We start from the raw sequence: 288,358 nt of genomic DNA on the forward strand, positions 1-288,358 counted from the left end.
ACTGGACCTAGGGTTGAGATTTTTGATTGGAGAAAGGCTAACTTTGAGGAGATGCGAAAGGATTTAAAAGGAGTAAATTGGGACAGTTTGTTTTATGGGAAAGATGTGGAAGAGAAATGGAGGACATTTCAAGGTGACATTTTAAGAGTACAGAATCTTTATGTCCCTGTTCGGTTGAAAGGAAATAGTAAAAATTGGAAAGAGCCATGGTTTTCAAGGGAAATTGGACACTTGGTTCGGAAAAAGAGAGAGATCTACAATAATTATAGGCAGCATGGAGTAAATGAGGTGCTTGAGGAGTATAAAGAATGTAAAAAGAATCTTAAGAAATAAATTAGAAAAGCTAAAAGAAGAATTGAGGTTGCTTTGGCAAGTAAGGTGAAAGTAAATCCAAAGGGTTTCTACAGCTATATTAATAGCAAAAGGATAACGAGGGATAACATTGGTCCATTAGAGAGTCAGAGTGGACAGCTATCTGCAGAGCCAAAAGAGATGGGGGAGATTTTGAACAATGTCTTTTCTTCGGTATTCACCAAGGAGAAGGATATTGAATTATGTGAGGTAAGGGAAACAAGTAGAGTAGCCATGGAAACTATGAGATTCAAAGAAGAGGAAGTACTGACACTTTTGAGAAATATAAAAGTGGATAAGTCTCCAGGTCCGGACAGGATATTCCCTAGAACATTGAGGGAAGTTAGTGTAGAAATAGCAGGGGCTATGACAGAAATATTTCAAATGTCATTAGAAACGGGAATAGTGCCGGAGGATTGGCGTACTGCGCATGTTGTCCATTGTTTAAAAAGGGTTCTAAGAGTAAACCTAGCAATTATAGACCTGTTAGTTTGACGTCAGTGGTGGGCAAATTAATGGAAAGGATACTTAGAGATAATATATATAAGCATCTGGATAAACAGGGTCTGATTAGGAACAGTCAACATGGATTTGTGCCTGGAAGGTCATGTTTGACTAATCTTGAATTTTTTGAAGAGGTTACTCGGGAAATTGACGAGGGTAAAGCAGTGGATGTTGTATATATGGACTTCAGTAAGGCCTTTGACAAGGTTCCTCGCGGAAGGTTGGTTAAGAAGGTTCAATTGTTGGGTATTAATGGTGGAGTAGCAAGATGGATTCAACAGTGGCTGAATGGGAGATGCCAGAGAGTAATGGTGGATGGTTGTTTGTCAGGTTGGAGGCCAGTGACTAGTGGGGTGCCACAGGGATCTGTGTTGGGTCCACTGTTGTTTGTCATGTACATCAATGATCTGGATGATGGTGTGGTTAATTGGATTAGTAAGTGTGCAGATGATACTAAGATAGGTGGGGTTGTGGATAATGAAGTAGATTTTCAAAGTCTACAGAGAGATTTATGCCAGTTGGAAGAGTGGGCTGAAAGATGGCAGATGGAGTTTAATGCTGATAAGTGTGAGGTGCTACTTGGCAGGACAAATCAAAATAGGATGTACATGGTAAATGGTAGGGAATTGAAGAATGCAGGTGAACAGAGGGATCTGGGAATAACTGTGCACAGTTCCCTGAAAGTGGAATCTCATGTAGATAGGGTGGTAAAGAAAGCTTTTGGTGTGCTGGCCTTTATAAATCAGAGCATTGAGTATAGAAGTTGGGATGTAATGTTAAAATTGTACAAGGCATTGGTGAGGCCAATTCTGGAGTATGGTGTACAATTTTGGTCGCCTAATTATAGGAAGGATGTCAACAAAATAGAGAGAGTACAGAGGAGATTTACTGGAATGTTGCCTGGGTTTCAGCAACTAAGTTACAGAGAAAGGTTGAACAAGTTAGGGCTTTATTCTTTGGAGCGCAGAAGGTTAAGGGGGGATTTGATAGAGGTCTTTAAAATGATGAGAGGCATAGACAGAGTTGACGTGGATAAGCTTTTCCCACTGAGAGTAGGGAAGATTCAAACAAGGGGACATGACTTGAGAATTAAGGGACAGAAGTTTAGGGGTAACATGAGGGGAAGCTTCTTTACTCAGAGAGTGGTGGCTGTGTGGAATGAGCTTCCAGTGAAGGTGGTGGAGGCAGGTTCGTTTTTATCATTTAAAAATAAATTGGATAGTTACATGGACGGGAAAGGAATGGAGAGTTATGGTCTGAGCGCAGGTATATGGGACTAGGGGAGAATACGTGTTCGGCACGGACTAGAAGGGTCGAGATGGCCTGTTTCCGTGCTGTAATTGTTATATGGTTACATGGGAGTGCGCAGGCACGTGGGTGGGGGCTGTGGTGATGGGGAACGTGGGGAGAAACGCAGGCGGTAGAGAGCGACCGGGTGAGTGGGGGAAGTGGGGAGAGGTGGACGGAGTGCGAGGAGTGAGAGGGCTAATTACAGAGAGAGATGGGGAGCTGGAGGGTAGTCGGGAAATGGGGGGTGGGGGCAGACGTGCGAGTGGGGAGTGGTTTGGGGGATTGGAAGAGACTGAGGAGTGGGAGTGATGGGGACAGGCGGGGTGGGGCTGCGAGAGACGTGGGTAATGGGGAGACACCGGGAGCGGGGGAGTGAGTGAATAGTGGATACGGGGGAGTGGGGCTAAATGTGGGAGAGATGGACGAATGGGGTGAGACTGGGGAGTGGGCGTGGACGGTGTGGAGGGAGGCTGGTGGGGGAAGCAATGGTTTTTTTTAGTTGAGGGGATTGGGAGACGAAGGCTAAGTGCGGAGAGAATGATAGCGGGGAGAAGCGGGATGTCGGGGAGGAATGCAGAGAGACGGGGGAGAGTTGGAGACACGGGAGTGGGGATAGCCCGGGAGAATGTTGGAAAGAGGGAGGAGAGTGGGAGGAGAGTGGAAATCGAAAGCGATGGCAGGACTGGCGGGGAGGGGGGGGAGAAATAAAAGGCTTTGGGAGGGAAGCATTCGAGCCAGAGGCAGGGGGTGGAGGGAAAGGGGGAGCGGGATGAGACTGGGGGATGGGGACAGACGAGGCGAACGAAGAGAGCTGGGGGGAGGGGGGCGCGAGGGAGAAATACGGAGAGTGGAGGAGACGAGGTGTACTCGCGTACTCCCCGTCCATCCCATTACCAAACCCTCTCACTACTCCCGTCTTTCCCTCACTCCCGCCGCCGCCCTGTCCCTCCACACCCCCCCCCCCCGTCTCTCCTTCGCCCTTACATCTCTCCACTGTCCCCCATTCTGTTCACGCTTCCCCTTCTTACCGCTCCACGCTTCTCCCCACCCCTTCCTTCTCTCCCCCGTCTCTTCCCCACTCACTCCTCCTCTCAACTGTCTCTTACCCACTCGCCCCTCCTCTCCCAACTCCCCGTGGGAAGGTGGCCACCATCCTAGAGCGGGAACAATTGCAGGCGGGGTCTGGAGATCTGTTTCAAAATAAACTCTTGCAATCACCTCCCGGGCGACATCGGGTTTACACACAAATAATGCGCAGATCATGTGAAACTGGTGTCGCCTGGGGTGAAGATTGACAATAGACAATAGGCGCAGGAGTAGGCCAGTCGGCCCTTCGAGCCAGCAGCGCCATTCACTGTGATCATGGCTGACCTTCCATTATCAGTACCCCGTTCCTGCCTTCTCCCCATATCCCCTGGCTCTGCTATCTTTAAGAGCCCTATCTAACTCTCTCTCGAAAGCATCCAGAGAACCGGCTTCCACTGCCTTCTGAGTAAAGAGTTTGTTTTGAAGCTGATCTCCGGATCCACCTGCAATTGTTCCGACTCCAGGGAGTGGTAGGTCCCTGAGCCCCGGGGAGTTCAAGGGGAGGGAGGGGCGTCCCTTTGGATAAGTCAGTCTACCATTTCTCCGAGCAACGGAGTGAATGTCCCAACGACTTGACCGCGTCCCCTTCACCACTCTCCCTGACTCTCCCAGATTCAGCCTGTCATCCCGATATCCCCCCATACCCCCTCCCCCACACTCACCACTGCTCAGAGCAGAGATAACTATATAATGTACAGGTTGTGTAAACCTGCCATTATAGTAAATATTATCTTCTATATTAAATGTATCTTATATAGTCCGTATTTAAAAGTAGTTTGTTAGTGTGGCCGTTCTCAGGTTACAGGCCATTTGGTCACAGACCACATGCTTTTTTGTTAGGACACATTCCTTAGCTCTACTATAACACAAAGGGCTCCGCGTTTACGACTGACATCTGTTAATATTATTCTAAGATAGCAAGCCGTCTCGGGGTCTGTGAGCCAGTCTTTAGCTACGTTTAATTATACCCATGTTGGGATAAGAGGAAAGATAGATGAGAAGGGAAAAGTTGGTTGGGTGAGGAGTATGTGACCTTTGCATGTTGGATTTCTTATGTTTATAAAAACTGAGGTGACTAGGCTTTGAGAAAGAGTGGTGGTCTGGACATGTAACAATCCTTTGAATAAGGTTGTTAGTAAAAACAAAGCCGTAAAGAGGCCCAAGGAGGTGGTTGGAATGCCATCCCCTAGAGATAGCAAGAAAGGGCGAGGGAGTGTAAGATGGCCAAGAGACTGTTATCATTAATCATGTTAGATATTTTTTATGACTTGCTGTTCTGGGAAGATAGGAGATGTGAGTTTGTAAAGACAGAGGAAATTTCTATTTTAAAGTGTGTAATGTAAGATAATGTTAGTTTAAATATGATTTATTAAGAAGAGCATCTGGGAAATATATATATTGTATTTTAATCAGGAGTAAATACATTAGATCTTTGTGTTTGGACCTGTAGTTTAAGAAGTTACATTATTTCCCAAGATGTATAGGTTTAATGGGAACAATGTCTTGTTAATATAAATTGTGTGATCACTGTATCTTTTGTATTTTGAGAAGTGGGTTCTGGGAATTGTCTATTTTTCGTGAATTTCACTTTGTTGGAATGAAATCTGATCAAAGGAATTAAACGCACATGGCAGGGGAAGGGGCCACAAGGAGTCATGTGACACCTACATCAGTTGCAAATGCGGAAATGTACTGGGAAGGAGGGGATAAGTGGGAGCAGGTGATTGGCTGGTAATAAGAGAATGTTAGCAAATGATTGGTTATGTAAATGTAACAGGGGTGGGGCATGCTGAGTTGAAAATGGTATAAGAAGCAATGATCCTTCGTTGAGAGAGAGGGAGAGAGCTCCACGTGATGGATGATGTGGGGAACTTCAACTTTTGTTTGCAAATAAAAGTTTAAACTTCTTGAAGAATTCTCCACGTGATCTGAATAAATGTGAGCATTGAAAAGCACAAGATAATTGGCGCTGCGAGCAGGGTCGGTAAGAGACCATTAATTTAAAGACAGACAGCGGCGCTTCCCAGCCTCTCTGTGGTTCCAAGGGACAACAGGAAAAAAGGTGGCCACTATACAAATTATTCGGTTTCCCGCTTCATTTGGACTAATAACCTGTTGTTCATGGGAAGCCATTGAGGACACAGAAGTGCCTAATTAGTTAGAAGGTCTCTCCGACCCAAGAATCTGGCACTAAATTGTCTAGGAGACATGGAGGATTGCTCGAGAAGTCCGCGCAATAGGGTAAGTAGAAAATAGTTAAGCTAAGTAGTATTTTGAATGTAGTATTAAGTAGTACACATAATGTATATAAGACTTTACAGATACCACCTGTTGAGAAGAGTGCAGGTTTTGCTTAGGTAAGGAAGGAATCCTAAGACATGTGGATTAGATCGTTGAGAAGGTCGCGAGATTCATGTAGAAGTTAGTTTGCCGATTAGATCGTTGAAAAGGGAGCGAGATCCGTGTATAAATTGGTGGATTAGACTGTTGAGAAGAGGGCAGTGTCCACATATGGCAGCTATTATCCTGTGGCGACCATCTTTGAGAAGAAAAGGGAATCTGATCAGACAGGATATAATGTATTTATGTGAAAACAGGGGTTAATTAGGTAGTCTAAAAGTGTAAAATGTTAAGGGCTAGAGCAGAGAAAGAAAGCGCTGATAAGAAGCGCTCAGAGAATAAGCATTGAGTAGTTTAAACGAGAATAGTAAGTTATAAACTTATCTAAAGTTTGGAAGGTAGAACTGACCAGTAGGGGGCAAATGGAAAGAAAGGAAAGGAACATGGAATGAAGAACTGTTAAAGAGGTAAGAAGATGAAAAAAGGAAAGAAAGGAGAGAAATGAAGGAGAATTCAGTGCTGAAATAAGTACTGGAAGTGCTCCCAGTTTTGGAGATTAAAGAAGATAAGGGAGTTTGTTGCAGAAGCATGCAGAGTAAAAAAATTAATCCATTAGGTAGAGTTAAAAGGCACAGAGCAACAGAGAAGTAATGTGGCAGATAAAGTAAAGGCAAGGCAAGGCAACTTTATTTATATAGCACATTCCATACACGAGGCAGACTCAAAGTGCTTCACATAAAAACATGTCATACAATAAAATGAAATAATAAAATAAAATAAAATAGAAGAATTAAAAGAAAATAAAAGCAAAATTAAAAATGCATTATAAAAAGTGCAAAAGTTAAAAGTGCAATGTAGTTAAGATTTAGCTGAAAGCTAAAGTAAACATAAAAGGTTTCAGTCTTGTTTTAAAAGTGGTCAAAGTTGAGGCAAGTCTTAAATCTTCAGGAAGTTTATTCCAGCTATTTGTTGCATAGTAACTAAATCCTGCTTTCCCATCATTTGTATTTACTCTGGGAATCACTAACAGATTGGTCTCAGAAGATCTTACCGGTCTAGAAGGCTTATATAGTGGAAGCATGTCAGTGATATACTTTGGCCCTAAACCATGTAGTGATTTATAGGTGAGTAGCAGGATTTTGAAATCAATTCTCTGACATACAGGGAGCCAATGTAAGGATTTAATAATTGGTGTAATGTGTTCACATTTTTTGGCCTTTGTTAGAACTCCAGCAACAGCGTTCTGAACAAGCTGTAGCTGCCTGACAGTTTTTTTTCGGAAGACCTGCAAGGAGCCCATTACAATAATCTAGCCTACTAGTAATAAAGGCATGTACAAGTATTTCTAAGTCTTGAGCTGACATGAGTCCTCTTAATCTTGCTACATTTTTGAGGTGATAGTAGGCCAATTTTGTTAGTGATTTGATGTGACTGATGTGATGTAAAGATGAAGGAAGAGGGTAAAATCACTATTGCTAAAGGATAGAAACTCTTTGTAAGAAATGAAACTTGCCTGCGACCACTCTGTACAGAGACAAAGAAGAAAATGTGCTCTGTCTGAGGCTTGAAGGGAGTGGGGTGTGGCCAGATGTTGAGTGACTAGGAATCTGATTGATTGTGATCTTAGTGGGTTGTGGTTAGAATTTGAGTGACGGTGAGTCTGACTAATCAGGAACTGAATCAATGTCCAATCACAGCGTTCAGGAACCTGACTGATAGGGGATTAGACCATCCTACTTTAACTTTTAAAAAGGAAGATAAGAATTATACATTTGTGTTTTTGAATCTTTAATATGTGTAGAATATTGCATAATTTCTTTGAAGTAAGAATGGAATGAATGTGATTTGTGTGAAAAAAAAACGGTTTTTGAATGAATTCAGGTTCATATTTGTGTTTGTGTTTGTGTTCTTTGTGCATTAGAAGCCATATGTTGTAAGGGTAGGTGTGAATGTTCTTTCAGAAACTAAGCGGGGGAGGTGAATCAGTGCATAACTACTTTGCTGTAAGGGATGTTTATTGCCTTCTTTCTTCTTAATTAAAAAGGGGAAAGTTGGAAAATGTAGGTTGCTTGGTTTTTCTGATGTTTCTTTTATATTTCTTTTCAGTAAGTTAATTTGGAAAATTGTTATTCGTATGTATTTTAAACTAGGAATTGGAATTTGGGAATAGTAGGGAGAATGGTTTGAAAACATTGGAAATAAGTTAATTGCTGAAAAAACAAGCAGCTTTTATGGTTTGCTTAAATAAACATTCTGGTTGGGGAAGGGTAATAAATCAATGGGGCCCGGGGGAGGAAAAGGGGCGTTGGCAGACAATGAGTTAAACATGAGTTAAAGGGGTATGATGCTAAAACCAATGGAAATATCTGGAAAATAACACCTCTGATCACCCCTGTTTGACAGAAAAAGTGAAAGTTTGTATGGTTTACAAAGTTTGTATCTGTTATATTTTACCTGTTTGTAAGATGCAAACAATTGATAAAGTGCACAAAGAAAGATCATTCAATAAGTAAGTTAACTGCTGTTCGATTGCTCAGTAAAACGTTCCCTGTATCTAAAGAAAGCACTGAGAAATGAGGAGAAAGAAAGGAAATTGACGAGGAAGTGGCCCAAGGAAAGCACTGTCAAGATAAATGTGTGATAAGATGGAAGTGTTAATTATGAATTATATGCCACAGATAAGTTGGAAAGGTGGGAAAGGAGGAGAGGAAAGGAATTAGATGTACTTAAGCAGTTTAGAGAAAAAGGAGAGCAAGCAGTGAGGAGGTAACAGAAGTAGGAGACGACAGGTGTGAAAGTAATAAATCAGGAGAAGTCAGTGGAAGATTTTAAAAGGAAGGTGGACGAATCTGCAAAGGAGGCTAGAAAATCTGAGATGTAGGAAATTGAGTTTAAAATGAAAAGGAAGGCACACCAAAAGGATTAGAGTGGGAGGACATGGTGATAGAAGAAGATGAATAGTAATTAAGGGATACATTGATGATACTGCTTTAAAAAGAAAAGAGCAGGACAGACACAGAGTATCCTTTGGGGCACCCATAACCTGAGAGGGCTAAAAATACCTTGCCCAAAATTTATGACGGGGCAGGAAAATGGATTGGGGCTTTGGAGGAGGAGAATGTGGGATGTTTATTGGCTATGGGAGATTTGAAGGCACTGTTGGTGAAATAAATAGGAATCACTAAGCTGACAGAACTCCTGAAGATGGCTGGTATAAAAATGCTGTGAATAATGCAATAAACAATGGCATGCTGTTTGACACAGTCAGGCAGAGGGTATGACAGGGCCTCAGACAATGTTACCCACTTAAGGTGGACCCCAATGCATTAAGGGGAGATCCACTCGGAGAATCCCATGCCAATAATAAATGTCTTTGGGGGAGCGTTTCCTCAAATGCCCTATTAGGAGTGAAATAAATCTGGATATGAGCCCAGACAGGACTGGGGTCCCCAAGGGAGGAAGGGATCTCAAGGAGGAGGTCAAGGAAGGCTAGTCGGGAGGCAGGTAATGGATAAGGTGTGTTGGGGATGTGAACAGGTATGGTAATCAGGAAATAATAATTATATTAAGATAATGGTGAACATAGCTATGATAGGAACATTAAGAAGAAGTATTGAATCCACCTAGGCTAGGATGCTGCAGGGATTTAAATACTTGCCCCATGTTTTTAATCAGATGTTAAAGGTAGATTTGGAAGGTGCACCAGAGATGCCAGAGAGTAATGGTGGATGATTGTTTGTCAGGTTGAAGGCAAGTGACTAGTGGGGTGCCTCAGGGATCTGTGTTGGGTCCACTGTTGTTTGTAATATACATCAATGATCTGGATGATGGTGTGGTAAATTGGATTAGGAAACATGCAGATGATACTAAGATAGGTGGTGTTGTGGATAATGAAGTAGATTTTCAAAGTCTACAGCGAGATTTAGGCCATTTGGAAGAGTGGGCTAAGAGATGGCAGATGGAGTTATTTGCTGATAAGGGTGCTCCATCTTGGCAGGACAAAATCAAAATAGGATGTACATGGTAAATGGTAGCGAATTGAGGAATGCAGTTGAACAGAGGGATCTAGCAATAACTGTGCATAGTTCCCTGAAGGTGGAATCACATGTAGATAGGGCGGTAAAGAAAGCTTTTGGTGTGCTGGCCTTTATAAATCATAGCATTGAGTATAGAATGTAATGTTAAAATTGTACAAGGCATTGGTGAGACCGATTTTGTAGTATGGTGTACAATTTTGGTCGCCAAATTATAGGAAAGCTGTGAACAAAATAGAGAGAGTACAGAGGAGATTTACTAGAATGTTGCCTGGGTTGCAGCAACTAAGATACAGAGAAAGGTTGAACAAGTTAGGTTTTTATTCTTTGGAGCGCAGAAGGTTAAGGGGGGACTTGATAGAGGTCTTTAAATGATGAGAGTGATAGACAGAGTTGACGTGGATAAGCTTTTTCCATTGAGAATAGGGAAGATTCAAACAAGAGGACATGATTTGAGAATTAAGGGACAGAAATTTATGGGGTAAAATGAGGGGGAACTTATTTACTCAGAGAGTGGTAGCTGTGTGGAATGAGCTTCCAGTGGAAGTGGTGGAGGCAGGTTCGATTTTATCATTTAAAAAAAAATTGGATAGGTATATGGACAGGAAAAGAATGGAAGGTTATGCTCTGAGTGCAGGTAGATGGGACTAGGTGAGAGTGAGTGTTCGGCACAGATTAGAGGGGCTGAGATGGCCTGTGTCCGTACTGTAATTGTTATATGATTATATGGTGTACCCTGAGAAAGTATTTGTTACAGTATGTGGATGATTTGGTGGTTTGTTCCACAAGTAAGAAGCAATGTGAGCGAGACATTTTAATTTCTTGGAAAAGCTGGCATAGGAGGTCATAAAGTATCCAGGAAGAAGTTGCTGTTTTGTCAGCAGCTGGTAGAAGATTCAGCACAAGTAATATCCAGAGAAGTAAAAGCACTAGCGCAGGATCAAATTGAAGCAATAATTAAAGCTCCCAAATCTCAGGCAGTAGGACAGATGATGATGATCTTGAGAATGGCAGAATAAAGTTCAGACTAGATTGGAAAGTATGTTGAAATTGTGAAGCCATTGAGAAAAACAATGAAGGAAGCAGGACACACAAGTCTGAGAAATGTTTTACAGTCAGAGCCTTTGAATGAGTTGTTTGTGGATGTTTCTTGTTAAATGGATCATAATAGCAAGTATGCAGGGTTTTCAGTGGTGCGACAGGATGAATTAGAATTTAAGGTAATTAAATTGGAGATTTGCCTATAATCTTGCTCAGCTCAGTTGGCAGAAATTAGGGTTTTAAGAGCATGATTATAAAGGGAAATCAAAGTGCAGACGATGCAGCCAGAACAACATCTGGAGGCTGATCAGCTGTTAATGCGCCTCAGGTAAGTTTGGATCTGGACCCCCTCAGAGGAGGAGATAATTCAAATGCAAGGTAAAGTAATCTAAGCAGAACTTGAAGGGCATGTGGATACTGAAGGATTATTGATAGTACCCACACCATTGTTGACCATTCTTATAACAGTAGTCCATGGATTAGATTATTGCGCAAGGGGGGGAAGTAATAAGGAGGGTAAAAAAAAGTATGGGTTTTGTTCACCTTACTTGAAGGTGTCGGTGGACCATGTTTCATCACAGTATGAGGTATAATAATAATAATAATAATAATAATATATCTTTTATTGTCATTGCACGTCAGTGCAACGAGATTTAGTGTGCAGCTCCACTGATGTACAAGAAAGGTAAATAAATAAAATACATAAATAAGCAAGTTGAATTGATTGACGTGACCATCTGAGGGAGACTGTCCAAAGGGGGTGGGTAGGGGGGCACTCATTAGGGCCGGTTCAGAGCCGCTATAGCTCTTGGGATAAAACTGTTCCTGAGTCTAGAGGTTCGGACGTAGAAGGCCTTGTAACGTCTGCCGGAGGGAAGTAGTTGAAACAGACCGTGGCAGGGGTGTGATGTGTCCTTATGGATGCTGAGGGCCTTCCTGAGGCACCGCGTGTGGTAGATGCCCTCCAAGGCTGGTAGCTCTGTCCCGATGATCCGCTGCGCTCTGTTGACGACGCGCTGAAGAGCTCTCCTCTCCGCCTCCGTGCAGCTGAGATACCACACAGAGATGCCATACGTTAGTATGCTCTCTGTGGTGCAGCGGTAGAACGTTGTCAGCAGCTGTTGGGGCAGACCAGTCTTTTTTAATGTCCTCAGGAAGAACAGTCGTTGCTGTGCCTTCTTGACCAGCGCGGCGGTTTTTGTGGACCATGTGAGGTCTTCTGAAATGTGAGTGCCCAGAAACTTAAAGCTGGACACTTTCTCCACACTTTCCCCGTAAATGGAGATTGGGGCATATTCTCCAGAATGGGACCTCCTGAAGTCAATAATCAGCTCTTTGGTCTTGGAGGTGTTTAGTGCCAAGTTGTTATTGGCGCACCAGTCCGCCAGGTTCTGCACCTCCGCTCTGTAGTTTGTTTCATCACCGTTGGTGATCAGCCCAATCACTGTTGTGTCGTCTGCAAACTTCACGATGGTGTTGGTGTCGAATGCAGGGACACAGTCGTGAGTGAAGAGGGAGTAGAGTATGGGGCTTAGTACACAACCCTGTGGTGTGCCGGTGCTCAGGGTGATGGTGGAGGACAGGTGCGGGCCCAGTCTCACTGCCTGCGGTCGCTCCGTGAGAAAGTTCAGGATCCAAGTGCATATCGGTGAGCTGAGGCCTAGCTGGTGGAGTTTGGTGGTGAGCTTGGTGGGGATGACCGTATTGAATGCAAAGCTATAGTCAATGAAGAGCATCCTCACATACGTGCCCTGTCTGTCCAGGTGAGTCAGGACAGTGTGAAGGGCCAGAGAGATGGCATCCTCTGTCGATCTATTTGCCCTGTATGCAAATTGATGGGAGTCCAGTGAGGCAGGGATGCTGGATTTAATATGGGAGAAGACCAGCCTTTTGAAGCACTTCATAGGGATTGGAGTCAGGGCAACGGTAGTCGTTGAGGTTGGTGATTTTGGACTTTTTCGGCACCGGCACTATGGTGGCTGTTTTCAGGCACTTAGGGACCATTGCCAGAGATAGAGATAGATTGAAGATTCTCGTGAATACCTCCGCCAGCTGTCCAGCACAGTCCTTTAATACTCTTCCCTGTACTCCATCCGGGCCTGCAGCTTTGCGTGGATTGATCCTACGCTGAGCGCACTGTACCTCCTGAGTGCTCAGTGTTAAGGCCTGTCCCTCCGCTATGGCCGGGGTTATTCCACACCTGGTGGTGTTGCCAGTATCGAACCGGGCAAAGAAGGAGTTTAGTTCGTTGGCCAGTGTGATATCACCGTGGGGGCAGGCGGGGCTGCTCTTGTAGTCAGTGATGTCCCTGACACCCTGCCACATGCTTCTGGTGTCCGCGGTATTGAAGTGGTCTTCCACCCTTTGCCTGTGGATGTCTTTGGCCTTTTTTATGCCTTTGTTCAGGTTCGACCTGGCCGCACTGTAGGCAGAAGTGTCCCTGGATTTAAAGGCATTGTTGCGTGCCCTTAGCAGATTCTGAACCTCCTTGTTCATCCAGGGTTTCCGGTTTGGGAACATCTTTATTTGCTTGTCCACTGTGACAGTCTCCACACAGCAGTTGATGTAGGAGAGCACAGTGGATGTGTACTCCTCCAAGTCTATCTCTGTACCACTGGTTGCCTGTTGTGCAAACAGGTCCCAGTCGGTGCGATCAAAGCAGTCCTGGAGTTGTAGGGTGGCGTCCTCGGGCCATATTCTGATCGTCCTTATTGCAGGTTTGGTCTTGCGGATGAGGGGTTTGTATGCAGGCAGTAGAAACAGTGAGAAGTGATCGGATTGTCCCAGGGATGGGCGGGGGAGAGCTCTTTATGCGTCCTTGATGTTGGTGTACACTTTATCCAACGTGTTTGAGCCCCTGGTAGGGCACTGCACATGCTGGTGGAATTTGCGGAGTGTGGCACGTAGGTCGACCTGGTTAAAGTCCCCTGCAACAATGAAGGCACCGTCGGGGTGAGCATCCTGCTGCTCACTGATGGCCGAGTGCAGCTGTGCTAGCGCTAGGTTAACATTAGCCTGTGGTGGGATGTATATGGCCATGATGATAACCACAGTAAACTCCCGAGGCAGGTAAAACGGTCTACATTTAAGCAGTAGGTATTCCAGGTCTGGGGAACAGTAGCTCTCTATTGCAGTGTGGTTGGTGCACCAGTCATTGTTGATGTAGATGCAGAGCCCGCCACCCTTGCTCTTACCGGAGTCCTTTGTTCTATCAGCACGATGCAGTGACCGGTTGGTCAGGTCCACAGCCCCATCGGGAACCAGCGCGCTGAGCCAGGTCTCTGTGAAGATCAGCACACAGCTGTCTTCCAGGGATCTCTGGGTGTTGATCCAGAGCCTTACCTCATCCAGCTTATTGGTGAGTGACCGGACATTCGCCAGAAAGACGTTTGGGAGCGATGGTCTTTGTGGAGCCCTCCGTAGCCTGTCCTGCACCCCCGCTCGCCTTCCACGTTTCTGCTTCCGTTCCCGGCGCTTGCTCCATCTCCTGCCCTCCGGAGTGGTGATCCAAGGGGCTTTCCTGCCCAGCTCCGACGGGACGGTAAGGGTACTGTAGTACTCACACGCCAGTTTCTCGCAGCCCCGTCCGTTGCTGAGTAGTTCTGAGCGGCTCCATGTGCGACCAGTCGGGATTGCGATGCGGGTCTTGGATTCCCTCGTCCTGTAGGTGAGTTTCTTCTGTGCTCAAAACAAGATTAGAACTATGTCAGAAAGGGAATAACAATACCTATATGTCACATTCCTGTGCCTGAAGGTCCATTTAGGCACCTGGTGATCGACTGTGTGGACATAATAAAGAAGGTATGAGGAAAAAGGTATATGCTAGTAGTGACTGATAAATTTAGCAGGTGTGTGGAGGCAGTACTGTCAAAGATTTAGGTGCGGGGACTGTAATAACGTTTCTGACGAATGAGGTAATCCCAAGATTTGGTTGACCTACATAAATCATAATTATAACGTATTGGTTTTCATTCAGTGAGTAGTCAAGCTGGTGCTACAGCCTTTAGAGTAAAACAAAGATGTGGGGGTGTGTATCATCTGTGGTCACAGGGCATGGTGGAAAGAATAAATGGAACATTGAAGGCTAAGATAAATACGAGTTGTGTAACTTCAAAGTTGAATTGGATTGGTGCCCTGTCATTGGCACTGATGAGATGTTGCACGCAAATTAACCGAACACCCACATAACACCACATGAGATGCGTACTGGCTAATCCATGCAGGTGGCACAATGGAGAGGTCCCTGCAAGGGACCGAGTTTGGAACAGTTGGAGGTAGAATTTAAGCAGTATATGCAACAGTTAATTATGATGCACAAGTTTATTTATGCACAGACAAAGCAAATGCAGTTGAAGGTGAACCAGGAGGAAGGATCCTTTAAACCTGGAGACAAGGTGTATGTATGAGCTTTCGGAAGCACCCACCGCTGTTCAGGTGGAAGGTTGATCTACCTGGTATCATCTCAATCCGTACATGAGGGCTGTTCCACAGGTATGACTCGATAATAGCCCTGAGGTAAGTGAACAGGAGGACAAAGAAGTGAGGGAAGAGCAGAGCTTTAACAAGATAATAAGTGAGGTTTTTGGAGATATTAGTGACTCTAAGAATGGTGTAAATAAGGTCAGAATAAGGGGGTGTATGTGTTTTGCTTGGGGAACAATGCTTCACCTTCATACCTAATAATACTAGCGCGGAGGGGTCTTTCACTAAAGCAATGGATAAATTGAGAATTTTGAGGAAAGAGAACAAGCAGAGTGTGGATTTTGGACATGACGTCTTTAGTTGGCTGCAAAATATATTAGGTGGTTGGGGAGCATGGCTGATTAAGATGGGGGTGACTATTGGAGCTGCATTGCTGGGGGTTATTGGGGTGCTATGTTATGTCTTACCCTGTGTTAATTTTTTTCTAATAAGAGCCACTGCCAAGCGGCTTTCGTTGATCCAGGATAAAGGTGAAACTGTTTCCCCTAAGAAGCAGACACCGAGGATAGAATACTACTATGATGTGCAGAACATGCCAGAGAGATATTTAACTATAGATTGTGCGGAGAACTGGGTCTTTTCCCCCACCCTAGTATAAAGGGGGGGGGGGGTGGTTGGCCCAGATATCCAGGTTTTTAGAGAAAGAACACTATAAAACTGAGCATTACAAATTTAAAGACCCTGAAATTGGTCGTAGTTTAATTAGACAACCAAGATGTGGAGCTTGTGGTGTTCTTTTTCTATGAGACTTAGTAGTCTCATAGGGGGGAGTATATAGTAAATATTATCTTCTGTATTAAATGTATCTTATATAATCTGTATTTAAAAGTAGTTTGTTAATGTGGCTGTTCTCAGGTTACAGGCTATTGGGTCACAGACCATATGCTTTTTTGTTAGGACACATTCCTTAGCTCTACTATAACACAAAGGGCTCAGCGTTTACGACTGACAACTGTTTATATTAGTAAGATAGCAAGGCGTCTCGGGGTCTGTGAGCCAGTCTTTACCTATGTTTAATTATATTCATGTTGGGATAAGAGGAAAGATAGATGAGAAGGGAGAAGTTGGTTGGGTGAGGAGTATGTGACCTTTGTATGTTGGATTTCTTATGTTTATAAAAACTGAGGTGACTAGGCTTTGAGAAAGAGTGGTGGTCTGGACATGTAACAATCCTTTGAATAAGGTTGTTAGTAAAAACAAAGTCGTAAAGAGGCCCAAGGAGGTGGTTGGAATACCAACCCCTAGAGATAGCAAGAAAGGGGGAGGGAGTGTAAGATGGCCAAGAGACCGTTATCATTAATTAAGTTAGTCATAGAAACATAGAAATTGGGTGCAAGAGTAGGCCATTCGGCCCTTCGAGCCTGCACCGCCATTCAATATGAACATGCCGATCATCCAACTCAGTATCCTGTACCTGCCTTCTCTCCATACCCTCTGATCCCTTTAGCCACAAGGGCCACATCTAACTCCCTCTTAAATATAGCCTGACTCACAAAAATTAATATCATATTTATATAATAGTATTCTAAATATAGACCTACCATCGACAGAGGTACTTGGAGAAGAGTGGGAACGGGAACTAATGATAAAAATTACGAAGGTTAAATGGGAAAAATACCTGATATATATTCACAAATGTTCAATTAATGTAAGACATAATTTAATTCAATTTAAAATTGTACATAGATTATATTACTCAAAAACAAGATTGAACAAATTTTATCCAAATATATCCGCCACTTGTGATAAATGTCTAGCCCAAAAGGCAACTATAACACACTCCTTAGTCTCCTGCATAAAACTTTATAGATTTTGGAATGATATTTTTGAAATATTTACAAAATTATTCAAGACAAGAATGGAACCTAATACTGAAATGATTATATTTGGCGTAATGGAAGATGGGAATAAATTGAACACATCTCAAAATCTATTCCTTAACTATGGTTTAATAATAGCAAAAAAATTAATTCTTAAATTTTGGAAGGGTACATCAATACCAACGCTTAAAATGTGGATTGCAAGTATGTTGGACACCGCTCATCTTGAGGAAATGCGATTCCTCCTAATGGATAAATCAGACCAATTCATAACGAGTTGGTCTCCATTCGTCGTTTTTTTGGAATCATATGGTGCAACACAATTGTAAAAAATAACTGTTTCAGGACTGGACGAGGGTTGGTCAAGACTATAAATAATGATCTCCTCTTTTTTTTCTTTTCTTCTCTCTATTCTCTCTCTCAACTTTCTTCATTTACTCGTTTTCTTTTTTCACACACTATATATTTCACATCTTTCTATCCTTTACTATCTAACTTCTTTTTCTTATTCTAAAAAAGATAGAAAATTTTTTTATAAAAAAAAAAAAAAAAAAAAAAAAAAAAGATATATAGCCTATGAACTGGCCTCAACTACCTTCTGCGGGGTAGGAAGGGGGGGGGGGGGTTATAGCCGCCCCCACACCAGCCACAACCCCGTCTCTCCCTACCTCTCCCCCGGTATTCGCGGCTCTCCCGACTTTTCCTACCGCTCCCCCTCCTCCGGCGGACACTCCCCGAATCTCTCTCCAACTGAACGTCTCTATTCCCCCCCCCCCCCCCCCCCCCCCCCGACCCATTGCTTCCGTTTCCCTCCCGAGCTGTGATCAAACTCGGTGCAAGCGCAGAGTTGGGGGCAGTGTGTTCAATGAATCTCTCAGCGTCAGGTGGAAGGAAGCATATTTGCCGACAGTATCTGCACAGGACCTGCCCCTCCTCCTCCCCCGTCTTCACGTCTCTCCCTTCTCTCCACGTCGCTACGCCCTCCTACGGCTCTCCTCGTCGCACCCTCACCGCCACTTGTCCACCACCCTCAGTAGCTCCCCGATCAGCTGGTCACTCCCCACTCCCCCGTCTCTTACCAACACCCTCGGCTCCCGCACTCCCCTTGTCTATTCACACACCCCTCCCTCGTCTCACTTTCACACGCTACGTCTCCCCCCCACTCCACACACCCCTCTCCTGTCGCTTGAGAACAAGAATTGCACAGATCATGTCAACTGCTCCCTCGGGTCACAGTCCGTGAACACAGCTGACTCTCCAAGTGTTCACAGCGCGGGCGGTGGGTAAGGGGAGTGAGGGGTGGGTGGGGGGGGGGGAGGGGGGGGGGGTGGTTACCGGGTGAGAGTGAACATGTAATGAACAGATTAGGTAAATGAGTTGTCGCCCAGGGAGTGAGTGCACCGGATAATTTGTTTTCAAGGTGATCTTCGAACCCCGCCTGCATTTGTCTCTCCCCGCCCCCACTCTCCAAGTCAGCCCCAGTCTCCTCCCCCCACCCACCTCGGCTCTCCCCTACTCTCCGTCTCTCTCACCAACAACCCACTCCTCCCCCACATCCCCTACACCCTACCCGTCCCCACGTTCTCCCCATTCCGCCACAGCCCTGAGTTCGCAGCGCGGGGGAGGGGGAGGGGTGTAGCGTGGGAGAGAGAACCGTAATGTACATATCACCCCCATGTCTGTTGCCACTCCCTGTCTGTTGCCACTCCCTCCACGCCTCCATTCGTTCCATGTCCCTCCCCCCACTCATTCTTTTGAAGTCCTGCGAATGATCTAAATCTGCTCGAACAACTTAGAGACGTGAGATCTTTTTTTCTGTTTAATTCATAGTCACGAGTACAGAGGTACAGTGAAAAGCTTTTGTGGCGCGCTGATCATCCAGCGGAAAGACAATACATGATTACAATCGAGCCATCCAGATCAAGGGAATAACGTGAATATCGTTGAGTGCACTTAGTGTCTTCCACTTCCCCCATCTACCCCACTCCGCTGTGTCCCCACTCCCCTCGCATCGCCCACACTCTTCCAGCCTCCCTACACTCCCTGCTTTCATCCCCACTATTCCAGGGTTAATCTCCCAAGGAGGGATAGAACGTGGAATGAGGAAAGATGGGGAGTTGGGAGAGAGAGGCATGTGGGAATACATGGAGGGTCTGAGGTGTTGGCGGTGTGAATGGGGGAGATAGTGTAGTTGGAAGGGATGGAGACTGTATAAATGGGGGACACGTATGACGAGGGTTGTGGGTAGAGATTGGGGAGTGCAGGGACATGGGGTGTTTGGCGAGGAAAGGGTGAGTGGGGAGGGCCGGGGTGGGGGAGTCCTGGTCAGGGGATGTCACATTAAGGAAAACCTCGCTCATTGGCGGAACCCGCTCCGTGTCAAAGACATTGTACCTAACATACACTCTGGTCTGGTCATGGTTTCAGCGGCCTCTGTGGGCGAGGATTTGGCAGTTCCGTGGCCCCTTACGCTGGCCCCATGGAACCACTCTGATTAAAGAAATTCCTCCTCATCTCCTTTTCAAAAGTTCGTCCTTTTATTCTGATGCCGTGCCCTCTGGTCCAAGAGATTGAATACAACGTAGCAAAGTGCGCAGTCGGTCATTTTCGTAGTAGGCCGAAATACGTTGCATATTCTGTAAAAGCAGGGCCTCCAGGACATTGATCTCTGGATTCCTTCCGGTGGGTAAGGTCGGAAAGATTGGGGTGAAGGGCAAGGCAGGCATACATAAAGAAGCCTGGATGATGAGAGAAATTGACGCTTTAGTCAAGAGTGTAAAGCTGGCATGGGACAGCTAATGGCAGCTGGGATCGTGTATCCTTGGAGATGTTTCGGGAACTAAGGTGTAAACCAAAAAAGGAAACCAGAAGCGCAAATTTGGGACAGGAGATAGCTCTGGCAGATTGTGTTAAGGATAATCCCAATAGATTTTATCAGTATCTCTATACTTATAAAACTCTGATCTTTTTTTCTTTATTTGTGTGTGTTTGTGTGTAATCACATTTTCACAAAAAGAAGGACGCGCGCTCACTCTAAGATTTTTACATATTCGGATAGAGACCCCCCCCCCCCCCCCGAACTCCGAAACGGCCCGATCTAACAAATTCATGCTTTATTTCTCGAGTTATTAATGAAAATGTTCATAAATCTGAAAAATCTTTGAAAAAAATAAAACCGGCTGTCTTTCGATGATGACATCACAATGGATCTGCGCGCTGTGTTCCACAAACTGCGTTCCACGCCCACGAGTGAAGAACGAGCAAGTCGGCCCTGTACTGGAGCTATCGGGTCCATCTCGGGTCAGGTCGTCTGGGGTCGGTTCTGTCTCTGGCCTGGTCCGTGTCGGGTCGGATCGGTCTCAGGTCGGGTCCGTCTCTGGTCGGGTCCGTCTCGGCTAGGATCCGTCGCGGGTCGGCACCGTCTCCAGTCGGGGCCCTCTCCACACTCCTCCTCTCGCCCCCTCCTCCTCTAGCCTCCCTCCTCCTCACGCACTCCCCCGTCCTCCTCTTCCCCCCCTCCTCTTCTCCCCCCCTCATCCTCTCCCCCTCCTCTTCTCCCCGCTCCTCCTCTCCCACGTATCTCTCCCCACCCCGTCCACTCCTCTCCCCTCGCCGACCTCTCTCCTCTCTCCCCCATCTATACCCCCTGTCTCCCCTCTTCCCCCTTGCTCCCCCTCTCCCCTCCTCTCTCCCCCTATCTCCACCCCCTCCCCCCTTGCCCCCCCCCCTCCTCTCGCCATCTCCCCCCGTACTCCCCCGCCCTTTTGCCCCCTTCCCTCCTCTCCGCCTCCTTTCCCCTCCCCGGTCCTTTCTCCTCACCCCCCTTTCCCCCCTTTCCCCCCTACCACTCTCTCCCCCCTCACTCCCCCTCCTTCCCCCTCGCCCCGTCCCTCCTCTCTCTCTCCCTCTCTCTCCCCGCCCTCTACCCCCCTCTCTCCCCTCGCTCTCTGCCCTCTCTCTCCCTCACTCTTCCCCCTCTGTCCCTCACTCTCTCCCCATCTCCCCCCTCTTCTCTCGCCCTCTCTGCACGTCTCCCCCACCATTATCTCACCCCTCTCTCGCTCCCTCTCTCCCCCTTCTCTCCCCCCTCTCTCCCCCTCTCCCCCTCTCTCTGTCTCTTCCCCTCTCTCTGGCTCTGCCCCTCTCTATTTGTCTCTGCTCTTTCTCTCTGTCTCTGTCCCACTCTCTCTGTCTTTGCCCCCTCTCGCTCTGTCCTCTCTCTCTCTAACCCTCCTCCCTCTCTCACTCTAGACGCGCCTGCGAGTTGGGGGCTATGCTCGAGAGGATAGGGCGGGGATTGGGGTCAAAGGAACGAATGCATAATATTAATTTAATATCAACGGGGTAGTTAGTGTGCGTGTGGGGGGGGGGGGGGGGGAGGGGGTAGTGTGTGTGTGTGTGTGTGTGTGTGTGTGTGTGTGTGTGTGTGTGTGTGTGTGTGTGTGTGTGTGACACCGCAGGGGAGTTGAGGGGGACTAGTATTTCTGCTCTCTAATTACCGTGGAGATAGTCGGGATCTCGGATCATCTTGGTGTAGTCAATGTCAGTGTCTTGAAAGCAGTCAGCATTGAGGTCACAGAGATGCTGAAGGTCTTGACACATATGAAGTTAGACAAATCTCCCGGCATGATCAGGTATATCCAATGACACTGTGGGAAGCTAGAGAGGAAATTGCGGGAGCCATGGCTGAGATTTATTAGTCATTATTCAATACAGGTGACGTGTTGAAAGACTGGATGGTGGCAAATGTGCGTCTATTCAAGAAGGGCTGCAGGAAAATGCTGGGAACAAAAGGCCAGTGAGCTTAATATCTGTGGTCCGAAAATCACTTGAGTATTCTTATGGATAGGATATAGTGTACATGCATTTAGATGGACAAAGGCTGATTAAGGATCTCAGCATGGTTTTGTACGTGGGTGATCATTTCTCACCAATCCGATTGGGTTTCCTGAGGATGTGACCAAGGAGGTCAATGATGACAGAGCTGTTGACATTGTATGCGTGGATTTCAATAAGGCGTCCGTCATGGTTCAACATGGACAGCTGCTCTGGAAAGTTAGATCCCACAGCGTTCAAGGAGAGATAGTTCAATGGATAGAACAATGGCTTCATGGAATGAAGCAGATGATGATGGAATGTTGGTTTTCTGACTGGAGTCCTGTGACCAGTTGTGTGCCTTAGGGTTCGGTGCCGGGCCTATTGCTGTTTGTCATCTATATCAATGATTTGGATGAGAATGTACATGGCATGATTAGAAAGTTTGCAGATGACACTAAAGTGGGTTGTATTGTAGATAGTGAAGATAGCTGTCAAATGTTGCCACAGGTTATTGATCGCTTCGGTAAGTGGGCTGAGGGATGGTGTTGGAATTTAATACAGAGAAATGTGAGGCGTTGCATTACATGGGCACGGCCTACACAGTGAACAGTGTGGCTCTGGGGAGTGGTGTAGAGCACGGGCATCTTGGAAAACAGGTACCCAGTTCGTTGAAAGTGCCATCACACTTAGATGTGGTGCTTAAAAAAGCTTTTGGCACATTGGCCTTGAACTGTCAGTATTGAGTATAAAAGTTGGGAGGTCATGTTGCAGTTGTATAATACGTTGGTGAAGCTGCTTTTGGAGAACCGTGTTCAGTTTTGCGCACCATGTTACTGGAAAGGGGGCAGAGAAGATTTCCGAGGATGTTGCAAGCCTCGAGGCCCGAGGAATAGGAGCGGTTGTATAGGATAGGCCTCTATTCTATAGGTATATTCTATAGGTAGATTCACAGAGTCTCTTGTCCAAAGTTGGGGAATCTAGAACCAGAGGACGTAGAATTAAAGTGAAGGGGGAAATATTAATAGTAATCTGAGGGATTACGCTTTCACAAAAAGAGTGGTGGTGTATGGAACGAACTGCCAGAGTCGGTAGTTGCGACAGATACTATTTCAACGTTTAATACATGTACGTGGTTCGGACATCTACATGGATTTAGACATGTACGCGGATAGTACAGGTTTAGACGATCAACTGAGGGCAGGTACGTTTAACCTTCTTGTGTAGATAGGGCATGTTGGCCAGTATTGTCAAATTGGGCGGAAGGAGCTGTTTCCTTGCTGTGAGACTCCATGACTACGACTCTATAAGTCTAATCTGCCATTCAATCATGACTGATGTATCTTTCCATCTCAACCATACTTTGTGCCTTCTCTCCATAACCCCTTACTCATCAAGAATCTTTTAACCCCGCCATAAAAAATATCCCTTGATTGCCCGCGACGCCGACTGTGGCAATGGATTCCACAAATTCACCACGGGAGACTAAAGAAATTCCTCCTCATTTCCTTTCTAACATTTTATTCGGTACCCTCTGGCCATCGACTCTCTCACTAGTGGAAACACCTTCTCCACATCCATTCTATCCAGGCCGTTCACAAAGGTGCGCGTCCAGGTGGGGCACAGGGGAGGTGGCGAAATGGGCGTGGGGCAGCATTGGCAGGTTAGTTAGTTACCTAAAATAAGAGAATACAATGTTCATGGCAAGTTGTAAAGTACTCATGTGAAATATGAAGTGCTCTCCCTGCAGTTTGCGGGTGGCCTCAATCTGGCAATGGAGGACCTCATCGATGGTATACGCTTGGTATCGTCGATTAAACAGATGAACAGGAGGAACTCAACGGGTCCGGCAGCATCTATGGAGGGAATGGACAGTCGACTTCATTCGTCCATTCCGTCCACAAATGCTGACGGACCCTCTGAGTTCCTCCAGTATTTTGTGTTTTATTTTTCAAATACACGTCACTCGTGGGGGCGTTCACACAATACAATACAATACCTTTTATTATCATTTGAACCTCACATGAGGTTCAAACGAAATTTGGTTTCTGCAGCCATACAAAAAAAGAACCAAGACACACACCAACACAATTCAATTCACATAAACATCCATCACAGTGAGTCCTCCTCACTGTGATGGAAGGCAAAACTTAAACATATCTCTCCCCTGCACTCCCCTCTCCCCCCCCCCCCCCCCCCCATGTCAGAGTCAAAGCCCCCGGCAGGCGATGTTAAATATCCCGCAGCCATTAAAGCCACGCCGGGCGATGCAAGGCCACGCACCGGGTCTTGGTGTTGGAGCCCCGGCGCGCGCTCACAGAGTCCCGCGGCCATTCCAAGCCGCGCGGGGCGGTGATGTAAGGCCCCGCTCCAGGTAAACTTCAACCCCGCAACTCGGGCGGGAGAAGTCGCCGCTGCGGAAGCCCCGAAAAGCGGTCTCCCACCAGGGACCCGCGGGCTCCCGGCATTACCGTCCACAGACCTGCGGTAGGAGCTTCCGAATCTCCGGGTGTCGGGTCACAGCAGCGTCCACCACAGCTCCACCCGCTCCGGACTCGGCCAGCTCCGTGATGGTGAGTAGCTCCGCAGCTCCGCGACTGGAGCCCCAGGTCATTCCTGTTGGAGGCAGCTCCACGTTGCAGCCCCAACGACAACGGAGACCCGACAAAGAAAAGGTCGGGTCTCCCGTGCAGGGGAAAGACCTTAAAGTCCCCCCACCCCACCCCACCCCCACACACATACCCCGACAAAAAAAAACAATAAAAACTACATAGAACAAGACAGAAAACAATAAAAAGACAGACGGACTGCAGAGGCCGCTGCTGACAAGCGTCGCGCCGCGATTCACGATTTGATTCAACTTTTTAATCTCATTATGAAGAAACGACAACCCTGTCCATACCTGTCCACCGTGTGTCCCTCGTCCCCATCCCATTCGCCATCTACCCCATTCTTCCACCCGCCCCTCAGTGTTTTCCCAGTTTCCCCGCGCTTCCCATTCTCCCATCCCTCTACACACACTTTTACTTCCTGGCCACAACCCCAAACCTTTCTCCCCTCTCTGCCCCAATCCCTTTCTCCCCCCACCCCCACCCCTCCGCATTTATCCTCCTCTACACTCCCCAGTACTCGTTCCCCCTCCCTAGCTCCCCTTGTGTCACTCACTCTGCCAGTCCTGGCCTTTTCTTGCTGTGGAGTCATTGCCGTTGTACCCACCAGCCCTCACTCGCTTCCCACTCCCGCTTCCGCCTGTCCTTGCTCACACCACTTGCTCCATTTACCCTCTACATCGGCCTCAGTCTCCCCCCCCCCCCCCCCCCCTCCCATCCGCCGCTCTGCCCGTTTCTCCTGCCCGCCGCCACATCAGTGCCGACCCTCCCGAGTGTGTGAGCAAACTCGGTGCAAGCGCAGTGTTGGGGGCACTCAGTGTGTTCAATGAAGCTCCATGTGTCGGACAGAAAGAAGGACAAAGACGACAAGTGTCTGCACAGCGAAGGTTTATTCAGCACGGCTCCACACCCTGACACAAAGCGCTATCTTCGGCTTTAAGCAACATGCAGCGGGTAAACACGGGATTTCCGTCGGGAAATAGAAGCGCGGTGCATCGCGGGGAAACAGCGCACAATTTGAGAGGGACAGGCCGTCACTGAGAGTCAACGCGGAGCTCTGGAGGAGCGGGCGGTGGGGAACTATGTCATGGGTCAGTGGGTGTGGACCGTCCATTGATTGGTCACTCTGTGTGGACACAGAGAGTGACTCCGTTGTAGGTTTTCCAGAAGTAACTTTCCCATGGGAAGTCATACATGCATTGGACCCCGTTGCACCGGCGGATAGCCTGGACCAAGTGCCCGGGCAGTTGACCTTTGAGGAATGTCACCACTTCCGTGGCATTATTGCAATCATTGAATTTTTTATCCATGAGCTTCAGTACCGTGTTACGATCAACTTTGGTTTCGGCCTTGCTGTAGGAACGACACAGTTGATGCCGTTGGTTCGGTAGAAGTAAAAAAAGTTTTCACCTTGTGTGTTGTGATAATCGTGGCCGCCCACCTCGTCGTACACAACCACCGACCACTTAAGCCAGTCGTATTTATTTGCCAGCTCAGTGTGATATGCGCAGACTTGTGCCATGTACGAGGGATCTTTATTGGCTTTGATCATCGCCTCCACGTCGATCTTCGCCTGCTCCAGAAACTCGGCGACGCAGCGATCCACCATGGTCTTCATCTTCTCCACCTTGCTTATTTTCTCTTCCCACTCCTTCTTGATGCTGTCTACGTCGTTACCCGTGATGGTGGTCTGACCCAGGAGGGCGATCAGGCCGATGCAGAAGAGCGTCTTCAGCCGGGCGCACATCTGCTCCATCACCGCCGGTTCTTCTGGCTGTAGGACATGGCTGTCTCCAGGATAGGTACCCCGAACAGGATGTTATGGCCCATGATGGCTTCGTAGAGGGTGTGTAGGTTCTGGTCGCCATTGGTGCTGTTGAAGTGAGTGATGAATTTGTCTTTCTCCTCCTTGCAATCGGATCTGGCACTGATGATCTCCATGTACTTTCATTCACTCCGCCTACTTTTCGAACGGCTGCGCAAACACGGGTTGGTGATCAACCCTGCAAAGTGCCAGTTCCCATTGCGCTCCATTTCTTTCTTGGGTCATGGCATCACCTTCCGCGGCGCGCAGCCACTGCCCGAGAAAGTCAACGCGATCCGTCGCTTCCTGAAGTCCCAAGGGTCTACAGGAGTTTATCGGGATGGTTAACTTCTACCACCGATTCATCCCGTCTGCAGCCGTCCATTGTTCCAATGCCTGGCCGGTAAGCGCAAGGACCTGGTCTGGTCTAAGGAGGCACAGAAGGCTTTCGAGGGGGCTAAAAACGCATTGGCCAACGTCACTATGCTGGAAGACCCTAGGGCCTCAGCCCAAACAGCCCTCACCATAGACGCTTCCGACGTCGCGGTAGGCGCTGTCCTCGAGCAGTGTGTAGGTAGTCGCTGGGTGCCACTGGCATTTTTCAGCAGGCAGCTGCGAGCCCCCGAAGTGAAGTATAGCGCTTTCAACCGGGAGCTCCTTGCACTTTACCTAGCGATCGGCCATTTTTGCTATTTCCTGGAGGGGCACGCATTCACTGCATTCACAGACCACGCCACTAACGTTTGTCTTGACCAAGGTATCTGACCCCTGGTCTGCCAGACAGCTCCGAATTCACGTCCGGTATTCGGCATGTGGCAGGGAAGCTGAACGTTGCGGCTGACGCGTTATCCCGTCCAGCGCTGCCCGAAGTCTCAGCGCTTAGTCTGTCTAGGCGTTGATTATGAGGAGCTGGCCACTGCCCAACAGGCTGATGCCGGTATGGAGTTTTACCGCAATGCTTAATCAGGGCTCAATTCCGTAGAGATACTCATCGCCTCTCCGTTACAGCGCGTGTACGAGGGTCTGTACAGGGTGCTCAGTACTGGTGTCTCGACGTTCATGTTGGACATGGGTGGCAAGGAGGAGTTCGTCTCCATGAGCCGCCTTAAGCCAGCACATGTTGACGAGGATAGCCCAATGACAGTGACTACTCCACCGGCCTCTGCACCTGTTACCCCCGGTCATGTTTCTCCGGTCCCCTTTGTTACGCCCGTCCCTCGTTCGCATTTTTCGCGCCCCTCCAGTCCTGTTGTGCCAGTCCCTACTGTTACGCTCGCCCCGCGACCTCGGACTACGCGTTCCGGGCAACCCGTCCGTTTACCCGTGTGTTTCCGTGCCGCAGATTCTGGCGGGGGCCATGTAACGGCGCCTGCTGGCGTATGCAGAGATCGAACCCGCCGTTCGGAAGCTGCGGTCACATGACTCGGGAGGGGCAGCTTGTTTCGCGCGGTTTTTGCTTTCGCACGTTTGTTCAGCGCTGACCATCGTTGTGGCCAGACGTGTCTAGAGAACCTGTATACTGGAAACCGCACTTTTGAATAAAGATCTGTTGGAAACTCTGGTTGTCGTTCTTCAGACAGCCAAAAGATAACCTTTTGCATCAAAACCAGGGGTTTGGAGTTTCTTACTGGTTTTGTTGAAACACTCCAGCACTTCTTCCCAAACGACTGTTAAAATAGCATATTCCAGCTTTACCAACATGGTATAAATTCTTTGTATCTCGTTTACATTCAGACTTCTCTTCTGAGTCTTCAAAATTATGTTTGAGAGTTTGTAAAATACCCATATATCCATCTTTAATTGCCCAGACTGCTTAATAGTGTGCAGATCTAGTTACACTTAGGCTCTTCAGAGAAAAATGTAGATTGCCGTGTGTGTTTAAAACCCCCCATCTTCGTGGAGATTCAGAAAAGAAAACATACAGCTCCTGCGAAATGCCAAGATAGTCAACAACTTTGAGGTCTACTTTCGGAGAAAGGTTTTTTCTCAGAGAGTAAAGCGACTTTTTAAAAATATTTGTAATAAATAAGCTAAATAGACTAAACTAGGCTATGTTCAAGCTAGCGTACGCTAGGCTAGACTAAGTTAGACTAGGCCACCAAAACTCATAGACTGTAATGTAACACAATTTTACCATTATTTGAACACTTTTCATAATAAACATCTGTAATTTAACACACATTCACCCTTTTATTACTTTTTCATAAATACTTGTAATATAGTTTTAGCCTATGCGGTCATAGCCGACCTTCCATTCACCTCTTCATAAAAACAATAGGCTTAGGCTAATCTAACACTATTTCACCTTTATCACTCACCTTACTTTTCTAAATATAACATTTATTTTTGAGAAGGGATAATTAAAATTTTGTAGCTTTATGAACTTTATTGAAACAATTTCTTGTCTAGATCGCTGTCACGAGTGTTATCACAACATGATAATCACTTGATTCATATTAGCACTGATTGCCTTTTCAATGGCTCCCCTTTTTTCTTAATACACATCATCTACTGTTTGTATCTACCGAAGAAGATATTGTTATTACCTTTTCATTTTTACTGTATTTTAATTGAATATAGGTAAGATTGGTATTATTTATTGTAATAGAAACAGAAACATAGAAATTAGGTGCAGGAGTAGGCCATTCGGCCCTTCGAGCCTGCACCGCCATTCAATATGATCATGGCTGATCATCCAACTCAGTATCCCGTACCTGCCTTCTCTCCATACCCTCTGATCCCCTTAGCCACAAGGGCACATCTAACTCCCTCTTAAATATAGCCAATGAACTGGCCTCGACTACCCTCTGTGGCAGGGAGTTCCAGAGATTCACCACTCTCTGTGTGAAAAAAGTTCTTCTCATCTCGGTTTTAAAGGATTTCCCCCTTATCCTTAAGCTGTGACCCCTTGTCCTGGACTTCCCCAACATCGGGAGCAATCTTCCTGCATCTAGCCTGTCCAACCCCTTAAGAATTTTGTAAGTTTCTATAAGATCCCCTCTCAATCTCCTAAATTCTAGAGAGTATAAACCAAGTCTATCCAGTCTTTCTTCATAAGACAGTCCTGACATCCCAGGAATCAGTCTGGTGAACCTTCTCTGCACTCCCTCTATGGCAATAATGTCCTTCCTCAGATTTGGAGACCAAAACTGTACGCAATACTCCAGGTGTGGTCTCACCAAGACCCTGTACAACTGCAGTAGAACCTCCCTGCTCCTATACTCAAATCCTTTTGCTATGAAAGCTAACATACCATTCGCTTTCTTCACTGCCTGCTGCACCTGCATGCCCACTTTCAATGACTGGTGTACCATGACACCCAGGTCTCGCTGCATCTCCCCTTTTCCTAGTCGGCCACCATTTAGATAATAGTCTGCTTTCCTGTTTTTGCCACCAAAATGGATAACCTCACATTTATCCACATTATACTGCATCTGCCAAACATTTGCCCACTCACCCAGCCTATCCAAGTCACCTTGCAGTCTCCTAGCATCCTCCTCACAGCTAACACTGCCCCCCAGCTTAGTGTCATCCGCAAACTTGGAGATATTGCCTTCAATTCCCTCATCCAGATCATTAATATATATTGTAAATAGCTGGGGTCCCAGCACTGAGCCTTGCGGTACCCCACTAGTCACTGCCTGCCATTGTGAAAAGGACCCGTTTACTCCTACTCTTTGCTTCCTGTTTGCCAGCCAGTTCTCTATCCACATCAATACTGAACCCCCAATGCCGTGTGCTTTAAGTTTGTAAACTAATCTCTTATGTGGGACCTTGTCGAAAGCCTTCTGGAAGTCCAGATACACCACATCCACTGGTTCTCCCCTATCCACGCTACTAGTTACATCCTCGAAAAATTCTATAAGATTCGTCAGACATGATTTACCTTTTGTAAATCCATGCTGACTTTGTCCAATGATTTCACCACTTTCCAAATGTGCTGCTATCCCATCTTTAATAACTGACTCTAGCAGTTTCCCCACTACCGATGTTAGACTAACTGGTCTGTAATTCCCCGTTTTCTCTCTCCCTCCCTTCTTAAAAAGTGGGGTTACGTTTGCTACCCGCCAATCCTCAGGAACTACTCCAGAATCTAAAGAGTTTTGAAAGATTATTACTAATGCATCCACTATTTCTGGAGCTACTTCCTTAAGTACTCTGGGATGCAGCCTATCTGGCCCTGGGGATTTATCGGCCTTTAATCCATTTAATTTACCCAACACCACTTCCCGGCTAACCTGGATTTCACTCAATTCCTCCAACTCCTTTGACCCGCGGTCCCCTGCTATTTCCGGCAGATTATTTATGTCTTCCGTAGTGAAGACGGAACCAAAGTAGTTATTCAATTGGTCCGCCATATCCTTGTTCCCCATGATCAACTCACCCGTTTCTGACTGCAAGGGACCTACATTTGTTTTAACTAATCTCTTTCGTTTCACATATCTATAAAAACTTTTGCAGTCAGTTTTTATGTTCCCTGCCAGTTTTCTTTCATAATCTATTTTTCCTTTCCTAATTAAGCCCTTTGTCCTCCTCTGCTGGTCTCTGAATTTCTCCCAGTCCTCCGGTATGCTGCTTTTTCTGGCTAATTTGTACGCATCATCCTTCGCTTTGATACTATCCCTGATTTCCCTTGTTATCCACGGATGCACTACCTTCCCTGATTTATTCTTTTGCCAAACTGGGATGAACAATTTTTGTAGTTCATCCATGCAGTCTTTAAATGTCTTCCATTGCATATCCACCGTCAACCCTTTTAGAATTAATTGCCAGTCAATCTTGGCCAATTCACGTCTCATACCCTCAAAGTTACCTTTCTTTAAGTTCAGAACCATTGTTTCTGAATTAACAATGTCACTCTCCATCCTAATGAAGAACTCAACCATATTATGGTCACTCTTGCCCAAGGGGGCACGTACAACAAGACTGCTAACTAACCCTTCCTCATTACTCAATACCCAGTCTAAAATAGCCTGCTCTCTCGTTGGTTCCTCTACATGTTGATTTAGATAACTATCCCGCATACATTCCAAAAAATCCTCTTCCTCAGCACCCCTGCCAATTTGATTCACCCAATCTATATGTAGATTGAAGTCACCCATTATAACGGTTTTGCCTTTGTCGCACGCATTTCTAATTTCCTGTTTGATACCATCTCCAACTTCACTACTACTGTTAGGTGGCCTGTACACAACACCCACCAGCGTTTTCTGCCCCTTAGTGTTTCGCAGCTCTACCCATACCGATTCCACATCCTGCAAACTAATGTCCTTCCTTTCCATTGCGTTAATCTCCTCTCTAATCAGCAACGCTACCCCACCTCCTTTTCCTTTCTCTCTATCCCTCCTGAATATTGAATATCCCTGGATGTTCAGCTCCCAGCCTTGGTCACCCTGGAGCCATGTCTCCGTGATCCCAACTATATCATAGTCATTAATAGCTATCTGCACATTCAACTCATCCACCTTATTACGAACGCTCCTTGCATTGAGACACAAAGCCTTCAGGCTTGTTTTTACAACACTCTTACCCCTTATACAATTTTGTTGAAAAGTGGCCCTTTTTGATTTTTGCCCTGGATTTTCCGGCCTGCCACTTTTACTTTTCACCTTGCTACCTATTGCTTCTACCCTCATTTTACACCCCTCTGTCTCTACGCTCACACATTTAAGAAACCCTTTCCCTTTAACTCCATCCTCCACTAGCCCATTCGACACCCCACCCCCAGTATTATATATAAATAGTATTATATGTTTAGTATATTTTAATGTTGTCCTTTACAATGACCGCAAGCAATGAAATATGTTTTCATTTTATCAATTACGGCTAGCCTAAATTAAATAATTTAAATAAAAGTTTTAATTTTTGTCATAATTGTTAATAGTGTTTTAAAATATTTATAATTATTTTCTGTTAAATATATTTAGAATGAAACATCCTCATTTGTATTTTTTTGTTTACGGCTAGCCTACATGATACTTTAATAACCTTACATTTTTTATTTTAATTATTATTTTGTATTGAATTACACTATTATTAATATTATTTTTTTTAAACCCCCTTCTCATACAGTAGACACAACATTTTTAAGCAATGTGGACTAAAGTCGCTTCTGGGGTGCCTCCGGGTTTAGGGGCCCTGAAGCTTAACCTTCATTAGTTTCTTAGTAGAACCGCCCCTGCACATATGTAAACATAGTACACATAATAAATGACAAAAATAAGTTCAATATATAAAACCAACAAACAGTATAGTGCAAAGACAATAACCATGCGCCCCATGTCCCCAGTGCAGACAAGGCACTTTGTAAGTCGGAGTTTAGCTGTAGTTCGTATTGTTCAATAGCCTGATGGTGGTTGGGAAGAAGTTATTCCTTAGCCTGGATGTTACAGTTTTCAGGCTCTGATACTTTCTTCCCGATGGCAGGAGTGCTTGGCCAGGATGGTGTGGGTCTCTCATGATGCTGTCTTTTCGAGGCCTTCTATAGATCCCTTCGATGGTGGGGAGATCAGTACCATGATCAATCGAGCAATGTTCACCACTCTTTGCAATCTTCTTCATTCCTGGGCATTTGAATTACAGAACCTTGCTGTATTGCAACTAGTCAATATGCTCTCTACTGTAAATCTAGAGAAGTTCAAGACAGTATTCGTTGACATAGCAAATCTCTCCAATCTTCTAAGGAAGTGGAGGCTCTCTTTATGATTGCATCAATGTGCTGGGTCCAGGACAGATCTTCAGATATATTCATGGCCAGGAATTTGAAGCTTTTGATGCTTTCCAACACTAACACAGATGTCTGGGTTATGGAGAGAAGGCAGGAGAATGGGGTTGGGAGGGAGAGATAGATCTGCCATGATTGACCTTATGACCAATCGATGAGGCCAAGTTTGTGGATCCTCAGCCTTCTGCATGTGTTTGACATAAATGTGGGGAAAGTTTGCAGATTTCACAATGCTGGGAAGTGTGGTGGACGGTGAGGATGATTCGAATGAGCTGCAAAAAGACTTAGATAGGCAGACAGGCAGCAGGTGAAACTTAATATAGATTAGGGTTGAGATTATATATTTCAACAGAAAAGAATGGCAGTAAATATAAACCAAAGGGCAGCAAACAAAAGTATGTACAGTATCCAAGGAACCTGGGTGAATATGTGCATGAACCCTTGAAAATGGCAGGGCTTGATGAAAGAGCGGTTAATAATGGATCCCGTGATTCATAAATAATACAGAACACAAGCTCATGGAAGTTATGTTGAAGCTGTATGTAAGACTGGTTAGGTCATGACTAGTGAGTTGCATCAAATTCTGTTTGCTACATTTTCGGAAAGGGGGGATGCTAGGGGGGATCCCATAAATAAGGAGCTTCATCCACGATGTTATAGAAAAAGAGGCTGGGAAAGTTGTCCTTAGAAAAAAGAAAGCTGTGAAGAGATGATATAAAATTCTGATTGGTTCAGATGCAAAGTAAATATAAGAAGGATGTGTGTAGGAAAGAACTGCAGATGCTGGTTTAAATCAAAGGTGGACACAAAATGCTGGAGTAACTCAGCAGGACAGGCAGCATCTCTGGAGAGATGGATGAAAGATGAGAGAGAGAGATATTAGAAAGATGTTCTGGTTGGAGGATAGCTCAAAGATCGGGGACACAAATTTATAATCTGGAGCAAATACAAGGGGGAAGGGTAGAAAGATTACATTTTTAAACCCCATTGTTGATATCATTCACTCTCTTTTGCTACTAGCTCATGTTATACAAAGCCTGGCACAAGTCATACTGAATGCTGGAGTGAACTTCATGTCCATTTTGTTCTCATCAGCATTTCCACTGTTCCCACCTTCCGTTGCTCAAACCTGCACGTTTTCTTCCCACCCCTGCAAAACTGCTACTGATGAACGTAGAACAGTACAGGCCCTACAGCCCACAAAGTCTACATCAAACAGGATGCCTAGCCCTTTGTTTTTCCTCAGCACTGAAACAATCCATCCCAGGCAACACGAAGCCTTCCAGAGGTGGTGCTGCGGCAGAGGGTGCCACTGAGAAGCTGGGGCTGGTTCCTCGCTGGCCAGCGGTGGAGACTCGCGGGTCCGAGGTAGAGCCTGGCTGGTGCCTGGGTCTGCAGATCCCGCAGCTGGGGCCTGTGTCGGCGCCACGGAGGCGCCCGGAAAGGACCCAGCAGCAATAGTGGAGCGACGGTGAGATGATGGTTCCGACCGATGGACAAGGACGGGCCATGTGGGAGTGAGGACGCCGCTGCTGAGGGAAGCAACAAAGGAAGACCCGGCGTGGGGGGACGGCCGTGAGAGAAGGGGAAGAGCAATGGACAATGGAGGACCCAACATGAGGGAGGGGGGAGGGGGGAAGAACAAAGGGGGAACTGGCGCGGGAGGGTGGGAATTTGTAACTTTGTCAGTGCCCTTTATGGGCAACTATTTGTATACGTTGGGTAGGCAAGCAAAGAATTTCACTGTGACTTGTCACATGTGACAATAATGCATTCAATTCAATTCAACTCTGCCTGCACATGATCCCTATTCTTCCAATCCCTGTGTGTTCATTTGTTAACAGTCTCTTTAATGCTACTATTGTTTCTGCCTCCATTACCAACCCTAACAGTGTGCAATCCAGACACTACCACTCTCTGTGTAAAAAAAACTTGTCCCACACATCCCTGGTAGCATTTATCATATTTTGAACAGTAAAATCATGCTTTGCCTGTTATTTAAGGTCGAGATGGACAGATTCTTGATTAGTACGCGTGTCAGAGGTTATGGGGAGAAGGCTCAGAATGGGGTTGGAAGGGAGTGATAGATCAGCCATGATTGAATGGCGGAGAATACTTGCTGTGCCGAATGGCTTAATTCTGCTCCTATTACAACAAATCTTATGATTTGATTTGTTGCTGAATGTCTGCAGTTTCAAGAACTTGAAACGTTTTACAATATTTTGTGACCTCACATTCTGTTTGAGAAAGTCAAATGTTTTGATCAATTTTGAAATCTGTTTTCAACCTCCGAACCGAAGACCAAACTCTATGGAATGCACCAAATTATGGCAACCTTTAAGGAAACAAAATTAAAACAGAAGGCACATTCTGTTCATTTTTATGTGTTGCCAACCCATTCCCAAACTAATAACGTGAGTTTTGATCAACTGACCCAGAAGTTCTGCCCAGGTAAAAACTTGTCTCAATTTGTTTTATTGCTGAGTTTGTGAATCCATTCAGAAACTGCAGCGTCCCAAAGTGCCACAAATGCAGCTTTTAAAGCTAAATATTGCCATCTACTGATTCATCTAACTCCTCTGCAGATCTGGGAAATTCTTTCTCTCTATAACTGGCACGGAATCACAAAGGAAATAGCTCTCAGACGCTTATAAATTCTTCCACATTCCAAGTGATTCGGGAGAAAAAAAATGAGTTTTTGTTCAATCTTGTTATATAAACCGATTTCAAACTAGGCTAAGTCATTTCACTTATTTTCTACTTTACCAATTAATGGAGTGAATCAAATCAAGTATCCACCAATGCATTCACTGTGCAGGAGACAACTTTTAGTTTAGTTCAGAGATACAGGGCGGAAACAGGCCCTTCGGCCCATCGAGTCCGTGCCCACAAGCAATCCCTGTACGTTTCTTCTAACACTAGAGACAATTTACAATTTTTTTTTTACTAAAGCCAATTCACCTACAAACCTGTACATCTTTGGAGTGTGGGAGGAAACCAGAGCACCCGGCAAAAACCCACACAGTCACCGGGAGAACATACAAACTCTGTGCAGACAGCACCCATAGTCAGGATTGAACTCTGGTCTTTGGCGCTGTTAAAGCAGCAACTCTACTGCTTTGTCACCATGCCACCCTCTCCCTTTCTTTCCTGTACACCCTCCCTCCCCCCCCCACCCCTTGTGCACCCATTTCTCCCACTCCCCGCATGTCCCATTCCACCTATATCCCACCATCTACCTTTACATTTTGAGCCTCTTCTCTCCTTATCAGATATCTTGTGTCTCCTTGTTTCCTTGATATCTCCTTTGTTCCCTTCGGATGCTTTTTTGTCTCCTTTCATCTCTAACCTCTGTTTACCAATCAAACACCCTCACCTGTAACCGCCTATCATTTATAGATAGGTACAGAGTGCTGGAGTAACTCAGCGGGTCAGGCAGCATCTCTGGAGAAAACGTTTCTCACGCAACAACAGTGTACAGTGATGTGACTGCGGATTAAGTGTTTAATTAAGGAATTGTCTGAAAAATGCTTTGAGACATCCTGAAGTTATGAAATGTGTAGGAAGGAACTCGCGACCCAAAACGTCACCCATTCCTTCTCTCCAGAGATGCTGTCTGTTCCGCTGTGTTACTCCAGCATTTTGTGTCTATCTTCTGAAGTTATGAAAGGTGCCACTCTCTTCTTTTTAGAGCCTTACTTGCACAGAAGGATCCTGGCAGCTGGCCCAGATTCTTCATGTGCGTACCTGGATCTAAGTGAGGACAATCCATGATTGTTCGGAGCCACTGTCTGACATTCCATCCGACACGCCAAGCAGCAACCACTTCCTGCTTCTTTCAGCCAACATACAAATGGGGCCTCTGCCGTACATGGCCAGGAATTTATATCATTCACTGTGCCAACGTCAAATTGGCTGTCCACTTGCCTTAGTCCTAAACGTTTCCTTCCATCCTGAGTTACATCTGAGGCTGTTAAACCAGTTGTGTGCTTTCCTAACCAACTGGCACTATCGCTGCGCATATGGTCATAACGAATGGGAGTAGAATTAGGCCATTTAGCCCATCAAGTCTACTCCACCATTCAATCATGGCTGATCTATCCAGCAATGTTACAACATTTTGAGATCTTAAAAATCAAGTCTGCAATTTATCCCATCAGATAAAGCATAAAAAGAAGTTTAATTTGATACCTAATTCGCTTTCATATCTTCTGTATTAAACAAGTTATGGCCATTTTCATACTCGGAAATTAGCATCTTGTTCCCTATTACTTTTCCATTGATAACGCGAACGCAATAAGCAACCCTGTACACCTTGTTTTTCCTCAACTTTTCAATTTTGGCATTGTAAACTATAAGTTTATCCGGTCCCTCCGTCCCCATTGTTTAATTTATTCTGCATTTTTTATTGTTCTGTATCCTCTTTTTTTTTAAATTTCTATATTGCACTACTACGGACTGACGCAAAACTGCATTTCGTTGTACCCATACTCAGTATTTGTGCAATGACATTAAAGTTGAATTGAATTTGCTCTTCAAACCACGCATGACATGCCTTTCTGCCCACTACTTTCCCATTAAGAATGTTCTGTGGATCATCACATTTGGAGTAGTCCAAATTCAGATAATCTCTGCGAATGCTGTCTAAATCAGACTCTTTTGCTGGGCATTTGGATGGACAATATTGCATTTCTTCTTCGGAGACATCTCTTTAAAATGTAAAAGAAAAAAACCCACTGAACAGCATTAACAGAAACAAGTTATTATTTGCAGTTTTAGAAAAAAGTTAGAAATGATAAAGTTAAACGCTAAAACAAATAGTAAATACCCAACAAAAAATTCATATTCATCAGTTTCATCAAATCAATTAAATTCATCTAATCAATTAAGTTCATCTAAATTCAATTACTCGATCCAAACATCTATCAATTTCTTAAGAAAAGGCTACATTTTTTAAATCGCCTAAGTATCCAAGTAACAAACTAATCCCATTCACACAAGAATTAATAATATAACATGATTTTTAAATCTCACTGTCATTAATTTATATGCTAAATGGAAGGAATTTAATGGTTAATTCCCATAAATTAATCTAGAAATATCCAATCTCAATATAATCAAAATTATTATTTTTTGCACAATACATGTGATTATAACTGTTGTGGATATTCAGTATAAAAATATTGATTATAGATAGACAATTACACAAGATATAGACGATATAGATGCTCTTCTGACATGATTGTCCAGAAAAAAAGATAATTTTAATCATTTTGCGAGTGGGTGTTTCTGGAATGCGATCGATTGGAATGTTGCCGTTGCCGTGAATTTTAACCCCATATCGGCAGGAAAGACATGGCCAATTCGTATGGGGATCAAATAACCCATGTAATGTAAAATTAGATTAAAGCCACCCCAAGAAGCAAGATTATATGTGAAATAAACGACTTACCTTTTGATTTGTCCTGATATTGCGATCCGTCACGTTGAAGGCGTTGAGGGCGTTCAAAGTCGCATTTTACTTTAATCCAACTATTAAATTGTCCAGCGATTTAAAAAAAAAAAACGGGAACGGAAGACCGACCGATTTTTCTTCATCGACTAGCAGCCCGAGGAAATCCCTCTCCGACAAGCGATGCAAACCTGCATTTTAATCCCGCCCCCCCCCCCCCCCCAAAGGCGCCAAAGTCGCGCACACAGCCAGTGGCAGATCTGCAGCACCGCTGAAGGTAGGTTATGTAACATCGCTAATCTATCTCTCCCTCCTAACCCCATTCTCCTACCTTCTCCCCATAACCTCTGACATTTGTATTAATCAAGGTGCTATGTATATTAATTATTACCAGCAACCTGTCCTGGACCAGCCACATCGAAGCAATGGCCACCAAGAGAACACCCATGCCTCTACTTCCTTAGAAGGCTGAGGAAGTTCGGCATGGCCCCAACAACCCACACCAACGTCTACAAATGTGCCGTAGAAAGCATTTTATTGGGATGCATCACAACATGGTTTGGAAAAAGCTTCACCCAAAACCGCAAGCATTTGCAGAGTTGTGGATGTTGCCCAGACCATCACACAAACCAACCTTCCATGCATGGACTCCCTGTTCTCTTTGCGATGCCTCGGCAAGGTCACCAGCATAACCAAGGATGAGTCTCACACCGTTCACTCCCTCTTCGTTGCTCTCGCATCAGGCAAGAGGGACAGAAGTCTGAAAACCATATACGTCTAGATTCAGTCCTTAGTCCAGCTAGTGTGATCTTGACCTTCCATCTTCCTCATTGGAGACCCATGAACTATCTGAATCGGACTATATCTTTCACTAAATGTTGTACTCTTCGTCCTTTATCTGTAAACTGTGGACAGCTTGATTGTAATCACGTGTAGACTTTTCTTTGACTGGATAGTGCACGACAAAAGCTTTTCACTTTACCTTGGTAGGCGTGACAATAATAAATTAAACTAAAACTAAATATTTTCAAGTCGGGACCCTTTTCCAGACTGTCACCTATCCATGTGTAAGAAGGAACTGCAGATGCTGCGTTACACTGAAGATCGACACAAAATGCTAGAGTAACTCAGCAGGTCAGGCCGCATTTCTAGAGAAAAGGAATAGGTGACGTTTCAGTCAGTCTGAAGAACGGTCCCGGCCTGAAATCTCACCTATTCCTTTTATTCGTCTGATGCTGCTTGACCTGCTGAGCTACTCCACAGTTTTGTGTTTATCTTTGGTGTCACTTATCCGTGTTCCCTAGAGATGCAGCCTGACCTGTTGAGTTACTCCAGCACTTGGTGTCTTTTTTTGCACGTTTGCGACCTTTCGTTTTCATGGAATGATCATTGGGGCTGGGTGGAAGCTTGACCTTCTTCCAGTCCAACCTTCCACATGCCACCGCGCTCTATTCATTAAAGAGGCCGGTCAGGACATCTGCTGGTTCAGGTTTTGAGCGACCTTCTGTATTGAGAGGCAGCTGGCAATGGAAATAAACATTCAGCTGCTGTCAGTCGTGCAATTCACCGCTCCAATGCCTGGCACATATGCCAGCTGAAGATCCATGCACCGGGAAATTACTTGACACTTGGAACAACTGCCGTGCACCATGCAAGCACTCGACCTGTCTGTGGGCATTCCATTTAGAAACTCCTCGTGCGGAGCCCAAGCTCCAAATGTGAGTGTTAAATTATCAGAGGCGCAGAGAAACAAAGTAGACAGTCACACCATCATCTCCTGGGTGGAAATGTCCAACACTGGAGAACAGTGTTTAAGGTGAGAGGGCCAAAGTTTAATGGAGATATGCAGAGCAAGTTTTTTTACACAGAGAGTGGTGGAGGCAGATACAATGGAGCATTTAAGAAACTTTTAGATAGGTCGGTGGATATGCAGGGATTGGAGTGGTATAGATCACGAGCAGGAAGAGGAGATTAGTTTAACCTGGCAGCATGTTCGACATGGACTTTGTGGGCCGGAGGGCCTGTTCCTGTGCTGGACTGTTCTACGTTCTATTTGCCTTACATGAGGTAAGACTTTTCCGCTGAGCATTTTACCAATACAGGATATGCAAAAATAAATCTTTTAAATCCCAAGCGTGGAGAAAGAACAGGAATCGGGAGGTGGAGTGAGATTGTGCCGTGGGCTGGCTGCTGTGACCATGGTGGTGATTGGGAAGGATGCAAGGTGAGGCCTACATCATCAATAACGGCAGAGAGTCATGAGTTACAGAGCTGTGATCACAGGTTGGGAAGTGGGATTGCATGGGATCACAGGTCAGGTAATTGGGATTGCATGGGATTTGTGAACTTGGAAGAGTTGATGGAGATGCATGAAGTAGATAACATAAAGGCAACATCTCTGAGATGGTTCCCTGTACTGGGTTGGGACCCGCTCAAGGGGGTCTCTTTTAGGTCTTTAGATATATAGGCTTTAGAGATACAGCGCGGAAACTGGATCTTCAGCCCACCGAGTCCGCGCCAACCAGCGATCTCTGTACACTAACACTATCCTACACGCACGAGGGACAATTTACAATTTTACCAAAGCCAATTAACCTACAAACCTGTACGTCTTTGGGGTGAGGGTGGAAAATGGAGCACCTGGAGAAAACCCACGTGGTCACAGGAAGAATCCAGATTACTATCTAAATGGCGTCAACAGATTACGATCAAAATGGCGTCAAGTTGGGAAAAGGGGAAGTACAACAGGATCTGGGGGTCCTTGTACATCAGACTATGAAAGTAAGCATGCAGGTACAGCAGGCAGTGAAGAAAGCAAATGGAATGTTGGCCTTTATAACAAGAAGAATCAAATATGGGAGCAAAGAGGTCCTTCTGCAGTTGTACAGAGCCCTAGTGAGACCACACCTGGAGTATTGTGTGCAGTTTTGGTCCCCTAATTTGAGGAAGGACATTCTTGCTATTGAGGGAGTGCAGCATAGGTTTACAAGGTTAATTCCCGGGATGGCGGGGCTGTCATATGCTGAGAGAATGGAGCAGCTGGGCTTGTACACTCTGGAGTTTGTGAAGGATGAGAGGGGATCTCAGTGAAACATATAAGATCGTTAAGGGTTTGGACACGCAAGAGGCAGGAAACATGTTCCCGATGTTGGGTGAGTCCAGAACTAGGGGTCACAGTTTAAGAATAAGGAGTAAGCCATTTAGAACGGAGACGAGGAAACACTTTTTCTCACAGAGAGTGGTGAGTCTGTGGAATTCTCTGCCTCAGAAGGCGGTGGATGTGGGTTCTCTGGATGCTTTCAAGAGAGAGCTTGATAGGGCTCTTAAAAATAGTGTAGTCAGGGGATATGGGGAGAAGGCAGGAACGGAGTACTAATTGGGGATGATCAGCCATGATCACATTGAATGGCGGTGCTGGCTCGAAGGGCCGAATGGCCTACTCCTGCACCTATTACCTATTGTATCTATTGTATCTAAGAACGTACAAACTCCATACAGACAGCACCCATAGTCTGGATCGAACCCGGGTCTCTGGTGCTGTAAGGCAGCAACTGCAAAACGTCCAGGTTCAGGAACAGCTTCTTTCCTGCAGCCATTCAGCTATTAAACACTACAACCTCAAATAAGCTCTGAATTACATAGACTATTATTGTTATTATTGCACATGGGTCCAGGGAAGAACATTCACATCGTGGCCCTGTTACCAGCAATCTTTCCACAAGAAGCACAAGACAGACACCATTGTATGCAGATGCCGAGAAGTGTGTTCAGCTCTGGCTGAACAACTTCCAATCTTGGGTGTGGACTTGATAAGAAGATTATTGCACTATTATTGTTTGGTTTTGTGATGTGTACACACGTGTGTGTGTATATATACACACATACTGGACTTTTTTTCTCTCTTGTTCATTATATTGTTTACAGTGTACTATGTTTACACATTCTGTTGTGCTGCTGTCAGCAAGAATTTCATTGTTCTATCTGGGACATTTAACAATAAAACAATCTTGACTCTCTTGACTCTGTGCCACCCTGAATGCATGCAACTCATGCAACAGTAGACCCCACACGTTACTTGTGCTGGAGTATCCTGCAAACCACATGAGCTACCCATCGCAAGCAAGGATCCCATATGCGATTCCACATTTGGTTAGTTTTGTGTAGTTTATTGTCAGGTATCCAGTGAAAACTTTTCTTGTTACGTGGTGTCCAGCCAAGTGGAAAGAGTATACGTGATTACAGTCGAGCTGTCCACAGTGTACAGATACAGGACAAAGGGAATAACAATATAGTGCAAGATAAAGTCCAATTAAAGATAATCCGAGTTATCTCCCATGAGGTAGATAGTAGCTCAGGGCCGCTCTCTAGTTGTTGATAGGATGGTTCAGTTGCCTGATAATAGCTGGGAAGAAACTGTCCCTGAATCCGGAGGGACATTCACATAATTGTTCATCAATCGCCACTGCGTATGTTAGATATTCTTTATACATTAATGGTCAGCTGCAATGAAGAGGTCAGAGGGAAAATCACAGGCTTATCAATTTCATTGTAAAGGCATGAGTAGCCCTACTTTGGATCATATTTATCTATCATGGAAATTGGGTCGTGCTATGTGCAAAAATATGGTATTATGTAATACGATTTCTTGGCAAGAGTCAAAGAAGCCCTTTCATGCTTTATAAATCATTAAAAGATGCTGCAACTAAATGGCAGTATCCTGCAAACGTTTATTATATCGATCGCCAAAAATAGCTTTCATTGGCACATGAGACAATTGTTACCTCGATGCTGATTTATACTTGTTTTCACTTTTCTACTTAATTTAATAATTTTTTTAAAATCAGATTTGCTTTAAGCCTTAATGATTAAGGTATGTGGTCATTTTCTTTAGTAAGAGAGTGGGTGTATATAGTGGCATAAGTTCATCGGTTCATGTGATAGGTGCAGAATTAGGCCATTCAGCACATCAAGTATATTCTGCCATTCAATCATGGCTGATCTATGTTTCCCTCTCAGCCCCATTTTCCTGCCTTCTCCCCATAACCCCCGACAACTGTGCTAATCAGGAATCTGTCAATCTCCGCCTTAAAAAAATCCATTTACTTGGTTCCCACAGCCGTCTGTGGAAATGAATATTCACAGATCCACAGAAATTCCTCCTCATCCCTTCTCTAAAAGTACGTCCTTTTATTCTGAGGCTATGGCCTCTGGTCCCAAACTCTCCCACTAGTGGAAACATCCTCTCCACATCTACCCTATCCAGGTCTTTCACTATTTGGCATCTAAGTCTACTTCCAGTACCTGTCCCTATGGTATAATTGTGTTCTGCACTGATGCAACCAGGTAAGGTCAATTTTACACGTCTCACCATCAAGTTATTCTCCACCTTCCTCCATTCCCTTAACAATGAGTGCTCCTTTAGATGGTCTATGATTTTTCTGGGCTCAATTTCCTGGCAAAGCACTGTGTAGTCTTATAAAGACCAAAGTGAAATACAATATTTTAACAACTCATTACACTGGGAAGACTGTTTGGAATACAACAGGTGACACGAAATAGGTTATTTTCGACATATTGTGCTTTCATAATCCATCCCTTGCAGCAGGGAGCTGTGCTCACGACAAGCACTGTTTGGACAACTGAATCTATAATGTTGTTCCAATTTCATTTTTGTCTGGCGTGGAATGCGTGTGGTGTGGAATGAGACGAGAGGAATTTGCTACTTGCCTTTTCTGCCAAGCAGCTTTCTCCAGAACTTGAAAATAAATTATCTTCAAATAACCCGTAGCGGAAATGGTGCAGCTTTGAGAAACTAGAAGTAGTATTAAACTTCTTTCTTTCGCAATGAATATACTGCAGAAAAAACAGTGTGACTACTTGAGATGAAAGTTAGCGTCCTGCGCAGATAAAAATATTCTAGTTCATTATAGTCTTGTTCTGTAGTGTTTTCTTTTCAATGACATGGAAGGACGGATTGAAAGGGATATGGGTCAAACGCAAGCAGGCGTGTGTAGTACAGATGGGACAGGTTGGTTGGTGTGTGACTCTATGACTAAATGCATGCATAACACCAATCATAAAATTCAGTAGATGACTGAATTCAATTACTTGAGGGGGACGGAGAGAGAGGGGATGCAAGGGTTAGTTGAAGTTAGGGAAATTAATACTGATTTCTCATATCAATTAGAACCGGAATATAATTTGCAGCCATATCCCTCAAGAATGATTCAATCTGGATATATTTTAGAATCTAAAATGATCATTTGTAAATGTTGTAGGGTGACCAATAGTGAGAGCTACTGTAATAACTAGTGAATAGGGATGTACTGTCGACTGTGTAAATGTGGTGGAAGGAAACTGCAGACAAAGTCTAACAGGAATGTCATTGATTATGATTGCACCCTATCATTGTAACAGAAATTTGGATCTACTGTTAACAAATTTAGACTTGTGGACAATCATACCATTCTGATTGTGACCTAATTAAGTCTTTCTGAGTTCCATTCTGTAATTAAGAATTTGTTGTATTGCTAATTGAGTTTCTGAGTAATCTTGTCATCTGAGAATATAACAATGTACCAGAGTCACACTTGACAGGCCGGCTTTGGCTGGCCTCCTGGCAGCTAAATAAATCGCCTGTAACTTCGAACATCAACTTTGCACGGCCTTTCCATTTTTTACTCCTACAGTAAACATCCCAAGAAGGACAGCGTGTTTAACTACAAAATATTTGTATTTGCTAGGGAAACAAATACCCCAGAGTAACAGAGATTTAAAAGAACTCTTGAATTGAACTTTTGGGACCCATTTAAGAAGTCCTGTTGCGTTAAAACTCTCCAGCCTTGTTCAGAGCTGGCAGTTGCCCAGATTTCACATCAGTGTTGAACACACAAAGAAGAATGCTCATGCTTTGTGTTCGGGTCTTCTCAGCACTACCACGTAGTTAGAATGTGTGCATTTAACCTATAGCCTCTACATCTCCCAACCTCACATTCAAGACACAATCATCGGCACAACATAAGTTCATAAGTTACAGGAGCAGAATTAGGCCATTCGGCCCATCAAGTCTACTCCACCATTCAATCATGGCTGATCTATCTTTCCCTCTAATCCCCACTTTCCTGCGTTCTCCCCATAACCTAATGGGATTCACCACCCGCTGACTAAATAAATTTCTCCTCATCCTCCCTTCTATAGGTACATCCTTTTTTCTGAGGCTATGGCCTCTGGTCCTAGACTCTCCCACTAGTGGAAATATTTAGCAAATGCTGCTTTGTCTTTTGGATCAAGTATCCCACCATCCTTCTCAGGCGGGACTCAGAATGGGACACTGTTCGCTACTGATTGTACAAAATCGCCTTTTACCCTGGCACTTACAAGAATTGAAGCAGACACCTTCCGGAGGTGGCGCTGAGAAGCCGTGGCTGGAGCCTCGCGGGCCGGAACCCCGCGAGTTGGAGGTGGAGCCTCACGTGTCGGTGCGTCTGAGGTGCAGCCTCGTGGGTCGATGAAGCCCATGGCCCTCGGAGCATGAGTCTGTGGAGCCCGCGGCTGGGGCCTGGGTTGGCGCCACGGAGGTGTCCGGAGAGGACCCGGCAGCGATAGTGGAGAGGTCGGTGCGGCGGTCGTTGATGATGCCAACTGACAGACGTGGACAGACCACTTGGAAGTGAGGATGCCGCTGCCGAGGGAAAGAATAAAGGAAAACCCGGCGTGGGGGAACCGCCGTGAGGGAGGGGGAGGGGGGAAGAACAAGGGGGACCTGGTGCAGGGGGGAATTTGTAACTTTGTAAGTGCTCGTTATGGCTTGCCTCCCCAAGCTATTTGCATACCTTGGGGAGACAAGCAAAGAATTTCACTTGTGACAATAAAGTATTCAATTCAATTAAATTCCTACTACCATTAATCTGGGATTACCGCTGAGTGAGCAGAGAGCTGTGTGTTCAGAGGGGTTAATCCCCTCGATGGATGTATTGAAACAGCCATATTCTACTCAAAGGACAGTGCTGTCTAGTTTTGTGCATAGATAAAGCGAGGAATCAGGCCCTTCAGCCCACCGAGTCCATGCCAACCAGTGATCCCCTCACACTAACACTATCCTACACACACTGGGGACAATTTACACACACCGAGCCAATTAGCTACACACCTGTACGTGTGAGAGGAAACCTGAGCACCCGGAGAAAACTACTTGATTAGTTACGGATGTCAGAGGTTATGGGGAGAAGGCAGGAGGATGGAGTTAGGAGGGAGAGATAGATCAGCCATGATTGAATGGCGGAGTAGTCTTGATGGGCCAATTGGCCTAATTCTACACCTATCACTTATGACCTAAAACCCACGCATGTCATGGGGAGAACGTACGAACTACGAACGTACTAACAGCACCAGTAGTCAGGATTGAATCCGGGTCTCTGGAGCTGTCAGGCAGCAACTCCAGCGCTGCGCCACCGTACCATCTTGTCATTCCAGGATATAATTCACTTAGACAAATACATCTTTCCGTACGTAAGATGCAATGTTATTCCCAGTACCCAATGATGCCCTTTAGAGTCTGCTTTGCTTTGCAAACTCTTCAGTCTCGGCATGTATGCAGAAAGAAGAAACATGCACCAAGAAAGCATACTGTCAGGTTGCATCACAGCTTTGTTCTGCAACAGTTCTGCCCAAGCCTGCAAGAAATTGCAAAGAGTTGTTGATGTAGCTCAGTCCATAACATAGACCAGACTTCCCAGCATTGACTCCATGTTATTTCGCGTAGCCTCAGAAAAGCAGCAAAATAATCGCGGACTTGTCCCACCCTGGTTATTCCTTATTCTCCCTGCTCCCATCTAGCAGAAGGTACTGAAGCTTGAAAGCACCCACCACCAGACTCAGGAACAGGCTCTTCCCCTCTGATATCAGGTGGAATATATGGAATATACCCATAAGCTAGGGTACTTTTCGATTCACCTCTACCTAAGGACATTGGACTCTGTCTATGGAACTAATGTGCTACAAAGATGAGAACCATATTCTGCACTCCGTATCTTCCCATTTGCTCTATCTATTACACTTGAGTTTGACTTGATTGTATTTATGTACAGTTTATCTGATCTATGTAATAAAGAACTGCAGATGTTGGTTTAAATCAAAGGTTGTCACAAAATGCTGGAGCAACTCAGCGGGTGAGGCAGCATCTTTGGAGTAAAGGAATTGGCGACGTTTTGGGTCGAGACCCTTCTTCAGATTAAAGAAGCCTCTGGCGCTGCAAGCGCTGTAAGGCAGCAACTCTACCGCTGGGCCAACTTGGCCGCCCGGTTCCTCAAGGTTCGCGCATGGCGTCTGCCTGAGGCGGGATGTAGACAGAAGTAGGGTGAAGACGGAAAACTCTGGCAGTCGGTAGAGCAGTTGGTACTTAACCTCCGGACGTAGCCTGTCGAGGGAGCAGGAATGGGACATGACTGCCACGTTCGAGCACTACGATGAGTTTATCATGAAGCAGACACCACCGCATGTTTCTTTTCCTGACGTCGCCGCAGGTTTCATACGTTCTAGGAGCAGAATTAGGCCATTCAGCCCATTACGTCTAGCCTGCCATTCAATCGTGGCTGATCTACCTTTCCCTCTCAACCCCATTCGCCTACCTTCTCCCTATAACCCCTGACAGTCCCCAGTAGGGCGGTCACGGTGGCGCAGCAGTAGAGTTGCTGCCTCACAGCGAATGCAGTGCCAGAGACTCGAGTTCGATCCCAACCACGGGTGCTGTCTGTACGGAGTTTGTACGTTCTCCCAGTGACTTGCATGGGTTTTCACCGAGATCTTCGGTTTCCTCCCACACTCCAAAGATGTACAGGTTTGTAGGTTAATCGGCATGGTTAATGTAAAAAAGTAATTGTCCCCAGTGGGTATAGGATCGTGTGAATTTTTTTTTAGAGATACAGCACTGAAATAGGCCTTCGGTCCTACAACCACTAGGGACAAATTTAAACATACACCAAGCTCTTATGTCTTTCGTAGGGAGTTTGTACCTTCTCCCGTGACCGCGTGTGTTTTCTCTGGGTGCTCCGGTTTCCTCCCACATTCCAAAGATGTGCAGGTTTGTAGGTTAAATTATTTCAGTCACTTGCCCCTAGCGTGTAGGATAAGAAACAGGGATAATATAGGTCCAGTGTGTGCTGGGATCGCTGGTCATCACAGGCTGGGTAGGCCGAAGGGCTTATCTCTAAACAACCCTAAAGTAAACAAAATCTTGTACTTCTTCCTATGATATGTTACGATAAAACTTTATTTATCCCAGGAAGGAGATTGATCTGCCAACAGTCATAAAACACAAAATACATGAAATATAAAATTAAAGTGACAAGTGGAAAGGATTGGGGATGTGCAAAGATTGGGGAGGAGGGTGAGGGGATGGAGATGAGAGTCAGTCTACCCCACGACAGAAGGGGGAGGAGTTGTACAGTTTGATAGCCACAGGGAAGAAGGATCTCCTGTGGCGTTCTGTACTGCATCTTAGTGGAACCAGTCTGTTGCTGAAGGTACTCCTCAGGTTGACCAGTGTGTCATGGAGGGTGTGGGCTGTATTGTCCAAGATGCTCTGCAGTTTGAGGAGCATTCTCCTCTCCAAGATCACCTCCCATTAATCCAACACAGCCCCCAGGACGGAGCCAGCCTTCCTGATGAGTTTGCTAATCCTATGAGTTGTACATTGGCCTGAAGGATGCTGAATGAGGGATAGAGGGTCAAAATGCACTAATACAGCGTTTCTCAATCAGGGTTCCCCAGAACACTTGGGGAAGCTCTCGGGTTTAATGAGTACTGCAGAACGATTGGAGTCGTTTATCACTTGATTCTGAGACAAAAACGATTTGTTAACTGCCATTGTTAACATCGTATTAACACTGTTATATGATGTGTCATCAATCGATATGCATTCCTCAGTAAATATAATTGGGTTTTGACCTTCAAGTATTACTGCTGCATTCCTTTGAATAAAATTAATGGGAGAATTTCTTAAAACTGTCTGATGCGGGTTCATTCACCATTTGAATTTTGGTTGTATTGGTGGATGGGAACGTTTTAAATGGGTATCGGACGGTCATTAAGGCCTCTGGCGGTCGAGCACGGGCTTCCTGGCGTGCAGGTACAGTTCCTCATTCACCCACATTAATTAGTAATTTTTACCCATCATTTAGGGATGTTATATGAATTTAAAAAAAATTAAGTATGTTTACTTTTGTTAGTTTATCAAAAGTTTATTTATGTATGTTTGTGTTAGTTTGTGAAAGGTTTGTGCGTGTTGTTTTCTGTCTCTCTCTCCTCCAAGTTTAGTTCTTCTGTTTGCCTTTATTTGCTAGTTTTATTTGTTTAAGTGTTATTTATTCATATGGCATATTGCCTTGATTTATCTTTTGCCTTTTCAACATTGTCAATAAATTATTAAATTATTGTGGTAGTTGTTTGCTCTGCAAAGGATGCCTTACCTTGCATTTCAATTATGTCCTCCTCTGTAGGTTCCAGATCCAAGCTTACCTGAGGTGCAATAACAGCTGTTCTGGCTGCTTCGTAATAGTGTTAAAAGCTGTTTCTGCCCCATCATTCCATTGAAAAACATTTCTCAGGCTTGTGTGTCCTGCTTCCTTCATTATTTTTCTTAATGTCATCACAATTTCAGCATATTCTCCAATCCAGTCTGAACTGTATCATGCCATTCCCAAGAACATCATCATCTGTCCTACTGTCTGAGGTTTGGGAGCTTTAATTATTGCCTCAATTTGATCTGGTGCTATAGCTTTTGCTCCTTTGGATTGAATTGAATTTCCTTTATTGTCATTCAGACCTTTCAGTCTGAACGAAATTTCGTGCCTGCAGTCATACATACAATAATACAATAATAAACAACAGTAAACACAAATTAACATCCACCACAGTGAGTCCATCAAGCACCTCCTCACTGTGATGGAGGCAAAAATCTTAGGGCTGCAGTCTCTTCCCTCCTCTTCTCCCTCTGCGCTGAGGCGATACCCCACCGGGCGATGGCAAAATCAGTCCCGCGGCTCACCGAACCCCGCGAACGGGCCGGTTCAGACACCGCGGCCCGGGGTGGTTGAAGCTGCCGCTCTCCAGTCCAGCGGACGCTGCTGTTGGAGCGCCGTTACCCTCAGGCTGGGCCGCCTCGACGGGAGCGCCGTTTCCCTCGAGCTGGGCCGCCCCAACGGGAGCGCCGTTTCCCTCGAGCTGGGCCGCCCCGACGGGAGCGCCGTTTCCCTCGGGCTGGGCTGCCCCGACGGGAGCGCGTTTCCCTCGAGCTGGGCCGCCCCGACGGGAGCGCCGTTTCCCTCGGGCTGGGCCGCCCCGACGGGAGTGCCGTTTCCCTCGGGCTGGGCTGCCCCGATGGGAGCGCCGTTCCACCCTCGAGCTGGGCCACCCACACGGGAGCGTCTCAGCCCCGCGCCAGGCCGCCCTCACGGGAAAGTCACATCCCCTCACGGGAGCACCGTTCCAGCCCCGAGCCGGATCGCCCTCACGGGAGCGAGCCCAGGGCGAGTCCTGACAGGCTCTGCCTCCGGAGCCTCGAGATCGCCAGCTCCGCCATTAGGCCTCAGCGCAGACGGAGGCAGAGAAGGGGGATATGACAAAAAAGTCGCATTCCCCCGAAGGAAGAGACAGCAAGCACTGTTTCAACCTCCCACACATAAACACAACCTAAAAACCAAAAACTTAGCTACACAAAACTTAAAAAACAACACAAAAAAGTAAAAACAAACGGACTGCAGGCGAGCCGCAGCCGTTCAACAGCGCCGCCACTTCCGGATATTAATCGTCCTAAATATTCTACCTGCTGCTTACAAAAGTGCAGCTTCTTCCTGGATTACTTATGGCCTCCGGACGCCAGCATTTCCAAGTGAGTCAAAGTGTCTCACTGACATTGCTCCTGACTTGCAGAACAAACCAACAAATCATCCACATATTGTATTAATGTACTTTCTAAGGGTATGCCTTCCAAATCTGCCTTTAATATCTGATTTAAGACATGGGATGAGTGTTTGAATCCGTGCAGCATCCTAGCATGGGTATATTGAGTACCCCTATAGGTAAAAGCAAGCAAATACTGACATTGCTCTACTACGGGCACACTAAAAAACACCGAACAAAGATCACATGATCTCCTGTCTAAACCAGTGATTCCCAACCTGGGCCATGGCAAATTTCAGGGGGGCCACAGAAAAATTATGGGATTTAGGGGGCCACAGGTTCAATGAAGGGGGCCACAGAGCTACCACCCTGTTGCCTCCTAAATTTCAGTTCTAATAAATTTAAATCTATGTAGTTGAAATATATTTTTGAATTTTATTCATGAAATTATTTTCATTTTCTTATAAAATTATTATAGTAATTCGAAAATTATCTAATTTTTGGCCTCTTTGACAATATGGCATATTTGACTATATGTAGCTCTCCATAACCTGTCAATCTAGTGACTAGCAACTATTTACGAGTTACTAATCACAAAACATTGAGTTTCTTTCCCTTCGACGTACAACAATGTTGTAATGATTTATTAGTTATACGCTTGGCAGTGTCGTATCCATGTTCCATGGCGCCAATGTCCGTTGCAGTTGCGACGCCAGATGAATGTTGCTAAATCAGTCAGTAGGTATCCATGTTCCAACTTGCACCACCATTTCTGCTCTGAAACAATCTTGTTTGTGTGCAGCATTGTTTTTGATTTTGGTGAGTATCTTCTCATTCATCATAAAAAAACTAATATTATACGGAAACCCTAAGCATGATATTTATAAAATACTAGACAAAGTGCAGACCCGTTGGGTCTGTTCCCGCAACGCGCGGTTGCAAGGGGAGGGGGCGGCCTGACGTCATCGCGCAATGCCACGCGTTAGGCGTACGCCGTCAAGACGCTGCGTACGACGTCAAGATGCTGCGTACGCCCGTCGAGCCGCTGCGTACGCCCGTCGAGCCGCTGCGTACGCCCGTCGAGCCGCTGCGTACGCCCTCAATGCGCCTGCGGGCCGCAGGCCGTTGCCATCAAGACGCTGCGTACGACGTCAAGACACTGCATACGCCCATCGAGACGATGTGTACGCCCTCAATGCGCCTGAGGGCCGACAGGCCGTTGACGTCAAGACACTGCGTACAACGTCAAGATGCTGCGTACGCCCTCAATGCGCCCATTTGAGACAAATGCAGCTGATGTTGATATCATACTGCAAGAAAGCCTCATTGAGTTGCAGAGTAATCAAATTGCTCAAGCTAAAGTTAAACATGGCCTCAATAACTTATGGACAAGTAGTGAAATTCCCATTGCTATGGCAGGAAGTAAAATTATATTTCATTGCCTTTACAACGTCTTACCTAGTTGAGTCAGGTTTTAGCCGAGTGTCTCAGCTATTCTCAAAAGCTCGCAACCGCTTAGAAATTGTAAGTAAAGGTGATCTTCGTCTGTCTCCAACAACCATGGACCCTGACATTGAAAAACTTGCGAAACTGCATCAGCCACAAGGATCTCACTGAATAAATACAGTAAAAAGCTAATATGATATATTTGTTTTTATTTTGCTCAAGGATTTTATTTTTTGAAGTCAAAAAGTAATCATTTTTTAAAGGTTATTAATTTTCTGGGTGTCCATGGAAGTTTTTTGTTATGCTGCTATATCAGAAAAAAAATGTATGATTATAGGGTGATTTCACGAAAGGTCACTGGAGCATAGATCCTCACCCACGTGACCACAAAATCCAACTGGGGTACAAGCGTCACTTCCGGTACATGTTAGTGATGCTGAAAACACGCACTTTCACACCCGTTAAAAACCGCGAAAACGGCCCGTTAAGATGCAAGCTAAGGAATGGGATAATTGTCAGCTGTTAATTGGATAATAATAATAATAAAATGTCCTGATTTTGTCCAATTAACAGCTGACAATTATCCCATTCCTTAGCTTGCATCTGAGTAATATTTATTTCAAAATGCATTGATAGTTTACGATTATTTAAATGGTAAATGTAGCTTCAGAAGCGTTTTCATTTTGCATGTTAAAACCCACCTGAGAACCATGGGCGATTTTGCAATTTTACTGACGGATTTTTCACTTTTAAAACTTTTCATATAACAAATGAATAAAGATAAAACGTCAATAACGCCTTACTTTTGATGAAATGCAGCGAGCAAACGCGATAATTCCCAATATTTTCGATCTTTATATCTCCACGGCGAATGTCCGCTAACCACTTCCGCTGTTTTTGCCCCTTCAGCTCCCTCTTGTATTTACCTTCGTTTTTATCTATCTTCTGGACTGTAAAGTAAGATAACTGTGCCTCACGGTCACCCCGACTGGCACAGTAATTTACAGCCTAAAAAACGGGCCGTTTTCGCCGTTTTTAACGGGTGTGAATGTGCGTGTTTTCAGCATCACTAACATGTACCGGAAGTGACGCGTACCCCAGTTGGATTTTGCGGTCACGTGGGTGAGGATCTATGCTCCAGTGACCTTTCGTGAAATCACCCTATAAATGGTTGCTTTATTGAACACACAAAATATTTTTGATGTTTGTGGAATAGAATAAAAGAGAATATATGTGCAATTAATAGACACTGATATTTTTATGGAAGGTATTATAATATTGAAGTACTTTTTTCCCGCTAATAATGTCAAAGATCCCAAGGGGGCCCATGAGCTAAAAAAGGTTGGGAACCACTGGTCAAAACCAAAGATCCTATGCTCCGCTATAAGATCTTTGGTCAAAACCACCCAGCCAATTCTTTCGAAGGTAAACAAAAAATGCTGGAGAAACTCAGCGGGTGCGGCAGCATCTATGGAGATAAGGAAATGAGCCAATTCTTTCCACCTATCTCCAACTAAACGTTAAAAAAATATTCAAACGATACACACGTGATAGTTTCCAAAGAGTACTCACAATAACGTAACGTCAAGAAATATAATTCTATTTTTAAAAAATTGGGACGCTCCAGGAAAACGTTGGAGGGGGTTGACGCGTTATTTTCTTCTTTCCATCCAATGAGCGGGTTGTGCGCGTCGAGTGGGCGGCAACTTGCTCTCAACACCTCCCTCTTACCGTGGCAGAGTTTAGCGATCAGTAGCAAATCAGCAGGAGCGTTTTTACTTTTCTGGAGCAGGCAGGTCACACGATGAATGGAAGCCCAGGCCACCGAGCGCACTGTTGTTGTTTGCGTTGACGCAGGGGGAAGTGATTGCGGGAGCCCGCTTTCTACGGTAAGTAATGCATTCTCTCCTCTCTCTCGCGTTTTCCGTAGCTGTGGGGAGAAAGAGAGGGCGCCGGGATTGGCGGTGTCTTTGGACGGGATTTGTCCCTTGTTGCTATTGCTGCTTCAGGCAGTGCGCGTGATGCTGTTTGTTACATTCGGTTGTTACGCCCCGTTCCACAGCTCGCACCGCGGCTCCCGGGAACGTTCTAAATCTCAGGCCGCATTCCTTGCACGGGGCTCCCGGGCCACGTTCCAAATCCGCAGCCCATGAGAGCCGCTAGCGGTCCAGATCGGGCCGCAGTAACCCAAAGGCGCGTGTATACACACGCATATACACACGCACTCACACACACACACGTCATTGGTCTAGAAAACCTCGTTCACATAAGTCTGCGTTTTATGCCTCTCCGTGTACTCTTATTATTGCAGGATTTCCTAAACTGGGAAACAACTTGCATGATATAACGTTGGAATTGTGGAATGTAACAAAACTGTTTGCATGACTGAATGTAAACTCATTTAACACGGCGATTGTGTTTCCTTGGCACGTTAACGTCTTTAATCTTTGGGTTGGGCACGGAGTGATTGTATTTTGCACGAGTTACTCCCCGCTGGAACTTAACTGAAGCACCATAGGTTTGAAATATGTAAAGATGTATTTACATATCTGCAGTTGGGGGGTAGTGCAGGTGGTTTGAATTTGGTGACAAAGGACACTCATCTATTTACAGAATTGTTCATAGTTCAGTGGTTCACTGTTGCACCCGGGTCGAGATAGGGATGGCAAAGACCCTGGAAGTTCTGTTGGAGGTGCCATCTGTTGAGGCATAAAAACTGAGCCCCAGAGTGCTCTCCTAATAAATTAGTAACTTTGCCCTTTATCTCTGCAATGTCCTTGCAGTAGTCATTTAGCTTAACTCAGTATGTTATAACTATAGCCAGGATTTTGCCAAAAGTGCCCTTTCGTGCCTTTTTTGATGATTTCACCAGGATAATGCCTTTTTCTCGATCGAGTACCTAAATCAGCCTTTTTGTACCGTTTTGCTAAAAGGTTGTGCTATTTTTTTCTAGTTGTACTGTGATTACAATGTAGTTTTCTATGTTAACACTTAAATATTAATGTTGTTATTATTAACATGGTAACATAGTATATATTACAAGAACATTTCCACCACCAGGGCGAAACTGAGGGCGCCACCGTCGGTTGTTCATTCATTCGTGCCGCTGCCCGCTGGTTCAGTCTTCTCCAAAATCAATTTATTACTCTCAATTTTGCAAACTTCCCACAAACTACCTTGAGAAACATGGCGAAACATTAGTGAATAACTTGCAGGCTTTCAACAAAGTAACTGACGATATTCGTAAAGTTCCTGGCGACGTAGGTATAGACATACAAGGAAAATGTGAGAGTGATTTTAGCTAACAAAGATCTTGAAGAAATACAAAACATAGCTAAAGTTCTCAAAGGTAGTTATAATGCACACGATATCGACATGAATATAAAATCTGTAGCTTGTTTCGGGTATGCACCAATGACCTCAGCTGAGGTAGAAAGAGGTTTTTCACAACTGAAGCATATTCTGTCTGACACCAGATAATTTGAAAAAAAAATGCTAGTAATTATGTGCAATCAGGCAACTTTGGTCATTTACTGTAGAATACCTTTATATTATCAATTTAACCATATTTTGGTGGTGGAAATACAACCTGCCTATTTCAGAGATTTTTAGTGCCTAAACATCCTGGCTCTAGTTATAACTATAACCAGTTACCTTTAAATTTCATCTGTCTGTAATTATGTGGGTGGGATTTATATGTATGCTGAGACGTGTTTGAGGCTGGGATTCTCACGCAGACTCCCTAGTAGTTAGTTTGGTTTGAAGAAGCATAGGGGAGAGGTCACAGCTTTTGACCATGCACGAGTATGACCACGAGTAAGATTAAAATGTACTTATACAAGAAGAAGTTTGAATGAATATCTTACTGTTTTTACTACTACAATAAAGAAACTATTAATCAAGATTTATCTTGCAATAGGAGCGGGAGTAGACCATTCGGCCCTTCGAGCACCATTCAATGTGATCATGGCTGATCATCTCCAATCAGTACCCCGTTCCTGCCTTCTCCCCATATCCCCTGACTCTGCTATCTTCAAGAGCCCTATCTAGCTCTCTCTTGAAAGCATCCAGAGAACCAGCCTCCACTGCTCTGAGGCAGAGAATTCCACAACTCTGTGAAAAGGTATTTCCTCATCTTCGTTCTAAGTGGCTTACGCCTTATTCTTAAACGGTGGCCCCTGGTTCTGGACTCTCCCAACATCGGGAACATGTTTCCTGCATCTAGCGTGTCGAAACCCTTAATAATCGTATGTTTCAATAAGAGACCCTCTCATCCTTCCAAATTCCATAGTGTAGCCCAGCCGCTCCATTCTCTCAGCATATGACAGTCCCGCCATCCTGAGGATTATTCTTGTAAACCTATGCTGCACTCCCTCGTTAGCAAGTATGTCCTTCCTCAAATTAGGAAACCAAAACTGCACACAATACTCCAGGTGTGGTTTCACTGGGGCTCTGTACAACTGCAGAAAGACCTTTTTGCTCCTGTACTCAACATCTTCTAGTTATGAAGGCCAACATGGCCTTTCAACGGCATTGAATCTCGTGGAGAGCTCCTGGGTGCATATCGATTATCTTCTGATCCCCTGTCTTCAATTAGTGACTAAAGGACTAAATCCTTGAAACGGTATAAAAATCTGTCACTACAGTCCTCCCAATTGAGGCCTTTTTCATCAGACTCCCATAGTTGCATTGTTGATGGCTCTGTTTCCACTGCCTAACCCTGCATTTAAAATATGACTGGAATATTCATCAGACTGCAGCTGGGTGGGGAGAGAGTTAACATTATGGGTCTTTCGTCAGAGCAAATAACTTGCTTTTCCTAGCATTTTCTATCATATAAGATCTCCAGAATCTGCATATTTTGTTTGTTTTCTCATTGCTGATATTTGTTGTTCTGTCTCTGCCTACGTTTGCTTGCTGTGACAGCCCAATTGTTTGTGGGGCTATTAATATGGTTAGTTTCTTTCTATTTAAAAACAAAGTTGCCTTAAGGATCCTCCATATCTAAAAGCCTGAGATTTTGAGCTTTTGAGGTTTTATCTTGCATGCAATTAATGTGTTTAATTCCAAAGTTCATAACTTCAGCAGCCAAAACCCCATTGTCTATTGTTTTTGTGAAGGTTTTGTTGGGCTGAAGGAAAAGTGACTAGAGATGGTGGCACAGTGGTAGAGTTGTTGCCTTACTGCGCTGGAGACCCAGGTTTGATTCTGACTGCGGATGCTGTCTGTATGGAGTTAGTACGTTCTCCCCGTAACCTGTGTGATTTTTCTCCGATATCTCCGGTTTCCACCCCCACTCCAAAGATGTACAGGTTTGTAGGTTAATTGGCTTCTATAAAAATGTTCTCTAGTGTGCAGGATGCGAAAGCAGGATAACATAGAAACTAATGAATGGGTGATTGTTGGTCAGCACAGAGTCGGTGGGCCCCGGGGCCTGTTTTCATGTTGTATCTTTAAACTATAAACCAGGAATTGGAGTACCTTCATAGACTCAACAATAATTAATTTCAGATTTTAATAAAGGCCATTTTAATACATTTTCCTTTCACCATGTAGAAATTATAGCAGTGTTTATACATAGTCCCCTCATTTCAGGGCACCATAATGTTTGGAACACAAATGTAAATGAAGTAGTCGTGTTTAGTATTTTGTTGCATGTCCTTTGCATGCAATGACTGCTTGAAGTCTGCGATTCATGGACATCAAATGTTGCTGGGTGTCTTCTTTGGTGATGCTCTGCCAGGCCTGTATTGGAGCCTTCTTTAGCGTATGCTTATTTTGGGGGCTAGTCCCCTTCAGTTTTCTCTTCAGCATACTAAAGGCATGCTCAATTGGATTCAGATCGAGCAATTGATTTGGCCACTCAAGAATTGACAATCTTTTAGCTTTGAAAAACTCCTTTGTTGCTGTAGAATGAACTGCTGGCCAATGAGTTTTGAGGCATTTGTTTGAACTTGAGCAGATAGGATGTGTCTTTACACTTCAGAATTCATTATGCTACTACCATCAGCAGTTGTATCATCAATGAAGATAAGTGAGCCAGTACCTTCAGCAGCCAGACATGCCCAGGCCATAACACCCCCACCACGGTGTTTCGCGGATGAGGTTGGCATGCTTTGGATCTTGGGCCTTTTTCTAGAACTGTGGTTGCTCTTTTACATACTTCTTGGCAAACTATAACCTGGCCATCTATTTTTGCGGCTAACCAGTGGTTTGCATCTTGCAGTGTAGCCTCTGTATTTCTGTTCATGAAGTCTTCTGCGGACAGTGGTCATTGACAAATCCACACCTGACTCCTGAAGAGTGTTTCTGATCAGTTGGACAGATATTTGGGTTTTCTTTCTTTACTGTAGAGAGAATTCTTCTGTTAACAGCTGTGGCGGTCTTCCTTGGCCTGCCAGTCCCTTTGGGATTGGAAAGCTCACCCATGCTCTCTTTCTTCTTTATGATGTTCCAAACAGTTGATTTTGGTAAGCCTAAGGTTTGGCTGATGTCTCCAATAGTTTTATTCTTGTTTATCAGTCTCGTAATGGCATCTTTGACTTTCATTGGCATAACTTTGGTCCTTATGTTGATAAACAGCAATAAAAGTTTCCAAAGTTGATGGAAAGACTGGAGGAAAGACTAGGTGCTGTGAGCTCTCTTATACCTGCATTAAGATTGCAATTAAACACACCTGAGCAATTACAAACACCTGTGAAGCCATGTGTCCCAAACATTATGATGCCCTGAAATGGGGGAACGATGTATAAACAGCTTTATTTTCTACATGGTGAAACCAAAATGTATAAAAAATACCCTTTAATAAAATCTGACAATGCACATTAACCACGTGATTTTTTTTTCTATTACAAATCTCAAATTGTGGAGTACAGAGGCAAATAAATAAATGATGCCCAAACATTATGGAGGGCACTTGGAGGGTAATTCTGCTTGCTAATGTAAAGTAACTACCTTCCTCCCACACTCAAGATGTACAGGTTTGTAGGTTAATTGGCTTGGTATAAACGTAAATTGTCCCTAGTCTGTGTAGGATAGCGTAAGTGTGCGAGGATCGCTGGTCATCACGTACTCGTTGGGCAAAGGGGACCTGTTTCCATGCTGTATCTAAACTAGACTGGTAACAGGGAAAAGTAATTTTTTTTTTTTTTTAAATAGGTAGGGCACTTGTAAAATAGCTGTTGAACCGAATAGAAGTGTTGAGCAAACCAAATTCGATGAGAGTTGGTGACAGAATTTTGGCTAATCTCAATAGTGTGGTGAGTGGTGGTGATACATCAGGCAGGACTTTACTGCAATAGTTGTTTAGTTTAGTTAAGAGATACAGAGCAGAAACGAGCCCTTTGCCCCGCCGAGTCAGCGCTGACCAGCAATCCTCGCACATTAACACTATCCCACTAGAGAAAACTTACAATTATACCAAGCCAATTCACTTACAAACCTGTACTCTTCGGAATGTGGGAGGAAACCCGTGCTGTCACAGGGAGAACGTGCAAACTCCGCACCCAAGGTCAGGTATGAACCCGGGTCTCTGGTGCTGTGAGACACCAGGTCTACCTGCTGCGCTGCTGTTCTGCATCGAATGAGAAATTGAGAGATTGATGGTGATATAGAGAGATTCGGAACAAATGAATGAAAGATATGCAAAAAATAACGATGATAAAGCTAAAAATGGCTTGTTCCCTTCATCATCGTTAACTTTTTGCATATCTTTCATTCATTTTGTCTATATCTCCCTACATCATCGTCTATATCTCTCTTCTCCCTGACTCTCAGTCTGAAGAAGGGTATCGACCCGAAATGTCACTTATTGCTTTTCTCCAGAGATGCTGCCTGAGTCGCTGAGTTACTCCAGCTTTTTGTGTCATGTCTTCGAAACAAACTGCAGATGCTGGTTGACGCAAAGAGCTACAGTAATAGTGGGTAGCTGGGGAGCAGTCTCCGAACTCTGCCCTGAGCCACCGGTGTAGATGAACGTGGGGCCGCGCGAGTCTCCGAGTTTGCTCTTGGTGCAGAGAGTATCACTTTGATTTGGTCATAAGGAATAGGATTAGAATTAGGCCATTCGGCCCATCAAATCTACTCTGCCATTCAATCATTGCTGATCTATCTCTCCCTTCTAACCCCATTCTCCTGCTTTCTCCCCATAACCTCTGACACCTGTACTGATCAAGAATCTATCTGTCTCTGTCCTTTATTTTAGTTTAGAGATACATCATGGAAACTGGCCCTTCGGCCCACTAAGTTTGTGCCAACCAACGATCACCTGCTCACTTGTTCTATATTATCCCAATTTTGCATCCAACAAACTGGGGGCAATTTACTGAAGCCAAATTAACCTACAAACTTGCAAGTCTTTGAAATGGGACCAGTAGCCGGAGCACCCCGGGGGAAAACCCACACGGCCACAGGGAGAACATACAAGCTCTGTACAGGAAGCATCCATAGTCAGGATCGAACCTGGGTCTCTGACGCTGTAAGGCGGGAAATCTTCCGCTGTGCTGCCCTGGCAGGGTTGGGTACATGATTCTTTGTTTTGTGGTGCCAGCATTGAAGAATTCCATCTATCACTTTGCAGGAAACATGGAAATGCATTTTGAAGCTTTAAAAAAACACACTCAAGATTTTTGAGCAAATAAAATTGGAGGTGTTTGGATTGCTTTCAATGCTCTGTGAAGTGTCTTGCTACATGAAAGTGCTATGTAGATGACATTGATTTTGACTGGCCATTTTTGGACTATTTTGATTTCTCCCTTGCAATTTAAACAGGTCAGCAGGAAGTTGCTTGCCCTCCCCTCTCTTAATGGTCCATAAAAGATCAGTTTAGTTCAGTTTATTATTGTCATGTGTACAGAGATACAATGATAAGCTGGTTCTGTATGCAATGCAATCACAAGGCACATGAGTTCAATAGACACTCTTGTGGAACAGCACACATAGGGTCGCCACATTCCAGCGCCATCTTGCAGCTGCCAACTCTCTGATAAGTTTGATTTGAAGTATTTGAAGTGGTACATTGGGGCAGCCCAGTAGAGCTGCTACCTCACAGTGTCAGTGTTCAAATCACGGCTTGGAATTGGCAATTGTATCATATATATGATACCTTATATTTCCTCTTGCCACAAGAAAAGGTATACACAAAATGCTGGAGTAATTCAGCGAGACGGGCAGCATCTCCAGAGAGAAGGAATGGATGACATTTTGGTTCTTCAAACATTCCTTCTCTCCGGAGATGCTGCCTGTCTCTCTGAGTTACTCCAGCATTTTGTGTCTATCTTTGGTTTAAACCAGCATCTGCAGTTCCTTTCTACACAAAAGAAAGGTAGGTTGGTCGGTTAATTGGCAAATTACGTTTTCCTAAGTGTGCAGGTGAGTTTTGGAATGAGGGGTATTGTCTGACTGAGAAAGGAGATTAATACAAGATTTGTGTAAATCTGTAGGTGTGTAAATGGGTAAATGTTGGGCATGGACTAAGTGGGCTGAAAGGTATGTTTCTGTGCTATATTTATCTGCGACTATATAATTTTCATTTTTTTCCAATCTAGCAGTTGTAAAGGTGAATGTTGGCTGTGAATCAAAGTGCTTTATTCTAGATGTACCACTTTTCCTACTTTTCTACTTTTTTTTTACCATTATTTAATACATATATTTTGATAGCTTGCATTGAATTTGAATATTTCATGTGTCTGTGCACAGCTCGATTGTAATCATGTATTGTCTTTCCGCTGACTGGTTAGCATGCAGCAAATAGCACTTCGCTGTACCCTGGTCGGTACACGTGACAATAAACTAAATTCTTGCGTGTACATGCACTCACACACGCACATTAATAGATCAACACTGATAGTTTTTTAATAACATAAATAATGTAAAAATAAATGTAAATATAGGTTGTATGTATGTTGGGTTTATTTATGTGTGTGTATATGTATGTATATGTGTGTATGTATGTATATATATATGTACACGGTGTATGTACATGGTGTGGGAGCCATCTATGCTTAAGTTACTGTTAGTATATTATAGCCATATGTAGATATTTCTAGCTGTAACTTTTTTGTATGCATGTGGGTGGGATTTGATACGTAGAAGGGCATGTCTACATCTGAGGAGGCTAGTGTAGCCACAGGGAGTGGGCAGTCAGTTTAGCCTCGAGGGATGGAAGAAAACCGTTTTTACCACATGACACAGATGAAACAGTAAGAACGAAAAGTTACAATTTGTATTAGAATAAGAAATACTTGATATGAATCACTTCTTTGTTTGTACCACTTCAATAAAGGACCAATTAATCAAGAAAGATGCGTTTTTACTATCAGCGAGTGCGTAAGCTATATCTCTTTATCTCCGAGAAGTAATGGCAATCAAAAGTTGGACATTGGAATGTTAAGAAATTGCCATTACATATGGAGAGAGAACTATGTCAGTGTTAATCTTTTAATATGCCTACGTAGTGTAAATCTGTAGACGTTATTCTTCTTTATTTTGTGGCTGGGCTGATTTTAACTTGTATTCTCTTATGCCCAGCAGAGAGAAACTGGTTTGGTTACACAGCTTGGTGAAAGGATGACTACTTCATTTGTTCCTATACCACTCCCTGTGGGGACTTCCTCCTCTGGTCCACCTGCAAACAGAAGTCGGAGGAGTTCTTCGCTTCAGTCTTTGGACAGTGCGTCCACCAGTTCAAACTCGCCGAAAGGTCAAGTGGGCAGTTTACATTCTGGTGGGTTTCGAAAGACTGTTACGTCTGAGCACCTTGCTGCCACAAACTTGCTCAATAACAACAGTCCCTTATTGAGAACAAAACTCAATGGTACAAACCCAACAATTGAATACTCCTCCAGACCTGTGGAGTCTGAGAAAGAGACTGACTCAACAAATTGGGACGAGAGACCACCCACGCCTACCATGTTGGGATATGAAGTTATGGAAGAAAGAGCAAAATTCACAGTAAGATTCATTTAACAAGTAAATCTGTGGGTGACATGGAAAATCGATAATGTTGTGGATAGGAAATGTGTTTGTCTAAGGCTATAGTACACTAAATCTGCTGGATGGTTGTGTGGAGTGATGGCAGATGGAATTTAATCCCAACAGGTGCAAGGAAAAAAATAGGATAAGGCAAATGTTAAGGTCCAAAGAAATGTTGATGAACAGAGGGAACATGGTTTCAACTCCATTGCACTATGATAGTGACAGCATGGGAAGATATGATGGTGAAGAAGGCAAATATATGCCTGGAAATTGTATATAAAAGTTGGGATGTTTAGAGAGAGAGAGAGAGAGTGCGGAAACAGATCTGTCGGCTCACCGAGTCTGCACTGATCTGTGATCCCTGCACATTAACACTATCCCACACACACTGGGGACAATTTTACATTTAGATTCAATTTAATAGTCACATGTACCAATTAAGGTACAGTGAAATTTGAGCTGCCATACTAAGTAAAAAGCAAAAATAAAATAAAGTTTAACATAAACATCCACCACAGTGGAATCAACATTCCTCACTGTGATGGAAGGCAAAGTTCAGTCATCTTCCTCCTTTGTTCATCCTTGTTCGGGGCCTTTGAACGGGGTCGTTGCTGACGGTCTGCTGTTCAAGCCCTCTCATCGGAATGATCGAAACTCAGGCATTATACCAAGCCAATTGGCCTACAAATCTGTATGTCTTTGGAGTGTGGGAGGAAACCGGAGATCTCAGAGAACGTACAAGCTCCGTACAGACAGCATCCATGGTCACGATGGAACCCGGGTCTCCAGCGCTGTAAGGTAGCAACTCTGCTGCTGGACCACTGTGCCTCTCTGTTCCATGGAAACTTGACAAAATGTTTATTAAACGGCTCCTGGATAGAAGAGTATTCGCTGCATTAGAGGGAATGCAGAGGAGGTTCACCAGATGTTGTCTGGATTTAAGAATGTTAGTTACGGGAAGAATTGGATTGGCTAAGCTTGTAATAAACGGGAGAAGAGAAAGGGCCAGAACAAATCGGGGCTGGAAACCAATGACCTCGGGAAGGGTGGAGCCCATAATGGCCCATTGTTGGTTGGGGCCGGTGTGGTAACGAGGGATACATGGATGCGAACAATGCAACTGGAAGGACGAGTCGGATGCGAGAGAGGGGAGGGGAGGGAATGCTGGAGTTGCATGAAATTGGAGAAATCACTGTTGACGCCGTTGGGTTGTAAGCTGCCCGAGCGAAATATGCCAAACTTAGTCATACAGTATGGAGACGGGCCCTTTGGCCCAACCTGCCCACACCGACCAGCATGTCCCATCTGCACTAGTCTCACTTGCCTGCATTCAGTCCATATCTCTCCAGACCTGTCTGAGTACCTGTCTAATTGCTGCTGCAATGTTGGGATAGTCCTTGCCTCAACTACCTCCTCCAGCAGTTTGTTCCATACATCCACCAATCTCTGTGTGGCAAAAGCTACCGCTCAGTTTCTTAAATCTTTTCCCCTTTCGCCTTAAACCTGTGTCCTCTGGCTCTTGATTCCCCTACTCTGGGTAAGAGACCCTGCATCCACCCGACCTATTTCTCTCATGATTTTATACATCTCTTTATGATCACCCCTCATCCTCCTGCACTCTGGGGAGTAAGAGTCCCAGCCTACTCGACTTCTCCCTATAGTTCAGGCCCTCGAGTCCTGGCAACTCGTTAGAATATTTTACCTTTTCAAATCCTGGTTAGAGTGCATATTTTAGTGTCGTAACTTCTGGTTACAAAACCTGCTTGCTTTGTTTTTCATCAGTTGGCTCACGGTTCTAACCATGGCTCTGTTTTCCTCATGGTTGGTACAGAAGGCTTCCCACCCACTTCACCTCTAAGGAGGTGTGACGAGAAGGGATTAAAAAAGAAATCCAGCTGACATTGGCTGCGTATTTAAAGAAATTCTTGTGGTTTTTTTCCTGCTTGCTTGCATTTTCATTTTTGCTCATGGTTTGATTTCACCTCACCCACAGCCAACAATGGCCTGTTTCCTTTGTCATTACTTTTTTGCATTTCTTTCATTCACTTGTTCTATATCTCTCTATAATAGTATATACAATAATAATTGTATGTTAATGATTTGGACGAGGGGGTTAAATGTTTTGTGGAAATGTTTGTGAATGATATGAACATATGTGGAGGGGCAGGGAGTGTAGAGAAAGCAGAAATCAGGAATGCAATGGGACTTGGGAGGGTTGGTGCAGGATTCCCAAAAAGTTAATTTGCAGTCGAATCTGTAGTAATTGTTAGTAAAGAAAGCAAACTCGATGTTAGCATTTATTTCAAGAGGCTTGTTTACAAAAGCAAGGATGTAATGTTGAGGCTCTTATAAGGTGCTGGTAAGGCCACATTTGGAATATTGTGAGCCATTTTGGGCACTATCTGTAGGTATGTTGCAAAGCCTACCTGAAGCGTCGCTGAAAATCTGTCGCAGCGGGTGTGCGCGATTTTGGCGCCGTTTAGAGGGGGCGGGTTTAAAACGCTATTTTCTCTAGGCTGTTCCAATCGAAGATGTTCAGCCTTGTAAAATATTAACGAAAAATCGCTGAAAGACCCCGTTGCAAAAGCTATTATTAGTTTTAAAGGCCTTGAATAATAGTTATAGTAGTTTAAAAATCATTCTCTAAACCCGCGACCACCAGCAACCGCAGGGTCTCATAAAGCAGACAACTGAAGGTAAGCTGTATATTTTTACATTAAAAAGGGCTTCTAAAGATCCCTTTATACAAAGTTTAATATTGCGAGTAGCTCATTTTGGGCCCATTATATCGCGCAGTATTTTTCTCGGCATTTGGGGGCACAAATCTACCGCAATGTGAACGTTCTAAACCAGCGCGATCCACAGGGACCCACTGGAAAGCTGATTTAAATGGGCATTTATTTACAGCAATTGAACACTAAATTTCTTCCGTCTATAAATTAATGTAAATGAGATTTAAAAATCATGTTTTATTGTGAATTATTTGTGAATATTATTTGGACATTTAGGCTATTTAAAAATGTTAATCATTTATTAAGAAATGGATAGATGTTTAGATCTAGTAATTGAAGTCTGAAATTAGCTACAATTAGGTAACTAACTAATTATATGCTTTAATTTCAGGTCATCCAAGTAAGATTATTTTATATTTGTTTCAGAATGCTTCAATCTATGATAACTGAAAATTTCATTCAGTTCTCTTAATTTTTAAGAAAGTTATGGGCTTTTGACTGTTCACGATCACAGCTTTTTTGTTATGTCCATAGAAAATCAATAGGGAACAAGATGCTAATTTCCGAGTATGAAAATGGCCATAACTTTTTAAATACTTGAGATATGAAAGTGAATTAGGTGTCAAATTAAACTTATTTTTATGCTTTATCTGATGGGATAAATTGCAAACTTGATTTTTAAAATCTCAAAATTTTGTAACATTGCTACTATCTGAGGAGGGGTGTGCTGGCTCTGGAGAGGGTCTAGAGGAAATTTACTAGAATGATCCCAGGAATAAGTAGGTTAACTTATGATGAGTGTTTCAGTACTCGCTGGAGTTTTGAAGAATGAGGGGGGACTTCATTCAAGTACACTTTCATAATAGTGAAAGGCTTGGATAGAGTTTATGTGGAGAGGATGTTTCCACTAGTGGGAGAGTCTAGGACGAGAGGTCATAGCCTACGAATTAAACGATATTCTTTTTAGGAAGGAGAGCGAGGAGAAATGTCTTTAGTCAGGGTGGTGAATCTGTGGAATTATTTGCCACAGAAGACTGGAGACCAAGTCAGCGAATATTTTTAAGGCAGAGATATAATTTTTTCATTAGTACGGGTGTCAGAGGTTGTGGGGAGAAGGCAGGAGAATGGGATAAGGAAGGAGCGGTAGATAGAAACATAGAAAATAGGTGCAGGAGTAGGCCATTCGGCCCTTCGAGCCTGCACCGCCATTCAATATGATCATGGCTGATCATCCAACTTGGTATCCTGTACCTGCCTTCTCTCCATACCCCCTGATCCCTTTAGCCACAAGGGCCACATCTAACTCCCTCTTAAATAAAGCCAATGAACTGGCCTCAACTACCTTCTGTGGCAGAGAGTTCCAGCCATGATTGAATGGCGGAGTAGACTTGATGGGCCGAATGGCCTAATTCTACTCCTATTCCAATGACATAACACCATCTTTATCCTTTGAATTCCTTTCCCTTCACTCTGTCTGAAGAAGCATCTCCACCAAAACATCACCTATTCCTTTTCTCCAGTGATGCTGTCTGACCCGCTGAGTAACTGCAGCTTTTTGTATCTATTTGCAGGGCAAGTATAGAGTTGATCGATGATCGATGCTTTTGAAGAGAAGTTGTTTAGCAGTGTGTGATGGGGTTTTCAATAGCTTTGGGTCTTGAACTGTTGGCTGTGTGCATGCCCAGATACTGGTTGTCATCAGATTAACACCCCATGAATGCCCTTGTACAATGTTTCACTCAAAGTTTGGTTGAGGTCCTGAGTACCAAGGTTCTGTAAATTTGCATGTGGCAACTGGTAGTCTGGCACCTCCTTTACTCTGGACAAAATTACGAGAGCGCACTTGAAATACCCTGGGCGGCCACAGATGGTGCCGCGTTTGGCGTGCTCTTTCAGGTTATGTCCCTCCGTCCCACAAGACTTACTTGTTCATGTCTGCAGTTGTTGATGATCCCTCTATTTTGTGCAATTCTCACCTTATTTTGTTTACATTTGACCTTATTTTGTTTACATTTTCAAGCAAGATCCAAGTGACATTTGTGGTGTTAAGCATAAGTACATTCAATATGCAGGAAGGAATTGCAGATGCTGGTTTACACTGAATATAAACACACAAACTGGAGTAACTCAGAGTGTCTGCAACATCTGTAGAGAGATGGAATGGGTTATGTTTCAGGTTGTGACCCTTCGGACTGAGTCATGCAGAAGAGGACTAGAGATATGGAAGGGTAAGGTGTGAAAATGACAGTTCAAAGCAGACTATGTTCAAGGAAATGTAGAATGGTATTTTTTTTTTGTGTGAAGTTTCTAACAGTCCATAGTGCTTTAGAGACTCAGGAGGGGTACACCTAGTGAGTCAGAGGTGTATTTGTATCACTAATACATGACCTTTGTCGGTCCAGCAAAAACGGATAATCCGGCAAGGCTCTGGAACAAAGGGTGTAGGAAAATTGGTGGTGGACCTGTACTTGTTCTATTTTACAGGCAAATTTCAATTGCAAACTACTTCCCACTCCATTTCCCCAACCCCCTCTCCACATGTCTCTCGTGGAAATATCAGTATGGAGGAGACAAAAGAACCTGCAGATGCTTGAATCTTGAGCAGAAGACAAAATGCTGGAGGGATTCAGTAGATCAGGCAGCATCTGTGGAGGGAATGGACAACAGATGTTCTTCAGCACCAGAGTACAAGTTGCCTGGCACATTTGTTGTTGAAATAATTTCTGAAGTATAGCTTTGTTTTGATTCCATAAGTTTGAAAATGTCAAAGGTAATACAGATGTGTGTTTTAGCTCACAGCGCCATGACTGACAGTACTTTACCTGCTAAGTCACCAATCTACTAAGTCGAACTTTTACTCCCTCAACATGGTTGGCAATTTACGCAGTAAAATGTACAAACATGCACTCAGTCAAGATGATTGCATCTAGGAAATCTAACATGCTGATTGAAAACCATAGAATACAATGTATTTGTGTGGAAAGAAATCTTATTCAAACAGCCCTTGACAATTGGATCTTTAATTTCAGTAATATATATCATCTTGCTTTAATGTCAAACATGCCCTTCAGCCCATCGAGTTCAAGCCGACCATCTTTTACCTGTTGACACCAGTTCAATGCTATCTTACTCTCATCCATTCCCTGCACACTAGGGGCTAATTAACCTACAAACCTGCACATCTTTGGGATGTGGGAAGAAACCAGAGCACTGAGAGGAAACCCACGTGGTCACGGAGAACGTACAAACTCCATGTCAAACTCAATCTATTTAATATGCATGCATATTTCATTTTGTTTAAAAGGCATTCTCGAATTCTGCATTTCAATTACCGCCTTTTGACTTTAGAGACACGGCATGGAAACAGGCCCTTTGGCCCACTGAATCCGCATCGACCAGCGATCGACCACTAACACTAGGAGCAATTAAAAAAAAAAAATCATTTTTATTTTTTACACAACTTATGGAAGCCAATTAACATAGGAACATGTACTTCCATAAAGTGTGGGAGGAAACCGGAGCACCCGGAAAAAAACTCGCCCAGTTACGGGGAGAACGTATAAATGTACCATTGAGGGAGTGCAGCGTAGGTTCACGAGGTTAATTCCAGGGATGGTGGGAATGTCATTTGATGAAAGAATGAAGCGACTGGACTTGTATTCACTAGAATTTAGAACAATGAGAGGGGATTTGATAAAAACATGTAAAATTATTAAGGGATTGGACACGCTAGATGCAGGAAACATGTTCCCGATTTTGGGGGAGTCCAGAACCGGGCCACAGTTTAAGAATAAGGGGTAAGCCATTTAGAATTGTGATGAGGAAAGACTTTTTCGCACAGAGTTGTGAATTGGTGGAATTTTCTGCCTCAGAAAGCAGTGGAGGCTGATTCACTGGATGCATTCAAAAGAGAGTTAGATAGAGCTCTTAGGGCTAGCGGAATCAAGGGATATGGGGAGAAGGCAGGAACGGGTCACTGATTGTGGATGATTAGCCATGATCACATTGAATGGCGGTCGGTGCTGGCTTGAAGGGCCGAATGGCCTACTCCTGCCCCTATTGTCTATGTATCTAACTCCGTACAAACAGTACCCAAGGTCATGATCGAAACCCAGGTCTCTCGCAGTATAAAGCAGCAACTGTGCACCACTGTGCTGCCCTCCTGATAACAGGGAGATAGCCTGATTTATATGCAAGTTGTGTGTGGGTTTTATCAGGATGCATTTAACACATTCTCCCTCATACATGCCCATAGCACTATGGTGTTGCTATGAGGGAAGTTGAAATTGCGTGCAATTGAAGCCACGTTATTCTTGCAGCAATCTGTGCTCTCCTCGCATATTCACCCTAACCTGCTTTCCAGCCGGGCCAGTCAAGGTTGAGAATTGACTATTAATGGGTGCCCTGGGAAGTAACATTTAAAATTGTCTTTTGCAGCAGCAGTTTAGCAGGTGCAAATGGACAGTCTCTGGAAGATATAGAAAATGACACAAGGAGATGTGTGGAATGGAGTTTATAGAAAAGTAAAATATCTTTTGTGCAGATTGTGGTGAAGAAGAGCAAAGAGGCTTAATGTGTGGTCAGGATCTATCCTGGCTATGAGTGCTGTCTGTACGCAGTTTGTACGTTCTCCCTGTGTGGGTTTTCTCCGGGTGCTCTGGTTTCCTCTCACACTCCAAAAACGTACAGGTTTTTAGGCTAATTGGCTTGGGTATAATTGAAAATTGTTTGTGGGATAGTGTTGGTGAACGATGTGATCACTGGTCGGCGCGGACTCGGTGGGACAAGGGGCCTGTTTCCGCACTGCTAGTCTAAAATTAAATGCAAAAACATTCTGATCTCTTCCAATCAAACTTCAGGTTGCAGTTTGATACTTGGGGAATCTCGTAGTGGGAAAGAGTACAGGAAGGAACTGCAGATGCTGGTTTAAACTGAAGATAGACACAACATTCTGGAGTAACTCAGTATCTCCAGAGAGAAGGAATAGGTGGTGTTTCGGAACTAGACTCTTCTTCACCCTAAATAGTCTGAAGAGGGTCTTGACCCAAAACATCACCCATTCCTTCTCACCAGAGATGCTGCCTGTCCAGCTGAGTTACTCCTGCATTTTGTGTCTATCTAAGATGAAAGTATGGTGTACAAGGTCATTAAATTGTTGGCCTAGGATTAAGAGTTTAACAAGTGGAGAGATGTGTTTAAAATGTAGGAGTGAATTTCCCTAGAGCTTGTGATATTTTTAGGTGGGTAAGAAAATGTGCCACAAACAGAAATTGAAGCAGACCAATGGGAATTGATACTTGCACGAAAAGGGAAGTGTTCCACTGAATGAACTGTAAAATGGAATTAGATGAGAGCCAGCATAGGCTTGCGCATGCCAGGTGCTGTTTATTTTCAATAATTCTGCATTAGTTTTGCTGTGTCTTTTAATTTAGAGATACAGCACGGAAACAGGCCATGTGGCCCACCGAGTCTGTGCTGACCAGCGATCCCCGCACACGAACACTATCCTACACACTAGGGATCATTTTAAATAATACCAAGCCAATTAGCCTACAGACCTGTATGCCATTGGAGTGTGAGAGGCAACCAAAGATTTTGGAGAAAACCCACGCAGGTCACGGGGAGAATGTAGATTCCGAACATACAGCCCAGGGCTCTGGCGCTGTGCGGCAGCAACTCATCCGCTGCGCCACCGTGCTGCCCCTCTCTATAGAACACAATTTTAAAGAGATATTGACATATTTCAAATGGTTAAAGTACTCAATGGTGTCATTGCAAATGTATCCTGTTATGAATGTTTTTTTTGGTCTGTTACTGATGTTTTTGTATGTAAATTTCAATAACTTTACAAGGAGCCAAGAGTGAAAGTCAAGGCTGCAAATCTGTTCAAAGCAATTTGAGAAACGCTTGTAACTTCAGTGTTTATCTGTTGTGTATTAGGGTGTTTCCATGGGTCTCGGAGGGTTTAGCATGTCCACAAGGATTCTCTAAACTGACGTGCTACAGTATGATAGGATGTATCTCGGCTTGGCATGGCAACTGCTCTGCCCTTGACAGCTATAGCCTGCAGAGAGTGAATGCAGGCTGTCCATCGTAGGCTCGTCGGCTCTCTCCATCCGGACCGTCTTATAGGAACAGAAAATAGGTTGAGAAAATGGGTAGGTTACGTTTTGGGACGGGACTCTACTTTGCTGTGCTCGCAGCTCCTGAAAACAGTAAGTACATGTCCACCACTGATGTTCTGGCAACTGGCAGGCCGGCACATGGAAAATAGGTGCAGGAGGAGGCCATTCGGCCCATTGAGCCAGCACCACCATTCAATATGATTATGGCTGATCATCCAGAATCAGTACCGTGGTCCTGCTTTCTCCCCATAATCCCTTGATTCTGTTAGTCCTAAGAACTATATCTAACTCTATCTTGAATACATCCAGTGAATTGACATGCATTGCCATCTGTGGCAGAGAATTCCACAGATTCACAACTCTCTGGGTAAAAATGTTTTTCCTCACCTCAGTCCTAAATGGCCTACCTCTTATTCTTAAACTGTGACTGCTGGTTTTGGACTCCCCCAGCATCAGGACCATTTCTCCTGCATCTAGCCTGTCCAAACCCTTAAGAATTTTATGTTTCTTTAAGATCCCCTCGAATCCTTCTAAATTCCAGTGAATATAAATTAGCCCAGTTGATACATTCTTTCATCACCCAGTGCCCTCCATAATGTTTGGGACAAAGATCCATCATTTATTTATTTGCCTCTGTACTGCACAATTTGAGATTTGTAATAGAAAAAATCACACGTAGTTAAAGTGCACATTGTCAGATTTTAATTAAGGCCAATTTTATACATATTGGTTTCACCATGTAGAAATTACATCAGTGCTTCTACTTTGTTCCCCCCATTTCAGGGCACCATAATATTTGGGACAGCAATGTCATGTAAATGAAAGTAGTCATGTTTAGTATTTTGTTGCATATCCTTTGCATGCAATGACTGCTTGAAGTCTGTGATTCATGGACATCACCTGTTGCTGGGTGTCATCTCTGGTTATGCTCTGGCAGGCCTGTATTGCAGCCATCTTTAGCTTATGCTTGTTTTGTGCATGGTCAATGAAGATAAGTGAGCCAGTACAGGGCTCGAAATTAACGGTTGCCCGGGTGCCAATGGCCACCAAAAGTCCCAGCCGGGCAACCTAAAAGCCGTGCCATTTTGCCCGGCTTGGCAAGCACCCGGGACACCTGCCGTTCAACTCTGAGCGGGCCCCCCCTTTCTATCTCTCTCTGTCACTCTCCGTCTCCACCAGCCATCCGTGTGCGGGTCGTCGGGCTCCGCTCTATGATCTTTGGCAGGGTCTCTGCTCTCCGGCCGCTCCTCATCCACCGGCACGGCTGGCCGCCTTGCACATGTGCACTGCCGCGGCCTGCACATCCTCCCCCTGCACATGCCCACAACCACGGCCAGCACATCATCGGCCGCCCTGCACATGCGCACTGCTACGGCAACTGGTCGGCACTGGGCACTTTCTCCCTCCCTTTGCATTGTGGGAGATCTAGCCGCCATTGCTGTCCGGTCACCGCCTCGCCGCGACCGCTGAAAACCAACGCAGAAACACTCCCCGGAGCTGGAGTAACTCCCTGGAGTAACTCCTGCTTCAGGGAGCAAGTGTTACTCCAAAAATATTTCAAATGGAATTTAAACTGGGTGTGGTGAAGGGTCCACCTCCAAACTGAACAATAACAGCCTATTGCTATTCTGTTGTGCTGCAGCAAGCAAGAATTTCATCGTCCTATCTGGGACAGGACAATAAAATTCTCTTGACTCTTGACTCTGACTTAAGTAAAAAAGGATTCTTGGGGGGGAAAAGGGCTACCTTAAATTCAGTTGCAGGCCCTGATGGTCTAAGCTCTGAATTTTATAAAATATTTTATGATCTGATTTCTCCATGTCTACAGACACTGTACAAATACGCTTACACTCAACAGAAACTCCCAGAAACTCTAAATGAATCTACAATCATACTTATACCAAAAACAGATAAGGATCTTGAAGACCCAGGCTCATATAGAGCAATAGCTCTCTTAAATACTGATCAGAAAATATCAACCAAAATCCTATCTCATAGATTGAGCTTAGTGATTAACAAATTAATACACCCTGACCAAACAGGTTTTATTCCAAAACGTTACTCATTTTATAATCTGAGAAGACTATTCAATATTATATACTCAAATAGAATTCCTAATGCAGATCTAGCAATTATTTCGTTAGATGCTGAAAAAGCATTTGACCAGGTAGAATGGTCATATTTATTTTCGGTGTACAACACTAGAGACACAAGGAATACAATTTCTTTATATGCAGATGATGTACTAATATATATTACAAAGTTAGAAACTAGTATTCCAAATCTATTAAATCTAATAACTCAATTTGGTCAGTTTTCAGGATATAGAATTATTTGGAATAAAAGCAAAATCATGCCAATAACAAAACTCAATTTACATACATTACAACAATCCCCTTTTAAAATAGTTAAAGATAAACTTAAATATTTAGGAATCTACGTAACTAAGACGTACCTCTTTATTTAAACTAAATTTTCCACCGTTACTGAATAAACTACACAAGAATATTCAGTACTGGAAAACACTTCCAATTTCAATGCTTGGTAGAATTAATGCTATAAAAATGATCTTCTTACCGCAACTACTGTACATATTTCAATTAATCCCAGATATATATCCCCAAACATTTTTTCAAAAAAGTCGATTCCATTGTTACAAGCTTTATTTGGGATTATAAGAATCAGAATAAGTAAAAAATATTTATGCGAGTCAAAGATAAATGGAGGTTTGGCCTTGCCAAATTTCTTGTTTTATTTCTGGGCAGTCCATATTAAAAACATGAATTTCTGGCTGGAAGAAATGGATCAACAACCAGATTGGTTAAGGATGGAAAAGGAAGACTGTTTACCTTTTGAAATTGGTTCGATTATATTTGCTCCCACAAAACTGCACAAAAAAACCTATAAGGAAAACTCTATAATACATAGTGGAATACGAATTTGGAAACAATTTAAAAAAAAGCTTTAAAATTGAATAATACACCACTATGCCTTCCCATTGTAAATAATCCTTTATTCAAGCCATCCATATTGGATAAAGGTTTCATACAATGGAAAAATTATGGAATTAAAAAGATTGGACATCTTTATAGGAAAGGCATCTTTCTTTCATTTCAAGAGTTACAACAGAATCATGGACTGCACTCAAATAATCTCTTCAGGTATCTACAAATTAGAGATTATGTTAAATCTAATACACAAGTTTATAAGACTAGGGAACCAGAAATTCTTGATGAATGTTTGAATAAGCATCCTAACACTGAAAAATGTATAGCTTATATTTATAACACCCTCTTAAACAACGAGGTACCACCGATGGAACTATATAGACACACATGGGGAAAATGTGTGAGTAGAGGTCATTAGAGTAGGGAAGATTCAAACAAGGGGACATGACTTGAGAATTAAGGGACAGAAGTTTAGGGGTAACATGAGGGGGAACTTCTTTACTCAGAGAGTGGTGGCTGTGTGGAATGAGCTTCCAGTGAAGGTGGTGGAGGCAGGTTCGTTTTTATCATTTAAAAATAAATTGGATAGTTATATGGACGGGAAAGGAATGGAGGGTTATGGTCTGAGCGCAGGTATATGGGACTAGGGGAGAATACGTGTTCGGCACGGACTAGAAGGGTCGATATGGCCTGTTTCCGTGCTGTAATTGTTATATAATAATAATAATAATACATTTTATTTATGGGCGCCTTTCAAGAGTCTCAAGGACACCTTACAAAAATTGAGCATGTATAGGAAAAACATGTAAGGGGAATGAAATAAATAGTAGAGACATGACTAGTACACAAAGTAAAGACAGAATTCAATACAAAACACAGCATGAGGCAATTAATGCACAGATGAAAAGGGACGGGGACGTGGGGCTAAGGATAGGCAGAGGTGAAGAGATGGGTCTTGAGGCGGGACTGGAAGATGGGGAGGGACACGGAATTGCGGATCAGTTGGGGGAGGGAGTTCCAGAGCCTGGGAGCTGCCCTGGAGAAGGCTCTGTCCCCAAAACTGCGGAGGTTGGACTTGTGGATGGAGAGGAGACCGGCTGATGTGGATCTGAGGGACCGTGAGGGTTGGTAGGGGGAGAGGAGGTCAATGAGATATGTGGGGGCCAGATGGTGGAGGGCTTTGTAGGTGAGGACCAGGTTATCATATAACTAAAGATATTTGGGACGAAAGTTTACAACATATACATCAATGCTCGTTAAATGCATTTCGTTGTCTCTACTGTACACTGACAATGACAATTAAAATTGAATCTGAATCTGAATCTGACATGCTTTAATACAATTTAAAGTCTTACACAGATTACATTACTCCAAAATAAAACTAAATAGAATCTTCCCACATATCTCTCCTATTTGTGATAAATGTCTGCATCTAGAGGCCAATTTAACACATACTTTTGCAAATTGTACAAAAATTAAAAATTTCTGGACTGATATTTTTGGAATAATTTCTGAAGTTGTTAATACTAAATTGGATCCAGACCCAAAATTAATAATACTTGGGATATCTGAACAAAGTTTAACACTCACAAGCCAAAGAAACTTCCTCGACTACAGTATAATAACTGGGGAAAAAATTAATATTAAAATTTTGGAAAGGCCCTATAACCCCCACAATTAAAATGTGGATTGTGAAAATGTCGGAGACCCTACATCTAGAAAGAATTAGACTTGTCTTAATGGACAAACAAGAACCTTTTGTTAAAATATGGGCTCCATTCATTAACTATTTGAAGGGATAGATTGGCCCAGCACGAAAACCCAACTGAAACTTGAACTCGGGATTAGACGAAAAGTTATACTTTATAATCTACAAACTTATCTCCAATGACGTATTATAAGTAATTCATTCCACCTTTTCTCTTTTTTGATATTTGTAATTCTTTTTTCTCTCTTTCTCTCTTTCTATCTATATTAAAAAAAAACACTAGAAGCAGAATTAATCGACAATTGAAAATTTTAATATTGTATGATTGATGTATATGAAAAGGTTTTTTTACTATAATATGTAACTATACTTTATAATATGTTTGCTTCTAATAAAAATATTAAAAATAAATAAATAAATAAATTCAGTTGCATCTGGTTGGGTAACTATGGTAGGGTGAACACTATTCCATGCTTTAATTGTGCAGGGGTACTCCATGGAGCAGCCAGCATCTCTGGATGAAAGAAATTGGGTAAAGGCCTCATTATAAATTCCACTTTTTCTGACTAAGGGACCTACGTTTGTCTTCACTAATCTTTACCTCATCACATATCTAAAGAAGCTTTTACAGTCAGTTTTTATATTCCCCGCAACTTTCTTTCATGCTCTATTTTTCCCCTCTTAACCCCTTTGTCCTCTGTTGAATTCTAAATTTCTCCCAGTCCTCTGGTTTGGTGCTTCCTCTGGCCAATTTATATTCCTTGGATTTAACATTATCCCTAATTTCCTTCGTTAGCACTGTTGAGCCGCCTTCCCTATTTTATTTTTACGCCAGACAGGGATGAACAATTGTTGTAATTCGTCCAGGCGATCTTTAAATCTTTGCCATTGCATCTCCATCGTCAACCGTTTAAGTATCATTTTCCACTCTATCCTAGCTAATTCCCGTCTCATACCATCAAAGTCACCTTTCTTTAAGTTTAGGACCCTTGCCTCGGAATTAATGGTGTCACTCTCCATCTTAATGCAGAATTCCACCACATTATGGTCACTGTTGCCCATGTGAGTTTGCACAGCAAGATTGCTAACTAGTCCTTCCTCATTACATAATACAAGTCTATGATGGCCTACCCTCTGCACACCATCCCTGAAGGAGTGCCATGCACTCCTAACTCTACCTCATTTGGTTTTCCCATTAATGTACTTTAATATTATTTTCCACTACAATCTTTCACCACTCTGCTTTTTTAGACTTGCATTTATTTTTATTATGTATGCCGTTTAATCCATGAACTTCAGGCGAACAGGACATTTCATTGCACTCATGTATATGACAATAAACTAATCTAATCTCATGCGTTTTGTTTCCAAAAGCAAAACTCATTAGGTTTGTAAATATTTTGCTTTCTCAATCTGTGGATTTGATTTTAAAATGTTCACACTGTCATGTAAACTGAAGGCCCCAGGTATCAAGGAAATGTGGGAATGTAATAGATTGTTTTAGTTGTAAAGAATTAACATGTTTTGTGTTACTCATGTTTTAACATGAATTAACATGTACTCTGAATATTTGGAAGATTGGGACCCGAGAGTTGTGTCTGAAGAAGGGTCCCGACCTGAAACAGTACCCATCCTTTTTCACCGGAGATACCGCTGAGTTATTCCAGCACTTTGTGTCTATCTCTGATATAATTCTGAATTTAGTACATGTTTTCAGGCCAAATATTTAGTCCTTTCTGTGCAAGTCCACTGCAGTTATGTGTTTGCAATGCTCCAAAACCTGTATGCACATTATTTTAATTTGATCAAGAAGGGATCTCAGTCTCGCTCTTAGTCTGAAGATGGGTCTCGACCCGAAACGTCACCCATTCCTTCTCTCCAGAGATTTACTCCAGCATTTTGTGTCTACGGTATAAACCAGCATCTGCAGTTCCATCCTACACGGGGATCTAGCTGTCCTGGTCATGTGGTGCTTCATCTGATTTTCTTCTGTAATGTGTGACGAGCTGCGATTTAATGTTGGAATGCTATCCTGCAGAAACTGTTAAGCGGAGTTGTCTAGTGGTGCATTTACAAGCTGATATTCTGTGCTTTTCTTAGTCGTGAACTGCAAGCATTTGGGGTTTACAGCAAACTGGATTATGCTTGCAAATTGGTTTCAATATCTAATTGTACAATATTGACGTAAAATAAAAATCAATGTTAACTAGATTTTATTTTTACCATCACAGCTTGCAATGTAGATGGTAAGTTCTCCAGGGTTTCTATTTCTGGTGGAAGAAATTTAAACTGGAGATGTCCTTCACGTTTGTGATTGCTTTTGTTCTTAGATTATTTTTGCAGCGTTTAAGAAATATTTAGATAGCTCCAAGTGAAAGGAGCAGAATTAGGCCATTCAGCCAATCAAGTCTACTCAGCCATTCAATCATGGCTGATCTATCTCTCCCTCTTTAGAGGGATGTGGAACTAGTGTAGATTGGTCGACGTGTACATGTTGGACCGAAGGGCCTGGTTCCCCACTTTGACTCGATTAGATCTCTTGGGTTCACTTTTGGAATAATCACGTGGATGAGTTACCAGATGACTTCTGGCAAGAAAGATTGCTTTGTCAGAAAAGGCATGCATAAGATGATCGGAAACTACTTTTACAATAGCATCCCTTTCCACTGTAAGGTTGCACTAGGATGTGCAAACCAGAAAGTCTCAAGTTTGTTCCTAATCAAATAGTGTTGCTATGGCAACAATAACGTGACTGTATTTTGTTTAATCGGTACAAATTGGTAAAAGAAAACCTTGCTGACCATCAATGCAGGACACCTTGAGGCTGCGCACTTAGTCCCCCATTCCTTCTCTCCAGAGATGCTGCCAGTCCTGCTGAGTTACTCCAGTATTTTGGGTCTATCCCCTGCTCTACTCTTTTTACTCACGACTGCGCAGTCAGGCACAGCTGCAACGCCATCTTGGGTGGCGAATTTGCAGAGGAGGGCACCTAGTTATGTAACTGCTTTACTTAATTCAAGAGAGAAATCTTGGCTTCAATATTTTTACTTGAAAATCAATTGGACACGACTTAGTTTAGATAGAGCACGGAAACGGCCCTTCGGCCCATCAAGTTCGCACAGACCAGCGATCCCCGCACACTAAAATACTCTGCAAAACTAGGGACAATCTTATACATTTACAACAAGCCAATTAACCGACAAGCCTGTACGTCTTTGGAGAGTGAGGAAACCAAAGATCTCGGAGAAAACCCACGCGGTCACGGGGAGAACGTGCAAACTGCGTACCTGACAAGCATCCATAGTTGGGATCGAACCCGGGTCTCTGTGGCTGTAAGGCAGTAGCTCTACCGCTGCACCACTGTGGCGTCAGTGCTTGACCTATGTTCCTAAATGCTGCACGGGGGTTTACAATGTTATCATGTTTGTGTCGTCTTGCTATAGGTTTACAAAGTGCTTGTGAAAAATCATCTAGAAGAAAACTGGGTGGTTTTCAGGAGATACACAGATTTTTCACGACTAAATGATAAGGTAGGTAACACATTTTAAAATTGTCTTCTATTTGCTTGCAAAAAGTACAGAGATACAAAGCAATACTGCTGAATAGGTGCAAGTACACTATCTCCCGAATATACACATATACAATTTTTTCCTCCACGTCATACAGCGATAGGGCATGGAAACAGGCCCTTCAGCCCAACTTGCCCACACCGGCCAATATATCCCAGCTACGGTGGTCCCATCTGCCCATGTTGGGCCCATATCCCTCTAAACCTGTCTTATCCATGTTCCTTGCAAACTGAATTAATGGCATGTTCTCTGGCAAGCCTGTCAATGGGAGATCCTCCGTTTAGTTTATTGTCACGTGTACCGAGGAACAGTGAAAAGTTTTGTTTTGCATGCTAAACGGTCAGTGGAAAGACTATAGATGATTGCAATTGAACCATTTACAGGGAATAAGGTTTAGTGCAAGGTAAAGTTAGTAAAGTCCGATCAAAAATGGTCTGAGGGTCACCAATGAGGTAAATAGTAGTTCAGGACTGCTCTCTAGTCGTGGTAGGGTGATTTAGTTGCCTGTTAACTCTGGGAAGAAACTGTCCCTGCCAGTTACCACAAATTAAAAAGAAAACATAGTTTGAAGATTTAAAAAAAAAATCTCACTTGCTGACATTGATATCTCTTAAGTGTACAGTCTGTTTGGTAAAATTGACCACAATTTGCGAGAGGTGCTCAAGAAAAACAAGAGTGGATGACCAAAATTTTGATCATTGAGTTGGGCTTTACAGTGCCATTTTGGGATCTAAAATTATTCTAATTTCTTCCAGTTGAAGGAAATGTTTCCTGGTTTCCGCCTCGCACTCCCTCCCAAACGCTGGTTCAAGGATAATTACGACACCAACTTTCTGGAGGAACGTCAGCTTGGACTCCAGGCATTTCTGCAAAATCTGGTAGCTCACAAAGATATCGCTAACAGGTATGTAAAAACTTTGTGCAAGTATGCTTGCGGTGCAGGTATAAACGCCGTACAGGCAACACCCATGGTCGGGATCGAACCTGGGTCTCTGCCTCTGTAACGTAAATATCGAAACATAGAAAATAGGTGCAGGAGTAGGCCATTCAGCCCTTCGAGCCTGCACCGTCATTCAATATGATGGCTGATCATCCAACTCAGTATCCTGTACCTGCCTTCTCTCCATACCCCCTGATCCCTTTAGCCACAAGGGCCACATCTAACTCCCTCTTAAATATAGCCAATGAACTGGCCTCAACTACTTTCTGTGGCAGAGAATTCCACAGATTCGCCAATCTCTGTGTGAAAAAAAAAAATCTCATCTCGGTCCTTAAACTGTGATCCCTTGTTCTGGACTTCCCTGACATCGGGAACAGTCTTCTTGCATCTAGCCTGTCCAACCCCTTAAGAATTTTGTAAGTGTCTATAAGATCCCCCCTCAATCTTCTAAATTCTAGCGAGTACAAGCCGAGTCTATCCAGTCTTTCTTCATATGAAAGTCCTGACCTCCCAGGAATCAGTCTGGTGAACCTTCTCTGTACTCCCTCTATGGCAAGAATGTCTTTCCTCAGATTAGGAGACCAAAACTGTAAGCAATACTCCAGGTGTGGTCTCACCAAGGCCCTGTACAACTGCAGTAGAACCTCCCTGCTCCTATACTCAAATCCTTTTGCTATGAATGCTAACATACCATTCACTTTCTTCACTGCCTGCTGCAACTGCATGCCTACTTTCAATGACTGGTGTACCATGACACCCAGGTCTCGTTGCATCTCCCCTTTTCCTAATCGGCCACCATTCAGATAACAGTCTACTTTCCTGTTCTTGTCACCAAAGTGGGTAACCTCAAATTTATCCACATTAAACTGCATCTGCCATGCCATTGCCCACTCACCCAACCTATCCAAGTCACCTTGCAGCCTCCTAGCATCCTACTCACAGCTAACACTGCCCCCCAGCTTCGTGTCATCCGCAAACTTGGAGATGTTGCATTCCATTCCCTCATCCAAATCATTAATATATATTGTAATAGCTGGGGTCCCAGCACTGAGCCTTGCTGTACCTCACTAGTCACTGCATGTGATTCTGAAAAGGACCCGTTTACTCCTACTCTTTGCTTCCTGTCTGCCAGCCAGTTCTCTATCCACATCAATACTGAACCCCCAATACCGTGTGCTTTAAGTTTGCATACTAATCTCTTATGTGGGACCTAGTCGAAAGCCTACTGAAAGTCCAGATATAACACATCCACTGGATCTCCCTTATCCACTCTACCAGTTACATCCTCGAAAAATTCTATAAGATTCGTCAGACATGATTTACCTTTCATAAATCCATGCTGACTTTGTCCAATGATTTCACCACTTTCCAAATGTGCTGCTATCCCATCTTTAATAACTGACTCCAAAATTTTCCCCACTACCGAAGTTAGACTAACTGGTCTGTAATTCCCCGTTTTCTCTCTCCATCTCATTTGACCCCCGGTCCCCTGCTATTTCTGGCAGATTATTTATGTTTTCCTTAATGAAGACAGAACCAAAGTAGTAATTCAATTGGTCTGCCATGTCCTTGATCCCCATGATCAATTCTCCTGTTTCTGACTGCAGGGACCTACATTTGTTTTAACTAATCTTTTTCTCTTCACATATCTATAAAAGCTTTTGCAGTCAGTTTTTCTGTCATCTATTTTCCCTTTCCTAATTAAGTCCTTTGTCCTCTGCTGGACTCTGAATTTCTCCAAGTCCTCTGGTAGGCTGCTTTTACCTAACACCACTTCCCGATTTCCAGAACAAGGGGTCACAGTTTAAGGATAAGGGGGAAATCTTCTGGGACCGAGATGAGAAAACCATTTTTCACACAGAGTGGTGAATCTCTGGAATTCTTTGCCACAGAATGTAGTTGAGGCCAGTTTATTGGCTATATTTAAGAGGGAGTTAGATGTGGCCCTTGTGGCTAAAGGGATCAAGGGGTATGGAGAGAAAGCAGGTACAGGATACTGAGTTGGATGATCATATTGAATAGGCTCGAAGGGCCGAATGGCCTACTCCTGCACCTATTTTCTATGTTTTTCTGGCTAATTTGTATGCTTCATCTTTTGTTTTGATACTATCCCTGATTTCCCTTGTTATCCACGGATGCACTACCGTGGATAACAAAGCCGTTGTGATTTTACTGGGACATTTGTGCAACAAATCCTGTTCCCCTCTCGTGCATAATTCAACTCCCGAGTGCCTCAATCTAACCCATGTTTATCATTTTTAATCTGTTCCATTGTTCATTAGCATTGACAATTGATTCAAAGAACCATCAGGAATTGCATGTGAACTCTGAAACCAGGTTCGACAGGTAATCCCACAAAATTTGCACTTCTGTATTTCAATATGGCAGAGCAAATTAGAGATGGAAACATGTAAATGATAAACTATTAGAGAATGATCAGCTGGGCCATGATAATTAAATTTGTTCACCCATACCTACAAGTAAAAAGCATGAAAAACACGCTATAATTGTTCGGTTATATGGCATGTGCAGAATTTTACAGTTGGCTGTGAGTTAAATAACTTGCAAGCCTGGGGACTAGTTTTCCAAACTGCTGTTTACTTGGCTTGGATAGAGTGGATGTGGAGAGGATGTTTCCACTAGTGGGAGAGTCTAGGAACAGAGGTCATAGCCTCCGAATAAAAGGATGCTCCTTTAGGCAGGAGGTGAGGAACTTCTTTGGTCAGAGGGTGGTGAATCTGTGGGATTCATTGCCACAGAAGGTGGTGGAGGCCAAGTCAATGGATATTTTTAAGGCCGAGGTGGATAGAATCTTGATTAGTACAGGTGTCAGGGGTTATGGGGAGACGGCAAGAGAATGGGATTAGGAGGGAGATAAATCAGCCATGATTGAATGGCAGAGTAGGCTTGATGGGCCGAATAGCCTAATTCTGCTCCTATCATTTATGACATGATTAGAAAATGTTGATCAGTGAAGTGCCTGATAACTGCTCTCTTCTGACTCAAACCTCTCTTGACAATCCCCACTACTCTGGTCATATGGATCAACCAGTAAAGAAGAGCATGAGTGGCGGCATGGTGGCGCAGCGGTAGAGTTGTTCCCTTGCCATGGCAGAGACCCAGGTTCGATCCTGACTACGGGTGTTGTCTGTATGAAGTTTGTATGTTCTCCCTGTGATCGCGTGGGTTTTCTCCAGGTGCTCCGGTCTCCTCCCACATTCCAAAGACATGTGGGTTTGTATGTTAATTGGCTTTGATAGACCCATTTGTTACTGGAGCAACACTTTACTCTAATAATGTTCTTATGAACTGCTGGTGTACAATAGTCTTTCCATGTTAAAATAAATCCATGCACAAGAAATATTACACTGAAGTTTGGGTTGCACACAACTCTAGGTTTGTAAGCTCGAGGATTTTGCCCCTCAGTGGAGCAGTACTTGTGTATTTCTGTGTAGGAAGGAATTGCAGATGGTGCCATACACTGAAGATGGACACAATAAGCTGGAGTAACTCAGTGGGTCAGACAACATCTCTGGAGAAAAGGAATGGGTGACGTTTCGGGATTGAGGAAGGGTCGCGACCCAAAATGTCACCTGTTCTTTTTCTTCAGAGATGCTGCCTGACCCTCTGAGTTACTCCAGCATGATGTATATTTCTTACTTGGGGATAACCCATAGCCATATCCTGCCCTCCGCTTGGAATATTTGACCTGCCATATTTGAGGTGCTTTCAAAGAATTAGAGAAAGTTACTATGGAACCTGAATCCTGTACATTTCTGCTATAAAATTCATATTTTTAATGTTTTTTGTCCTTGCAGCACTTCGGTGAGAGAGTTTTTATGTCTGGATGACCCGCCAGGTCCCTTTGACAGTCTAGAAGAGAGCAGGGTAAGTTTTGCTTTAATTATGTGGGTGTGTGCATGGTTTTCCTTCAGCAGTGGCATGATTCTTCTACATGTTGAGGAATGTAGGCGTGGGTGGTGTTGATAACAATGGGTTCTAATTTAACCATGCATAGGACTACGCAAGTCGTAAGCATTTCACAGGTTTTTGTAGGAAAGCAAACGGCTGAAATGTTACTGCAAATGTTAACTTGAGCTAGTATTGTTCCTCAATCTCGGTACCCACTCGTGGCAACCCACAGTTCAACGAGCTACGATGAGTTTTAGTCAGACGAGCTAAAATTTAAACTAAACAGATGCAGCAGGGCGGGACTTTTAATAATAGAGGCCAGCCTGTTTATGAAGCCTCCCAGTTGAGATGTTTATTAGTATTTGGGGATAGACGTGGAAACGGGCCCTTCGGCCGACCAGCGATCCCTGCACAATAACACTATCCTACACATACTAAGGATAATTTATAATTTATGATTTTACCAAAGCCAATTATCCTACAAATCTTTGTAGAGTGTTGGAGGAAATCTGAGCACCCGGAGAAAACCCACGCAGGTCACGGGGAGAACATGCAAACTCTGTACAGACAGCACCCGTAGTCAGGATCGAACCCGGGTCCCTGTAAGACAGAAACTGTACCGCTGTGCCGCCCTGATGGCCAATCTGAAGGCTGTAAAATAAACATCCTTGCATGACAGTTTCTTAGCGAGTGTATAAAAGGAAGGTTGATACAAGCGGAGGAGGTTGATCCGAGAGGACAAGCGCAGTGTGGAATGTAAGTGTGAGACTTTGACTTGAGATGCTTCGGCATAGAGGGTGCTGTTGGGGAAAAGGGATGATCTTTCTTAAACTTTCCTTGGTCTGGTACAGTGAAGGAGGGTAATTAGGGCAGTGGTATGTTTCTGGTTCAGGATGTGGTGAGTCGGGGTGACTTTGTATCCCCGAGGCCTATACCCATGTGAGGCGTGCCCAGGTGCGGCTCTGAGAGTCCGCATCATGAAACTGGAGCAGCAGCTGGACAACCTCTGGATCATCTGAGGCCGAGGAGGTCGTAGATAAAGAGTTACTGTGAGGTGGTCACGCCTAGGGTAGGGGCAGAAAGTGGGTGGGTGACCACCAGCAGAAGGAGTAGTCAGAGAATTGGAGTCCCTGTGGCCATTCCCCTTGACAAAAGGCATGCCTCTTTGGATGTGGTTGGTGTGGGTGGGGTGTCCGGTCAGAAGAAAGCAGCAGTCCGAGAGCAAGGAAACGAGCCCTTTGACCCAACTGGTATTGGTTGCTTTTTGGTTACAATTCAAACTTGTACTTGTGTGGCTATCTCATTTACCTTTCCATATATGGGGAAAGAGATAAATTAAAACTAATTAACAGGACGGCAGGGTGACGTGGCGGTAAAGCTGTCGCCTTATAGCGCCAGGGTTCGATCCTGACTAAGGGTGCTGTCTATGGAGTTTGTACGTTCTCCCCGTGACCTGTGTGGGTTTTCTCCGAAATCTTCGGTTTCCTCCCGCACTCCAAAGACATGTGGGTTTGTATGTTAATTGGCTTTGATAGACCCATTTGTTACTGGAGCAAGAGTTTGTAGGTTAATTGGCTTGGTATAAATGGAAAATTCTCCCTAACGTGTGTTGGGTAGTGTTAGTGTGCGGGGATCGCTGGTCGGTGCGGACTTGGTGGGCCGAACTGTATCTCTAAACTAGGCTAAACTAAACTCAAGGGTTTGAAGAACGACTTCAAAATGATTTATAATTTGGCACTTCCTATCACAGCACCAACGTCCAGACTAAATTACAATGTTCCTGTGCTCTGAGGGAGTGTACATAGTCTGATCCCATTGAATTTGAGAGACCCCGAGTCCTATCTGATTTGTAACAGTTCTCTATTTCCAAACGCATTCCCTTGTACTCATTCCTTCGTCCTTTAAAGTGTATACACTGTACTCCAGCCAAACATATGAAAGAAATCTGTGCTCCTTAGACCACATGGTAATGTTGGCACTAATCCTCTGCTCCTTGCTTTGTAGTATAGAATGCACATAAAATCTCCAAAGCATTTCTCAGTTACACAAATCCAAGCTGACATTCCAGTCCAGCTCTGCGGAAATGGGTGTACTGTCTGAGCTAGTCTTTCCAATGAAACATTAAATAAAGGTCTTGGTTGTACTCTTGAGTGGAGATAAAAGATCCCATGACATGCTGCAGTAATTTGGGGAGAATCTGGGGAGAAGGCAGGAACGGGGTACTGATTGGGGATGATCAGCCATGATCACATTGAATGGCAGTGCTGGCTCGAAGAGCCGAATGGCCTACTCCTGCACCTATTGTCTATTTCCCCCCATGTTGTGGCCAATGTTTATTTCTTAATCAACATCAACAGAAATGGATTAGGTCTCCAGTCAACCGATTAAAGTCTGAATAAGGGTCCCAACCTGAAACGTCATTCATCCATGTTCTCCAGGAATGCAGCCTGACCTGCTGAGTTACTCCGGCACTTGGTGTCTTTTTTTGGAAACCAGCAACTGCAGTTCCTTGTTTCCAGCTCCGCCACTAATTTTCCAACACCCTTGGTTCCAGAATCTTTCTGGATTATCTGTTTTGCCAGACCAACTGAGGTCACAGTCTCCGAGTGGAGTTGAAACGGTCTGCGGAGGCCGAGATATCTGGCTCGGAAGTTGGCGATGAGGACAGATCTGCCGGCTCCAACCGGTGCTGAGTTCTAGAGCCCAAGCCGCAGGCGGCAAATTTGATCCGCCGATCGGCTGCAGAAGTCCCAATATGGACTGCTCTCACCCCAACCATGGACTGTTTACCCTCCTACCATCCGGGAGGCGCTACAGGTCTCTCCGTTGCCGAACCAGCAGGTCCAGGAACAGCTTCTTCCCGGCGGCTGTCACTCTACTCAACAACGTACCTCGGTGACTGCCAATCACCCCCCCACCCCCCGGACACTTATTATCACTTATTATTATTTATTTAAATCATTTGCTATGTCGCTCTTCCAGGGAGATGCTAAATGCATTTCGTTGTCTCTGTACTGTACACTGACAATGACAATTAAAATTGAATCTGAATCTGAATCTGAATCTGAATAAGGTCGGAAACAGCTGCCTCACCTGGCCTAGACGCCACATTTTCAGAGGGACCTGCGGTGGGATTTTCAAGTGCGCTCTTGTAATTTTGTCTGGATTAAAGGAGGTGCCAGACTGCCAGTTGCCAGAAAATCTGTGGGGGGCGTGTACTTATTGTTCTCAGGGCCTAAGAGCACAGTGACGGTCTAAAGTAGAGTCCTTTCACTTACAATACCATATTTATGGTTTCAAAAAGTACTCAATAAATTTCTAAACTAAGTTCCAGTAATATTCAACATTTCATTAAGAATTTTGTTTGCATTTTGTCGATATTCCATTGTATACACAGACATGATCTTTCAGAGTTTTATGCATCTATGAAAACCTGACACGATAGAAAATATTCACTGTTCTGGTCAATGACAGTATAAATCGGCATTTTGTAAGTGCAGCAAACCTAATTTTGCATGATGTACCAGAGGAATGCAGATAATGATCATGAAGGGTGGAAACTGGTAGCTGATACTAGTTTACACAAACAAACCAAGCACTGGCGTAACTAATCGGGTCAGGCAGCAGTCAGCATCTCTGGGGAACATGGGTAGGTGACGTTTCGTGTCAAGACCTTTCTTCAAAGATGCTGCCTGACCTGTTAAATTACTCCAGCACTTTTTTTGTAAGGCAGCATCTGCAGTTCCTCGTTACTACACACTGGTATTCAAACTGTTTTCAGTGTTTGGTGGTTGCTGCTTCATGTCTTTATTGAATTATAACTTCACTTCAAAACTGGTTATAATTAAGGGCTTCTTGTGGGTGTAACAAATGTAACATGCAACTTCACAATTTTGTTAACTCAGTCATATGGCTGCAGATTTAGACTATGTAATTGATGGTATCAATATAAAGGAAAATTAACTACTGTAAAGTTAAAACATCCTAAATGCTGGAATTATGCCATTGTTTAATTTCAGTTTTAGTTCTCTAGATGCTAATCATTTTCTGTTTGACATATCTTGGAATAATACACTACAATTAGACAATAGGTGCAGGAGTAGGCCCTTCGAGCCAGCTCTGCCATTCGATGTGATCATGGCTGATCATCCACAATCAGTACCCCATTCCTGCCTTCTCCCCATATCTCCTGACTCCGCTATCCTTAAGAGCCCTATCTAGCTCTCTCTTGAAAGTATCCAGAGAACCGCCCTCTGAGGCAGAGAATTCCACAGACTCACAACTCTCTGTGTGAAAAAGTGTTTCCTCATCTCTGTTCTAAATGGCTTACCCCTTCTTAAACTGTGGCCCCTGGTTCTGGACTCTGGACTGGTTTCGGGTCGAAACCCTTCTTCACACGAAGGGTTTCGACCCGAAACGTTGCCTATTTCCTTCACTCCATAGATGCTGCCTCACCCGCTGAGTTTCTCCAGCAATTTTGGCTACCTTCGATTTTCCAGCATCTGCAGTTCCTTCTTAAACACAATATTCCAGGTATGGTCTCACTAGGGCCCTGTACAACTGCAGAAGGAACTCTTTGCTCCTATACTCAACTCCTCTCGTTATGAAGGCAAACATGCCATTCGCTTTCTTCCCTGCCTGCTGTCCCTGCATGCTTGCTTTCATTGATGAACAAGGACCCCCAGATGAAATGAAATAATGAATAATGAAATAATGAAATAATTTAATTGCCACACAACCAAGGTCGGTGGTATTTGGGTTGCCACCAAGATCCTGTTGTACTTCCCCTTTTCCCAACTTGACACCATTTTGATAGTAATCTGCCTTCCTGTTTTTGCTACCAACGTGGATAACCTCACATTTATCCACATTAAACTGCATCCGCCATGCATCTGCCCACTCACCCAACCTGTCCAAGTCGCCCTGCATCCTCATAGCATCCTCTTCACAGTTCACATTGCCACCCAGCTTTGTGTCATCTGCAAATTTGCTAATGTTACTTGTAATTCCTTCATCTAAATCATTAATATATATTGTAAATAGCTTTGGTCCCAGCACAGAGCCTTGTGGTACCCCACTAGTCACTGCCTGCCATTCTGAAAGGGACCCACTAATCCCTACTCTTTGTTTCCTGTCTGCCAACCAATTTTCTATCCATCAGCACTCTACCCCCAATACCATGTGCCCTACTTTTGCCCACTAATCTCCTATGTGGGACCTTATCAAATGTATTCTGAAAGTCCAGGTACACTACATCCACTGGCTCTCCCTTGTCCATTTTCCCAGTTACATCCTCAAAAAATTCCAAAAGATTAGTCAAGCGTGATTTTCCCTTCGTAAATCCATGTTGACTCGGACCGATCTTGTTGCTGCTGTGCAAATGTGCTGCTATTTCATCTTTTATAATTGACTCCAGCCTCTTTCCCACCACCGATGTCAGGCTAACTGGTCTATAATTCCCTGTTTTCTCTCTCCTGCCTTTCTTAAAAAGTAGGATAACAGTAGCTACCCTCCAATCCACAGGAACTGATCCTGAATCAATACAACATTGGAAAATTATCACCAATGCGTCCACGATTTCTAGAGCCAGTTCCTTAAGTACCCTGGGATACAGACCATCAGGCCCTGGGGATTTATCAGCCTTCAGTCCCATCTGTTTACCCAACACAATTTCCTGCCTAATGTGGATTTCCTTCAGTTCCTCCATCACCCCAGATCCTCTAGCCACTAGTACATCAGGGAGATTGTTTGTGTCCTCAGTGAAGACGGATCCAAAGTACCTGTTCAACTCGTCTGCCGCTTCTCTGTTTCCCATAAAAAATTCACCCTTTGCAATCTTCAAGGGTCCAACTTTGGTCTTAACTATTTTTTTCCTGTTCACATACCTAAAGAAGCTTTTACTATCCTCCTTTATATTCTTGGCCAGCTTACCTTCATACCCCATCTTTTCTCCCCATATTACCTTTTTAGTTATCTTCTGTTGCTTTTTAAACATTACTCAATCCGCTGGTTTCCCACTCATCTTTGCTATGTTGTACTACTTCTCTTTTATTTTTATACTGTCCCTGACTTCCCTTGTCAGCCACAGTCGCTCCTGACTCCCATTGGAATCTTTCTTCCTTTTTGGAATGAACTGATCCTGCATCTTCTGTAATATTCCCAGAAATACCTGCCATTGTTGTTCCACTGTCATCCCTGCTAAGGTATCTTTCCAGTCAACTTTGGCCAGTTCCACCCTCATGGCTCCATAGTCCCCTTTGTTCAACTGTAATACTGACACCTCCGATTTACCTTTCTCCCTCTCAAATTGTAGATTAAAACTTATCATATTATGGTCACTACCTCCTGATAGCTCCTTAACAAATCCTTAATTTGATAGGCTCCCTTATCAAATCCGGTTCATTACACAACACTAAATCCAGAATTGGCTTCTCCCTGGTAGGCTCCAATACAAGCTGCTCTAAGAATCCATCATGGAGGCACTCCACAAACTCCCTTTCTTGGGGTCCAGTACCAACCTGATTTTTCCAGTCTACCTGCATGTTGAAATCCCCCATAACAACCGTAGTATTACCTTTACGGCATGCCAATTTAAACTCTTGATTCAATTTGCACCCTATATCCAGGCTACTGTTTGGGGGGCCTGTAGATAAGTCCCATTAGGGTCTTTTTACCCGTACAATTCCTCAGTTCTATCCATACTGACTCAACATCTCCTGATTCTATGTCACCCCTCGCAAGGGACTGAATTTCATTCCTCACCAACAGAGCTACCCCACCCCCTCTGCCCACCTGTCTGTCTTTTCGATAGGACGTATACCGTTGAATATTCAGTTCCCAGCTCTGTTCCTCTTGCAGCCATGTCTCTGTAATTCCCACCACGTCATACTTGCCAATTTCTAACTGAGCCTCAAGCTCTTCCAGTTTATTTCTTATACTTTGTGCATTAACACTAACTTCGGTATTCACCTCCCCTCTCACACTGGTCACTATTGGCCCTGACATTACTCTCTTATCCCTTCTCGAACTTTCCTTCCCATTAATTCGGGAGTCTTTTGTAACTTTTCCTGCACTCCATCTTTATGCTCCCAATTTGTCAATCTCTTTCCCCCCCCCCACATTTAATTATGACTAAAGCAGTGTTTAATGAAAAATGTTGAGTTTTAAATCTATGGTTATCTTCCATAGGCATTCTGTGAAACTTTGGAAGAAACTAACTACAGACTGCAGAAGGAACTTGCTGATAACCAGAAGGAAGTAGAGGCTTTGAAGAAATTACTGGACGAAAAACATCTTCATATAGAATTTTTAGAAAGTAGAGTAAGGTATTAAGGCACCATCCCACCTCATCTACTGTATCTGCTGTTCCAGGTGTGGACTCCTGTATATTGGCAAGACCAAGCACAGGATCGGCGATCGTTTCGCTGAACACCTCCACTCAGTCCGCCTAAACCTACCTGACTCCCGGTTGCTCAACACTTTAACTCTCCCTCCCATTCCCAATCTGACCTTTCTGTCCTGGGCCTCCTCCATTGTCAGAGTGAAGCCCTGTGCAAATTGGAGGAACTGGACCTCATACTTCGCCTGGGTAGCTTGCACCCCAGCGGTATGAACATTGACTTCTCTAACTTCCGATAGCCCTTGCTTTCCTTCTCTACATCCCCTCCCCTTCAGAGTTCTCCCACCAGTCTTACTGTCTCTGACTAAATTTTATCTCTACCGACCACTCCCCTGACATCAGTCTGAAGAAGGCTCTCGACCCGAAACATCACCCATTCCTTCTCTCTAGAGATGCTGCCTGTCCTGCTGAGTTACTCCATCATTTTGTGTCTATCTTCGTATTAAGACACTTGTTGAGTCTTGTGATTTTTTAACGTTTTATAAATGTTATAGATGGCGATTTTAATGTCCGTTTAAACTTGGTTATCCATTTTTTAATCTGTAAGTGGTTAATGTATATAGTTGGTACACAAACTTGCTGGAGGAACTCAGCGGGTGCAGCAGCATCTATGGAGCGAAGGAAATAGGCGACGTTTCGGGCCGAAACCCTTCTTCCATATAGTTGGCATCTATTTGACACTTGCTCTCATCGGTTTGAGCTATTTCCAGCAACTTAGTCAAATCTGAGGGCAAAATTGCTCCTTTTTTGGCTATTAATAACTTCCACTCGCGCTGTTTTAAAAGACGTCTGTCAAATCCAAAATAATTCTCAAAATAACCACAGAATTACATTTAATGTCCATTTTAGAATCTAGTTGATTTGCTTTTAACCATCCTGCCACCAGTGTCGCCTTATTCCATGAGTCTCAAGTTCTTTGAAAAGCCACCCCCTGATAATTCGGCTGGTCCTGCTTGTTCAGTCCTTTTCTTATCCTCGGCTCCCTACCAATAACTTTTAGTTTGAAGAGGGTCCTGACCCGAAACATCAACCATCCATTTTCTCCAGAGGTGCTGCCTAACCGCTGAGTTATTCCAGTACTTTATGTCTATCCTTGATAATTCTCAGTTCTGGTTAGTTTGCTAAATTTTTTTCTTTTTTTTTTTTTGCTTCATTGGTAGAAACTGTGAAAATACAACGTGTGCAGTAAGAACCAGCAAATTGTTTTAAGTTGTGTATTGAAATGCTTTTTCTATCTTTTTATAGGGAATTGTCCTTGGAACAAGAAAATACCCGGCGACCTTCAGGCCAGGAGAGTGAATGTAGTGGCGAAGTTGAGTCTTCTGCAGTAGAAGCTGACCAAGCTGTTATAGAGGATGACAGGTAGCCATTGCCCCAGATCTTTACACTTGGGTTTTAGTTCGGAGATACAGCGTGGAAAGGGGACCTTCGGCCCATCGAGGTTGTGCCAACCAGCGATTCCCCGCACGATATCCTACACACACTAGGGACAATTTACAATTGTACCAAGACAATCAACCTACAAATCTGTACGTTTTTGGAGTGTGGGAGGAAACCAGAGAAAACCCACGCAGGTCATTGGGAGAATGTACGAACCCTGTAACAGACAAGCACTCAAAGTCGGGATCAAACCTGAGTCTCTGCCGCTGTAATGGGCCTGTCCCACTTACGCAACTTTTTCGGCGACTGCCGGCACCCGGCATAGTTCGTTACAGGTCGGCGAAAACTTTCAACATGTTGAAAATCCAGCGGCGACCAGAACAAGATATGACTCTTTGGGCGACTACTCATGACCATACAGGCTTCACCCCGTGACATGTCGCCAGGGTGTTGCCTGTATGGTCGAGAGTAGTCTCCCCAGTCGCCGCTGAATTTTCAACATGTTGCGTAAAAGTCGCGTAAGTGGGACAGGCCCTTAAGGAAGCAGCTCTACCGCTGCGCCACAGTGCCATGCTGCCCACACCCACTTTCCTCAAAAATGACATGCAGCAATGATTCATGGGCTTAATTGCGAGGATGACGAACGAGCAATCTACCCAATGAGTATGCAAACTGCGCCGATTCTGGTTGAGGAGAGGTTATCTCTGATATGAGTTTTTTAAAGTCCTTGGGAGGGTTTGTTAACATTGATGCTAGGAGAGGGTAATTAGCTGATTACAATGTTATCTGCCGGGTAAATCAAAGAGATAAATATTGGTCACTGCCTGCTTCTATCTTTAAACAAAGTATGAAGAAGGGCCCCGATCCAAAACATCATCTATTCATGTTCTCCTGGGGATGCTGCCTGACCCGCTAAGTTACTACAGCACTTTATCTTTCATTGTTATTAACTGTATTAATTAAATTTGAATTTTTCGGGTACAGGTTGGCCATTTTGGAATAAGATGAAATGTTTAGTTGAGATACAGTGCAAAAACAGGCCCTTCGGCCCATAACGCCCGTGCCGACCAGTGAACCCACACACTGACACTATCCCACACACTGGGGCAATTAAGTATTTCACCGAAGCTAATTAGCCTACAAACCTGTACATCTTTGGAGTGAGGACGGAAACCAGAGCACCCAGAGGAAACCCACACAGGTCACAGGGAGAACTTACAAACTGTACAGAGAGCACCCGTAGTCGGGATCGAACCCGGGTCTCTGGTGCTGTAAGGCAGCAACTCTCCCGCTAAACCACTCTGCCGCCTTTTTTTTTTTATTCCCATAAGTTTATGAATCTTTGCAATTCTCACCAAAGGGACAGCTGTAGCTGTTCAGGTATTCAGTTCATTTTTGGCTGAAGCTTTGGGCACAAATATTGAGTGTTTAGGATGGGAATTATGTAGGGAAGTTGAAGATGTTTTGCTTTTAAAATATGAAAGCTGATGAGCAAAATTGGTCACTCCCATTTGTATTCTTGGGAAATTATCTGTATTTATGTTGGTCAAGGAACGTCCTTTGGGATTCCTACCCCAAAACATTATAATTGGGGAACATGCAATATCCTGTTAAAAGCCAACTGGTCCAAGCTGACTGAACATTGGGATCACACTCAAGCCTTGCCCAAGTCCCCAACCTACACATGAGTCATTGTATGTATCTACCTGGACATATTTTGTTTAGTTTAGAGATACAGTGTGGAAACGGGCTGCTTCGGGCCACCGAGTCCGGGTTGGTCTAGTCTGCATGATTTGACTCCGAATCAGTTTAGTTTAGACATGCAGCACAGAAACGGGCACTTCGGCCCACAGAATCCGAACTGACCAGCGATCCCTGTGCACTAGCCTACACACTGAGGCCAATTTAATTTTTTTACCTAAAGTTGAATTACCCTACAAACTTACACATCTGTGGAATGTAGGATGAAACCAGAGCACCCAAGGGAATCCCACGCGGTCACGGGGGGAACATTCAAACTCCAAACAGACAGGATTCTCTCCAGGGTCTCTGGCATTAGTGATGATCTTGGACAGCGTGTAGTAAACCATGTGCAACCCCCGGTTGTCGCCTTTTGGATTGTGGGAATTTGCCCTGACAGAATTCACATCACTACCCATGAATTTGCGATGCAGATAAGTTTGCTCTCAAAATATGTAAGATCGCTGACCGGCGATCGCCACACAATAACACACACACACACACACACAATAACACACACACACAATAACACACACACACAATAACACACACACACAATAACACACACACACACACAATAACACACAGACAGACAGAGAATGGAGCGGCTGGGCTTGTACACTCTGGAGTTTAGAAGGATGAGAGGCTGATCTTATTGAAACGTATAAGATTGTTAAGGGTTTGGACACGCTAGAGGCAGGAAACATGTTCCCGATGTTGGGGGAGTCCAGAACCAGGGGCCACAGTTTAAGAATAAGGGGTAAGCCATTTAGAACGGAGACAAGGAAACAGTTTTTCTCACAGAGAGTTGTGAGTCTGTGGAATTCTCTGCCTCGGAGGAGGCCGGATCTTAGGATACTTTCAAGAGAGCTAGATAGGGCTCTTAAAGATAGCGGAGTCAGGGGATATGGGGAGAAGGCAGGAACGGGGTACTGATTGGGGATGATCAGCCATGATCACATTGAATGGCAGTGCTGGCTCGAAGGGCCGAATGGCCTACTCCTGCACTTATTGTCTATTGTCTAATACCGGTTGTCAGGGTTGAACCTGGGAGTCTGGCGCTGTAAGGCAACAACTCTACTACTGCCCCCACATGCTGCCCTAGTGGTTGGGAATAAGTTTATGAAATGCCGCTTGAAGCTGATAGCTGGAACATGTCCGAGGGTGTGTAAGAGAGAACAAAGGCAGTGTAAGTGGAGAATGGAACATTTGTGAACCTTGACTCGATTCATTTTAACCTTTTTTGAACAAAAAGAAACTTGTGTTGATGTTCTTAATTTGTCATTTATTACTGCCTGTATTTCAGTTTGGGAATGGAGTCTGATAAAGAGCAATCTGCAGCCTGCCACAACAGCCCTGTAACTGAAACATCGTCAGTAGAAGAAGCCCAAGCTGCTGAAGAAGACATAGAACAGCAAGCAAATGCTGATGGTTAACTTTGCTGGCAATACGTTATAACAATAGCTGTAGCTGGAATACAGCATAAAGGCTTTGTCTCTAGTTATTGTCTGTATGTTTTTAGGATATGCCATTCTTCCATAATTAGATATCTCAATATGTTTGCTTAATGCAACAGGTTTTATCGATCTGCTCTGCTGGGCTTCCTTGTGCAATTAAGAATAGCTCAATCACTTATTCACTAATTGGGCTGTTGGTTCTATCGTGGATGCATTCTGTTTTATAACATTTCAGTTTTCAGTAAGGTACATTTTAGTGTGCGTCTGGAAATATGTGCAGGAATAAGTATGTTAATTTGCATTGCAGAATGTTTCAAATTGCATTACAATTTAAGTAATCCAAGCCATTGTAGCCCCTGCGACATAAAAGCAAAGTTGTTTTTTTTGCCAGGAATATGTAAGTGAAAGAGTTTGAATGTTCTGTATACTTCCAATGATATTGGGGTTTCATCAAACCCAAAGAGCCGGATTTCAATGGGCCTCAGAATGATCTGCATTGAAATTGAATGTTTGAACGTCATCTAAGCAATTGGGTTGCTTCAGATAACGGGCACAACGTGGTTTCGTTTTAGTTTTGTTCCACTGAACCTTGCAGAATTTGTATAGAAAGCAAATGTGAAATGTGTCACTTTTCCCAAACTCGCTAGGTTAATGTCAAAAGATGTTAGAATCGACATTCCCAATATATGTGGCAGTAGCTGAAGTTCTGACAAGAGAAGGAACCAGGTCTTGTGGTGCACTTTGTGTTTGAATGTTCTATCAAATATTGTTGGTAGAAGACACTTTAGATGTATGGTGCCTTTTATAACTGTTGTTACAATCGAAGTAACTAGTTTTGCTTCATTAATGTTGGTTCATTAAGGTTGCATGTCTTGGTTATGCTAAGTGCCTTGTTTTACTGGATTTGCAGGAGCTGTAACCACATTTGTCGATTGCTCTTATTTCATTCGTCCTGCTTCAATTAATATTTGTTGCTGAGAATTTATTATTGGCTAATTACAAAGCCAGGATATAGGATATTTAGAGTAAACCAGAACTGCCTGTTTTAAAAAAAAAAAAAGGAATATCTTTTAATTTATGCTAGTAGTTGAGATTGAGTTGCAAAGCCCCTAAAGATGGACTTTTTACTGGAGAGTGGTTGTAATCTTCCACTGGATGTCTTGGGTCATGTTTTGTTTTACATTGTGTGCCAAATTTGTGAAGATTTTACTGCATGATTTAAATTACAGGTAACTATATGTCTCCCCACCACATGAAGATCATTTGTTTGGAAACAAATACAGCTTTTTGAAATTTGCATGTTTCAATTGAAGTATGCTGTTTTATTTTAAAATAAAGATTTTTTCATTTGACATTCAGTGATCTTTGCTTTTGGTTATTTAAAGTGCCATTTTCTTAAAACTATTTGCAACTCTCCATTCTGTACAGGAGGAGGCGCTGTCCTGTACGGCTGCCTGTCCTGCAGCTGTCCGTTTTTTTCACTTTTTAAATAATTTTTAGTACGTTAAAGTGTGTAGTCGGGGGGTCTAATCTTTTTATGTGTGGGGGGTGGAAACTGCTTTTTCAAGTCCCTACCTGGTCGGAGAGGCTGCCTTCCTCCGAGCAGCACCTTCAACCTGTCCTCGCGGCCTACCAGCGGGTCCTGGAGCGACGTTTCCTGAGGGGACCTGGCCAGAACCTCGGCTTTGGCGGCGGCACAGCGCTGGAGCGCTATTGCGGAGCGGGCGATGCCTTTCCTGGGTCGCCGCGCTGGAACTCCAGTATGCTGGGACCGCCGATGAAAACATTGTGGAGCCGCGGTTCTGTGGAGCGGCCGGCTGCGGCGCTGAACTTTACATCCCGGAGCCTGGGATCTCTCGCCAAGATCGTCAGTGTGTGGAGCTCCGTCAAACGCGGTCTGTTGGCTTGGAAGCCGTGGTCTCCGGTAAGAAGGCGGCCGTTCCTGGCACCCCAAGCCGCTGAGGGTTCTCCCGACGCCGGAGCACCATCACCCGGCGAGAACATCGGGCGCCGTGGTGGCGACTGTGGAGGCCTCAATAGGCCCGACTCTGGGTGGACAAGAGGATGGGGACTGGACTTTGTGCCTTCCCCCACAGAGAACCACTGTGGGGGGATGTTTTTGTGTTTTGGTGTTGAACTTCTTGAATGCTATGTTGTATTTTTATTAGTGTGCTGCAAGGACATCTGAATTTCCCCTGAATAAGGGGATTAATAAAGTAAATCTAATCTAATCTAAAGGGCCTGTCCCACTTGGTGATTTTACCGGTGTCATAACAGTGTCGCCAAAATATTTTGAACATTTCAAAATCCAGCGGTGACAAAAAAGTGGTTGCGACACTTGAAAAAACACCGCGCCTCATACGCCGTCACCGCTGCTTCATACGTCGTCACGCCGCATATTTTTCGGTGACATGATACATCAGTCAATGATGCCGGCAGTCGCCGAGAAAATCGCCAAGTGGGACAGGCCATTATGGCAAAGCCAAATAATGGGGCTTAGACTAGTGAAAGATGATCACTTGACCATAGATCATTATAATGACCTTAGCAAGGGTTCCCAACCTGGGGTAAATTTACCCCCAGGGAGTAAATTTGTTGATCTGGATTTGTACGTATTTTTTCTCATTGATTGACTGTATTTGGTTCTGGTATACCGTTATCTGTTCATCATTAGTTCATAAAGAGAAATAACATTGTTATGTGCTATTAAAGTTGCCTGGGGTAAATGGGACGAAAAAGGTTGGGAACCCCTATCTTATAGTTCACCAGCCCTGCACTGCCCACTTCTATCCAAAATAAATGCCCTGCAGTTTCCAACCTTATCGTTCCCCAGCCCCACATTGCCTGCAACTAACATCACCTCCTGAACTGTTGCTGGTCTCATCACCTCTGACGATCTGCCCCCCACATGCTTCAACCTTATACGATAGAACTTTATTCATCCCAAGAGGGAAATTGGTTTGCCAACAGTAAAATATTGTTCACTGCCTGCTTCTATCTAAAAAAAGTCTGAAAAGGGCCCTGACCCGAAACATTGCCTATTCATGTTCTCCTGGGAATGCTGCCTGACCTCCTGAGTTACTCCAGCACGTTATCTTTAATTGTAATTAACTGTTCTAATGACTTGAATTAAAATTACAAAGATGGGTGGTGAGGAATTCAAAGCAGCAGTTAGCATGTTTGGGATCCATTGTGGATTAAGTAACCAAACCTGCCATTTTTTTAAAATAAATACAAGGCTTAGGCTATGTCTGCAGACAGAACAATGAGTGTTAAGAATTCATTTCCATGATCACTCATCATGTGAACTTGAACCTTGGTGGTTGCTTTTGAGAATGCACATCTGAAACCTGGTGTTTGAACAAAGTTGTTCACTTGGACCTATCTAAAAGCCTAAAAGCATAGGAGTAAATGGCAGCAGTTCCACTTATTGGCTTTAATGGGAGTTTTACCAGAACTGCACACACATGAGTGTCATTCAAACTTTGAACAACATTAATCAAATATACTTTCCACTGACTGGTTAGTACACAACAAAAGCTTTTCACTGCACCCCTAAACTAGACTAAATCTATATGTGTTCCACTACATGGGCAGCACAGTGATACAGCGGTAGAGTTCCTGCCTTGCAGTGTCAGAGACCCAGGTTCGATCCTGACTAGAGGTGCTGTCTGTATGGAACGTATGTTTTCCCAGTAACCACGTGGGGTTTCTCCGGTTGCCTCTCACACTCGATGGTTTTAAATTATAAGTTTAATTTGACTAAAACAAAATCAAGTGGTTTAATAAGAACTATCTACTCAGTAAATCATGTATTCAATCTTCTCACATATTAAATAAATTCCAATTCCACTGGTACAAAAGACAATAGAATAAAGTTTGGTGTAAATTTTCTTGGTAAGCTAGTCAGTAATATCTTGTGCAAGAAAGAACCGCAGATGCTGGTTTAAATCTAAGGTAGGCACAAAATGCTGGAGTAACAGCAGGACATCTGTCTCTTCTCTCCAGAGATGTTGCCTACCCACTGAGTTACTCCAGCATTTTGTGTCTGAGCGGGCAGGCAACATCTCTGGAGAGAAGAGACAGATGCTGCCTGTCCTGCTGAGACTCTGGCATTTTGTCTACCTTCGATTTAAACCAGCATCTGCTGTTCTTTCCTACACAGGTTTGTAGGTTAATTGGCTTTTGTAAATTGTCACTGGTGTGTAGTAGGATAGTGCTAGTATATAGGGGTGATCGCTGGTCTGAAGGGCTTGATTCCATGCTCTATCTCCAATGTCTATCATGGGCAGGAATGACATGGTAGGCCCAAATGGTCTTTTTCTGTACTGTTGTTCGAGAAACTATACAGACAACAAATTCAAGTTATGGTCTGCACCTTGTATGAAATATGTTGGCCATCAGGAAATGGAAAACAATCCAGAATTTCAGAGCATTATTTTTCAGGCCGCCATGCCTGTGTGTAAGGGGACCTGATCAGGCTCAACTGCAATACTCTTGACTATAGTGCTGCCAACTCTCATGCATTGAGCGTGAGACTCATGCATTTCACGCTCTCAGGCTTCCAGCTCTCCTCCACACTTTGAGTGACTCACCAATGAGAAGTTTTCTGTCGGCAGGTTTCCTGTAAAGAACGAGCAATTTGATTGGCTTAAGCCCATCGCACACTTAATATGCATAAACATCTACTGACAATCAATCCGAAGTAAAACTGCTGTCATTGAGCTCCCAGACGCCGTATCCCATAGGCTGCATATGTATGCATATATATATGTTCGTTATGCCCGCGCGACATGGAATTGCATAACGTCGCCAGATTGAGTCTGGGTACGTTATAAGTGCAGACGATTTCAGCTCATCATTGCACTTTGGTGAATTTAGATGTTCCGTGGCTTCACTGACAGTGACTTTGTATGGTACGTATTTTGTTTTTGTTTATTTATCGATGAAGTGAGCGAGTATTAAATTAATTTTTGGGAATTTAGTTTTAAATGGGCAGAAACAAACTAAAGAAGTATCGTTAGACTCCCAACTTCAAAGCTTAAGTTATATGTTGTAGCTTGTCGAGGGTGGACGCAAGTTGAGTTCGATTGTCGTAGGTTGTCGCCTGTGTGTGGTCGAAGGTGGACATCCCAATTTGTGAGGAATTGTGTTGCCAGAGCTTGTCGTAGCTTGACGTCGACTAGGTGGGAGCTTATCGTAGACATTGTCGAAGGGTGGGTCCAGATTTCTCACTCTCAACTCTCACCCAATGTTGGCAAGTCTGTGATTTGTGCTACTCCACTTTAATCAGCAAAATGACTCTTTCCAAAAATCCACCTGTTACATTATTCAACATTTTGCCTTAATATACCCAATGTAATATTCGACTCGGACTTGAGAGTAAATACTTTTATTTACAAAGTGCATTTCTGTATTTTTCCCCAAATATAAGCATTTATCTTCAGTAATCAGCTACACAACCAAATCAATATGTACAATGATTATAATTAAAGACATTGGAAGCTCTGCTTACTAAAGTACTCAGACATAATCAAGTAAATTAAAACCATGTTTTTAAACAGTAGATTTAATTGCTTAAATGCATTGTTATAGAAACAAAATCACTTGCATTTTACCAATAAAATGAAAGCAATTCATTAGGCCTTTGCAAGTTTGATTTTCCCTGGTTTTAAATTATCATTTCATTGGACTAAAACAACATCAAGTGGTTTAACAAGGACTATCTACTCAGAGTAAATCATGTATTCAATCTTCTCACGTATTAAATAAATTCAAATTCCTCTGATACAAAAGACAATAGAATAAAGTTTGGTGTAAATTTTCTTGGTAAGCTATAGTCAGTAATATCTTGGTCAGTGATATAAATCCCAGTGATATAAATTTTTTCCACAGGCTATTCTGCTTCGAATGTGAAATATAAGTACACATTTTCATCCACCTTTTTACTTAGTGAAGATCTGGATGCTGGCTAGTTTAGTGTGGAACAATACGTGAGCCAGTTCGTCTCCTTGAAGAATACAATGAACTCAAAGCTGCAACTTGACATTTCACATGCACCTTACCTACTGCACCCAATGTTCCTGAAATGGCCTCAGTTACATTTACTTTTTTTTTCAGTTGAAGGAGTTGTGGATCAATCATGGAACAATAACTGAAACTTTACATTTTGTGCTTTTAAAAAATAACAGTGAATGTAGCGTTAGAAGAATTCTAATTATAAAACAGTGGCACAGCTGGTAGAACTGCTTAGTAGTGCCACAGACATGGGTTCGATCCTGACGTTGTGTGCAGTTGGTGTGGAGTTTGCACGTTCTCACTGTGACTGCGTGGGATTCCTCCGGGTGCTCCGCTTTCCTCCCACATCCCAAAGACAAACAGGTTTGTAGGTTAAATGTGTACAAAAGGGTCTCGACCCAAAACATCACCCATTCCTTCTCTTCAGAGATGCTGCCTATCCTCCAGAGAAAGTTGCATTTAACTCTTAGGGCTAAAAGAATCAAGAGATAGGGGAGAAAAGCAGGAACGGAATACTGATTTTAGATGATCAGCCATAATCATATTGAATGGCTCGAAGGGCCGAATAACATATTTTCTATGTTTCTATCCCATTGAGCTACTCCAGCATTTTGTCTATCCTAGGTTTGTAGGTTAATTGGCCCTCTGTAACTTGTGCAGGGAGTCAATGTGAAAGTGGGATAACATAGAACTGGTGTAAACGGGTGATTGATGGTCAGCATGGACTCAGTACCTGAAGGGTCTATTTCTACACTTTCTTTCAATCCACCAACCTGCTTTGTTACAATAATATATTGTTAGAAACAGACAACCTTGTAGTCCTGTAAGTTCCAGGACCAAATATAATTGTGTACAAAATCGGGAGAGGAATGGATCATGTAAATGCACTGAGCCTCTTCCCCAGAATAGGGGAATTGAGAGCCAGAGGACATGGGTTTAAGGTGAGGGGGAGATTCAACTGGAACCAGAGGGGTAAATTTTGCACAAAGGGTGTTGGGTGCCAGAGGAGGTAATTGAGGTAGGTACTATCAGGTCCACAGGGATATGAGCGAAGTGTAGATGGGACATATTGGTCAGTGTGGGCCGAAGGGTCTGTTTCCAAGTTGTACGATTCCAATCCAAGGAATATTGGAATGACAGCTTGATTCCTTTCAAATTAACCGTCAATTGTTTTTGTTGCTTAGATTTGTACTAAATGGTGAGGCCTTTTTTAATTTAAGACAGTCATCAGCTCTTTGATCAAAATATCCTATCAGGCTAGATACAGAATAAGATATGGCTGGAATATAAAATGTATTTTCCAAATCTAATCACTGTGGTTCAAATTAAATGTAGTGTAATACACAAAGATCAGATCTCTGATTAGAATTCTATGTGAATATTAATAGCCTACCATACTTCAGATGCCTCAGACCTGTATATATGTTGCGATACTATTATCACAGCATAAAATCTTAAAATACCCTAAGTCATCTTCATGTTGCTTAGTGTAACCGATCCGTGTGGCCAGCTTTACGAAGCCCAGGCAGTCAAATGCTTTATACTTGCATCTTCATCGCGTGTCTTCTTTTTAGCTTTAGCTGGAAAGAAGAAAGTTATATAGTTATTTTAGTCTGACGAGTCTTTTTTTACCTCCATTCCCACCCCATTGCCCAAATGGTAAAAATAGCTCTTTCATAACAAACCTGCTCCAACTACGATTGGCTGACTTTAATGTGTAGGAAGGAACTGCAGATGCTGGTTTACACCAAAGATAGACAAAATGCTGGAGTAATTCAGCAGGATAGGCAGCATCTTCGGAGACAAGGAATGGGTGACATTTCGGGTCGAGATTGAAGAAGGGTCTTGCTCCGAAACGTCACCCATTCCTTCTCTCCAGAGATGTTGCTTGCCCTGCTGAGTTACTCCAGCATTTTGTCTATATTTAGTGTAAACTAGCATCTGCAGTTGCCTACTGCAGCATTTTGTATCTTTGACTGACTTTCATTGTGGCTTCACCATGTCCAGAGGGCAAAAGGCGCTTGAGACTGGGAGGGCAGGAGAAGGTTTTGCTCGGGAGAGCCAGGGCCTCGTTAGAACATACATGGTCAGAGGGACATGGGAAATATGTGAAGGCATTAGCCTGCTTTGTTTTTGAAAATGGCTTCTCTACAGGCAGAATATATTATTTTAAAAAAAAAAACTGAAATACAATATTTTAAATTAACAAAATTAGATATCTTGGAGTGAAGCTTACATTAGATGGGAAATTTGAGCTGAAATAAAACTGAATGAGAAGGAATAGATATCTCATCAGGGGAGGTGTTTAAGAATGAACTGCAGATGCTGGAAAAACTGAAGGTAGACAAAAATGCTGGAGGAACTGAGCGAGTGAGGCAGCATCTATGGAGAGAAGGAATAGGTGACGTTTCTGGCCTATTCCTTCTCTCCATAGATGCTAACCCCACCCGCTGAGTTCCTCCAACATTTTTGTCTACCTTCATCAGGGGAGGTGATCTTAGAAATAGGAAAATACACGATCTTAAACAAAACTTATCTGGGAGCCAATGTACATCAGCAGCATGGGGATGATGAATGAATGGTGCAAGATAGGGCTTGGATAAAAATTTTGGTTAAAATTCCTTTTATTCATCCTTACCGTCTTTGAATTTTGCTACTCCAATGCACTCTAAGCTAATAAAGATGTCTATAAAAGATGTAGCTATAGATAAGACAAAGCTGGAACAGAGACAAATAGTATTATGGAGACAGAAATAAGAGATCACAATAATGGTGTGGATATGCTATCCAACGTTCACCTTGGTGTCAAGTGAAGTAGCAGTTCTAACTGACGTTGGAAGAAATTTCTGCACATCCAGAACTGGGCGACATCCAAGCAATTTGAAAATTTACTAAATGCATTTTCCAAATGTATTTTCACTCATCTTGTGGTACGCTACATTGAAGAATGTTTTCTGTTTTATTACCCTTAATCCAGCTCTCATTAGCTCACCTTGTCTGGATGGGAGATTGGTGGTTGGAACTTTTGGCAGTCCTTTGGTCATTTTCTTATTTAATTCTTCCTGTTCCAGCTCTTCTAATTCTGCCAGCAATTCATCCTGGAAACAACATAAATTCTTGATGGAACGCAGAAACGTTTCGGCTTTACCCAGCTTACAAAATGCGATAACAGGGCAGAAGGTCAATACTTTAAAATAAGTAGGATGGAACCGCAGATGCTGGTTACAATGATCTATTCTACATTTTCTTTGAGCTTTGTCCCCTTTGATCTCTTGTTTTCACACCTTACCCTTCTATATTTCTCCTTTCCCTCTCCCCTGACTCAGTCCGAAGAAGGCTCTCGACCCAAAACATCACCCATTTCTTCTCTCCAGAGATGCTGCCTGTCCCGCTGAGTTACTCCAGCATTTTGTGTCTAACTTTGAAATAAGTATTGGAATTAATCATTTCAAACATCATAACATTATCTAGTTTGATTTGCATGAAATAATTCATATCCTTCCTTGCATTAATACCATTTCAATTTCCCTGCCAATAACATGAGAGAAATATACTGCTTGCTAACTGCTGTTCTGTATTCATAGAAACATAGAAAATAGGTGCAGGAGTAGGCCATTCGGCTCTTCGAGCCTGCACCGCCATTCAATATGATCATGGCTGATCATCCAACTCAGTCTCCTGTACCTGCCTTCTCTCCATACCCCCTGATCCCTTTAGCCACAAGGGCCACATCTAACTCCCTCTTAAATATAGCCAATGAACTGGCCTCAACTACCTTCTGTGGCAGAGAATTCCAGAGATTCACCACTCTCTGTGTGAAAAATGTTTTTCTCATCGGTTCTCATCTCTTAGGACCGAGATGAACCGAGATTTTAGGACCGAGAAGAACCACCGTAAAACATAGAGCCAATGATTGAAAATAAATTATGTACCTCATCAATAATAAAACATTTTGGCTCAACAATTAAAAGAGCTATTAATAAAAAATGCAGATGAATTTATTTTATAGATTTTAAAAGTTCTTTTCAGTGTATATTTTCTCCCCTTAGCAAATGAATTACAACTTTGTTATATAAATGATGGAATATTTTGTTATGTACCTCATCAAATTCAGAAGCAAAAGCGACTGGTCGGGATATTGCATCAGAAATCTCTTGTGCTATTTCCTGCTGTTCCGTGATATTTTGCATCATTTCATCAATTTTATCCAAATCCCTGAGGAAAAAATAATAATACTACCAATAATCTACAAACTTTTTTTCCTTCAAGCCATTTCTGATTTTAACCATTGTGGGCTCACATTTTATTCAAATGGCATTCTCACCAAGGGAACAATTTTAATGCAGTTTTTTTCCTTTATGAAACATAGCAAGTTCATGACTGTTTTAGGCTTCATATCCTTCCTACTGATTTTTAAAAATGTTATACTTAATTTGATTTGTATTTTAGAACCTACAGCTTAAAGATGACTACAATTAGACCCAAAATACTTTAAAGTTTTTTGTAAATAAAGAAGTATAAAATAAAATGAACATAAGGAAGTCATAATCCATTTGCTAAAATGCCGATTTTTTTCATTGTTTTCAATGTTCCCAATATTCCAAAATGGTAGAAACAGGGAATTGGAGATGCGGTTTGAAAAAACATAGAAACATAGAAATTAGGTGCAGGAGTAGGCCATTCGGCCCTTCGAGCCTGCACCGCCATTCAATATGATCATGGCTGACAAAACAAGACATGAAGAGCTGGAGTAACTCAACAAATCAGGCAGCATCTCTGCAGAACATGAATAGTTGATGTTTCTGGTCAGGGCCTTTCTTCAGACTCAATTCTGAACAAATTCAGTCTGAGAAGGGTCACAACCCAAAATACCACTTGCACACGTTCTCCAGAGATGCTGCCTGACTTACTCCAGGACTTTGTGTCTTTATTCCAAAATGGCTGGCAGGAAGAACTCTCCCATGTATTAGCTGGAAATAAACCTTCTTTAGTTTAGATATACAACATGGAAACCCCTTTGACCCACCGAATCCCCGCCGACCATGATCACCTGTCCACTAGTACTATCGTACCACTCGTGACAATTAACCTGCATGTCTTTGGAATGTGGGAGGAAACTGGAGCATCTGGAAAAAACCCATGTGGTCACATGGAGAATTTTGTTATTGGAATAAGAGAAAAAAAAACTTGCAGAGCTCATACCCAAAAATTGTTACGTCCTTCATGTAAGCAAATACATTTTCCAGTGCTAAAGTTGAATTATGATGAATGCAGCTGGCACATCTATAGGGACTTGACAGGGGCATGTATTAAAGCAATGACTGCAGGCTGAATTTGAAGTTGGGAAGAGCATACCTTATATTAAAATCATGAGCAACAAAAGAAACACCAAGATGCCCAACTGAACTGCTTCCAATTTATTCTCAATCTTTGCTTGAAAGCAACATCGCATCCTGACATGCAAAGACTCATTACAGTTGGCTCCCGAGGGATTCTTAACAGGCATCCACTGCAAATCAATTTTACTTAAATGAGGTGATCCAAAGTTCAATACATAGTGGACATCTGCTTGCCTTAACCAACGTGGAGACTGTTTAATTCGCATCTACCACATTGCCACACATATTGTGCTTCCATCATTTTAGGACAGAACGGAAGGATTGAGCTTCAGATCCTAGGTATTACAGTAAAATTGATATACCTCATCTAATTATAACTGTACTGCATGATTCAGTTATATCTCCAGAAACAACAGTTCACAGTTTAAAAATAGAAACAATAAGAACATAAAGTCGGTAATTATAATGGGTCGCATCTTCTGCAATAAGGTGACATTTAGACATGTTTGTGTACTTTAATACTTTAAAATCTTTATCTAAAAAGTTGCAGGAAGTGATAAGATAATGGAAAATAATGGGAAGGGTAAATAGATGATGTTTTCCAATAGTGTGGTGAATCACAGTTCAAAATAAATATTTTTCTTCCTACTTTACCAACTGCAAATGCATCACTACTGGGGCATATCATACAGTAATTTATTTTAATAATAATCTGGTCCAATGATTACTCTTTAGGGAATATACTCACAAGTACATGACAAAAATGAATCACTTACATGTGCTCATGAGCAGTTTTCATTGCCTTTGCAGCATAGCCCATAGATTTTAATACTTCAGTATTTGTATTTGCATTTTCCAATGCTTCTCGTTGGAATTCAATCGTAGAGAGAGTTCCATCGATCTGTGCCAACTGCTTTTCCAACCTCTTCTTCCGCTTCAGTGCCTGTAGAGCAGCTGACAGAGTAAATAATGAAATGTTTAAACCAGCATCTGCAGTTCCTTCTTACATAATGAAATGAATTAGTTCAATTGATTACAATTTGAGAATCAACATTTCAGAACACCCACCAGGTGATGATCGGAGCAAAGTACGAATGTAATAATACCCAAATTACCAGGCAAGTAGGGATTAAGAAAAAAAGTACAACTCGGTGGGATTATGTAAATGTATGCATTGGAACTGCATTGACGAGATATGCACCCATTGAGCAGTTCTCCATAAACGGCAAAACAACGAAAAATATTGGAAATCAGATCAAATACTTGAGGAATTATGATATTCTCTGTTAGGCAGTCATTGGCTCTGAGAAGACTCATTGGCTTTGAAATCCAACCAAAAAAAAGGAACATTTTTAAGAGAGTCAGGGCAATCCTATCGGGCCAACAATGCCCCATTGGTCTACTCGAAACCACCAAAATGACTGAAGACAACACTGACAATGCCCACAAGTAAAACACACTCCAGCTTATTGAGTAGTACAAGTAACTTTTTTTAATTTCCAATGAGGAAAGCGAATAACCTACGCTTAACATTCAATACTATTACCAAACTTCCCATCGTCAACATCCAGGGTCTCTACTGATTTAAAACTCAGATAGACCAGCAACATAAATACCTCTGCAATAGCAGTAGGTGATATTTGGCTAGTGATACACATCCTGACACTTGCAGACTATTGACGTACCCCAAACGAGGGATGCGAATGTATGAGTAATGGCAACTCTAACAACACTGAGGAAGTTCGGTCCAAGCCAGGCAAACACAAGCTACCTGTCTGGTATTCCATCCACCAATGTAAATAGACATTATGTCCCCTAATGGTGGAGTAGATGCAAGTTGGACCATCTAAGAAAACAAAATAGTTACTCACCCAGGCTAATCCAAGTGCACCATACAAATCCAAGACCTCTACCTCAAAACCCATTTCCTTTGCACACTAGCATTGAGAGAAACTGGGCTCAAATAGGAGTGGAGACATTGCTAAACACATCTGGACCATAAGATTTCACCAGATCCAGTAGACACACGATTGGCCATCAACCATAAATCTTTGTCACAATTCTTAGATCCTATTCCACAGGTCCCACGCTGGAATGCTGTGGAGAAAGGTCCCCTTGTTGTAATATAATCATAATATTGAATGTCAAGCCCGTGAATAGAACGCAAGACCAGGTCCACTGTTCAAGAATGCTAATACAAATACTGAGAACTCCATGTACACCCAACATGTAGTAGAGAATGATTTTCTAATAATAGTACTGGAGTTAGTAAAAAGAATGCAGAAAGATCCCATATTAACAAAAGCAGAGATTAGGTGTAGACACAAAAAAAATTTTTTTGTGTCTATCTTCGGTTTAACATAGAAACATAGGTGTAGGAGGAGGCCATTCGGCCCTTCGAGCCCTTCATTGCGATCATGGCTGATCATTCCCAATCAATAACCTGTGCCTACCTTCTCCTCATATCTCTTGATTCCACTAGACCCCAGAGCTCTGTCTAACTCTCTTAAATCCATCCAGTGATTTGGCCTCCACTGCCCTCTGTGGCAGGTAATTCAACAAATTCACAACTCTCTGGGTGAAAAAGTCTCTTCTCACCTCAGTCTTAAATGGCCTTCCCTTTATTCTAATACCTTTAAACCAGCATCTGCAGTTCCTTCCCACAAAGATTGTGTGTCTGGATTTATTTATATACATAACATCACACTTATTTACATATACTATGTAGATATACTAATCGGTGCGGCGGCGCCGTGTGACAGCGGCTCAACTACAGTCTGTCTGTCTTTTCTTTCTTTTTGTCCTGTTAGGTGTATGTTTTTGGTTTTAGCTTTAATTTTAGCTGTGTACTAGACTAAGTTGGGTCCTAGCATCACACGGGAGGGTTGGTCACCCAACGCAATATTCCACCTCTCCACCAATTCCAATATTGCTCGCCAGTGGGGGGCTTTCTGTTGCGCTAGTATGGGTGTTGTGGGCCGAAGGTAATGGTTTCCAGAGGGCTAGTATAGACATTGTGGGCCAAATGGATTCTTGGGCTAGCAGCTCAGTCACTGAGGTCCGGCAGTACAGTCACTCTGACCTGGCAGGCTGGCAGCTGAGAAACAGGTGACAGACTGTGAGAGAGAAGGGGGAAGAGGGTGGACTGAATGGATTATTGGGCTGGCAGTTCAGTCACTTACGGCTGGTGGGCTGGCAGTTCACTTACTCACGGCTCGTGGGCTGGCAGTGCAGTCACTCATGCCTGGTACGCTGGCAGTTCACTCAGTCACCACTCCTCCCACTCTGCTCCTTGTCATTCACACACACATACACACACACAGACTCATTCACACACACACACAGATTCATTCACACACACAAGACTCATTCACACATACACAGACTCACTCAAACAGACACACACACACAGACTCACTCTCACACACACTCATTCACTCTCACACACACTCATTCACACATACACACCAGGGCTCTCGCTTAACTTTTTTTTCCTGTTTCCAGCCGGGCAACCTTGGCAGCTTTTTAGGTTGCCAAATGACAGTTTAGGTAGTCATTTAAGATGGTTTGCATGACGCGTGCGATAATGTGCTCGGACGAAGTGCGTAGTTACCAGTCAGGATTATACTCAGTGAAGCATTCACATGTAATTTCTGCTTCAAATAAAGTCACAAACTAAACATATTCACCAATCAAGACATGATATATCCCACAATGACATGCAGCAAAAATTATAAGACAGTATCTCAACTCTTTTTACACATTGCAATTAATGCAATTTGTATTCATTCTTTCCACTTCCAAACAAAAATGTGGTTGGATTATTCAGTTTATGATCAACCTGTGTCAATAAATCCTGGACCATGGTAACATATATGCGTACGTATAGTTATGAATGTTGCTCATTAAATAACTACAGTACTAATACTCCATATTAAGAGCATTGATTTGCCGTTAAAATGAATTCTGTAATAACGTGTCAACGGCAGCAGTGACAATCGAACACTGCGGTTTTAATGTTCCACGTGTTCACAATTTAATTAATCCATCTTTATGGATTAGAACAAATAATAACATTTGGAATTAAAACACATTTGATTGCATTCAGTTATCAAACATAGTCAATGTTCGCTCTGAAGACATTCCCAGTACAATAGGGTCAGGGAGGGGTGTGTGTGTGTGAATCAGTGCGGGGTGGATAGATGGCGGGGGGGGGGGGGGGGGGGGAGTTAGAAGGCAGTCGGTGCAGAATGGATGGATTGAGGCAGGTGAATTAGTACATGTTGGTTGGAGTAGGTAATGAGGGGAGAACACGGGGGATGTCAGTGGTGTTGAATGGGGGGGGGTTCAGTACGGGATGGATGGGGGTAGACAAAAGGGCTGGAGAAACAGCGGGTGAGGCAACATCTATGGAGCAAAGGAAATAGGCATGGTTTCGGGTCGAGACCCTTCTTCAGACTGTTCCCCCCTTTCTTCTTGAATGGGATGATCAGTACAGGATGGATGGGGGGGGTGGGAGACAATCGCAGGATGAATGGGGGGGGCGTCAGTACAGTGTGGATCGGAGGGTCTGCAGGATGAATGGGGGATCACTACAGGATGAATGAGGGGATCACTACAGGATGAATGAGGGGAAGGTGCAGGGTAAATGGAGGGTGGGTCAGTACGGGATGAATGCGTGGATTAGTACAGGATGGATGGGGGATCAGTACAGGATGGATGGGAAAGGAGTAAGTACAGGGTGAATTGGGGAACCAGTGTGGGATGGATGGAGGATGAATAGATTTGGGGGGGGGGGGAGATGGGTAGGGGAGCACAGGGGATGCCAGTGAGAACAGAATAGAAGTGGGAATGGGGATCAGTGCGGGATGGAGAGGAGTGGTCCCAGGATTAGGGGGGGTGGGGTGGAGGGGGCGTACAAGAGAGAGAGAGAGAAAGAGAGAGAAGGGGGGCGAGGTGGGGAGGAAGGAGGGTCAGCGCTCCTCGGACAACATCGCCCCGCTGCCTTGGCCGTTGGGATCTCCTCGCCACCGCCTCCCTCCTCCGCCAGCCAACAGCAAGGTGCGGGGCCGAGCGGTGCAGCTCAAAAATCCCATAGCTATAGTATCTTTGGTGCAGCTGCTTCAGAAGGGTCGGAGCGAATGACGGGCCCCGCACAGCAGCAGCAGCGGCTCCATCTCCTCCTGCCCACCCTGATAGCGGCCGCTGCCTGCAAACCCGCTAACGGCGCTTGCAAAACAAATCCTCCCGCACGCCGAGGCCTCGCCCTTCCTCCCTCCTCCCGGCCTCTGCGTGCGGGAGGATTTGTTTTGCAAGCGCCGTCAGCGGGTTTGCAGGCAGCGGCCGCTATCAGGGCGGGCGGGAGGAGGAGATGGAGCCGCTGTTCGGGGCCCGTCATTCGCTCCGACCCTTCCTCACCCCGCACCTAGTATCTTTCCCACGCAATACAGCTGTCACCGCCGACACAAAACGTCGCGTTTCTTTTCTCCAGAGATGCTGCCTGACCCGCGGAGTTACTCCAGTTTTTTGTGTCTATCTTCGGTACAAACTAGTATATGGTTGCCAAGCCGGGCAAAATGACTCGGTGTTTAGGTTGCCCGGCGGTGCTTTGAGTGGTCAGTGGCACCCGGGCAACCGTTAATTTCGAGCCCTGACACACACACACACACAGACTCATTCACACACACACACACACACACACACACACACACACACACACACACTCACACACACACACACACACAGACTCGTTCACTCATTCACACACACTCACCCAATACTAAAATGACAAGTAACTTCAGAACATGTTGAATATACAGTGAGTAAAACAAATGTTTAAAACCTCATGTAGAGGCTGCTGGTGCTGAAGCAAAAACGTGCTTTAAATAACATCCAACAAACACACTCACCATAGACAGAACAGCTCTCCTGAATTATTCAACGGCACCTGCACTCGGCGCCATCTTGACGTCACCCTCTGAGTGAGCCACCACACTTCCGGGTTTTATATTCCCTCCCCCCTGCCGCCAGCGGGGGCAGCAGAGAGAATGGTGAATTTAAAAAAAACATTAATATCTCTCTGATTTTTCAGATGGCAAAAGTCCTCCAGTCCAGTCCGGCGGAGGGGGGCTCTGAGCGAGGTGGCCAAATATGACGGCCGTAAGTGACGGCGTTCACTCGGAAATCACATCGTAGTGTCAAAAACGGTCAAGATCTTACTTTTAGTAATATAGATATGTGGGGGTGCGGGGGAAACTTTTAAATCTCTTCCCTGAACGGGGACCCGACCTTTTCCCTGTCGTTGGAGCCTAACATCGTGGAGCTGACTGGTCCCAACCGGAATCGACCTGGGGGCTCCAGTCGCAGAGCCTGCGGACTCACCATCACGGAGCTGGCTATCTTCGGAGCGCAGAGCGCTGTGGTGACGCACGGCTGCGACCCGTCTTCGGAGCTTCGGAGATTCCGGCTGCAGGCCCTGTGGACGGTAGCATTGGGAGCTCGCGGGTCGCTGGTGGGAGACCGCTTTTCAGAGCTACCGCAACAGCAACTGCGTCCGCCCGAATCGAGGGATTTAAGTTGATTTTAAACCGACCCGGAGCAGGGCCTTACATCGCCCGGTGCAGCCTAAATGGCCGCGGGACTTACCATCGCCTGCTGGGGGCTCCAACATCAAGAGCTTCGATCAGCTCGATGCAGCAGTTTGACTGTTTGACCGCAGGAGAAGAATAAAAAACAGAGAACAGGGAAGAGATAAGACTTTTGCCTTCCATCACAATGAGGAGGTGTTTGGAGATTCACTGTGATGGATGTTTGTGTGGAATTGTGTTAATTGTGTGTTTTGATATTTTTTGTTGTTATGACTGCAAGAACAAAATTTTGTTTGACCCTTGTCTGAATGACAATAAATGGCATTCTATTCTATTGTATTATATAAGCAAGTCTATTACATAGAAACAAGGCTTTGCAGGTGCTGGTTAATACACAGAAGGACACAAAGTGTTGGGAGTAACTCAGCAGGACAATTGGCTTCTGTCGATCACATGGATAGGTGATGTTTCAGGTCAAGTGTGGCACAGTGGTGCAATGGTAGAGTTGCTGCCGTACAGTGCAAGAGATCCAGGTTCGATCCCGATTATGGATGCTGTGTGTACGGAATTTGCACGTTTTCTCTGTGTAGGTTTTCTCCGGGTGCTTCAGTTTCCTCCCACATTTCAAAGACATACAGATTTGTAGGTTAAATTGTTCCCAGTGTGTCAGACAGTAGTGTACAGGGATTCGTTGGTTGGTATGGGCTCAGTGGGCTGAAGGCCCTGTCTCCACAGCATATCGCTAATACGATGAATGTTCTCCAGAGATGCGAGCTGACCGGCTGAGTTAGTTCAGCACTATGTGTCTGTAGTAGCCATTTAGCTTAACTCAGTATGTTATAACTATGTTACCTTTAAATTTTATCTGCCTGTAATTATGTAGGTGGGATTTATACGTAGTCGAAGGCGTGTTTCCGGCTGAGATTCTCGCACAGACGCTCTAGTAGTTTTTAGTTTAGTTTGAAGAAGCATGGGGGAGAGGTCACAGCTTTCTACCATGCATGAGCTCCACCATGCACGAGTTTGACTACGAGTAAGATCAAAATGTACTTAAACAAGAAGAAGTTTGGATTAATATCTTACCGTTTTTACTACTGCAATAAAGAAACTATTAATTACGAGACTGTTTTGGAAGATTTATCTTTCGACGGTATTGAATGTCTCATGGAGAGCTCGTGAATGCGTTTCGATAATCTCCAGCGATGGAGGAAACGCATGAGATTGAGGAACAAGAAATGCGGCTTAAGAGAGAGGCCGATGAACAAGAAATGCGGCTTAAGAGATGCCGAGGAACGAAAAAGGCAGTTGAGTAGACAAAAAGAACAGCTGGAACTAGCCACTAAATTGGCAATTGCCAAAAGTGCAGCAGAGATACTGGAAAAGCGAGGTTCGAGATGCGGCTCGGAAGTATCTCAGAGGAAGAGTTCCTCAGTCCAAGAAGGTACTGCTGAGCTAGAGACAGCAGGTGGTTTCAATCCACAGCCGGGGACCACCTGGTCTCATGGCTTTGAACACCCACTGAAACAGTGGTGGGCCGACAAAGCTTTACCTCAACAACAGGATGTTAGGCCGAAGCAACAAAGTTATGGGCCTCCTGATGAGGCTCGTAACAAACCATCAGACCAGTACACTTTTCAGAGACCTAATACACAGGCTCGAGCAAGCCAAGATTGGACGATGCCCGTTTATGATACGAAGAGGCCTAATCAGAGACAAACAATTAGACAGAGGACTCGTGATAAAACGTACTCAGCCCAGTTTTCTTTTCAGAGGCCTGTTTATCGTACGTTTGCGCCAAGCCAAGGATCTCAAGGTGAATTCTATGAATTGGTGAGGAATCAAACTGAAATCAGCAAGCTCATAGCTCAACAAAATCTCTCTTCCATCCTACCACCAATAGAAATTCCTAGATATGATGGTGATCCTTTGTGGTATGAATCTTTCATAATGGCATTTCACGAAGGAGTAGAAATGAAAACTGATGAAAAAGAGCGCTTACGATTTCTGGTGCATTACACAAGCGGACATGCAAAGGTGCTTGCAGAAAGTTGTTTAAATAGGCCTGGAGGCCATGGCTATCAAGAGGCAAAAAGGTTACTTAAAGAACGTTATGGGAATGAACAGATGATCGTTAACGCATACATGAAGAAGGCCTATGCTTTAAAAGATATTGTCAGAAGATGTGGAGGCATTAAGTGAGTTTGCGATATTCCTTAGAGGTTGTTGTAGCTCGATGAAAAATCTCGACCACATGGAGGAAATGAATGTCGAAGGCATTGGAACCTCTACAGACTGAGGAGCTAAGGGGATGGACTGTTTGCAGTGAAAATCCTACTAGGATGGGTTATCTATAGCTCCTTGAGATGGAACAACGAAAGCAGGAACCAGAAGAACTACCCTGCCGCTGCTGTTAATCAAAATCTACTCGTATATTGGAAAAGCTATTGATCAAGCATTACATAGATACATAGAAAATAGGTGCAGGAGTAGGCCATTCGGCCCTTCGAGCCTGCACCGCCATTCAATATGATCATGGCTGATCATCCAACTCAGTATCCCGTACCTGCCTTCTCTCCATACCCCCTGATCCCTTTAGCCACAAGGGCCATTACAATCATGACTTCAATGAAAGTACCAGTAAGGAATCTGAAGAAATGTCCAGGAAAGAGGTAAAGTTCTTGGATATTATGAACTACTCAGTAAAGATGATAGACGGGCACTATTGTCTGGACTTACCTTTCAAACAAGAGTTAGTCTGCTGAATAATCATCGTATGGCAGAGCAATGCACCCAAAATTTGAAATGCAAATTTGGCAAGAATACAAAATTTCATGAGGAATATACGTCTCCCCTTAGGATATGATTGACAATGATTATGCCAAAATGGTACCAACAAACCAACTAAATCGAAGTGACAAAGAGAGCTTTGGTACATTCCACATCATGGGGTGTATCACTCAAAGAAAGGGACCTTGAGGGTGGTCTTTGACTGTGCTGCAGTCTTCAAAGGAACATCACTCAACTGTCAACTTCTGCAAGGCCCAGACCTTACTAACTCACTCATTGGAGTTCTTTTTAAATTCAGACAATAGTCGATAAGTTTAATATCAGCCATCAAAGCAATGTTTCATCAAGTCAAAGTATCAGAAAAACACATTAACTACTTGCGATTCTTATGGTGGCCTGATGTGGATGCACAACAAGATCTTGTTAATACCGGTTGAAGATACATCTCTTTGGAACAATGTCATCTTAAAATCCATGTCCACGGAGCAGAAAGCAATTCAAATGGTAAAACATCTTCCCTCTGCAATAAGGGAGGATTTACGCTTTCCAAGTGGATCAGCAACAGCCATGTTGTATTGGAAAGCATTCCACCAAATGATAGAGCCAAGGCGACCAGGGAGTTGGATTTGGACAACCTGCCAATGGAAAGAGCATTGGGACTGCACTGGTGCGTTGAAACAGATGTGTTCAAGTTCAGAATCTCGATTCAAGAGCGACTATGCACTAGAAGGGGTATCTATCCTATCCACAATTGGTTCAGTTTACGACCTTCTGGGATTTCTTGCACCATTTACACTTCCAGCCAAGTTGATTTTACATGATCTTTGCAAGGAAAAACTTGGATGGGATGAGAGTATAATGCAAACTTCCTCTCACAGGAGGATGGACAGAATGGTTAGCAGATCTCAACAAGATCTCAGAATTCAAAGTGGACCAGTGCATGAAGCCTACAAGCTTTGGTAAGATCAGAACAGCTGCCTCATTTCTCAGATGCCAATGAAAGTGGCAACAGTACTGTTTCATATCTAAGACTGGGAAATGATAACAAAGAAGTACATGTAGCATTCTTAATGGGAAAGGCCAGAGTGGCACCATTGAAGCAAATGACAATTCTCAGAATGGAACTTGCTGCCAGTCTTAGCTGTTAAAGTTGACATATTGCTGCAAAAAGAACTACAGCTTCAACTGGAAGAATCTATCTTCTGGACTGATAGTACTACAGTGCTTAAATACTTCAACAATGAGAACAAACGTTTCTTGACATTTGTAGCAAACAGAATCTCTTTTGTATTGGGAGCTACTAATGTTCCACAATGGAAATGTGTTAACACAAAGGAAAATCCTGCGGATGAAGCTTCTAGAGGACTAACAGCAGACCGCTTCTTATGCAACAAGAGATGGATCAATGGACCAGAGTTTCTCTGTAGGCCAGACAGAGAATGGCCAAAGGTTGAGCTAGTATTTGAAATCTCTGCTAATAATCCGGAAATTAAACAAAACATCAGTGAACGTTATTGCTAAAAATCCTATTATTCTCTCGAATGTCATTCACATGTCAACATTATTGTTACGACATATCCATGAATTGATCGGACATGGAGGGAGAAGTTTCATGCTGTCAAAACTTTGGACTTTTGGTATGGGGAGGGGGTGGTCAAGATGAGATTTTTAGTAATAGTATAGATAGATTAGGTTTTGCCTTGTTATATACTCAGAACAATTAGGGGCCGGTGTGTAGTAGCCATTTAGCTTAACTCAGTATGTTATAACAATAACCAGTCACCATTAAATTTTATCTGCTTGCAAAAAGTGTATAAGTCTCCAGGTCCTGACAGGATATTCCCTAGGACATTGAGGGAAGTTAGTGTAGAAATAGCCGGGGCTATGACAGAAATATTTCAAATGTCATTAGAAACGGGAATAGTCCCCGAGGATTGGCGTACTGCGCATGATGTTCCATTGTTTAAAAAGGGTTCTAAGAGTAAACCTAGCAATTATAGACCTGTTAGTTTGACTTCAGTGGTGGGCAAATTAATGGAAAAGATACTTAGAGATAATATATATAAGCATCTGGATAAACAGGGTCTGATTAGGAACAGTCAACATGGATTTGTGCCTGGAAGGTCATGTTTGACTAATCTTCTTGAATTTTTTGAAGAGGTTACTAGGGAAATTGACGAGGGTAAAGCAGTGGATGTTGTCTATATGGACTTTAGTAAGGCCTTTGACAAGGTTCCTCATGGAAGGTTGGTTAAGAAGGTTCAACTGTTGGGTATAAATGCAGGAGTAGCAAGATGGATTCAACAGTGGCTGAATGGGAGACGCCAGAGGGTAATGGTGGATGGCTGTTTGTCGGGTTGGAGGCAGGTGACTAGTGGGGTGCCTCAGGGATCTGTGTTGGGTCCTTTGTTGTTTGTCATGTACATCAATGATCTGGATGAAGGTGTGGTAAATTGGATTAGTAAGTATGCAGATGATACCAAGATAGGGGGTGTTGTGGATAATGAAGAGGATTTCCAAAGTCTACAGAGTGATTTATGCCATTTGGAAGAATGGGCTGAAAGATGGCAGATGGAGTTTAATGCTGATAAATGTGAGGTGCTACACCTTGGCAGGACAAATCAAAATAGGACGTACATGGTAAATGGTAGGGAATTGAGGAATGCAGTTGAACAGAGGGATCTGGGAATAACCGTGCATAGTTCCTTGAAGGTGGGATCTCATATAGATAGGGTGGTAAAGAAAGCTTTTGGTATGCTAGCCTTTATAAATCAGAGCATTGAGTATAGAAGCTGGGATGTAATGTTAAAATTGTACAAGGCATTGGTGAGACCAAATCTGGAGTATGGTGTACAATTTTGGTCGCCCAATTATAGGAAGGATGTCAACAAAATAGAGAGAGTACAGAGGAGATTTACTAGAATGTTGCCTGGGTTTCAACAACTAAGTTACAGAGAAAGGTTGAATAAGTTAGGTCTTTATTCTCTGGAGCGCAGAAGGTTAAGGGGGGGGACTTGATAGAGGTCTTTAAAATGATGAGAGGGATAGACAGAGTTGATGTGGACAAGCTTTTCCCTTTGAGAATAGGGAAGATTCAAACAAGAGGACGTGACTTCAGAATTAAGGGACAGAAGTTTAGGGGTAACATGAGGGGGAACTTCTTTACTCAGAGAGTGGTAGCGGTGTGGAATGAGCTTCCAGTGGAAGTGGTGGAGGCAGGTTCGTTGGTATCATTTAAAAATAAATTGGATAGGCATATGAATGAAAAGGGAATGGAGGGTTATGGTATGAGTGCAGGCAGGTGGGACTAAGGGAAAATAATTGTTCGGCACGGACTTGTAGGGCCGAGATGGCCTGTTTCCGTGCTGTAATTGTTATATGGTTAATTATGCAGGTGGGATTTATGCGTAGGTGGGATTTATGCGTAGTCGGAGGCGTGGTTGCTGCTGGGATTCTCGCGCAGACATCCTAGTAGTATTTAGTTTAGTTTGAAGAAGAATGGGGGAGAGGTCACCGCTTTCTACCATGAACGAGTTTGAATACGAGTAAGATCAAACTGTACTTAAACAAGAAGAAGTTTGGATGAATACCTTACTGTTTTTACTACTACCGCAATGAAGAAACTATTAATTAAGAGACTGTGTTTTGGAAGATTTATCTTTCGACGGCATTGAATGTCTCGTGGAGAGCTCGTGAATGCGTTTTGATATAATCTCCTAAACCCCTGTCTTCAATCATAGTGACAAAGGAGGAATCCTTGAAACAATATAAAAATCTGTCACTAGGTCACATTGTGTAGACTTGTAATGGTAACAAACCTATATTACTGTGGTAAAAGTAGTGTTTCTTCTTGAGATAGGAGAAATTACCAACATATTGTTAAACACTCAATTTGTTCTCAAACTATGCATACTCAAGTTGGAAACAAAGACATTGACAGGATCTTTGCTTGTAATTACAACAAAATGACTAGCACCAAATTACATTTGTTAATTGAAATCCAATCTACGACAGTGCAATTAACTTAGATTCTAAGAGCTGCAGTGTAAAAAATGCAGTCATCTCAATATTTACAGCACACCTTGGAAATCAGAATGTGTATATTAGAACATGTAATATTGTGTTTAATCTATTCAACATAGTATTGTTTTTTCATTCACATGCAAGATTTATAATTTATTTGCATTATGTTCTAGTAAAATGGCTTTGACGGGCTTTATTCAAAACACAATTAGTGTACCACCAGACACAACATTCTATTTTTTAGTTTGAGACTTCACATTGTTCCAGATATCCATTTACTCGAAACTTAGGTGAATTTTACTGCTTTTACTTGCAATTTTTATATTATTTTAAATTATTTTTGTTCACCGTGAGAAAAAGATTTATAAAGTCACCCAAAATTGATAAACTTGAAAGGCACTGCACAGAAATTAATCTATTCATAAGGAACATGGAAATCAATACAAGATCTGCTGATATGGTAGTACAGAGACCCAGGTTTGATCCTGCCTATGGGTGCTGTCTGTATGGAGTTTGTACGTTCTCCCCATGGTTTTCTTTGGGTGTTCCGATTTCCTCTCACGCTCCAAAGACGTACAGATTTGTATGTTAAATGGCTTGGTAAAATTGTAAATTGTCCCTAGGGTGTGTAGGATAGTGTTAGTGTACCGAGCGGGCTGGTCGGCACGGACTCCGTGGGCCTAAGGGCCTGTTTCCACACTGTATCTGCAAACTGAACTAAACCTGCACAATAACATTGTAATTAGTCAGTAAAAGCAATCCATCCCACACATTGTTTAGGCAGTTAAATCTGGAAGAGCAAAATAAATTTTGTGGTTAAAAAAGATCACCACTTGACAATGGATTATCCCGAATTAAATCACAAGAACTAACATTTAGATTTGCACCCATACACAGATGCTTCTCATTATTTCCTAACATACGTATTTGTTAGCATATTTAAGCAAATTCAATTGAGCAAAATGCTGCATTATTATTTTAATTTACATTAAGTTAAAAAAAAAAAAAGAAAATGAAAAGCTTCTAGAAAAGAGAAAAATAGACCCAGAGTTCAAACCATTCACCAAATGAGACTTACGAGTTGCAAGATGATCTGATAGAAAGAAGGATTACAGGTTTACGTAGCATGTATCACAGATCAGGCCAGAGAAACGGAAAAAGTTTGGAGATGTTCTTTTTGCAAGTATGAAGAAAGTGAATAAACTTGAAATGATCTGTCAAGATAAAAGTAAGAATCAAATTAAAACCAGCAAAATTAAATCAGAAGGAAACCAAGCATAATTAAAAATTCAACAGGCACCCTTTATTTTCTCCCGTATATTTGAAAACAAGATGTATATAAATAAAATTGGAGTTGGGAAATAAATAGTCATTAACTCTTAAATAAGTTAAAGTTTTCTTTAAATATGCTTTATTTATTTATATTTAATATTCAGTATCACATGGTACATTTGCCAACTGGACTGTTTTTGCAAGTGTCACATCTTCCAAAAGTGACGGAAAAGCACTCTGTAAAGGTTAAACAAAGTATTACTATTCAATTATAATTAAATTAACTCAGTTGCTTGGTATTTCATTGTCTGATTTATTATTTTTTTAAAGAAATGGTAGTGATAAAACATTATTTTTTTAGATCATACAATAAGGAAACAAGCCCTTCAGCCCACTAACTCCTCACTGATTATCACCCCCCCCATTCACATAAATGCTACGTAAATCCCATTTCATTCTTCCCATGTTCCCTGAATCTACTACTCATTTTAGACAATAGGCAATAGGTGCAGGAGTAGGCCATTCGGCCCTTCGAGCCAGCACCGCCATTCAATGTGATCATGGCTGATCATCCCCAAACAGTACCCCGTTCCTGCCTTCTCCCCATATCCCCTGATTCTGCTATTTTTAAGAGCCCTATCTAGCTCTCTCTTGAAAGCATCCAAAGAACCCGCCTCCACCGCCCTCTGAGGCAGATAATTCTACACTCACAATTCTCTGTGAGAAAAAGTGTTTCCTCGTCTTCGTTCTAAAAAAAGTGTTTCCTCGTCTCCGATCTAAGTTTAAATCTCGGGGCAATGTTAATTGGCCAAATAACCCGCTAACCCGCATGTCTTTTGAATGCAGAGGTAACTGATCATGGCAGAAAGTCTATGCAGTCATGGAGAATCTACACAGAGCTCAGAGATCAGGATTGAACCCGGGTCTCTGGAGTTGTAGGGCAGCAGCTCTATCAAATGCGTCACTATCCAGCCAGTTAACTTTAAACTAAGTACTCCGGTGAATAGACATTGAGCTGACACATTAACACTGTTTATTTTTCCACTAGTGCTGACTGTTTTATTTTTCAGATTTCCAGCGTCTGCATTTAACAGATGTAATCTCGAATAGCGGAAATAAATCAAGATGTGCATTTGATTTATAAAGACAGCATTTTAAAATAAAATTAATAAACGCTCCTTGTTTTAATAGACGCTATTGCACGTTTATGGAGTATTTAGTACAATTCCAAATGTGGTTGATTCTGGGTGAGGTAGACTCTAAAATGTTGCTGTTACCCAATCTTATATTCTTCAATAAATGCAGATAACTAAATACAACCTTTCCACTTTCAGTAAATTAGTTAGCCCAATGATCATGCCTTTTCTAGTGCACTTCACTGACTGAACTAAAGTGAAACCTTAACACGAACATCGATTCAAATCAACAAAATACTGGATTGTTTATTTCAACAGTGCTGTTAAGATAATTAATCGATTCCCAGGATGGTGGTGAGGGCAGATACAATAGCGGTGTTTAAGAAGTTTTTCGATAGGAACATGAATTTGCAGAGAATTGGAGGAATATGGAACACTTGCAGGAAGATGAGATACTTCCATTCATCTAGGTATCACCTTCGAGACAAACATTGTGGGCCGGAGGGCTTATTCCTGTGCTGTACTGTTCTATGTAAAATGTTGTTAACTTGATAGGAAAGTTGCATTTAAGCAGCATTTAGATTTGGATGTGCTGGGAATGGAAGGATATGGATCATGTGTAGACAGATGAGATTAGTTTATCTTGACATCATGTTCAGCACAGACATTGTGGGCTGAAAGGCCTGTTTCTGCACTGCAGTACTCCATATTAAATTCATTACCATATTAGTAATTTAATGCTGAAAAATAATGTGCTGAAGAATTATTTTAGGATGAGGCACAACTAATTTGTTGTGCCCCAACTAACCAAGTATATTTGTTTTCTAATTTGCATTTAATGCATTTTCCAGAACATTTAAATTGAAATAATCTTATGGTTATTAGATTTGGTTTACATGGTCACACCCATATAATTAAAGGCACAAAACTGGGAGACCCACAGTCTAGGAAGCCGAGCCAAACATCATTACTCCCTTCTAACTGGGAGGGAGCCTGCCACAAAGGACTGACGAAACTACCCACTTACAGCGAACAAGTCTTAAGAGTCATTTGTGGCATATTATATCTTTCACAACTTTTGCAATCCCTGTTATTTCATCACTCCACCTATTACTAAATTATTCACTGTATTTATGAACTTCTCTTGGTTTTATGTGGCAGGGAAATATTACCACCAGGGAAGTGATTAGGATTCCAGATTAGAAAGACAATGGAACAAGGGAGTTAAAGAGAAGGGAAAGAAAAACGATAAAGGATGAAGAATTTAAGAAATTTAAAAGTAGTTGACAGGTAACACAAAGTTGTAGCACATGACTTTAACAAACCAGAAGAAATAGCTTGTTGGACACAAAGTGCTGGAGTAACTCAGCAGACTGTATCTCTGGAGAAAATAAATGGGTGACATTTTGGGTTGCAACCTTTTCTAATTACTGGTCCCAACCCAAAATGTTACCTATTTATTTTCTCCAGGGATGCCGCCTGACCTGCTGAGTTACTTTGCGTAAACCTATAGTGTAAACCAGCATCTACCGTTCCTTCGTAATACATTATGAAATATCCAGTTGTCATGTGACAGGCAATCATCGATACCTGGTGTTGAGAGGTCGACACAATTATTTAACTGTCATCCAATGCAGATGACATGGTGATCTGCTAAAGTTAATGGTTCTGAGATTTTGTGAAATAATTTGAATCAACAACTCAAAACTGATGACAGGTACAGGTACATGGATAGGACAGGTTTGGAGAGATATGGGCCAAATGCAGGCAGGTGGGGCTAGTGTAGCTTGGACATGTTCGCCGGTGTGGGCAAGTTGGGCCGAAGGGCCTGTTTCCAAGCTTTGACCTTATGATGGGATGAATGTCTGAGAAATTGGGATTAATAAAGTGCAAATCTGTGGGGAATTCACTAATTTCAATGTTTAACCATCTTCAAAGATTTACTACACTCACACACAGTGGCGTAGCTGGTAGGACGGATTATCGATAGTCAGCATGGGCCAAAGGGTCTGTTTCCATGCTGTTTCTGTCCAAAACATATTCACAGTGCTCTGCCCATGTGCTCTTTTTATAAATTTGCCATTTAGTTTATATTGTCTCTGCTCATTTTTCTTATCAAAATGTACTTTACACCTTTTTTTTGCATTAAAGCTCATCTGTGCTGACCCATTTTGACAATTTACCTCCACCTTCCTTATGACTTCTTCTATACACCTCACTGTTCGCAAGGTTTACAAATCTCACATCCTCTGCAAATTTTCAAATTGTGGCCTACATATTCAAACTCAGGTCGCTAATTTATAATAATAAGGAGTGGTTCTAAATACTGTCCACCTGGAGACATATCTTCTGTGAAAAACAATACTTCATGATTCTTTTATGTTCCTGGCTGAAACTGTATCCATGGTGTCAGTGTCCCTTTAATCCCATGGGAAATTATTTTGATAATGTGCCTATTTAAGCTTTACTTTAACAAATGCTCTTTTGAAGTCCTCATAAACAGCATAACATCAATACTCTCCATTACTTCACTAAAAGGCTTGAACTACTCAGTCAAGGATTAGAGTAAGTCTGAAGAAACATCTCGATCCAAAACGTCACCCATTCCTTCTCTCCAGAGATGCTACTTATCCCACTGTATTTTGTGTCTACCTTCAGTCAAGGACTATTCAGCTTTAACAAATAAGACAAACCTTTAGAGATACAGTGCGGAAATATGCCCTTCGGCCTACCGAGTCCGCGTTGACCAGCAATCACCCAGAACACTAACACCATCCTACAGACTTGGGACAACTTTTACAAAGGCCAATTAACATGTACATTAACGGCGTGTGATGAAACCGGAGCACCCGGATAAACCCACTTGATCACAAGAAGAACATACAAACTCTGTATAGACAGCATCTGTAGTCAGGATTGAACCCAAGTCCCTGGCACTGTAAGGGAGCAACTCTGCTGCTCTGCCACCGTGCGGCCCGTATATGACCATGTGGTCATGCATCTCACTGTTTGCAAAGCTTCGTTGAATGCAAATTGACTGCCGTGCTTTCCACCTTCTTCTTCTTGCATATGGCGTACATTGCCTAAAGTTGTAAGAAACCTTTTTCTGTTTCATCTTCTGTTTGTGCATGCCAGATTGATTGCATTCAACGAAACAGGGTGGACCACGTGAAGGTTGATATCTCCCATCCACTTACCACCTTATAAATGTATGGCAAATGTCAAGTGCCCTAAGGATTGTTAGGTATTTTAAGAGTTCACAAAAACTTAAAAAAATCATAGTTGCAGATTCTATTTCCTTAAAAATATAATAGAAATAGTGCAAATTGCAGAAGCAACTCATGACTGGGTCAATAAGTAGTTGATACAAGTAGCATACAATCCTAATATATTTGCATATGTCAATGGCATGAGCTGCCAGAGAACGTAGTTGAGACAAGTACAAAAACAACATTTAAAAGACATATGGATAGGAAAAGTTCAGAGAGATATAGACCAAATGCAAGCAGACTTGCTTAGAGGGTGCATCTTGATCGGTATGGATGCGTTGGGCCAAAGTGCTGCTCGTTTCTGTATGATTCTGTATGTGTAAGGTTGTGGACAGAGATACAAAACCAAGAAATATAATTATAAGATCAAAATTACACTGAAAAGAGTTCTGGCAGTCATAAAAAAATAAATCTAAAAGACATCATACCAAACCTTGTGGTGGCACCCGGTGGTTGGGACACTAGCTACAACCCTCAGCAGTCGGGGGTAGGGTCATGTGACAGGGCAATGGCAGGGAGAAGCTATCCTTTCAGCTAGCTGCTGAAGAATAATCAATCCGACTTCCGTTGCCGATTTTTTTTTTTTTTAAATCGCGAGACAATTTAATAATTTGATTAAAATAAAAGGCGACCTAACGCCTACAATGTGACGGATCGCAAGAACGGGACAAAACAAAGGGTAAGTCCTTTATTTTACATATAAACTTGCTTCTTGGAATGGCTTTAATCTAATTTTACGTTGCGAAAATGTGATTTGGGCCCCATACGAACCGGCAGTGTTTTTCCTGCTGATATGGGGTTCAAATTCACCCCAAATACAACGTTCCAATTGATCGCGTTCTAGAAAAACTCACTCGCAAGTTGATTTAAACGCTCTTTTTTTTGGACAATCATGTCATAAGAGCATCTAAATCGTCTATATTTTGTGTTATTGTCTACCCATAGTCAATATTTTTATACTAAATATCAGTTTTAGTCCCATGTATTGTGCAAAAAAAAAAAAAATTTTGATTATATCGAGTGGATGTTTCTAGATTAATTTAAGGGAATTAAACATAAACTTCCTTCCATCTGGCATATGAATTCATGACAGTGAGATTTAAAAATCATGTTAGATTGTGAATTGTCGCGTGAATTGGATTAGTTTGTTATTTGGATACTTAGGCTATTTAAAAAAAATATTATTTTCTTAAGAAATGGAATCTACAGGACATTGTTAATGGGAAAGTAGTGGGCAGAAAGGCATGTCATGGATGGTTTGAAGAGCAAAAACTTGTAGTTTACAATGCCAAAATTGAAAAGTTGAGGAAAGCAAGGTGTACAGAGTTGCTTATTGGTTACAATCTGAGGAGTATGATGCTACTGATTATGATATGCCAATGTACCAGCTAGCAACTGATCTTCTCCATAAAGACTTGGTCTACTGCTAGAAATTGAAATTTATATACCTATCAGTTACGGACTTACAGCATATAATACAATAATATTAAAGTTCTGATCTTGAGAAAATCACATTTTTGAATTTTCAAGGCAGTCTGGGTGTTTATTACTATTTCCGTCACAACGGTCAATTTTGTACTTGACTACAATTAGGTTACTAACTAATTATATGCTTTAATTTTAGGTCATCCAAGTAAGATGTTTTATATTTGTTTCAGAATGCTTCAATCTATAATAACTGAAAATTTCCATTCAGTTCTCTTAATTTTTAAGAAAGTTATGGGCTTTTGACTGTCCTCGATCACAGCTTTTGTGTTAAGTCAATGCAAAAGCAATAGGGAACAAGATGCTAACTTCCGAGTATGAAAATGGCCATAATCTTTTTAATTCTGAAGATGTGAAAGTGAATTAGGTGTCAAATTAAACTTGTTTTTATGCATTATCTGATGGGATGAATTGCAGACTTGATTTTTAAAATCTCAAAATTTTGTAACATTGCTATATCATGCCTGAATAAAGTAATCCATTTGTTCACCACATTTGGTGCCTCTACATTGGTGACCCCGACGTTCCAAAATGGAGATTTTGGATTTCCTGACGCACACAGCTGACCATCTACCATGGTGACCTGATGTCTGCAGCCGCCAGCCCAGCTCTTCGGTAATGACCGCTTTGGATGCATCCATTAACTCTGCGCTGCACTCGGACGGCGCCTTGGGCCCCACCGACATGGTCGGGCCACTCGACTCCCGCCTATGCCTGGTGCAGCCAATCGCAGTTCGCCTGGGTCACCCATCCCCATTCCAGCAGACAGCGACGTAGCAGCCTCGACCCTCGCTTTCTTTCCCACATGACCTGCCCAGAGCTGCCCACCGGAGTTGAGAAGCCGCGGCTGCCATCGCTCCCCCACCAGCTGCTGCCCACTGGAGCTGAGAGGCCGCTGCTGCCTTCGCTCCCCCACCAGCCGCCGCTCCCCCGCCAGCTGCAGCAGGAGCTGCAAGTGTAGCAGCCCCCCGCCAGCATCGACGCACGCCCGACGGCACCGGGAGCGGGGAGAGAGTGGGCTCGCCCATTACCCTGCCAGCCGCTGCTCAAGGCCTAGCCTCCCGATAGGGCGGGCCTACCTGGGGCAGCTGCCCAAAGATGTCCTCACCGGCACACCTCCCGATAGAGCAGGCCTACCTGGGGCAGCTGCTCGAAGACGTCCTCACTGGCGCCGACCCTGAAGATCCCTTGGCACTGGCTGCCCATCAGCGTGGTGGAGCCTCGGCCAGTTGTGAGTCGGTGGTCCTGCGATGGATTCCCCAGCAGCTTCCAGCCTCTGCTGCGGGTGCGGCCAGTCTCCGACGACAGTGGGTGGAGTCTGTACCTGCTGCGGCGAGGTGAGGCCCGTCGATGCCGGTCGCTAAAATGGCCGCCGCAGCGACGACAAAAATGGGTGCCGCAGCAACTACAAAAATGGTCGCCACGGCCGGCCGGAAGTGACGCTCGACTTGCTGACCGCCGTCAACAACGCAACCTCTCATCGAGTTGCGACTCTACAGCCCGACCGCCATCAGCAGCGCCACCTCTGGTCGAGTGGCATCTCTGCAGCCTGACCGACGTCCACAGCACCACCCCTGGTCGGTTGGTGTTACTACAGCCCCCAGTTTCAAGCACAGCTAATCCAACCACTTTGGACTTTGCTGTATCTTTGCTGTTTGCTCAATGGAGTTTTTTTTCCCGCTGTACATTTCAATCACATAGCTTAATATTACTATTAGTTTCTTGTTGTTGTATTTGAATTGTTGCCGGCAATTTTCTCAGGTCACGATCCCCTGCTGGTCGACTGGTCAATACCTCGTCCTTCCAGTGGCCTTTGCGTTGGTCTCCTTGCACCCCTCAGCAAGGATACCGATGGCGGAGACCACTACCGTTGGTCTCCTTGCACCCCTCAGGGACGACAGATGGCACAATGGGCTAAGTATTCGGCTGGCAACCGGAAGGTAGCCGGTTCGAATCCCGCTTGGAGTGCATACTGTCGTTGTGTCCTTGGGCAAGACACTTCACCCACAGTGCCTGTGTGTGAGTGATTGGTGGTGGTCGGAGGGGCCGTAGGCGCAGATTGGCAGCCACGCTTCCGTCAGTCTGCCCCAGGGCAGCTGTGGCTACAGAAGTAGCTTACCACCACCGAGTGTGACTGAGGAGTGAATGAATAATGCGATGTAAAGCGCCTTGAGTATTAGAAAGGCGCTATATAAATCCCATCGATTATTATTATTATTACCTCAGGATGGCCAACAGCCGGAGCGTCGACTGCGCCCACGGGCCCCTCCGTCCTGACCCACAGCTGGGGTGCCCCCGACCCCACAGCAAGAGCTGCCCTCGACCATACATGCGCACCTTCTGGTAGAAGTTAAGAGCCCTCCATCCCTTTTCGACGTCTGCCCTCACAGTCTGCCTGTAAATTTACGAGTCAGGCTGCCGCGTTTTGTCGGCCTGCTCGTTTTCCTACCTCCGGTTCTGGGGGGGGGGGGGGGGGGGGGGGGGGAGAAAGAGTCCTTTGGCGACACCCGGTGGTTGGGCCACTAGCTACACGAACCCTCAGCGGTTGGGGATAGGGTCACGCGACTGGGAACTGGCAGGGAAGAGTTGTCTCGGGCTTTAGGGGCGTGTCCCACTATAAATAACAAACCCCGGAACAACTGTCTCTCTCTTACTTCGAGCTGACCTGCTCTCTTCTCTCTAGAGGGGTGTCCTTCCACCTCAGCAGCTCAGCTCGAGCCCACAAGGCAACAGCCTCACAGCAACAACAACTTTATGTTAGGGGAACAACATGCATGTATAACAAATCTATTATGCCTAAATAAAGTAACCCATTTGTTCATCACATTTGGTGCCTCTACAACCTGTCCTTTATCAAGTAAATGGATGCTAAATAGTGCAAATAGGGAAATATCTTGTCAATCAAAGGAAGTTATGCTCCAAAATGTTAATCAATATTTGAAGGATTATACGGGTGCCAAGGCTTACTGAAGCAAATAGGAAATCAAAGAATTAAAAACTATACAAAACAATTAGGGAAGTGCAACATAAACAAACTAACAGCAGTGTTGATGTAGTAAAATCAAAAATGTTAAGGGACAGGAACTAGGAAACAGTTGTGGAATCTGCAGCAAGATTGTTGATTGAAGTAAAATAAAGGACATTATTTTCACTGACTGTTTGACTAAGGGAGACAGTGGGGCATGTATAGTAGACAACTTCATAATTGAATTTGAGCAATTTATCCTTTTCCATCATTTTTACCTCATTTAAATACCTGCTCCCTATCAGCCAAGTACATTCTTTTCCCTCAGAACTACATTCAATGCTTTTTCCTTCAATCTCTTTTCTTTAACTTTTCATCCTTAATGATTTCAACTGATCATGCAGACATATTACGCCACAATGGCACAGCGGCAGAGTTGCTGCCTTACAGCGTCAATAGACAATAGGTCATTTGGCCCTTCGAGCCAGCACCGCCATTCAATGTGATCATGGCTGATCATCCACAATCAGTATCCCGTTCCTGCCTTCTCCCCATATCGCCAGACTCCGCTATTTTTAAGAGCCCTATCTAGCTCTCTCTTGAAAGCATCCAGAGAACCTGCCTTCACTGCCCTGAGGCAGAGAATTCCACAGACTCACCACTCTTTGTGAGAAAAAGTGTTTCCTCATCTCCGTTCTAAATGGCTTACTCCTTATTCTTAAACTGTGGCCCCTGGTTCTGGACTCCCCCAACATCGGGAACATGTTTCCTGCCTCTAGTGTGTCCAAGCCCTTAACAATCTTATGTTTCAATGAGATCCCTCTCATCCTTCTAAACTCCAGAGTGTACAAGCCCAGCTGCTCCATTCTCTCAGCATATGACAGTCCCGCCATCCCGGGAATTAACCTTGTAAACCTACGCTGCACTCCCTCAATAGCAAGAATGTCCTTCCTCAAATTAGAGGACCAAAACTGCACACAATACTCCAGGTGCGGTCTCACTAGGCTCTGTACAACAGCAGAAGGACCTCTTTGCTCCTATGTTCGATTCCTCTTGTTATAAAGGCCAACATGCCATTCGCTTTCTTCACTGCCTGCTGTACCTGCATGCTTACTTTCATAGACTGATGTACAAGGACCCCCAGATCCCGTTGTACTTCCCCTTTTCCCAACTTGACGCCATTTAGATAGTAATCTGCCTTCCTGTTTTTGCTACCAAAGTGGATAACCTCACATTTACCCACCTCACATTTATCCAGGTCGGAGACCTGAGTTCGATCCTGACTATGGATGCTGTCTGTACGGAGTTTGTACGTTTTCCCTTTGACTGCGTGAGTTTTCACTGGGTGCTCCAGTTTCCTCCCACACTCCAAAGACTTACAGGTCCGTAGGTTAATTGGCTTTGGTAAAAATTGTAAATTGTCCCTAGTGTGTAGGATAGTGCTAGTATACAGGGTAATCGCTGGTCAGCGGGGAATCAGTGGGCCAAAGGCCCTGTTTCCATGCTGTATCTCTAAATGAAATTAAACTAAACTAAACTATGTTCGGAGACTGGCCTTCGAAACCTCTCTTAATCTTTCTCACCAACTAGATTGCCTTCTCATAAGTGATAGGAGCAGAATTAGGCCATTGCCATCATACTTATTCATACACTGATACTCATCCGTTTGAACGTGCAATCTCACTTGGCCTACTACACCTGTCATCTCCACCATTGCCTAGCCAGATGAGAACATGCAAACAAGAGTCCATTCTTATTTATTCATTCCTGGCCAGAGAATCGACTATAGAGGCTTTTCTTCTCGTTTTCCCTGGTGTCTTCTTAGAATTTAACCTTGGTCTCCATCTATTCTCAGCTGTCAGATATCTTTTCCAACATATGCCATTGCATCAGCAGAAGTTTTTCTCCATACTGGGAAAACCAAGACTATAGGTTTTGTTCCCCGTTACAAACTATTCCTGATGACTACTCTTTCTTTCTGTAATTGGAAAGTGGAACATAATGTTCACAATGTTTGCATTATATTTGCCTGCAATATGTGTTAGGACCACCCGTCTGACATAAGAAAGCATAGACGATGGAACATGGAGCAGAAACAAAAACTGCTGGAGGAACTCAGCGGGTTGAGCAGCATCTGTGGGGGAGACAGAGGAACTGCCGACATTTTGGGTCGAGACCCAGCATAGAGAGTGGTGGAGTGAGAGTGGTGGAAAGATCACCAGCATGAAGAGACAAGGGAGAAGGGTGGGACAAGGGCCAGCTGGCTGGAGCAAGAAGTGGTTAATGGGCAGATGAGCTAATGGGAGGGGGAGGGGGTTGGGAGATGGAGGCAGGATGAAATTTCAGGTAATCCTTACCTCCCCCCACCTCTCCTTCCAATCCACCACTGCTTCCATTTTTGTTCCCTACCCCATTCCCATCCTCTTCCAGCCGCCATCACCAATGTTCTTTGAGTTCCTTTCACCTACCATTCACACATTTCACCTGGACCAGTTCCCTCCCCCAAATGATTCAACCTGTTCACCATCACTTTCTGAACTTTATTACCTTATTTACTTATCAGATTCCAGCACTGGTAGCCTTTGTGTTTAACGCATCCAGCAACTGCTTCCTCTTCCCCACCATGTTTCATCTGCCCTTTTTTCCCCTTCACGTTTTCCACATATCACCTGCATGCCTGTCTCCCAACTCCACCCTTACCTCCTCATCTGCCCTACATCCCAACAAGCCCAGCCTACTCAATCTCTTCCCATAACAAGTCTGCCAACCCAGGTATGATCCAGGCGTTATCCCCTCTGCACTCTCTCCAACACAGCCGCTTCCCTCCTATTGAGTGGAGACCAGAACTACATGCAATACTCCATGCCGTTCCGTGACGTGGAAAGACATTTACTATACGGGTTGCTCCTGCACACTCGACACTTCCTCACCCTCGTCTACCGTCACCTTCACACAAGTCTCCTTAAACTTGATGGGATTAAATTCCACCTGCCAAAGTTCCACCCAACTTTCCTTCTGATCTATTTCTTGCTGTAACCTTAGGCAACTTTCTCACTATTCATAACACCATCAACTTCTGTTCCATCTGCAAACTCTCTAATAATACCTCCTTTATTCACACCCAAGTCCTTAAATATAAATCACAAACAACAAGGGTCTCAGCACTGATCCAGTGTGGGCCACTGATCAAAGATTTCTGATTATAAAAAGATTTCATAAGACAGTCTAGTATGGTGGTTGGTCCAGAAGATTAAGGCACATGGGATCCAAGATGAGCTGGCTAACTGAATACAAAATCGGCTTGGTGACAGGAGATAGAAGTAGGAGACTCTTAATAATTCATACATTATGTTGTCGCAGATAGTATGGTTTGATGGAAATGTGATTTTTTTTTTCGGTTTGTCTAGTTTATCACAAATTGCTTATTGCCCCATAGTTTAACTGTGAAAAGGCATCTTAGATTAGGTATGTTGTAAAACGTACCTGAAGCGTCGCTGAAAATCTGTCCTAGCCCGTGTGAGCGATTTTGGCGCCATTTAGAGGGGGGCGGGTTTAAAACGCGATTTTCCCTAGGCTGTTCAAATCGAGGATGTTCAGCCTAGTTAATTATTAACGAAAAATCGCTGGAAGATTCAGTTGCTTTGAGCTATTTTTAGTTTTAAGGGGTTTATTTACTTGTTATAGTAGGTTAAAAATTAACCTCTAAACCCGCGACCGCCGACAACGGGCCGGATCTCATACAGGGGACAACGGAAGGTAGGTTGTTTATTTTTACGTTAAAAAGAGCTTCTTAAGATCCCTTTATACAAAATTTAATGTTGCGAGTAGCTAATTTGGGGCCCATTATATCCCGCAGTATTTTTCTGAGCATTTGGGGGCACAAATCTACCGCAATGTGAACGTTCTAAACCAGCGCGTTCCACAGGATTCCCCACTCGAAAGCTGATTTAAATGCCATTAATTTACAGCAATTGAACACTAAATTCCTCCCATTTGGCCTATAAATTAATGTCAATGAGATTTTAAAATCATGTTTTATTGTGAATTCTTTGTGAATATTATTTGGACACTTAGGTTATTTAAAAATGTTAATCTTTTCTTAAGAAATGGATAGATTGTTTTAGATCTAGTAATTGAAGTTTGGAATTAGCTACAATTGGGTAACTAACTAACTATATGCTTTAATTTCAGGTCATCCAAGTAAGATTATTTTATATTTGTTTCAGAATGCTTCAATCTATGATAGCTGAAAATTTCATTCAGTTCTCTTAATTTTTAAGAAAGTTATGGGCTTTTGACTGTCCACGATCACAGCTTTTTTGTTATGTCCATAGAAAATCAATAGGGAACAAGATGCTAATTTCCGAGTATGCAAATGGCCATAACTTTTTTAATACTTGAGATATGAAAGTGAATTAGGTGTCAAATTAAACTTCTTTTTATGCTTTATCTGATGGGATAAATTGCAGACTTGATTTTTTAAATCTCAAAATTTTGTAACATTGCTACTTAGAATCTCATGTAGCATTGGGATTGGTTTCTCACTTAAACATTTAGCTAGTGTGTTTGTTAACATGTAGATAGCTTATTACTGAATATGGAGTGAGTTATTGTTCTATTGCATAAGTGTGTATAAGCAGTTTAGGTACTACTTTGGCATTGGGCTTGGTTTCCTCGGTTGAACAGTAACATAATGTTATTGTTAAATTATTTACACATGGTAACTGCAAGTAACCCCAAGAAATTGTGTGGATTGTCTCACTCTTTAACAATGGTTGCTTTGAAAAACAGAAACTGTAAATTGATGTAACAAAGATGGGTCATGGAGAGTGTAATGTTCCTATCCCAGTACAGTCAAGAGAGTGTGTTACATGTACTGGCAAAGGAACAATGAAACTCTTTCTTGAAGCAGCTGAACAGGCCCGTAAATGTAACACAAGCGGATAATAAGATATATTTTTTAAATCAATTAATTGTTAGCCTTTTTAAAGAGTGGCATAGTGGCGCAGCTGGTAGAGCCGCTGTTTCATGGCGTCAGAGACCCGGGTTTGATCCTAACCTCAGGTGATGTCTGTGTGGAATTTGTCTGACTATGTGGCATACCCCTGTGGCTGTGTGGGTTTTCTCAGAGTGCTGTGGTTTCCTTTCTTTGGGCTTGTAGGTTAATTGGCCTCTGTAAAGTGCCCCTAGTGGATGAGTGGGTGAGAAAGTAGGATAAAGTGGTGCGAATGGGTGATCGATGGTCAGCATGGACTCTGGCCAAAGTGTACCTATAAACTAAATTTATGTATGATAGAATGTCCCAGCCTCTGGTACAATGTAATATCCCTGCCTAGTACAATGTAACAATGCAATGTCTACCCTAGTACAATGTACAGTGCAACATCCCTGCCCCAGTACAGGGTAACAGTGCAATGTCTCTGCTCCTGGTACAGGATAACAATGCAATGTCCCAGCCCCCGAATAGTGTCGTGCAATGTCCCTAACTTTTCTTTTTTTTTTGTCACTTCTTCCTTGTTTATTACACCGTTTACATATTGTCACTGTTCTATCTGGAACATTTTGAGAATAAAACACTCCTGAATCTAGATGTAGTCCATAAGGAGGTTGCACAGCAGTCGAGGTCACGACCCGTGACCTGTACTGCTGCCACGCAACACCTTCTGGAGTACAAGCGGTGAACGTCAGGTAAGCACTTACTGTGGCTGCCAGCGCAGCGGGCCCGTCTTCTGTCCCAGCATCCGGACTGACTGGTTAAAGTCAATGTCAATTTTATTTGTCACATACACCCGAAGGTGCAGTGAAATTAATTTGCCAGCAGCGATACAATACACAATAAGATTTAACACAAACATCCATCACAGCATTCTTCACTGTGGTGAAAGGCACAAAGTTCAGTCAGTCCTCCTCCTTGTTCACCCGTGGTGGGGGCCATGAACCCTCCGTAGTCGTCGCTACGGACAGAAGTATAGGCCCTCTCGTCGGGATAATTGAAACCACGACGTCGGGACGGTCAAACATACTCCGCAGCTTGGAGGTCCCGAATCGGCGCTTTCTTACCGGGTTCAGGATGTTGTGGGCCGCAGGCCATCGGTGAGAGCTCTTCTCCGGGGATCTCCGGCGAGGGATCCCAGGCTCCGGATGGTAAGTCCACGCCACGTCCATGGCTTGAAGCTCCGCAGACTGTGGCTTCAGGATATAACAGTCTCCGGGCCAGGGGGGTGAATCACCCCGTATGTGGGTGGGGGTGGTGAATCACCCCGTGTGTGGGTCCGGGGGGTGTGAATCACCCCGGTGTGGGGGTCGGGGTCCTGTACCGCGCGGTCAGTGCCTCTGGGTAGGTGGAGGGACCCAACTCTGCTGCAGCTGACAGGGACGTTGTGGGGCTGTCCCGAGGGATCCGCTCCTTCGGCTGCTTACAACTTGGTGCTCGGGTTCAGAGCACTCAGTCACCCTCCTGCCCCAGGCAGTCATGGGCCGGGACTTGGCCTCAATCTGCTGGCCCAGTGACCAGCAGTGATTTTGGTGGTTTTCTCTCACGGTTACCCCCTATTTCCACAATTTTTTTATAGCGCAATCATTTACCATTTTGGCCGTTTTTAACAGGTCAGAACGTATATGTGGTGCTTGTGTTGCTAGTGTATGCCGGAAGCGGCCTCGTACTCCAGAAGGATTGAGCTACTCCATGTGTCACGCCCTTTGACCTTACGTGCAACCTCCCTATTGACTAGATTAGTCCGTTGTAGAGGGGTGTGAGGAGAGGCCTGGTCCCCTGCAGTGTCTCCTGGGGGTTGTAGTTCTTCCTGCTCCCCTCACAATGGGAGTCAATGGGAGGGGACTACAACTCAAAGGAGTCAGAGCAAGGGTAGCTGCACCTCTGTACCAGCTGATTCACCCACATTGCCTCCTTTTAAAAAATATATACAAATACTTTTATTCAGACACCCTGGTAGCATAACAGTGCAATGTCCCTGCCCCTGTACAATGGAAGTGTAATATCCATGCCCCTAATACTGTGTGCAGTGCAATATTCCTGCCCCTACTACAGTATATTGACCCTGCCCCAACTACAGTGCAATTTTGCTAACACTGGTACAGTGCAATGATCCTGCATACAGTGCAATTATGTTCCCGATGTTTGGGGAGTCTAGAACCGGTGTCACATTTTAAGAATAGGGGGTAGACAAAAATGCTGGAGAAATTCAGCGGGTGAGGCAGCATCTATGGAGCGAAGGAATAGGCAAAGTTTCTGGTCAAGGGTCTCAACCCGAAACGTTGCCCATTTCCTTCACTCCATAGATGCTGCCTCACCCGCTGAGTTTCTCCAGCATTTATGTTTACCTTCGATTTTCCAGCTTCTGCAGTTCCTTCTTAAGAATAAGGGGTAGGTCATTTAGGATTGAAATGAAGAAAAACCTTTTCACCCAAAGAGTTATGAATCTGTGGAATTCTCTGCCACAGAAGGCAACGGAGGCCAATTCACTGGATGTATTCAAGAGAGAGTTGGATATCGCTCTTACAGCAAATGGAATAAATGGATATGGGCAGAAAGCAGGAACAGGGTATTGATTCTGGATGATCAGCCATGATCATATTGAATGGCGGTACTGGGTCAAATGGCCTATTCCTGCACCTATTTTCTATGTTTCTATGTCCTAGTACAGTATAACAATGCAATATCCCTGCCCATAGTATACTGTAACCGTCCAACATCCCTGGTAGAGTAATTGTGTAATGTCCCTGCCCCTGTACAGTGTAAGTGTAACATCCCTCCCTCCAATACAGTGCACTGTGCAACATTCCTGCCCCAAGTACAGGGCAATGACCCTGCCCCTCGATCAGTGCAATTTTGCTGCCTCTGGTACACTGTCCCTAGTACAGTGTAACAGTGTAATGCCCCTACCCCTATTACAGTGTACAGTGCAATGTCCCTGCCCCTAGTAAGGGGTAGCAATGCAATATCCCTGCCCCTGGAGGGCAATGTCCCTAGACTCGTAGTGTAACAGTATAATGTCCCTGCCCCTGTACAGTGTACGTGTATCATCCCTGCCCCTAATACAGCGTACAATGCAACATTCCTGCCCTAAGTACCCTTCCCCTGGTTCAGTGCAATTTGGAAACCTCTGGTACAGTGCAATGACCCTGGCCCTAGTTCAGCGGAGAAATAAGAGACTGCAGGTGCTGGAACCTGGAACAAAAACAACCTGCTGGAGGAACTTAGTAAGTCGAGCAGCACCTGTGAATGGGAAGGAGTGGTCGGTATTTCGGGGTCGAAACCGTGTATCAGGGAAGGTGCGACGTCCAGCAGCGTTGTTGCTGCTGCTGGCAGGCACAGTCTGAAGAAGGGTCTCCACCCGAAACGTCACCCATTCCTTCTCTCCAGAGATGCTCGTCTGTCCCGCCGAGTTACTCCAGTATATTGTGTCTATCTTCGGTTTAAACCAGTTCCCGTAATTCCTTCTCGCACAGTGTCGCGGCAACCGTCCCAGTGCCCCCCGTCCCCGTCCCCGTCCTACCTCGCTTGTTCCTGGTGCCATTTTTGCGGGCGATATCCAGCTCTATGCCGATCCTGTTCTCCAGGTACTCCTGCTTCTTGCTCAGCATCTGCTCGGTGTCGCGGAGACGCTGCAGGGCCTCCTGCGGACTCGGGCCCGGCTTCTTGGAGCGGGACCGGGAGGAGGACGAGCCCAGGCTGGGACCCGGACCCGAGGCCGCGGACGAGCCGCCCCTGAACCAGTTTGAAAATTTACTCATAACGACCGAACGCGAGCTGCTCGCGGGTCACGGCCGCCCGCCCGTCTGTCGACTGACTGTCTGTCACTCAGCGCGGGGAGGGGCGGGCCTGGAGGACTGCGGGGCGGGGCTAGTGAACCACCCGTCACTGAACTGGGGTTGGGGAGGGGGGAGTGTCGGGCCGTCCGTCACACACCTGGGCAAAGATCCTATAGCGAGCTTTGCACCTGGGGGCGGGACTGGAGGACCAACCGTCATATACCTGGAGGCGGGGCTGGAGGACCACCTATTATTCACCACGGGGGCGGAGGGAGGCTGGAGGGGACGTCCGTCACACACGGAGGTAAAATGGCGGAGCTGGACTTGGGCACGCAGTGTGATGAACAACATTGCCGGCAGCTAGGTATGGACCCGGGATAGGGTTTTATTGTCGTGTTCATTTACAATGTGAGGAAGATGATTGCCACTGTGAAAGATGTGGAAGGATACAGGAGGCCACTGTCCCCCAGCTGCTGAATCTATATCAATATAGACAAAAACACCCCCTTCCTCTGCAACCACAGGAGATGCAACAACTGACCCTATACCTATCTTTTGACCCTATACCTATCTTTTGACCCTATACCTATCTTTTGACCCTATACCTATCTTTTGTCCATATACCTCCTCAATTCTGTCCAGGGACCCCGACAGTCCTTTCAGGTCATAGAGTCTTACAGCGTGGAAACAGGCCCTTCGTCCCAACTTGCCCATACCGACCAAGTTCAAGTGAGTTTATTGTCATGTGTCCCTGATAGAAACATAGAAATTAGGTGCAGGAGTAGGCCATTCGGCCCTTCGAGCCTGCACCGCCATTCAATATGATCATGGCTGATCATCCAACTCAGTATCCCGTACCTGCCTTCTCTCCATACCGTCTGATCCCCTTAGCCACAAGGGCCACATCTAACTCCCTCTTAAATATAGCCAATGAACTGGCCTCGACTACCCTCTGTGACAGAGAGTTCCAGAGATTCACCACTCTCTGTGTGAAAAAAGTTCTTCTCATCTTGGTTTTAAAGGATTGTCCCCTTATCCTTAAGCTGTGACCCCTTGTCCTGGACTTCCCCAACATCGGGAGCAATCTTCCTGCATCTAGCCTGTCCAACCCCTTAAGAATTTTGTAAGTTTCTATAAGATCCCCTCTCAATCTCCTAAATTCTAAAGAGTATAAACCAAGTCTATCCAGTCTTTCTTCATAAGACAGTCCTGACATCCCAGGAATCAGTCTGGTGAACCTTCTCTGCACTCCCTCTATGGCAATAATGTCCTTCCTCAGATTTGGAGACCAAAACTGTACGCAATACTCCAGGTGTGGTCTCACCAAGACCCTGTACAACTGCAGTAGAACCTCCCTGCTCCTATACTCAAATCCTTTTGCTATGAAAGCTAACATACCATTCGCTTTCTTCACTGCCTGCTGCACCTGCATGCCTACTTTCAATGACTGGTGTACCATGACACCCAGGTCTCGCTGCATCTCCCCTTTTCCTAGTCGGCCACCATTTAGATAATAGTCTGCTTTCCTGTTTTTGCCACCAAAATGGATAACCTCACATTTATCCACATTATACTGCATCTGCCAAACATTTGCCCACTCACCCAGCCTATCCAAGTCACCTTGCAGTCTCCTAGCATCCTGCCCCCCAGCTTAGTGTCATCCGCAAACTTGGAAATATTGCCTTCAATTCCCTCATCCAGATCATTAATATACATTGTAAATAGCTGGGGTCCCAGCACTGAGCCTTGTGGTACCCCACTAGTCACTGCCTGCCATTGTGAAAAGGACCCGTTTACTCCTTCTCTTTGCTTCCTGTTTGCCAGCCAGTTCTCTATCCACATCAATACTGAACCCCCAATGCCGTGTGCAAGGACAATGAAATTCTTGCTTTGCTTCAGTACACAGAACATAGTAGGCATTTACTACAAAACAGATCAGTGTGTCCATATACCATTGTATAAATATATACACACATGAATAAATAGACTGATAAAGTGCAAATAACAGATCATGGGTTATTAATGATCAGAGTTTTGTCCGAGCCAGGTTTAATAGCTGATGGCTGTGGGGAAGTAGCTATTTCTGAACCTGGTTGTTGCAGTCTTCAGGCTCCTGTACCTTCTACCTGAAGGTAGCAGGGAGATGAGTGTGTGGCCAGGATGGTGTGGGTCTTTGATGCTACTGCCAGCTTTTTTAAGGCAGTGACAGCGATAAATCCCCTTGATGGAAGGAAGGTCAGAGCCGATGATGCACTGGGCAGTGTTTACTACTTTTTGTAGTCTTTTCCTCTCCAGGGCGCTCAAGTTGCTGAACCAAGCCACGATGCAACCGGTCAGCATGCTCTCTACTGTGCACCTGTAGAAGTTAGAGAGAGTCCTCCTTGAGAAACCGACTCTCCGTAATCTTCTCAGGAAGTAGAGGCGCTGATGTGCTTTCTTGATAATTGCATTAGTGTTCTCGGACCAGGAAAGACCTTCAGAGATGCACACGCCCAGGAATTTGAAGCTCTTGACCCTTTCAACCATCGACCCGTTGATATAAACGGGACTGTGGGTCCCCATCCTACTCCTTCCAAAGTCCACAATCAGTTCCTTGGTTTTGCTGGTGTTGAACGCCAGGTTATTGTGCTGGCACCATATGGACAGTTGCTCGATCTCTCTTCTATACTCTGACTCATCCCCATTAGTGATACGTCCCACAACAGTGGTGTCGTCAGCGAACTTGATGATGGAGTTCGCACTGTGACCGGCTACGCAGTCATGAGTATAGAGTGAGTACAGCAGGGGGCTGAGCACGCAGCCTTGAGGTGCTCCCGTGCTGATTGTTATCGAGGCTGACACATTTCCACCAATACGAACAGACTGTGGTCTGTGGATGAGGAAGTCGAGGATTCAATTGCAGAGGGATGCGCAGAGACCCAGTTCTGCGAGTTTGGTAACCAGCTTGGAGGGGATGATTGTGTTAAATGCCGAGCTGTAATCGATGAATAACAGCCTGACATGTGAGTTTTTGTTGTCCAAGTGTTCCAGAGCGGAGTGGAGGGCCAGCGAGATTGCATCCACCGTTGATCTGTTGTGGCGGTAAGCGAACTGCAGTGGGTCCAGGTTTTTGTCGAGGTATGAGTTGATTTGCTCCATGATCAACCTCTCAAAGCACTTCATCACCACAGGCGTTAGTGCCACTGGCCGATAGTCATTGAGGCACGTCACCTTACTCTTCTAGGGCACTGGTATAATTGATGCCCTTTTAAAGCAGGTGGGGACCTCAGAAGTGAGAGGTTGAAAATGTCCGTAAAAACACCAGCCAGATGGTCCGCACAGGTTTTTAGAACACGACCGGGTATACCATCAGGTCCAGGCGCTTTTCGAGGGTTCACCCCACTGAAGGATTTCCTGACGTCGGCCTCTGTGACTGAGACTGAAATACTATCACAGCGAATGGGGGCTCGGGAAGGCACATCAGTATTCTCCCTATCAAAGCGAACTGTCAGATCTCAAGATGGCACCTGCCTGCGGCGACTTTTACGGAGCACCAGAACAGAAAAGGTTCACCTACAACTTCTATCAACTCACCTGGATCAGGGAAACGGCAGTAATTGGTGTCGTTTCAGACAAGCTGCTTGGGCAGCTGAAAGCGCTGGCAATTTCGCGATCTCCCGCAGCTGCGGGAGCCCCGGACTTTAAACTTTCCCACGCTGGCTGTGAAACTCCCGACCCGACTGAGGAACAACTCCAGGATTGTTTGGAGCCTGTTGACTGGCCAATGTTCAAGGACTCGGCAACGGACTTGAACGAATACGCCACAGTCGTTACAGACTTAAAGAAATGTGTGGAGGACTGCATCCCTACAAAAACCTTCTGAGTGTTTCCCAATCAGAAACCTTGGATGGACTTTGAGATCCGCACTCTTCTGAAGTCCAGAAACCGGGCATTCATGTCTGATGATACAGTGGCCTACAAGAAGTCCAGATACGACCTTGGTAAGGCCATCAAAAATGCCAAAAGGGACTTCTGCTCCAAACTGGAGGAAGAGACAGATGTTCGGCAGCTGTGGCGGGGCCTGAATGCAATCACCTCCTACAAGGGGAAACCAGGAGGCAGCTCGAATGTCGGCGAAACATCACTCCCTGACAAGCTCAATGAGTTTTATGCACGCTTTGATAGAAGCGCCCTGAAGAAATCTCATGGCATGTTAGCCTTCATTGCAAGAGGATTTGAGTTTAGGAGCAAGGAGGTCCTACTGCAGTTTTACAGAGCCCTGGTGAGACCGCACCAAGAGTATTATCTTTAGAATTCTTTGAGTATTGAACAGGCAGGTTGGATAGATGGGAGAAGGTAGTCATAAAATATTTGGATTTTAGGATGATGTTTGGTAAGGTTTCTGTGCAAGATAAGAATGTAGGTTGTTGGGATAATATGTTAGCGTAGAAAGGAGAGCTAGGATGAGAGAGTCTTTTCAGTTTGCCAACAGTATTGAATTGCGTGCCACATTGTTGAGGCTCCACTATTTATAACCTGTTTTGTTGAAGTGAGCAAGATACTGCAACCAAATTGGCTGGTTGAAGTGAGCAAGATACTGCAACCAAATTGGTTGATGATGCACAAATTAAGTATTTGTGTTGAAAATTATATATATTTATCGCAGTAACATTCTACTTCTGTTTCAATGTTTCATTTGCCCCTATCTGCCTTGCTGATTGAAACCTTTCCCTGGTTTTTGTCCTCATTCAAGGTTAATTTAAAAACTTTAATGTTGTTACATTAGTACCTTTTCACAAAGAACTTGAGTTGAACAGTTACGAGTTTAAATCTCATGCAAAAGATTTCAGGAAAAATGTTTTTTTTTCTATCAGACCTTCAAATGAAGTTAGGAAGGTAGTATCTTTGCCTTTGGAAAATACATTGACCAAACATTCTAGGTAAATGCTGAAGTCATTTTAAGTGACAATATATCTTTGATGCTTTATTCACTGTTATATATGTGTGAATAAATTAACTGAGTTTTGCTCAACTAACTTTCTCCTTTACCATCTTTCAGATTTTCTACCATTTGTTTGTGATGCCTGTTCAGGAACCTATTGGTACAGTATGCTAATTTTAATTACATATTACAAATTGTTTCAATCCGCTTTCATACATGCAAACTACTATAACTTTCCTCTTTCTTTAGCCTTGAACATAGAAATAAAGATGCTCATGGTTGTTCTGGGGTGAGTTATGGACTAAACCAATAAGCATGTATGTTAAGATAGACACAAAATGCTGGAGTAACTCAGCGGATCAGGCAGCATCTTTGGAGAAAAGGAATAGGTGATGTTTCGATTCAAGACACTTCTTCAGACACTGAAGGGTCTCAACACGAAACATCACCTATTCCTTTTCTCCAGAGGAGCTGCAGAGTTTCTCCAGCATTTTTGTCTACCTTCGATTTTTCCAGCATCTGCAGTTCTTTCTTAAACACTTAATATTGTTAATGTTGTCCTGAGGCCAAACTGGAAATATTTCAAATGTTTTTGGTTCAGGTAAAGCAAAATATCTTGGCATTTGAAGGGAGTTTCTAGCAACTGCTTCACATCATAATTATGTTATTAAGATTCATGAGCGAAGAGGTACACATTGGAAGACTATTTATATGTATCAATTAAAACTGTAAAATACATTCAAATATAGCGCCAGAGACCCAGGTTCGTGCCGTCAGGTTAGGCAAGGTAGGCCATGCCTACCCTGACTAAAATTATAAATTGGTAATCATTAAATATAAATAGCAAAGGCACGGGAGAATTATGCCTACCTAAGAGATCGATCTCTTTGGTAGGCATAATTCTCCCATGCCTCTCATCTGCAGTACATGTAACACGCGAAAGTATGTGCAACTCGCGTGCTGTCGACGCTGCTTCAAGCCTTCAATGACAATGGTCTATAAAGGCAGCTGAAATTCTGCCTTTGCACCGTGGACTGTGCGCATATGCTGCGTAGCGTACTGCGCATGCGCAGCGCAAGTTTTTTGGTGGGTTTTTCAAACATGGCTTGTCATTATCTTAAGAGTATCTTAAGAAGAAAAAAAGAGAGAAGAATAGAGTTCGTGTACAAATAATGTGGTAAGTAAATTGCTTTTAGCTACCGTATTTCTCGGCAACGAAGACGCTAAAATTAGGCCCGAAATTTTGCCTGCGTCTTGGAGGCCGAAGGCTACATTGTTAGTCAAGAACGATAGACTTGGGCCAAATAGCTTTTAAAACATGGGGGGGGGGGGGGGGGGGGGCACAATGAGGCCTTACTCAGGGGTCGGCAACCTACGGCTCGGTACGGCCCATAACCCGAACTCAAGCGAATGCAAACTAGCCGACCTGGGAACAGCAGCCATTCCCGGGGCACGCAGCCGACCTGAATGTCACAGCCATACCTGGGGCAAGCGAGCCGACCTGTGCACACCAGCCAGACCTGGGGCAAGAGAGCCGACCTGGGCGCTACAGCCAGTCCCGTGGCACGGTGTCGGTCAAGTGAGAATAACAGAGAACTGCTGCCTTGTCAACAGATGCGCACAAAAGCAGTTGATATTAGTTTTGATATTCTCGTATCCCTATTTTTGACCTGGCTCGGAGACCGGACAGTGAGGGGAACGGCTCAAGAGCAAAGATCCTGTGTCAGCGCGAGTAACCTCAACTGGTCTCTTGAATTAGTATTGTCATTCAATAAGATCACAACTGATTCAACTTGTCCCGATGTGCTCCCAATTTCCCCCACCATCTCTCCACCTGCCGTCACCCTCCACCCCCCACTCATTCAGAATTGAGGAGATCTGGAAGCCTTGGGCAAATTGAATTGTTACTTTCTTTATTTTTATTTTTTATTTTTTTGAGCGCGAGTAATTCTATGTCCTTTTTTCAAAATTTAGCAACTTAAAATGTGGGTGCGTCTTAATTGCCGGGAATTACAGTATATCTTTTTAAATACTTTATTGAGAGATAAGGCTTTTGAAGAAAAATGACTATAAAAGTCAACTGGCTGCCTACTGGAGAGGAGAACAATCTGCACATGCGCGATTTTCAAGATTTTTTAAAAGCCGACTGACTGCCTACCCTGAGTAATTACTCACGGCACGTGCCTGGACCCCGACTATGGGTGATGTCTGTATGGAGTTTGTACGTTCTCTCCGTGACTACGTGGGTTTTACATAGAAACATAGAAAAATAGGTGCAGGAGTAGGCCATTCGGCCCTTCGAGCCTGCACTGCCATTCAATATGATCATGGCTGGTCATCTAAATTCAGTGCCCCGTTCCTGTTATCCCCATATCCCTTGATTCCTTTAGCCCCAAGAACTCAATCTAACTCTCTCTTAAAAATATCCAGTGAATTGGAGAATTCCACAGATTCTCAACTCTCTAGGTGAAGAAGTTTTTCCTCATCTCAGTCCTAAATAGCCTACCCTTTATTCGTAAACTGTGACCCCTGGTTCTGGACTCCCCTAACATCGGGAACATATTTCCTGCGTATAGCCTGTTCAATCCTTTAAGAATTTTATATGTTTCTATGAGATTTCCTCTCATCCTTCTAAATTCCAGTGACAACAAGCCCAGTCGACCCATTCTTACGCCGAGAACTTCGGTTTCCTCCCACACTCCAAAGAAGTATGGGTTTGTAGATTATTTGGCTTGGTCTATATGTAAAAATAGCCCCGAATGTAGGATAATGCTAATATGTGGACTCCGTGGGACCATGGGCTTGGTTCGGCGCTGAATCTCTAAACTAAAAACTAAACTAAACTAAACCAAAGAAAAATTTCTGGGAAATGAAATATATCATTTTATTAGTAACATTACCTTGTCTTATAACGTCCATTCTTTCAAAGTAAACGATGTATTATCTATATCATAAATTAATGAAGATGAGAAGATTGCCCCACATTCTAAATTTAATAGGAAAGATTCCCTTTGTTTCATTTGAAAATATGCTGAAGGGAAACAGGAAATATTTAGCAGGAAGATGAAAAGTCATTATCTCACACTCACTGACAAATAACGCAGACTAAAAAAACATTAAGTGGACTTTTTTTTAACAAGAACATTTTTAAAAATTGTTTTAGTAAAAATAAGCAGCAAAAATGAATACAATGCAGTGGTATACTGACCTTGTAAAAATGTAAGGTAGACAGAAATGCTGGAGAAACTCAGCGGGTGAGGCAGCATCTATGGATCTTGTATTCTACCCCATTTTCTCAAAAAATCCTTAATCCACGGTCTTCCAAGGCCAAAGAAGTTCATATCATGTTGCAGAATCCACATGTATCCCACTGGAATGCAACCGAGCTTCATTATACCCGATTATATCAAACCTCTGGACCATTTAATTGGATCAGTGCACTTGGTGCACAAGGAACATCAAGACTTAAGGGAAGTATTCATTATCATCACCCCCTCAAAACTTGGCCTTTCCAGTTAAAAGAGAAATTATAAATTATTCTATTTCCTGATTCCATTGAAGATACTAGATAGGTGGCGCGGTGGCGCAGCGGTAGAGTTGCTGCCTTACAGCATCAGAGACCTGGTTTCAATCCTGATTACGGGTACTTGTCTGTGACCTTGTTCTCCCTGTAACCTGTGTGGCTTTTCTCCAGGATCTCCGGTTTCCCGTCACACTCCAAAGACGTGCAGGCTTGTAGGTTAATTGACTTGGTATAATTGTAAATTATTCCTAGTGTGTGTAGGACGGCGTTAGTGTGCGGGGATTGCTGGTCGGCGCAGACTCGGTGGGCCAAATGACCTGTTCCGTGCTTCATCTTTAATACTTAAAACTCAATACAGTACTGTAAATAAGGGAACATATATTTAAGATCTGTATTTCAAATTTCAGGTACTTTTAAGAAAAGAACCAGTTCAGTCAGAAGGGACCTCATCCTACAGTTGCAGTTACCAAAGCTGTAAGGCAATTGAACTTGTGCCAATAATTTGCTCGGATTGTAATAAGCATTTTTGTCTGAGGTGGGTATTTGCAGAAGCTGAATTTTGATGCAAACATTGATATAATTTACACTTCAGTGTGTTGACCTTTTCTTTATATAGGCATCGGCACCAATCAGACCATGACTGTGAAAAGCAGGAGGTGTCTAAATCGCGTTCGGTTGTCATTCAGCAATCAATAAAAGAGGGTGCTGGCAAGTGTTTCTCATTCTATACGTAAATGGTGTTGGAGTTGAAACTAAAATAGTAATTATAAATTCCATGTTGTGGTTAAGCAGGAAGTTACCGCAATTTTCTGGTTGGGAATGTTTTGCGTGCTGATCAGTGATCAAAGGGTGAGGCCAGACACTCCCTTTCAGATGAGGTATTTTGTTTCTGAACTAAATACAGTCGAGCTGCTGGTAGATTTATGGCATCTCCAGATTAACCATTTCCTAACATTTTTTTAGAACTATGCTGCTTTTGTCTGGCTGATGAGATTCAATTAAATCCCATATACGTCATTTGACAGCATACGGGAACAATACTTGCATCATCTCTTTAATTATTGTTTTATTGATAATGGACTGGATATCTCTGATTTTTAGCAAGCGCCACCTCCTTAGAAAATCGTCTGCTATCTACAGCATGCATTTGTCAGGCAAAGGAGGAGATGTAGGCCATTTGGCACATCGAGTCTTCTCCCCTCATCCTGGACCTACGACTCGGTAGCCTCCTATGCAAATCGATCCTTCACTTCCTACCCATTGACCGCAATAACGATACGATAAAACTTTATTCTTCCCCGGAGGGAAATTGGTCTGCCAACAGTCACAATACATAACAACTCACTTGGACTTGGACTTGGTACACAAACATGAAATTCAAAGTGCAAAAAAAGGACAAGCGACTGTTGGCTGGCTGCCATGTGCACAGCTCCTAAACCGGAACGAACCAGAAAGAACAACAAACAAACAAACAAACATAAGCAGGCTTATCCTTTGAGCATAGGATTTTAAAACTAAAGTGCCCCCCCACCGGGTCCCCCTTTCTTCTCCCACCGTCCCTCACGGCGGTCCCCCCACGCCGGGTCCTCCATTGTTCTTCACAGCGGTCTCCCACAGCAGATCCCCATTGTCTTCCCCCCCCCCCCCCACGTTCCACCGCCTCCAAGGTTCCCGCCGCCGCCGAGTCTGCCGCTGAGGCACCTTCGACCCAGGCAGGCCTTTCCGCCCGGCTTCTCTGCAGTCCCCTGGGAGGCCTACCGGGGCACCGCGGTTGTTTGGCGGGAGGATAGGGCCCACGCGGCTCCCTGGGGCACTCCTGCCGCACGCGCAGCTCCCCGGGAGAATCCCCACAACCATTCTCCCCAGGAGAATTAGTAAGAGTAGGTGACAAAATATCCCCTATTAGAATGCTCAACACCGATGCCTTACAAGGATGCATTCTCAGCCCCTAACTACACTCTCTGTACTCTCATTACTCTGTGGACAAATTGTGCACTGGATGTTACAGGCAGTTCACCTGACCAACCACAGCATTTTCATTACATATCTAGCCGAAGGTCTAGATGTACTTCGTATCTGGCCCCTCGGCAAATGAGCATGGCCCCCATTTAGTTTCAGTGGGCTCATATTAAAAATGGGAAGAAAGGGGTTTCATTAAATCCTAAAATTAATATTAATGTTAGTTAACTTAAGTAATATAAACTAAATACCTTTGCCCGTCTCAAAATATCTCCAACCATCAGCGAAACTTAGATATATTTGAAATACATTTAAATAATCAAAGTTGTTAGACAATATTTTTATAAATAATATTTGATTTAAATTACTTGTGTAAGTTAATTTAATATTCAGAATGTTGTCATGGCAGTCCATGGGTGCAAGTCTCAATCCCATGTCTGAGGTCTCCTTGCCACTTGTGGACTGGTCCATCTTGTAGAATGGCTGCAACAGTGTGGTAAGTCCAAGATGTCGGGTGCCATGTGACTAAAAGCTTGGCGCAAAAAGATTGCATTGTGCGCAATCTCTCCTAACATGCACAATACGAGCACAGTTATGGAGTTATAGAGATGGATGGAAATAGAATATGTTTGTACAAGAATATAGAGTTACTGCCTTACAGCGCCCGAGTCCCAGGTTTGATCCCGACTACGGGTGCTGTCTTTACGGAGTTAGTACGTTCTCCCCGTGACCGCATGCGTTATTTTCCAAGATCTTCGGTTTCCTCCCACACTCCAAAGACAATAAAGTTTGTAGGCTAATTGGCTTGGTATAATGTAAATTGTCACCAGTGTGTGTAGGATAGTGTTCATGTGCAGAGATCGCTGGTCGGTGCGGACTCGATGGACCGAAGGACCTGTTTTCGCACTGTATCTCTAAACTAAACTAATAATTTTAGTAATTTTAAAAGGAGCCGACAATTAGCTTATCCCAGGGTAATTTATATGTCTTGCTTGATTTTCATTTAAATCAAAAGCCAAGAAAACAGTCCCGGTGAAGAAAGGAAGAAGCGGAGCAAAGAATGATGCGACAGCTGCAAAAGTGGCCCTAATGAAGCTGAAGCTACATGCTGTTGGTGACAAGTCTATTCCACAGGTATGTAAGTCAATCTATTTGAAGTGAAAATTTCACTGAAGTTGTCTTAATGGTGATAGTGCCAATGGTGGAGTGTACTTTCTTTTGAGGTAATATCTGATTCTTTTTAAAGTTTATTATTTTCTTGAAACAGGCAGACGTAGTGTAAAAATCATCTGTGTCCTTTGGTTGCTGCCCATTTTGAGCTAATTGATTTTTTTATGTGCACTGGGTAGGCAGCAGGATTTCCTGCCTCAAACGGTGAGAGTTTCATAGCATTTAAATGAACAGGGAAGTATTATCAATTTGAAATTACTTTGTTGTTAACATTGTTAAGCTTGTTCTTCCTCAGACCACTAACTGAAGAAAACAACTGTTTTAGTGTGAATTCATGTAACCTTGTTTGGCTTTTGATTTAGTGTAAGGAGGAACTGCAGATGCTGGTTTAAACCAAAGACAGACACAAAAAGCTGGAGTAAAGGGCTTGTCCCACTTGGCCGTCATTTGCGCGTCACGCAGATGGCGCGCGAAGATTTTGTACATCTCAAAATCCTGGGACGCAGCGCGCGACCACGCGTCACTGCCTATGTTACCACGCACCATGCGCGCGTAATGCGCCCCATGCCGCGTAATGCGCCCCATGCGCGCATCACGTGCGTGTCACGATGCGTGCGTCGTGACGCATAAATGATGTCGCGTAAAATTACGCGCAAATGACGGCCAAGTGGGACAGGCCCTTTCAGGTCAGCGAGTCAGGCAGCATCTCTGGAGAATTAAAATGGGTGTCAGTGTGGGTCGAGACCCTTCTTCAAGGTTGAGACACGAAACGTTACTAATTCCTTTTCTCCAGAGATGCTGCCTGACACGCTGAGTTACTTCATCTTTTTGTGTCTGGCTTTGCCTTTTGAGTTAAATTAAGCAAGACATATATTTATAAACAAAAGATAAGCTAACAAAATATATATTAACAAAAGATAAGCTAACAATTTTCCCCTCCTTTCAAATGTGATGTGAAGTTATTAAAAAAAAAATCAAAATAAATGGTCTCTGCATGCTGTGTGCAAATGCATCTTTTAGAAATGTAATTAGATATTATTTAACATTCTTGGGTTGTTGGACGATAACTGACATTGTGGGTATTACTACTTTTTGATGTAAGAGTGTAAAAAGGCATAGATTGGAAACAACACAATGCATCATAGGCAAAATTATCTGGCTGATGTGATTTGGAGGATACACTTCATAAAAATTGAGGCTGAGCTATGGACAAGGCAGCGAGATTACAAAATAAGACTAAATTGCATTGATTTTCAAAAGTTTATTTAAGGATAGATAGATAGATATAATTTAATTGCCACACAACCAAGGTCGGTGGAATTTGGGTTGCCAGCAGCGGTACAGTAATAAAGAACACACAACCACAATAAAAAATTTACACAAACATCAAGGAACGGGTGAACCTGATATTGTATAGGCAGATGACAAATCCAGAACAGCCGAGATGGGAGTTCAGAGACACTGGGACCTTAAGCTTTGTTGACCTTCAGAAACACAAGATTAGCAACCGGCATTGTGCAGGAGAACAGATGTTGCTGACTCTGCAATTTCTCCAATATCACAGGCACTTACAATGCACGTGAAGGCAGTATTTCATCAAGAAGAGAGTAATGGTGATGTTGCAGACTGCAAAATGGCTGCCAGATAACCTGCATATTAGGAACAATACAATCTGTTTGCTGTAGAGGTCACTGCATGTCAGAATTATTGGATTTGAGGACTCTTCATCCCTATCATGGGTACAATGATGACATTAGCCAATCTATCATTCATACAAGTAAAATAAGATTTAAGTGCTGTGTACCAAATATAGTGTCCCATCATTCCAACGACACAGTCTTACTCAAACTTCATATTTCAAAAAAAAGTAGATTATACAAATTTTGAGCTGAGAAAGTGGAGTTCAAGCAGAGTTGAAGTAATTGCAACAAGGGTGGAATTTTTTATTTATTTTGCTATTTGTGGAATTTACTTCTATGAACTGTTTAGTGCACCTGTTTCCTTAAACATCTTAACTTTGGAAATAATTGAGTTGGTAAGAAGTTGCTGAACAAGCTAATCTTTAAATAACTTTTCTTCAATCAATCAATCAATCAATCAGATTTATTTATCACATACACAATAAAGTGCAGTGAAATGAACTTGCCAGCAACGGTACAATAAAAAAAGAACAGACAACACCAAATAAAATGTTAACACAAACATCCACCACAGCATTCTTCACTGTAGTGGAAAGCACAAAGTGTAGTCAGTCTTCCTCCATTTTCCCCCGTCGTCTGGGCCATAACCTCCGCAGTCGCCGCTGCGGGCGGCCAGGTGACAGGCCCTCTCGTCTGGAAGGTAAGTCCCGAATCGGTGCTTCCCTACCGGAGACCGCGGCTTCAGGATGACGCAGGCCGGCAGTCGGAGCTCTTCTTCAGGGATTCCCGGAGAGGGAACCCGCTCCGGATGGTAAGTAAGTAAGTCCGCGCCCGTGGCTAGAAGCTCTGCAGACCGCGGCTTCAAGATGTTGAAGGCCACGGGCCGGTGGGTCGGAGCTCTTCTCCGGGGGTCGCCAACGAGGGATCCCAGGCTCCGGACGCTGCTCCAGAAGCTCCGCAGTCCGCGGCTTCAGGGTGTTTTAGGCCGGCGGGTCGGAGCTCTTCTTCACCAGGGGTCCCCAACGAGGGATACCAGGGTCCGGACGCCGCGCCCGCAGTTTGAAGCTCCGCAGACCGTGGCTTCAGACTGAACAGTCCGCGGGCCAGCGGTCGCAAAAGTTGACGCTGTGCCTGCTGCTGAAGCTCCGGGCCTGACTCCGGGAAAGGCCGCACCAATCCTTGGTTTTAGGCCTCGAGGGAGGCGACATGGAAAAAGTCGCGGAGGAGGTGACCGGAAGCGGTTTCCCCCTTATTCCCCCACACCACCCCCCACATAAGGCACACCGAGAGACATTAAAACACACATTTGGACATACTAAAAAAAAGTTTTAAAAAGTGTGTGTATGAAGTGGGTACATAGAATTTTACTTATCAGAGTTTAATGTTAGGTTTAAGGTTAAGACAATCTGCATCTTTAAGTTATGTTAAACTATACGAAGTAAGGAAACTTTCTTGGTATGTGTGCTTTGTGATAGCTGTGCCATCTTAGTTTAAAAAAAACATTAAAAGGCACACATAAATTTAAGCTGTGAATGTGCCAATGGCCACAAATCAAATGGACCTCTTGTTTACTGACCATTTTAACTACCCTTCCCATTCCCATACTGACCTTTCGGACCTGGGCCTCCTCCATTGCCAGAGTGAGGCCACACACAAACCGGAGGAACAGCATATTTTGATTAGTAGAGCCAGAATTTTGCCATGTGCCTTTTCATGCCTTTTTTGATGATTTCAGGAAGATAATGCCTTTATCCTGATTGAGTGCCTAAATCAGCCTTTTTTTTTTGCCATTTTAACGTAACTTACAAGAAAATTTACAGCCGGTTTTCGCTCTGGTGCTGTAGGTGGGTGTTAAGTGGTGACTGGAGAGGGGTGCGTGGGAAAGGGTCCAGTCTTTGCAGACTGGAGTCATGCTTTAATAGGTGTGAAGTGTGATTGGGGAGGAATAGGTGATGAAGGATCTAGTCTTTTTAAACTGGAGTCAAGCTTAAGGGGGTGGACAGGCTAGATGCAGGAAGATTGTTCCCGATGTTGGGGAAGTCCAGAACAAGGGGTCACAGTTTAAGGAAAAGGGGGAAATCTTTTAGGACTGAGATGAGAAAAACATTTTTCACACAGAGTGGTGAATCCCTGGAATTCTCTGCCACAGAAGGTAGTTGAGGCCAGTTCATTGGCTATATTTAAGAGGGAGTTAGATGGGGCCCTTGTGGCTAAAGGGATCAGGGGGTATGGAGAGAAGGCAGGTATAGGATACTGAGTTGGATGATCAGCCATGATCATATTGAATGGTGGTGCAGGCTCGTAGGGCCAAATGGCCTACTCCTGCACCTATTTTCTATGTTTCTATGTTTCTAAGCCGTGAATAGGTGTGAAGTGTTGGTTGGGGATGGGGTGTGGGGTACCAGGGTTACGTTTCTGTTTATCGAACCTGCAGTAGATCTCGTTCAGGTCATTGGTCAGCTGATGATTGCCCAAAGAGCGCGGGGTTTTCCTCTTGTAGCTTGTTATTTCTTGCAAGCCCTTCCACACTGAAGAAGAGTCATTTGCTGAGAACTTACTCCTCAACTTCTCAGAGTACCTTTCCTTGGCAGCTTTGATTCCTCTTCTCAGCTTGTACTTGGCCTGCCTGTACAGGGCTGCATCCCCGCTCCTGTAGGATCTACCCCTGCAAGCGTCAAAATGCCTAAAGTCAAGTCAACGCCTTTTTAAAAATTGAACGATTTGGTGAGTGTACGGGAGTGATATATTCCCTGCAGACAACTGTGTGCAGTTTTGCAAAGCATGTGAGAAAGCAGTGAATCATGAGAAGAAATATTTTGTCACCCAGCATGTACAGACAGCTAAACACAAGTCGACGGCAGAGAAACTGAAGGTAGGAAATACGCAAGCTTGTCTCCTCAACATTTACTGCTGGCTCCAATCGCAAATCTGAGTTTTCGAGTGATCTGTGCAAAGCATTCATTGATGCTGGAATTCCACTGGAAATAGGAAAACAAATCTCTCAGAGGTTTTTTAGGGAAATACACAAAGGAACCTATACCGAGCGAGTCACCATTACAAAATAATTATGTTGACAGCAACTTCAACATTGTGGTGCAGAAAATTAGAGATTAAGTTGCATGCATCAAAATATGGATCTCACTAGACGAGACAACAAATGCTGTGGGGAGAAATGTTACCAATGTGGTCATCGGTAAACTGGAGGTAGGTCAACCATCAAAGGAGTATTTCTTGACATTGGAAGTATTGGAGAAGTCAAAAAGCACAACTATTGCTCAGTTGTTTACATCTTCACTTGCTGTACTTTATAGGGAAGGGGGCGCTGCACTGGCAGCAGCCTGTCGGCAGCGTGTCCGTTTTCTTTCAACTTTTTTTAGTATGTTTAAAAGTCTGTTTTAATGTTTCTTTGTGTGTTTTGTGTGGGGGGTGGTGTGGGGGGGTAAGGGGGAAACCGTTTTGGCCGCCTCTTCCATGGGGAGTCGATTTTTTCAGGTCGCCTCCCCCGTGGCCTAACAGCAAGGATCGGCGCGGACTTTCCCGGAGACGCGCCCGGAGCTTCAGCGGCGGGCGCAGCGTGGTCTCTCGGCGCGGAGCGGGTGAGACCTCGCTGGAGGGGAGCGCTCCGTTACGCTGGCCCGCGGCAGCCGGCAGCCTGAAGCCGCGGTCTGCAGAACTCCAGCTGGTGCGGCGTCTACAGCCCGGGATCCCTCGTGGAGGACCCGGGGGGAAGAAGAAGCTTCCACCGCCGTCCCGCGGCCGTCTTCTACCGCGGGTGCGGCATGGACTTACCATCTCCCCTGGAGGGGAGCTTCGACCGCCGGCCCTGCAGACTGCGGTGCTTCCGGCTGCGGCACGGCAGGTACTTTAAAACTTTGACCGCCGACCTGCGGCCTTCACCAGCCTGAAGCCGCGGTCTCTGGTTGGGAAGAGCCGATCCTGGACTCACCTTGACTTTGACTTTGTCCCTTACCATCTGGACGCCCGCAGCAACGGCTGTGGAGGGTGGTGGTCCCGACCACGGGGGAAAATGGAGGAGGACTGGCCAAGCTCTGTGCCTTCCACCACAGTGATGAATGCTGTGGTGGATGTTTGTGTAAAAATGTTATTGTGGTTGTGTTCTTTATTATTGTACCGCTGCTGGCAACCCAAATACCACCTACCTTGGTTGTGTGGCAATTAAATTATATCTATCTATCTTAAAGTTCCTGGCGATGTAGGTAAAGACATACAAAGAAAATGTGAGGGGGATTTTAGCTAACAAATATCTTGAAGAAGTACAAAACATAGCTACATTTCTCAAAGGTAGTTGTAATGCACAAGATATCAACATGAATGTAGTTTGTAGCTTGTTTCAGGAATGCACCAGTGACGTCAGCTGGGGTAGAAATAAGTTTTTCACAACTGAAGCATATTCTGTCTGCCAGACGGCATATTTAACACCAGATAATTTGAAAAAATAAATGCTAGTAGTAATGTGCAACCAGGCAATAATGTAATATACCTTTATAATTATCATTTTTAACCATATTTTGGTGGTGGAAATACATGCCTTTTTATTCCTTTTTTGTCAATAAATGCCTTTTTCGTGCCTTTTTTGTAATTTTATTTTGCCTTTTTGCCTGCCTATTTCAGATATTTTTAGCGCCTAAACATCCTGGCTCTGTTGATTAGTATAACTTAGTGCATTCTCTAATCTTAGGTAACCTCTAAACCCCCCCCCCCCCACCTCCTTTCTTCCCCACAACTCAATTTTCCCTCTCTTTCTCCCCCCCCCCCCCACTCCCCTTTGTGTCCTTTTGTGCACCATAAATCATTACTGAACTGGTACTGTTTTTTGCAGAATGAGCGTGTCTATTTTCAAGTTTTTTTGCCGCAAGGAAATCAAGAGAAAAGCAGACCAATGTTCTTCTGTTCCAAATGGAGTATTGGGAAAATGGTGGACAAAGCAGCTTCAATGTTGAACCTGAGGAACAACAACAATATTTTGGCATCCAAGGTAATACCTGGTTTAACATATAAAAGTTGTACATTCCCTGATTTATATTGAACCAATTTTACATTTATTGTTAATGTCCATTATTTAGCAGTAATATAGTGTGCCCTGGTGAATATTGTTGAGATATTCATTAAGGATTGCCTTGTTCCACAAATATGTAACCCCTCTTGTCCCTGATGGGATCTATTCCTTCCTTTGCTGCCCTATTTTTTTCTATATACTTATAAAAGGTTTTAGGATTTTTCTCAATCCTATGTACATGTCTCTTCCAAGTAGGACTCCCTACATACTGCTCATAAAATCCTCTTCGGTATATTTTACAAATTATGATGGGGGAGGGGAGAACAAAAGGGGATCTGGCGTGGGGGTACTTTGTAACTTTGTAAGTGCCCTTTATAGAAACATAGAAACATAGAAGATAGGTGCAGGAGTACACCATTCGGCCCTTCGAGCCTGCACCGCCATTCAATATGATCATGGCTGATCATCCAACTCAGTATCCTGTACCTGCCTTCTCTCCATATCCCCTGATCCCTTTAGCCACAAGGGCCACATCTAACTCCCTCTTAAATATAGCCAATGAACTGGCCTCAACTACCTTCTGTGGCAGAGAATTCCAGAGATTCACCACTCTCTGTGTGAAAAATGTTTTCCTCATCTCGGTCCTAAAAGATTTCCCCCTTATCCTTAAACTGTGACCCCTTGTTCTGGACTTCCCCAACATCGGGAACAATCTTCCTGCATCTAGCTTGTCCAACCCCTTAAGAATTTTGTAAGTTTCTATAAGATCCCCCCTCAATCTTCTAAATTCTAGCGAGTACAAACTGATTCTATCCAGTCTTTCTTCATATGAAAGTCCTGACATCCCAGGAATCAGTCTGGTGAACCTTCTCTGTACTCTCTCTATGGCAAGAATGTCTTTCCTCAGATTAGGAGACCAAAACTGTACGCAATACTCCAGGTGTGGTCTCACCAAGACCCTGTACAACTGCAGTAGAACCTCCCTGCTCCTATACTCAAATCCTTTTGCTATGAATGCTAACATACCATTCGCCTTCTTCACTGCCTGCTGCACCTGCATGCCTACTTTTAATGACTGGTGTACCATGACACCCAGGTCTCGTTGCATCTCCCCCTTTCCAAATCGGCCACCATTCAGATAATAGTCTACTTTCCTGTTTTTGCCACCAAAGTGGATAACCTCACATTTATCCACATTATACTGCATCTGCCATGCATTTGCCCACTCACCCAGCCTATCCAAGTCACCTTGCAGCCTCCTACCATCCTCCACATAGCTAACACTGCCCCCCAGCTTCGTGTCATCCGCAAACTTGGAGATGTTGCATTCAATTCCCTCGTCCAAATCATTAATATGTATCGTAAATAGCTGGGGTCCCAGCACTGAGCCTTGCGGTACCCCACTAGTCACTGCCTGCCATTGTGAAAAGGACCCGTTTACTCCTACTGTTTGCTTCCTGTCTGCCAGCCAGTTCTCTATCCACATCAATACTGAACCCCCAATACCGTGTGCTTTAAGTTATGGGCTACTATTTACATACCTTGGGTATGCAAGCAAAGAATTTCACTGTGACTTGTCACATGTGACAATAAAGCATTCATTCATTCATTTAAGCCCTTTGAACTCGGGCAATACCAATGAATATTGTGAAAGTTAAAATCTCCCACTACTACTACCTATTGCTTGTACGCCCTTCTGCAACCTGCCGACTATCTGTTCTAATTTCCACTGACTACTGGGGGGGCCTACAATATAACCCCAACAAAGTGATCCATCCCCCTCTTATTGCTAAGTTCTACCTTTGAAGCTTAATTGACCAATCGCTCAAGGATATTCTCCTTCAGTCCTGTCAAAACGTTTTCCCTGATCAGCGGTGCAAGAGCCTTTCCTCTTTATTCGCCAATCTCTGTCACTCATGAAACTGCGACACCTATAAAAGTCAACTTACCAGTCCTGCTATTCCTTGAACTATGTATCCAGAATTGCAACAATATCACAGTCTTGTGACAATATCTTAATTCTCCAATTTTTGGTAACCTCTCACTGACTCTCCCCTTTGCCCACCTATTAACCCCTCCCCCCCCCCCCCCCACCCACATTACTTTCCTCCCTTGGACTTCACAAGTCACAACTCTTCAATCCGGTTTTACCCCCTCGCCTGTGTCCCCCCTATTAGTGCCACATTTTGTCCTTGTCCCCTCTTCCAGCTTTCTTCTCTCCTCCCCTACAATTATTCTGAAGAAAGGCTTCGACCTGAAATGTCTCCCATCCATGTACTCCAGAGATACTGCGTGACCTGTTGAGTTATTTCAGCACTTTGTCGTTTTTTGTATTAAGCAGAATTTGCAGTTTCTTGTTTTTTCATAATCCTCTGTGCTGATCCATGTTCGCAGCTCATCTGTCTTGCCTTAAAGTAAATGCAGTTAAGGCCACTGTCCCTTTCGTTGTTCCCTTCCTCTCTCTGTTCACTCTTCCTACTAGACTTGATGTACCTTGCACTGATTTTTTTAAACTTGAACTTAATGTTATTTTTCCATGCAATAATAATAAAATAATAAACTTTATTATGGACTCGAGGTCCAGACAAGGGGCAACATTACATAAAAATGCATTGCATGTTAAGAAATATCATAAAGTACATATAAAATCTTAGTATATCACTTATAAAAGCATCATAAATTATATATTAAAAAAAAACACAATACATGAATTAAAACTCCAGATTAAAAGAATGATCAATGTCCTACAACGAGACAACGATACCAGTGTCTCCACAGCTGGGATTCGTAGCGTGTAGTGCTAACCCTTATGTTTGACAAAGCCACAATAATTACATTTTTAGAGTAGTTTATCCTGCAAATGAATTTATACATATGATTTCTTAGGATAGCTTCTAAAGTTCTGACTCCTGCAGCCACAAACATGTTACTAACACTAGACCATCTAGGTTTCCTTAGCAGTGTTCTCATGGCATCATTATATGCCACCTTTAGTCTATGCAAACTTGGCTTTCCATAGTTCGACCACAGGTGCGCAGTGTAGAGTGGTGTGCAGTATGCTCTAAATAGCGACATCTTCACCACATCTGCACACGCACCAAATTTACGCAAGAGAATATTCGCCTGTACATACAGCATGCGTCGTTGCCTATAAATATCCTCATCATCTGTCATTTGTTCTGTAATAAAATGCCCTAGATATTTTACCTTATTACAGACACTAAGATTATTGTCAGACAATTTAAAATCAGGACATTTTAGACATTTATCCTCTTTGGTTCTACAGATCATAACAGCACTCTTGCAAGCATTATATTTAATATCATGTTCCACACCGTACACAGAACATATAGTAACATACAATAATGTTACTTTAAAGATAAAAACAAAACAATCATTGAAGAAATAGACAATAGGTGAAGGAATAGGCCATTCGGCCCTTCGAGCCAGCACCGCCATTCAATGTGACCATGGCTGATCATCCCCAATAAGTACCCCGTTCCTGCCTTCTCCCCATATCCCCTGACTCTGCTATCTTTAAGGGTCCTATTTAGCTCTCTCTTGAAAGCATCCAGAGAACCTGCCTTCTCTGAGGCAGAGAATTCCACAGACTCACAAAAGTGTTTCCTCGTCTCCGTTCTAAATGGCTTACTCCTTATTGTTAAACTGTGGCCCCTGGTTCTGAACTCCCCCAAACATCGTGAACATGTTTCCTGCCTCTAGCGTGTCCAAACTCTTAACAATCTTATATGTTTCAATGAGATACCCTCTCATCCTTCTAAACTCCAGAGTGTACAAGCCCAGCTGCTCCATTCTCTCAGCATATGACAGTCCTGCCATCCGGGGAATTAACCTTGTAAACCTATGCTGCACTCCCTCAAAGTCCAAAAATATTTCATTCTGTTATGAAATTGAGCAGGTAAAGTGTAATTGCAAATAGACTTTGATTCGTTTGAAATATATATTGATTAAAAGGAAAGGGAAATTGTACAATGAGGTGGGTTAAATTATTAAATGATTAGCTAAAGAGACCTTGAAAATGCAATAGAGGCAGGATTCTCTGTGTTCAGCCAGTAGCACGTTAAACAAATAAAATTGCCATAAAAAAGGTGCATCATCAAAGCACTGCTGTATTAAATGGAAATATTAATGGAACTGAAGTGCTGTAATTTAGAAAGAGGTTGATTGATGCATTACAACATGTATAAAATCTTAATGTATAGAGGGTAAATTGATTACTTCAAAGAGATTACAGTTGAATGAAATAAATTATGAAAAGGAAAATTAAAAGTTATCAAGTAAAACCCTTTTTTACTTTCTATATATGCTTTGGAATCCTCAAAGTGATAAAGTTGAAAATACATGTAGCCTTTCTAATGACTGCCATTTTGTGGTGTATTACGGGAACCGGTTTTAGAGAGATGAATGATTTATTTTTCTATCCCCATCTCTTATTAATCTTTCTCTATAATTTCTCAGAAACTGAGACTGTGTCATAGTGAATCTGGTGATGTATTACCCATGGAGAATACTTTGGAATGGTGCATTACAAGGACTGACTGCCTACTGAAAAACGGTACAACAGTTATCCTGGAGTATTTAGACAATGATTGTTTAACATTGAGAACCACAAGCTCGTACATGGAATGACAATCACGCCAATGAACAAAACATATTGTAATAGGGAAGTCCTCAAGAAAATTTGTTTTTTCCAATTTATATATTTAATGTATTATAACTGTCAAAAATAAGGTGTAAATAATATGTCATTGTATTACTAGGATAATGCCTTTTAATTAAAAAAAGCTTTTAATCCATCCAACACCATTGTTAACTTTGTTATGGGCAACTGCAAGTTAAATTGAACTATTATATGGAATGGAAAATAAACTCGCTTGTTTCTGTTGCAAGTTTTCATGCACTTTTCAAATCTACTTTAATTTGGCATCTGTTATGTGATATTATCAAATGATGATCCTCCGACATTTTCGCCACCTCCAACAGGATCCCACCACTGGCCACATCTTCCCATCTCCTCCTCTTTTGGCTTTCCGCAGAGACCGCTCCCTCCGTAACTCCTTGGTCAATTCGTCCCTTCCCACCCAAACCACGCCCTCCCCTGGTACTTTCCTTGCAACCTTGTCATTTTACCTACCCCCTCGACTCCATCCAAGGACCCAACCAGTCCTTCCAGGTGAGGCTGAGGTTCACCTGCACCTCCTCCAACTTCATCTATTGCATCCGCTGCTCTAGGTGTCAACTGCTCTACATCGGTGAGACCAAGTGTAGGCTTGGCGATCGCTTCGCCCAATACCTCCACACAGTTCGCATTAACCAACGATCTCCCGGTGGCTCAGCACTTCAACTCCCCCTCCCGTTCCGAATCCGACCTTTCTATCCTGGGCCTCCTCCATGGCCAGATTGAGCGGTATGAACATTGACTTCTCCAATTTCAGGTAGTCCTTGCTTTCTCCCTCCTTCCCCCTTCCCCCCCCCCCCCCCCCCCCCACCCAGTCCCAGCTCTCCCACAGCCTACAGTCTCCGCCTCTTCCTTTCTTCTTCCCCCCCCACCCCTACATCAGTCTGAAGAAACGTCTTCTATTCATTTGCTCCATAGATGCTGCGTCACCGGCTGAGTTTTTCCAGCATTTTTGTCTACCTTCTTATAAACTGATGATTATCGTTCCCTACCAACATGGAAAATCCTGATGAACCACCATCTCAGAACACTCCATGGTTGTTCATTACATTTTAGTGTGTTCCTGCTCTATCTTTCCTGAACAGTGATGCACAGTGTGTAACATACCAAGATTATACTGCTCATTATACCAATGAGTCTTACAATGTTGCACCAGATCAGTCTTCTCCCTAGAGATAGCACCCAAGATCAAGGTCAAATCCAGGTTCCTGGTGCTCTGAAGTAGTAGCAGTAACTGCAGTACCATTATCCCACCATCACTACTGCTTGGCCATTGGCCTTCTGTTCTGGGCATTGTTGACAATACTCTTTGTGTTGCTACTTCAGAGCAACAGGAACCCAGATTTGACCTTTTTTTGGGGGCGCTATCGTCATGGAATTTACTTGCTCTCCTTGTGATTGCAAATGTTTCTGTCAGTGCTCCACTTTCCTCTTCCTCCCCCTCCCATGTCAAAGTCAGGCTGGTAGGTAAACTGGCCTTAATAAATAACCGTCAATGAAAGTTTGTGGGGAAAGAAATGATGCAAATATGCTAAGATCTGCTGAGTTACCTTGTATCTTTTTTTAAAGGACGAGAGAGGGAGAGAGGGGGGATGGACTAATGGAAATGGTCTCCTTGAAGATGAATGCGAGACGGAAGGGGTGGGTTGCAGGGTTCAGCGCTTCCTTCAGAGTTTAGAGTTGTGCATTATGACAAGACTCAAGAGTGTTTTATTGTCACGTGACCCAGATAGAACAATTAAATTCACACATGCACACGCACAAAAAGACAAAATCAATGCCCCCAATTCTATGTAGTTCAGAGCTTATTTGGAGGTTTTAGTCTTGAATAGTCAGATGGCTGTAGGGAAGAAGCTGTTCCTGAACATTACAACTTTCAGGCTCTCGTAGCTTATTCCCGATGGCAGGTGATAAATTAGAGCATACAACGTGATGTGGTCACTGATGATGCTGGCTGCCTTTTTGAGGCAATGATGCACTAAATCCTTTCGATGGTGGGGAGGTCAGAATCCGTGAAGGACGGGGCAGTGTCCACCACTTTTCGTGTTCAATGTGGTCTAGGATGACAAAGCCTGGGATTGGCAGAAGCACAGTGTAAGTAACCTGTGTGTGTGCGCAGGCTGCCCTCTTTGCCGCTTCGTGCTCATGTTCATAAGTGATAGGAGCAGAATTAGGGCATTTGGCCCATCAAGTTCCATCATGGCCGTGAAGGAAGGAACTGCAGATGCTGATTTAAACTGAAGATAGACACAAAATGCTGGAGTAACTCAGCGGGACAGACAGCATCTCTGGAGAGAAGGAATGGGTGACGTTTCGGGTCGAGGCCCTTCTTCAGAAGAAGGATCTTGATCCGAAACGTCACCCATTCAAAGGCTGATCTACCTGTCCCTCTCAAGCCCATTCTCCTGCCTTAACACCCGTACTAATCAAATGGTCTCCCTGCCGATTTAGAGGCGGTCCCTCTGCTCTGCGTTTGGCTCTCGCACCCCGTTTGGAAACGGTCCCCAGGTTCCCTTCGCGTTCGCGGCCTATTTGGAGACGGTCCCCCGCCCGTTATGCGCTTCTTGTGCATTTGGAGACGGCCCCTGTATGTGCGCGCATGGGCAGTGGGCGGCGCCGGCAGGGACTGGGAGGAGAGGCGGACGGACGGGCGGGCGGTGTAGGTGAGTCCCAGCCTCACTCACGCGTACCGGCCCAAGGCTCCAGGCCCGAGCAGTCAGCGGGACCGCCGCTGCTGAGTTACTCCAGCATTTTGTGTGTCCATCCCCAATCCCCATGACCGCCCAGTATCTGTGGTAGTTCCGGGGGTGGGGAAAGGGTTGGTCAGGGTGGGGAGGGGGGTCAGGGAGAGAAGATTAGGGAGGAGGTGGGGTGGGGTCAGGGAGGGGGAAAGGGGATCAGGGATGGGGGTCAGGGAGGGGGAGGGGGTCAGGGAGGGGGAGGGAGGGGATGGGATGGAGGGTCAAGGAGGAGATGGGTGGGAGGTTGGTTGGGGAAGGGACTGGGTTGGGAGGGAATGGGGGGGTGGGGTCAGAGAGGGGACACTGCGTTGGGTGACAGGAGAGCGGAGCGGGGGACTGAACAGGGGATGGTGAAAGTGGATGTGGTTGGGCGCGGTGACAGGAGAGAGGGTTCGGGAAGGGGACGGGGCTGTGGATGAATAGATGGGGGGGGGGACAGAGATCAGCCCTGCCCTTCACCCCCCCCCCCCCCCCCCCCCCCCTTGCCCGCCCACTAGTACTGACCTCCTCACCTTGGAGAGGCAGCTAACCTTGTCCATCTCACCGACCTTGAGGCTTGTTGACCAATTTTTGACGTGATAAATTGCCGCTGAAAGAAAGCAGACACAAGGGACTGCAGATGCTTGAATCTTGAGTGAAACAATCTAAATTGTTTGCATGTTTTTCTCAGCTACGAGAATGCAGAAAAACATAGTAGTCAGTTAGTGCATTTGATATAATTAACCAGAGAAGATGAGAATGTCTCGTAAACACACCTTACTGTCAATGAAGTTTAATCACTGTTCTAATGCAGGGGTTTTCCAACATAGCTTGTTTCTGGTGACGGCATGCTTTTGAAAATGTTAGAGACATACAGCGTGGAAACAGGCCCATTGGCCCAACTTGCCCACCCTAACCAACATGCCCCATCTACACGAGTCCCACCTGCCTGCGTTTGACATATCCCTCTTATCCAATCCACGTATCTATCCAAATGTTTCTTAAACGTTGTGTACCTGCCTCAACTACCTCCTCCGGCTGCTCATTCCATGCACCTACCACCCATTGTGTAACTGCGTCAAAACATTGTCCCTCGGGTTCCTATTAAATCTTGCCCCCTCACCTTTAACCTATGACCTCTGGTTCTTCATTCCCCTACTCTGGGAATATAAATCTGTCCATTTACCCTATCTGTTCATTCTTCTCATGATTGTCTACACCTCTAACCTCATCCTCCTGCGCTCCAAGGAATAAAGTCTTAGCCGTAGCTCAGGCCCTCGAATCCTGGGAACATCTTCGTAAATCTTTTCTGCACCCTATCCAGCTTAACATCTTTCCTAAAACAGGGTGACCAAAACTGAACACAATACACTAAATGTGGCCTCACCAATGTCTTGTACAAGTGTAAATTGACGTCCCAGCGTCTTTACTCAATACTCTGATGAAGGCCAATGTGCCGAAAGCTTTGTTCATCACCCTATCTACTTGTAACGCTTCAAGGAACTGTGTTCCTGCACTCCTAGATCCCTCTGCTCCACAACACTCCCCAGAGCCCTGCCATTCACTGTGTAGATCCAGCCCTGGTTGGTTTCCCATAATGAAACACCTCGCACTTCAAGGTATTAAACTCTATTAGCCATTTCCTCAACTACCTGCCCAACCGATCAAGATCCTCTACAAATTTTGATAACCATCTTCGCACTCTACAATACCACCCAATTTAGTGTCATCTGCAAATTTACTAATCCTGCCTTGTACATTCTCATCCAAATCATTTCAATATAATTCAATAGTGCTGTATTTGTCACATATGCAACTGTACAGTGAAATTCATTTTGTATATATTACGCATGTGGGCGCTGCCATTTTTGGCACCATTATTCAAAGTCCAAAATCCTGTCAGCCTGCGCTCTCAATGTACTGGAGCAGTTCTCGCGAACTAACGTCCCTCACCTCGCCTCCATCTTTGTATCCCAGGGGCATTTATATAGATGACAAACAGCAATGGGCCCAGCACTGAACCCTGAGGCACACCACTAGTCGCAGGCCTCCAGGTCAGGTTTCAATGTTGATAATGCTTGAGAAATAAATGATATGATGTCAAGAGAATTCTCAAATTAGAAATTTTCCTCATGGCAGGGAATTTGGCCTTTTAAGCCTAGACAAGCTAAAAGTCAGAGGATCTACATCTGCCAGAAAATTCTGCATTACCTTCATTTAAAATTTCAATCAAAGCATAGAGGTCCTGATGATACAATACTCTCAGTATTATGTTAAAGGGCAGTCTTTATTATGTGCACGTCCATGAATGAACTTTAAACTCATGACCTACACTTTGAAGAGTCCTTGCATTGACCAAAGATAGCACTTGACTTAATGGTTGTATATTCATTTTTAGAATGTAAAATTATTATCCTCCTCCACTGACTTACTCCCAGTCTCCATTACCCCACATGCATATAGTATTCTTTATTCCCACTTGATTTGTCTGTACTTCAAAGAGAATTTTACCAAAAAAAATAAATGTAAAGAAATGAAAGAAAAAAATATTAAATCTCACACTGAATTATTCACATATCATAGAAGGTTACTTTTTATGGATATAGGCCTGTGATCATTTTTTTTAGGTAGCAATGAAATACAGATTAATTGCTTCTGAAGAACGAGAAAGTGAATTACTAAAGTAAATTAAATTCCTTAACATTGTATTTAGTGTGCCTGAAAATGAAGATGCACCTCGATATGATTAAAGGGTAACTAGCTTGACAATATATTTACGTAAGCCCTGAGGCTATAAAGTTCAATACTGAATTGTTTGCAGATAATTTCAGCAGGTTTTTGCAAATAAATTATTGCAAGAACAAATCTTGTGGCATAAGTTCAGTGAATTAATGGATTGGGAATCAACAAAAATGTGTTTTCATTGTTTTTTAAAAACTTTTCTCCAGAGATGCTGTCTGTCCCGTGGAGTTACGCCAGCATTTTGTGTCTATCTTCGGTGTAAACCAGCATCTACAGTTCCTTCCTACACCAAAGATGATTCATCACTTTGGCAAACTGCCTATCGAATGAATTTTGTTCATACGAATACATGTCTGTTTTGTACAGGTAACACGAACAAAGTAGTCCTTGACTGCTCCGTATCTGTGCAGACGTTGATGTGCGTCAGAACAAACCTGCACTGCAACACCAATTACCGTATTTCCCGGCAATGAAGACGTTATTTTTTACCCTAAAATCAGGCTTTTAAGACATGGGGGGGGGGGGGGGGGGGCACAATAAGGCATTACACAGGGGTCGGCAACCTCATCCGGCCCGCAGGCGTATTTTTACAATTAGTCTTCGTGACCTGGGAACTGCAGCCAGTCCTCTCTCCCCCCCCTTCTCTCCCCCCCCTTTTCTCTCCCGCCCCCCCTTCTCTCCCGCCCCCCCTTCTCTCCCGCCCCCCCCTTCTCTCCCGCCCCCTCCTCTCCCCCCCCCCTCCTCCCCCCCCCCTCCTCTCTCCCCCCCCCCTCCTCTCTTCCCCCCCCCTCCTCTCTCCCCCCCTCCTCTCTCTCTTTCCCCCTCTCCTCTCTCTCTTTCCCCCCCCCTCCCCCCCTCCCTCTGTCCCCCCCCCTCCCTCTGTCCCCCCCTCTCTCCTCTTCCCCCCCTCTCTTCCCCTTTCCCTCTCTTCCCCCCCCCTCTTCCCCCCCCCTCTCTTCCCCCCCCTCTCTTCCCCCCCCCCTCTCTTTCCCCCCCCCTCTCTTCCCCCCCCCCCTTCGTGACCTGGGAACTGTAGCCAGTCCTCTCCCTCTCTCTCTCCCCCCCCCCCTCTCTCTCCTCCCCTCTCCCCACCCCCTCTCTCCCCACCCCCTCTCTCCCCCACCCCCTCTCTCCCCACCCCCTCTCTCCCCCCCCTCTTCTCCCCCCCCCCCCCCTCTTCTCCTCTCCCCCCCCCCATTCTCCCTCTCTCCCCTCGTGCGTGTTCAACGCAGGTGCGTCTTCATTGCCGGGAAATACGGTAACCATAGTGTCAATACGGGTTGAGACAAATTCACTGAAACATGCCAAGAGTAAATTGATCCAAGACAGTTCATTGGTTCCCCAGTTTTTGTTTTGGTTGAGTATTTTAGTCGCTGGTGTATACATGATACAAAGCCTGGAAGCATGATAAACATTCAGTGAAATCAAGGCTCTCCCTGAGCTGCATTCAAGAGGGCACAAAGTGTTGGAGTCACTCAGCGGGTCAGACAGCATCTTTGGAGAACATGGATAGGTGGCGTTTCAGGTTGTGATCCTTCTTCAGTGAGGTACATCATTTTGTTTATTGACATTTGGTTTTACCCCTATCTCTGATTCCATTAGCACCGAAAAACCTTCTCGGCTTGAATGTATTCACACATCGAGCATCCGCAACCTTATGAAATTGAAACCACATTGTCACAATTTGCTGAAAATAGAAATGTTTTGCAAGTTAGGCCTAAATCACTGATTCCATTATCGTGAGACTGTTCTCCCTGATTCCAAACTCTCCAGATATTTGGACATAAGATTTAAAAAGTTATATGAAGAACGTTAAGGAATTGTTTCAGAGCAGCTTAAAAAAATGCCTCACCTCAAAATGCAGCAGTACATAGCCAGTATATTTTGTCCTATAGCTTTGTTACTCTGTTCAATCAGGGAATTGATGAAAATAGCTTACTATGCACAAAATCTGTGAGAAGAGTAAGTATTGAGTAATAGAAACAAGCATTTAATTGCCATATGTACAAACAAAACACCACAATGAAATTCTTACTTGCAGCATGAGCAGGCCTGTACACATAGATGATTTATTGATTTAAAAAAAATTATATATTAATAACCCCAATACATGAAAAAATAAAGTGAATCCTTATGCAATCTAAAACAGTCCATAATTCACAGTTGCGGTTAGTGTCATGTGCCCAGGAGCATGGTGGTTGATGGGAAGAAGCTATTCTTGAACCTGTTGGCCTTGGTTTTCTGACTCCTCTACCTTATCCCCATGGTAAGAGTGAAATGCGACGCATGGTCAGTGTGATGATGCTGTCTGTCTTTACAAGGCAATGTCCCCTATAGATGGTGGTGAGGTCGGTACCCATGATGGACCGTGCGGTGTCCACCACTTGTCATAATATCCTTAGTTTCTAGGCTTTCGGGTTGCTGTACCACGCCATGAGGCAACCAGTAACACTGTGTGGATAATGCATTCGTATTAGGTGATGATTTTGCGTTATTGAGCATAATATTTGCTGAACCACTTGAACGTCCCGGAGTGGAAAAGACTGACCTCCCGACCATCGAAGGGATCTATCGAAGTCACTGCCTCAAAACAGCAGCCAACATCACCAAAGACCCACACCATCCCGGCCACATTTCACCATTGCCATCGTGAAGACAGTACAGGAGCCTGAAAACTGTAACGTCCAGGTTCAGATCCCTACAGCCATCAGGCTATTAAACATGACAACAAATAAGCTCTGAACTACTACAGATTATTATTATTATTGCACGATATTTGTTTATTGAGTACGTGTGCATGTGTATATATACACACCAAACTTTTTTCCTCCCGTTATGTACTATGTTTACAGATTCTGTTGTGCTGCAGCAAACAAGAATTTAATTGTCCTGTCTGGGACATATGACAATAAAACACTCTTGAATCTTGACGTGACATTTACCAGTTTTGCAACATCTGGAATAAGCTTCAATGTTCAAGTCCAGGGATGCTTCTGTTTTAATAGCTTACATCATTTAGCACGAATCTTTGATTCTAGAGTTATATAAATGTACAAAGCAAAACAATTCTTTAATATTGCCATGACTTTTTGACATGGTGATTTACAGAAGGAAGATGGCAAATATCTGTGGGGCCTCCGATCCATGGCGCGAGTGTATGGAAGTTGCAGTTGCCGTTGCTCGGAAAGCTGGTGAAGTGAGTAAATCAGGGAAATTGAATTTCTACATCTCTGACTGTTTGTCCTTTTCTTTGTTTAAAAGATGATATTTTTATCATTCAGCTAAAGAATTTGGCATAAAATTAATTTTAAACTCGAGCTTTTACTTATTTCATGTTGCTAAATTGGTGTATAATTAATCCATAGAAAATGCATTGAAAAATTCCATTGTTTTTGAAGAGAGAATATCTTTTAAAACCAAAAATAAATGACCATGTGTGCAGCAAAGATTATTAATTATATATTTGCTGTGGGAAGATGGATTTTTTTATTTTCTAGGAAATGCAGTCATTTTATTTTGTTTTCATAATTTTTCCAACTCCAGTATTCACTTTGCAAATGTAAAGTGTGTTGAGGTACTATTTTGATAGTTCTGTAATGCATCACAAATCTCCTAATACACAATGAAGCATTATAGACCTATGTTGGTGCAGATGACTGAACGCTTGGTTAATAGCGAAAGGGACGTTTGGTGGCAAGTAGTGGGAGTGATGGTGATCCATGAGTCTGAGTGTTTCATGAATGACAAATGCAGGAGATGTTTACCCTGCAACTTGAGTACAGGCCATCAGGGAATATGTGACTGCCAGAGAGATATTTTTAAGGACAGTAAAGTAGTTCATGGAGATCCTAAGGGCATATTACATTCTGAGCAGTATTTTCTCCTGACCAGACGAGTGTTTCTGAAGTTGCAGACATGATTTCAGATGTTCTTTCCTGTCAGAGGTAAGGATATCAATCTCATGACCTTCTGGAATCAGCCTCAGTGTCAGAGTCCCGGGTTCGATCCTGACCTTGGGTGCTATCTGTGTGGAGTTTGCACAATCTTCCTGCAACTGTGCGTTTCCTCTGGGTGCTCTGATTTCCTCCCACGTCTCAAAGATGTGTAGATTTGTAGGTTATTTGGCTTATGCTTAAAAATGTCCTTAAAGTGTAGGGAGCAGGTGGGAAAGTGGCATAAGTTTAGAACTAGTGTGAATGGTTGGCATGAACTTGGTGTGTCGAAGGGTCTGTTTCCATACTGCATTTCTGAAACTAAGCTAAGAAACTAATGTTGTAGCCCATTTCATAATGGATTTTTTTTAAAGTTCTGTGGGCATATCTTTAAGGAGTTAAGAAAGAGATTCTGAAGTAAGACCTTAAAGATGATGAGCTCTGGATTACTTCCTTTGCCACATACCAGTGATTACAGTAATAAAAATGTAGTAAGATGTATGTGCAGTGCAGAGATGGTACATGAAGAAGGGTTTAAGGACATTTGGTCCAGTTCTGAGCGAGGTGGCATCTGTACAGGCCAAGAAGCATTAAACTCCCAGGAAGTTTGCTCGTGTTTTGTGGGGGAGAGTTAAACATTTTGGCACAGCAAAGTAACACTGATAAGCAGTAGAACATAGATCAAAAGAAAACAGATTAAGAAGATTATTACAGTACTAGAGAACCGAAACAATCAAGAACATAATTTCTCTCTAATCAGTCAACATTGAGCTAAATGGTAGAGAAGAGGAAACTATAGGTTTAAAGAAATGTTCAATTGGATTCAGTTCTCTTTGTTAAATTCACCCTATTCACTCTGCAGGTTATTTGCGAAGCTTTGAAAAAGGAACAGACTGTTTTGCTGAAAAGTTCTCCGGCAGACTTGGTGACCGAGACTGATAAAAATGTAGAGAAAATGATTCTGTGCATTCTAAAGGAAAAATTTCCTTCCCACAGGTAAAGGACTATTGAAGTAATCTGAATACAATGTGCACTTTAGCACAACATTATTGCAACACAAAAATAGACTTCCAATTGAGCTTTGTTTACAATAGTTTACTGATATCTTAAAACATAGAGATCTATATTTAGACTTCATGGCTTGCCTTTGCCATTATATTAAAAGTAAGGTAGTTGGTTAAAGAAGAGTTCAGAATTTTTCCCCACTCAAAGAATGGTGGCGATCTGGATGTCACTATTTGAAAATGTTGTTGAGAAAGAAGCCCTCGTGTTTAATAAGCTGCTGAAATTTGCGGAACATGAGTGGGAATAGTCCAAATAAATTGTTTTTCCCTTAGTTTAGTTTATTATTGTCATGTGTACCAAGATACAGTGAAAAGTTTTTTTTATTATTTGCTATCCAGTCAGTGAAAAGACCATACATGATTATAATCAAACTGTCCACAGTGTACAGATACAGGATAAAGGCTATAACATTTAGTGCAAGATAAAGTCCAGTGAAATCCGAATAAAGATAGTTTGAAGGTTAGGCAAGTTATGTTCCCTCTGCACAACAAATTACTATGATTTAACTGTAGGAATAGTGTATTTCCCATAAAAATGAGCTTTGAAGCATTTCTTGTATGGAAGGGCCAGCTGCTGATCTCACTTCAAATTCATCTAAACATTAATTTGGTACAGATTGTTCATCCTTTAAATTAAATTAAATTAAAATGTCTTTATTTATATAGCACATTTTTAGTCAACTTGCATTGACCCCAAAGTGCTTCACATAATTACATCCACACACACAGGCAAAGGTGGGTGAAGTGTCTTGCCCAAGGACACACACAGGCAAAGGTGGGTGAAGTGTCTTGCCCAAGGACACAACGACAGTATGCACTCCAAGCGGGATTCGAACCAGCTACCTTCCAGTTGCCAGCCGAACACTTAGCCCATTGTGCCATCTGTCGTCTTTATTGTAAAAGAGCAGTTGTTCGGTGTCTGCTAGATTCAACCGGTATCAGTTAATCAAATATACTGCTTATTTCAGTCTTGGCAAGTGTACCTTGCTGCCCCTTGCTTATCCCACTAATTTACTGTATACAGGAGTGCACTATTTGTGAAGTGCCAGATAACCAAAATGTTATTGTATAAGTCAGTGCAGACTTGGTGGGCTGAAGGGCCTGTTTCCACGTTGTAGCTCAAATTCATAAAATTATCATAAAATTCATAAAATTATCATAAAACAATTATTTTTTTTGGAGGACACATAGTAACTGTGGATTAGGCAGCATTTCTTGAAAACATGGATATGTGATGTTTCAGGTTGGGGCCCTACTCTAACTGATTATCTGATGATGTTAAAATTTAACTTTTGTCTTTCTACTATAATTTGTCATTTATTTCAGTTTTATCGGGGAAGAGTCTGTGGCGGATGGAGCAGCAAGTATACTTACAGATAATCCCACGTGGATAATTGACCCCATTGATGGGACCACTAATTTTGTCCACAGGTATGGCTTTTGGCTGGGAGAGGTTTATTTTCGTGGATAAACATATACAAACACAAACTGTTTAGGACTGCTTTTGGTAATAACTACTGTAACAAACATTTGTAATTACATTTTGAAGTCCATAAAAAAATAATGTGAAATGATTAGAATGATTCAGACTTCAATTCAGACTTTTATTTTACAGGTTTCCTTTTGTAGCAGTTTCTATTGGATTTTATGTAAATAAACAGGTAATGTAAATGGAATGAACAGAATATAATTTTTCATTTTTTATTATTCCATAATTTATAAACATTTGCAAAGAATAAGACTGTGACATTTGCATTTGAGCTTGCGTAATCGGCTTTATCTGAGAATTAGATTGCCGATAATGTCCAGTTATATTTATCATGAATTTGTCTCCCTATTACACCAACAATTATGGAAATGTAAATACTTATCCTTGCACTATGGTATTACACTGTTCTACCTCTGCATGCCTTTAATCATCTAGCTCTTAAGCTCTTCACAAACAGCCTATTTATTCTACCTATTCCTTTTAAGTTGGTGTTTAACGTCTCTCTGACCATTCATTTTGTCAGAATCATAATGTCTTCTCCTTTAGATAGTGCTGTATTTTGTATGATTCAGTACCTTGCAGCATTTTATTTTGCTCAAGTGGCGCTATGAATGCATGTTGTGAATCTCAAATTTTGTTTTTTTGAATTGGCCATTTTAAAGCTGATTAAGTAAATGTTTTATAGTATACTGATTATCTTATTTTCTGTACATTGCACTTAGAGTGAAATTGGTGTGATATATAGCTGTGTGGAGGACAAGATGTACACAGCTCGAAGAGGGCAGGGAGCATTTTGCAATGGCCACCAGTTGAGTGTTTCTGGACAGGAAAGTAAGTCAATGCCTTCAACTAGCTTTACGGTCGCTTGAATATTAATCTTTGGGCAGGCAACTGTGAAATGAGCTTGAGAGAAAAGGAAATTCTTGAATATGGATTGGAAAGGCTTAGAGGGATATGGGCCACACATGGGCAAATTGGACTGCTTAGATGGGCAATCTTGGTCAGGTGAGGGTGCGGGGATTAAACTGCTGCTCAGGTTGTGCTGCACGCTCCGCTGGGCCCCTTTCAAGTTCTAGAACATGGCGTCGGCAGTCATTATCGCCGCGCGGGTGTGGGCCAGCGAGATGGGAAGGTAGGCCGTGGCGGTTATTACTCCCTCTGGTCTATGGAGACCTGCGATTCCTCCGTCAATCGCAGCGACTCGGGACGCCTTTTCCTCGCTGGTGATCATGATCCCACCTGCTGATCTCTGGCCGTCACAGGGGATGACCTCCACTCTGTCTCCCCCGCCTGATTGCCTGTCACGCTGGTGGGTGGGCTTCCCGTCGCGGAAGCCACGATCGGCCGGCCCTCCGTTGCCTTTGACCTTCCTCGGATCGCTCCGGGCCTCCCTCGGTCCACGCTGGCCGCAGCCTCAATTGGGCCCGGCGCCTGGTGGGGAGGCTGCTGCTCTACATGGGTAGGTGCTGCCTCTACCCCCTCCCTCTCCCTGTCTACCCCCTCCCCGGGGCAGGGAAAGAAAGAGGGGGCGTGGAGAGGGGGGGTGAAGTGGGGCGATGGAGGGGGGGAGGGGGCCTCTCTCGGGTACACACCCACCCGCTTCCTCGCTCGGGCCTGGCGCCTGGTGGGGAGGCTGGTGCTCTACGACCTGGGTAGGTGCTGCCTCTACCCGCTCCCTCTGGGTCCCCTTCCTTTCTGCCCCCCCCCCCACTCTCTGCCCCCCACCCTCTGCCCCCCACTCTCTGCCCCCCCCCTCTCTGCCCCCCCTCTCTGCCCCCCCCTCTCTGCCCCCCCTCTCTGCCCCCTACCTCTCTGTCCCCCCCTCCCCCTCAGCCCCCTCCCTCTCTGCCCCCCACTCTCCCTCTGCCCCCCACTCTCCCTCTGCCCCCCCCTCCCTCTCTGCCCTCCCTCCCTCTCTGCTCCTCCTCCCTCTCCAGGGAGTGGTGAATATTGGGACCTATGGGTGAGCGGTGGAGTATTGCGTTTGGGAACCAGCCCTCCCCGTGACGCCGCGCGCGCGCCCACCCTTAAATCTCTACCCCCCTCCCTCTCCACCCCCCACTCCCTCTCCACCCCCCACTCCCTCTCCACCCACCCCCACTTTTAGCCGCGCCTGCGCAGTTGGGGTTATGTGTGAGTGGATAGGGCGGGGGATGGAGTAAAAGGAGCGAATTAATAATATTAATATAATATTGCGGCGGGGGGGGGGGGGTTAGTGCCTGTGTGGGGAGGATGGTTAGTGTGAATGCGACGCCGCAGGCCATGTCCCCCCCCGCAACATAAAACTGAGGTTCACAAATAAATTATTTCAACATGATTCAGATTGATCAAAAACCCTCCCAGCAGCAGTGCATGACAGGGAGAGATAGTTCATGAAGTTTGAGAAAATGTCATTAATGAACAAAATTCCTTGTTTAACATGCGTTCCTATGTGGTTTTTTTCTACACTTTATGTTTGGTGTCCACCATAACAACCATGAAATTTAGAAAGTCATCTAAAGCATGATAACTGATTTCTTCACTTTTGCTGTTTTTCAACATACAAAAATGTACTTTCTTGCTATAAACATGGAGTATGTGACCAAACAAGCAATATTCCTGTTACACAATGTCCAAGGGTGGACACCAAAATGAAAGTAGCTCCTGTTTCTTCCAGTATTTTTTTTTTTGTAATTTCTTTCTCATGTTTTGAATAAACTTTATGGAAGTAATTGTCCATACATAATAAGCGACTGCAGGTACATAATTTGATGGAAATATAGCTACTGCAAAATGCTGGTGTTACGCGTGTGATGGTGGACACCAAAAATATTGATTAATTTTGGCATGCAGCAGCTTTTACAGAATCTTGATATTAAGGTTACTTTCTTCTCATGATTGCATTATCTATTGAGTTCTTCAAACTAGAGACAAATTCAATCTCCTTGGGAAGTTCTTTGGTCTTAATTTACCATTGTGGTGTAATGGTGATTAAAATAGGGTGGACACCAAGAGTAACCACTGTTATACGCTTTGAAATATGGTCATTCAGAGCACTTAATGCCAAATTCATCAAAAGCTTTGCTTATTACTGTGAAACATGCATCTGCAAAGCAACAAACTTGAAAATATTTTGAATTATAATGAAATGAATGCAGAAATTGCCTGTTTATTTCATTGTGTTTGTTGCTTTGCAGATGCATGTTTCACAGTAATAAGCATGTCACATTTTTGGTGTCCTAAAAATTTATATATATACTAGACTAAGTGGGGCCCGTTGGGTCCCAGCATCACACAGGAGGGCTGGTCATCCAACGCAATATTCCACCTCTCCACCAATTCTAATATTGGTGGCCAGTTGGTGTGGGGGGGGGGGCTTTCTGGAGCGCTAGTATGGGTGTTGTGGGCTGAAGGGACTGGTTTCCAGAGGGCTAGTATGCAAATTGTGCGCCAAATGGATTCTTGGGCTGGCGTCTCAGTCAATCAAGCCTGTTGTGCTGGCGACTCACTCACGGCTGGTAGGCTGGTAGGCTGGTAGTTGACTCACGGCTAATCCTTGAAATTCTATTTCAAGCAGGGTATAAGGCCACCAAATTCAAGTGCAGTTTCTTACCACCTCTAGCAGGGTGCAAGGAAACCAAATTCAAGTGCAGTTTCATACCATTTGAAGTAGGGTGCAAAGCCACTAAAGACAGCGAGTCGTGACCTCTCCCACCTCCATCTTGCAGAGACTGAGCCACACCCACATTTCCGGGTTTTTTAAACCCCACCCCCCCCCCCCCACCGGAAAAGGTGTGGCTTTCATGGAGTGATTGACAGGAGAGATTCTCAACATTTAAAAAAAAACTAATAACACTTTTATTTTTCATTGATGGGAAGAATTCTCTGCATCTGCTCAGCGGAGGGGGACTGAGTAAGATGGCCAAAAATCACAGCCGTAAGTGGTAGCGTTTTATCTAAAATCAATATACAGTGCAAACAGGAAGTAAGTGCATTTACAGTAGTGCCTTTTAACTTCAAGCCAAAGCACCCAAGCCACCATTTGCAGTAAGTAGTGCATTTCAGCTTCATGCCACCATTTGCAGTAAGTGGTGCCTTTTAACTTCAAGCCATTGCATCCAAGCCACCATTTGTAGTAAGTAGTGCCTTTCAACTTCAAGCCACACCCAAGCCACCATTAGCAGTAAGAGGTGCCTTTCAATTTCAAGTCAAAGCAACCAAGCCACCATTAGCAGTAAATAGTGCCTTTCAACTTCAAGCCACACCCAAGCCATCATTTGCAGTAAATAGTGCCTTTCAACTTCAAGCCAAAGCAACCAAGCCACCATTTGCAGTAATAGTGCCTTTCAACTTCATGCCACCATTTGCAGTGCCTTTCAACTTAATGCCAAAGCACCCAAGCTACAATTTGCAGTAAGTAGTACCTTTCAATTTAAAGCCAAAGCACCCAAGCCACCATTTGCAGTAAGTAGTGCCTTTCAACTTCATGCCACCATTTGCAGTAAGTAATGCCTTTCAACTGCAAGCCAAAGCACCCATGCCCCCATTTGCAGTAAGTAGTGCCTTTCAACTTCATGCCACCATTTGCAGTAAGTAGTGCCTTTCAACTTCAAGCCAATGCACCCATGCCCCCCATTTGCAGTAAGTAGTGCCTTTCAACTTCAAGCCACAATTTGCAGTAAATAGTGCCTTTCAACTTCAAGCCAATGCACCCACGTCCCCATTTGCAGTAAGTAATGCATTTTAACTTCAAGCCATTGCACCCAAGGAGCGCTAGTATGAACCATTTTAGAACCAATAGACATTTTTTTGCAAGCTTTAGAACCAATAGACATTTTTTGCAAGCTTTAGAACCAATAGTCTTTTTTTGTTGTTGCAAGCTTTAGAACCAATAGACATATTTTTTGCAAGCTTTAGAACCAATAGACATATTTTTTGCAAGCTTTAGAACCAATAGACATTTTTTGCAAGCTTTAGTACCAATAGAGACACTTTTTTGCAAGCTTTAGAACCAATAGACATTTTTTGCAAGCTTTAGAGCAAGCTTTAGAACCAATAGACACTTATTTGCAAGCTTTAGAACCAAGACACTTTTTTTTGCAAGCTTTAGAACCAATAGACATTTTTTGCAAGCTTTAGAACCAATAGAGACACTTTTTGCAAGCTTTAGATCCAATAGAGACACTTTTTGTTAGCTTTAGAACCAATAGACATTTTTTTGCAAGCTTTAGAACCATTAGACATTTCTTTTGCAAGCTTTAGAACCAATAGACATTTTTTGCAAGCTTTAGGACCAATAGAGACACATTTTGCAAGCTTTAGAACCAATAGACATTTTTTGCAAGCTTTAAAACCAATAGATATTTTTATGCAAGCTTTAGAACCAATAGACATTTTTGCAAGCTTTAGAACCAATAGACATGTTTTTGCAAACTTTAGAACCAATAGACATTTTTATGCAAGCTTTAGAACCAATAGACATTTTTGTGCAAGCTTTAGAACCAATAGACATTTTTTTGCAAGCTTTAGAACCAATAGACATGTTTTTGCAAACTTTAGAACCAAAGACATTTTTATGCAAGCTTTAGAACCAATAGACATTTTTGTGCAAGCTTTAGAACCAATAGACATTTTTTTTGCAAGCATTAGAACCAATAGACACTTATTTTTGCAAGCTTTAGAACCAATAGACACATTCTGCAAGCATTTTAGTACCATTAAGGGCACTTACATTTGAGTAGACATGTGTTCAGTGTTATTCACAGCTCAGAGAAACGTGACCCTCTGCCTTCCTCCATCTTGAAGAGACTGTGTGGCACACCACTTCCTGGTTTTATAGTCCCTCCCCCTTGCCGCCAGCGGGGGCAGCAGAGAGAATGGGGAATTTTGTAAAAACATTAATATCTCTGTCATTTTTAATCAACGGGAAAAATCCTCGGCACACTTGCGGCGGAGGGGGGCTCTGAGCAAGGTGGCCAAAAATGACGGCCGTAGGTGGCGGCGTTCTCTCGGAAATCGCAGCACAGATGGCCAAAACCGGTCAAGAACAGACTTTTAGTAATATAGATATGTTATATAAATAAATGAGTTCATTGATATTTTATTCACAGTATTAGGATTTCATACAGGGGGAGAGAGAGGTTGAAAGAAAGAAAGAAAAAGGTTGCTCAACAAATAATTAGAGGAAATCACTAGGAAGAAACTGGAGAAATATATATATATATGTGTGTGTGTATATATATATATATATATTATATATCCATCTCACACACACACACACATATATAATTAATATATATGCGTTTATATACATATAACAAACTAGAGAAATATATGCGTGTTATATATTTACATACATCCATATCACACGCACACACACGCATATATATATATATTTGTGTGTGTATCATATATATATACACACACACACACACACACACATATACATCCCCGCCCTATCCAGTCACGCATAATCCCCAACTGCGCAGGCGCGGCTAGAGAAGGGGGTGGAGAGGGTGGGGGAGGGGGTAGAGATTGTGGGGGGGGGGGCGCGGCGTCACAGGGGAAGGCTGGTTCCCGAACGCAATACTCCACCACTCACCCATAGGTCCCAATATTCACCACTAGAGAGGGAGGGAGGGGCAGAGAGGGAGGGAGGGGCAGAGAGGGAGGGAGGGGCAGAGAGGGAGGGAGGGGCAGAGAGGGAGGGAGGGGCAGAGAGGGAGGGGACACAGAGGGAGGGGGTAGAGGCAGCACCTACCCAGGTCGTAAAGCAGCAGCCTCCCCACCAGGCGCCGGGCCCGAGCGAGGCTGCGGGGGGGGGGGGGCATGTACCCGAGCGAGGCCCTCCTCTCCCCCCCCTCTCCGCCCCCTCTCCTCCTACCCCCTCTGCTCCCTCCCCCGTCTCCATCCCCCCCCTCCACCTCTCCTTTCCACTCCCTCAACCCCATCCATCCACCCCTTCTCCATCCCCCTCCCTCCACCCCCTCTTCCCCCTCTCCACCCCTCCTCTCCACCCCCCCCCCCCCCCCCACCCTCTCCCTCTCTTTCTTTCTCTGGACCCGAGCGAGGCCCGGAGCGATCTGAGGACGGTCAAAAGCAGCGGAGGGCTGGCTGATCGTGGCTTCCACGAGGGGAAGCCCACCCACCCGCGTGACAGACGATCGAGCGGGGGAGAAGGCGATGAGGTCATTCCCCCGCCGCCATGTTCCAGAACTTCAAGGAGCCCAGCGGAGCACGCAGCATGACCTGAGAACGCTAAGTGACAAATTTAAAGAAGTGAAAGTTAAGAAGCTAAGAAGTACAGAAGACAGAACAGGTGTGACGTCCCTCACAGCGCGAGCAAAGGCAGGCAGTCAGATCCATTGTGACGTCATTAGCGAGACCATCTCGTTTAGTTTCTGAGTTATTTGAGATTTGTGAACATTTTCTTAAATAACTCGAGAAATAATGCGATAAATAATGCATGAAATTTTCAGATAAGGCGACTTGATTTCACGGGATAAATCTCTACCGGAATATGTAAAAATGTTACCGTTAACACGTCGTTTCTTTGAGTAGATGTGATCGCACACAAATAAACACACACATAACACACACATCGAAAATCAGTTATATAGTTATAAGGATATATATATAATTAATATATGTGTGTTTATATATATTTATAAATATATTTGCCTTAATGGGTTATGTACATCAAGAGAAATAAGGTAAAGAGAAATGGAGCGTTGTATTATCTCTATCTTGCGTCTCACACATAAACACACATTCATATATATATATATATATGTACAATACAATACGGGTTTATTCATTTTATTTATAAAGTGCAAGTGAAATGAATATGTCAGCAGCGATACAATGAGAAAACACACAATACACAATAAAAATTTAACACAAACATCCACCACAGCATTCATCACTGTGGTGGAAGGCACAAAAATTGGCCTCCATTTCCCCCCGTGGTCGGGACCAGAGTCCAGAGCCAGTCCATAGTCGGCTCTTCCCCACCGGAGACCGCGGCTTCAGGATGGTGTAGGCCGCAGGCCGGCGGTCGAAGATTTAAAGTCCCCCCTGCTCGTAAATGTTATATTTGTGCATAGTGTGTGTTAGAGCAATACAAGGGAAACTGCAGAAAAAAAGTGGATGGGGAGGAAGGATGGGAGATATATGGGCAGAAACAGATAGATTAAGCAGGGAGGAAAACACTTAAAAAGAAAATTAACAAAATTATTCATTTTGTAGATGAGCTATATCACACACACACACACATACTATTCCCCGCAACACTGATTACACTGCGAGGGGCATAACGGAAGTTGGGTTTCACAAAATCTTGAAACCTGGATATGTGCACGATGATCATGTGTAAATCAACACTGCCACAGAGTTGGGGAAGGGGGGATCTACCTGTACTAGATATTCCTGCAGAATGAGATGTGTGTGAATTTGTTTCACATGCTATAAATTCCAATTTATTAAAGATGTTCATTCATTTTTGTCTATAAAGATTACTGGGTTTTTATGATTTTCAATAAATTACCGAGATCCTTTCAAACAATGATTTGTGAATATAAAGTAATTTCTCTGGCAATAGTTAAGCCCATAGACAGAACACCATTTTCATTCTTCAGAAAACCCTTTTTTTCCCTCAAATAGTAATCTTAGTTTGATACAAATATATAATGTAATACATTTTATGTGTTCATGATTTTTCGAGTCCTTTTGAAGTGTAATTTCCTATCTAAAAATCCCATTGTTGGAGCTCATCTTCATAAGAACGGTAGCAGTTTAAACAGATCACCACCATTTCTCAATGCATTAAGAAATGTGGGATTATGTAAAACATTTCACAACCTCACGACATTCCAAAATCCTTTACTGGCATTGATATATTTCAGCAACTTGGCCACTATATGACATTGGACTAGATATCTCTTCAATGAACACATAGCAACAATTTACAAACAGTATCTTGTTAAATGACTGGTTAATCTGGAGATTTTCTTTAATAATTTGTTTGTTATATTAAATCACCGACAAAGTCAGACTACTCCAATAGTGCATTAATTTTTTTTAAAATTGGTAAATTAATAACATTTTATTTTTTAAAGTTCCAATTATTCGCCCTTTGATCCCTTTTTATGCTTCTGTTTTTTGATGCTGGAATATGACACCATGAATATAGGCAATTTCCTAATATCATAAATATGGGGAGCTTCATGTGCAGGTTTAGCATTTCAGGGAATTACTTGCGAGCTGAAAGCATTGTAATCCAATTCAATCAGCTCATTTGGTGTGTTTGTATAGCTCTTCGGCAGGCATGAGAACTCTGGCTAAAATTACTATACGAGTTTACTCTTAAATTGTAGCGCTCAAGCTGATATCTGATTGCAGGCACATATTTACTGCTTTATTTGGTTATATATTTACATATTAGGGTAAGAGCTAAATTTAAAAATACACTCTTCACTGTCATTTTTTGTGAGCACAGAGAAATTTAAAAAAAGGAAGTGCTGGAAATATTCAGTTGGGTAGCATCATGACTAGAAATGTGTAGGAAGGAATTGCAGATACTGAAGATAGACACAAAATGCTGGAGTAAGTCAAAAGGTGATCAGTGATAGGAGCAGAATTAGGCCTTTTGGCTACTCCGCCGTTCATTCATGGGTAATCTATCTCTCCCTCCTAGCCTCATTCTCCTGCCTTCTCCCCATAACCCCTGACACCCGTACCAATTAAGAATCTATCTATCTCTGCCTTAAAGCTATCCATTGACTTGGCCTCCACGGCCTTCTGTGGCAAAGAATTCCACAGATTCACCACCCTCTGAGTAAATAAATTTCCCCGCATCTCCTTCCTAAAGGAACGTCCTTTAATTCTGAGGCTATGACGTCTAGTGCTAGACTCTTCCACTAGAGGAAACATCCTCTCCGCATCCACTCTATTCAAATCTTTCACTATTCGGTACGTTTCAATGCAGTTCCCCTGATTCTTCTAAACTCCACGCCAGTGCCGTCAAACTCAGTGGGCCAGACAGCATCTCTGGAGAAAAGGAATAGGCGACGTTTCGGGTCGAGACCCTTCTTCAGACTCGACCCAAAATGTCACCTATTCTTTTTCTTCAGAAATCATGACATGAAAATTTGACTGGATGAATATCAAAACTGGATGAATTCATTATTCTTACGGCAGTGCTCTTTGAGCTTGCATTTAGTTTCATTGGAACAGTGAAGGGGGCTAAAGAGGATAGTGTGAAAGGAATGGAGAATTAAAATACCAGGCAAATCAAAGTTCAGGGTTACTCTTGCAAATTAAACAGGCATGCTCTACAAAGTGTCAACCAATTCAATGATCAGTCTGAAGAAGGGGCTCAACGAAACGTCACCCATTCCTTCTCTCCATAGATGCTGCCTCACCCGCTAAGTTTCTCAAGCATTTTGTGTTTACCTACAACCAATTCAACATTGGGTTTCCTCTTGTAGAGGAGATCACTTTGTGAGCAAGGAATGTTATGCTAAGTTTAAAAAAGTACGTCACTATTTCACCTTCAAGGAATATTTGGGCCCATGAATGATGGAAAGAGGAAATAAAGGGGCATTTGTTACAGCTTGGACAAGCTTTGGACAGTATTTTTGACTCTTGCCAGTCATGGATGCTTGTGGTCATAAACATACAATCCTAAAGAAAAATATTCAATAAATAAAACAGAATTTGAGAAAATGAAATGTAATCTAGAAGTGCTTTTTACTTCTCATATGTTTCTAGTATTAATGCATGACCACAGTTATATATCCTAATCATTGCCATTGTATTACTTTAAATGTTATAGATATAAGCAAAGCTCTCATTGTAACTGAGATTGGATCAAATCGCACGCCGGAAATTGTAAAGACAGTACTTTCAAATATGGAAAAACTTATTTCTATTCCAAGCCATGGGTAGGTATCTTTCACAAGGTAAATAGGAAACGGATTTGCTATTCATTATGATTATACTTCTTTATAATGGCTAGCCTGTATCATTTCCTTGATAAAAACATGCTTTGAGGAGTAGTACCACTTTTCAAGACGCGCCCTAACTAATGGGCTCTTGTTTTGAATTGCTTTTCCAGCATCAAATCCAATCGTTTGTGCATGGGTTTAAAGATAATAGAGTGGAGAGAATTAATACTTCAGGGAAAAAATAAGAACATGACATCCATCTTTCAGTATCTGAGAGGAATGTTAGCTGGTCTATACATTTGATTCCCAGTAAATGAACTGAGTAGAATGCAAAACATTAACAGGGGATTTTCCAAGTGCAATTGACTGCTGAGATTCACAGTTCTACATTTATCTTAGTTATTTATATATCTGTAAAGAAGATTTAAAAAAAAGGTTGCAGGTACTATCGCAACGTTTAAGAAACTTTTAGACAGGTACATGGATAGGGTGGGTTTAGAGGGACATGTTAGACAGTATGGGCAAGTTGGGCCGAAGGGCCTGTTTCCATGCTGTATGGCTATGAAAGCCTAATGGCCTTGATCTTGATCTTGTTGATCAACAAGCCTTTGCATGATGTAATGGAGTCTTGAAAGCAAACCCCAATTTCAACAACTCAGAACTTTACGCCCTCTCAACATTCATATGTATTTCAATGCTTCTGGAAGTTCCCAAAGTTCTAAAGGTTTTTTTTTTAATTGACAATGAAATTTTTTTTAAATAATGTCACCAAAAAAACTAAAATTAATTAATCTATACACTAAAATATCTTTCTCGAATCCAAAAAATCTTCCATTCAACTGATTGAGTGTGCAAATTTTATGATGGTGTTTCACGGTTGAATTCCGTACAGCATTTGTTGCTGCAGGGCAGTGATGGATTTACTGCCAATTTTATGTGGAACTGTAATAAATTACTGGTCTTGGTGATGAACTGTATTGAAAGCCAGTGTCGCTGGAGAAATTTTAGCTAGTGGTATGTAAACTGTTTACGTTAAATCAAGCTTTAAAATATTTTGTGAATGTGTTTCAGAGTTCGAGCTCTAGGATCTGCAGCTATAAACATGTGCATGGTGGCAACTGGTGGTGCAGATGCCTACTATGAAATGGGTATTCACTGCTGGGATGTGGCAGCGGGCGCACTCATTGTCACAGAGGCTGGCGGCATTGTGCTGGATATATCAGGTAGCATTGAATGGAACGTTTTGTAAATGGAGTATTATTAACGTATTTTCAGATCATAATTTTCCTAGTAAAATGATGTCTTTACTGGAGTGGATTTAGAATATTCTTCTGTGTGCGATTATCTCCACATTCCCAAATTACTATCTTTTGGATCTCCAATCTTAATCAATATGTTATTATTTGACAACATCACTCTCTATTCTGCCTGCCACCTTTCTCAATGTGTCTACTCTAACTACAGTGCATTCAGAAAGTATTCAGCCCCTTTCACTTTTTCCACATTTTGTTACGTTACAGCTTTATTTTAAAATGGATTAAATTCTTTTTTTTTACCACCAATTTACACACAATACCCCAGAATGAAGAAGCGAAAACAGGTGTTTAGATATTTTTGCAACGTAATTAAAAATAAATAACTGAAATATCACATTTATATAAGTATTCAGACCCTTTACTCAGTACTTTGTTAAGGCACCTTTGGCAGCGATTACAGCCTCAAGTCTTCTTGGGTATGACGCTACAAGCTTGGCACACCTGTATTTCTCCCATTTTACTTCGGAGTCACGTGAGTGACTACGTGAAGAACCCCGCCAGGACGCATGCGTGTCATATCGCTTTCACGCTTGCGAAACGACAGGCGGGGTGGAGCGTTCCCCCGCAGCGGTAAGTTTGAAACCGCGACCTGCAGGTAAGTGATTTACTCTGCGGTAGTTTTTGTCCCCGCGCTGTTTTTACACAGGGGGGGAAGCTGGACAAAATAGTGTCCACAAGTGCTGCGAGTGAAGCTGGCTGGGGAGGACCGCGAAGTTGCGGGAGCCAGCAGCAGCTGAAGGCACAAGCCCCGTAAGTGGGATCAGCTGTGCCGACTTTTGGTCCCGCGCCGGCCAGAACACCACGGCCGGGCGGGAGACTATTCAGAATGGGGCTGTCGACTTTTGACAAGTCGAAAACGGCAGGAGGCGGGGTGGAACGACGTTCCCCCGTAGCGACAATTTAAACCAGGACCTGCAGGTAAGAGCTGCGGTCTTTTTGTGTTTTCCCATGCTGATTACAGGTGGAGAAACCAATGGGAAACAAAGAAGAAAAGGGCTGCGACAAAGCTGGTGAGGGAGGACCGCGGAGCAGCGGGCAGCCAGCAGCAGCCAGCGGCTCTTGGATCGCCGATAGTGGGATCAGCTGTGCCCGATGTCGCCACCGCACCGGCCAGATCCACGCGGCCGGGCGGTAAGGCTAGACACAAAACAAACAAGGTCGTGGACTCAGAGGAGTCCGACTTTGAACGACCGCGGGCGGCCAGCGACCGAGAGCGCTGGAGCCGGATGGAGCGGTGTATGGAGCATTTGCTCCAATGTGACAGACTCCGGGAGATGGAGTCGGGTCACTGTGGGCCCTATGATAAACCCACAGCAGTACCTCTTGAAGGGCTGCACAGTGCTTCTACCTAATCAGAGGGGAGCACTGCAGGTCAGTTCTGGGCTGACCTGGAAGAGGGGTCCGCAGAAGGAAAGACAAGTGTGCAAGGGGTGCAGGAACGAGAGAACCCTGGGACTAATAAAAGGGACTCCAACAAAAACCCACTACAGCCAAAGACAGCACCCCTAAACACCCACCAGCAGAACTGGTGAAAGCTCGAAGTCCCGGTACTCAAAACATGAGTCTTTTTTGGGCCATGGCCCAGGCCGGTCTTCTTGGAAGATGCGGGGACCTCCAACGCCAACCAAACCGAAAATCCAGACACCAGCGCAACAACAGCAGCGAAGAACCTACAAAAAGAAGTAAACCTGCCACTGGTAACTATGGAGGTAGGTGGGTCTGGTTCCCTACAAAATACAGGGAGCATGGAGGTTGGGGGGAGATTACACTCTTTTCTGAATGCATGGAGCATGTTAACAACCGATACTTACATCTTAAGCAGTATCCAGGGATATACAATAGAGTTTATACACAAGTACAGCCCTCCAGTTCAACATATACCGAACCGAATGTTCGTGCTTTCTGATAAAGAAAAATCAAAAGCGCAAGCTGAACTGGAGCGGCTTTACGTAAAAGGTGTAATTGAGAAAACTCAACACGAACCATTAGAATTCGTGTCCAATATATTTACCAAAAACAAAAAAGATAGTGGTTGTCGCATCATCATAGATCTGACAAAATTGAATACATTTGTACAATATATTCACTTCAAAATGGAAACCTTTGTTACTGCTAAACAATTAATTTCCAAAGGTTACTTCATGGCCAGCATCGATTTAAAAGATGCTTACTATTCAGTGCCTATACGAGGTGACCACAGATGTTACTTAAAATTCAACTGGATGGGACAACACTGGCAGTATAAAGCACTGCCAAATGAGTTATCATCAGCCCCCAGGCTGTTCACAAAAATGTTGAAACCAGCCCTAGCGTTTCTACGGAAACGTAAACACATGGTCATGGCATATTTAGATGACATACTCATTGTGGGCAAAACTTTGGAATTGGCCAAACAAACTGTAACAGCCACAAAACAGTTATTTGAAAAACTGGAATTTATTATCCATCCAGTTAAATCTAAACTAAAGCCTTCCACTACTATGGACTATTTGGGGTTCACCATTGACTCAGTTCACATGTCGGTGACTCTGCCTAAGGGAAAGGCTAGAGATTTAATAGAGGCTTGCAATAACCTCATTGACATCAGTAAACCATCCATCAGATTGGTAGCAAAAGTAATTGGCAAAATGGTGGCTGCCTTTCCAGCCACACAATTTGGACCTCTACATTACCAAAACTTACAGAGAGCAAAAATACAAGCACTCAAAATTAATGCAGGTCACTTTGACAGACCTATGAAACTACCAATCAAAGCTAAAATGGAACTAAAATGGTGGATAGATAACATCTGGCTTTGTTCCAATCCAATCATTGTCAGTAACCCTTCCATGGTACTACAAACTGATGCCAGTGCACTTGGGTGGGGAGCCACCAATACCATCACCAGCTGTGGAGGTAGATGGACTGCTCAGGAGGCATCATTATTACGCACATTGGGCATAAACTACCTGGAAATGCAGGGTGCATTCCATGGCCTAAAGTCATATTGTACTGGGTCATATCACCAGCATGTTAGACTACAGATAGACAATACCACCGTGGTAGCATACATTAACCACATGGGTGGAAACAAATCGACATCATGTGACAATCTGGCTAATACAATTTGGCAATGGTGTATCCAGAGAGATATTTGGATATCAGCCACTTACCTACCAGGAAGACTAAATTTAGTGGCAGACACCAGGTCACGCAAATTTAATGAAAACGAATGTTGAATAAAAAAAATATTTGCTGATATTACAGCAAATTATGGAACACCAGATATCGATCTATTCGCATCCAGACTTAACCACCAGTTATCAAATTATGTTTCATGGGAACCAGACCCTGGGGCAGCGGCGACAGATGCATTTTCGCTGCATTGGGGGGAAATTGTTTATTTACGCATTCCCTCCTTTCTGCCTCATCAGTCGGGTATTAAGGAAAATACAACAAGACTCTGCGTCTGGTATTTTGGTAGTACCCGATTGGCCTACTCAACCATGGTTCCCAGTGGTATTGAACATGGTATTAGAACCATGTATCACCATCCCACATAGACCAGATTTATTGCTACATCCCGTAACAAGGGATAGCCACCCATGCCATAAACATTTGAACGTATTAATTTGTAGAGTTTAAAAACACCTCCTACTACAACTGGGACTGACGGACCGAACAGTGAACATGATCTCGGCGGCCAAAAGACAGTCAACCAAAAAACAGTATCTGGTCTATATCAGGAAGTGGGAGATGTACTGCCATAAAAACAACATCACCTACAGAGACATGAACATCCCGTCTGTTCTGGAATATCTGGCAGGCCTCCACTATGATGAGGGGCTCAGTTACATTGCCATCAACTGCGCCAGAAGTGCCCTATCGACTTACCTATGGCAGGGGACAGAGCGTTACTCTGTTGGGACTCACCCACTGGTAACAAAACTTATGAGGGGAATTTTTAATACTAATCCCCCAAGAACCAGGTACTCCCAAATATGGGATGTAAGAATTGTCCTGAAGATGCTCAGGAATTGGTCTCCAGCAACAGCTCTGCCCCTACACAGACTGACATTAAAAACAGTCATGCTAATGGCATTGGTCATGGCACAGAGGGTACAGTCACTGCATAAACTAAGACTGGACAACATGACTTCCTCAACAGAAAATATTACGTTTCATATCTATGAGATAGTAAAGCAGAACAGACAGGGATCAGCAGGCCTCAATATACAATTTAGGTCATACCCAACAGATGACCGTCTCTGTATAGTAAGACATCTGTCGTTATACATGGAGAAAACGAAAATCCTAAGAGGCAATGAGAAGGCACTTTTGGTCAGCCACAAGCAACCACACAAAAGAGTGACGGTCCAGACCATCTCAAGATGGCTGAAACAGGTGCTAACACAGGCTGGGGTAGATACTAATATTTTTAAATCTCATTCCACCAGGGCTGCAACTACATTGGATGTACCAATGGACCAAATCCTCAAGGCAGCAGGATGGTCTGGGGAAAAAACATTCCAATTATTTTACAACAAACCAGTAATGAAACCTGGAACGTTTGCAGAAACAATTTTAAGTTCTGTAAATTAATTTAAACCCATAAAAAGGGGTTATAATTTTGTGTTAATAAATTTTATGAGTTCAATGTCGAATTCATGTCCAAATTATGTTAACACAATTCCTCCTACAGTCATCAAGGCAGACGTGATGCATGGACTCGTTTCCACAGCATGAAATCACAGAGCTTTAAAATCTTCACGTAGTCACTCACGTGACTCCGAAGTAAAATAGTAAGATTAAACGAGAACTTACCAGTTTGAAGTTTGATCTGTATTTTATGAGGAGTTACGATGAGGGATTACGTGCCCTCCGCTCCCACCCTTGATCATATACTTAACTGGTATCTCTTCTCTAATCTTACTATGTTTAGTCATTACAGTTATCTGTGATTTCACACCGCTGCTTTGAAGAATGACACGCATGCGTCCTGGCGGGGTTCTTCACGTAATCCCTCATTGTAACTCCTCATAAAATACAGATCAAACTTCAAACTGGTAAGTTCTCGTTTAATCTTACTATTCTTCTCTACAGATCCTCTCAAGGTCTGTCAGATTGGATGGGGAGCGTCGATGCAAAGCTATTTTCAGGTTCCTCTAGAGATGTTCGATCAGGTTCAAGTCCGGGCTCTGGCTGTGCCGCTCAAGGACATTCACTAACTTGTCACGAAGCCACTCCTGCGTTGTCTTGGCTGTGTGCTTAGCGTCGTTGTCCTGTTGGAAGTTGAGCCCCCGCCTCAGTATGAGGTCCAGAACGCTCTGGAGCAGGTTTTTATCAAGGATCTCTCTGTACTTTGCTCCGTTCATCTTTCCCTCAATCCGGACTACTCTCCCAGTTCCTACCGCTGAAAAGCATCCCCACAGCATGATGCTGCCACCACCATGCTTCACCATAGGTATGGTATTGGCCAGGTGATGAGTGGTGCTTGGTTGGCATTCAGGCCAAAAAGTTCAATCTTGGTTTAATCAGACCAGAAAATCTTGTTTCTCAAGGTCTGAGAGTACTTCAGGTTCCTTTTGGCAAACTCCAAGCGGGCTTTCATGTGCCTTTTACTGAGGATTGGCTTCTGTCTGGCCACTCTATCACAAAGGCCTGATTGGTGGAGTGCTGCAGATATAGTTGTCCTTTTGGAAGGTTTTCCCATCTCTACAGAGAAACTATGGAGCTCTGTCAGAGTGACCATCGGGTTATTGGTCATCTCCCTGACCAAGGCCCTTCTCCCCCGATTGCTCAGTTTGGCCAGGCGGCCAGCTCTATGAAGGTGGTTCCAAAGTTCTTCCATTTAAGAATGACGGAGGCCACTGTGCTTTTCGGGACCTGCAATGCTGCAGAAATTGTTTTCCCAGATCTGTGCCTTGACACAATTCTGTCTCGGTGTTCTACGGACAATTCCTTCGTCTTCATGGCTTGGTTTTTACTCCGACATGCATTATCAACTGTGGGACCTTATATAGACAGGTGTGTGCTTTTCCAAATCATGTCCAATCAATTTAATTTACCACTGGTGGACTCCAATCAAGTTGTAGAAACATCTCAAGGATAATCAATGGAAACAGGATGAACACCTCTTTTCATTATTTATTATGGTGATGATTTTTTATATTGATGATAAAAAATGTTTAATCCATTTTAGAATAAGGCAGTAAGGTAACAAAATGTGAAAAAAGTGAAGGGGTCTGAATACATTCTGAATGCACTGTATGTTCAATACCTGATAATCTGCAATGTCTCACAGTTAAACTATGGAGAAACTGAACATTATTTGCTAGGGAGGGGTGAGAAAATGATAAAAATAGGAAGATTTTTCTTCAGAACTTACAACCAGGGTATGAAATCTTTAACCAGAAACATAACTCTATTTCTATTTCCAAAGATGTTCCCTGACCTGCTGAATATTTTTATTTCAGCACTCCAACCCATGTAGTTTTTTGTTTCCTTTTCAATTGTCTATTCCAAGGCTGTCTTGGTTGGTCTGCCTTGCGCACCAAATACCACCTCATCCAAGTTCCTGCTTCCCATGTTCTACTCCATTCCATGCCCTATTTATTCATTGGCCCTGCTCTATTCTGTATGAGGGACCTTCAATGAGGTTCCCCCTTATTCTTCTAAACTCCAGCGAATATAGGCCCAGTGCCATCAAACGCTCTGCAATGGTTGTTCCAGCTCTTCTATACCTCAAGTTTAAATTTCGAATCCACGTGTTTAAATATCTTAGATAAACATAAATTTCTGGAATAAATGAGTGGGTTTGACTCCATCCCAGGAGAACGTGGATAGGTGATTTTTTGAGTCATAAGCCTTCTTTAGACTGATTATAGGGGGGGCAGGAAAGAAAGCCGGGATAGCAAAGGGGCCGGACAGAGTATGGGCAGTAATAGGCAAACACAGGCAAGGGGGTTATTTGATAGGCAGAGTGATGGACAAAGGCCAGTGCTGAAAAAAACATGTATGAGCCCGAGAGGACAAAGAGTTGTGAATGTTAAGCTCGGGGATAAAATGAGCGAATTGCCTATCCATTTTAAATGGTACAAGTGGTGGTGGGGGGGGGGGGGGGGGGGGGGGGCGCGGGAGCTAGGTGTGAGGTCAGTCTCGTTCTGGGAAGGGGGGAGATATTTAAATATCTTGAGTAGGAAGGAACTGCAGATGCAGGTTTATACCAAAGATCCTATAGCAAGCAAGATAGATCACTCGACGGAAAAGACGTAGTACGGTCATGGGCAGATTCATGGGTAATTTTCGGCCCTATTTTTGTAACCGGCTTCCGTCTCTGCAGCAAAGATCCCATTGCGGAGCAAAGATTTTAGTACGGAGACGGAAGCCGGTTACGGAAACATCCTTGTAAAAATAAAAGTTATTTGGGAAAAATCTTCTCATTTTCAGAATTATAATTTATTAACACAACCTGTTGCCCCGCATCGTTGATTGCACTGCGAGTCGGGTCGGGTCGGGTTACTGAAATGGATGAAAAAAAGGCCCACGTTCCGCCCCGTTGCATACTGCCTGTCAGCCCATTGCATTTAGCAGGAGTGGTCTATCTTGCTTGCTATAGGATCTTTGGTTTATACCGAAGATAGACATAAAATGCTGGAGTAACTGCGGGACAAGCAGCATCTCGAGAGATGGAATGGGTGTTGTTTCGGATCGAGACCCTCGTCACCCATTCCTTCTATGCAGAGATGCTGCCTGTCCCGCTGAGTTACTCCAGCATTTTGTATTTAAATATCTTCATGGTTTCAACGTCCTCACTAAATACTTTCAATTGAACATCACCTCTATTCCATATTTCTGATGCTGGTTCAGCCTCGTCCCTTTGTCCCACAATTTGCTTCCATGTTCTCAGCATTGGAGTCCCACCCTCTGAGATTCCTTTCCATGCTGTCGTCTCCTGTTCAAATTTTTTATTAGAACAGGTGTCAATGGTTATGGGGAGAAGGCAGAATCAGCCGTGGGATTAGGAGGCCATGATTGAATGGCGGGGTAGACTCGATGGGCCAAATGGCATAATTCTACTCTTATAACTTGTGAAAACACTCGAAAAATTAACCTCTGTACATGTTTCAGGTTACTTCTAATAAATGACTCGTCTCGGCATTTGTGTTGCAAAGGTTTGTATGCAATGTCTGGTGATGTTTTATCTTGAAGGTATCAATTGTATGTTGTTGCTAGTTTAACAAATTCAGCAAAATATGACAATTCAGGTACATCAACATGGTATGAGATTTATTGTCTGATAGGTTTACACACTGTGTGTAGAATTAAGACTAAATAAAAGTACTCAGTCTGACGAAGGGTCTCGACCCAAAACGTCACCTATTCCTTTACCCCAGAGATGCTGCCTAACCTGTTAATTCACTCCAGCAATTTGTGTCTATTTTGTGTGTCAGGTAACATCTGTGCTTTTTCCATAGATGCTCTCTAACCCGCTGAGCATTTCCATCCTACACCATTTTCATATTGGATTTGTAGCCTGTTCTTGCTTATAAAACTAATATTTATTTCCTTTACAGTGTAAAGGTTGACGGAAATAATGCTGTAAAGTATAAGTAATTATCGGAATATCCCTTCCGTTGCCATTAACACTCTTTCATTTCTTCTTTAGGAGGCACATTTGACCTGATGTCGCGCCGTGTCATCGCTGCAAGTAGCAAAGCAATTGCAAAAAGAATTGCACAAGAAGTTCAGATAATCCCACATCAGAGGGATGATCAGGAATAGTGAGAATAAAATGTATTTCTCAAGAGTATTAATCGAGTTTAAATAGATCTTCATTGTTTGCATATGTACTCAGAATGTATCTGAACCCAATAAGTGAAAATGCGGCCAGGTTCAGTATCTGATGTGAATTGTGCTTGTATCAAAATATCATTAAATATTATAAATTTTATCAGTATTTTACTATATAAAATACTACTCCTGCTGAAACTGATGGATTGAAGTAATATAATCAAAATTTGGTCCGTAACTACCGGTTGCTGTACAGGAATTTTTTTAATAGCTGAATGGTGTAAAAAAACACACTTATTTTTGGATATTTAATGTGTAGAAATAAGTATATAAAATTAATGTGAAATGTAGTCTTGAGTCAATATGAACACAAACATTATGTAATAATAAAAATTAATGCAAGGTGAAAATCACTTGGTATTTTTTATCAGATAACATCAGTTTGTAAACCTGGGAATTAATTAAAAAAAACTAATTTCTCAATAATTCTATCAACTCTAGCTTGCAGGACATTTTTGCAATCTCAGCTCCTTGATCTTGAGATCTGATGCCATAATTGATCTAATACTTTGTTCAACTTTATTTAATATTTAATTTTCTTCCTGAGCAACTTTGAAATGATACCCATTTGTGAGACACTCTAGGCCAATAGATAGGAGTTTAGAAGGATGAGGGGCGAACTCATTGAAACTTACTGAATAGTAAAATGCCTGGATAAAATGGATGTGGAGATGATGTTTCTACTAGTGCGAGAGTCTTGGACCAGAATACAAAGACTACCTTTAAGAAGGAGGTAAGGGATTTCTTTAGTCACAGGGTGGTGAATCTGTGGAATTCATTGCTACAGAAGGTTGTGGAAGCCACATCATTGGATATTTGTTTGGCAGAGATTGATAGATTCTTGATAAGTAACAGTGCCCAGGGTTATGGAGAGAAGGCAGAATGGGGTTGAGAGGGAAAGGTAGACCAACCATGATTAAATGGCAAAGTAGACTTGATCATCCAAATGGCCTAATTCTGCTCCGATCACATGAACTTTTGACAATTTTTAAAATTAGGTAAATCACATGTATAAAGGTGGTTTTCTGTTGCTTACACATGAAAGGGATTATCTAGGTGGGAAAGTACTCAACTTTTAAGAATTATTGGACGTGCTATGACTATTCACTTGTAAATAATGGACACTAGTGCAACATGTACCAAGCCAGATTAACAGATGATGCATACACTTTAGTTCAGGCCATGGTATTCCTCAAAGATATGGTCTAGAATTAAGAATAGAGCTACCAAAGACTAATTCAAATCAAAAACACAATTCCCAAAGGTCCAGTGGTACTTTATTAAAAACATACACACAAATTCAGTACCATCTGATTGAAGAGCAGCACAGCTGCTTATTTTGTAGTGTTTGGTTTTATTAATTGATACAACACAGAAATGGAAGTTTATCTTCAGTCCTCTGCCAGGGTTAACTCCTGCTCATGTCTGGAATGAATTCTGAGCACCACACCGATGCAAAAATGTCACATTATTTCATAAAACTCCAAGAAGTGTATCAGAATGGTATGCAGTCAGGTGTACAGGAAGAAATGACATAGCGGAGATAATTCATTTAGAAAGTGGATTGTGTAGATTTTCATTTCATTATCTCTGAGGATACAATTTCAAATCACATGGATATAGATTCATGCAGCACAGAGAAAGGCCCTTCAGCCCAATCCATGCCGATCAGCAAGCATGCCATTTATACTCATCCTGTTTTTTTCCTCCCCACATTCCCATCCCAAATTCCACACCTCATCCCCACACAATGGGCAATTCAGTGGCCAATTCACCTGCTTATTTTTGTGATGTGGGAGGAAACTCATGAATGCATGGGGGACAACATGCAAACTCCACACAGACAGCACTGGAGGTCAGGATTAAATACGTATCGCTGAATTAGCAGTAACACCCACCGCCCACTGTACCAAGCCAAAGAGCCGCGTCTAATTGTTGGGCTTTACTTGTACAACGCACTACACTGGGGCTGCAGTGGCGCAGCAGTAGAGTTACTGCCCATAAAGCGCCAGAGTCACGGGTTCGATCCTGACTAAGGGTGATGCCTGTACAGAGTTTTACGTTCTCCCTGTGACTGCGTGGGGTTTTTATTGGGTGCTCTGAAATCCTCCCAATTACAAGTTTATCAGTTAGTTAGCTTCTGTTAATTGTAAATTGGCCTCAGTGTGTAGGATAGTTCAGTTCAGTTTAGATGTACAAAGTGGAAACAGACCCTGCTGCCCACCGAGTCTGCATCGACCAACGATCACCCGTACACTAGTTCTATCCCACACACACTGGGGACAATTTACAGGAGCCAATCAACCCCCAAACCTGCACGTCTTTGGAATGTGAGAGGAAACGAGATCCCGGAGAAAGCCCACACAGTCACAGTGAGAAAGTACAAACTCCGTACAGACAGCACCCACAGTCAAGATCGATCCCGGGTCTCTGGCGCAGTGAGGCAACAACTCCAGCGCTGCGCCACTGTGCTGCCTACATAGAAGTAGCGTGCACAATCTCTCCGCTCAGGAAATCCCACCATACCAGATGCTAATCTGGTGAATATTGTGTTGCATTCACTTGAGTAAGGAGACAGGTTTGTGTCCAGTTCCACAGGTAAGGACTTGAGATATTTGCAGTACATTCCAGCCATCAAATCTACTCCATGAAGGTCAAGATATCATTTGGCTTCCAAATTACTTGTTGCACATGAGCTGGCCAAAGAGTTAAAAAAATATCCAGAGGTGCTGTTGGACACGTTGAGTTAGGTGCCTATTTTGGTGAACCAACATCTGCAGTCCCTTGTATTCCTCACTTTTATTCATTGACCTATCAAAGAATGGTTTGATGTTTTAAGTGTGACAGGTAGGACCTCCTTTCTCTGGGGAAGTTGAGTGACCACATTGATTCTTGACCTCACTGTCCTGCCTTTACAGTGTGATGCCTCATCATGAAAGGCTTGGATAGAGTGGATGTCGAGATGATGTTTCCACTAGTGGAAGAGTCTAGGACTAGAGGTCATAGCCTCAGAATTAAAGGACGTTCCTTTAGGAAGGAGATGCGGAGGAATTTATTTAGTGAGAGGGTGGTGAATCTGTGGAATTCTTTGCCACAGAAGGCTGGGGAGGCAAAGTCAGTGGATATATCTAACGCAGAGATAGATTCTTGATTAGTGCGGGTGTCAGAGGTTATAGGGAGAAGGCAGGAGAATGGGGTTAGGAGGGAGAGATAGATCAGCCATAATTGAATGGTGAAGGGGCCGAATGGCCTAATTCTACTCCAATCTCTTATGATCCATCACAATTACGTGGGTTCCATCCCATCTTCCACTTACTACTTAAAATGGACTCTGATCAATCCCAATACTTGTGAGAGTAGTTCCCATGGCGAAATGTTACTTGAAGACCTTCCACTAAGGCAGGAAAGTGCACCTTAAGGTTTGTTCAGGTAGTGACATTTCTTAGTGTAACTCTGCATAACTGCAAAATAGTTATCTGTATATAGTGTTGTGATTTTCACATAAGAAACCTGATTCCTTCTTGGCCTATGTGAAACTAGCTCAGGCCTCCCTGCATTGTCAGTGAAACTTTAATTTTCAACCATAGGAATTTTCTGTCCACTGTAGTACTTCCATTTCTCATAATACATTTGATTGATAATCAAAGCAATCCTGAATTCTTGTCGAGAATGGTTTGTTGAGCCAACTTCAGCTCCTTCATTATTTTCTGTTAAAAATAAACCACATAATATATTTGTTAGTTTCATGTTATGAAAACACATACCATCAGTTTCTGTCATTACAATACCTGCCTCATATAAATGATTTACCCTAGTTAAATTTCTTCCTGAAACTCAATCTTTAACTTATAAAACTCTGATCTTGGATGTGTATTTATTTGTGTGATGTTCGTCTGCATTTCACATCTCCTCGAAAACACGACGCACTAACGGTGAAATGTTTACATATTCCGATAGAGATTTACGCCATGATGTCAAAAGTCGCCTTATCTGAAAACTCCATGCATTATTTCAAATTATTTATGAAAATGTTCAGAAATTCCAAATAAATTCTCGCGGCTCCTCGGTCGCCTCCCACACTCCAAAGATGTAAAGGTTTGTAGGTTAATTGGCTTGGTATAAATTTAAATTGTCCATAGTAGGATAGTGTTAGTGTGCATGGATCGCTAGTCAGTGCGGACTCGGTGGGCCGAAGGGCCTGTTTCTGCGCTGTATCTCTAAACTAAATTAAACCTCTAATCCCATCACGGACATTGGACTTTGTCTTGAAACTGATGCGCTACAATGCTGAGAACATTATTCTGCACTCTGTATCTTTGCCTTTGCGCTACCTATTGTACTTGTGGTTAGCTTGATTGTATTTATGTATAGTATTATCTGATTTGATTGGATAGCATGCAAAACAAAGCTTTTCACTACCCCGAGATAAGTGACAATAATAAACCTATACCTAAGCTTGGGTTTAATAAGCAGGGTCAATGCCTGTCTGACTAAATCTTGCCACCACCAGAGGGCAGTAGAATAAGCTTCCACCTGTGGCGCAGTGGTAGAGACAGCGCTAGAGACCCGGGTTCGATCCCAATGACGGGCAGTGTCTGTACGGAGTTTGTACGTTCTCCCCGTGAACCAAAATGTCACCCATACTTAGGCGATCTTAGGTTAAATGAGACAAGCTTATGCTGGGTCAAGTACTGGCAAATGGGACTCGCTTAGATTGTTTTTAATGTACACATAGTAAATAATAAGCCCAGGCTCCTTAAAGCTTAATTTATGTCAGTATTTATGACTATTTTGTCAGCCTCTCTGCTTAAACTGTCAACGTCTGGTGCACCAAAGATTGACACAAAATGCTGGAGTAACTCAGTGGGACAGGCAGCATCTCTGGATGGAAGGAATGGGTGACATTTCGGGTTGAGACCCTTCTTCGGACTGAACGTTAGGGGAAAGTGAGTTACAGAGATAAGGAAGTGTAAGAGATCAAAAGAGATGAGGATCAAGGAAAATGTGGAATAGACCATTGTTAGCTAGGGGGGTGACAACAAAGCAAACAGATAGAATGTACCAAATCACCAAAGTGCACCAAATCAATCTGAAGCTTGACTAGTTGAGTTACTCCAGCACTTCATGTTTTACACAGTTTGTAGGAAGAACTAAATATCAGGCAAGCTTTTTTTTAGTTTATAGATACAGCGGGGAAACAGGCCCTTCGGCCCACCGAGTCCGCACCAACCAGCGATCGCCGCACATTAACACAGGCCCACACATACTAGGGCCAATTTGCACTTATACCAAGTATACAAACCCAAGCCAATTAACCTGCAAACCTGTACGTCTTTGGAATGTGGGAGGAGACTAAAGATCTCGGAAAAAATCAATGCAGGAGAACGTATAAACTCCGTACAGACAGCACCCGTAGTCGGATCGAATCTCTGGTGCTGCAAGCGCTGTAAGATAGCAACTCTACTGCTGCACAACCTTTCCGCCCTAATAGGTATGTATCGAACCTTCGAATCCTCCCACACTCCAAAGACGTATAGGTATGTAGACATATGTGTAGGCTTGGCATATGTGTAAATTGTGCCTAGTGTATGTAGGGTAGTGATAAAGTGCGGGGATCGCTGGATGGCGCGGAGTCGGTGGGCCGAAGGGCCTGTTTCCATGCTGTATCTCTAAACTAAACTATTCGACATGTTTCCATCGTGTCTTCTATAATCAGACGTTGGGGTGAGGGTGGTCTTTAACCATGTTCCAACGTACATTGGCTGGTGCAAGTTTGGATGAAGGGTCTGTCCCACATGGGTGTCGTGACGCACGTGATGCGCGCATGTTGCGTGGTGACATAGGCAGTGACGCGCGGTCGCGGGTGGCGCCCCAGGATTTTGGGATGTACAAAATCTTCGCGCCATCGTGACGCGCAAATGACTTCCAAGTGGGACAGGCCCTTAAGTTAACATTTTGATAAATAGTGCAACTGGGTATTTTTAAAAATCTTTGTTAACTTACATGTCTTAATCTTCCTATAAATTGATCTTCTGATTCACTAAGGTGTTTATTAGGAACAGAAATATTCCAGCGCTGGAGTTCCATTAATATCTCCACCTTGCTGTACAGTACAGCTGGATCCAAATTATTTGTATTTATAAGTTCAACCAAGTGCTGTTTCAAATGGATACTGAAATAAAGATGAGGGAGTCCTGTCAAGTAAAAGTCTTTGTATACAATTGCTAATAAATCTTCATACAAGCATTTGTTAAATTTGAACAGCAGTAATTTTAAATACCAGGGTATTTGAAGGCTGGGACAATGATAACAGTGGCAATATAGACACCTCAGTGCTTTTATTAAAAAACAAAGTCGCCATTTAAACAAGAGAGAAGGAATTAAGGTGGAAACAGTTGTAATAATTGTAATAGAAATTGTTGTAAAAACTGGTTTTCAATAGCATTCAATAGATTAGTATAGCTGAATGGATTTTCTGACTGGGGGGTGGGATGGGCTGGGCTGGGTGGTGAACTGGGCTGGGCTGGGCCCTGTTTCCGTGCTGTCGTGCTGTATCTCTAAAGTATAGTACAGTAATAACCTTAAAATTGACTTTCTGCTGAATGACACTCTCACCCTTCCTCCTATGTCTTGAGTTACTACCTCATGATTAATATTTTCCCATTCTCCACTCCAGGAACCCAAGCCGCTGGCTTGTACACTTTTGTGTGTTCTACACCGGACTCCTTTAGGCATGGTGGGCTACAGAATTTTGCTGCTGTGTGTCGAGAATAAAATTGGTTTTCTGACAGTGCCCATTCAACAGAAATTTCTAGGTTTCGTACAATTGCCACGCCAACATGTTTAACAAACTCATGTTCTGAGAAGCACCACTTCACGTACTTGCAGATGCCTGAGTAGCCTTTAACTGAAGATTGTCCACACTGCTCATCCTTTAGATATTGCAAGGATTCTCTCTGCTCCATGACTTTACATTTATCTGTAAAAACAAGTGTTTACCACAAAGAGGTTTTGTAATACACTCACAAAGATATTTAAAGAAAATATCTTTTACCAGGGTAGCGCAATCAAGAACTTGAGGACACAGGTTTAAGGTGAGAGGGGAAAGGTTTAATATAAACTTGAGGGACAACTTTTCCACTCAGAAGGTGGTGGGTATGTGGAAGGAGCTGCCAGAGAAGGTAGTTGAAGCAGGTATAATAACAACCTGTAAAAGACACTCTGACAGGTACATGGATAGGAATGGTTTAAAGGCATATGGACCAAATGCAGGCAAATGGGACTAGCTTAGATGGGGCATCTTGGTCGGCATGGACGAGTTGGGTTGAAGGACCTGTTCTTGTGCTTATGACTTACTGACTCTTAAAAAAAAAAAGAGTCAGTAAGTCATAAGCATAACTAATCTCACACCAAATAAGTTAATTTTACATTTTTTAATTGTAAACATCCATATGTTTACATGTAGATTCAGATGCTCTAGGTAACCTAAGAGAGTGGTAGAATCTGATGGGATTTTAGACTTGCGAGATCCAGCATGGAAACAGACAGACCCTTCGGTCCAAGTCCGTGCCGACCAGCGATCACCCTGTACACTAGTACTATCCTACATCCTAGGGACAATTTACAATTTTACAGAAGCTAATTAACCTGGGCATCTTTGGAGTGTGGGAGGAAACCAGAGTACCAGAAGAAAACCTATGTGGTCACAGGGAGAACGTATAAACTCCCTAGAGAAAGTATCCACTGTCAGGATCGAACCTGGGTCTCTGGTGCTGTACGGCAGCAACTCTACCGCTGCGCCACTGGGATTGTGGGGAGAATAGTTTACAAGTAAAATTGGTGGGATATTAGGATTGATCAACAAGATAGCAAAGCAAGAAATGGCTTGCTAAATCAGACGGAATGCATGGAAATATGTTTTGACAAAAAATGATACTTCCTCTTTCTGTGTCGTTCTTAAATTCCGGGGTTAAAAATACACTAAAGAGCTGCTTCTAGGATTGGGAGACATAACTTAAATTTAACACCGTTCACTTCTCTCAAATGCATGTTTTTTTATATTCTGCACCTGATATGTGATGAAAGAATGTATGCATATTTCAAACAATGATCTATGCTGATCTAGATGTAATTCTATAGGAGAGGAATGTCAAAGGACCATGTTAATGGTTCACATGTGTTCATGCAAACTTCGCTCCAACACATTTCATTCCTATTATTAAAAAGTAATATTTTTTACCTTCCACTTGCCCATGGTTGGTATCTGCTATGAACTCAGTCAAGGGAACAGGTCCTATCTGAAAGAAAATAAATCATATACATTAAGAAAGTAGCAAAAGAAAGGCAATTGTTTGTCATATTATTAACAGAAGAACTCCAGAGTATGATGATAACTAGAGGGGGCAGATAACTCGATATTAACTTGCTGCATCATGGCCTAGTTTGGCAACTTGAATACCCAGGAGCGAAGAAGACTGCAGAAAGTTGTGAACACTGTCCAGTCCATCATGTTTCCTTCCCCTTTGACTTCATTAATCATGTTCATAAGTGATAACAGCAGAATTAGGCCATTCGGCCCATCAAGTTTACTCCGCCATTAAATCATGGCTGTTCTATCCCTCCCTCCTAAACCCATTCTCCTGCCTTCTCCCCCTAACCCCTAACACCCGCACTAATCAAGAATCTATCTATCTCTGCCTTAAAAATATCCATTGACTTGGCCTCCACAGCCTTCCATGGCCGAGAATTCCACATATTCACCACCCTGTAAATTTAGGCCATTTTACACATTTACTTTAAATGTGTTTATATTGCATTAGGAAGAGTAGAGTCCAGTTATTAAACATGACTCACAGTTAACAGCTGCTTCATCCGTTCCACACTCCAGTCTCTGAGGTAATAGAAACAGTTCCGCGGATGGTGAGCATGCAAACCCTTTGTAACGCAGTTCTCCATAAATGCACAAGCCTGTTGTGATCAAAAGTTTCATTTAGTTTAGAGATACAGTGTGGAAACAGGCCCTTCGGCCCACCGAGTCTGCATTGGCCACTAACACTATCATATCCTAGTTATGTGTTTATATTTGATCTATATCTATGTGTATTTGTGATTACACATATAATGTGTAATATATGACACGTTTTTTTTCTTTGTTTATTATATTATTTACAGTACTATGCTTACAAATGCCGTTTGTAAGTGTGCATAGGATAGGTTAGTATCCTATCTAACAGAATAGTGTAATGAGTGGAGTCGTACACACATCAAAATACAACACATATTTATTAAAGTCCACTTACAGCATTGGTCTGCAGAACGCTACAGTACCTAACAGCTATTCAGACTGAATTACGTAAGCAAGCTCTTGGGAATATAAATCGCATATTAGGCGGAGCAACTACTAACAAGCACTACAATTGGTTAGTAGGAAATAACCAATCACGGGGAGAACATACAAACTCCGTAGACAGCACACAAGTTCAGGATCGAACCTGGGTTATGGCGCTGTAAGGCAGCAACTCTACCGCTGTGCCACCGTGAAAAGCATTCAAAATATCGTCACATCATTCTGATAATCTACGTATTTAATATTTCGAGATACAATGAGGAAACAGGCTCTACGTCCCACCAAGTCCAAGCTGACCACACTAGTTCTATGTGGTTCGACTGTTGCATTCATACTTTACACACTCGGGACAATTTACAGCAGCCAACTGACCTAAACCCACACGCCTTTGGGACGTGCTAACTCCACACAGACAGCACCCGATCTCAGGATCAAACCCAGGTCTCTGGTGCTGTGAGGCAGCAGCTCTACCAACTGTGCCACTGTGTCACCCAAAGAAAATGAGATATAGATAAACACAAGATATAGATTAAAAATACAAGGTATATTAAATACAAGATCCGGAAACAGCAGCACCTTACCGATCCTAACTTAAATGGTCTCCTGCAGCCACCGCAGAACTGATGTTGACATTCCTGGCAATTAAAATGCATACAACCTCCTCTCGACAAGTCAAATTGAGCTGTGCAATTAGGGCACTCTGAAGGAAACACAAAATGTTCAATGTAAGAGAACACAAACATATAGCAGGCTACAAAATAATAAACGTATACAATTTAGATATTACATGACATTAAATAAAGAGCTTCTGTTTAAAAATTAATGGGTCACCAATGTGATTTTGTTTTTCCTCTCTTTCTCAGAAGATTGTGGGTCTGAGGAACTTGCTTGCTCTAAAGGTGGTGGAAGCAGAAACCTTGAATGTTTTTAAGGCTGAGGTGGATGAATACTTGATCAGTAAGAGATGGGGAAGAGTGAAAGATTCTTGCAGGGAGATGATTGAGATACAAACTTGATCAGCTGTAATATAATTTCAGAGAGGGCAGGGCAGGCATGAGGAGCCAAATGTGGAAAGAATTGCAGATTCCACCGCTGCGCCACCGTGATAGTGGAAGCACAATTTTGAGCCACAAGTGTGCCCAAAATGTGTGCATTGGTATTGGTTTATTGGTAATGTCATGCCAAGGTACAATGGAAAGCTGTTGTTTGCGTGCTGTCCAATATAATTAGATCATTCTATGCATGAGTGTGATCAAGCCACACATAGGTACGACAGGTATTCAACAATGTTCCGCATGGTAGGCTGCTCTGGAAGGTTAGATCACATGGGATCCAATGAGAGATAGCTCAATGGATAGAAAATTTGCTTAATGGAAGGAAGCAGAGGGTGATGGTTGCTTCTCGGACTGGAGGCCAGTGGCTAGTGGTGTGCCTCAGGGTTCGGTGCTGGGCCCGTTACTGTTTGTCCTCTATATCAATGAAATCACATAGGGTGGTGGGTGTATGGACAAGCTGCCAGAGGAGGTTGTTGAGGCTGGGACTATCCCAACATTTAAGAAACTGTTAAGACAGGTACATGGATAGGACAGGTTTGGAGGGATATGGACCAAACGCAGGCAGATGGGACTAGTGTAGCTGGGACATGTTGGCTGGTGTGAGCAAGTTGGGCTGAAGTGCCTATTTCCACACTGTATCTCTCTATGACTCCATGAGTAACAGGTAATACATTACAGGACACTAAAAAGATTAAGTTGGCCTAGAGTCAGCAGCTGCTGTTAAGTGCAACTAGTTACCTATTCCATTCTGCTTGAGGTAGCTGTCCAGTGCCCTAGCCTGATACTCAGGGTTATTTTGTTGCTTCCACTTCATGAACTGTTCACAGCTGATTCCTTCATGCTGCGGCTCCCACTGTGGAAAGAAGGCGAGGTAGGTTTGCTTGATAGTTCCACACGTTCAGAAGTTATAGGGGCAGGATTAGGCCATTCAGCCCATCAATTCAATCATGGCTGATCCATCTTTCCCTCTCAACCCCATTCTCCTGCCTTCTCCCCTTCTCCCCATAACCCCTGAAACCCGGACTAATCATCTTTCAATTTCCGCCGTAAAATATCCATTGACTTGGCCTCCACAGCCATCTGTGGCAATGAATTCCACAGATTTACCATCCTCTGATTAAATAAATTCCTCCTCATCTCCTTTCTACAGGTACGTCCTTTTATTTGGATGCTGTGACCTCTGGTCCTAGACTCTCTCACTAGTGCAAACTTCCTCTCCCCATTCACTCCATCCAGGCCTTTCAACATTCGACGTGTGTGTTGTGGATAAATTAAATGGAAAGACCAAAGGGCATTCCATAAAGAATACTTACAGGAATCTTACACCGGAAGCATGTGCTTTTATTACAAGAAGGACAATCCACCCTCAGCCGATCAAAGTCGTGCAATAGCCCGAAGGAACACTGAAAGAAACAGTATCATATTTAGATAGTTGAAACATTCTGTGTTCTACGCAAGATTCCAGCACCTGCAGTTCCCTGTGTCTACATCTTAGCTTTATCTATCTGTTTTGTTGATTGCTGAATTAGGACATCATGGAGGCGCAGCCTTACAGCGCCAGAGACTGGATTATGGGTGCTGTTTGTGCATTCTCCCCGTGACTGCATGGGTTTTCTCCAGGTGCTCCGGTTTCCTGCCACACTCCAAAGACGTACAGGTTTGTCGATTAATTGGCTTTGGTAAATTGTCCCTAGTGTGTAGACTAATGCTCATGCGGAGGGAACGCTGGTCGGCATGGGTTTAGTGGGTTGAAGGGCCAGTTTCCATGACGTATCTCTAAACTTAATTAAGTCTGTCAATCTCAGTTTTGAATTTTTCCATTGCCCTGCTCCCCCCAGCTTCCGGTAAGACATTGTTAGAAAAAAACTGAAACTCTAACAGTGTAAGACATGAATGGTTGCTAAAATATTGGCCTCTATTTTGTTTCCCCTTAGAATTAAGATAACCGCAAGAAACTCTTACATGCGCACACCATCTGAAGTTTGCCATTTCCATTAGCGTTCGGTCCCGTAGCTTTCTTTGAAACAGTTCATGAGTTTTTCCATCCAGATAGTGGCGAATCTATTTGTTAAAGAAGCACAGATATTCTAAGTTAACAATTTAGTATTAAAAGATACATTGATGGAGACTTAATTATTAAAGTCAGAGAATTAAATGTCCAAAATTGGAGGGATTAGTTTCAAGGGCTATGGGCCAAACATGGGCAGGTGGGACTCGCGCAGCTGGGGCTTGTTGACCGATGTGGGCAAGTTAGGCCTCTATGACTCTATAACATAAATCTTTTTGTTTGGTAGAACAGCAACACTTAATTTTGGTCTCCAAATTTGAGGAAGGACATTCTGGCTATTGAGGGAGTGCTGCGTAGGTTCACAAAGTTAATTCCCGGGATGGCGGGACAGTCATATGGTGAAAGAATGGAGTGACTGGGCTTGTATACACTGGAATTTAGAAGGATGAGAGGCAGTCATATTGATTATTAAGGGATTGGACACGCTAGAGGCAAGAAACGTTCCCAATGTTGGGGTAGTCCACAACCTGGGGCCACAGTTTAAAAATAAGGGGTTGGCCATTTCGAACGGAGATGAGGGAAAACTTTTTCACCCATAGAGTTGTGAATCTGTGGAATTCTCTGCCTCAGAAGGCAGAGGAGGCCAATTTTCTGGATGCTTTCAAGAGAGACTTTGATAGAGCTCTTAAAGTTAGCGGAGTCAAGGGATATGGGGAGAAGGCAGGAACCAAATGGCCTACTCCTGCACCTATTGTATATTCACGTTTTCCTTCATCCCCCAGCTAGAAAGATTTTCTTTTTGATTTAAGAAACTGTTTTGAAGTTTTGAATACCTAGTAATAATCTGAATGATCTATTAAATAATTTACAGTATGTTTAAAGAAATGTGGGTTGCCAGGAGGTCGAAGGTTCTCGAAGGTTGTAGCCGGTGCTGACCGGTGAATTTCATTGGCTCACTGGGAAGTTTTCAGAACCAAGGATAACCGACCGCTAATGTTAAATGTCTGCCGAACTTCACAGCTGTGTATCTCTGGCGTCTTAAAGTTTGTCTCCACTCCTTTTCCCCCCTTCTCCCCCCCTCTTTTAACATATAAAATTATAAAAGGACTGGACAAGCTAGATGCAGGAAAATGTTCCCAACGTTGGGTGAGTCCAGAACCAGGGGCCACAGTCTTAGAATAAAGGGGAGGTCATTTAAGCCTGAGGTGAGAAAAAACATTTTCACCCAGAGAGTTGTGAATTTATGGAATTCCCTGCCACAGAGGCCAAATCACTGGATGGATTTAAGAGAGAGTTAGATAGAGCTCTAGGGGCTAGTGGAGTCAAGGGATATGGGGAGAAGGCAGGCACGGGTTATTGATAGGGGACGATCAGCCATGATTCACTGATCACAATGAATGGCGGTGCTGGCTCGAAGGGCTGAATGGCCTCCTCCTGCACCTATTTTCTATGTTTCTATGTTTCTTTTAAAGGAGTTACCATACACTGTGCTTTAGCTATCTTAATTACAGCGCCAACCTTCCTTTTCATCGCTTGCCCTGTCTCCCGCCTGCATAACGGGCTGGTGAAGGAAGCGATGTGTGTGTTCCACTCGCCGTCGCCGTTTCAATTGCCGCTTTTTCAGGCAACTGCCGGCAACTTCACAGTCGCCGGCAGTCGTCTGAAAAATCGTGGGACAGGCCCATTAGAGTGATAAAAAACCATTCCAACGTCTAAACACTGGCTTCAGCCCCATCCTACCCTTTTGTGCATTGATTACTGCAGTATTTTTCTTTGAAAACTAGCTCAAAAAACCATGATCTTCCCTAAAAGGTTATATTACAGTAAAGTTGCAAAATATCCTTCTACTTTGAATTTAGAAAACGATAGAGAAAAAAACATATATTTCCAGCTCCACTGCCATTAAGACCAATAAGAGCTTATTAATCACTTTAATGGCAATGCCTTTTTTAACTATAGAAAAAAATACACAAATATCTGAATAAATTAAGTCATTCACTCTTCATTCACCTTCTAATTTAATTCACCCCAAAATAATTACATTCTCCCTTGGATGAACCATTCACCAGTTTAAGAAGCACTGCTCTGTCTCTGTTCATCAACATTATTTAGAGCCCTACTACACATTGCATTAATCGTACACCAATTTGTGTTTCCTAAATACACCACCTCACACTTAAATGCCTCACTTAAAATCTATTTAGACATTTACCACCACTCTGTGTTAAAAACATTGCCCTGCCCATCTCTATTTAGCTTTACCTTTCCCACCTTAATGCTCTGCCCTCAAAGACTTCCCCACAGACAAATTCTCCACTTGCCCGGTCTCATTTCCTCAGGTCAAGTATAATCACTTCTCGCACTGAATGCTGGAGTAACTCAGCGGGACAGGCAGCATCTCTGGAGAGAAGGAATGGGTCACATTTCTGGTGAAGACCCTCCTTCAGTCCCTTCTCTAGTCGGACTATCTAACTATCGTTTCAAAAAACTATCTTGGATGAACTTTGTATATTCTGTCCTATCTAACTAAGCCCCTTGCACGAAGGGAATCCTAATCAATATTGAGAAAGTTAGTTCCATATTACAATAAACCTATTACTTTCAGATCTTGCTGTGGTTTGGTTACACAACCAATCCTCTAATTCCTGCCCACTATTGGTAGGACTATCGTATAAACCTAGCAAAGTGATTGCCCTTCTCTAATTCCTGAATTCTCATTGAACCATCCCTCCAGAATATCTAAGATAGACACAAAATGCTGCAGTAACTCAGCGGGATAGGCAGCATCATTGGAGAGAAGGAATGGGTGATGTTTCAGGCCGAGACCCTTCTTCAGACTGAGAGAGGGGAGAGGGAGACATAGAGTTATGGAAGGGTAAGGTGTGAAAACACAGATCAAAGAGGACAATGGTCAAGGATATGTGGAATGGTACATTTTGTTAGCTGTGTTTTCACACGTAACGCTTCCATATCGCTTTGCCTCCCTCTCCCCTCACTCTCAGTCTGCGCTCTCATTCAGCTGCTAGTCCTGCCCATCACTCAATGATGTTTTGATGATTGCAATAATATAATCTCGGAATGTATTTTTCCCAGATTTTGTAATTCTAACCTGAATGTCCATGAAATTAAAGTACTCTGTGATATCTTCTTTGTGTTTTGGGCTTTTCAAATTTGGGGCCCTGCATATTGGGCAAACCACATTGACAATACTTTGTTCCTTTATGACTGATGTGAAATAGTTCTTGAAGCAATTTTCACAGAACGAACAGCTACAGTGGGTCATTGTGACAACCTTTAAAAAGAAAAAAAACATCAAAGATTTTAATTTATGTCATTAAAGTAATAAACCAAAATTTATTTTAAGATAAATTACTTAAGATAAGCTACTGTGAAACAGCACTTAAGATGTAATATCAAATTCAGGGGTCGACAACCTTGTTCTGCCTAGGGGCCGGGACCCATGTCTGTGAGCGGATGGCGGGCCACATCTATCATCATAGTTAATAAATGGAGGTAATAATATACTAACTACATTAGGGATTAGTAATAATACATACTAAAAATACATAAATTCATAATAATACATACTAATAATACATACTAACTAGTGTGACACTTGCTGTTGTTTTTCGCATTAGTTTTCAACAAGTTTCCTGCAGTTCCCAGATCCCCCTCATCCCCGGGGCTGGCTGCAGTTCCCAGATCCCTTGCGTCCCGGGATTGGCTGTAGTTCCCAGATCCCTCGCATCCCCGGGACTGGCTGTAGCGCCCAGATCTGTTCGCTTCCCCGGGACTGGCTGCAGTTCCTAGGTCGCCTGCGTGCCCCGGGACTGGCTGTAGTTCCCAGATCAGCTTGCACCCCCGGGACTGGCTGTAGTTCCCAGATCAGCTTGCATCCCCGGGACATGCTGCAGTTCTCAGGTCGCCTGCGAGCCCCAGGTCACAGAAACGGATTGAAAAAAAATATGCCTGAGGGCCGGATGATTTCGGGTTAAGGGGCCGGATCCGGCCCGTGCGCCGTATGTTGCCGAACCCTGATCTAATTCCTGAAATATCATGAGAGTGCATTTACCAGAACATGTACATGAAACAATATTAATTCACGCCCATTCAAGAGTCAAACAAAATTGGTTTATTAGTTTAGCTTTTGTTGTGTGCTATGCAGTTAGCAGAAAGGCAATACATGATTACAACCGAGCCATTTACAGTGTAGAGATACACGATAAGGGATTAACGTTTAGTGCGAGGTAAACGCCAGCAAAGTCCGATCAAAGATAGTCCGAGGATAAGAAATGTTGCTGTAGTAGAGATTTAAGAGCATGGGGCGATTGTAATATTAGATGTAAATAGTCGCCTGGGTCAGGCGGTATCTTGTAAGCACGAGTTCAGTAATTATTAGATGACTCATTCTAATCACAGTGACTGAATTTCCTAAACATCATTGATAGATGGAAATTAATGTCAATCCCGGCCTGCAGTTTTTACATAGAAACATAGAAAATAGGTGCAGGAGTAGGCCATTCGGCCCTTCGAGCCTGCACCGCCATTCAATATGATCATGGCTGATCATCCAACTCAGTATCCTGTACCTGCCTTCTCTCCATACCCCCTGATCCCTTTAGCCACAAGGGCCACATCTAACTCCCTCTTAAATATAGCCAATGAACTGGCCTCAACTACCTTCTGCGGGAGAGAATTCCAGAGATTCACCACTCTCTGTGTGAAAAAAGTTTTCCTCATCTCGGTCCTAAAAGATTTCCCCCTTATCCTTAAACTGTGACCCCTTGTTCTGGACTTCCCCAACATCGGGAACAATCTTCCTGCATCTAGCCTGTCCAACCCCTTAAGAATTTTGTAAGTTTCTATAAGATCCCCCCTCAATCTTCTAAATTCTAGCGAGTACAAACCGAGTCTATCCAGTCTTTCTTCATATGAAAGTCCTGACATCCCAGTAATCAGTCTGGTGAACCTTCTCTGTACTCCCTCTATGGCAAGAATGTCTTTCCTCAGATTAGGAGACCAAAACTGTACGCAATACTCCAAGTGTGGTCTCACCAAGACCCTGTACAACTGCAGTAGAACCTCCCTGCTCCTATACTCAAATCCTTTTGCTATGAATGCTAACATACCATTCGCCTTCTTCACTGCCTGCTGCACCTGCATGCCTACTTTTAATGACTGGTGTACCATGACACCCAGGTCTCGTTGCATCTCCCCCTTTCCTAATCGGCCACCATTCAGGTAATAATCTACTTTCCTGTTTTTGCCACCAAAGTGAATAACCTCACATTTATCCACATTATACTGCATCTGCCATGCATTTGCCCACTCGCCCAGCCTATCCAAGTCACCTTGCAGCCTCCTAGCATCCTCCTCACAGCTAACACTGCCCCCCAGCTTCGTGTCATCCGCAAACTTGGAGATGTTGCATTCAATTCCCTCGTCCAAATCATTAATATATATCGTAAATAGCTGGGGTCCCAGAACTGAGCCTTGCGGTACCCCACTAGTCACTGCCTGCCATTGTGAAAAGGACCCGTTTACTCCTACTCTTTGCTTCCTGTCTGTCAGCCAGTTCTCTATCCACATCAATACTGAACCCCCAATACCGTGTGCTTTAAGTTTGTATACTAATCTCTTATGTGGGACCTTGTCGAAAGCCTTCTGAAAGTCCAGATATAACACATCCACTGGTTCTCCCTTATCCACTCTACTAGTTGCATCCTCGAAAAATTCTATAAGATTTGTCAGACATGATTTACCTTTCATAAATCCATGCTGACTTTGTCCAATGATTTCACCACTTTCCAGTGCTGCTATCCCATCTTTAATAACTGACTCTAGCAGTTTCCCCACTACCGACGTTAGACTAACTGGTCTGTAATTCCCCGTTTTCTCTCTCCCTCCCTTTTTAAAAAGTGGTGTTACATTAGCTACCCTCCAATCCTCAGGAACTACTCCAGAATCTAAAGAGCTTTGAAAAATTATCACTAATGCATCCACTATTTCTGGGGCTACTTCCTTAAGTACTCTGGGATGCAGCTTATCTGGCCCTGGGGATTTATCGGCCTTTAATCCATTCAATTTACCCAACACCACTTCTCGGCTAACCTGGATTTCACTCAGTTTCTCCATCTCATTTGACCCCCGGTCCCCTGCTATTTCCGGCAGATTATTTATGTCTTCCTTAGTGAAGACAGAACCAAAGTAGTTATTCAATTGGTCTGCCATGTCCATGTTCCCCATGATCAATTCACCCATTTCTGACTGCAAGGGACCTACATTTGTTTTAACTAATCTTTTTCTCTTCACATATCTATAAAAGCTTTTGCAGTCAGTTTTTATGTTCCCTGCCAGTTTTCTTTCATAATCTATTTTCCCTTTCCTAATTAAGCCCTTTGTCCTCCTCTGCTGGTCTCTGAATTTCTCCCAGTCCTCTAGTAGGCTGCTATTTCTGGCTAATTTGTACGCTTCATCTTTTGTTTTGATACTATCCCTGATTTCCCTTGTTATCCGCGGATGCACTACCTTCCCTGATTTATTTTTTTGCCAAACTGGGATGAACAATTGTTGTAGTTCATCCATGCAGTCTTTAAATGCCTTCCATTGCATATCCACCGTCACCCCATTAAGAATCAATCGCCAGTCTATCTTGGCCAATTCACGTCTCATACCCTCAAAGTTAACTTTCGTTCAGGACCCTTGTTTCTGAATTAACGATGTCACTCTCCATCCTAATGAAGAACTCAACCATATTATGGTCACTCTTGCCCAAGGGACCACGCACAACAAGACTGCTAACTAACCCTTCCTCATTACTCAATACCCAGTCTAGAATAGCCTGCTCTCTCGTTGGTTCCTCTACATGTTGGTTTAGAAAACTATCCCGCATACATTCCAAGAAATCCTCTTCCTCAGCACCCTTGCCAATTTTATTCACCAAATCTATATGTAGATTGAAGTCACCCATTATAACTGTTTTACCTTTGTTGCACGCATTTCTAATTTCCTGTTTGATGCCATCCCCAACTCCACTACTACTGTTAGGTGGCATGTACACAACTCCCACTAGCGTTTTCTGCCCCTTAGTGTTTCGCAGCTCTACCCATATCGATTCCACATCCTCCAAGCTAATGTCCTTCCTTTCTATTGCGTTAATCTGCTCTCTAACCAGCAACGCTACCCCACCTCCTTTCCCTTTCTGTCTATCCCTCCTGAATATTGAATATCCCTGGATGTTCAGCTCCCAGCCTTGGTCACCCTGGAGCCATGTCTCCGTGATCCCAACCATATCATAGTCATTAATAGCTATCTGCACATTCAACTCATCCACCTTATTACGAATGCTCCTTGCATTGAGACACAAAGCCTTCAGGCTTGTTTTTACAACGCTCTTACCCCTTATACTATTATGCTGAAAAGTGGCCCTTTTTGATTTTGGCCCTGGATTTGCCGGCCTGCCACTTTTACTTTTCACCTTGCTACCTATTGCTTCTACCCTCATTTTACACCCCTCTGTCTCTACGCTCACACATTTAAGAAACCCTTTCCCTTTAACTCCATCCTCCACGATCCCATTCGACACCCCACCCCCCTTATTCAGTTTAAAACCACCCGTGTAGCAGTGGCAAACCTGTCTGCCAGAATGCTGGTCCCACACCTGTTAAGATGCAATCCGTCCCTTTTGTACAGTTCCCCCTTACCGCAAAAGAAAGAATTTTCTTGGAATTCTGAGTAGTTTAGTTTAGCTTATGGGTACAGCATGAAGACGAGCTTTTTGGCCGACTGAGTCCATGCTGACCAACAATCACTCATGCACTAGGTCTATTTTACAATCTAGGGTCAAGCAGATTAATATATGAATGGTGTCAGATTAGGAAAAGGGGAGGTGCCCTTGTACATCAGTCACTGAAAGTAAGCATGCAGGTAGAGCAGGCAGTGAAGAAAGATAAAGGCATGTTGGCTTTCATAGCCAGAGGATTTGAGTATAGGAGCAAGGAGGCCCTACTGCAGTTGTACAGGGCTCTGGTGAGACCACACATGGAGTATTGTGTGTAGTTTTGGTCTCCTAATTTGAGGAACGACATTCTTGCTATTGAGGGAGTGCAGCGTAGGTTCATCAAGTTAATTCCCGGGATGCCGATACTGACAAATGATGAATTTGTCCTTCCTGTTGAATTGGGGGGGAAAAACATCTCTGCAATTTAGATTAAAATTCTGTTGCATAATGGTTTATACTAATGTGCTCCTCCATATTGCATCTAAAAGCAGGTAGACACAAAATGCTGGAGTAACTCAGCGGTCAGGCAGCATCTCTGGAGACAAGGAATGGGTGACGTTTTGGGTTGAGACCCTTCTTCAGACTGATGTGGAGGTAGGGGGGTGGGCGGGAAGAAGAAAGGAAGGGGCGGAGACAGTGGGCTGTGGGAGAGCTTGGAAGGGGAGGGGAAGGAGGGAGAAAGCAAGGACTACCTAAAATTGGAGAAGTCAATGTTCATACCGCTGGGGTGTAAACTGCCCAAACGAAATATGAGGTGCTGCTCCTCCAATTTGCACTGGGACTCACTCTGGACATAGAGGAGGACCAGGATAGAAAGGTCTGATTCCGAACGGGAGGGGGAGCTGAAGTGCTGAGCCACCGGGAGATCAGGTTGGTTAATGCGAACTGTGTGGAGGTGTTGGGCGAAATGATCGCCAAACCTGCGCTTGGTCTCACCGATGTATAGCAGTTGACACATAGAGCAGCGGATGCAACTGATGAGGTTGGAGGAGGTGCAGGTGAACCTCTGCCTCACCTAGAAAGTACCAGGGGAGGGGGTGGTTTGGGAAGAATTGGCCAAGGAGTTACGGAGGGAGCGGTCTCTGCGGAAAGCCGAATGGAGAGGAGATGGGAAGATGTGGCCAGTAGTGGGATCCCGTTGGAGGTGGCGCAAATGTCGGAGGTTATCTATTGTATGTGACGGCTGGTGGGATGGAAGGTGAGGACAAGGGGAACTCTGTCCTTTTTACGAGTGGGGGGATGGGGAGTGAGAGCAGAGCTACGGGATATAGAAGAGACCCTGGTGAGAGCCAGGGTCCCCTTTATTGTAGAAGAGGGGAACCCCCGTTCCCGAAAGAATGAGGACATCTCCGATGCCCTGGTTTGGAACACCTCATCCTGGGTGCAGATGCGGCGTATTCAGAGGAATTAGGAGTAGGGGATAGAGTCCTTACAGGAAGCAGGGTGGGAAGAAGTGTAGACCAGATAGCCATGGGAGTCTGCAGTAGAAATTATAGTAGTTAATTGTAGTAGAAATTGTAGTAGGTAATTATATCAATTTGTTTGACCATTGAATAATGCATCATGGGGAAGTATTTTGTCATAAAATAGTCAAGGCCTCATCTCCAACAATGTGCTGAGTTAAAGTTCAGTTTAGTTTATTGTCACGTGTGCCAAGGTTCAGTGAAAGGCTTTTGTTGCGTGCTAACCAGTCAGCCGAAAGACATGATTACAATCGAGCCATTTGCAGTGTATGGATTCATGATAAAGGAATAACGTTTTGTGCAAGATAAAGCCAGCAAAATCCGATCAAGGAGAGTCCGAGGGTCACCAAAGAGGTAAATAGTAGTTCAGCACTGCTCTCTGGTTGTGGTAGGATGATTCAGTTGCCTGATAACAGCAGGGGAAAACTGTCCCTGAATCTGGAGGTGTACGTTTTCATCTTTTACCTGATGGGAGAGGGCGAAGAGGGAGTGGCCAGGATGCGACTTGTCCTTGATTATGCTGCTGGCCTTGCCGAGGCAGCGTGACGTATAAATGGTGTCAATGGAAGGGAGGATGGTTTGTGGTAAATAAATTAGATAAATTAATGATTTGAAATGGGCGATCTCCTAATTTGGGACACTGTGGAATTTAGTTTATTTTAGATTAGTTTAGAGATACAACACCGAAACCAACTCTTCGGCCCACTGAGTCAGCACCGACCAGCGATCCCTGCAAATTAACACTATCCTACACACATTAGGGACAATTTACAACTTTACCAAGCCAATTAGCCTCCAAACCTGTACATCTTTGGAGTGTGGGAGGAAACCAGAGCACCTAGAGAAACCTACGCAGTGACGGGGAGAATGTACATACTCTATACAGACGGCCCCCATAATCAGGGTCAAACCTGGGTCTCTTGTGCTTTAAGGCGGTAACTCTACCACTGTTCCACAGTGCCACCCTCAAGCTTGTTGCAAAGTTCAGAATTCGGACTTCTAGCCCTTTCTGTTCACTATATTTATTTTTGTTCTGGATAAAGATACAGGGAAGAATGTCATTTAAATAATCCCAGACTGTTTGGAAGAATCAGTAACCTAGTGAGAAATAAAATCTGGATTTGGATAGATTGTAGAAATGGGGCCAACGTCCTTCTGAATCAATGAGTGAAGAAATGTCCAGATGAAAGGCAAAGAAGGTGTGTCACATAAAGGTGAGATGAAGAAAGTTTAAGATCTGTTAAGGATCATAGACAGAGCATGCAGGTCTGCAAGGTGGTTTAGTTAGGCCTATAAAATAGAATCTTTTAAAACTTTATAAATTTAAAGAAAAGTTCTAGCATTGTGTTTGATGAACTGTCTCTCTATTTTTAGTTTAATTTTGTTTATTAATGTCACGTGTACCACAGTACAATGAAAAACTTTTTTTTGTTGAGTGCTATCCAGTCAGCGAAAAGACTATACGTGATTACAATCGAGCCGTTCAGTGTACGGAAACAGGAGAAGGGAGAATAACGTTTAGTGCATGATAAAGTCCAGTAAAGTCCAGATGGACTTTTTTATTTTTTTATTATGTTTTAAAGTATGTGTTTGATGTTTCTCGGTGTGTCTTGTGTGGGGGGTGGTGTGGGGGGGTAAGGGGGAAACCGCTTCGGTCGCCTCCTCCATGGAGAGGCAACTTTTTCCAGGTCGCCTCCCCCGTGGCCTAACATCAAGGATCGGCGCGGCCTTTCCCGGAGACGCGCTCGGGGCTTCAGCGGCGGGCGCAGCGTGGACTCTCGTCGTGGAGCGGGTGAACCCTCGCTGGGGCTCGCTGGAGGGGAGCGCTCCGTTTCGCTGGCCCGGGGCAGCCGGCAGCCTGAAGTCGCAGCCTGAAGTCGCGGTCTGCAGAGCTCCAGCTGGTGCGGCGTCTACAGCCCGGGATCCCTCGTGGGGGACCCGGGGGAAGAAGAAGCCATCACTGCCGGCCCGCGGCCAACTTCTACCGCGGGCCCGGCGTGGACTTAACATCACCCCTGGAGGGAAGCTTCGACCGCCGCCCCTGCAGTCTACGGTGCTTCTGGCTGCGGCGGAGACTTTAAATCTCGACCGCCGGCCTGCGGCCTACACCAACTTAAAGCCGCGGTCTCCGGTGAGGAAGAGCCGATCCTGGACTGACTCTGGACTCTGGTCCTGTCCACGGGGGGGAAATGGAGGAGGACTGGCCAAATTTTGTGCCTTCCACCACAGTGATGAATGCTGTGGTGGATGTTTGTGTTACATTTTTATTGTGGTTGTGTGTTCTTTATTATTGTATCGCTGCAGACAACCCAAATTCCACCGACCTTGGTTGTGTGGCAAATAAATTCTATCAAATTCTATCAATGTGGCAAAGTATTTTTTTTTCTGTCAATGTCATAAAACACAATGAGAGAAACTAAATATTTTGATTCAGTTCTTCATGAGCCAAATGTGCTACTCGGGTCATGAGATTTGTAAAGGTTAGTGGACTTCACTTCAGTCACAGGACAGACCTTAACAGCGGAGACAAAGATTCCGCACATTATACCTTACCCTGCTAAACGATACTTGTTCACTGCAAATGGGACACTCGTGAGAGAGGTACCGCAAAGCTGATTCATAATTTAATCCCGACTGCACAACCTCCATCACATCCTCTGCGCTGAAATTCTGGTCATCCGTGCTCAGGAGACGCTGAAAGAGGTCTGATTTTTCCTTTGAAGAATCAGCAGCATTCGATGGCAATCCTTGCTGTGAATTGGGGGGGAAAAACATCTCTGCGATTTAGATAAAAATTCTGTTGCATAATGGTTTATACTAATGTGCTCCTCCATATTGCATCTAAAAGCAGGTAGACACAAAATGCTGGAGTAACTCAGCGGTCAGGCAGCATCTCTGGAGACAAGGAATGGGTGACGTTTTGGGTCGAGACCCTTCTTCAGACTTGCATCTAAAAGCAGCAGGGTGGTGCAGCGGAGACCTGGGTACAATCCCGATTACGGGTGCTGTCTGTACTGAGTATGTATGTTCTCCCCGTGACCACATGAGTTTAGTCTGAGTTCTGACATCTGAGTTCTGAGGGATGTCAGGACTTTCGTATGTAGAAAGACTGGATAGACTCGGCTTGTACTCGCTAGAATTTAGAAGATTGGGGGGGATCTTATGGAAACTTACAAAATTCTTAAGGGGTTGGACAGGCTAGATGCAGGAAGGTTGTTCCCGATGTTGAGGAAGTCCAGAACAAGGGGTCACAGTTTAAAGATAAAGGGGAAATCTTTTAGGACCGAGATGAGAAAAACATTTTTCACAGCGAGTGGTGAATCTCTGAATCTTTTGCGCTGTATCTCTAAACTAAACTAAATTAAAATAAAAGGCAGTAAATTGGTGCTAAAAACAACAAGCTGAGGGAAACTATAATACTAGATCGCACGTACCAGTATATAAATATTTAATAATGTTACCTACCCAATTCTGGTGGTCATGTTTTATATCCACAGTGGAAATGTTGTTACCAATGTCATTTTCGGCAGAAACTACATCTTTGTCATCATGGAACTTTAGATGTACTGGGTAGTTTTTATTATTATGGGTGAATAAATGTTGTCCCTGTTGGACAAGTCTTTCTGCAACTGAATACAAATGTTTCATTATATCAAAAAGGAAATAACAATTTGCAATTCGAATAAAAATGGAAATACTTCTTGCATATTTTGTTTGACATTGCAAACACTAAATCTGCATGCAAATGTAACATGGATAATAATATGGATGAGTACACATTACAGTTTTGAAAAGCATTCCAAAATCTAAACTGAACTCAGTCATGCAGTCTTACCACATGAAAACAGGCACATTGACATAACTTGCCCACACCGGCCAATATGTCCCATCTACATTAGTCCCACCTGCCAGCATTTGGCCCATATCCCCCTAAACCTGTCCTATCCATGTACCTGTCTAAATGCTTCTAAACATTGCGATAGTACCTGCCTCAACTACCTCCTCCGGCAGCTCATTCCATACATCTGCCACCCTTTGTGTAAAAAGGATACCCCTAAGGTTCCTATTGAATCTTTCCCTCTTCACCTTAAACCTATGCCCTCTGGTTCTCGATTCCTTTACTCTGGGCAAGATGCTATGCGTCTACCCGATCTATTCCTCTCATGATTTTCACACATGTTCACACAAGTTATAGGAGTAGAATTAGGCCATTCGGTCCATTGAGTCTAGTCCGCCATTGAATCATGACTGATCTCTGCCACCTAATCCCAGTTTCAATAGACAATAGGTGCAGGAGTAGGCCATTCGGCCCTTCGAGCCAGCACCGCCATTCAATGTGATCATGGCTGATCATCCCCAATCAGTACCCCGTTCCTGCCTTCTCCCCATATCCCCTGATTCCACTATTTTTAAGAGCCCTCTCTAGCTCTCTCTTGAAAGCATCCAGAGAACCTGCCTCCACCACCCTCTGAGGCAGATAATTCCACAGACTCACCACTCTCTGTGAGAAAAAGTGTTTCCTCGTCTCCGTTCTAAATGGCTTACTCCTTATTCTTAAACTGTGGCCCCTGGTTCTGGCCTCCCCCAACATCGGGAACATGTTTCCTGCCTCTAGCGTGTCCAAACCCTTAACAATCTTATATGTTTCAATGAGATGCCCTCTCATCCTTCTAAACTCCAGAGTGTACAAGCCCAGCTGCTCCATTCTCTCCGCATATGACAGTCCCGCCATCCCGGGAACTAACCTTGTAAACCTACGCTGCACTCCCTCAATAGCAAGAATGTCCTTCCTCAAATTAGGGGACCAAAACTGCACACAATACTCCAGATGTGGTCTCCCTAGGGCTCTGTACAACTGCAGAAGGACCTCTTTGCTCCTATATTCGATTCCTCTTGTTATAAAGGCCAACATGCCATTTGCCTTCTTCACTGCCTGCTGTACCTGCATGCTTACTTTCATAGACTGATGTACAAGGATCCCCAGATCCCGTTGTACTTCCCGTTTTCCCAATTTGACGCCATTTAGATAGTAATCTGCCTTCCTGTTTTTGCTACCAAAGTGGATAAGCTCACATTTCCTGCTTTATCCTCATAACCCTTGACACCCGTTCTAATCAAGAACTTGTCTGTCTCTGCCTTAAAAACATCCACTGACTTGGCCTCCAAGGTCCTCTGTGGCAATGAGTTCCACAATTTGTGACACTTCAAACCTTATTTTACCTTTGGTTTCGACAAAAGTGATAATGGCAGATGCTGGAATCGGGCCTGGATACTGAAGATCAGCAATTTCCCCACCACCATTTCGAAAGCTTTGGAAAAATATGCTCAGCTTGTCTTTCATCCTGTGCTCTGGTAAATCAGTAGGAATGTTGAGCACCTGCACTCTCTGCTTGTCCTTGTGTGAACGTGGCCTCTGAGCATCAAGTGAAGTCAAATCTGATTCAATACCAATGGAAGAAACACATCAGATACATTGTCAACAAATTAAATACACAATGTTTCCACTAGTGGTAGAGTCTAGGACTAGAGGTCATAGCTTCACAATTAAAGGACGTTCTTTTAGGAAGGAGATGAGGAGAAATTTATTTAGTCAGTGGGAGGTGAATCTGTGGAATTCTTTGCCACAGAAGGCTGTGGTGGCCAAGTCAGTGGATATTTATAAGCCAGAGATAAATAGATATTTGATTAGTACGGGTGTCAGAGGTTACGGGGAAAAGGTAGGGGAATGGGGTTAGAAGTGAGAGATAGATCAGTCATGATTGAATGGCGAAGTAGACCTGATGGGCCAAATGGCCTAATTCTACTCCTATCACTTACGACCATACATGGAGATCTAAAACTGTATATCATAGTATTATCATACTGGACAGTGGCACATCGGTAGAGTTGCTGCCTTACAGCACCAGAGACTTGGGTTTGATCCTGACTACGGGTGTCGGCTGTACTTAGTTTGTGCGTTCTCCACATGACCGCTTTGTTTTCTATGGGTGCTCCGGTTTCCTCCCATATTCCTCCCAGCTTCGACCACCCCGGGCCGCGGTGTTTGAGCCGCGGGACATTTGTAACATCGCCCGGGGGGTATCGCCTCAGCGCAGAGGGAGAAGAGGAGGGAAGAGACTGGAGACCTAAGGCTTTTGCCTCCATCACAGTGAGGAGATGTTGGGTGGACTCACTGTGGTGGATCTTAATATGTGTTTATTGTTGTTTTTTATTGTATTGTATTGTATGTATGACTGCTTCAATTTCGTTCAGACTTCGGTCTGAATGACAATAAAGGCAATCTAATCTAATCTAATATTCTGAAGATGTGCGGGTTTGTCGATTAATTGGCTTCTATAATTTGCCCCTAAGGTGTGAGATGCAAAACTAGGATAACATAGAACTAGAATGTAAGAAGGAAAGGCAGGGGCTGGTTTAAACCCACACAAAAAGCTGGAGTAACTCGGCGGGACAGGCAGCATCTCTGGAGAGAAGGAATGGGTGACGTTTCGGGTCGAGATCCTTCTTCAGACTCTCCAGAGATGCTGCCTGTCCCGCTGAGTTATTCCAGCTTTTTGTGTCTTACATATAGCGAGGGTACGGGTGATCATTGGTCAACTCATGATGCCTGCATTACGACCAACATTGCTCTTGCATATCATGTGGGCTCAGCATTCAAGTCTCTCTCACACAAGGATAATGCCGGAGACATTTTACCACAGTACGCAGCACACAGCAGCTCTATACATTTAGTGATCACTTTAACATGTTTAGTCTAACAAGCAGCACAATGAACCTTCTTTTGATTTTGTTTAATTTAGTTTTAGTTTCAGTTTAGAGACACAGCACGAAAACAGGGTCTTCGGCCCACCGAGTCCGCGGCGACCAGCGATCCCTGCACACCAACAATATCCTACACACTAGGACCAATTTACAATTATACCACTCCAATTAACCTACAAACCCGTATGTCACTGCAGCTGAACTTTCTTCTATCCAACGAGAACTCCACGACCACAGAGTAATCCGGGTGGAAATATCCCACCAAGGGCAACCATGGTGCCCCAACGGCAGAGTCTCTGCCTTACAGCACTTGCAGCACCGGAGACCTGGGTTCGATCTTGACTACGGGTGCTGTCTGTACGGAGTTTGTACGTTCTCCCTGTGACCACGGGGGTTTTCTCCGAGATCTTCGGTTTCCTCCCACACTCCAAAGGCGTACAGGTATGTAGGTTAATTGGCTTGGTGTATGTGTAAATTGTCCCTAGGGTGTGTAGGATAGTGTTAGTGTGTGGCGGTCGCTGGACGGTGTGGACTCGGTGGGCCAAAGGGCCTGTTTCCGTGCTCTATCTCAAACTAAAGTGAGGAAGTAAAAGGCCAGTTACTTACTTTAAATGGCACATTTCAGGCGGATTATTTACCTTGATTTTTCAGGGAGGGAGTCATCAGGTTTAATGTCTTTATCACCTTGTCAATATGCAAATCATCAAAGAAATCCGCAGTTTGTTTCACGGAATCGATTTTCTTCTGAACCACATGATCTATCAAATGAAGTAGACAAGAATAGAGCACTTGAAACTAATTGCTGAAGACGCAAGGAACTGCAGATGCAGGTTTACACACACAAAAAAGTGCTGGAGTAAAGGACCTGTCCCACTTGCACGACCTAATCCACGAGTTTAGAAGACTCTAGACCCTAGAGTTGAAAAAAATGTCAAGGTCGTGTTGACTCGCCAAAGTAAAAGACCTCCTACGACTATGTCTATGACCTCCTATGACCCCCCTCGACCTCAGTCTTCCACACCTAAGACCAACTACAACTAGCTACGAGTGCAAATGATCACATGATAAAATGATGTCATGTTTGCATTTTTTTTCTCGGGCCAGTTACTGACCCACAACTACCTACGACTACCATCACGACCTACTACGACCTACCTACGAGTAAAAAGTTTCAATTTCTTCCATGCCGATCTTTTTTTACTCGTGGACATTTTTTATCAGGCTGGAAAAAACGCCGCCACCTACTTGAGGCCACGAGTATGCGGAGACCACTCACGAGCATGAGGAAGAGTGACCTTCGACCTCCTATGATCTCGTGGCGGCCATGCTGCGAATATGAGTCAAGGGCAAACTCGGCAGAGGTCGCCAATTAGGTCGTGAAAGTGGGACAGGGGCGTAACTTAACGGATCAGGCAATTTCCCTGAAGGACATGGATAGGTGACGATTTGAGTCGGGACTCTTCTTCAGACTAATTATAGTAAGGAGGAGAAAGCTGGAAAAGTGTTGGGGGCGATGAAAAGACCAGCGGGTGATAGGTGAATACTAAATGTTGAAAATGCAATAGAGGATATCCGAGGCACAGAATATACTCCATGCAATGTTAGTGGGAAGAAAAAATAAACAATGAAAGTCCAAAGAATTGCAAATGTTTGGAAATCTAAAATAAACACAGAAGATGTGAGAAATATGAACAGGTCGGCTGCAACTTAGGAAGGGAAAGAGTTAATGTTTCAGGTCAAATACCCTTCATCAGAAGGGTTAATAGAGTTATAGTCATAATAGGATCAAGAAGGGACGACAGATGGCACAATGGGCTAAGTGTTCAGCTGGCAACCGGAAGGTAGCTGGTTCGAATCCCGCTTGGAGTGCATACTGTCGTTGTGTCCTTGGGCAAGACACTTCACCCACCTTTGCCTGTGTGTGTCCTTGGGCAAGACACTTCACCCACCTTTGCCTGTGTGTGTGGATGTAATTATGTGAAGCACTTTGGGGTCAATGCAAGTTGACTAAAAATGTGCTATATAAATAAAGACATTTAATTTTAATTTAAAGATTAGGCTCAGCCCAACTTGGCCGAGGAGGAGGTAGTTGAGGCGGGGATTAAAATGGGTGATGTTTCGGGTCGAGACCTTTCTTCAGGTCTTGACCAGAAACGTCACCCATTCCTTCTCTCCAGAGATGCTGCCTGTCCCACTGAGTTACTCCAGCATTTTGTGTCTATCTTCAGTTTAAACCAGCATCTGCAGTTCCTTCCATCACATTTATCTTCCAGGTTTTGTATCGTCAGCTCACTAAAGAATAAACTGCAAACCTCATTATATTTATATTCTTTTTAAAGAGAGACCGTACACTACTCTCATTATTATGTACCTTCTGAATTCATACCCACAGGAGGAGAAGCTTTTGTAGGGGGATGTGTAAATGAGATCCCCATAGCCATCAGCTCTCTAACGTAAGATATCTTCTCAGACTTGTTTGAAGCATTCTCTCCAGAATGGAAAGGTGTGTCTTTTGCACAATGGGCCTCTGAAAGATAAAATAATATTTGCGCTATATTTGAGAGAAAAATATTTTTAATATAAATGATCACCAATGAGGATACATTAGGGCAGCACAGTGGCACAGAGATGTTGCTACTGCCTTACAGTCCCAGAGACCTGGGTTCGATCCTGACTACGGGTGCTGTCTGTACGGAGTTTATACTATCTCCCTCTCACCATGCTCCAGTTTCCTCCCACACTCCTAAGAGGTTGTAGGTTAATTGGCTTCAGTAAAATTGTAAATTGTCCCTAGTACATAGGATAGTGCTGATGTTCGGGGTGATTGCTGGTCGGTGCGGTCTTGCTGGGCCAAAAGGCCCGTTTCTGCACTGTATCTCTAAAGTACGAAAAAGTAATAATAATTCACTGGCTCTATTAAAGTTCCCGATCAAGCCCAAGTGAAAAAATGATTTAAGTGTATTCATTCCATTTTAAGGGAATTGAAGTGCAACTTGAAAGATTAAAATATATTAATGAGTGGTCTTTTCATGCCCAAAATATTACTTTCTATAATGCATTGCAAGCAATTGCTGATTGAACTGGTACAGTTTTGCAGCTTGTGTCAGGGGTTATGGGGAGAAGGCAGGAGAATGGGGTTGAGAGGGAAAGATAGATCAGCCATGAATGAATGGTGGCATAGACTTGATGGGCTGAATGGCCTAATTCTGCTCCTATGATTTATGAACTTATGAACTTTCTAGAGATGCTGCCTGAGTTACTCCACAATTTTGTGTCTTATCTTCGGTGTCAACCAGCATCTGCAGTTCCTTCCTCCACATAACTTACGACATGACAACCTCTGTCACAAGGCAACACAAGGCAACATAAAGCGGGAGGCAGCAAGTACAAAAGGAGGGAAAGACAAGGCACCTTGTTTAATACCTTCCCAGTGTTGAAAGTGGTAATTCTAGCGCTGCATGGCGTACTGCTGCAATCCCTGCCCTCACCACTGCTGGGCGCTACAGTGTCAGGAAGCCCTGTCCTTTGCTGCCACTCCATCAATGTTAAGTCATAGAAAGACACAAAGAGCTGGAGTAACTTGGTGGGTCAGGCAACATCTCTGAAGAAAAGGAAAAGGTGATGTTTCAGGTCGGGACCTTTCTTCAAAGTCAGAACTTATTAACAACTAGGTTGCCATCTGTAGGCTGGGTGGGAGAGGGGATGCAGTAAACATGAGCACCATCTCGCTCAAGAGCAAAGTGTCAACTGGGTGGATTCCAAGGAACATCTGGTTTCCACAACTGCATCAAATGGACACGCCTGCCAGTAAGCTGCCTGCAATTAGGTCTTGATGAGTTTCTACATCCATTCAGCCACTTTGTTCAGCGTTTTGTTTCTTAACATGGAAACAGGCCCTTCAGTCCAACACACCCATGCCAACCAAGTTGCCCAATCTAAGCTAGTCCCATCTGCCTGCATGTGGCCCATATTCCTTTAAACCTCTCCTATCCATGTACCTTTAGTACCAAGTATCTTTAGTGCATCAATGACAAGGGATTTTGGTGTAGATTTATTTAAGTAGTGAGAACTTAAACGCTTTTGCAAAATCCGTCATCATAAAATTATAAAATGTGAAACTCTACCTTCTGAATCTGTAATTTGCGGTGAATTATTTAAGGAGTTTGTAAATGATGCTTTTATTTCTTCAACGAGTCCCAACAACTGTGATCTTGGCTGAAGAAAGCAAAACAATTCAGTGAACAGTAAGTAAAAAGAAAAAAAGTTAAATAAATCAATAGCTTTTTACCCAACCAGAGATATTCCATTTACCCTCTCCATTCCTTCCCTCGGCAACCTAAAATTAAGTTATTTTTATAACTTCACAAGTGATAGGAGAAGAATTAAGCCATTCGGCCCGTCAAGTCCACTCTGCCATTCAATCATGGCTGATTTATCTTTCCCTCTCAACCCCATTCTCCTGCCTTCTCCCCATAACCCCTGAGACCCATACTAACCAAGAATGTCTGCCTACCTATCTCTGCTTCTACCTCTGTTTTCTCTCTCCCAGTTCTGACAAAGGATTTTCAACCGAAAAGTTTGACGCTTTCTTTTTACACAGATGCTGAGTTTCCTTCAGGTTCTGCATTTATTTCAGATTTTCAGCATCTGCATTTTTTCATTTTTCTTAACTATCGAAACCAATTAATTCATTGATAGTTTTTAAACAAATTCTTAAATAACATTCACACAACCTTTGCAAATGAGCGGTCCTGACCTACTATCTACCACACTGGAGACCCATGGACTATCTCTAATCGGACTTTACTGGACTTTATCTTGCACTAAACATTATTCCTTTTATCCTGTATCTGTGCACTGTGGACGGCTCGGTTATAATCATGTATAGTCTTTTCGAGAACAGAAAAAGGCTTTTCACTGTACCTCGGTACACGTGACTATAAACTAAACTAAACCAAGCAATGTTTGTAAAAATTGTCTCTTTAATCAACTTATGACATGGCATGAACCCAGAACAATACTTGTGTTTAACAAGTACTGATTCACATTCAAATACAATGTTAGCTATTTTACGAACAACTTGCTAAAGCCAAAATATAATACTTTAAATACTTTGTGTTCTTCTAATGTAAAATAATGTTTTCATGTCAATAATTTCATTAATTCCATTCGGCCCATTGTCCACTCTGTCATTCAATCATGGCTGATCTATCTCATCCTCCTAACCCCATTCTCCTGCCTTCTCCCCATACCCCCTAACATTTATAATTACATTTTCTAGAACTAAAGGTTTAATTTCCATGGAACTTTCTCATCACTTTTATCGCAAACAGTTCCTTATGCAAACATTGTGTTATAATTCATATTCAAACATTATAACATGGACCTTTTGCTTACATATTTCCAATTGCACAAGTAACTTGAAGACTTATTGCTAACATCATCCAAAAAGTCTCCTGTCGTTCGGTCATGAACTGGTAGCCCCTTCACAAAACATTTTGGAGGACACTTGGGGTGTGTGTTGTGCAACCAGATGGTTATCGGAAGGTTGTAAATTTGGCCTGAATGTAAACATACGTGCATTTGTTAAAAGAACAAGTCATAGAAACATAGAAAATAGGTGCTCGTGTAGGCCATTCGGTCCTTCGAACCAGCACCGCCATTCAATATGATCATGGCTGATCATCCAAAATCAGTACCACGTTTCTCCCCATATCCCTTGATTCCGTTAGCCCCAAGAGCTATATCTAACTCTCTCTTGAAATCATCCAATGAATTGGCCGAGAATTCCACAGATTCACAACTCTAGGTGAAAAAGTTTTTTCTCATCTCAGTCCTAAATGGCCTACCCTTTATTCTTAAACTGCGATCCCGGTTCTGGACTCCCCCAACATCGGGAACAGTTTCCTGCGTGTAGCCTGTCCAATCCCTTGATAATTTTATATGTTTCTTTAAGATCCCCTCTCATCCTTCTAAATTCCAGTGAATATAAGCCCAATCGACCCATTCTTTTCTGTAATTCATATCTGTACAGATACACTCACCTCGTGTGGTACATCTGAGAGCATCAACTTTTATTTATTTGGCACAATGTTTAAACTGATATTCAGTATTTGTTTTCAATTTGTTGCTTATTTAAAATTATTAATTGATCTGACTAATGAAGCAACTATACAATATAAAATACAAGTCATTACAATTCTTAAATTGTTAAACTAGGCCAAAAACAGTACTATCTGTCCTCGGTACACGTGACATTAAACTCAATCTTTGTTTTGCACCTTAGAGAATTCTTCAATGCCACTGACAATATAATTTGATTGATGACATTTCTGTTGCCAGAAATACTCTAGTGTTAGATCAAAATTAGCACCAAGAAAGAGGAAATTCATGCCAAAAAGACAATCAGATCTTTATGAACAGCTTTCTTCTGGGTGAGTGGCTAACACTGTAGGTTTGTGGCTAACCACAAATGGAAGTTTGTGGCCCAGCCCAGCACACAGACCAACTTCCCTTCCATTGACTCCATTTATACCTCACGCTACCTCGGCAAGGCCAGCAGCATAATCAAGGACAAGTTGCACCCTGGCCACTCCCTCTTCTCCCCTCTCCTATCAGGCAAAAGGTATAGAAGTGTGAAAATGCACACCTCCAGATTCAGGGACAGTTTCTTCCCAGCTGTTATCAAGCAACTGAATCATCCCACCACAACCAGAGAGTAGTCCTGAACTACTATCTACCTCATTGGTGACCCCCAGACTATCCTTGATCGGACTTTGCTGGCTTTACCTTGTAATAAATGTTATTGCCTTATTATGTATCTATACACTGTAAATGGCTCGATTATAATCATGTATTATCTTTCCGCTGACTGGATAGCATGCAACAAACGTTTTTCACTGTATCTCGGTACATGTGACAGTACACTAAAACAAGATAGAATCAACCCAGAAGAAGCTGCATTAGTTGTCCAAGAAGGACAGTCAAGTTCTGCCAAAGATATAACTAAACTTCCACCTTGGCAGTATTTCCCAAATGGATTCACTACTATGGAAAAAACAAAGATATACAATACAATACTGCTTTATTGTCACATGTCACATACGGCGGCACAGTGCCAGAGACCCGGGTTCGATCCCAACTACGGGTGCTGTCTGTACGGAGTTTGTACGTTCTCCCTTTGACTTGCAAGGGTTTCCTCCGAGATCTTCAGTTTCCTCCCACACTTCAAAAGAAGTACAGGTTTGTAAGTTAATTGGCTGGGTATAAATGTAAATTGTCCCTCGTGTATAGGATAGTGTTAATGTGCGGGGATCGCTGGTTGGTGTGGACTCGGTGGGCCAAAGGGCCTGTTTCCACACTGTATCTCTAAACTAAACTAAAACACTAAATGTGCAAAACACAGTGAAAATCTTTTGAATCACCAGGTTTGGCACTATTTCTAAAGTCACTATGTCTTATATGTATGCTGTACTGTGCTGCCTTACCTTCGCATGATACAGGAATAGTACCATTTACATTAACCAGTTGACTTTTAAATCCAGTTGAGTGACCTGGAAAAAAAAGAAAAATATTTTTCAATTAAGTTGATTGAGGAAATATTTCACCCTATAACAAAAAAAGGCACAAAGTGCTGGAGTAACAGCGGGTCAGGCAGAATCTCTGGAGAACATGGATGCTGCCTGACCTGCTGAGTTACTCCAGCATTTTGTGTCCAGTTTTGTAAACCAGCGTCTGCAGTAATTTGTTTCTACATTCCACCTTGGAACAATTTGACAGCCTCTTTCACTATGGCAGGCATATAATAATATTAGATTAGATTAGATATAATTTATTGCCACACAGCCAGGTTGGTGGAAATTTGGGTTGTCTGCAGCGATACAATAATAAAGAACACACAACCACAATAAAACTGTAACACAAACATCCACCACAGCATTCATCACTGTGGTGGAAGGCACAAAATTTGGCCAGTCCTCCTCCATTTCCCCCCCGTGGTCAGGACCAGAGTCCAGAGTCAGTCCAGGATCGGCTCTTCCTCACCGGAGACCGCAGCTTTAAGTTGTTGTAGGCCGCAGGCCGGCGGTCAAGATTTAAAGTCCTCGCCGCAGCCAGAAGCACCGTAGACTGCAGGGCCGGCGGTCGAAGCTCCCCTCCAGGGGTGATGGTAAGTCCATGCCGGACCCGCGGTAGAAGTCGGCCGCAGGCCGGCAGTGATGGCTTCTTCTTCCCCCGGGTCCCCAACGTGAGATCCCGGGCTGTAGACGCCGCACCAGCTGGAGCTCTGCAGACCGCGGCTTCAGGCTGCGACTTCAGGCTGCCCCGGGTCAGCGAAACGGAGCGCTCCCCTCCAGCGAGGGCTCACCCGCTCCACGCCGAGAGTCCACGCTGCGCTCGCCGCTGAAGCCCCGGGCGCGTCTCCGGGAAAGACCGCGTCGATCCTTGATGTTAGGCCACGGGGGAGGCGACCTGGAAAAACTCGCCTCTCCGTGGAGGAGGCGACCAAAGCGGTTTCCCCCTTACCCCCCCACACCACCCCCCACATAAAACACACAAAGAAACATTAAATACAGACTTTAAAACATCCTAAAAAAATTAAAAAATTGAAAAACTGACGAGCTGCATGACATGGCTGCTGCCAGAGCAGCGCCCCCTACATTCTATATAATTAGAATGAATACAATATATATAATATTAAATTATAAAATATATTGTATATTTAGAGAGAGTTTAGAGTTTAGAGTTCAGAGAGATACAGCGTGGAAACAGACCATTTGGCTCACTGGGTCCGTGCCGACCAATGACTACCTCAGGAGGTCACGGTTTAAGAATAAGGGGTAGGCCATTTAGGACTGAGACGAGGAAAAACATTGTCACTCAGAGAGTTGTGAATCTATGGAATTCTCTGCCACAGAAGAGAGTGGAGGCAAATTCACTGGATGTTTTCAAGAGAGAGATTTAGCTTAGGGCTAACGGAATCAAGCGATATGGGGAAAAAGCAGGAACGGGGTACAGATTTTAGATGATCAGCCATGATCATATTGAATGGCGGTGCTGCCTCGAAGCCTGCACCTATTTTCTATGTTTCTACCTTTACACTAGTTGTATCCTACAAACCTGTATATCTTTGGAATATGGGAGGAAACCTTCAAAAAATCCATCATTGTACCGGTACCAAAAGATGCCTCCCCAGCCTGTCTGAATGACTACTGTCCGGTGGCCCTCACCTCGGTAGTCATGAAATGCTTTGAGAGGCTGGTGAAAAAACACATCTGCGCCTTCCTCCCTCGCAACATGGACCTGTTACAGTTCGCATACCGTCCGAACAGATCCACGGACGATGCGGTCTCCCAGGTTTTGCACACCGCTCTCTCTCTCATCTTGACAGCCAGAAGGGGGGCTATGTGAGGATGCTGTTCATAGACTTCAGTTCAGCCTTCAACACGATAGTCCCCACCAGACTGGCCGAGAAGCTACTGGAATTAGGGCTCCACACCCCCCTGTGTGCCTGGGTCCTGGACTTTCTCACCGCCAGTGGTGGTGGGCCTGATCTCAGACAACGATGAGAAGGCCTACCGGGAGGAGGTGGCTGATCTGGCACTCTGGTGTCAGGACAACAGCCTCCTCTTGAACATCAAGAAAACTAAGGAGCTGATCGTGGACTTTAGGTAAGGTGGACTGATCGCAGCACTCGTGAGTAAGGCAAGGCAGCGCCTTTATCACCTCAGGCAATTGAGGAAATTCAGAGTGTCTCCTCCAGTGCTTCTACTCAGCGGCTGTGGAAAGCATCTTGTCCGGGAATATTACAATCTGGTTTGGGAATTGCTCTGCCCAGGACAAGAAGGCTCTGCAGAGAGTAGTGCGTTCGGCCGAACGCATTATGGGAACTTCACTCGCCCCCCTGCAGGAACTATACATCAGGAGGTGCAACTCCAGAGCCAATAAAATCATGGGAGACCCCTTCCACCCCTGCAACGGACTGTTCCAGCTGCTACGGTCAGGCAAACGCCTCCGTTGCCATGCTGTGAGAACGGAGAGGTTGAGAAGGAGTTTCTTCCCAGAGGCCATTAGGACTGTAAACTCCTATCTCACCAGGGACTAACTTTACTGTACCACTCTGCTGTTTTTTTTTTAAATGCTGTTTTTTTCCCTTTTTCCTTCCGCCCACAATATTTAATATGTAAAAGAATATGTGATTCTGTTTGGTTGGTTGTTTGTTTGTTTGTCTTTTGTACAAAGTCCGTGAGCATTGCCACTTTTCATTTCATTGCACATCTCGTATGTGTATGTGACGAATAAATTTGACTTGACTTGACTGTACATTCTCAATGACCAGGTTATTTTTAAAACACTTAAAAACTTATTTTGACATGTCTCTATTTTCTTTGGAAGTTAAAAAGATAGCCTGGTTAAAGTTGCTGTTGTATTGTATCGTCACAGCTCAGGTGACCCTAGTTTGATCCTGACCTCAGCTGCTGTTTACATGGAGCTGCTATGTTTTTCCCAGTCGTTTCCTCTGGGCTCTCCAGTTTCTTCCCACATAACAAGGATGTGTCATAGATTATTCGCTGGCTATATATTACCTCTGAGTTTGGTTAAGTGGCAAAAGACGAATTAACGAGGATGCGAAGATTGGACTTTCTTGATTAGTATGAGTGTCAGGGGTTATGGGGAGAAGGCAGGAGAATGGGGTTGAGAGGGAAAGATAGATTGAATGGTGGTGTGGACAGCCATGATTGAATGGTGATGTGGACTAAAAGGGCCGAAGGGCCTAATTCTGCACCTGAAACTTATGAAGATACAGTGGCTTGCAAAAGTATTCATACCCCTTGAACTTTTCCACATTTTGTCACGTTGCAACCACAAACATAAATGTATTTTATTGGGATTTTATGTGATAGGCCAACACAAAGTGGCGCATAATTGTGAAGTGGAAGGAAAATGATACATGGTTTTCAATTTTTTGTACAAATAAAAAACTGAAAAGTGTGGCGTGCAAAAGTATTCAGCCCCCCTGAGTCAATACTTTGTAGAACCACCTTTCGCTGCAATTACAGCTGCAAGTCTTTTGGGGTAGGTCTCTACCAGCTTTGCACATCTAGAGACTGACATTTTTGCCCATTCGTCTTTGCAAAATAGCTCAAGCTCAGTCAGATTGGATGGAGAGCGTCTGTGAACAGCAATTTTCAAGTGGATTTAGGTCTGGACATTGACTGGGCCATTCTAACACATGAATATGCTTTGATCTAATCCATTCCATTGTAGCTCTGGCTGTATGTTTAGGGTCGTTGTCCTGCAGGAAGCTGAACCTCCGTGTTCGCTCCGTGTCCGTGTTGGAGGGAAGGGGTGGGGGAGGTGAGTTCCTCTTTCCCGTGACTCAGTCTGAAGACGGGTCTCGACCTGAAATGCCACCTTCTCCTCGTGTCCAGAAATGCCGCCCGACCCGCTTCATTTTGTGTCTATCCTTTAATCTCTCAGCTTTGCTTTGGAGTAATGTACTCTCGGCTCGGGTAGATCTACCCCAGGTGGAGGGGGGAGATAGGGGTGGAGGGGGAAGAAAGGGTAGACGGGGAGGGGGTGTGAGGGGGGATGGAGAAGGGGGAGGTGGGTTGTTCCCACCCCTCCAGTCGCTGTGCTTCACGCATTCAGCCCCGGCTCCACCCTTCTCTCCCCAGGGAGACGCAGTGAACAATACAGGGATCGCCGGGCCGGGGATTGGAGCAACGTTTACAAACCTCGGCCTCAGCTCACACCCGTCCGCCCGGACCCCGGCATCCACTCCTGCCGCCGGCCCTCTCCCTCCCTTCTCTCTTTCCCTTGCCTCTCTCCCTTCCCTTCTTCCCTCCCTCCCTTCTCTCCTTCCCTCCCTCCTTCCTCTCTCTCTTTTCCCTTCTCCCCTTCCTTCCCTCCCTTCTTTCTCTACTTCTTTCTCTACTTCCCTCACTCCCTTCTCTCCTTCCTCCCTTCTCTCCCTCCCTCTCTTCCTTCTCTCCTTCCTCCCTTCTCTCCCTCCCTCCCTTCCTTCACTCCCTCCCTTCCTTCTCTCCCACACACACACACACATCACGCACAGACAACTAAGTTTAGATAGGGTAGAAGCCCAAAGGGTAGGATGGGGCTCAAGCCCAAAATTTAATGCCTGGACTGTATTTTCTCCAACAGTTATTGGTTTTCCAGGATCTAGTTAAAAAAAATTTCATGTCACTGTCACTAAAACAAGTGGTATTGTAATTATGTACTTTTCAGAGGTGATCTACACATTTTGTTTGTTACTTGTAGGCTTACATGTATGCAATTTTATATTAAAATGTAGCTTAGATCTATTTGATCCATTATCTTGCAGGCACTTTTTAAGCGCACATTTTGATTACTTTCCTTTCTACCATAGAGATATGAAGTCTATAATAGACTTTATTTGTATTTCTATGATTCTACCGACCTTTGCTGGGAACTTGGGGCTCACCAAAATTGTTCCCAATTGGGCCCCGCACCTCCTAAGGCCGGCCCTGTCTCTGATCAATGCTCTCCTTGCCCGGCCTGTCAGTTTAGGTGGACGGCCATGTCTTGGTAGGTTTGCAGTTGTGCCATACTCTTTCCATTTTCGGATGATGGATTGAACAGTGCTTCGTGAGATGTTCAAAGCTTGGGATATTTTTTTATAACCTAACCCTGCTTTAAACTTCTCCACAACTTTATCCCTGACCTGTCTGGTGTGTTCCTTGGGCGTCATGATGCTGTTTGTTCACTAATGTTCTCTAACAAACCTCTGAGGCCTTCACAGAACAGCTGTATTTATACTGAGATTAGATTACACACAAGTGGACTCTATTTACTAATTAGGTGACTTCTGAAGGCAATTGGTTGCACTGGATTTTATTTAGGGGTATCAGAGTAAAGGGGGCTGAATACTTTTGCACGCCACACTTTTCAGTTTTTTATTTGTAAAAAAATTTGAAAACCATGTATCATTTTCTTTCCACTTCACAATTATGCGCCACTTTGTGTTGGTCTATCACATAAAATCCCAATAAAATACATTTACGTTTGTGGTTGTAACGTGACAAAATGTGGAAAAGTCCAAGGGTTATGAATACTTTTGCAAGCCACTGTATGTAAGAGGGAAAAGGTTACAGGAAGATAGTACGGGAATGAGATTGATGGGAATGCTCTGTGACTCAGCGTTGACTTGATGCGGGGGTGGAAGATTGCAACCTTCACGTGGGTCAGCGCTGTTTCAACAAATGGAATCAACCTGGCGTGCACAATCAAATAAGATCGAATAGAACAAGTCGTCCTACAACTTTAGGCTGTGCACGCCATACCCAAGAAGAAGACTTGATGCGCTTAACAATCTGGTTCAAAGTCATAAGATCGGGTATGTCAACAAACACTGTCTTGAACTTCTACAGGCGTATAGTAGAAAGAATATTGATTGGCTGCATCACGGCCTGGCCCACTGTGTTACTCCAGCCTTTTATGGCTATCATCAGTAAGAATTGCATTGTTCTGTTTCGGGGCATATGACAATAAAACACTCTTGACTCTTGAAGTAAGTACGGTAACATGACATGCATTGATATGGTTACTTTAGGATTCTTCAAAGTGCCTTGCAGTCATGATAGCCCTTCATAATATGTAGTCACAATTGGAATGTAGGGGAGAACAATACCACAGGCAGTAAGTTGATATTGACTGGTTAAGTCCCTATGCTATTGAGAAATATTATTGAACTGCACATCACCATATAGTCCAGTCCATAAGGTCATGTCATCAGAGCAAAATTAGGCCATTCGGCCCATCAAGTCTACTCCACCATTCATTCATTGCTGGTCTATCTTCCCCTCTCAAGCCCATTCTACTGCCTTCTCCCCATACTAATCAAGAATCTGTCGACCTCAGATTTAAAAATACCCAATGAGTTGGCCTTCATGGCTATCTGAGGCAATGAATTTCACCGATTCATCAGCCTCTGGCTATAGAAATTCTTCCTCATCTTCTTTCAAAAGGTCTGTCTTTTTAATCTGAGGCTGTGGCCTCTGGTCCTCGACCCTCCCACTTTGGGAAACATCTTCTCCCAATATAGTGTTGTATTTTCTTTTTAATCTCATAAGAAATACACTTACAGGAAAATAGATCTTGTACTTTGATGCGAGGCATCTGAGGAGTTAAATTAAAATATTAAATATCGATTATCACTTCTATGTAAACAGAAAGTCATTACTTACAATAAAAGTCAAAATTCACCGACAGGTCTCTGTAGACTGCTCGCACATTTTTAAGCTCTTTTATAACTTCTGTTGGATGATCGTATAAATGCTGTAAAAGAATTAACAAAAGGGATTATTTATAACAGCGCATTTTGCTGCAAGGAAAAAAAAAACTTTTGCAGGCCTATGAATCACCCAGACTAGATACAGGTACATACTTATATAGTTTGCTATGGCTATGGCACCTCTGTCCGTTGCATGTATGTGTGGAAAGGAACTGCAGGTGCTGGATTATACTGAAGCACTTTGTGTCTATCTCTCCATACTATCTTTCATTTACGGACATAGACTATTTTCTAAATGGGGAGAGAATTCAGAAATCTGAGGTGCAAAGGAACTTGGGAGTGCTGCTGCAGGATTCCCTAAAAGTTCATCTGCAAGTCGAATCAGTAGTAAAGAAAGCAAACTCAATGCTTGTATTTATTTCAGGAGAGCTTCTATAACCATATAACCATATAACAATTACAGCATGGAAACAGGCCATCTCGACCCCTCTAGTCCGTGCCGAACACATAATCTCCCCTAGTCCCATATACCTGCGCTCAGACCATAACCCTCCATTCCTTTCCCATCCATATAACTATCCAATTTATTTTTAAATGATAAAAACGAACCTGCCTCCACCACCTTCACTGGAAGCTCATTCCACACAGCTACCACTCTCTGAGTAAAGAAGTTCCCCCTCATGTTACCCCTAAACTTCAGTCCCTTAATTCTCAAGTCATGTCCCCTTGTTTGAATCTTCCCTACTCTCAGTGGGAAAAGCTTTTCCACGTCAACTCTGTCTATCCCTCTCATCATTTTAAAAACCTCTATCAAGTCCCCCCTTAACCTTCTGCGCTCCAAAGAATAAAGCCCTAACTTGTTCAACCTTTCTCTGTAACTTAGTTGCTGAAACCCAGGCAACATTCTAGTAAATCTCCTCTGTACTCACTCTATTTTGTTGACATCCTTCCTATAATTAGGCGACCAAAATTGTACACCATACTCCAGAATTGGCCTCACCAATGCCTTGTACAATTTTAACATTACATCCCAACTTCTATACTCAATGCTCTGATTTATAAAGGCCAGCACACCAAAAGCTTTCTTTACCACCCTATCTACATGAGATTCCACTTTCATGGAACTGTGCACAGTTATTCCCAGATCCCTCTGTTCACCTACATTCTTCAATTCCCTACCATTTACCATGTACGTCCTATTTACCATGTACGTCCTATACAAAAACAAGGATGTAATGCTGAGGCTCTATAAGGCGCCAGTAAGGCCACATTTGTAATATTGTGAGCAATTTTGTGCACCATATCTGAGGAAGGATGTGCTGGCTCTGGAGAGGGTCCAGAGGAGGTTTACCAGAATGATCCCAGAAATGAGTAGGTTAACATCTGATGAGCATTTGTTGGCACTGGGCCTGTATTCGCTGGAGTTTAGAAGCATGAGGTGGGGCCTATTGAAACGTACAGAATAGTGAAAGGCTTGAATAGAGTAGATGTGGCGAGGATATTTCCACTAGTGGGGAGTCTAGGACTAGAGGTCATATCCTCAGAATTAAAGGACGTTCTTATAGGAAGATGAGGAGAAATGTATTTAATCAGAGGGTGGTGAATCTGTGGAATTATTTCCCACGGAAGGCTGTAGAGGCCAAGTCAATGGATATTTAAGGCAGAGATAGATATATTTTTGTTTAGTACAGGTGTCAGAGGTTATGAGGAGAAGGCAAGAAAATGGGGTATGGAGGGAGAAATCAGCCATGATTGAATGGCGGAGCAGACTTGATGGGCCGAATGTCCTAATTCTACTCTCATCACTTATGATCTTATGACATTATGATCAGCCAAATTCAAGGTCCTAATGCAGCCATGGACTCACCAAGCTTAAGAGAGGCAATACATAGATTTATCACTGTTTAGATCCCAAGACATAACTGGTCTAAGTTAAAACAAACATTGGGGTGGCAATAAAACTGATCAGGAAATATTGTCTTACATTGTGCCCATTTGTTGGACAAATGGGAGAGTTGCTTCTAAATAACAGGGAATAGAAGATTAAAGATAGCTCTGGGGGGGGGGGGGGGGGGGGCACGGCTGAAATGCTACAGAAACAATGTTCAATGATGAATTATTTCAAAAATGTAAAATCTACATGTAACCATAGTGTCGCGGGAATATAAAAATGCAGTGGGTGCAGTGAATCTTTGAAATTCTTTGGGTTCTCTCAGAGAGTTTCCCAGTGCGAAACAAACTGCCAGAGGTGATAGTTGAGACAGGGACATCCCAACGTTTAAGGATCAATTACACAGGTATATGGATCGGACAGGTTTGGAGGGATATGGACCAAACGCAGGCAGGTGGGACTAGTGAGGCTGGGACATGTTGGCCGGTGTGGGCAAGTCAAGCCGAAGGGCCTATTTCCGCACTGTTTATCTATGACTCTAACCACTCGCACCTTACTAAAATAATAAATCATTATTAAAGGACATTCGGTAGCATTCCACAATGCAACCCCTGACTTAGTGGAATCTGCATTACTCCTTTAATGTAATGTTGGATGCTTGAGCACAGCAATTCACCGTAACGTTGTGTGGCGGTGCTATATGTCCAGCCCTCACAGTATCCCGGTGTATATGAGCCGCTCCAGTGCCCAGCCTGTGTGTGCTGCCCCCTCAGTTTATCCCATTCCTCGACCAACCCTCCGCCTTGCCCGCTCACCTTCAGCAAGCCGTTCTTCAGCCGGTTCTCCCAAACATTCATCGTCCTGCCGGCAACATAACAACATCCAGCATCCTCCTGCATCGGAAACCGAAACTGAAAGAGAATGTGGAAATAAAGCAGCAAATACGCTGTACGTATCTGAGCACTCGTAAATCCTGATGTGTCACGGCCCAAATACTGCAGAGAATAAAGTTCCGATCATTTAACACCAAGATTTAATCATCTGCTGCACGTAATACCCATGCATTGTACAAAACAAATAACGCCACCCATCTGATCGACGCAGCATAGTAACATGGTGAAAATCACACAGACCATTTAATGCATGGAACATGGTTAAACATAATGCAGTATATAAACATCATATATACTGTGGTGGCGTTGTAACCATAACACAAGGCACGTGATGTATGTAGTATGCTGCCATGGTGTAAATAACACATTGCATCTAATGCATGTAGTTTGGTGTGCAGAAAGGAACTGCAAATGGTGGTAAATATGTACCAAAAGATAGATACAAAGTGCTGGAGTACCTGAGCGGGTCAGGCAACACCTCTGGAGGTATGGGATTTTCTTTTTCTCCAGAGATGCTGCCTGACCCAGTGACTTAATCCAGCACTTTGTGTCTATCTTCATATAGTATGATAGCAGGGTGTAAATAATACAGGGGCAGCTCCATCGAGCAGTGGCGCAGCAGTAGAGTTGCTGCCTTACAGCGCCAGAGACCCGGGTTCCATCACGACCCCGAGTGCTGTATATACTGAGTTTGTACGTTCTCCCTATGACCATGTGGGTTTTCTCCGGGTGCTCTGATTCCTCCCACATAACAAAGATGTACAGTTTTATAGGTTAATGGGCTTCTGTAAATTTTCCCTAGTAAGTAGGAAGTGGCGGCACTGCCTGGCAGCTGTGGCTCGCCTGCAGTCCGTATGTTTTTTCTTTTTTTTGTTGTTTTAGTAAAATTTGGTTTATTAGGTTGTGTATGTGTGTGGGGTAGGAGAAACATGGTTTTGGTCTCTCCCTTCGGAGAGATACGACTTTTCTTGTTGTGTCCCCCATCTCCGTCTCCGTCTGCGCTGAGGCCTAATGGGGCTGTGGAGGCGTTCCAACGTTCCGGCGGCGGACCCGACTCCAGAGCTGTGGCGGCGCAGACTTTCGGTCTGAATGACAATAAAGGATACTTTGACTTTGACTTTGACTTGACTTTGACTTAACTTTTGACTTTTGACTTGAAATAACTAGTCTCCGGGTTGATCATTGTTGGCGTGGGCTAGGTGGGCCGGAAGTCCTGTTTCCATGTTGTACTGTATCTTTAAACTAAACGAGAGTTGTGGATGTAGCCTGGACCATCACAAAAACCAATCTCCCTTCCATTGACTCCATCTACACGGCACGCTGCCTCAGCAAGGCAACCAGCATAATCAAGGGCAAATGATACAGAAGGGGATCAGATAAGGAGCAGAGGAGGAGTGAAATGTAAACATGGGGATAGGATGCGGCTGGAAGGTGACAGAAGAGAGGGAGGGTAAAGAAGGGAGATAAAGGAAAATGGAGGATTCGTGGATGGGAGATAAGTGGACGAAGGAGGGGAAGGGAGCAAGGTGACTGCACGACACGGTAACGCAGCATTACAGTGCTTTCAGCGCCAGAGACCCCGGTTCAATCCCGACTTCGGGTGCTGTCTGTACAGAGTTTGTACGTTCTCCTCGTGACCTGCGTAAGTTTTCTCCGAGATATTCGGCTTCCTCACATATTCCAAAGAGGTACAGGTTTGTAGTATAATTGGCTTTCTATAATTGTAAATTGTCCTGAGTGTATGTCGGATAGTGTTAGTGTGCGGGGATCGCTGGTCGGTGGGCCGAAGGGCCTGTTTCCGTGCTATGTCTTTAATTTAAAAAACTAAAACTAAAAAACTAAAGACGGGGGAGAGTGGAAGATTTAGACTTTGCACTTTAGAGACACAGCGCGGAAACAGGCCCTTCGACCCACCAAGTCTGCGCCGACCAGCGATCACCCCAGTACCAGGGACAATTTATAATTTTTGAAGCCAATTAACCCACAAAACTGTTTGTCCTTGGGAGTGTGGAAGGAAAGAAGAGCATCCAGAGAAAACCCAGGGAGAAGGTGCAAAACGGGATAGAGTCAGCACCAATAGTCAGGATGGAACCCGAGTCTCTGGCGCTGTACGGCAGCAACTCTACCGCTGTGCCACTGTGCCACCCCTCTAATGTTTTTAAAGTAGATTAAAAAAAACATTTTTGTTTATTTGTTATGTTTTTAAATGTCACTGATTATCATAAGGTCATTAGGAATAGGATTAGAATTAGGCCATTCGGCCCATCAGGTCTACTCCGCCATTCAATCATGGCAGATCTATCTCTCCCTCCTAACCCCATTCTCCTGCCCTCTCCCCATAACCTGTGACATCAGTACTAACCAAGAATCTATCTGTCGCTGCCTTAGATATATCCACTGACCTTGCCTCCACAGCCTTCTGGGGCAAAGAATTCCACAGATTTACCACCCTCTGACTAAATAAATTTCTCCTCATCTCCTTCTAAAAGAACTTCCTTTAATTCTGAGTGTCCCCCTCCCATTGGTATGGAACATTTGTATTTTTCAGCTTGAAATTGTGCAATATGGTGCATACTGTAGCGAGTCTTTTAACTTACACTTGAATGCAATATATATGCTTTAAATTGGATTGGAGCGTTTTTGAAAGGGGGGAGGCTGTGCGATCACTGATCACTGGCCTTGGGGGTACCCCGGTGAGGGAGTGGAGCAACCGAGTGGGGAGAGGGTGTGGAAGAAGGGGGTCCCCCCTCCCAGGGTAGGAACCTTTTGAAATTTGATGTATTAAAATCATGTTTTAGTGCACTGTAGAAGTATGATTTCAATGTTTTTTGTATGAAGTATTTTTAAGAGGTCACTTTTTAAGGGGTAACTTTATCCACACAAAGGGTGATGGGTGTATGGAACAAGCTGCTAGAGGAGGTAGTTGAGGCAGGGACCATCCCAACATTTAAGAATAAGTTAGACTGATACATGGATAGGACAGGTTTGGAGGTATGGACCAAAAGCAGGTGGTGTAGCTGGGACATGTTGGCGGGTGTGGGCAAGTTGCACCGAAGGGCCTGTTTTCACTCTACGACTACATTATACCTCCACCATGCATGAATGCTTCAAAATCGAGTTTTATTGCCATATACTCAAGCATAGAAACATAGAAAATAGGTGCAGGAATAGGCCATCGGCCCTTCGAGCCAGCACTGCCATTCAATATGATCATGGCTATTCATCTAAAATCAGTGCCTCTTTTCTGTTTTTTCCCCATATCCCTTGATGTCGTTAGCCCCAAGAATTAAATGTGACTCTCTCTTGAAAACATCCAATGAATTGGCCTGCATTGCCTTCTGTGGCAGAGAATTCCACAGATTCACAACTCTCTGCGTGAAGAAAGTTTGTTCTCATCTCAGTCCTAACTGCCCCCCCCTTTATTCTTAAACTGTGACCCATGGTTCTGAGCGCCCCCAACATCGGGAACATTTTTCCTGCAGTTACAGTAAGTGAAAATCTAGCAGGCAAGCAGGATGCTTTCACCAACCACCTCCATTTGAAGTCCACTATCTTCCACCGTATCTACCCAGTGCTTGGTACTTACTTCCAGCAGCCACTGGTTGTCCTCCAGGATGCACCGAGCCACAGCCTGATCCATGCCGGTCACCTGGGCGAATTCGGCACAGAGACTCTCACGGCAGCGGCGCAACGCTTCTACGCCACCGACAGCCTGGGACTCTTGCACTGAGGCTGCTCCATGGCCGGAGCTGCAGTGAGCAACTCGCCAGCCCGGAAAACACTTCCAACACCCGCGGCCCATGCAGTTGATATGAGTTTTGAAATTTTCGTTGATCACAGAATTTCTCACAACAGAGCGCGAGAAATTTGTGATCAGCGTGAGAATTTGGTGAAATGCGTGATTCTCACGCTCAATGCATGGGAGTTGGCAGCCCTGCCTCTCTATCCCCCTCTCCCTCTCCCCCCTCTCTCCCTCCCCCTCTCTCTCTCCTCTCTATCTCCCCTCTCTCTCCACCTCTCTTTCTCTCCACTCTCTCCCTCCCACCTCACTCTCATCCCTCTCTCTCTCCCCTCTCTCTCTCCCCCCCTCTCTTCCGCTCTCTCTCCTCTCAACCCCCCTCTCTCTCCCCTCTCTCTCCCCTCTCTCTCTCCCCTCCCACCCTCTCTATCTTCTCTCCCGTCTCACCCCTCTCACTCTCTCCACTTCCCTCACTCTTCTCTCTCCCCCTCTTTCTCTCTCCTCCCTCTCTCTCCCCCCTCTCTCCCTCTCTCTCTCTTCCCCCTCTCTCCCCTCTCTCGTCCCCTCTCCTCTCTCCCCCCCTCTCCCCTATCTTTCCCCTAACTCTCTCTCCCCTAACTCTCTATCCCCCCTCTATCTCTCCCCCCTCTCTCCTCTCTTCCCCTCTCTCTCCATTCTCTTTCCCCTAACTCTCTCTCCCCTCTCTTTCCCCTAACTCTCGCTCCCCTCTCTTTCCCCTAACTCTCTCTCCCCCTCTCTCTCCCCCTCTCTTTCTTCTCTCTCCCCCTCTCTCTTTCTCCCTCCCTCTCTATCTCTCCCTCTCTCTCCCTCTCTACACACTCTCCCCTCGCTCTGTCTCTCCTCTCACCTCTCTTTCCCCCCCCTCTCTCTCTCATCTCTCTCCCTCTCTCCCCCATTTCTCCCTCCCACCTCACTCTCCCCCTGGCTCTCTCTCCCCTCTCTCTTTCTCCTCTGTCTCTGTCTCCTCTTTCTCTTTGCCCCCCCATCTCTCTCTCTTTCCCTCTCTCCCCCTCTCTCTTTTACCACCCCTCTCTCTTCCATTCTCTCCTACCCTCTCCTCCCTCTCCACCCCCTCTCTCTTCCCTCTTTCTTCCCTCTCACCCCTCTCTCTCTCTTCCCCCCCTCTCCCACCTCACTCTCCCCCTCTCTCTCCCCTACCTCTCTCTCCCCCCCTCTCCCTCTTCTCTCTCTCCATTCACGCCCCCTCTGTCTCCCCCCTCTCTCTCCTCTCACCCCCCTCTCTCTCCCCCCACTGTCTCCCCATTTCCTTCCCCTCTCTCTCTCTCCACCTCCCTTTGAGAGTCTGTCACTTCGGCACAGAGACTCTCGCAGCAGCGGCAGCGGTGCTTCCGACGGCTCTGCGGCCCGGGACACTCGCACTGTCCGGAGCTGCTCCATGGCCGAAGCTGCAGCGAGTGACTCGCAGCGCCGCAAACACTCGACAGTCCCGGCTCCCCGCATCTGTTCCCGCCGCTGGTTCTGCTCCCATCCCTCCCGCAGCCCCGGCTCTCCAACACCCGCGGACCATGCAGTTTATCCGAGTTTTGAAATTTTCGTTGATGACAACATTTCTCGCCACTGAGCGTGTGAAATTTCTGATGAGCGTGATGCGTGAGAGTTTGCTTGAGGGCGTGAGTCTCACGCTCAAAGCGTGAGAGTTGGCAGCCCTGAGAAAGCATCAGGACAGACTGGAGGTGCAGTCTCAGAATCTGTCACATGAGGCCCGGCTAATCTGAATATAATTTTTTCAGTATTGATGTTAGAATAACTTGTTTTCATTTCCAGTCTGAAGAAGGGCCCCAACCTGAAACTTTACCTATCATTGTCTTCCAGAGATGCTGCCTGACCCATTGAGTTCCTCCAGCACTTTGTGGTTTGTGTTTGTAAACCAGAATATGCAGTTCCTGCATCTACTTGTTTCCACTTTGTTTAATTTAGTTTAGTTTACTTTAGTTTGGTGTTACAGCGTGGAAACAGGCCCCAAGTTCAGCCCACTGACTCCACACCAACCAGCGATCCCCGCACATAAAGACTACCCTCCACATGTTAATATCAGAAATTTTGGGTACTTGGGATAATGGAGGATGTCTATTTAAAAGATCTGTAAAGCCTGTTTGACATCTTTTGCAAAGCTGCAGGACTATGTGATATGGATGGTTCTAGAAAGTCTGAAGCCTGGGAGGAGGTTGTATAGAGGTTGCTGTGCAGACGGACTGCAATATGTATGAGATTTTGCAGAAAGAGCTAGGTCCTGCTGCAAAAGCATGCTTGGGATTGGTTGGGGAAATGTTGGGTTACAATTATGTTTCAGAGCCTTCCTGCCGCTAATTGTGATTGGTCTAATAGAGTGGCCTCGCCAAACATGTTTCTTTACCTAGTGATAATGTTTCTTTACTTAATGGAAGTGTTTCCCCCTAAGTGCTTTGTGTTGAAACCAAAGATACTAGAGGAGCAAGATAGACCACACCCCATGCAATCCAATGGACTGGCGTGTAGTACGCATCGGAATGCAACGGAACATCACTTCCGCCATTTTTGGAATAAGACCCGATCTCCGTTATGCCTCTCGCATTTTAATCCACGTCAGTCCATTTAATTTTGCAGTTTATCTTGGTCTATTTTAGCCTTCAATGATAGACCATTATGATCTTTGTTTATAATAAATAAGGTGCTTCTTTTAAAAAAATTTTTTTAAGGGAAACTGCGTATAAAACGAGCTGCAATGTGCAATGAAAGGTCTCTGGACCATATGAATTCTATGATCTTTGGTTTAATCAGTGTTGTGGGGGAACGGTATGTTTGTGTTTCTGTGTGTGAGTGGCAAGTAGAGATAATAGATTTCAAAGTTCCTCATGGATCATAAGCAACTTTGATTTAAAGCAACTCATGATGTACATGAGCCATTCTCATGATGTACATAGCCATAAAGGCAATTATATTGGCCTTTATTTTTTTTACCTATAAGATATAAGGAACATAAGCCATAAAGGCAAATATATTTGCCAATATTTATATATTATAAACACGTTTATATATTATATCTATATTACACACATGTATATAAATGTGATATTGATGTATATAATTATATAACACACATACATATTTCTCTAGTTTCTTATATATATACACACATATATTCAATATATATATATGATGCATATACAGTGGCTTGCAAAAGTATTCATACCCCTTGAACTTTTCCACATTTTGTCACGTTACAACCACAAACGTAAATGTATTTTATTGGGATTTTATGTGATAGACCAACACAAAGTGGCGCATAATTGTGAAGTGGAAGGAAAATAATACATGGTTTTCAAATTTTTTTACAAATAAAAATCTGAAAAGTGTGGCGTGCAAAAGTATTCAGCCCCCTTTACTCTGATACCCCTAAATAAAATCCAGTGCAACCAATTGCCTTCAGAAGTCACCTAATTAGTAAATAGAGTCCACTTGTGTGTAATATAATCTCAGTATAAATACAGCTGTTCTGTGAAGGCCTCAGAGGTTTGTTAGAGAACATTAGTGAACAAACAGCATCATGAAGCCCAAGGAACACACCAGACAGGTCAGGGATAAAGTTGTGGAGAAGTTTAAAGCAGGGTTAGGTTATAAAAAAATATCCCAAGCTTTGAACATCTCACGGAGCACTGTTCAATCCATCATCCGAAAATGGAAAGAGTATGGCACAACTGCAAACCTACCAAGACATGGCCGTCCACCTAAACTGACAGGCTGGGCAAGGAGAGCATTGATCAGAGAAGCAGCCAAGAGGCCCATGGTAACTCTGGAGGAGCTGCAGAGACCCACTGCTCAGGTGGGAGAATCTGTCCACAGGACAACTATTAGTTGTGCACTCCACAAATCGGGCCTTTATGGAAGAGTGGCAAGAAGAAAGCCATTGTTGGAAAAAAAGCCATAAGAAGTCCCGTTTGCAGTTTGCCACAAGCCATGTGGGGGACACAGCAAACATGTGGAGGAAGGTGCTCTGGTCAGATGAGACCAAAATTGAAGTTTTTGGCCTAAATGCAAAACGCTATGTGTGGCGGAAAACTAACACTGCACATCACCCTGAACACACCATCCCCACTGTGAAACATGGTGGTGGCAGCATCATGCTGTGGAGATGCTTTTCTTCAGCAGGGACAGGGAAGCTGGTCAGAGTTGATGGGAAGATGGATGGAGCCAAATACAGGGCAATCTTGGAAGAAAACCTGTTAGAGTCTGCAAAAGACTTGAGACTGGGGCGGAGGTTCACCTTCCAGTAGGACAACGACCCTAAACATACAGCCAGAGCTACAATGGAATGGTTTAGATCAAAGCATATTCATGTGTTAGAATGGCCCAGTCAAAGTCCAGACCTAAATCCAATTGAGAATCTCTGGCAAGACTTGAAAATTGCTGTTTGCAGACGCTCTCCATCCAATCTGACTGAGCTTGAGCTATTTTGCAAAGAAGAATGGGCAAAAATTTCAGTCTCTAGATGTGCAAAGCTGGTAGCGACATACCCCAAAAGACTTGCAGCTGTAATTGCAGCGAAAGGTGGTTCTACAAAGTATTGACTCAGGGGGGCTGAATACTTTTGCACGCCACACTTTTCAGTTTTTTATTTGTAAAAAAATTTGAAAACCATGTATCATTTTTCTTCCACTTCACAATTATGCACCACTTTGTGTTGGTCTATCACATAAAATCCCAATAAAATACATTTACGTTTGTGGTTGTAACGTGACAAAATGTGGAAAAGTTCAAGGGGTATGAAAACATTTGCAAGCCACTGTATATGTGTGATATATATGTATGTAAATATATAAAACACACACATATCTGTATTTCTCTAGTTTCTTTCTTGTGCTCTCTATTTATTTGTTGAACCTTTTTCTTTTATTCATTCAACCTCTCTTTCTCTCTCTCTAAAATCCTAATATTGTGAATAAAATAATGAACACATGCCGAGATATTCTTTCATTCTATATTAGTGTAAAGAAATATAGTGTATACATACCTACATTGATGCAGAAGTGCGAGCTTTAGACAAGAATACTGTGCATTGCTACCATAGTTTCGTTTTTAATTTAACATTTAATTGAGGAAAATATATTTGAAATATATTTGTGGGAAATGAGTCACCGTATTTCCCGGCAACGAAGACGCACCACCATTTGAGTTGCTAATTATTTTTAAAAGAATCGAGGGTTTGGTTTAGTCCACGGGTCAGCAGCCTTGTTTGCATAGGGGCCAGTACCCTCCAGGACTAGCTGAAATTCCCAGGTCGCCTGCGAGCGCCAGGTCGAGCTGTAGTTCCGCTGTCCGGTCCCGGCGGCCGTTCACACCTAGCTACTGAGTGAGATTTTAAATGTGAATATCTCATAACGACACATTTGTGAGTTAGGGGTCTATTGCATCAATCCACTCAATTTAAAATAATTCTACATCAAAATTCATAAACAAGGATAACGCTTTTTATTTTTGTCATTCATGGTAAGATTTACATTATTTACATCGCTTTATGTGTGAGATATACAGGGTTGCAGTGTTTCGCATATCAGCTAACCAATGAAAATGATGTAAAATTCAACATACTTCAAACAATGAAACCCCCAGCCTTACTTACCCCAAAGGACAAAATGTCCAACGTTCATACAATAATAAATAAATCGTCATTTGCATAATTTTGTGCGGCTAACAAATCACAAATTCACACTGTGTATATAAACAACTGTATTACTTCAAATAAATTATTAAAGAAAATTATGTACTTTACTTATGTGCCACTTTTTGAACTTTCTTGCACTTCCTTTTAACGGTCATGTCCAGCATTTTTCTATTCTTAAATTTGAGTCCATAATGTATGTGGACACTCACAAAGATTGCTACAATTCTAGCTATGGCTCTGTGGCAACACAACTTCATGTCTTTGTATTCCTGTGTATTGTGTATTGCTGTGTTTATTAGATGGGAAATGTTGTTCCTGGTCATGTTAAGATCGTCAAATTCTGTGCGAAACACTTCCTCGCACACTTCACAGAATGCTATAAAGTATTCAGAAGGCACCATCAGGGAGCCGAAGTCAGACGTTGATGTGTCATATGCTTTATGATGGATGAAAATGAGGGCAGGATCAAATAAAGTGGCATCAGGTCGGAGTAAAACTTTTCTGCATGTGTGGCATTTTGAGGATAGTTCATGTAAGGTGATGATCCTGCGATAGATGTGACCTGCGATGTAAGCTAGTGTACTTTCTTCAGGGAGATCAAGTGAAATGCTGCAGACTGCATTGTGCTGTTGTGTCCTATTGACATGGGAGATGGATGAAGATGGTTTCTTTACTCTGTTCTTTGTCAGTGTTTGCAGTGTTAAGATAAATATGTCAGAGTCGGGGGAACAGTTTGCACTCACGGATGTCTTTATCAGTTCAGCTACCATGACCATTCTAAAAGCACATTTAAACTCCTTCGCTGATGGATTTTCTCAGAATCCGCCCTTTCGCCGAATGGTAGAGCACAAATTCTCAACAACATCCTGATGAAGCCGAGATGTGAACATAAAACTAGCGTCTGTGCTTTCTTTCATGTGCTGCCACAGCTGTGAAATGTAAGAAATTGCACGCCGCCATTCCTTAACAAACAACACATTTTTTGCTCCAAGCACTGTCAAGCTTTGTAGTACAGGCAAGCAGGAATCGAAGAATGACTTATGCACAGATTTATAAGACATGGGCCGCCTCAAATTTTTTGTGTCCCTGAAATACCTGCTGTTAAATGAATCAAACAGTCCATCTATAATTTCAATGAACTCAGCAGTATAAACAGCCTCCCCAGACAACTTTCCAAGAGCTGCATAGGTGTAGACCCCCTGCTGCTACCGAATGGCTAAGCACCTGCGCAGCCTTGTTAACTCTCATTTTAGAGAAGCTGTTAAGAACAAAATGGCCTCTGGTTAGTTTATGGGCTTTTCTAATGGGCAACTGTGAATCATGTTCATAAAATGCATAAATATGTGCCCATTTGATATGTTTCTTTCTCCCATCCTCTCCATTGACTTCAAAAACATATTTTTCCAAATTTGATCTAGTGTTTTTTAACAAGTGTGGCGGATCATGCATGCAATAGATTTTGGCTCCCCCGTGGATGAAGAAAGAATGGTCTTCTGTCACACCCAAGGTGGAGTCGAACATTACTTGAGCCTTGATCACAAACCACGGCCTAAAGGGCCTGTCCCACGAGCATGCGACCTGCATGCGGCAAGCGCGACCAAAATGGAAGCGGGGGCCGCGCGGAGGTCGAGTGATCCCCGTACAGGGCTGGTCCCACCTGCATGCGGCGAGCGCGACCAAACCAGAAGCGGGGGCCGCGCGGAGTTCGAGTGATCCCCGTACAGGGCCGATCCCACCAGCATGCGCCTGCATGCGGCGAGCGCGACCAAACCAGAAACGGGGGCCGCGCGAAGGTCGAGTGAGTGACGTGAAGTTCGAGCGAAGTCCATGGGAAGTTCGCGCATGACGTACGGCGTCAAGGCGTGCGTATGGCGTTGAGACGCTGCGTATGCCTGTCGAGGCGATGCGTACGGCGTCGAGGCGACTGCGGGCCTGCAGGCCGTTGCCACGCGGAATTTTTGAACGGTCAGTTTTTCGGAGCCCTGCGCGATGTCGAGACCAGCTCCGCACAACTCCATCCGGCGATCGAAGTGGGACCGGCCCCGCGAGGCCGTACGGCTCAAGCGACCACGTTAGGTCGTGCTTGCCGCATGGAGTCGCCAGCTCGTGGGACAGGCCCTTTAGGCTGTAGTCCAATTGCCGTAACCTTATGTAAACATTCATTGAGTAGTGTTTGTAGTTTATCAGCTGTTGTGCAGTCTCGCGACAGAAAGTAGCCTACAGGTTGTTTCCATTTTCCCATCAAGCCTCTAACCATGAGAATGAGAGCACGGTTGGCAGGCCGTGATGTCTTCCCTAGGGATCCAAAGTGCTCAAAACCCTCGACTGAATCTTCACTAATATTATACGAGAGGCCTGCACATACTCATTTCATCAAAGGAGACTACACAGAACGTATCATTCTCTGTCATTGCTGCTACCCTGTCCTTCAAAAGTTCAAAGATCTTAGTGGGAAACCCAGGTCTTACTTCGACATTATGCAACCACCTACGCAGGGATGTAATTGATGGAAGCGTGAAAATGCACTGGCAGAACTGGTATGCATGGGGATTCTGGTGGTATAGGGACAACGCAACTACCCTATCTGAATAACTCCATCATCTTCCTCTTGATCATCTACGTCCTGACACATTCTGCAATTGTGATGCAAAGAAAGACAGTGCTGGTTCTTGTAAAAATTCACCAGCGCCTCTGATCACCTCTTTGCCCGCTCCGCTCTCGCCACGGCTGAAGGTGGCCACATGCCGCCGTTAGACACGGGGTTGGTGTGAGGTAAGACGGCGTTTGCTCTGGAATGTTCAGGAACATTTCACAAATGAAAATAGAAGTGCCATACATGCTAGTACATATTGTGCCATTACCTATTGTATCAGTTAGGATACAAATTTGCAATTTAGCAAAGTGAGAAAACAAATGTTATTTTTAAAATGTGAAAATTATTTGCCTCTTTGCTGCTTTGAAGGCGTTGGTGCAGATGGGAGGTTCTCATTCTTCCTCTTGAGTATCCTGCGTTGGGAAAACAGACGTTTGGGTGGGTTAGGGATGTCAAAGAGCATTGGAACTGCATTCCAATTTAGCTTGTTCTTGGTCTTGTTGTTGGAAAACTGGTCAAGTTTGAAGTGTTCAGAACAAAGACGGCAGTTCTTAGACAAATAGTCCATAGATCGGTGCAAGAGATCTTGTCGATGAGTATTCTGGACCCACTGTCGACATCTGAAATTACAGTAAAATATCATATAGTTGATTTATAACAACAAATTTTATTATAACTACATAACTGCAGAATGGATGATATGTCACTTAAATGCAATTGTTTTCAGGGGTGGAGAGAGACATGTATATTGAAGATGCATCTTTCCTCTAATAGGTCAATTTATCTTAAATGTAGAAGAGCTTACACTAGCATTCATGCCTTATAACAAGAACAAAACCAAAAATTAAAATCGGTGGGCGGCGCGACTTTCGTCAGCAGCGGCCTCTGCAGTCCGTCTGCGTTTTTATTATTTTATGTCTATGTTTTTATGTAGTTTTTGTTATTTTTTGTTGGGGTATGTGTGTGGGGGGGGTGGGGGTGGTGTGGGGGGGAGGGGGTAACTTTTAAATCTCTCCCTGCACGGGAGACCCGACCTTTTCTTTGTCGGGTCTCCGTTGTCGTTGGGGCTGCAACGAGGAGCGGCCTCCAACAGGAAGACCAGGGGCTCAGGTGCCGACTACTCACCTCACCGTTGCGGAGCTGGCCGAGTCCAGAGTGGGTGGAGCTGTGGTGGACGCTGCTGCGGCCCGACCTCCGGAGATTCGGTGGCTGCAACTGCGGGTCTGGCGGACAGTGACACCGGGAGCCCGCGGGTCCCTGGAGGGAGACCGCTTTTCGTGGCTTCCGCAACGGCGACTTCTCCCGCCCGAGTTGCGGGGTTGAAGAGCACCTGGAGCGGGGCCTTACAGCACCGCCCCGCGCGGCTTGGAATGGCTGCGGGACTGCGAGCGCACGCCGGGGGCTCTAACATCTAGAACCCGGTGTGCGACCTTGCATCACCCGGCGTGGCTTTAATGGCCGCGGGACAATTCGCCATCGCCCGCCGGGGGCTTTGACTTTGACTCTGACATCGGGGGAGAGAGTGCAGTGGAGAGATAAGTTTTTTTGGCCTTCCATCACAGCAATGTGATGGATGTTTATGTAAATTATGTTGTGTCTTGGGTCTATTTGTTTGTAATGTATGGCTGCAGAAACGGCATTTCGTTTGGACCTCAAGGGGTCCAAATGACAATAAATTGAATTGTATTGTATTGTATTGTAAATGTACAGCAGTGTAAAAATTGACACCTTTATCATTATTTAAGAAGGAACTGCAGATGCTGGAAAATCGAAGGTAGACAAAACTGCTGGAAAAATTCTCCAGTATTTTTGTCTACCTTTATTATTGTGGTAAGTCTCGATCTATAAAAGAAGACTTTCTAATAACTTGCTCATGTACCAAAAAATGATGTATTATATAATGTAATACATTGTTGGGATCATAAGAATAGAATTGCATGTGTTACGGTGATCATACATTGGGAAGGAGATTAAATCTTTGTGTGCTCCTCGTGGCATATCGTTGTTCCCTATAACACCATTTATTATGTATTTTAAACACCATTGATCCATGTACATTGTGTACATTTAACAGTATTTATCCAGTATTTTAAACACCATTTCAAAGCGGATTAAACACAAACCGATTTGGGAGCTCTGCGGCTTGGAGGTCCCGAATCGTCCGCCTCCTACCGGAGACCGGGGCTTCATGATGTTATAGGCCGCGGGCCGGCGGTCGGAGCTCTTCTCCGGCGAGGAATCCCAGACTCTGCGAGGGAAAGTGCACGCTGCCCCCGCGAAAAAAGCTCCGCAAACTGCGGCTTTAGGATGTTACAGTCCGTGGGCCAGCAATCGGAGCAATTCTTCTGGCGACCACCGGCTCCGCGATCTGAGCTATAGGAAGAAATCGGGCAGGCCACACGACAGAAAGTTAAGATTTTTTTTTCTTACCTTTCATCTTTAGTGGGGAACCTGAAGAAAGACAGGTCGGGTCGCTTACATTGGCGATTCGAGCACTTTATAGCAGAACAGCATGCTACGCTTGTAGATGTGGACGCCATGACTGAAGCCCATTCAAAAATGCTCATATATTTGATTCCCAAAATGGCACGTAAAAAATTACCCATGAGCCCATGACCATAATACGTCTTTTTGGTCAAGTGGTCTATCTTGCTCCTCTAGTATCTTTGGTTGAAACTATGTTATGTGCTATTGTATGATTGCGTTAGGGAACTGTCATTCCATGTACTTTGCAGCCTTTATCAGTAATTGGCTTGTTGGGGTTGCCCCCCCCCCATGTATTTTCGTACCTTTGGGTGGGGAGCACATTGGGGTGTGCCGATCATCTGGGATTTGTTCTATTTGCGCGAGGCTGTTTGGGCTCGAATAAGTAGTAACGAGGATCGGTCTGGCGGTATTGGTATTGGTATTATGTACAATAAAAGAGAGTTGGATTTCCAGTGCTCGTATTTGGTGTTTGACTGAACCAGACCAGGTGGGTAAGTTTTAGACCGGAATCTACACACATACTAGGGACAATTTTACATTTACACCAAACCTATTAACCTACAAACCTGTACGTCCTTGGAGTGTGGGAGGAAACCAAAGATCTTGGATAAAACCCACGCAGGTCATGGGGAGAACAGACAAACTTCTTGCAGACAAGCTTCCATAGTGTGGATTGAACCTGGGTCTCTGGTGCTGTAAGGCAGCAACTCTACCTGCCGAATGGTGGGCCTAAACAGCCTAATTCTGCTCCTATCTCTAATATATTTATGAACTTTTCGCCACACTACCCAGTTTAGTTTAGTTTATTATTGTCACATGTACTGAGGTACAGTGCAAAGTATTTTTTATGTTCTATCCAGTTAACGAAAATACTTTACATGAATACAATCAAGCTGTCCAGATAAAGGATAAAGGGTACAATATTTAGTGCAAGGTATAGCATTGAAGTTGGATAACGTCTGAATAAATGCCAACATCTCCAAGTTTGCGGATGACACAAAGCTGGGTGGCAGTGTGTGCTGCGAGGAGGATGCTAGGAGGCTGCAGGGTGACTTGGATAGGTTGGGTGAGTGGGCAGATGCATGATAGATGCAGTATAATGTGGATACATATGAGGTTATCCACTTTGGTGGCCAGAACAGGAAGGCAGATTATTATCTGAATGGTGTCAGATTAGGAAAAAGGGGAGGTGTAACAAGACCTGGGTGTGCTTGTGCATCAGTCACTGAAAGTAAGCATGTAGGTACAGCAGGCAGTGAAGATGGCTAATGGCATGTTGGCCTTCATTGCGAGAGGATTTGAGTTTAGGAGCAAGGAGGTCCTACTGCAGTTGTACAGGGCCCTGGTGAAGCTGCATCTGGAGTATTGTGTGCAATTTTGGTCTCCTAATTTAAGTAAGGACATAATTGCTATTGAGGGAGTGCAGCGTAGGTTCACCAGGTTAATTCCCGGGATGGTGGGACTGACATATGATGAAAGAATGGGTTGACTGTGCTTATATTCACTGGAATTTAAAAGTATCTTTCAGAAACATAAAATTCTTAAAGGATCGGACAGGCTAGATGCAGGGAAAATGTTCCCGATGTTGGGGGAGTCTAGAACCAGGAGTCAAAGTTTAAGAATAAGGGGTAGGCCATTTAGGACTGAGATGAGGAAAAACTTTTTAACTGAGAGAGTTGTGAATCTGTGGAATTCTCTGCCACAGAAGACAGTGGAGGCCAATTCACTGGATGTTTTCAAGAGAGAGATTTAGCTCTTAGGGCTAAAGGATCAGGGGATATGGGGAAAAAGCAGGAACGGGGTACTGATTTTAGATGATCAGCCATGATCATATTGAATGGCAGTGCTGGCTCAAAGGGTCAAATGGCCTACTCCTGCACCTATTTTTCTGTTTCTATGTTTCTAAAGATAGTTCACTTCTTTTACTTTTACTCTATTTTCTGTTACTTTTCTCTATTTTCCTCAGAATACAAATCGTAATTTTAGCTTCATCTCGTCTTTATATGTTAAAATCCACATGGATATGATTTTCATATCACAGCACTGAGCTGCAAAATGAATACTTCCAAAATCAATCTAGATTTCAACAATGTTTCTTTATGACCACTTGGTGTCAGTAAAGAGTTACCACATGGACAAAAACCAACATTTTTCTTGATCACTGCAAATTTTTGAAAAAAAAACTTTCAAACAAGTTTACTGCATTTTTGTTTTACCATCATTTATCATTTTCATTTTCATGCTTTATTTCCCTGACAAAGTGTCAGGACTAATAACCAAGAATTAGAATCAAAGGACTGCAGATGCTGGTTTATACCAAAGATAGACACTAAGTGATGGAGTTACTCAGAGAGTCAAGCAGCATCTCTGGAGAAAAAGGATGGGTGACATTTTGGGTGGTGAATGTTCTTCAGACTGGTGAAGGGTCCCGACCCGAAACGTCCTCCATCTTTTTGACTCTTTAATTCTGAGGCTATGACCTCTAGTCCTAGACTCCCCAACTAGTGAAACAGGTTTCAATCTGAATTCTTAATTGTCTTTTTTTTTAAATTCATGATGGCTAGAATCAAAGAAAACACTAAATTATTCAGCTGCATCCAAAATAACATGCCTTTTCACAAAATTGCTGCCATATACATGTGGAGAATAAACACTGTGTCAGACTGGTGACAGGAGCAGTGGTGACCATGTTACAGTGCCTGTTATTTTGGCTCAACATGATTTTGTTGATTTAGAAACTGCTTCACCAGCGAGTAGGCGTTTAACCAACGCTGGTGGCAACCGATAGGTGGGTGAAGATAGACTTATCAGCAGTTGCTGAACGGAGGACTGTTATGGGGAGATGCCTTTTTGTGTGCTCAATGTTTCAAAACCTGTTACAATTAGTTTTTGGCAGCCAGAGCTTAAACCTACGGTGCTGCGGAAGTGTTTATCCAGTGCTCAACTATATTTAAATAGACATGATCATATAGTGGAGGAATGCTGTGCTGTCTGTAGTCCTTTCATCATACATCCAAACTGTATCAGTTAATTGCTGTTACTCATTCATCCGAAGAACACATACAATTATGATACTTTGATCTTATAGAGGTGTATAAGATCATGAGAGGAATAGACGGGTAGATGCACAGTCTCTTGCCCAGAGTAGGTGATTTGAGGACCAGAGGATATAGGATTAAGGTGAAGAGGAACAGATTTAATAGGAATCTGAGGGGTAACGTTTTCACACAAAGGGTGGTGGGTCTATAGAATGATCTGCCAGAGGAGGTAGTTGAGGCTGGGACTATCCCAGGACCTGTCCCCTTAAGAATAAGGGGTTGGCCATGTAGAACGGAGATGAGGAAACACTTTTTCACACTCTCTGTTGTGAATCTGTGGAATTCTCTACCTCAGAAGGCAGTGGAAGCTATTTCTCTGGATGCTTTCGAGAGAGAGTTAGATAGAGCTCTTAAAGATAGCGGAATCAAGGGATATATGGAGGCAGGAATGGGGTACTGATTGTGGATGATCAGTCATGATCACAGTGAATGGCGGTGCTGGCTCGAAGGGCCGAATGGCCTACTCCTGCACTTATTGTGTTATTCAATTTACCAAGATGAAGCGTACAAATTAGCCAGAAAATGCAGCCTACCAGAGGACTGGGAGAAATTCAGATCCCAGCAGAGGAGGACAAAGGGCTTAATTAGGAAAGGGAAAATAGATTATGAAAGAAAACTGGCAGGGAACATAAAAACTGACTGAAAAAGTTTTTATAGATATGTGAAGAGAAAGAGATTAGTTAAAACAAATGTAGGTCCCTTGAAGTCAGAAACAGGTGAATTGATCATGGGGAACAAGGACATGGCAGACCAATTGAATAACTACTTTGGTTCCGTCTTCACTAAGGAAGACATAAATAATCTGCCGGAAATAGCAGGGGACCGCGGGTCAAATGAGATGGAGGAACTGAGTGAAATCCAGGTTAGCCGGGAAGTGGTGTTAGGTAAATTGAATGGATTAAAGGCCGATAAATCCCCAGGGCCAGATAGGCTGCATCCCAGAGTACTTAAGGAAGTAGCCCCAGAAATAGTGGATGCATTAGTGATAATCTTTCAAAACTCTTTAGATTCTGGAGTAGTTCCTGAGGATTGGAGGGCAGCTAATGTAACCCCACTTTTTAAAAAGGGAGGGAGAGAGAAAACGGGGAATTACAGACCAGTTAGTCTAACATCGGTAGTGGGGAAACTGCTAGAGTCAGTTATTAAAGATGGGATAGCAGCACATTTGGAATGTGGTGAAATTATTGGACAAAGTCAGCATGGATTTACGAAAGGTAAATCATGTCTGACGAATTTCTGGAATTTTTCGAGGGTGTAACTAGTAGAGTGGATAAGGGAGAACCAGTGGATGTGTTATATCTGGACTTTCAGAAGGCTTTCGACAAGGTCCCACATAAGAGATTAGTATACAAACTTAAAGTACACGGTATTGGGGGTTCAGTATTGAAGTGGATAGAGAACTGCCTGGCAAACAGGAAGCAAAGAGTAGGAGTAAAAGGGTCCTTTTCACAATGGCAGGCAGTGACTAGTGGGGTACCGCAAGGCTCAGTGCTGGGACCCCAGCTATTTACAATATATATTAACGATTTGGACGAGGGATTTGAAAGCAACATCTCCAAGTTTGCGGATGACACGAAGCTGGGGCGCAGTGTTATCTGTGAGGAGGATGCTAGAAGGCTGCAAGGTGACTTGGATAGGCTGGGTGAGTGGGCAAATGTATGGCAGGTGCAGTATAATGTGGATAAATGTGAGGTTATCCACTTTGGTGGCAAAAACAGGAAAGTAGACTATTATCTAAATGGTGGCCGATTAGGAAAAGGGGATTTGCAACGAGACCTGGGTGTCATGGTACACCAGTCATTGAAAGTAGGCATGCAGGTGCAGCAGGCAGTGAAGAAAGCTAATGGTATGTTAGCATTCATAGCAAAAAGATTTGATTATAGGAGCAGGGAGGTTCTACTGCAGTTGTACAGGGTCTTGGTGAGAACACACCTGCAGTATTGCATACAGTTTTGGTCTCCAAATCTGAGAAAATACATTCTTGCCATAGAGGGAGTACAGAGAAGGTTCACCAGACTGATTCCTGGGATGTCAGGACTTTCATATGAAGAAAGACTGAATAGACTCGGCTTGTACTCGCTAGAATTTAGAAGATTGAGGGGGGATCTTATAGAAACTTACAAAATTCTTAAGGGGTTGGACAGGCTAGATGCAGGAAGATTGTTCCCAATGTTGGGGAAGTCCAGGACAAGGGTTCACAGTTTAAGGATAATGGGGAAATCCTTTAGGACCGAGATGAGAAAAACATTTTTCACACAGAGAGTGGTGAATCTCTGGAACTCTCTGCCACAGAAGGTAGTTGAGGCCAGTTCATTGGCTATATTTAAGAGGGAGTTAGATGCGGCCCTTGTGGCTAAAGGGATCAGGGGGTATGGAGAGAAGGCAGGTACAGGATACTGAGTTGGACGATCAGCCATGATCATATTGAATGGCGGTGCAGGCTCGGAAGGCGAATGGCCTACTCCTGCACCTATTTTCTATGTTTCTGTTTCTGTGTTTCTATGTATTCACTGGAGTTTAGAAGGATGAGGGGGTACTTATAGAAACATATAAAATTATAAAAGGACTGGACAAACTAGATGCAGGAAAAATGTTCCAAATGTTGGACGAGTCCAGAACCAGGGGCCACAGTCTTAGAATAAAGGGGAGGTCATTTAAGACTGAGATGAGAAAAAACTTTTTCACCCAGAGAGTTGTGAATTTATGGAATTCCCTGCCACAGAGGGCAGTGGAGTCCAAGTCACTGGATGGATTTAAGAGAGAGTTAGATTGAGCTCTAGGGGCTAGTGGAGTCAAGGGATATGGGGAGAAGGCAGGCACGGGTTATTGATACGGGGACGATCAGCCATATCACAATGAATGGCGGTGCTGGCACGCAGGGCCGAATGGCCTCCTCCTGCACCTATTTAAAAAAAAAAGTAGACTGGTCAAGTGAGGGCATAGTGTGTATAAAATGCTGTGCTGAAAGTACGAGAGAAAGAGATGAACCATGATCGCTGCAGCTGGCCACTTGACCATGGAACAGGAAAGGATTAAACGTGACCTGACCTGAAATGTCGCTTATCCATTCCCTCCACAGTTGCTGCCTGACCCGCTGAGTTACTCCAGCAGTTTGTGTTTTACTCGAGTATCCAGCGAGGTTCCTACCGGTCAGCCACGGTGGCGCAGTGGTAGAGTTGCTGCCTTACAGCATCTCAAAGCGCCGGAGACCCGGGTTCGATCCCGACTACGAGTGCTGTCTGAACGGAGTTTGTACATTCTCCCCGTGACCGCGTGGGTTTTCTCTGAGATCTTCAGGTTCCTCCCACACTCCAAAGACGTACAGGTATGTAGGTTAATTGGCTTGGCGTATGTGTGAATTGTCACTAGTGTCTGTAGGATAGTGTTAGTGTGCAGGGATCGCTGGTCAGTGCGGATTCGGTTGTCCGAAGGGCCTGTATATAAATCTAAAATCTAAATCTCTAGTTATAGAGTCTTCCAACATGGAAACAGGCCTTTTGGCCCAACTGGTCCACACCAACCAACATGTCCCAACTACATTAGTCTCACCTGCCTGCGTTTGGCCCATATCCTTCTAAACCTGTCCCATCCGTGTACCTGTCTAAATGTTTCTTAAACATTGCGATAGTGTCTGCCTCAACTACCTCCTCCAGCAACTTGTTCCATACACTTACCACCCTTTGTATGAAAAGGTTATCCCTCGGGTTCCAATTAAATCTTTCCCCCCCTCACCTTAATCCTACGTCCTCTGGTTCTCGATTCCCCTACTCTACGCAATAGACTCTGTGCATCAACCCAATCGATTCCTCTCATGATTTTATACACCACTATAAGATCACCCCTCATCCTCCTGTGTTTCAAATAATAGGGTCCCAGCCTGCTCAACCTCTCCCTACAGCTCAGACCCACGAGTCCTGGCAACATCCTCGTAAATCTTTTCTGCACCCTTTCCAGCTTGACAATCCTTGTATCTCCTGGATAAAACTTGAGTTCTGCCAGTGTCCTGGTTTATTTTCCTTCTGACACCAATTAGCCACTGAAAAGGCAATGTGTTATCAACCCCCTACATGCACCAACAGTGCACATTCAACAATCTTACTGTCTTCCCGTTTATATACTCATTGGCCATTTACAACCAGCACAAACCTATTATGCTATAGAAAGGATGTTATTAAGCTGGAAAGGGTGCAGAGAAAATTCATAAGGATGTTGCCAGAACTTGAGGGCCTGAGCTTTAGGGAAAGGTTAGACAGGCTAGGACTTTGTTCCTGGAGTACAGGAGGATGAGGAGTAATCTTATAGAGGAGTATAAGATTAAGAGGAGAATAGATAGGATAGAGGCACATAATCTATTACACAGAGTTAGGGAATCAAGAACCATAAGTTTAAGGGAAAATATTTAATAGTAATCTGATGGTAACATTTTCATGCAGAGGGTGGTGGGTATATGGAACAAGGACCAGTGGAGGCGATTGAGGGAGGTACTATCACAACATTTAGAAGACACAGGTACATGAATAAGAAAGGATTAGAGGGATATAGGCCAAATGCGGGCAGGTATGACAAGTGTAGATGGGATATCTTGTTCGGCAAAGGTAAGGTGGGTTGATGGCATGTTCCCATGCTGTGTGACTCTACGCCTCTGAGTCTAACATTGCAGTTCATTGACATCACCTCAGCAAGGAGCTGGAGAACAGCTCAAAGTGGGGATGCATTGTGCCTTACACGATGTTGGGAAGAGCTCTGACATTCAACTCAATCGAGGATAAATCCAATAGAGTCACAGCGTGGAAACAGGCCCTTTGGCCCAACTTGCCCACAACAACTAACATGTCCCAGCTACACTGCTCCCACCTGCCCACGTTTGGTCCAGATCCCTCCAAACCTGTCCTATCCATGTACCTGTCTAACTGTTTCTTAAATGTTGGGAGAGTCCCTGCCTCAACTACTTCCTCTGGCAGCTTGTTTCCATACACCCACCACCATTTGTGTGAAAAGGTTACCCCTCGGATTCCTATTAAATCTTTTCCCCATCACCTTAAACCTATGTCCTCAGGTCCTCGATTCACCTGACACTGTGCATCTACACTTTCTATTTCTCTCATGATTTTAAACACCTCAATAAGATCACCCCTCATCCTCCTGTGCTCCAAGGAATAGAGTCCCAGCCTACTCAATCTCACCCTATAGCTCAGACCTTCTGGCCCTGGCAACATCCTTATAAATCTTCTCAATAGACAATAGGTGCAGGAGTAGGCTGTTCCACCCTTCGTGCCTGCACCGCCATTCAATGTGATCATGGCTGATCATCCACAATCAGAACCCCGTTCCTGCCTTCTCCCCATATCCCCTGACTCTGCTATCTTTAAGAGCCCTATCCAGCTCTCTCTTGACAGTATCCAGAGAACCGGCCTCCACCGTCTTCTGAGGCAGAGAATTCCACAGACTCACAACTCTCTGTGTGAAAAAGTGTTTCCTCATCTCCGTTCTAAATGCCTTACCCCTTATTCTTAAACTGTGGCCCCTGGTCCTGGACTCCCCCAACATCGGGAACAACCCTTATTCTCTGTACCCTTTCCAGCTTGACAACATTTTTCCTACAACTTGGTGCCCAGAACTGACAATAATAGCCAAGTAGAGCAGTAAAAGACTCTACAGTTTTCTGATGCTGTGAAGTTGGTGCAGGAGGTGGGGAGGAAGTGTCATGTTTTATTTCTACAGAGACCCAGCAGGTTCTGAAGGAGAGTCTCGACCAAAAACATAACCTATTACTTTTCTCCAGAGATGCTGTCTGACCCACTGAGTTACTCCAAAATGTTGTGTTTATCATTGGTGTAAGCCAGCATCTGCAGTTCTTTCCTACACATTCTGCCCTTCCGTCCACTCCATCTACCAAGACCCAGTTGTACAGGGTGAGACCACACCTGGAGTATTGCGTACAGTTTTGGTCTCCTAATCTGAGGAAAGACATTCTTGCCATAGAGGGAGTACAGAGAAGGTTCACCAGACTGATTCCTGGGATATCAGGACTTTCATATGAAGAAAGGCTGGATAGACTCGGCTTGTACTCGCTAGAATTTAGAAGATTGAGGGGGGATCTTATAGAAACTTACAAAATTCTTTAGGGGTTGGACAGGCTAGATGCAGGAAGATTGTTCCCGATGTTGGGGAAGTCCAGAACAAGGGGTCACAGTTTAATGGGGCTTTTTCACGGGGCGAGTTGACGCAAGATGTCACCAGAGTGAAGTGGTCGTGGTCCAGCACGAGTCTCGCACGATATAACAGGGGGTAGATAAAGAGTTCCCACGGTACTCGGCATTTCTGTTATTTGTGCGAGTGACTTGTCCGTCTCCCGAGCTTTCGCGTAAATCTTGAATGAACATCGTGAACTACACGTGACACAAATGATGTAACTTTTTTTTTCACACACTATAAATATCCTCCCTTGGTTGAATTGGCTCATTTGGAGACATGCCTATACTAAGTAATTTCGAGTACAGGATGGTGGTTTTTTTCATTGACGCGCTGTCTGCGACTTTTTTACTTTGCAGCTGCAGGGCACAGACAGACTTATAAGAGAAGTTTAAGTTTACTGCAAACACAGCACTTTTACATCAATAGCAATGTATGTTTTTAAATCTTGGATAACATTAAATGGTTCTCCTCTTGATGAACTTATATATCGTTATATAAACTCACATGAGCACTCGGGAAACTCGGCAGCCTTCGTCTCCAGCAGGTTCCTTTTTCTCTCCCTGTTTCTATAATCCTCTCTGGATTTATCGTAGAGAATCTCGTTAAATTGGTACCATTCTACAAGTTCCCCCTCTTGTTCCCTGGTGACGTCATATGGCCTTACCTTCTGCCATCTTCCCTTTACATAAGCGTCTGTTGAGGCTATTCCTACAACGGCTACTGGGGAGGCAATCTGAAATCCACCTTGCTCACCCTCTCCCTGCTCCAAGGAGCCCACAGGCAGTGTTATCTGTGGCATCTCCTGTTGCCTCTCCACCTGTCTCTCTTGCTGCGTCTCCTCCTCATTCTCCTGCATGGCAAAAACATCTCTGACACGCTTTACCCCCTTTCTTTGAGATTTTCTGGGAGCCATCTCTGCAAGTGTTCCTGTTAAAAAGATTATCCAACAATGACAATTAGGTGGGACGTACTCAAAGGACACATGTTCCCTTGTCGATATTGAGACCACCTTTTTTACTCACCTTCTGTCCCCTCTGTCCAGCTTCCGGGTTTACCGTTCGCAGGAGTTCCCACGCGCTATATCTCTAAAATCTGAAGTTAGGTAATGTCTAAAGGAACTGCAGACGCTGGTTAATGCTGGTTAATATGCACAGAAGGACACAAAATGTTGGTGTAACTCAGCAGGTAAGTCAGATCTGGGAAGAAAAACATAAAAAGCTGGAGTAAGTCAGCGGGTCAGGCAGCATCTCTGAAGAAAAAGAATAGGTGGCGATTCGAATCGGAACCCTTCTTCAGACAGCCTATTCGGAATTGAGTCTGTAGATGTGTCTCGTCCCGAAACATCAGCTATTTTTCTCCAGAGATGCTGCTTGACTCGCTGAGTTACTCCAGCTTTTTGTGTCTGTCTTCGGTTTAAACCAGCATGTGCAGTTCACTCCTTACACGGGTCTCTGTGCAACATTGATTGGTAGCGTTCCGGACCCTGCTTCGGAAAGGCATCGATCGCTAGTCGGCGAGGACTCCGACCTGTACCTCTCAAAGAAGTACATGTGAAAAATTTCTCACGGACCATAAAAATGCGTAACCTTTCAGTAAAGTCCCTTTTAAAGTCCCTTTTAAAGATTATAGTTATTTTCTTGAATCTCATTAACATAACTCATGAATAAGTTGATGTCCATATGCGGATGCAAATCTTTATTTTTATTTATTTTTTAAATTCAATCCCACAGAAGACAATTTTTACTCACCTTCTGTCCCCTCTGTCCAGCTTCCGGGTTCACCGTTCGCAGGAGTTCCCACGGCACCCGCAAGAGTTATTACGGATATCGCACTGGCCACTACGTTCATATAATGTTGCAATACTCAACCACAAGTGTACAAGTCACTCTTGGAGAAATTCAAACTTTCTTGAATTTTCTCCCGAGTGACCAAGATACACGATTACCTGCCGTTAGCGCTACGGTGGTCCACGATGGTCCACGAATGCCGTACTGTTATCGCACGAGGTTCCCACGATGTTAAACTCCGGTTAACTCTTGCGTCAAGTCGCCCCGTGAAAAGGCCGCTTAAGAATAAGGGGGAAGTCTTTTAGGACCGAGATGAGGAAAACATTTTTCACACAGAGAGTGGTGGATCTCTGGAATTCTCTGCCACAGAAGGTAGTTGAGGCCAGTTCATTGGCGATATTTAAGAGGGAGTTAGGTGTGGCCCTTGTGGCTAAGGGGATCAGGAGGTATGGAGAGAAGGCTGGTACGGGATACTGAGTTGGATGATCAGCCATGATCATATTGAATGGCATTGCAGGCCCGAAGGACCGAATGGCCTACTCCTGCACCTATTTTCTATGTTTCTATGTTTCTATCTACTCTCACGCTGCCTCAAATCCCGTCTGGTGTCCTGCTGCTCCATCTGTGACTCCATCTTGTCCCTGTACCTCCTTTTTGCGTCCTTCACCGCCCTTCGCAGTCGGTAGGACTCTGCCTTGTAGACGTCCATGTTTCCTGATGCCAGGCCCGAGTTGTAGGCAGCGGTGCGAGCATTCAAGGCCACACGAACGGACCTGTCTACCCAGGGTTTTTGGTTCGGAAAGGTGCTTACCCTTACCGTGGGGATGATGTTGTCGGTTATTGTTGCGATGAAGTCCGTGACTGCTTCCGCGAACTCACTGACGTCACTGGAACTTCCCCAGGAGTTCGGCTCAGTGATCGTCACAGCCGTCTACATTCCCCCGCATGCAGACACCGACGTGGCCCTCACCTCGGTAGTCATGAAATGCTTTGAGAGGCTGGTGAAGAAACACATCTGCGCCTTCCTCCCTCGCAACATCGACCCGTTGCAGTTCGCATACCGTCCGAACAGATCCACGGACGATGTGATCTCCCAGGTTTTGCACACCGCTCTCTCTCATCTTGACAGCCAGAAGGGGGGCTACATGAGGATGTTGTTCACAGACTTCAGTTCAGCCTTCAACACGATAGTCCCCACCAGACTGGCCGGGAAGCTACTGGAATTGGGGCTCAACACCTCCCTGTGTGCCTGGGTCCTGGACTTTCTCACCGCCAGGCCCCAGGTATTCAAGATGGGAGGGAATACATTGAAGTCCCTCACCCTGAGCACAGGATCGCCCCAGGGTTGCGTCCTCAGCCTCCTATTGTACTCCCTGTACACACATGACTGTGTGGCTAGGTTCAGCTCCAACTCAATAATTAAGTTAGCTGATGACACTGTGGTGGTGGGCCTGATCTCAGACAACGATGAGAAGGCCTACCGGGAGGAGGTGGCTGATCTAGCACTCTGGTGCCAGGATAACAGCCTCCTCTTGAACATCAAAAAAACGAAGGAGCTGATCGTGGACTTTAGGAGGGCACATCATCTGAGGACGTACACACCATTGATGATAAATGGGGATCCTGTGGATAGGGTGAGCTGTTTTAAATATCTGGGAGTCCACATCTCTGAGGATATGACATGGACATCACACGCCGCAGCACTCGTGAGTAAGGCAAGGCAGCGCCTTTACCACCTCAGGCAATTGAGGAAATTCAGAGTGTCTCCGGGGATCCTCCAGTGCTTCTACGCAGCGGCTGTGGAAAGCATCTTGTCCGGAAATATTACCATCTGGTTTGGGAATTGCTCTGCCCAGGACAAGAAGGCTCTGCAGAGAGTAGTGCGTTCGGCCGAACGCACTATGGGAACTTCACTCGCCCCCCTGCAGGAACTATACATCAGGAGGTGCAACTCCAGAGCCAATAAAATCATGGGAGACCCCTTCCACCCATGCAACGGACTGTTCCAGCTGCTACGGTCAGGCAAACGCCTCCGTTGCCATGCTGTGAGAACGGGGAGGTTGAGAAGGAGTTTCTTCCAAGAGGCCATTCGGACTGTAAATCTCACCAGGGACTAACTTTACTGAATGTTTTTCCTTCCAATATTTAATATGTAAAAGAATATGTGTTTGTTTATGATTGTGTTTATAATTTGTTTGGTTGTTTGTCTGTTTGTCTTTTTGCACAAAGTTCGCGAGCATTGCCACTTTTCATTTCACTGCACATCTCGTATGTGTATGTGACGAATAAACTTGACTTGACTTGACTAAAGCCACCAACTTCCCTACTTGTTCATGAGAATCTAAACTTAATGACCACTGTGGACAGAGTAGGAGAATGCGGTGTGATCTCGAGGATCTTGGAACCATGGATCACTGAGGCCCTGTGTAAGTGGTGGAAGAAGTGGACCGCCTCACAAGCTGAACCATCGGCCTCACTAGCCACCTCCTGCCTCATCAGTAGAAGAGTCAGCTGCCCCCACACATTGGCCTTATGAGCTACCCCAGGTCCCAACGCCCACAGGGGAAGTATACCCTCTTAATCCCAAAGGCCTGTCTCATAAATGCATCAGTTCATAAGTGATAGGAGAAGAATTAGGTCATTCGGTCAGTCAAGTCTACTCCGCCAATCAATCATGGCTGATCTATCTTTCCCTCTCAACCCTTTTCTCCTGTCTTCTCCCCATAAACCCTGACATCTGCACTAATCGAGAATGTATCTATCTCTGCCTTAAAAATATCCATTAACTTGGCCTCCACAGCCTTATGTGGCAATGAGTTCCACAGGTTTGCCACCCTCTGACCAAAGAAATTCCCCTCATCTCCTTTCTAAAGGAACATCCATTTTTTTCTGTGGACCTAGACTCTCCTACCACTGAATAAAGAGGTGTCCCTGTGCCTTTAATAAGGCAGTGTGTGACCTTTATCATAATTCTTAGCTCCTCTCGCTCAATCACTTGGCACAGTACAACCTATGCAATGCTTTGTGTCGATTCTCAGAACTTTGTCATCCTGTGACCTAATCAGCACGAAAGGAAAATGCTTTATTCACAGCTGTGACAACATTTCTCTTCGTAATCAGTTCTCAATTGAAAGTTATGTCAATTTAAAAAGCATCTTTGGAGCTGTTTAGCACAGACCGGATAAGGTGCAAACCCAGTACAGTAATAGATGAACAATAAACAAAGCAGCTGGGGAAGAGAGTAATGCAACTCTATCAACCTCAGAAGAAATTCCAAGCAACAAATTGCTGGCGGGAAGGGAAACTTGTTGAAGACTGCATTTTCTGTAACATGATTAAAGTAGTCTAAATACCAAGTTTATTAGAAATCAGGCTCTCAGTAGGTTCTCCTCGATATCCCCCAGATCCGCTCTTGCTCCTCCTCCCCCTATTCGCAACAAGGACAGAGTCCTCTTGTCCTCACCTACCACCCCATTAGCCATCGCATATAGCATATAATCCTCCAACACTTTTGCCACCTTTAACCGGATCCCACTACTGGCCACATCTTCCCATCTCCACCCCTTTCTGCTTTCCGCAGAGATCGTTTCCTCCACAACTCCCTGGTTAACTCGTCCCTTCCCACTCAATCACCTCCTCCCCAGGTACTTTCCCCTGCAACTGCAGGAGATGCAACACCTGTCCCTTTACCTCCCCCCTCGACTCCATCCAAGGACCCCGACTGTCTTTCCAGGTGAGGCAGAGGTTCACTTGCACCTCCTCCAACCTCATCTACTCTATCCGCTTGTTCCAGGTGTCAACTCCTGTACATCGGCGAGACCAAGCGCAGGCTCGGCGATCGTTTCGCTGTACACCTCCTCTCAGTCCGTCTTAACCAAGCTGATCTCCCGGTTGCTCTGCACTTTAACTCCCCCTCCCATTCCCAATCTGACCTGGGACTCCTCCATTGTCAAAGTGAGGCCCAGCGCAAATTGGGGGAACAGCACCTCATATTTTGCTTGGGTAGTTTACACCCCAGCGGTATGAATATTGACTTCTCTAACTTCAAATAGCCCTTGCTTTCTCTCTCTCTAGATCCCCTCCCCATTCCCAGTTCTCCCGCCAGTCTTAATGTCTCCAATTACATTCTATCTTTATTCCACCCACTCCTCTGACATCAGTCTGAAGAAGGGTCTCCACCTGAAACGTTGCCCAGCCCTTCTCTCCAGAGATGCTGCCTGTCCCGCTGAGTTACTCCAGCATTTTGTGTCTCACAAGTTTATTAACTGGAATTAGAAGTTGATAAATTCATATGTTCATAAGTGATAGGGGCAGAGTTAGGCCATTCGGCCCATCAAGTCTACTCCTCCATCCTATCATGGCTGATCTATCTTACCATCTCAACCCACATTCACCTGCCTTCTCCCCATAACCCCAGACACCCGTACTGATCAAGAATCTATCTATTTCTGCTTTAAAAATATCCATCGACTTGGGCCTCCACAGACTTTGGTGGCAATGATTTACCACCCTCTAACTAAATGAATTCCTCCTCACCTCCTTTAGAAAGGTACGAACTCTGGTCCTAGTCTCTCCCTTTACTGATAACATCCTCTCCACATCCACTCTATCCTGGATTTTTGCTGGTGGATTTGCAAATAAACCTTATAAAGTCCAATTTTTATTGACTAATTTAAAATACATTTTCATGGTCTTGTCACTAATGCTCATCTGGAGTTTGAAACGCCTCTATAGGTTTGAACTAAATGTGCCCCAAGAATTTGGCCAACGCTAAATGTATTTGCTTTAGCGTATGACACCCATTGCTTCTCTTTGGTCAGAGGGTGGTGAATTCTGCTCCTATGACATGAACATGAACTCTCCAGAGATGCTGCCTGTCCCGCTGAGTTACTCCAGCATTTTGTGTCCAGCTTCGGTGTAAACCAGCATCTGCAGTTCCTTCCTACACATAACTTATGACACGACTACTTCTTTTACAAAGGAACATAAAAGAGAGAAGCAGCAAGTAACAGAGGAGGGAAAGACCTCTGCAGCAGCACCTTGTTCAAAGCCTGGGATGCCTTCCCAGTGTTGGAAGTAGTAATTCTAGCGGTATAAATTCAGAAATGCATTACTTAAGGGCCTGTCCCACGAGCATGCGACTTGCATGCGGCATAGTTATATGGACAGGAAAGGAATGGAGGGTTATGGACTGAGTGCAGGTAGATGGGACTAGGGGAGAATACGTGTTCGGCACGGACTAGAAGGGCCGAGATGGCCTGTTTCCGTGTTGTAATTGTTATATGTTATATGGTTATAAGCGCGACCAAACCGGAAGAGGGGGCTGTGCGGAGGTCGAGTGCGTGACGTGAAGTTCGAGCGAAGTCCGCGGGAAGTTCGCGCATGACGTACGGCGTCAAGACACTGCGTCCGGTGTCAAGACGCAGCGTATGCACGTTGAGGGGGTGCGTACGGCGTCGAGGCAGCTGCGGGCCAGCAGGCCGTTGCCGCGTGGAATTTTTTAACACGGTTAGTTTTTCGGAGCCACGCGCAATGTCGGGACCAGCTCCGTACAACTCCATACGGCTCCGTCGATCGAAGTGGGACTGGCCCCGCAAGGCCGTACGGCTCAAGCGACCATGTTAGGTCGCGCTTGCCGCATGGAGTCGCATGCTCGTGGGACAGGCCCTTTACAGTCCTGCAGTGCCGTATGCAATGCTGCGTTGCATGTAGTACTATTGCAATCCCTGCCCTCACCACTGCTGGGCGCCATAGTACCTGGAAGCCCTGCCCTCTGCTGGCACTCCATCAATGATAAGTCGTAGACAGACACAAAATGCTGGAGTAACTCAGCGGGTCAGGCAGCATCTCTGGATAGAAGGAATAGGTGATGTTTTGGGGTTTGGGCCCATTTCCATGCTGTATCTCTACAATTAAACTATTGCACTGAAATTTATAACCATATAACCATATAACCATATTTGACTAATGTATTTATGTATCGAGAGCATTATCTGATCTGAATGGATAAGCATGCAAAGCAAAGTTTGTCATTGTTCCTCAGTACACAAGACACTAATAAACCTGAGCTTAACCTCAGTCAACAGATCCTTCTGTCTCTCTCAGTACAGAAGCTGTGGTCTTACCTAATTCCCCCTACCCCCTCCCGACCCTACCTCTCCTGTCATTGCTTGGTCCTAGGCTTTCTACAACCTCGAGATTTCTGTTTGGTAACAAGGTCAGGCAACAAACAAGCATGGGTGGGTATATGGAATGAGCTGCCAGAGGAGGTCGTCAATGTAGTTACTGTAACAACATTAAAAAGGCATTTGGATAGATACATGGATAGGAAAGATTTAGAAGGATCTAAAATAGATGCAACCTCGAGAGGCTTCCATTCAGTTATCTTGTGCTTACAGGTCTGCGCAAAGACTATTCATGATTCCAATTGAGCCGCACACAGTGTAAATGCTGCTGTTGGAGTAGAGGTTTAAAAGAGTGGAGTGATTGTAGTGCGTGATTGCAGATCCACTTCTGGGACCAGCACGCAGTGAGTCACCCAGCTTGAACACCATCTTGGATCATCTAATGGTAGATCAGGTTCACTAGTTTGTTAAATCAGTGGGAATGTTATGTCCTGACTTCTAAGTCAAAGGTTCTCCACTCAAGTCGAACAGCAGAGACAAACGCAAAGATTGAGGCTAACATCCCAGTCCAAAGTTGAGGTAGTGTTGGGAGAGATGCCAGTAAGAGCCAGCCAACCATAGGCTTGTGTAAAGATCGCATGGCAACGTTGGATTAGATTAGAAATGTAGCATGGAAGCAGGCCCTTCGGCCCAGTGAGTCCATGCTGACCTTCGCCACCCGCTCACACTGGTTCTATGTTATCCCACTTTAGCACCCATTCTGCTCATGGGTACATGTGGGAGGAAAACAGAACAACTGGAGGAAACCTATACGGTCACAGGGAGAGCGTGCAAACTCCACACAGATAGCACCCGAGATCAGGAGCGATCGCGGGTCTCTGGTGCTGTGAGCTTACCAGCTGCCCCACTGTGTGACTTTTATTTTGAAGCAAAATAGGAAAATGATTGCCCAATATCCTGGTCAATACTTATCCCTCAATCAAGATGAGTAAATCAGCTTGTCTGCTCATTGTCATGTAGCTATTTATGGGCACTGCATTTCTTGCATTGCAATGATGATAACACTTCAAAAGCACTCCATTGACTCAACTGCCTTGGGACATTTTTAAAGAGATATAAAATCTCATCCAGACAGTCAAGCCTCCTTATTGAAACATTTATTTCCTTCCAACCTTACTTTTTCGTAGTTTTAGTTTGGAGATACCGTGCGGAAACAGGCTCTCCAGCCCACCGAGTTTACACCGGCCAATGATCCCCATGATAGTTCTATCCTACCATGGGGACAATTTACAGAAAGCAATTAATCTACAAACCCACACTTCTTCGCAATGTGGGAGGAAAGCGGAGGATCTGGAGTAAACCCATGCAGCCACAGGGGGAATGTACAAACTGTCTCTGTCAATGCACAGGCTGTTTTTCCAAGGCCAGGAGAATCAAGAACGAGAGTGCCAGGAGAAAGATTTAATAGGAACCTGAGGGGTAACTTTTTCACAGTGGGTGGCGGGTTTATGGAAAGAGCTGCCGGACAAAGCAGTTGTGGAAGGCGCAATAACAACCTTCAAATGATATTTGGACAGGTACACAAATAGGATAAATATGGAGGAATATGTGCCATTCACAGACAAATGGGTGGAATGGATTGGGTAGATGCACAGAGTCTCTTGCACAGAGTATGGGAATCGAGGACCAGAGGACATAGGTTCAAGGTGAAGGGGAAAAGATTTGATAGGAATCTGAGAGGTAACTTTTTCACCCAAAGGGTGGCGGGTATATGGAACAAACTGCCAGAGGAGGTAGTTGAGGTTCGGACTATACTAACATTTAAGAAATAGTTAGACAGGTACATGGAGCGGACAAGTTTGGAGGGATATGGACCAAGCGTAGGCAGGTGGGACTTGTATAGCTGGGACATGTTGGCCAGTGTGGGCAAGTTGGGCCAAAAGGCCTGTTTTCACAGTGTACAAAGCAGTGTAAAAGATTGAATAAGACCAACACCATCCCTCAAAATAAAAATCACAATTGGCACACCGAGCTCCAACTGGAAATATTTGTTCAACTATGAACTCGGCCTGTTAAGCCACAGCCGTGGGAAGAAAAAGGAGTTTTAGTTTAGTTTAGTTTATTGCCACATGTACAGTGAAAAGCTTAGTTGCGTGCTATCCAGTCAGCAGAAAGACAATACATGATTACAATCGAGGCATTTTCGGTGTATAGACACATGGTAAGGGAATAACGTTGAGTGTAAGGTAAAGCCAGCAAAGTCCGATCAAGGATTGTCTGAGGGTCACCAATGAGGTAGATAGTAGTTAGGACCACAGGTTAAAAACATGTTGACAGATCCAAGAAGTAGAGAGAGTGTGAGATCAATTCATTTCCACTCCTATTTGTTCTGATGAGGGTCTTCAACCTAAAAGGATAACTTTCTTTCACTTTCCACAGACGTTGCCTGTCCCTCTGAGTGTTTCGAGCATCATATCTCAATTTCCCAGCATCAGCAACTTTCTTTATCCACATGTTAGCTGGATTATATGTAACCTTTCGAGAACACAGTGAGCTGCGTTGATAACAAGACTAAGAAGAGAGGCAGTCAGTGATAAACGTACGGCATTTCTGAAAGTCATTTGACAGAGGTCTATTTTGCTAATATCTATGGACAGGATGAGAAATACAGTTGAGGCTGACAGCTGTGACCTGGAAAGGATACTGTAGTTCAATGGTGCTTTATTTGTCTCATGTAAGGCAGAGATAGATTTTTGATTAGTAAGGGTGTCAGGGGTTATGGGGAGAAGGCAGGAGAATGGGGTTAGGAAGCAGAGATAGATCAGCCATGATTGATTGACGGAGTAGACCTGATGGGCTGAATGGCCTAATTCTACTCCTATTACTTATGATCTTATGAATGAAAGATATGCAAACGTCGTACAGTGGAACGCCTTTTGCATATTTACACACGTGAGCACCGCCATGTTTTGGCATCATTTCCAAACTCCACAGTCCGGTCTGCCTGCGCAGTCGGTTTACTGGAGCGGCTCCCGATCCAGGCGAGCCCCAGACTCCTGTAGGGCCTTCCTCCGTCGCGTTTGGCCCGCGAACCAATGTCCCTCTCCTCTCCTCTCCTCGCCCGGCCATCTTTGTGTCCTGGAGGTACCTCCTGCTGCTGGCCTTGAAGGCACTGGAGGTATTACCCTGGTTCACCCTCCCTCCAACCCCTGCCCCTCGCGCCGACATCTCCAGCGGCTTTCTCCTTGTACCACGGTCTGCCGAACCTTCGGGTCCTCCAGGCGGGTCCTCCACAGTCTTCAGACTTTAGAGATACAGCAAGGACACAGGCTCTTTAGCCCACCAGGTCCGTGCCGACCACGATCACCCGGTACACTAACACGACCCTACACACTAGGGACAATTTACCAAAGCCAATTGACCTACAAACCTTCATGTCTTTGGAGCGTGGGAGAAAACCGGAGATCCTGGAGAAAAACCATGCAGTCGCAGGGAGAACGTATAAACTCCATACAGACAGCACCCATATTCAGAATTGAACCCGGGTCTCTGGCGCTGTAAGGCAGAGTCTGAAGAAAGGTCTCGACCCTAAACGTCACCCATTCCTTCTCTCCAGAGATGCTGCCTGACCCACTGAGTTACTCCAGCATTTTGTGTCTACCTTCGCCGTAAAGCCCCTGTCCCACTTTCCTGAGTTACTCACAAATTCTCCCGAGTTTTTCCTTGATTCAAACTCATAGAATTACGGTAATAGCCAGCCGTAGGTCCTCAGGGCTATTTTTTTTACTCGTGGACATTTTTCAACATGCTGAAAAAATGTCCCGACTTACCTGATGCCCCGATGACCTATGGCTGGCATTATGAGCCGCTACGAAATATCTATGGACGCCTACGGCTTCCTACGGACTCCTATGGACCCGCTACGGACTTCTCCGAGTTTGAAGCAAGGGGAAAACTCGGGAGAATTTGTGAGTAACTTGGGAAAGTGGGTCAGGCCCTTTAGGCAGCAACTCGACCACTGCACCACTTTGCAGCCCCCAGTCCACTAAGACTTCAAGCGTGTTCTACAGTCCTTTGGGTCTTCCTGGAGGGAAAATCCCGGGAATATTGCAACTTCTATAAACCTTTGACATTTGCTTCCTCAGTTCTCAGCTGCACTTTATGCTACCATTGATGTTGTAAATAGAAACATTGTGATAACGAAGCACCTCTTATACAGAGGCACAGGCATGCAAGAGCAAGTATATACAGAACTGCTGCATTCCTTCTTAAACACTTGAAACCTCAGCCCTTCAATAATAGCTTTGTTTTCCACATTTACAGTTCATTTACCTGTATATTTGCCAGGTTCTAATGGTGCCGCTTCCATTTATACAATTAGGGCGGCACGATGGCGCAGCGGTAGATTTGCTGCCTTACAGCGCTTTCAGCGGCAGAGACTTTTTTACACATGGAATGAGCAGATGAGGTAGTTGAGGCAAGTACTATCACAACTTTCAAAAAAACATTTGGACATGTACATGGATAGGATAGGTTTAGACAGATATGGGCCAAACGGTGGGACTAGTGTAGATGGGGCATGTTGGTTGGCGTGGGCAAGTTGGGCCGAAGAGCCCGTTTCCATGCTAGCCTTTCATAGGAACAGTGAATCCACTCTTTTGAATGGAACAATGCAGTCGGGACCTAGATGAGTATTAAATCACATGTCTATTGTAATTATTTGGGTTTACCCTGATGTTTTTAAATACTTTTAAAATAATTATTACTCTGAAGCATTCCAAAGTCTTTGATACCTAGGAAGCTTTAGTTGAAAATTAACAAACCACAAATGCTGGAAATCTGAAATGAAAGCAGACAAAGCTGGAGACTGCCAGAAGTCAGGAGGCTTCTGTGGAAAGATGTCACGGTGGTGCAGTGATCCTGGGTCTATCCTGACTGCGGGTGCTGTCTGTATGGAGTTTGTACGTTCTCCCTGTGACCGCGTGGTTTTTCATTGGGTGCTACGGTTTCTTCCCACATTCGAAAGACGTACAAGTTTGTGGGTTATTTGGCTTTGGTAAATTGTAAATTGTCTCCAGTGTGTAGTATAGTGTCAGTGTACAGGGTGAGCGCTGATCGGCACGGACTCGGTGGGCCAATGGGCCTGTGTCTCTAAAGTCTAAAGTAAAGTCGGACACTTGATTAGACAAGGCTTTGAAGATGGAACCCTGAAACGGGAAGTGTAGTTGTTGAAAGGGGCAAGTAGATTGTCATGGGTGCGATGGTCATAGAGTCATATAGTCATTCAGTGTGGAAACAGGCCCTTCGGCCCAACTTGCCCACACTGGCCAACATGTCCTCACTACACTACTCCCACCTGCCTGCTTTTGGCATATATGCCTCTAAACTTGTCCTATCCATGTACCATGTCCAAAGAGCCTGGCTCAGGGCATCCGACACCATGACTCAAAGAATTAGACAAGATAATGGTAATTTGAAACTGGAAGTATGTGATGAAGATTACTTTAGCTGTTTATTTCATCACACATCTATCTGTTGTTTACAATTTGCAAAATCTTCATAATAGGGCAGGAAATGAATAAACATAATGTACTAACAAGAGTCTCTTCCACTTGTGTTGAACCACTAGCAGCGATTTTGGAAAGTTTGTAAATTCTTTGACTCATCTACTTTGTTCTTTTGTGCAGATCACGTGGGTGGCACGGTGGTGCAGCGGTAGAGTTGCTGCCTTACAGCGCCAGGGACCCTGGTTCGATCCTGTCTACGGGTGCTGTCTGTACAGAGTTTGTATGTTCTCCCCGTGACCACGTGGGTTTTCACTGAGAACTTTGGTTTCCTCCCACACTCCAAAGACGTACAGGTTTGGTTGAAATGTAAAAATTGTCCCTAGTGTGTGTAGGATAGTGTTAGTGTGCAGGGATCACTAGTCGGTGCGGAGTCAGTGGGCCGAGGGCTATGTCTCTAAACTAAACTAAATCTCACTTAATTATAAAGTCTCCAAGTTACTGTCAGCTATTCTTCAAATGACATATAGCTAAATGGCTGTGATCCAATGTATCATTTCAAAGGAAGTTCATTCCTTCTGTGGGGTAGATCCTGGCACCCTCTCAACATTTGCCTACAATCGTACGACTGAGATTAAGAACTCAGGGAATCAATCTTTCAGTTACTTTACCCTAGGTAGTTCAGTGTTAATTTCCAATGTTGACGCAACCTATCAAATAACCTGTACCTTTCATTCCTGGAAACCCAAGCTTTGTATGTGTGATTTGTTTCAATGTCAATCATTGATTTTTCGAAGTCAAAAGACTTTTATTGAGGCTTAATAGTCTGAAGGCTAAACCAAAAAGTATACAGAGAAGTACGTTCAAACAATTGGACGATCAAAGTGTTTTGCTGCAATAAGCCACACTCATAATTCATTTGTTGACATTCCACAAGTAATCGTTATCAAATACCAATAGACCTTTTATCGTAAAGAAATAATTTTCTTCCTTTGTGAAACCTTGTAAATGTATTTGAAATTGGCAATAAGAGATGAGCCAGTGCAAGCAATTGCAGTTTTCCACATTCAGACAACGAGGCCCGATTGAAACTTCCATTATTAAAGTAAAAATTAAAGTCTTTGCTTCATGGTAAGAGACACTGTTTAAATGGGAGAAGAGGTTGTGTTCAATCAGATCCTATTTTACACCTTGTCAGCTGTGGGCTCTGTGCCACTAGCTTGCCATAGAACACAGAATCCAAGGCAATTCAAAGATGTGTGTGAAACGTTTATAGCAATTGAATTGTGGCCAACAAGCTACCAATGTTCAAACAAACCATTTAAATTTATTAGAATAGTGTTACATTTCAGCTACTGCGATATGCTGATGTCACATGTATCCAAAGGCGTGGGTGGCACGGTGGCGCAGCGGTAGAGTTGCTGCCTTACAGCGCCAGAGACCCTGGTTCGATCCTGACTACGGGTGCTGTCTGTACGGCGTTTGTACGTTCTCCCTGTGACCACATGGGTTTTCTCCGGGTGCTCCGGTTTCCTCCCACACTCCGCGGACTTGGTCAGCCAAAGTGCCTGATACCGCACTGTATCTCTAAACTAAACTAAATTCCAAAGGCACACAGGTTTGTAGGTTAATTTACATCCGTAAATTGTCCCTGGAGTGTAGGATTGGTGTAGGAGTGAAGTGGTGATCGCTGGCCAGCGTGGACTTGCCAAAGGGCTTGGTGGGCCAAAGGGCCTGTTTGTTTCCGTGCTGTATCTCTAAACTGGACTAGAATGGAGGCTCAGCAACTCCATTCATTTGAGTGGAGAAGGATGGCTGCAGGAGAGAAAGTTGAATGTTTGGCAAGTTACTTATTGTTAAATAACTGAGCTAAACTACGCTTGCAGCTCCTGCAGCAGCTGGTGGAGCAGCGGCGGCTGATAAGGCCTCTCCGCTCTGGTGGTCGGCTCCGGGCAGGTCATGCGGGGGAGCACACCGGCCGTCGCACAAGGTGGCCTGCCTAGTTGCCGGGAGTGGGAGAGCGGCATCAGCGACGGCTTCTCAGCTCCGGTGAGCAGCAGCTGGTGGGGAAGCGGCGGCATACCTCACTGCAGGGCTGGGTTAGCTGCAGTATCATTCGCTGGGCAGCCGGCTGCAGACATCAGGTCTCCCGAGGCTGCGTGCTTCAGGAGAGTCCAAATTTCAATTCGGACAGTCGGGGTCACCAGTGTAGCGGCACCATACGTGGTGAATAATGGTGGGACGTCAGGCCGGTTCAAAGAGTCGTTTATTGAGTGGTGGTTGGTGCGCTAACTATAATACAATGTTGCTGTAGCTGAACGAGGTTGTTATCTCGGGCTCAGCTACCGGTTGATTGCTCAAGGTCTCGCGGTGAGAGACCTTTAGTACCAGGACACTCCCTCTAGCCCATGACGTCACGTGCCCGCCCTCGTATCTCCTGACGAGGGTTCGAGCATGAGTGGCCCGTGTTTAGGCTGACCCCACAGTTTCTTAGTTGTTTTCAGTGGGTTAATGTTGACATTTTATTCATATTTAAGTTTTATTAAATACTAGACTAAGTAGGGTCCCACTATGGTGGCCGATTAGGAAAAGTAAAAATGCAACGAGACCTGGGTGTCATGGTACACCAGTCATTGAGGGGGGATCTTATAGAAACTTACAAAATTCTTAAGGGGTTGGACAGGCTAGATGCAGGAAGATTGTTCCCGATGTTGGGGAAGTCCAGAACAAGGGGTCACAGTTTAAGGATAAGGGGGAAATCTTTTAGGACCGAGATGAGGAAAACATTTTTCACACAGAGAGTGGTGAATCTCTGGAATTCTCTGCCACAGAAGGTAGTTGAGGCTAGTTCATTGGCTATATTTAAGAGGGAGTTAGATGTGGCCCTTGTGGCTAAAGGGATCAGGGGGTATGGAGAGAAGGCAGGTACAGGATACTGAGTTGGATGATCATATTGAATGGCGGTGCAGGCTCGAAGGGCCGAATGGCCTACTCCTGCACTTATTTTCTATGTTTCTATGTTTCTACTATCACTCGGGAGGGCTGGTCCCCCAATGAGATATTCCACCTCTCCACCAATTCCAATATTGGTGGCCAGTGAGGAGGGGAGGGGGGGGGGGGGGGGGTTGTGGAGTGCTAGTATGGGTGTTGTGGGCTGAAGGGACTGGTTTCCAGAGGGGTAGTATGGACATTGTGGGCCGAATGGATTCTTGGGCTGGCAGCTCAGTCACTCAAGTCTGTTGTGCTGGCAGCTCACTCACTCGCGGCTGGTGGGCTGGCAGTTGACTCACGGCTATTCCTTGAAATTCCATTTCAAGCAGGGTGCAAGGCCACCAAATTCAAGTGCAGTTTCATACCATTTCAAGCAGGGTGCAAGGCCACTAAAGACAGCGACTCATGACCTCCCCCGCCTTCATCTTGCAGAGACTGAGCCACGCCCACACTTCTGTGTTTTATATTCCCTCCCCCCCTCCCACCAGAAGGGGCGTGGCCCGCATGGCGTGATTGATAGGAGAGAGAAACTCAACATTTTTCAAACACTAATAACTATTATTTTTTATCGATGGGAAAAATCCTTGGCACCTGATGAGCGGAGGGGGACTCAGAGTAAGATGACCAAAAATCACAGCCGCACGTGGTAGCAATATAAAGCGCAAACAGGAAGTGGTCAAGATTAGACTTTTAATTATATGGAAGGCAAGGCAACTTTAATTAGGCAAGGCAACTTTAATTTGGCAAGGCAACTTTAATTAGGCAACACAGCTTTAGCATTTCCAAACCAAAGGCAACACAGCTTTAGCATTTCCAAACCAAAGACAACCCAGCTTTAGCATTTCCAAACCAAAGGCAACACAGCTTTAGCATTTCCAAACTATATTTTCAAACTACATTAAAGGCACTGACAGGTCAGTAAAACCACTCACAGTTTAGTAGTCATGTGTTCAGTGTTATTCACAGCTCAGACTGAGAGACATGACCCTCTCGCTCCCCCATCTTGCAGAGACTGACTGAGGCACTCAACACTTCCGGGTTTTATAGTTCCTCCGGAAGGGGCGTGGCTTTCAGGAGAGAGAATCTCAACATTTTTTAAACACAAATAACTCTTTTATTTTTCATCGATGGGAAAAATCCTCTTGTCTTGCGCAGCGGAGGGGGACTCTGAGTAAGATGGCCAAAGTTCATAGCTGTTAGTGGCAGCGTTTTTTCTAAAATCAATATACGGAACAACAGGAAGTGGGAAAGATCAGACTTTTAGTAATACAGAGATTAGAGTGGATGTGGAGAGGATGTTTCCACAAGTGGGAGAGTCTTGGACTAGAGGTCATGGCCTCTAAATCAAAGGATGTTCTTTTAGGAAGGAATGAGGATAAATTTCTTTGGTTGGAGGGTGGTGAATCTGTGGAATTCCTTGCCATAGAAGGCTGTGGAGGCCAAGTCGGTGAATATTTTTAGGGCAGAGATAGATAGATTGTTGATTAGTACAAGTGTCGGAGGTTATGGGAAGGAGGCAGGAGAATGGGGTTCGGAGAAAGAAATAGATTAGCCACGATTGAATGGTGGAATAGATTTGATGGGCTGAATGGCCTAAGTCTATTATTCCTTATGACCTTATGACTTTAGAAATTTAATTTTTTTATGCTTTTTAATGTTTCTAAAAGTGCTTCCAACATCGGGAACATGTTTCTGCACCTAGCATGTCCAATCCCTTCATAATTTTACATGTTTCTATAAGATATCCTCTCATCCTTCTAAATTCCAGTGAATACAAGCCCAGTCGCTCCATTCTTTCATCATATGACAGTCCCGCCATCCTGTGAACCTACGCTGCACTCCTTCATAGATAGATCTACCTACAGCATGCAACAAAAGCTTTACACTGTACCTCGGTACATGTGACAATAAATATACTAAACTAAATTGATAGATAGTGCTGGAGCAACTCAGTGTGTCAGGAAGCATTTCTGGAGAACATGGATAGTTGGTGTTTCAGGTCGAGACCATTCTTTAGAACCCTTCTTTTTCAGAAGGGTCCCAACCCGAAATGGCATCTATCCAGGTTCGCCAGAGATGCTTCCTGACCCGCTGAGCATTTGCGTCAATAAGTTGTAACGACGGCAGAGGGCTGGTGATACCAGAGGTAATGTCGGTAATAAGGTCAAGGTTGGCCAGGTGACTCAATTGCTTTTGGTGCCACCATGTTAATCATTGTGGGGGATCGTCTGCTAAATAGAAAGAGGGTAAAGTTCATTTAGGGTATGACACTCATAGAAAATTGATGTTCGCTGATAACATTTCTGTGGAGAGGAAAAAAAGGTATAATCATGAAAACGTTTCACGAAGATTCATTTTTCAATAATCTGCCAGCTATTTTGCAAATATTGCAGAGTATTTCCTGAATCATGAACGAATGTAATTCTTTCCTTTGACAATGCAGCATACACTTCTAGATCAAAAACATTTTGTTTTGCTGAGCTCCAATGTTGCACTCCCTACAAAATTCATGCAAGTAATGGCCATCTGCCAGAGCCAAGCTCACCACAGTGATTGTGACTGTCACATTCTGCAAGGTCAGGTCATTTATATCACTAACTCAGAATAAATTTAACCTTGCATGAGCTATTTGTCCAATTCGATATGTAGAAAATGAAATTGATGGGGATAAATATGCGCATGTATTCATTCTAACTTGATAATGGTTTTGTGTGAATTGCACAACAAACAATTGAATTGAATTGAATTGAATGCCTTTATTGTCATTCAGACCTTACGGTCTGAACGAAATTTCGTGCCTGCAGTCATACATACAATAATACAATAATAAACAACAATAAACACAAATTAACATCACCACAGTGAGTCCTCCAAGCACCTCTCTGTGATGGAGGCAAAAATCTTAGGGCTGCAGTCTCTTCCCGCCTCTTCTCCCTCTGCGCTGAGGCGATACCCCACCGGGCGAAGGTAAATCAGTCCCGCGGCTCACCGAACCCCGCAACGGGCCGGCTCAAACACCGCGGCCCGGGGGTGGTCGAAGCTGCCGCCCTCCAGTCCAGCGTACGCAGCCACTGGCCCGCAGCTGAACCCAGGACTCAGGTCACCGCCGCCAGAACGCCGTCCCAGCCACCGGAGCACCGTTCCAGCCCCGAGCCGGATCGCCCTCACGTGAGTGCCGCTCCTCCCTCAGGCTGGGCCACTCCGACGGGAGCGCCGTTCCTCCCTCGGGCTGGGCCACTCCGACGGGAGTGCCACAGCCCCTCACGGGAGAGTCTTGGCCCCTCGCCAGGCCGTCCTCACGGGAGCGCAGTTCCAGCCCCGAGCTGGGCTGCCCTCACGGGAGCGAACCCAGGGCGAGTCCTGACAGGCTGCCTCCGGAGTCCCGAGGTCGCCAGCTCCGCCATTAGGCCTCAGCGCAGACGGAGGCAGAGAGGGGGGATACGACAAAAAAGTCGTATTCCCCCCAAGGGAGAGACAGCAAACCCCGTTTCAATTGCACAACAAACAACATTTATTAATGAAGTTGTTATTCACGTTATTCCCTTTATCATGTATCTGTACACTGTGGATGGCTCGATTGTAATCATGTATTGTCTTACCGCTGACTGGCTAGCACGCAACAAAATCTTTTCACTGTACCTCGGTACACGTGACAATAAACTAAACTCAAACTCAAACTCAAATGCTGGAGTATATATATAACCCTTAATAATCTTATATGTTTCAATAAGATACCCTCTCATCCTTCTAAATTCCAGAGAATACAAGCCCAGCCGTTCCAGGACCTAAGGTGGGCCCCTGAACCCCACCTGTAATGGGGGTTCGCACTCCGTCAGAGTAAGATTTTTTATTTTCAAATGTTGGCAGGTATGATTTAATTACAGCACTATATACTATGCAATTTCTGATTTAATTATGGAATGGATGTTATCATTCTTATAAACCTCAATTTAAAAATCTATTGAAGCACTCCGTGGCACGGCGGCACGGTGGTGCAGCGGTGGAGTTGCTGTCTTACAGCGCCGGAGACCCAGATTTGATCCTGACTCTGGGTGCTGATTGTACAGTCTCCCCGTGATCTGCGTGGGTTTTCTCCGGGAGCTCTGGTTTCCTCCCACACTCCAAAGGCGTACAGGTTTGTAGGTTAATTGGCTTGGTATAAATGTTAGTATGTTAGTATGCAGAGTTGGGCTGAAGGGCCTACTTCCACGCTATATCTAGGTATGTTGCAAAGCCTACCTGAAGCGTCGTTGAAGATCTGCCGGTGCGGGTGTGCGCGATTTTGGCGCCGTTTAGAGGGGGCGGGTTTAAAACGCGATTTTCTCTAAGCTGTTCCAATCGAAAATGTTCAGCCTAGTTAATTATTAACGAAAAATCGCTGGAAGACCCCGTCGCAAAAGCTATTATTAGGTTTAAAGGCCTTGAATAATAGTTATAGTAGTTTAAAAATCAATCTCTAAACCCGCGACAGCCAGCAACCGCAGGGTCTCATAAAGCAGATAGCAGAAGTTAGGTTGTATATTTTTACATTAAAAAGGGCTTCTAAAGATCCCTTTATACTAAGTTTAATATTGCGAGTAGCTCAATTTGGGCCCATTATATCGCGCAGTATTTTTCTGGGCATTTGGGGCACAAATCTACCGCAATGTGAACGTTCTAAACCAGCGCGTTCCACAGGGACCCACTGGAAAGCTGATTTAAATGGGCATTTATTTACAGCAATTAAACACTAAATTCCTTCCATTTGGCCTATAAATTAATGTAAATGAGATTTAAAAATCATGTTTTATTGTGAATTATTTGTGAATATTATTTGGACATTTAGGCTATTTAAAAATGTTAATCATTTATTAAGAAATGGATAGATGTTTAGATCTAGTAATTGAAGTCTGAAATTAGCTACAATTAGGTAACTAACTAATTATATGCTTTAATTTCAGGTCATCCAAGTAAGATTATTTTATATTTGTTTCAGAATGCTTCAATCTATGATAACTGAAAATTTCATTCAGTTCTCTTAATTTTTAAGAAAGTTATGGGCTTTTGACTGTTCACGATCACAGCTTTTTTGTTATGTCCATAGAAAATCAATAGGGAACAAGATGCTCATTTCCCAGTATGAAAATGGCCATAACTTTTTAAATACTTGAGATATGAAAGTGAATTAGGTGTCAAATTAAACTTATTTTTATGCTTTATCTGATGGGATAAATTACAGACTTGATTTTTAAAATCTCAAAATTTTGTAACATTGCTACTATATCTCTAAACTAAACTAAGCTCTCAATCCGACCAGCATGTGGCTTCACCTACTATTCATATAATTACCCTTGTATCTCAGCTTTATTGTGCAGTAAAGCACAAAGTAGTTTTTCCTAAAATTTTGTGAAAGAATATCAAACAAAAAAACTCCACAAAGAGTACTCTTCATGTCGGCTAGTCAAGATCAGCAGAGGCAGATGCAAAGTGTTGGAGTATCGTGGTAGGTGATGTTTCTGGTCGGGACCT

General features: G+C 43.9%; 5 protein-coding genes, 1 long non-coding RNA gene and 1 pseudogene across 9 annotated transcripts; 4 read left to right on the plus strand and 3 right to left on the minus strand.

Moving 5' to 3' along the window:
- Positions 1-25,243: 25,243 nt before the first annotated feature.
- Positions 25,244-26,315, minus strand: LOC116972176 (annotated as a pseudogene).
- A 28,099-nt stretch (positions 26,316-54,414) lies between these two features.
- Positions 54,415-98,937, plus strand: snx16 (sorting nexin 16). 2 transcript variants are annotated; one of them, XM_033019574.1, is made up of 8 exons: positions 54,415-54,584; positions 63,223-63,645; positions 80,626-80,712; positions 81,507-81,655; positions 85,510-85,579; positions 92,792-92,928; positions 94,248-94,364; positions 97,429-98,937. In XM_033019574.1, the coding sequence occupies exons 1-8, from the start codon at positions 54,504-54,506 to the stop codon at positions 97,556-97,558; spliced, it is 1,194 nt and encodes a 397-aa protein (XP_032875465.1). In that variant the 5' UTR covers positions 54,415-54,503; the 3' UTR covers positions 97,559-98,937. The 2 variants fall into 2 exon arrangements, with proteins under 2 accessions (XP_032875465.1, XP_032875466.1); XM_033019575.1 differs by having other exon boundaries at positions 63,226-63,645.
- Positions 98,938-102,955: 4,018 nt separating this feature from the next.
- On the minus strand, positions 102,956-141,309 carry LOC116972178 (charged multivesicular body protein 4b-like). The gene is made up of 5 exons (XM_033019576.1): positions 140,977-141,309; positions 109,713-109,890; positions 107,698-107,812; positions 106,590-106,695; positions 102,956-105,177 (listed from the first exon to the last, which is right to left on the minus strand). The coding sequence occupies exons 1-5, from the start codon at positions 141,212-141,214 to the stop codon at positions 105,110-105,112; spliced, it is 705 nt and encodes a 234-aa protein (XP_032875467.1). The 5' UTR covers positions 141,215-141,309; the 3' UTR covers positions 102,956-105,109.
- A 46-nt stretch (positions 141,310-141,355) lies between these two features.
- zfand1 (zinc finger AN1-type containing 1) lies at positions 141,356-164,284 on the plus strand. The gene is made up of 8 exons (XM_033019577.1): positions 141,356-141,596; positions 146,271-146,313; positions 146,403-146,442; positions 150,084-150,211; positions 150,293-150,384; positions 152,651-152,769; positions 159,286-159,441; positions 163,942-164,284. The coding sequence occupies exons 1-8, from the start codon at positions 141,542-141,544 to the stop codon at positions 164,110-164,112; spliced, it is 804 nt and encodes a 267-aa protein (XP_032875468.1). The 5' UTR covers positions 141,356-141,541; the 3' UTR covers positions 164,113-164,284.
- Positions 164,285-166,695: 2,411 nt separating this feature from the next.
- On the plus strand, positions 166,696-197,531 carry impa1 (inositol monophosphatase 1). The gene is made up of 9 exons (XM_033019578.1): positions 166,696-166,824; positions 172,732-172,819; positions 174,418-174,551; positions 175,946-176,050; positions 176,235-176,280; positions 176,831-176,939; positions 186,922-187,030; positions 188,105-188,256; positions 196,997-197,531. The coding sequence occupies exons 1-9, from the start codon at positions 166,751-166,753 to the stop codon at positions 197,110-197,112; spliced, it is 933 nt and encodes a 310-aa protein (XP_032875469.1). The 5' UTR covers positions 166,696-166,750; the 3' UTR covers positions 197,113-197,531.
- Positions 197,532-200,330: 2,799 nt separating this feature from the next.
- Positions 200,331-242,686, minus strand: rnf31 (ring finger protein 31). 3 transcript variants are annotated; one of them, XM_033019580.1, is made up of 20 exons: positions 242,574-242,686; positions 239,821-239,911; positions 233,083-233,148; positions 230,993-231,156; positions 229,720-229,810; positions 227,967-228,122; positions 226,234-226,353; positions 224,054-224,269; positions 222,299-222,462; positions 221,387-221,584; positions 212,700-212,882; positions 209,545-209,643; positions 208,896-208,985; positions 208,321-208,435; positions 207,109-207,227; positions 206,035-206,148; positions 205,421-205,478; positions 204,064-204,160; positions 203,185-203,353; positions 200,331-200,888 (listed from the first exon to the last, which is right to left on the minus strand). In XM_033019580.1, the coding sequence occupies exons 1-20, from the start codon at positions 242,655-242,657 to the stop codon at positions 200,823-200,825; spliced, it is 2,460 nt and encodes an 819-aa protein (XP_032875471.1). In that variant the 5' UTR covers positions 242,658-242,686; the 3' UTR covers positions 200,331-200,822. The 3 variants fall into 3 exon arrangements, with proteins under 3 accessions (XP_032875471.1, XP_032875473.1, XP_032875472.1); XM_033019582.1 differs by lacking the exon at positions 230,993-231,156; XM_033019581.1 differs by lacking the exon at positions 208,896-208,985.
- Positions 212,402-225,376, plus strand: LOC116972182. The gene is made up of 3 exons (XR_004411731.1): positions 212,402-212,528; positions 216,431-216,441; positions 225,353-225,376. It is a non-coding gene; the product is annotated as an uncharacterized LOC116972182 (long non-coding RNA).
- Positions 242,687-288,358: the final 45,672 nt, after the last annotated feature.

Source organism: Amblyraja radiata, chromosome 4, assembly GCF_010909765.2.
Source record: "Amblyraja radiata isolate CabotCenter1 chromosome 4, sAmbRad1.1.pri, whole genome shotgun sequence".
Classification (NCBI taxonomy): Eukaryota; Metazoa; Chordata; class Chondrichthyes; order Rajiformes; family Rajidae; genus Amblyraja; species Amblyraja radiata.

Excerpts from the sequence above, each read along its gene's own strand:
- rnf31 (XM_033019580.1), bottom strand. The coding sequence starts at position 242,657 with ATGCAGGAGGATGCTGGATGTTGTTATGTTGCCGGCAGGACGATGAAT. Across the intron at positions 208,986-209,544 it reads ACTTCAGATGGTGTGCGCAT|TGTTCCTTCGGGCTATTGCA; the intron begins GTAAGAGTTTCT and ends TGTTTCTTTCAG. Across the intron at positions 204,161-205,420 it reads CAACCATGGGCAAGTGGAAG|ATAAATGTAAAGTCATGGAG; the intron begins GTAAAAAATATT and ends TTGTTTTTACAG.
- LOC116972178 (XM_033019576.1), bottom strand. The coding sequence starts at position 141,214 with ATGAGTAAATTTTCAAACTGGTTCAGGGGCGGCTCGTCCGCGGCCTCG. Across the intron at positions 107,813-109,712 it reads AAAACTGCTCATGAGCACAT|GGATTTGGATAAAATTGATG; the intron begins GTAAGTGATTCA and ends TTTTTTCCTCAG. Across the intron at positions 106,696-107,697 it reads TTGCTTCTGAATTTGATGAG|GATGAATTGCTGGCAGAATT; the intron begins GTACATAACAAA and ends TGTTGTTTCCAG.
- zfand1 (XM_033019577.1), top strand. The coding sequence starts at position 141,542 with ATGGCGGAGCTGGACTTGGGCACGCAGTGTGATGAACAACATTGCCGG. Across the intron at positions 146,443-150,083 it reads ATGCTCATGGTTGTTCTGGG|GTACTTTTAAGAAAAGAACC; the intron begins GTGAGTTATGGA and ends TTCAAATTTCAG. Across the intron at positions 150,385-152,650 it reads ATCAATAAAAGAGGGTGCTG|CCAAGAAAACAGTCCCGGTG; the intron begins GCAAGTGTTTCT and ends TTAAATCAAAAG.
- snx16 (XM_033019574.1), top strand. The coding sequence starts at position 54,504 with ATGGAAGCCCAGGCCACCGAGCGCACTGTTGTTGTTTGCGTTGACGCA. Across the intron at positions 54,585-63,222 it reads GCGGGAGCCCGCTTTCTACG|CAGAGAGAAACTGGTTTGGT; the intron begins GTAAGTAATGCA and ends TCTTATGCCCAG. Across the intron at positions 85,580-92,791 it reads ACAGTCTAGAAGAGAGCAGG|GCATTCTGTGAAACTTTGGA; the intron begins GTAAGTTTTGCT and ends TATCTTCCATAG.
- impa1 (XM_033019578.1), top strand. The coding sequence starts at position 166,751 with ATGTGCGCGCATGGGCAGTGGGCGGCGCCGGCAGGGACTGGGAGGAGA. Across the intron at positions 176,051-176,234 it reads ACCACTAATTTTGTCCACAG|GTTTCCTTTTGTAGCAGTTT; the intron begins GTATGGCTTTTG and ends TTTATTTTACAG. Across the intron at positions 176,281-176,830 it reads GATTTTATGTAAATAAACAG|AGTGAAATTGGTGTGATATA; the intron begins GTAATGTAAATG and ends CATTGCACTTAG.